Source organism: Lepisma saccharinum, chromosome 17 (genome assembly GCF_977018435.1).
Source record: "Lepisma saccharinum chromosome 17, izLepSacc3.1, whole genome shotgun sequence".
Taxonomy (NCBI): domain Eukaryota; kingdom Metazoa; phylum Arthropoda; class Insecta; order Zygentoma; family Lepismatidae; genus Lepisma; species Lepisma saccharinum.
Genome location: NC_139245.1, coordinates 22,989,635 through 23,235,213, shown reverse-complemented (window position 1 = coordinate 23,235,213; position 245,579 = coordinate 22,989,635). Strand labels below are relative to the sequence as shown.

At 37.6% G+C, this 245,579-nt stretch overlaps 5 protein-coding genes across 20 annotated transcripts; 3 read left to right on the top strand and 2 right to left on the bottom strand.

Moving 5' to 3' along the window:
- Positions 1 to 36,946: 36,946 nt before the first annotated feature.
- On the bottom strand, positions 36,947 to 139,424 carry LOC146001604 (putative RNA methyltransferase CG11342). Of its 5 annotated transcripts, none has more exons than XM_083139132.1 (5): positions 139,388 to 139,424; positions 129,317 to 129,377; positions 118,630 to 118,715; positions 49,209 to 49,391; positions 36,947 to 40,030 (listed from the first exon to the last, which is right to left on the bottom strand). In XM_083139132.1, exons 4-5 carry the CDS (start codon positions 49,383 to 49,385, stop codon positions 39,458 to 39,460), a joined length of 750 nt encoding a protein of 249 aa, XP_082995258.1. In that variant the 5' UTR covers positions 49,386 to 49,391; positions 118,630 to 118,715; positions 129,317 to 129,377; positions 139,388 to 139,424; the 3' UTR covers positions 36,947 to 39,457. The 5 variants fall into 5 exon arrangements, with proteins under 5 accessions (XP_082995258.1, XP_082995256.1, XP_082995260.1 ...); XM_083139130.1 differs by lacking the exon at positions 139,388 to 139,424 and adding an exon at positions 138,864 to 139,266; XM_083139134.1 differs by lacking the exons at positions 118,630 to 118,715; positions 139,388 to 139,424 and adding an exon at positions 138,864 to 139,268 and having other exon boundaries at positions 49,209 to 49,403.
- LOC146001603 (tyrosine aminotransferase-like) lies at positions 75,601 to 126,132 on the top strand. 2 transcript variants are annotated; one of them, XM_083139128.1, is made up of 11 exons: positions 75,601 to 75,815; positions 102,759 to 102,863; positions 104,930 to 104,997; positions 105,402 to 105,560; positions 106,136 to 106,327; positions 111,855 to 111,937; positions 113,063 to 113,132; positions 116,996 to 117,124; positions 122,027 to 122,110; positions 123,680 to 123,778; positions 125,150 to 126,132. In XM_083139128.1, exons 1-11 carry the CDS (start codon positions 75,683 to 75,685, stop codon positions 125,399 to 125,401), a joined length of 1,374 nt encoding a protein of 457 aa, XP_082995254.1. In that variant the 5' UTR covers positions 75,601 to 75,682; the 3' UTR covers positions 125,402 to 126,132. The 2 variants fall into 2 exon arrangements, with proteins under 2 accessions (XP_082995254.1, XP_082995255.1); XM_083139129.1 differs by lacking the exon at positions 75,601 to 75,815 and adding an exon at positions 93,250 to 93,336.
- On the top strand, positions 139,389 to 158,296 carry EMC4 (ER membrane protein complex subunit 4). Its single transcript, XM_083139136.1, has 4 exons — positions 139,389 to 139,506; positions 155,790 to 155,940; positions 156,761 to 156,878; positions 157,716 to 158,296. Exons 1-4 carry the CDS (start codon positions 139,448 to 139,450, stop codon positions 157,910 to 157,912), a joined length of 525 nt encoding a protein of 174 aa, XP_082995262.1. The 5' UTR covers positions 139,389 to 139,447; the 3' UTR covers positions 157,913 to 158,296.
- A 15,327-nt stretch (positions 158,297 to 173,623) lies between these two features.
- Positions 173,624 to 243,973, bottom strand: LOC146001601 (uncharacterized). 11 transcript variants are annotated; one of them, XM_083139123.1, is made up of 4 exons: positions 243,793 to 243,973; positions 187,238 to 187,291; positions 179,606 to 179,652; positions 173,624 to 175,423 (listed from the first exon to the last, which is right to left on the bottom strand). In XM_083139123.1, exons 1-4 carry the CDS (start codon positions 243,832 to 243,834, stop codon positions 175,384 to 175,386), a joined length of 183 nt encoding a protein of 60 aa, XP_082995249.1. In that variant the 5' UTR covers positions 243,835 to 243,973; the 3' UTR covers positions 173,624 to 175,383. The 11 variants fall into 11 exon arrangements, 7 of the variants coding, with proteins under 7 accessions (XP_082995249.1, XP_082995250.1, XP_082995253.1 ...); XM_083139124.1 differs by having other exon boundaries at positions 179,520 to 179,652; positions 243,793 to 243,949; XM_083139127.1 differs by lacking the exon at positions 243,793 to 243,973 and adding an exon at positions 211,096 to 211,173 and having other exon boundaries at positions 179,520 to 179,652.
- Positions 211,356 to 225,305, top strand: LOC146001600 (uncharacterized). The gene is made up of 3 exons (XM_083139119.1): positions 211,356 to 211,468; positions 223,842 to 224,122; positions 225,137 to 225,305. The coding sequence occupies exons 2-3, from the start codon at positions 223,881 to 223,883 to the stop codon at positions 225,294 to 225,296; spliced, it is 402 nt and encodes a 133-aa protein (XP_082995245.1). The 5' UTR covers positions 211,356 to 211,468; positions 223,842 to 223,880; the 3' UTR covers positions 225,297 to 225,305.
- Positions 243,974 to 245,579: the final 1,606 nt, after the last annotated feature.

The following is a 245,579-nucleotide window of genomic DNA, read 5'->3' as shown; positions in this document are numbered from 1 at the left end:
ACAACAAAAACTTTATGACTAAAATTTATATCTAAATTTTAGAGCTTTTTCTTGAAGGTGTCTTAAAATTTGATAACAAAGTATAATAATTGTGCATTTCAGTACACACTGTACGAAACGTAAAATAAAACTTGTACTCGATATTCACTCATCTGCTGAATTGAGTAAGCCCCCTTAAGGATATAATAATTATTATTATTATTATTATTATTTTGGAATAAAATTGTTTTATTATTATGAAATTTTAATTATTATTGTATAATTATTGTTATTATTTATATTATTCAAATTTCTGGCGACGCCCATGGGAACAATTATGAATGAACCCCCCCCCCCCGAAAATTTTTCTTGTCTACGGCCATGAGGCTGCCATGTCTCGTCTCGATAGGATCCTTAGTGGTGAAGTTGTGAACCAACCAATTAATGCGTTCGGGGTAACGAGATGAGGCGGCTTTTTTCGCAGTACAAAATTCAAAATAATTATATCGTACCATTTCAGTATAGGATATTGTTATACACATGGGCGTATATATAGTTCACAGGGGGGAGGGATGGATCAACTTTTGGTATGATTAGGGATGCTTTATTTCGTAAGTGAAAATCCAGGACACTGCTGGCCGGAAGCTTGTTGGGGAGCAGGGGTGCTGTACCCGACAAAGTTGTGTGTATGTAGTCACACTACTTATTAGTATTGATACTTTTCTGTTCATCTTGTGTCACTACGTTTTTAAGAACCAAATTTCTTTAATATGATTCGAGGGGGAGAAAATAACTGATTTGACAGTCTCAATGTAGTTTCTTATCGCAGAAATTCCGAAACTATCAGGAAATTGCAGATATTGGTCTGCAGTCCCATCTGGTCTGTGGAATTACGAAATTTCCTTCCCATCCGTATCCCGTCCTATACGTCTCTAATTTAAGAGAATGAAATAAGTCCGAAGGAATTTTTTTATGAACAAGCGGATAGAATAAGGAAACTGGTAATTTTAGTGAACCAAAAAAAGAGGGGGTCGGACCCGTTGAATGCCCTTTATATACGCCCATGGTTATACACATTATTTCCTTGTAATAATTATACATAAACTAAGTATAGATATGTACTGTGCAACTAATGTAATCTTCTCAGTGTATTTTCTCTTATCTGCACAAAAATATTTTATCATAATTTGCGCAACAGAAATGGAACACAAACTGAAATTGCATTATGGAAAAGAAAGTTAAATAGGCTTTATAAATAAAGTGAAGAATGTGAAAATTCATATTTTGCACTACATAGGTTACGGTAAATATCGATAAATATAAGTTTAATATTTTTGAGCGTCTGGTCAGCAACCAATTTTATAAACAATATTTTTCGCATGGCCTGAGAACACACACGCAGCTGAACCCTTTCATTTATTTTGCACGTGAGCAGCACGGATATTTCATAGAAGAATGATTATTACAAAGCATAGCTTTCCTTTCTCCTATCGTTCCTTCTTCCATTATTTAAAACGGTACAGATTTGTAAAACTGCTGCACGTGTTCGCTCACCTCGGGCTACCCATCCGGAACTGGACGCTCGAAGCAGACGACCAAAAAGTATACACGGAAAGAGCGCCGAGTCCGCCTAAAAATGGAAATTACGCAGCGCATGCGCACTTCATCTCTCGAGGTCTGCGACACTAGCGACGTCGCACCTTAGGTACAGTGAACTAACATGCGCTCTACTGTTAACAAATGTATGCAGCATCGCGTCGCGTGAGTGTATTCGAATTTGAAATAACGATTGTCCGGTTGGTCCGGTCTGGTTTCGTTGAGCTGCTACCGTTGACGTCGAACTAGAGTATCATAGTTTGTTCTAGTTCGCGTTAATGTTGTCAAAAATTGAAACTATGAAGATAGATAATTATTTGAAGCAGTTTGTAATGATGTTTGAACGAATATGCTGGAAAAAAGCAATGGATATACATACTATATAAGAGAGAGGTACGTATTTGTGTGTGTAGTTGCTTACTTCACGTGTATTTTAGTTCCTATGTAACAACAAATTAAGCAAATATATGAAATGGGGATATATATACTTTCATGGGTGGAAAATAAAATGATGCTATGCTTTGGTGTGTGCACAGACAAGCGAGACCAAATTTATCATTGAAAGAAATGGGAAACCAAATAAACATTACAACGCACACGTGGTATTTAGATAAATTGACCACATATTTATACTAAAATTAAAAGTGCTGGTATTATTTTGAATCTTTCTATATCTTTAATTTTTGTTTTGCATTTATTGCCCAAATTATTATTTTTTTAAAGTTTAAGCTTGTGAAAGAGTGGTTTGATGATCATTCACTAAATACATAGAGATATAAAATGTTATTTAATTTATATTATAGTATATACTGTGATTGTAAATGTATTTTTCTTTTTATAAAAATACTAAAATTTCGGTTTTTTTTATTACAGATATTCACAGGTGTTGAATGGAATGGAAAGTCTGGACTGCAAGGACACATTTCACTTTATCTGTGAAAAGAATACCCTACCCTGCCTGTTTTCTGCAACAATAATACTGAAAAAATGTTTCAGTGTGGTCGATTTGTGGTTTATATTTTCATTGAAGATTGTGTTTCCAGACAGTGTATAGTGTTAGTAGTAATAGTATATACATCAAAAGGGAGTGAAGACAATAGCATACTTTTTATGGTGGTTTTGTGAATCTACACAAATGCAGGGAGCATGTTGATGATCTGTTTTGATTAGTGTTTATTTGTGGCTGCTTTGTGGTTTCATGTAGTGTGCTAAGATACGTGGTTCTAGTGTATAAATGGATGGAATAATGAATTCTAAGAGAGTATTTCTATTTGGTTTGTTCTTTTTCCTTATTAAGGTGTAGGCATTAAACAGGAGAATATATTGAGGTGGAAATAACACAGGAAATATATTTAAAAGCACAACCATATATTATAATGGAGGGACTTGCTTCATCGCTGTGAAGCTAGCTTTCGGGCTATTTTCACCCGGTTTTAAAACTCTGCATGTGTATGATCTATGACCTGGCTTGGTCTTTTACATGGATATAATTGTTGATGTGAATCAAACTTACGTTAGTGTGCATTTATATTCATGGAGTTTGAAAAAATATCACCAGGTATTCTGATATGGACTGCTGCTGCTATGTCAGTGAATGCTAATGTTGTTAGGTTAGGCAGCTCAGGGTCTCACTGCAGAACATGGGCTGCTTTTTGCCTCTAAATAGATTAACAAAATTACGTACCTTCTACTTCCATTTCCCGGTGTTACTTTTCCGATTACTATTATATTATTGCACGGAAAAATTGTTTTTACTTCTGCTACAAGCAATGCATTTCTCCATTCGTTCGCGTCCATATTATTTACGCCCAGTTGCTGTCATTTGTTTTGTTTTTCCTGCTACTAAAATATTGCATTTCTCTTATTTGTTCGCGTCCATATTATTTTCGCAGTTACTTTATTTCGACGAGGAGTGCCTACAAGGTTAGGTCTGTTAGGTTGGGTTCCAATAGCATAAACACAATGAAAAATGTTTTTCCTGCTACTAAAATAATGCGTTTCTCTTTTCGTTCGCGTCCATATTGTTTATGCACAGCTACTTTAATTATTTCGATGAGGAATGCCTACAGGTTAGGTTGGGTTCCAATAGCATAAATACAATGAAAAATGTTTTTCCTGCTTCTAAAATAATGCATTTCTCTATTCGTTCGCATCCATATTGTTTACGAACAGCTACTTTAATTATTTCGACGAGGAATGCCTACAAGGTTAGGTTAGACCTGGTAGGTTGGGTTCCAATAGCATAAACACAATGAGAAATGTTTTTTCTGCTACTAAAATAATGAATTTCTCTATTCGTTCGCATCCATATTGTTTACGAACAGCTACTTTAATTATTTCCATGAGGAATGCCTACAAGGTTAGGTTAGACCTGGTAGGTTGGGTTCCAATAGCATAAATACAATGAAAAATGTTTTTTCTGCTACTAAAATAATGAATTTCTCTATTCGTTCGCATCCATATTGTTTACGAACAGCTACTTTAATTATTTCGATGAGGAATGCCTACAAGGTTAGGTTAGACCTGGTAGGTTGGGTTCCAATAGCATAAACACAATGAGAAATGTTTTTCCTGCTACTAAAATAATGCATTTCTCTATTCGTTCGCGTCCATATTGTTTACGAACAGCTACTTTAATTATTTCCATGAGGAATGCCTACAAGGTTAGGTTAGACCTGGTAGGTTGGGTTCCAATAGCATAAATACAATGAAAAATGTTTTTTTTGCTACTAAAATAATGAATTTCTCTATTCGTTCGCATCCATATTGTTTACGAACAGCTACTTTAATTATTTCGATGAGGAATGCCTACAAGGTTAGGTTAGACCTGGTAGGTTGGGTTCCAATAGCATAAACACAATTAAAAATGTTTTTCCTGCTACTAAAATAATGCATTTCTCTATTCGTTCGCGTCCATATTGTTTACGAACAGCTACTTTAATTATTTCCATGAGGAATGCCTACAAGGTTAGGTTAGACCTGGTAGGTTGGGTTCCAATAGCATAAACACAATGAGAAATGTTTTTCCTGCTACTAAAATAATGCATTTCTCTATTCGTTCGCGTCCATATTGTTTACGAACAGCTACTTTAATTATTTCGATGAGGAATGCCTACAAGGTTAGGTTAGCCCTGTTAGGTTCGGTTCCAATAGCATAAACACAATGAAAAATGTTTTTCCTGCTACTAAAATAATGCATTTCTCTATTCGTTCGCGTCCATATTGTTTACGAACAGCTACTTTAATTATTTCCATGAGGAATGCCTACAAGGTTAGGTTAGACCTGGTAGGTTGGGTTCCAATAGCATAAATACAATGAAAAATGTTTTTTCTGCTACTAAAATAATGAATTTCTCTATTCGTTTGCATCCATATTGTTTACGAACAGCTACTTTAATTATTTCGATGAGGAATGCCTACAAGGTTAGGTTAGACCTGGTAGGTTGGGTTCCAATAGCATAAACACAATTAAAAATGTTTTTCCTGCTACTAAAATAATGCATTTCTCTATTCGTTCGCGTCCATATTGTTTACGCACAGCTACTTTAATTATTTCGATGAGGAATGCCTACAAGGTTAGGTTAGCCCTGTTAGGTTCGGTTCCAATAGCATAAACACAATGAAAAATGTTTTTCCTGCTACTAAAATAATGCATTTCTCTATTCGTTCGCGTCCATATTGTTTACGAACAGCTACTTTAATTATTTCGATGAGGAATGCCTACAAGGTTAGGTTTTATTAGCATAAATGCAATGACAAATTATTATTAAGGCTAAGAGAACTAAACCTAGCTACCTAACAACGTAGGAATTTTTTGCTTTCACTAAATTTGTGCAGGAATGTGCACCACCATGTCACTTTTTCCTTCCAAGAGCGCCCAACCTGCTTGGGTATTTCTAGTTTTTTCAAAGAAATAAAATTTTCCGTACCTTCAAACTTACTTTTCCCAATTACTAACTACAAAACATTACCAAAACATTATGAACCACGTTCCTCCTAAGCAGCCCATATTCTGCAGCCCAAATTTCTTCCATAAATACTTTCAATACCTGATTGTGTAATTTCTGATTTTCAACACCTGGTGAAAATAGCCCTACATGCTCGCCTCGGTGGTGGAAATAATTCTCCATATCGAATATTGAAGACTTTTTTTTTTTTTAGCAGTATAGTTCACATGTTGTGGTGAAGACACTTCTGACTTTACCAAGATATTCCATAGAAAACTTACATTTGGGGGTGGGGGTGAAAACTAACTAAAACAGCTTCAGGGTAAGTACCTCCATGTGTTTGAGCAAGTTTTAACAGGAGTGGCACATAATGCAAAGTGCACATCCAAGAGCTATTGTGAAAAGTGAGTTCCAGTGTCTACTTATATTTATTTGGATTTTTCCATATTCTTAGCTACCAATTTGCTACAACAGGTAGTTGCATGTAAGATTTTTTTCTTACAAAATAGCCAACGATTAAGTATTTCCGAGAGGTCTTCCTTCTTGCAGATGGCGATACCAACCTTGTGTTATGACGTCAGACGTGATATGCCTACGTTGTTAAGTTTGGTTCTCTTAGCATAAATACACTGCAAATGTATTATTTATGCTCAGAGAGCTAATACTAATAAGCCTAACCTAACAACTTATGCATTTAGCCTAACAATGAAACCATCCCGCAGTGACTTCAGAACGCAAGGTTGGTATCATTAAAAACTTACTGAAATGTAAGTAAAAGAAATAGAACCATTACAGAATGTCCTGGAAATAAATGTGGAAATGTGAAAATAAGTTTTAATAAAGTGAGCAGGGGACCTTCCGTAAGTTGGCATTTTGATGGTGGTGTCATCAGATTTGAACCTACATGTACTTCACATGTGGCCTCTTTTTTACTCGGAATTTACATGATTTTTAGTGAATTACACTTGTTTCACTTAATGAAAGGAGAAGAAGGAATGAGTGCTTTTATTTAGGTATTATATAGACACTCCCATGTTCATTACCATGGTATAATCTAAAAAAAAATCATTTTTGCATTAAAAAATCTAGTGATTTTTTTGTTACACAAGAATTGTTACACCTTTCACTTGTTTAATGAATATACAAAGTAACACAATATGGGGACATAATACAGTAAGTACACTGTTCATGTAATGCAAATAAGATGATAAAATCATTATTTGTGCAGTCTCTGCAATGCATATGTTCAAGTAGAATACGTGCATACTTTTAGTAAGAATTAGCAGAATCTTACTGAGGAATATATAACATTCGATACGTTTTCATAGCTATTTATTTAATTTCTTATGTTCATTTATGTAATGAAGGGGCCACCAAAGTAAACTTTTTTAAAACAAAGGGAGCCTCCTCCTTGTGGGCAAATATAGGTTAGCATGTAAATGAAAATGGCCAGTCTATGTATTTGGACTGCTTGACTGCTTTGGGCACATACTCCTTTGATGATTTTTTTTCATTGAACAGTAGAGACACCTGTAAGCGAACTGAATTGATGGTTTGTGTGTTTTTAATTTCACTTATGCTAATCAGGACTGAAACTACAGTTTAGTAGGATTTGAACCACTGCTTCAACCAGGTATTGAAGTCAGGTCTAATGCACAGGTTTGGCCTTGATTACACTTTTAGGTTGTGAGGATGGGAGAGAGATTTAGCACCAGGTATTTTTTAAGATGTATGAAAAATTCATGCATTCTTTACCTGCGCTACTCCTGCATGCATATCGTAGTCAACCATCGGTTTTTGTGTGTGTTGTTAGAAAGAGAGCACCCTGTGTTGCTGCATCTCCTCTTCCCTCCCGACCAGCAGCAGACATGATTAACTAACATTCAAAGATGGAAGTGCATGGGACCGTTTTACAACTTGGTTCCAGTATGTTCCAAACAATGTTTGTTAACTACGTAAATATTTTCAAAATACAAAATAAGGGGGATTTTTTACGTAAAAGTCGGTAAGTAGGAAAGTTTTAAAAATAAATTTGATTCATAATGACACTATGAAGTTGATAAGTAACTATCTGAATTATGATTATAGCTCAAATTAATTATCCAGAGTACTAGATTTTCTTCATATAGGATGAGTAGCAGGCTAAAAATTTCCATTTCTTGTTACCAAAAATGGACATTTTGCCACTGCAATTTTCAGTGTCTTGAAGACATTGTGCATACTATTATTACTTTAAAAAGTATTTACAACTGTGAAGAAACAACCTTTTTTCCCCCTGTATACACCAGGGTACTTCAAGATTTTCATGCGTACTGCCAATGAGGCCGATGGAACAGTTGGTTGCAGGTCTCATTGCATTTTACTTTCAGCGAAGATAATACCTCAGAATAAAAATAATGAGGTTTCATAAGTACTAAAGAAACTTTAGCAAGCCAGAAGCAACTCTCAGGCTGCATTTTGGACAATCCTCCTATGTACTGAATGGTTGTCATTTATATGTTTTATTTGTTTATTTACTTGTGCTTTTCTACTGTTAAACAAATAAATAAGGAAATACTGGTTTTAGTTTGTAGGAACGATAGGAGAGCATGGTTTCATGCACTAATTGTGCTTTTTCCCCACTCTCAAGAACATTCTCGACTTTGAATTTATATAGGTTTACAATTTTATTGCAGCTGCATGAAGTGCCCGAAATTGTGCCTAAAATTATGAAAAGACAATTTTTCGGGGAGCAACAAGAAAAAATACATAATAAAACTGATCTCATGGGTACAAATTAATTTACTCATATCATAGTGATAACTAGGGCTAGGATTTTTATGACCTAAAAATCACTAAAATATAAAAAATAAAATATGCTCTTATGACCCAAAATATGCCCTTATAACTGGACTGTTTCAAACATCAACATCTAAATGCAGACATCTTTGCACATATGTACTATTTTTAGTTCACTTTATGGGCCCTGAGTTGCAATACACAATGAATACTTTCTCTAAATTTTCAAAGAAAAATGCAAAAGATCTTACTACAGTGGGAAAAAACTCGAGTGAAAATGGGAGTAAGAGCGAATCCACTTCAAAAATGACTATATTTGTTGAAAATGTAAAAATATGCTGAATATGACCGAAAATTCATCAAAATATGTTTATCACGTAGAAATGGCCAAATATGACCTTAAAAAGCACCTTAATTTAATTAGTTTCTTCATAATTTGAATGTCTACATGTTTAGGGAACATATCACCCTTACCCTAAAAAAATATGCTGTCATGAAAATGATCCTAGCCCTAGTGATAACTATTATCAAAATAGATAAGTATATCCTTCTTAAAGTATAGACAATTAATTGATTTTAATAATCGAACAACATATTTCAGTCCTTTAATGTTTTGCGCAACACGAAACTACTAAATTCAATATCCAATTGACTGTAGTGTTGAATCTGAAATACGTCTGCATATAGCGTGCTTGCTGCGTTGCTATGGCAACCAACGTAGTTCGGTACCTAGACGGCGGCGGCAGCACCAGTCCACCTGCCTGTTCCTCATTGGCCAGTTTGTTTCAAAATTTCTGACGTCATCTCAAGCCGTCTGCTAAAATGTTTCCATTGTAGGGATAGGAAGTTATTTCTCTCCCCTAATCTTATTCTCTTTGCAGACGACAAGCGAGCTCTCCCTAAGGAGTGACGTAGTAACATGGCGGCGGCGTGTTTTCAGCGCAACGCTAGCCTCGCAAATTTGGAAGTCTCGTTTCTGCCTTAAACTGGACGCAGAGAAACGCGAGAACTTGCAGGGGTCATTTTTCCAGGGTGTTTTTTTTAAAATTGTTGTAAAAAAAAAATTTAGTGGAAATGTCCATTGTGAAGTTTCTCGTAATTTAAATGCATGTTCCTGAGCATAGTATTTTCATCGTATGCGTTTTTGACTGAAAGAGTTTTCTTACTCCTTAGGGGTCACTTTTCTTAGCTTACAAGGTTTGTACAACTGAGAAATCTATCTGAATGTTTGTAGTAGCGGCGATTGGGTGTCAACATTTGAGGGGCAAGGACAATATACTTTTTCTTGGTAGGAAAGGCTTAGCATAAAGAGGCCATAGTGCGGGGGCAAAAAGTGGCCAAATGTGGCAGGGGGAACAATCCCCCACTTCCCGATCCTCCTAATCGCCGCCACTGAATGTTTGGATTAAAATGAACGTCTTATTAGGAATGATTTAAAATACACACGGAAATCAAATTCTTTGTTCATTGTCCATGAAGTAGGTATTCCTAGGCTAATGAAAGGTTATTTTGACAGAATATCACTCACAAACAAGTAAGATCGAAAAATCTGTTCAGAATTGAAGAGATTATTAGCTAAGTTGCTATTCATTTTCTGAACTGTCATGTTACTAATGCGGGAGAAGCAATACACGTATGATTTGTTTCATGAACATATTTTTTGAGGTAACAAAATGATTTTGGAAACACAAGGAATTCATCGAAGTTGATCACCGTGCCAGTAATAATTCATCTATTTTTCATAATGATTTGGGTTGCATGGCGTGACCATTTCGAACACACTAGAATGTCAACCTTTATCCTGTGCAGCACACCCTGGAAACTTGATTCTTTCAGACAACGAGTCCCTGGCGCTTGGAACCACTGTCAAAGTAATAATTTATGAGGGTTTGTATTTTGAGTGTCAGCTTGTGTTTGTTTTCGCCCCTTCGTAACTTTAAATCTAATCACCATTGAACCTTATCGTCGTCATTATCAAAATTAGCTAAAAAATGACTAACCTTTAAACAGCCAATGGGTCATATATGACCAGTGGCGGAGCGTGACCTTTCCAACAGTGTAAGCCTAGCATGACGAAGGCTATTTCCCGTTGTGCTTATTTTTGGGCTGACATGGTTAGTGATTTATCCACACGCATCGACCCCCCCCCCCCCAATTTTTTCAGAACACTTTCCTGGAATTTTTCACCAAATTAAAAATTCTGGTTATCTGATAATTAAGTCAGTGTTATTCCTATCACAATGAGTAACGTATCGATAAAAAATATGCAAAGTTAGATAAAATTAATAATAATAATAAACAAAAGGAAACAGAAAAGTGCTGAATACTTTTTACAACCGCATAACCAAGTATCAGCTCCGAATCATGAATCGCAAAATCGGCGCACTTTATTTTTCGTTTCTGTTACTACAAGTTGTACGTCTGCTAGAGAAGGAAGGGGTGGGCCTACCTATATCCACAAGTTTCTTCTTGGCAGCAAAATCCTTGCTGGACAACGGCGTCTTCAACAAGTTCTCCATCCCACCGCACAATCACACTCATTTTATTCCATAATGCACTTCACTACTGTATCACACCACAGCACAGGGACGACAGTCCGCTTTTCAATAGATGGAATTCGCAAAAGCAATACCTCGAGACTTTAACAAACACACAGCAAGAAGGGGGGAAACAAAAAGAAACCAGATCCAAAATCGGTCACTGCTCAAAGCAGTGATCTTTCGGACTGTGAGGGGAATATCCCTTTCGGATATAAATAAATTCCCTCTCTTGCCTTAAAATTCCCTATATTTAGTAAAAAAAAATACAATATAAAAGAAATGCTCACAAATTGTAGGGATATATCCAGAAATTTCTATCAAAGGACATGCAAGTGCTTTCTTAGGATAGTGTAAAAGCAAATCTAGCACCTAAAAGATCATAAACAGGCTTTTCCTACGTTGTTCGAAGAGTGTTTGAATCACGGACTATGTAATTAATAATATTTGGTTCACATTTGACATGAAATTTGTAAAATTGGTTCAATCTTCAGTTTTCATTAACATTTATTTCACTTTTTAGCTCAATTATTACCAGCTGAGTTCATACATAAACGGAAAACAGTCTTAATATGTCTAATGTTTATGCTCTCCTACAAGCGAAAAACAGAAACAACAAGAATTTAGCACATCAATGTGTATCTAGTTTTCCCGTATCCCGCTCATTTCTGGGTTTCTCCTTTTTCCCCTTCGTGTTAGTTTTCTGCTTCAGAATTCCCTGTTCATGGGGAAAAAACCTCCTTGAAGCACCACCAGCTCAAATTTCCTTTGCAGTCAACCATTCATACCCGACAACGCTGGAGCCCCTCCTCTTGCAGGACCTGTCTCTCGCTGGCGCGTATTCAGTGAAGCCAACCCAAGCATAATGGTGCTAAATCTCGCACAAGTTTAAAAAGGAGATATAAATAAAACAACAGGGCCGCTTTTCGTTGTGGTTGAATTTTCTCAAATTTTTCACATAACGTGGAACCCATGCCGTTGGTTGAACCATTCGAATTTATATTTGTTTTTGTTATAAATTAATATTTATATGAAAATCCCAGAACAATTTAGTAGTATGTAGCATAATTTCGGAGTTTAAACGACACCATGGATGTCCAGAAGGGGCAAGGGGAGGAGACACTTCCTGAAAAATGAATGTCAACCATTTTCACACATATAATTTCATTTCAGTCACATCAAATTGTTAATTGTCGTAAGGGCGTTGCAGAAAAATGTTAACTTCAAATTGAATTAGTATATTTTGAGAAGGGAAATATACTTAGTTTATCCTAACCCCTGAAGAAAATACTTTGCTTAATCCTCCCTGGTGGAAAGAAAAACTGCGGACGTCCATGAACAACACTTTTTCGAAACATGAGGTTTGCAACGCTGTTGTAAGCCTCTGCCCGTAGGTTTACACACCTAGGGTTTCGACGCGCTCTTCTCCCTATATTCCTTGCTCTTCTCCTTCCAGATACGGTGGGCGATGGTAGGCACTACTCCTTCGCGGTCAGAAATTTGTAAGGCAACATTCAGACGGCTTACAACTTTCCGCAAGCAAAAGGCGGGAGTTCTCATGTGCCATCTGGTGCTGAAGTGTTGCAATCTAACAAACAGGATCTCGAAGACTGGTATCGGGCCGAGATGAACTTTGAAGTTTTTACGAATTTTGCCATATAATTACATACATTTTACTAGAACTAATAAAGTGTAAGAGTAGTGTATATTGGTTGTTTCAAAATAGTACTTAGTAGGTATGGTCTTTTTTTACCAATTGAATATCACTTTTTGACATATTTTGACAATTTTTTGTCGATGTTTTAGCGTTTAGCGATGTTTTAGTACAAATTTTCACTATACTCATTTTTCCCCCACTCGTACTTGGTAGGTATATCATGATGTTACGTGATACAACTTAACCTATCCTTTTTTTACGATTATTTAATTTTTTTACGATCCTAAGTGATATAACTTAACCTATCATTTTTTTTATTTAGGTACTGTTTGAACGTTATTATTTGAGGATCATATTTTGTAGGTATTTTTTTCATCAATCGAATATAAGTTTTTGACATATTTTGACAATTTTTTGTCGATGTTATAGCGTTTAGCGATGTTTTAGTACAAATTTTCACTGCACTCATTTTTTCCCCACTCGTACTTGGTAGGTATATCACGATGTTACGTGATATAACTTAACCTATCTTTTTTTTTACGATTTTTTTAATTTTCTTACGATCCTAAGTGATATAACTTAACCTATCATTTTTTTTATTTACGCACCGAACTAACCTACAAGGGGGACTCCGTTTGTTTTAATATTTCAGTATTATAAGGTTTTCACAAATTTTATATAACCTAAAATGTGTTGGATGTTGATTTTTAGTATGTGGCAATTTTTTATGAATTTAAAACTGCTCTGTGACCCTCTCGTTCTTCACGTCGTAGGCGAAGGACTTCTCTGCAATCAGGATGACACTGCATAGGGTATCCTCGGGCAAGGCATCGTGGAACTCGCAAACACCCACTCTACAAAAATTCTACTATATGATCTTTCACTGGCTAAGCTAACCTACAAATAGGAATTGGTAGCACTGACTTATAAACCCACTGGGTCTTCTTGGCATGTTTTTTCATGATGTGTTGCCAGGCTATTGGGCATCTTGGCGTATACAATGTATATATTTTTGAGGGGGAGGGGTTATAGCTTTTTATGCTGTACGAATACTAAAAACTTGACAGTGACAACCAACAGAGTAGGTAAACCTACATGCAGAAACTGGCAACACTAGTTTCTGACAGTGAATTTGAAATAAAATATTAAACAAAATACATGAGTAAGCACTGTGATTACAAATAATACCAGTGTTATGCCCCCAACTCCAACTGGGCAACTGGGGGAAATAATTGTACAACAATTTGTACCTAATTGTACAATACTTGTACCTAATTGAGAGAGCCTTCTCGTAACTTACTTCATGCACAATTTATATGATTTTACAACTGTGAAAAGAAAGCATATGTGTTCTGTATGCACATATTCATTCTTATTTTTCGAAGTTGAATGGAAGCACGTGTTTTTTACGCTCTCGTAATACTGACCTTGCCCCAGTGATTTTAAATTGCTTCCATCCGGTTTTTTTTTCTGTGCTATTTCCGCGTGCACGCAACATTCGCTTTCAATAGTTTAATGAAATACAGAAGGAGTGTTAGTTTAGCAGGCTCCGAGTTTTACAATTTATTAAATTAAACAATAATTTATGTAAGAATATACTTGTACTTACCGAACACAAAATAATAAAAGCACATGTGAATCTTTGCGTGCGTTCATGTTATATGACGACTGAGTAAGAAATAATGTTGACTCCCCGAAAGATAAAAGTTCCTGGTTCGACATCAGATGCATGCAAATTTTATGTTTTGCTCTCCAAAATCTTGATTTCTATGTTTGTGCTATTTGCCATACAGCAGAGGAGAAGAGGGGAGAGGGGAGGGGAGGGGGTACTATTAGCGCCATCTATTAGCAAACAATAGAAATAAAAAAGTAGGGTCAAACTTTTTCAACACCCAAAAATTTTAAACGTCCTCGTTTAGTAATACGATCAGCAGAAGACGTTTGAAAGAGTACTCTTAGTCGAGAAAGCTAATTGCTAGGGCCCATATATTGCTAAAATGTTCTTTGATTTGCATATTTCTCATACCGCCATATGTTGTTCTAGTTGACTTCTTCCAAAAAAATGCTAATTAGCGAGAGTTAATTAAGCAAGGCAAGTAAAAGAAGCAAATAGGACAATATGTGGCGGCGTGGAAATATGTAAAAATTCGACTCGATTCGAATTAAAATTGGAGGATATTTTGCATTTTTTTCCTATAATGTAGAAAACATTTACCGTACATAATCTTTTCTATTTACAACAGTATAAAATAAGAGGAGTGTGTGACAATATCCATATTAATTAGGAAGGTATGTTGTATGCTAGGTTAGCTAATTGTGTCTTCACTGTATAGAGGAAAGATGGAAAAAGAGAGCTCTACAAAAACTAACGCTCTTAACAATATTGTATGCCCCGTGAAAATTATATATAAATAAGGCATAAACGTATTATCTGCTTTCATGTCAGATTTTCCCGACCTGTGAGCTGTAGTGTTTAGGCGACAAGCGACGCGCTCAAATATGATACCGTTGACAATATTGAATGCCCTGTGAAAATTACATATAAATAAGGCATAAACGCATTATCTGCTTTCATGTCAGATTTTCCCGACCTGTGAGCTGTAGTGTTTAGGTGACAAGCGATGCGCTCAAATATAATACCGTTGACAATATTGAACGCCCCGTGAAAATTATATATAAATAAGGCATAAGCGTATTATCTGCTTTCATGTCAGATTTTCCCGACCTGTGAGCTGTAGTGTTTAGGTGACAAGCGACGCGCTCAAATATAATACCGTTGACAATATTGAACGCCCCGTGAAAATTATATATAAATAAGGCATAAACGTATTATCTGCTTTCATGTCAGATTTTCCCGACCTGTGAGCTGTAGTGTTTAGGCGACAAGCGGCTCGCTCAAATATTATACCGTTGACAATATTGAACGCCCCCGTGAAAATTATATATAAATAAGGCATAAACGTATTATCTGCTTTCATGTCAGATTTTCCCGACCTGTGAGCTGTAGTGTTTAGGTGACAAGCGACCCACTCAAATATAATACCGTTGACAATATTGTACGCCCCGTGAAAATTATATATAAATAAGGCATAAGCGTATTATCTGCTTTCAAGTCAGATTTTGCCGACCTGTGAGCTGTAGTGTTTAGGTGACAAGCGACCCGCTCAAATATAATACCGTTGACAATATTGTACGCCTCGTGAAAATTACATATAAATAAGGCATAAGCGTATTATCTGCTTTCATGTCAGATTTTCCCGACCTGTGAGCTGTAGTGTTTAGGTGACAAGCGACCCACTCAAATATAATACCGTTGACAATATTGTACGCCCCGTGAAAATTATATATAAATAAGGCATAAGCGTATTATCTGCTTTCATGTCAGATTTTCCCAACCTGTGAGCTGTAGTGTTTAGGTGACAAGCGACCTGCTCAAATATAATATCGCTGACAATATTGTACGTATATTGTATTGTATAGGAGACTAGAAGCATATAATTTGGCGGAAAAAAACAACAAAAACAAGTAAGGTTATAGAAAATAGTTAAAAAAAAGTGTGCAATTATATTTTGCATTGCACAGCATTAGGTATTAAATAACATACCCCAAAAAATCTCTGCATTATGCGTTCTGTAAAAAATTACCCTACGTGCCAAATTACTGTGTCAAGTAAACATTTTCAAAAGCACTGTCGTACTTGTGTGCCGGGAAAGCAAATATGTGCGACCAAACTGTGCTCTAAGTGTGGAAAAAAATATTTCTATTGCCGACTTCAAGTTGTTTTTTTTTGACACGTATATATATTATTATTTTTTTAACAGAGGAAGAAAGTCCGTGCTTCGGAAAACGCGTTGATGTACGTAATGATATTTTTCTTCTCCTGCTCAGACTTGTACCAATCTACTGTGTACTGTCTTTTTCCCTGCATCGCCTCGTGCAGTTCGTCCGACCTCTCGTCCAATTTTTCCCCTGCAGCCGAAAGCAGAATGTTGAGATCATCGCACCTCAGGCTGCTGATCTCCCGAAGATGGTCCTTGAGAACCATTTCACAAGGGATGCGAAATTCCGGCGTTGTTCTTGCTATGATTACAAGTTTCCCTACATCCTCACAATCTCCGTTTACTGCGTGTTTAAATATTTTACATAGTAGCTCGGGTGGCAAATCAGTTATACGAGACATGTTGTTATTATTATTATTTTTACTTTATGTTATTTATATACCCTACCCCAATTTTTGTTTTGTGTTTATGGCAATGGTGGTAGAGTGCCACACACGTAAATTTACTGTTGCGTAGAAACGAATTTTTGTTTTGTCTCCCTCTCTCTTAGCATTATGTGTTCTACCCTGCTCGATAACCTTCGCTATTGTTGCCACATTGTTATTCCATTCCTGGACATACTCGCGCAAACATCATTGAAAACAATTGAATAGCGCTCCAGCTTGCGGTTCCCACCGTTCGGTAGGGACGCTAATGTGGCAATATAGCACGGCGTAGTGCTTGCTTTTTTTTTTATGCAGTGCATGTTTATTGGCTAGCTAGTAACTAGTGTTGCCAACTGTAATAATGAAGTACTATTTCTGTCATGGAAGGGGAAAAGGCAGGTAAAGTGGCGGTGAGTTTTGTTGGATTGGAAGCACCATATTTTTATTTTATACTAAGTATTTGACCGGTTTGATGTTGTGTGCGTGTATTGCGTGTGTGTATGTAAAAGTGTGTGTTTGCTAATGAACGTTAAATTCCATAATGCCTCCAGTTCTGTTGAAGTTGAAATCAAAAACCTTGCATAGCCAAGCTCGGGAAATTCTAAGCAACGTGCACGAGTTCATGAAGGAGGAAGCCAGTCATGGTGTTAGCATCCCAATAAAGCATTTTGGCAAGAGAGCAGCAACAAATTGTTCATATTTCATAATTTTGGAATTATTCAAAATAAATAAATTATGTAGCTCCAACATTATTTCAACTCTGGCTCCGGCACGTGTTCTTGTAGAAATTGCATAGAGGAGGCTGTTATTTTTGCTGCTTAATGCGATACATATTGTTTTCTGTGTTAAAATTGCCATGCTTTGATGGGTGATAAGCCTATTGAAAACTGTGATCGAGCGAGATATTTTTTTTGCACTGAATAGTATTGAAATAGCATAAGAAGTCTTATTATTTATTTTATATTTTGATGTTTTAGTTAGGAATATATTGATTTTCAATTTTCCGTTGCTGCGTAATGACCAGGGGGGTCGAAATAGAGCGGCATCTGCCGCCACCTCCCAGGGAGGCAAAATGACTAGCGCCGACCCTGGTTCATAACAAAAGAAAAAGCCGCGCAGCTTATCGTCTAGTGGCAGTATATGTACTTGTTATTGTTGTGGAAGCCGGCATCCTTTGTAAATGTACAACAAAGGCAACCGACTGTCGCCGATCTCAGAGAGGAAATAATAATACTGCTTCAGGAGGAGTGTTATGGTGCAATTGTAGCGGTTTAACACGTTGGCATGTTATTATCTGCCGTTGCAGTTCCATACCAGTGTATACGGGTTTTGGAAGTGAAAAGTTAAAACGCCACCAGTGCATTAATGCAATGAAAAATAATATATATATTTTTTTATTTTGTTTGAAATCACTCAAATAAGGAATCGTATGAAGAAGTCTTCTTTGCAGCATTTTTGGTAATTTTACTTATGTGTTAGTTCATATTTTGCGAATTTTTAGTTCATATGTATGTAGCTACATGCAAAGTTACTTGTTAGTACATATTAATTCTAGTCCTGGTATAATGCATGACGTTTAAAACTCAACGTTAGATAGACCTGAATTCTCTAATTTTATTGTTGTACGTAACAGCTGTGCATCGGCGCACTGCAGCGATTTTTCTATCTGCTCTATTAGCAACACTGCTTCTTTAGTTGTTTCGCGCATCGCACGGCAGAATTATCTGCGCTGGACTCTACCCAGTGCGGCGACCCGTTCACCCAGCGATGCGTCTCTGCTCACGAACTTTTCGAAAGCTGCGTGCTCTAACTTTCTGTCTGCTTCGTGACGTGCATCCAGATCCGTCTGCGTGGTGTTGTAAGCGATGTCGTGATTTTTGCATGCGGCGTCCAACGGATTCACACCCTTGCCCCCTCTCTCCAATTTTTTCTCGAGTTTGGTACCCGGTCCGCAGTACTGGTAGCCAGGTAAATGTACGTGTTCTCGAAAAGTTTGGAGCAATCCAAATACCAGCAACTGATGAAACTGTACGATGGTCTGGACATTGCAACGTTCGCCTCGGAAATAAAACCACTCGACGATTGTCGTGAAAATTCAGTCGTCGTGTTCGACGACGCCATCCTGGAAAATCAAAATGAAATTCGCAACTTTTTCACGCAAGGTCGTCACAAAAAAAATGGATTGCTTCTACCTAGCTCAAACGTTTTCCAAAATTCCAAAACAGTTAGTACGCGACAACGCTAATTTCATATGTTTGTTTCGTCAAGATCACACCAACCTCAAGCACGCGTACGATGACTACGTAGGCGGAGACATGAACTACAATCAATTTTCGGAAGGCTGCTCTTCTTGCTGGAACGGTGACGATTTCGGATTCGCGACGATCGACATGACGAGGAAACCCAACGACGGAAAATACAGAAACAAAATCAACGACTTTCTAAACGTTGCAACGTTGTGAGAAACGACGTTTATTTATAAACGTTTATAAATAAACGTCGTTTCTCACAACGTTGCAACGTTTAGAAAGTCGTTGATTTTGTTTCTGTATTTTCCGTCGTTGGGTTTCCTCGTCATGTCGATCGTCGCGAATCCGAAATCGTCACCGTTCCAGCAAGAAGAGCAGCCTTCCGAAAATTGATTGTAGTTCATGTCTCCGCCTACGTAGTCATCGTACGCGTGCTTGAGGTTGGTGTGATCTTGACGAAACAAACATATGAAATTAGCGTTGTCGCGTACTAACTGTTTTGGAATTTTGGAAAACGTTTGAGCTAGGTAGAAGCAATCCATTTTTTTTGTGACGACCTTGCGTGAAAAAGTTGCGAATTTCATTTTGATTTTCCAGGATGGCGTCGTCGAACACGACGACTGAATTTTCACGACAATCGTCGAGTGGTTTTATTTCCGAGGCGAACGTTGCAATGTCCAGACCATCGTACAGTTTCATCAGTTGCTGGTATTTGGATTGCTCCAAACTTTTCGAGAACACGTACATTTACCTGGCTACCAGTACTGCGGACCGGGTACCAAACTCGAGAAAAAATTGGAGAGAGGGGGCAAGGGTGTGAATCCGTTGGACGCCGCATGCAAAAATCACGACATCGCTTACAACACCACGCAGACGGATCTGGATGCACGTCACGAAGCAGACAGAAAGTTAGAGCACGCAGCTTTCGAAAAGTTCGTGAGCAGAGACGCATCGCTGGGTGAACGGGTCGCCGCACTGGGTAGAGTCCAGCGCAGATAATTCTGCCGTGCGATGCGCGAAACAACTAAAGAAGCAGTGTTGCTAATAGAGCAGATAGAAAAATCGCTGCAGTGCGCCGATGCACAGCTGTTACGTACAACAATAAAATTAGAGAATTCAGGTCTATCTAACGTTGAGTTTTAAACGTCATGCATTATACCAGGACTAGAATTAATATGTACTAACAAGTAACTTTGCATGTAGCTACATACATATGAACTAAAAATTCGCAAAATATGAACTAACACATAAGTAAAATTACCAAAAATGCTGCAAAGAAGACTTCTTCATACGATTCCTTATTTGAGTGATTTCAAACAAAATAAAAAAATATATATATTATTTTTCATTGCATTAATGCACTGGTGGCGTTTTAACTTTTCACTTCCAAAACCCGTATACACTGGTATGGAACTGCAACGGCAGATAATAACATGCCAACGTGTTAAACCGCTACAATTGCACCATAACACTCCTCCTGAAGCAGTATTATTATTTCCTCTCTGAGATCGGCGACAGTCGGTTGCCTTTGTTGTACATTTACAAAGGATGCCGGCTTCCACAACAATAACAAGTACATATACTGCCACTAGACGATAAGCTGCGCGGCTTTTTCTTTTGTTATGAACCAGGGTCGGCGCTAGTCATTTTGCCTCCCTGGGAGGTGGCGGCAGATGCCGCTCTATTTCGACCCCCCTGGTCATTACGCAGCAACGGAAAATTGAAAATCAATATATTCCTAACTAAAACATCAAAATATAAAATAAATAATAAGACTTCTTATGCTATTTCAATACTATTCAGTGCAAAAAAAATATCTCGCTCGATCACAGTTTTCAATAGGCTTATCACCCATCAAAGCATGGCAATTTTAACACAGAAAACAATATGTATCGCATTAAGCAGCAAAAATAACAGCCTCCTCTATGCAATTTCTACAAGAACACGTGCCGGAGCCAGAGTTGAAATAATGTTGGAGCTACATAATTTATTTATTTTGAATAATTCCAAAATTATGAAATATGAACAATTTGTTGCTGCTCTCTTGCCAAAATGCTTTATTGGGATGCTAACACCATGACTGGCTTCCTCCTTCATGAACTCGTGCACGTTGCTTAGAATTTCCCGAGCTTGGCTATGCAAGGTTTTTGATTTCAACTTCAACAGAACTGGAGGCATTATGGAATTTAACGTTCATTAGCAAACACACACTTTTACATACACACACGCAATACACGCACACAACATCAAACCGGTCAAATACTTAGTATAAAATAAAAATATGGTGCTTCCAATCCAACAAAACTCACCGCCACTTTACCTGCCTTTTCCCCTTCCATGACAGAAATAGTACTTCATTATTACAGTTGGCAACACTAGTTACTAGCTAGCCAATAAACATGCACTGCATAAAAAAAAAAGCAAGCACTACGCCGTGCTATATTGCCACATTAGCGTCCCTACCGAACGGTGGGAACCGCAAGCTGGAGCGCTATTCAATTGTTTTCAATGATGTTTGCGCGAGTATGTCCAGGAATGGAATAACAATGTGGCAACAATAGCGAAGGTTATCGAGCAGGGTAGAACACATAATGCTAAGAGAGAGGGAGACAAAACAAAAATTCGTTTCTACGCAACAGTAAATTTACGTGTGTGGCACTCTACCACCATTGCCATAAACACAAAACAAAAATTGGGGTAGGGTATATAAATAACATAAAGTAAAAAATAATAATAATAACAACATGTCTCGTATAACTGATTTGCCACCCGAGCTACTATGTAAAATATTTAAACACGCAGTAAACGGAGATTGTGAGGATGTAGGGAAACTTGTAATCATAGCAAGAACAACGCCGGAATTTCGCATCCCTTGTGAAATGGTTCTCAAGGACCATCTTCGGGAGATCAGCAGCCTGAGGTGCGATGATCTCAACATTCTGCTTTCGGCTGCAGGGGAAAAATTGGACGAGAGGTCGGACGAACTGCACGAGGCGATGCAGGGAAAAAGACAGTACACAGTAGATTGGTACAAGTCTGAGCAGGAGAAGAAAAATATCATTACGTACATCAACGCGTTTTCCGAAGCACGGACTTTCTTCCTCTGTTAAAAAAATAATAATATATATACGTGTCAAAAAAAAACAACTTGAAGTCGGCAATAGAAATATTTTTTTCCACACTTAGAGCACAGTTTGGTCGCACATATTTGCTTTCCCGGCACACAAGTACGACAGTGCTTTTGAAAATGTTTACTTGACACAGTAATTTGGCACGTAGGGTAATTTTTTACAGAACGCATAATGCAGAGATTTTTTGGGGTATGTTATTTAATACCTAATGCTGTGCAATGCAAAATATAATTGCACACTTTTTTTTAACTATTTTCTATAACCTTACTTGTTTTTGTTGTTTTTTTCCGCCAAATTATATGCTTCTAGTCTCCTATACAATACAATATACGTACAATATTGTCAGCGATATTATATTTGAGCAGGTCGCTTGTCACCTAAACACTACAGCTCACAGGTTGGGAAAATCTGACATGAAAGCAGATAATACGCTTATGCCTTATTTATATATAATTTTCACGGGGCGTACAATATTGTCAACGGTATTATATTTGAGTGGGTCGCTTGTCACCTAAACACTACAGCTCACAGGTCGGGAAAATCTGACATGAAAGCAGATAATACGCTTATGCCTTATTTATATGTAATTTTCACGAGGCGTACAATATTGTCAACGGTATTATATTTGAGCGGGTCGCTTGTCACCTAAACACTACAGCTCACAGGTCGGCAAAATCTGACTTGAAAGCAGATAATACGCTTATGCCTTATTTATATATAATTTTCACGGGGCGTACAATATTGTCAACGGTATTATATTTGAGTGGGTCGCTTGTCACCTAAACACTACAGCTCACAGGTCGGGAAAATCTGACATGAAAGCAGATAATACGTTTATGCCTTATTTATATATAATTTTCACGGGGGCGTTCAATATTGTCAACGGTATAATATTTGAGCGAGCCGCTTGTCGCCTAAACACTACAGCTCACAGGTCGGGAAAATCTGACATGAAAGCAGATAATACGTTTATGCCTTATTTATATATAATTTTCACGGGGCGTTCAATATTGTCAACGGTATTATATTTGAGCGCGTCGCTTGTCACCTAAACACTACAGCTCACAGGTCGGGAAAATCTGACATGAAAGCAGATAATACGCTTATGCCTTATTTATATATAATTTTCACGGGGCGTTCAATATTGTCAACGGTATTATATTTGAGCGCATCGCTTGTCACCTAAACACTACAGCTCACAGGTCGGGAAAATCTGACATGAAAGCAGATAATGCGTTTATGCCTTATTTATATGTAATTTTCACAGGGCATTCAATATTGTCAACGGTATCATATTTGAGCGCGTCGCTTGTCGCCTAAACACTACAGCTCACAGGTCGGGAAAATCTGACATGAAAGCAGATAATACGTTTATGCCTTATTTATATATAATTTTCACGGGGCATACAATATTGTTAAGAGCGTTAGTTTTTGTAGAGCTCTCTTTTTCCATCTTTCCTCTATACAGTGAAGACACAATTAGCTAACCTAGCATACAACATACCTTCCTAATTAATATGGATATTGTCACACACTCCTCTTATTTTATACTGTTGTAAATAGAAAAGATTATGTACGGTAAATGTTTTCTACATTATAGGAAAAAAATGCAAAATATCCTCCAATTTTAATTCGAATCGAGTCGAATTTTTACATATTTCCACGCCGCCACATATTGTCCTATTTGCTTCTTTTACTTGCCTTGCTTAATTAACTCTCGCTAATTAGCATTTTTTTGGAAGAAGTCAACTAGAACAACATATGGCGGTATGAGAAATATGCAAATCAAAGAACATTTTAGCAATATATGGGCCCTAGCAATTAGCTTTCTCGACTAAGAGTACTCTTTCAAACGTCTTCTGCTGATCGTATTACTAAACGAGGACGTTTAAAATTTTTGGGTGTTGAAAAAGTTTGACCCTACTTTTTTATTTCTATTGTTTGCTAATAGATGGCGCTAATAGTACCCCCTCCCCTCCCCTCTCCCCTCTTCTCCTCTGCTGTATGGCAAATAGCACAAACATAGAAATCAAGATTTTGGAGAGCAAAACATAAAATTTGCATGCATCTGATGTCGAACCAGGAACTTTTATCTTTCGGGGAGTCAACATTATTTCTTACTCAGTCGTCATATAACATGAACGCACGCAAAGATTCACATGTGCTTTTATTATTTTGTGTTCGGTAAGTACAAGTATATTCTTACATAAATTATTGTTTAATTTAATAAATTGTAAAACTCGGAGCCTGCTAAACTAACACTCCTTCTGTATTTCATTAAACTATTGAAAGCGAATGTTGCGTGCACGCGGAAATAGCACAGAAAAAAAAACCGGATGGAAGCAATTTAAAATCACTGGGGCAAGGTCAGTATTACGAGAGCGTAAAAAACACGTGCTTCCATTCAACTTCGAAAAATAAGAATGAATATGTGCATACAGAACACATATGCTTTCTTTTCACAGTTGTAAAATCATATAAATTGTGCATGAAGTAAGTTACGAGAAGGCTCTCTCAATTAGGTACAAGTATTGTACAATTAGGTACAAATTGTTGTACAATTATTTCCCCCAGTTGCCCAGTTGGAGTTGGGGGCATAACACTGGTATTATTTGTAATCACAGTGCTTACTCATGTATTTTGTTTAATATTTTATTTCAAATTCACTGTCAGAAACTAGTGTTGCCAGTTTCTGCATGTAGGTTTACCTACTCTGTTGGTTGTCACTGTCAAGTTTTTAGTATTCGTACAGCATAAAAAGCTATAACCCCTCCCCCTCAAAAATATATACATTGTATACGCCAAGATGCCCAATAGCCTGGCAACACATCATGAAAAAACATGCCAAGAAGACCCAGTGGGTTTATAAGTCAGTGCTACCAATTCCTATTTGTAGGTTAGCTTAGCCAGTGAAAGATCATATAGTAGAATTTTTGTAGAGTGGGTGTTTGCGAGTTCCACGATGCCTTGCCCGAGGATACCCTATGCAGTGTCATCCTGATTGCAGAGAAGTCCTTCGCCTACGACGTGAAGAACGAGAGGGTCACAGAGCAGTTTTAAATTCATAAAAAATTGCCACATACTAAAAATCAACATCCAACACATTTTAGGTTATATAAAATTTGTGAAAACCTTATAATACTGAAATATTAAAACAAACGGAGTCCCCCTTGTAGGTTAGTTCGGTGCGTAAATAAAAAAAATGATAGGTTAAGTTATATCACTTAGGATCGTAAGAAAATTAAAAAAATCGTAAAAAAAAAGATAGGTTAAGTTATATCACGTAACATCGTGATATACCTACCAAGTACGAGTGGGGAAAAAATGAGTGCAGTGAAAATTTGTACTAAAACATCGCTAAACGCTATAACATCGACAAAAAATTGTCAAAATATGTCAAAAACTTATATTCGATTGATGAAAAAAATACCTACAAAATATGATCCTCAAATAATAACGTTCAAACAGTACCTAAATAAAAAAAATGATAGGTTAAGTTATATCACTTAGGATCGTAAAAAAATTAAATAATCGTAAAAAAAGGATAGGTTAAGTTGTATCACGTAACATCATGATATACCTACCAAGTACGAGTGGGGGAAAAATGAGTATAGTGAAAATTTGTACTAAAACATCGCTAAACGCTAAAACATCGACAAAAAATTGTCAAAATATGTCAAAAAGTGATATTCAATTGGTAAAAAAAGACCATACCTACTAAGTACTATTTTGAAACAACCAATATACACTACTTGTAAGCCCGGCTTACACGGCTTACATGGACGCTCCGCGCCTGTATGACCCATAGAAAGTACAGGCGAAAACAGCCAATGGGTCATATATGACTCATGTTGCCGATTACAACATTCACGTGCTTTTAGGACCTTCATACTTGTATGAGGTTGTAAACGCTGACAGATGTTGAGATAAGACTTTGGAAGAAAACAACCCCCCTCCCCCTTTCTCTAATATGCAAATTAGCGATTTTTAGCCAAAATGCAAATTGTACATATTTCGATATATTTCAGCCTGTATGAGAACTAGGGACTTGAAACAAGTTCCACTTTGTTGCAAGAGGTCTACTCTTTGAAAACAATGCAAAAGTTTGCGCTCTTTTCCCACAATAATGGGAGAAGAGGGGGCGAACGCCAGATTTTTTCATTGAAATTTGGGGACTTGGCCCCTCCCAATCCCGTTTTTCTCACTTGGGCTTTCTGAATTGTGCACGGTCGCGTGCTCCGATGTTTTTGTTTTCAAACAAAAGTTATCCGAAGTAGATTGCTCAAATAGTCTCAGAGATATAACGTTTTTCTGAAATAAGTGTAAAAATTTAAAAATCGCGCGCAAAGGCCGCGGCGAGAGAGGGGTTACTTTCGAAAACCGGTTCGGCTGTTTAAAGGTTAAATATAACAAATCAACCACAACTTACTCTTCCAAAAATGGAGTTGCATTAGTTCATACCTCTTAGAAAGTTGAGATGGTAGTTTCAATTGCACAGCGTTTCATTAGTGGATCAAGGCAGCTAATTCCGTGAACAATGATGTTGTTTTCCAAAAGTCTCAAATATTTGTCTCAGGCAATCACCCTCCTAAAATGGACGCATCTTCTGTGGTGATAAAATGCCACGTTTGGTGCGAGTTCTTTCTGTATATTTCCCCCCAAAGGCATAACGCTGTCGCATTATAATGAAGAGGTCCTGTGTTCGACTCCCCCTCCTCTGGTGGAAGCACAATGCACACTGGTTCCACGTTAAACTGTAGGTTTAGTCCCGGTTAGCCTATCTGAGCATAAAAGTGGATTTAAAAACAAACTAATAAAATCGTCTTTTGGATACTTCTGACATAACTTTTTTTTCTTTACTTCAGCTGCATCTACAGATTCTGTTGACATTTTCGGCTGATTCATATTGCAAAATTTATGTATGGGACGAGGATTTCTAAATTGGATAAGCCACTCGTTAGCAATGACTACCATGCTAAAGGTCCCAGGTTCGATCCCCGGCCGGTTCAAATCCGGGAACTTTTCTAACGATGGAAGCGGCCCCGGCGCCCACCCAGCGTCGAATAACATGGGTACCTGGGGGAAACCCTGGGGGGTAAATTCGGTCAGGGGCGTGATGCTGATCACATCACCCCCACTCACGACCAGATCAAGAAAGTGTGGGGCGTTACCCCCACATCCCCTATACGCCTTCATGGCATGGTGCTATGCACAGGGGAGCACTTTACCTTTTTTTATCACTCGTTAGCAATTGAAAAATTCTGTAGCTTTTTCCATACATAACTAGTTTATCAAAATTTATTCACTGCAGTACTGTAGTGATTATTGTGAATCCTTCTTATTAGTAGAATGAATATAAATTTGATATTTCGCATACCATATTGATATTTGAAGATAACAAGTATATAAAAATTGTAATGAAATAAAGAAAGGGACACTTCTGGAATTTTAATGCCGAGCTAATTAAAAAGTCAAAATAATGTATTGTGTTGCCGGAGGAAGTAACGCTAAGATGATGATTTTATTTGTTTATTTAGAGATTATTTTAACCATACCCAGGCTGGGATTTTTATACGTATGTGGAGGCCCGGAACTGCAGTTCGCAAGTTCAACCTAAATTCTGATCTAATCTTGATCATACCCTGCATAATTTTGAGCCTCCTAAGCTACTAACTGCTTTTATTCGTGGAAGTATTAAGCCCCTATCACACGGAACTGGATTTCTAGTTGGAATGACCTAGTTGGCGATGAACTGACTTTCTAGGTAGAAATTATGGCCGCCTGGCTGACTGCTTGACTGGTTTTGAGGAATAGGACATGTTCTAATTGCTACTAACTTCTTCGACTAGATTCTGTGGAACAGCCAATCAGAGCAAAGTTTGCCCATGTGAAGATAATCTGTGAGTTTGCAAAGTAGCCTTTTTTGTCTGTGGTTTCCGAGTACATACAGCACGAAAGGCATGTTTACAATTGAAAAAGCTAAAATATTCTTCCATACGTGTATAGTAAACGTTGTAAAGTATGTATTTAATCAGCGCCATTCTTCTCTACCTAAAACCATTTAATACGAAGCGATATTCCTCTCGGTTGAATAGTTATCGTATTTTAAAAATGTGAAGTGATACGTTGTTTACTTCTCGCGCGGCCGCCATTATGGGAACGAAAGACTATCGACAAGTACGGTATAACAAGTACCGTGTGAAGCGAAAACTAGCAAATGGGTAGCCAGTCCAGCGTCAACTAGAGCGTTCCTACTAGAAATCCAGTTCCGTGTGATAGGGGCTTTAATTTGATCACAGTTTTTGTTTCAATAGCTCTAGCATTTACTTTCACTTTCTAATGACAAAATTGGCTTTTTATGGGTTGATAATATGTGAATATTTCAAGCATAGATAATATTTACAAGTAAAATATACATGTTATTATCGAATTATTCATATATCTCCAAGTATATGTACTTATTGAATTTGATTGGGTGGGCACAGACATTTTTGGGTTTGCGCTTGCCCACCCGTGCCCACCCCTGGTGCCGTCCCTGGGCATGATTGTAAAAAAGCTTGCCGTTGGGTCGTATTCTCCCTTTCGTTTGAAACATGTCAGCCATTATTTTATTTTTATTTCCTGAAAACATATTCCTTTGAATTTGTTTTACCTCTCCCAGGGACTGCGTTTGAAGATTATGCTAGATTTTACCATTATGCCAAAACAGGGTGCTAAGTGTGAACAAAAATCAAACTGTGCTTGGTTTAGTACCATTTTACTGGGGTTGGCATCGCTGATTGAGGAAACACTTGTTGGTTCCTCTGCTCCCGCCGATCTTCACGAACTCCCACACTTCCTTCACTGACCCTTCCACTCCTCACCCATCTGCAGGTAGCATGACCGCCGATGTTCCTCAGCAAGCGACAGAAAAGCTCGTGACCATCGTCCTTGGGCTGCTGCTGGTGCAGCAGGGAACTCTTGGCAGTAGCTAATGTAGTCAATTGTACGTACATTGTGCTCATAATTTTATAATGTGCATTAAACTCCTAAAAAGTAGAGAACTAGTAATAAGTAAAAATGAACTGTAGGAAGTTCCTCACTTCCTACATGGAGGAATAGCCCCTTAACTGGTGTGTTTAATCATGAGTTGAGTTGGTGTTTCAAGTCCACTTTATGCACAGTAAGGCTAATCGGGACTGGACCTAGAGTTTAAAGTGGGATCCAAACAGCTTATGCCTCCACCGGGCATCGAACCCAGGACCCCTTCATTACAAGGCAATGACGCAACCACTGCGCCATCGGGGAGGCGTGTGTTTAATCATACTTGCAGTAGTGTTTCCTTATGTTTTGTTAGAAAGGTGCTGATACTTCCGATAAGTCTGACAATAAAAATGAAAATCTTCAAAGTTTAATTCATCTTGATAATTGTACGTTTGATTTATTTTACTTTGCTTTTTGTACCACTTTTGGCTAATTTGCGAAGACAGGGATGAGTGATGATACGATGAATGGACACTCACAAATATCTATGTTCAGGCCATAGAATTCGAACCCGGGACCCCTGGTGTTGTACCGTGATGTGATAACCACTCCGCCACAGGGGCCGGCAATTGTACACTGCTATCAAAGTATCCCAAATTGATTGATTGGTTTGGTTTATTTTACTTCACTTTTATGCGAGTTTTGGCTAATCGTGAAGATGAAGCTGAGTGGTTATATGTTGAAACTGATAAAGCGAAACTCTGAAAGAACACCCATGTTCAGGCTCAGGGGTGCCCATCCCCCCCAAGACCCTGGATGCATTCCCTCCCAAATTCGTTGATCATAATCCCCCCCCCCCAAATAATTTTGATAAATACATAGTAACTGATTTTAATTTGAATGCAATACCCTGTCAAGTGGTCGACAGTTTTTATCTTAAAAATAATGTAAACTTTCGACATGCAGATAATTTGAAATGTCAGAAAATGAATTATGTATAGACAATGTTAAAAAGCCCGCAACTTAATGATAAGATAGAAAAATCTAACTGGGCCCACTACTGGAGTACGCAGGATCTTTTTTTATGGAGGGGGGGGGGGGCTGGAATTGTAAAGCTAGATATTACATAGCTACATTCTGGGAGGGTACGGTATACAGTATAAAATATTTCGTAAATATTATTTTTTACCATTATTTTAAAAATTGTTCAAAGAAAAAAAATGGTAATTGGGGTCGTTTGAAGTTTGCATTTATCATTTTGCCTTTTCCAGAGTTCTTTACTGTTTTCATTTGAAAAAAAATATATATATATATATTTTCTAAAATTTTCAGGAGATGCAGCACCATCAGCTCCCCTATCTCCCCAAAACTTGCATATGCCAGTGGCAACACGAAATATTAGTGCTGCAGTTGTCTTAACCAAAACTGGCTTGTTTGTTTGACCGATTCAATTATTGTTTCATGCACTGAGCCGCCGTAGAAAATGAAAATATAATTTGGTGCCTACTGAAACAGATTCTCTTCCTATGCTTAGAGTATTTCATAGTCAAAATTTTCTGGATTGTATTTACAAACATCACTTCCTGCAACAAGTTACATTATTTATTTTTTGTTGTATTGGGTTATTTACAATGCGTTACTATTATGTACATTTAGTAAAATTATTACAGTACAGGAACTAGACAATACAGTAGTATTTCTCATAGTAAATCATTAAAATGATGCACCTGCAGGAAGAACAAATATGGTGCAGGTTTTACTAACACCAAGTGAACAGAGATCCTAATGGTTAGTTACTTTTGGTGGGAGATCCGCAAGTTTGGTGTTGACCCAGCATCTTAAGGACAACCGGGGACCTATTTGAAAGCTGTAGCAGCTGAAATTTTTATATTTATTTCTTTTCAAACTTACAAGAATATTTAATTTGGCGTCAATACTTTCACAGGGTGCCAAAAACGAAGTCACTAGAAATGGGGTGGAAAAGTGGAACAATTTCAAGTAAATGGTAAAACAATCAAAAACTTTTAATTACTTTCTTGTATACTCGTATAATATTATCACAAAATGTGAAACATGACAATTATCTAACGTTACCTGTAAAAAAATAATACATTTTCGCGAGAGGTCACTTCCAGCACCCTGTATGACTGCGAGCGAAGCGAGCAAGAACAGTTTTAGGGTATTTATTTCGAAACTGGTAATAATACTAATACTAGTCAATATTGTCACAAGGGGCCACGACATTTCCTTCTTGCTAATTTCTCTCTTTTTGCTCGTTCAACACCCAATATGCCTCTGCACTTGTGGCACCCCTTTGCCTTTCCCCGTTATAATGCTGTGTCTAAAATCACTCATCCTCATTATCCTAATGTGGCAGAAAAGTAGATAATGAAGAGTTACCCATGTACTTCTTGTGTAGTAGTCGGTGCTATATTTTACTTCACTACATTTTCATGTATCAGATGTTTGTTTTAGGACTGAAGGAAAAAAGGCAAATGGTTATGACACCAACCGCTTTCCCACTTAGTGAACAATTTAGAGTACAATTCACTTGATACCATGCAACTTCCAAATGGCATAGAATAATGACAGCCTAAATCAGGGGTTCCCAAAATTTTTCGTTTCACGGCACCCTTAGTGTTTCAAGATATTTCCGTGATGCCCAAGTCAGATTGTAGACATGTCTACACTTGCAGTACTCACTTAGTGTGGCTAGGTTGCTTGCCTTAAGTTGAAAAAAAATAAACACATATTTCAAAATCAGAAACATTTTATGTGTAAAAAGTACTAAATAAGTACAGATTTGGAATAAGTATAATTTCAGTGAAAATATTGGAACATTTCACGGTGGCACACTTTGGAAACCACTGGCCTAAATAATGATCATCATGCGCATTTTATACCAAAGTGCAAAATATTGGCCCCCAGCAAACTTTAAAGTTCGATCCTGCCTTATCTTAGAAATTCTGTGCCAATCCAAGACTTAACATTGATATCCATTATCTGGATATTTCCCCCGTCGAGAGTCCCCCCAATTTAATGCTCAATCCCTCCTAGTAGAATTCTCTAATAATGTCAAGAGTTTTAATGAGTTCCCCCCAAAATTAATGCTTAATCTCCCTTCAAGAATTTGCCTGATATATTAAAACTTAATAAGAATTGGGCACTGTCACCCCCAAATAATACTTATTACCCATCCCTTAGCAGTATGAAGTGATTATTTATTACATGTTAACGAAGTTGAACTTCTGTCCATTGCTGAAATTTGTATTCAGTCAAATTTAGAAAAGAAAAAAAAATCCCCCCAAAATTTGGGTGGACGGAATCTGCATCCGCAAACCTGCCTGTGGGTACCCCTGCTCAGGCTGGGATTTGAAAGCGGGACACCTGGCATCAAAGCATGCTGGGATAATCACTTTACCACGAAGACCGGTATATTCGATATTGTTAAAGCAAGGAGTGAAATTACTGTTTTCGAGCACTTCAACATATTACAGCGCTTCAACAAACCTTAAAGGGAAACAGAGACAATAATGGCGGAGCCTTGGAATTTACAGCTAATCTTTACTGGATGTAAATGTTTCAAGCAGAATCTAACCACTAAAACGAAAACAAATTGATTCCAAGTAGCTGGGTCAAGTATATAAACACACGTGAACTGCAGTTGGCCAAAGGTTTAGGCCCCTTTTCATTTCATTATTGTCCAGTTGATTTGGATCTACACCGCAAAACTTCGCTTTTTCTCCATATATTTCATTGTCGACTGCGAAGAGTTTCAACATATGAAAAATTACCGCTATTTCCAGATGGCACGACATTGTCATTAATTTTATGCATTATTACTGACATTTCACACAGTAGTAACAAAGGTATAGCTGGACAGGTGTAACTAACGCTACGTGGTGGGTGGGTATTTCCTTGGAGACAACAAACTACTTGGCCGCGAACATGGTGGTGATGCAAATCCTGACGTAAAATGTAACTCACCTATAGGACCAGTGGCAACCCACCATCATGAGGAAATTGGGGATCTACGAGTGGGTACCTAGTCTCGGAAATTTGAGTGTAAAGACTCAAGTCCAATACATTTTCGAATAATATCCCCTCATTTTGAAATTTATCAAATAATATCCCCTCATTTTGAAATTAACTCCAAGAATATCGAAGAAATTCCCTTTGTTAAGGTTTGCCTCACACTCATCATCTCGAAAATCAAGTCCCAGAATAGTAAGAAATCACGATGCATCCACAACAACTGACATGTATAGTGTCGGTTTTCTTGGATCACCTTTGGTCCTGGGTTCAATACCCGGTGGAGGCACTTTAAACTGTAGGTCCAGTCCCGATTAGGCTTAATGTGCATAAAGTGGACCTAAACAACCAAATCAACCAACCAACCAAATCTTCAATCACCACTGAATGTCTTTTACTAATTAGCGTTGTCACTAACGACCTACAATTAGAATAATTTGCCCCTACTTCAGATGATGTTTTGTGGTCCTTAGAATGTTCGTGATGATTTTAAAACCATCCACATTCAATGCATTTGTACAAGTATGTTTGAGGCACTGTGAATGGAAAAATAAAGTGGAGAAGCTAATAAGCTTTTTTGAATACTATTACATGCTCATGGGTTCATTCATGTCTAAGAGTAAATAATACTTTGCTCAAAATGATTGCCATATTTTACGAATAAGAACTCACAATTTTAAATGCAAATTTGCAGTTAATGTTAATAGTTTTGTTATGATGAGCTGAAATACCCGTGCCCATATTACCCTTGATTTTGGTGGGCTTACCACCCCATAGGTACAAGGATAGAATTAAGTCTGAGATGGCAACACTGAGTGCATGCCAGGAACACTGATGCACAATTTGGTTATTAGAACTCTCATTCGTACAGTAAAGTATCAATCATTTTATTTGTCATTCTGGAAAACCATTATATTTGTTTTATTCAAAAACCTTCAAAAAATTATTGACCTAAATATCGTCTACCTCTCTCATACAATTAATCCTTGAGGGCTTCGAAATTCATCTCAAAGCAACGTTTCTGCGTACTTCGTCTGAGTAGTAATGGCACGTTCAAAGATTGGCACAATTGTTACCAGAATATCATCCTTGTGGAAACGTCGTCGTAATCAAGGGTTCTCGGGGTCGTTACCGGTGGAGGCACAAAGTGGTTCGGATTCCACTTTATAAAATATAGGTCCAGTCCCGATTACCATTACTGTGCATAAAGTGGACTAAAACACCAAATCAATCAATCAATATCATCCCTTGTGGTGCTGTGCACGAACAGCGGAGCTGGGCATTTAACAACTATGGGCATTTCCCTCCGAGTGACTATGATTGTGTGTTTTTTCTACACAGAATACACGTACTTACTTGTTAAAATAAATGTCAAACTTTTGCTGTTATTCAGTTTGAGTACATACGTACATACACACAAACATCCACACACAGACACACATATATATGTACATAATAATATGTATATTCATTTCATTCATCATACACATATTGATTGATTTATACACTTTTAGGGATTACAATTATCCATGGTTTCGTTAATGTGACATGATCTTTAACATTTTAGTAAGCAATACAATATCATTTTCATATAATTAAAATTGTACAAATACGAGGTGTGAGACACAATCCTCAGTCGGTCAGTCAATACTGCTCTCTCACTCTTGCAAGAGTACTATACTTTTTTAACAATAAACAGTATCATTACAATCTTATGCACTTACATAAATACATACATAGCTGGATATTCATAGACACATATACACACAAACATATATATATATACACATAGATTCAAATGAAGTGGAATAGATTTCCTTACATTGTGATTGATTGATTTCCTTTATTTTACTTTGCTTTTGTGCCACTTTGGCTAATTGAGAAGATGGAGATAAGTGATGTGATGAAATTGATGAATGGACACTCACAAACATCCCTGCCCAGGCCGGGATTCAAACCCGGGACCCTTGCAATATGCTAATCAACAGATCTCCTTACAGTTGTGCATCAAGGTATTTCAACAGTTCTGTGTTTAACTCAAAGACATTTTGCAATTATATTTTGTTATTTCTGTTGTGATATTCCAAAAGGAATTAAGAAAAATTTGTTATACATACTTCATTCAATGTTGACATTATTTTGTCTTGTTAATCATTGATTGTAGAAAAATGGTTAATATACTCATGTGTGTTGTGACATTTGTCAATTTATTTCACTTAATTATTGCATCAAAACTGCTTCACACTTGGGTTAGTTGAAATAAATTGACGACCCGGATCCAGAACAGAGATAATAAATTCGTGTTGTTTTACACATGATAATACGATACACAATGTAAACAACTTAAATTGTATTTTCACAAAATTACAACAAATGCAAACCTTATGTGCAATTAAAGAGAGAAATCAGTATTTCTTAACAACTCCTTTCTTTTCTCCTCTGAACAATTAAGGTAAGGTTTAATGTTTTCTGATTTGTCTGATTTTTGTTCCCTTTCCATCTACAGAAACGACAGTTAGACAGTTGTTTCTTACTTCTCTTACCAAGAATGGGCCAATAAACAAATCATATTTGTAGATAGTTTTGTTCATGTTCATTAATTAACCATTCATATCATTCTTCATTGGATGGTTCTTTAATGTATGATAATAAGCATGTACGTACTTGTGGCATTGAAAATATTGGACATAGTCTTTTATGTGCTACAGACACATCAAATCAAATTTATTCTACATCTAACAGAAATTCCATACCTTCTAGAATTCACGTTCCTTGTGATAATAAAGACAATTTCACAGGTCTTGAAACTTCAGTATGTGGTTGTCAACGTCAAAGTACATGTCATTCCTTGACCAGGGGTGTAAATAACACCCCCGCAACCCTTGCAGTGCAGGGGGGGGGGGAGCCTTAGGAGGCGCAGTAAGAAATTAAGAAAGACAGATAGTTCACAAAAGTTTTCCTTTCAGAGTTAAAATATATTTTCCACCAAACATATTATATGTTTATACCCCTACAACTGCAAACAGAAAATATTAATCACTAGAAAAGTAGAAAGTGAAATACCAGATTAGAAAAAAATCCTTCATTAGCTGAATAGTTCAAGTCATTGATTACGTTGACGAAGGAAGGATAGATGACAGGTAAGTAGAAGATTGTGCCCTCCTAGATGCTCGTCTAGATTTCATTCCTTGTTGGCAATTCAAGTTAGTTTCCATTTAATCTTAAACTGCTTGTCAAAAGCATGTAACGTCAAAGCAAGATGCAGAAGTAGTCGAACCATCTGCGTTACGAAAGAAAATGTCTTCATTTTGCTAGGCCTTAATGCTTGTATTCCAAACTAAAACTTGGAATGTCAATGTTCCAAAACTTTACAGAGCGTGTTAGTTATGCTATTGTCCTTGACCCATGATCAGCTTCCTGATGACTTAAACATGAAAAAATGTTTTCTTTTATTGGATGAACTTAAGTTTGATTTCTCCTCTCCAAAGCCATGTATCTTATCTGTCTGACATATTTCAATGTATCAAAGACAAATGTTTGACACAAATTAAAGTGGAAAGCGCTGAGAAGAAAATATACTGCCTCGCAGGAAGAATGATAAGAAGGGATGTATGTAAGATGAATAAATATGGTTTACAATTTTGTCGGTGTTGTGTCATCCGCGCATATATATATATATATATATATATATATATATATATATATATATATATATATATATATATATATCATCCTTCTCATCTTATCGCCATTCATTCACATCATTATGATTATCCAAAATCGACAGAAAAAAGATGCAAAATATACTAAATCTAATAAAATAAAATAGAATCTCCATGTTATTTTTCATTGGATTTTCCCAAATAACCATTGCATTTGTCTTGCTTTCATTTATTTTCATCCACAACTTCAACACACATGCACAGACAGAAGAAACCAAATAATAGCGATAAATGTATTTTCAGACTTCAAGTCATAGGCAAGATAGATAAAATGCTACAGTGACAAGTAGAGGAAAAATCACGATTATAGGAGTGGATACATCTGTGAAGGTAAGCAGAATTGTATTGCATTTCTTATGCAGACGTTTTGCAAAATCAATTACAAATGGAACTTTTGATAAGTCACTGTTTAAGATCTATTGAAAGAGACAAATCAGTTGGGAGTGATAGACCAATAACTGTTTTGTAATATTTCTGTAATTGCTCTGCTTTTGTTATTGGTTTGCCATGCGTTGAGTTGGGTAAGCAGTGGTGGTTAGGTAAGCAACTTAGCCTCCGACCAAAATTTCATTCCATCCACTGACTTTTCCTCAATTGCACAGCCTAGTAAGACTCATTTCACATCTTAAGTCCTATGTGTGAACAGGATTAGGAAAAAAAACACTTGTGGTTAGAAAGAAATTAATGTTTCGTTTGTGGTATGGGGTTCACACCAAAGTGACAGGCCTGCCCTTTAGTCTATAAGCAAGCATTTACTGCTCATGGGCGAGCAACAGACTGAGGCGACAGGATGCATGCCATTGGGAGTCTAAGCGACACGTGCAGCTTGTGTCACTCGGTTTCAAAGGTTGCATTAATTACTAATGGTTTACTTCCAAGATACATGTGTTGCTTATTGCTGTGGACTGAAAGATGCAGTAGGACCATTTCAGACCGAAGTGACAAGCGACACAAGAGAGATATGAGAGAAATTACATGTGGCTTGCTGCAATCAACATTCTTTAACTGCCAGAATTTTGATCCTTATGTTATTAGAATCAATTTTGGAGGTAATTAAATAAAATGCAGATGTTTAACTTTTAAAGGTAAAACTACCGCAGGATTATCAGTTCTATGTTATATATATATTAACTGATCCCAATATAAATTTTCATGTGCCTACAATCCTTGAAATGCAGTGTGGTCCTCAGACTTAGGTACTCCAAAAAGTTGTCTGGGCATTCTAGAAGTTTTGTATATATTAATATGGAAAAAAATCTAGTAAAAAAAACAGGTTTGTTGTCTGCATTGTTAGTTTTCTTTCATAGTTTTGCTGAATTTGAAGTATTTATTCTTAAAAAAAACTTGTGGCCCTTACCAGAGCATTTTTCTTCCCAGTGGAGGTCTCTTTGCAAATTGAGTTCTGGAGCTGAAGCCATCCTTTAAATACGTACAAACCTGGATATTGTACTGTTCTAGATATGTTCTACAACATTAATATTTTGCTATTGCACAAAACTAGGTTAGATACAATTTTATATTTTCTTTCCTCCCCTACTCACTTTATGTCGAGCAGGTTCAGCATTTGCAGTCATGAACAAGCTATTTAATAAGACATGGATGTCCTGTGTCATGTAGAAGTCTGAAACAGATAAGCAGTTTTCTTAGCTTTGCATTGAAAAGAAAGCATGAAAGAGTATCAAAATCTTCAAAACATACTGTGATTCAATACCCAACACTAAAAGAGTGTTTTCTGAGGAGGTCTTTCTTGAGGAAAAAATGTCTCATTTGGTCTTTAAGTTATTTAGAGAGAGAGATTCTTGAATTATGATGAAAAATTTCATTAGGGACAGAATATTTTCTGGGGGTTGGTCACATCAAGAATACACATTTGGAGTTCTAGTTGTATAATTAATTACCCACTTTATCTTGCTTTTTGGAGGAGATGGGGTTGTCTACATTTGTATATATTGTGGGTGCCCTTGTATCTGAACGATTTGAGTGATGGACCCAGGTTCATGTCTTTCGTACATATCCCTTTTAAATCAATCGTCGTCTTATCACGATTAGCCACAATGGCAGAATAGCATAGCAAAATAAAAACAGGAAATACTTGCATATTTCCAATTATTTTTCAGTAGGTATACCATAACCATGCCTGCAGAGGAGTCACAAAACAAAAGAACACTGGATAGAAGGTTTAAAAGGTTGAAAAGATAATATAGTAATGTAATGTCCATTAGGACTGATTTTTAAATGCAGTACATTTTATTTTATTCCTTTAACAAGATCAATTCTCAAATTTTTATTATCTTTTTAATATCATGAAAGCCTAGAGAAGATCAATTCTAACATTGATTCACTGATTGCAGTGCTTGAAGTGGAAACTACTAGCTGAGGGAATGCTTGGTTGAGTTTGGGGATTGGTGGGGGATGATTGCGAGATTCAGCATGAGACAATGAAGCAAAATGGGGGGGGACGGGACTTACAAAAATTTTCTTAACTGAGAATATAGTATCCCTCCCTCTGTGTTTCCCCCACTTCTAGCACTGACTGGCAGGATCTGTTGCACCAAGATATGTATCATCTTATATATTGTATTTTTCATTATTTCCTGATTGACTTGTTTATGTGAAGTATAACAAATAGTTGGTGATACAAATTAAAATTCTGAAAACAGGATCAGGATGACCTCAATCTGTAACAATGTATTCTTCTACCCCAGGGAGTTTCTGGTGTTACCCTCACACTCACAAAATTGCATTCGTCCACAATAATCCTGTTTATTTCAGACTCTACGTTACTTCTTATTTTCAAGTTGCTAAATTCCGTAAATTCCTCTTCACTCAACCTCCTCATTCTCCTCGATGCATTCCTGTAACACTTCCATGGTTGTGGCTCAATCACAATGAACTCTGTTAACTTCGCAACATTATGCAAAAACTGCAGCAAACCTTCATCCCCATGATTTAGATGGATCCACATCGTCACTGAGAAACAGAATATAACATCAAATCTCGTTTTCTTGTATGTATGCAGATACTGAAAAAACGCTTCCTTACTCTCCTGGCTCAGGAAATCTAAATGCCTGTACTCGATGTGTTGTGGATGCTTGTTTAGTTCATTTGCACGTTGAATCAATACAGGATCTAAATCTATACCCATCACATTGCAGTTCCTCTCTTCACAAACACTGCTCTCTTTCACTGACCTTGTGTACTTGAGCAGAAATTCATAAAGCACTCCTGTCAACTCCTGCAATATAAGAATGTATGTATATGTATTACATTTTTCTGTGTATATGAATTCATCTTCTTATTTGATGTAAAAAATCTTAAAATATACTTGTGAAGGGTGTTTACACCTCAATTTTAGTATACAAGGAAATAAATTTTAAAATATATAATAGAGCAATCTAAAGAGGGCACAAGAGGGCTGATGTCCTTGCTGGAAAATAAATGTCAGAAAATTACTTATTCCATCCATGGAGCAATGCAGTGCATCCAGGCTCGTAGCTAGAATTGATCTCCGGGGGGGGGGGGGGGGGGGGCCTCACGGGTTATCAGGGGGGGGGGGTTGTAGACCAAGTCCATTTTCGAAAGTTCAACAGCATTTAATGAAGGTAAATTACGTGTGTGTGTGTGGGGGGGATCATCAAGTTAATGTAAAACATAAAATTTTTAAATACCATGCAAATACTACAGTTTTTTTCTATATCTTCTAAAACACCTCTTGAAGTGTTAATTGACTTCTACTGACATCATCCCGTACTTCACACTCCATACTACTTTTGATGATACAGATATTTATATCATACAAGAAAAAATACACAATATTCAATCATAGTGCTTACAGTACATTCCAACCCTGCCCGAAGCAATAAAACTCCCCTTCGTTCCCAAAAATCGGGAGCTGTTGACCTTTGACGCAGATGTGGAAGGGGCAGCGAAGGTACAGATAAAGAAGTTCCCTTAAAAGAGAACTTTCTAAAGTCTAGAGAGAATCTTCTACCTAGACTTCGGCTCATAAACAAGATGAATGAATGTAATAACTGCTGTCTGCATTTACACTTTTCACTGCAAAGAAGTTATACAAAAAATAGTTTTACCTAATGACCTAATGTCAAGGGGCTGACGACAGTGCCAGGGGGGGCTGAGCCCTCCCTGACCCCTGCCTAGCTACAGGCCTGCATGCATCACATTAATTTAAGGTCTGTACGAAAAACAATCAAAGTCTACTATAACTGATTAGTTAATTTAATCTGAAAGTGACACAACTCCCCACGTGCATGGCATGGTCGGAAGTTGACCTAAATAATGTAAAAAAATGTCCTTTAGAATGACTTTAAAATTCTTTAAAAATTATCTATAAAATTTTAAAAAATGAGCTAAAAATAATTTTTGCTCTGATAACGGAAGCTAGATTTTTCATAAATTACAAGAGAGTAGTTGAATAATTCAATAAAAAATAAAACCCGTTGCTTGGTGGTTTAAACTACTGAAACAAAGGGACAAAAGCAATTAAGTGCTAATGCAATTTTCTTTATTTTTACTTCAAGGTTACATAAAATACATGGCAAGGTTTTTCTGTACAAGTCATTCATCTTCATTCAGAGTGTACCATTCACGATACAGTAGTCGGCTAGTATCTGAAAATACGGTTGTGTTTCGCGTACATCAGATAATATTATTTTAAATATTGTGACTACCGATAATAGAGGCCACCAAGGGAACCTCAAAGTAAGCTTCACACAAAGTACTTTAAGTTTGCTGGAGGAAAAATAAATTTACGATAATAAATTATTTAATGCATTGCCAACAGTGGCGCGCGGTGCTAAATCAGGCAGGGGAACAGGTGACCTGCACTTGCCCCTCCCCTCCACCCCCCTGTCGTAATATAATACAGTAGACCAAGTAAAATTCAACCCTTACTGAAATGAACCAAATAAACATACGATACATATGTTACAAATTGTCAGAAGTGACATACATGAAGCACATTAAAATTATGACAATACCAATGTTAAAGCAAATATCATATAATGTAAAGAAAACATTAAAAACAAAATTGTTGATGCGCAACAAAGAAAAAATTAATAAAAGCAAATTATGAGTGATCAGAAAAAAAATGTTTTGTCGAAATCTTGTAGATTAAGTTGATTTTTTTTTTTTTGAACATTCTTGTAATTCAAACGTTCTCAATGCAATAATGGCAATCAGATAGCCGAGTTTTTTCATGACGTCCGCTAGATTTGTAGAAATTGTGACAAAACCCGAACTGTTCCAAACTCCCTTCTCGGGAACAAACAAGGACAACAATAATTTGCCACTGGGAGAGTATCCAGTTAATCATTTTACAGAGTTGTAGTAACTTGTTTGAAAATGCTTTGTGTATGATTTCGTTTTAGTTTTTAATTCGGTTAGGATAGGTGTTGGTTTGCTGTCTTTTCTGTAAAGTTCAATGAACTAAAAGCTTTCGTTTTCAGGTTGTCGATCATACAACATTCGCAAGTCACAACATTTGCTTTGTTGTCCTGCCTGCTGCTGCATGCACCTTGGAGCTGGTGGAACACGTGGACGCGAGCTGTTCCCTCGGAAGCTTTTTCGCAGTGTTTAGCCAAGGTATTTAGCACACGCTTAGACTGTAGAATATTTTTCCAATTCGTTATGAATGTCAGATGCAATTTTGGAATGAGATTAGGAAAGTATAGACTTACTACACTCAAAAGTATCGCTACGATGCAATTAAACTTTAGCACATAGCAAAAACTCAAAGGAAAACGAATTCGCTATGTCTCTCGTAGGGAACAGCTAGAGAGTTCAGTTTCAGTGGTGGGAGGTGGCACCATGAGAATCGTTTACCTCAACGTTTACCTTCTCGCGTGGTCGGAAATACTCGGCGTCAGACAGCAGAGGGTGGGACGACGATGGTAGGTGAAATAAACAAACGTCCAGTCATGGTGAAAGTTTTTCTTCGGCGTCCTGATTTCGGAAGAAAGAATGTTGTTATAGATAATTTAAATAGCTAAAAAGGGCGATACGTAGAAGGGAACAGCCTGTTTCCTCTGTTCCATGGAGGGACCGCCACTGATTGCCAAACATTTCAGTTGAAAAATATTGTAATTTCCCATGGCCCGTATTTTCGATTACTGGTGAACTTGCTAAAAGGACCATGTCAGGAATGTAATATGTAAATGCTAGAAAATGCATTTAAAAATCACGAAACAACAGGGACGTCGTTAGGGAGGGGCACGGGGGGGCACCGGCCCCCCGAAACGTTCACGTGGCCCCGGCAAACTGTTCTACATTTGCTAAAAATTTTACATTCATGACAAATATTGCAAAATAGTGTTTCAGTACATTTTGCTTTCAGTTTGAAACACTGTTCTTGAATTTGAGTGGCACGAACCCCAAACATTACATTTCTTTCTCGTTTTCCTGGTTCTAGCTATAGTGGATGTCAGTGTAGGAACCTAGCACTTCGATGTTTCTCGGAATTTTGGAGGAGCGGTCTTTCCACCCCTCAACAACAGGCAGGGTTGGGCGTTGGATGTTGCCGTTGCGTCCAAACAATGTTTCGAGCTTGAGTAGTTTGTGACCAGATTGAAGAACAACCACTTGGCAGCGGTAAACCACATATATGCAAACAGTTACAAGTGGTCCCGAATCAGAGCGAAATACAAGCTAAAATAAGTACCATAATGATGGCAGGATGCCGATGTAGATTATCATATCTTCGGGTAAGTAGTATTCGCACCAAATAACTATTCTACTATTGGGACAGTCTAAAACACGCAACGTGTTAAAAGTAATTATCTTCACAAACTGTACGATTTCTTGAGTCGCATATTTTTCTCGATTTCGTGAAGACCAATTTTGAGAATCCTCCTTAATTGATTGATTTAGTTTATTTTACTTCGCGTTTTGTGCCTCTTGGCTAATTTGCGAAGATAGGGATGAGTGATGAAATGATGAATGGACATTCACAAACAACCAAGCCCGAGCGGGATTCGAAACCGGGACCCTTGGCATCGCAGCGCGATGTGCTAACCATTCGGCCACAGGGTCCGGCGAGAATCCTCCTTACCAAACGATGCCTCCCCGATGGCGCAGTGATAGCGTCATTGCCTTGTAATCGAGGGGTCCCGGGTTCGATACATGGGTGGAGGCACATAGTGGTCCGGATCTTACTTCAAACTGTAGGTCCAGTCCCGATTAGCCTTACTGTGTATAAAGTGGACTTAAATCACCAACTCAACTCAACTCCTTAACAAACGTTTCGAAGAATCAAAAATTTAAACAAGAACAAGTAAATACATTTTTGCCATTTTGAAGTAAATTATTATTATTATTGTGGCAATTTTTTGTTCGTATGAATCTGCGTCACACAGTAAGTTTATTTCATTGAGTCAAGTACAAAACCCAACCCTTGCAATAAGTCACTGGAAAGACATGTGTGGTTGCACATATATTTAAGCATCTATAAATAAATAATTACCCATGGTTCCACAGCCCTGGAAGAGCCTTGGCCTATCTCCCGACTGCCAGTCTCCCTCCCACAATCCTACCTAGAGGTGTGGAGGTCTTGAACCAGTAATGGGGTGACGTGCGGTCAGCACGTCGAACCCCCAACCGTTATAGGGGATATCCGTAAAGAATAATTATATTCTTGTGGTAAGGAGTCGTTGTAATCTAACAAACTTTATTGATTTATTCCATCAGCATTATTTAAAAGAAAGTGCCATACTAAACTTACCAACTTGGCAAAGGCACATTGATTGCTTAATTAGACATTTTCCTTGTGTTGCAGAGCAGGTTCAGTTTTTGTAGTATTGCAATGTTTTACACAGTCCGTTCGAAGAATTTTGAGAACATTGATGTTTTGTCAGAGGGACCACAGCCGAATAAATATCTTTGGATGTTTTACAGGTTTCATCGTATTTAAGAAGGTAATTTTCCGGTGCAACTTTCCACCGTACAACATGTCTTTTGCCACTCAGGCTGAAGAGCCGATTCATAGGTGGAACGACCTTGGCGATTGGCTCCATGTTGACAACTGACTCAAGAAGTACCGCAACCGACAAAACTCGAAGCGCTCGGATCCTACTGTGACATACCCTTTGGTTGAACACAAACAGATGTGTTGGTAGGAAATGCGGTGATTTTATGGGCCCTCCGTTTCTGGGAAGTCGGGGACCTTTTGAAAACATACTTTCTCTTCATGCACACCAGGGGCCTAAGCCAGGTCACCCCTTCCCACAAAATCTTCTCTTCATCTGGCTCTGTTTATCGGCTGCGCACAAACAAGAAGATTTAGCTGCAGGTAGCTGGGACTATCTGGGTTAATTACTTTATGGTTCAGGATGGACATAGGCTTTTCAATTTGCAAGAGACAAAATTCTATTGTTTGTCCCTTTTCTGGTGGGAGATGAATGACAAAGATGTCGCGGTTCCCTCAGGTTCCCACACTCAACCCTTGTGCTCATAACCTGCAATGAACCATAATAAGCCTTTGTATTGTACCGACTCCCTTGGTAACTTTCAACACATTTTCAAGAAACATCGCCCTACTGTGTTGATTGGTAGACAATTGATGATTGTCAGATAGTTCGAAGTACAGTTTGATCCGAGAAGTGGTTCCATAGTTAGCTTCTGTAAACGCGAGATTCCGGTAGGATCACGGAGTGCTTGTGATCTCGTTTTCATACATTGCGAGTGAAATTTTGATTGATTTGGTTCATTTTACTTCGCTTTTCTGCCTCATTTGGCTCATTGCGAAGATGGGGATTAGTGATGATATGATGAAATTGATCAATGGACAATCACAAACACCCATGCCCAGTCCGGGATTCGAACCCGGGACACCTGGCATCGTAGCACGATGTGCTAACCACTACGCCACGGGGGCCGGCGACGTGAAATTTCGAGTATGAAGCTGCCAGCTTGTTGTCCTCCCGAAAAAAAAAAATGATCGACCAAATGTCCAACATATTGACGTTCTAAATTGGTGTCCGACTACCACACAGGAGCAGGGGTTTGACTCCCAGGGCGGTTGATGTCACATGTGATGAAGAATAAGTCACGTTTCATTTATGGTAGGAAACGAGGTATGAAGTAAACTTTTTATAGTAGTGTGCATGCTCTAGAAATATTACGTTTAAAAATTCTGCATATTTTTATGACGTTTTGTGACTTTCCTTAATTTAGACTAGGGTTGTCAAAGGTCCAGGAAGCCATAAGTTGTAATAGATTTTATTGGGTTCCATTGCAGGACCGGAAACATTTTTCTCGCACAATTTAAATTCGGTCCAAGTAGGGTATTGTTTCATTAAGAAAAGGTTACTGGATCGTATTTAAATTGATCCGGAAAAATATTCCTGCACCGAATTTTAATTGATCCGGAAAAAGGGTTCCTGTACCGTATTTAAATTCAGCCGCAAACGAGATTCCTGGACCGTATTTAAATTCAACCGGAAAAAGAGTTCCTAAACCGTATTTAAATTCATACGGAAAACAAGTTCTTGGACCGAATTGAGGCCTAGAACCCATTTACACTTGCCGATTTTCTCTCCCGGACGGGAAATGAATTTATTTACAATTCCTGGACCATTAGCAACCCTGGAATTATTAAAGATCAAGGAACGCATACATTCTAATTTGTTCTATAGGGTTCCGTAACAGGACCGGAACCTTTTTTCTCGCACAATTTAAATTCGTACCAAATTGCGAATTGTTTCATTCCAATACAGAACTTGGACCCTATTTAAACTGATCCGGAAAAAAATGTTCGTTGACCGTATTTAAATTCATCACGAAATAAGGTTCCTGTACCGAATTTAAATTCATCTGGAAAAAATATTCCTGGACCGAATTGAAAACTTTACAGATGAGAAGGTTCCTTACGGTCCAGAACTCATTTACGCTTGCTGATTTTCTCTCCTGGACGGGAATTGAATTTATTTAAAATTCCTGAACCTTTAACAACCCTGGCCTCCACCCGCAAATGCAGACGCTGTGGCTGCTGCTTAGGCGGGAAAGTTCACTACACATACAAATAGAATTAATCCGAAGTTATATAGCGAATAATAGTTACTTACATAATAATATCATGAAATATGGAGAGCCAAATTACTTATCAAGCATTTCCTGTTATTTACCTCTAGTGGGAGCGAAAATCTTTTGCCCTTCGTGATGAACTCGGTTCCTGCAAATTCAAGACGGCATTTTCTAATTTTCATTTCTATTGGGGCCGATAACTCCGTGGTGGAGTGGTTAGCAGGTTACGCTACGAAGTAGTGTGTCCCGGGTTCGAATCCCGGCCTGGGCATGTGTCTTCTTTGTGATGGTCCTTTCATCAATTTAATCTTAACTCATTCTCATCTTCACGATTAGCCAAAAAGTGTCAGAAAAGTGAAGTAAAATGAACCAAGTCAATCAATGATTTCTATTTCGTTATTTTACGCCACTTTCTACCTCTTGGGTTAAATGCGACGATGGGATTGAATGATGATCCGAAGGAATAGCGATGCGAGAGACATGTTGCAACCACACCTGTCCAAGGTCCGAACCTGGGACCTGTGGTTTCGTAGCGCGTCATGCTCATGCTTCGGGAGTGGAATCCTTTGAATGAAAAACTATAAAAGTAGGGTGAAAGAAAACAACATTGTACTGAGCAAAAAAGCCATGTTTAGGTCCTCTAAAGAAAACTACAATTATTCAGTAAAATTAATTTTGAAGGACAAAGCCTCCGAAGTGTTTCTCCATTCGGTGACGCGTGGTCATCATATCGAGTCCCATCTAGTTTTGAGAGTGGAATTCGCTTACACACTGATTTCAACTAGCTTCCCAATTGTCCTCACGATGTTTGGCCATCACAGAAATTATGGAGTTCCTACCAGGGATCGAACCTTGAACCTGTGTTACCAAAGACGAGAGCACAATAACTTTAGCACGCGGGAATTTTGTTATTTCTATTGCCATCATATACAGAGAAAAATAAGATTACTTTTAAGAAATTAGATGTGTGCATAAAATTTCTTATATATCGTCATCATTCTCCAATGTGTACAGTACGACGCCACAAAAGACTCGGGCATGTCCCATAGAATAGTGGTTAACGGTGTCGCCTTGCACTAAAGGACGCCGAATTCGATTCTGGTATAAACAATACACATGGAACGCCTATCTTGAACTCATTACACAAACATTTCATTTTCGCATCGTTGTCATACTTGTACACCTGATTCCAGCACCCTTTTATATCTAAACCCACGGAAGAGGGTTTTCTCTACTTCTCAATTTTCTTCGAGCAAATTTACAAATCTAAGGAGTAAGGACTAATGACATTGTTCTTGGTGTCTAAAATCTGACATAAGAGAAAATACATGGATTTTTAAAGACTGTCTAGATGCCATTAAGTTAATGAGTTCATTCTGCATTTAGATTCCCGAATAATGGCCGTGGATTTCGCGAGTCTATATTCGTAAATTTTGGGGGCTACAGGAGAAAATAATGTTCTCTTCCAAATAGGCTATATATATATATATATATATATATATATATATATAAAGCACACACACACACATACTGTACTTATATGTAGGCCTATATGGTATATTAATAGTTTGTTAGTTTTTAAAGGTCTGGTAGAAAAATCTTAAGTTTTGGGCCCCCCCAAACTGATCAACCTAGCTACGTCCCTGCGAAACAAGGAGGGAGGAGGAAAATAAGCCTCAAGAAAAATGCAATAAAAATGACAAAAATGATGAAAAATAACCTGATCCAATTAAAAAAAAAATCTGTTTCTAACTGAAGGGAAACTGACAGTTATCAAGTTTAGCATTGATTTCAAGGCTCAGAAAAAAAGATGATTTGTCATTAACTTCTGAGACCTAATATTTACAAATAATAGGCTTGTCTCAGGAATGCTAAAATTTCAAGCTATGTTTGTGAAGGGTGGCAGTGCTGTGTTTTGTTTCTCTCTGGGGGATGGCGGGGGGGGGGGGGGGGGAGGAGAATGTGGAAGGCATTCAATGTACACTTGGATATTAGTACCCAATTCCCGTTTCTAATGATGTCAGAGACAGTCTCCAATGCAGAATTAGTAGAAAAAAAAGAAGAAGGCTGTTGCAACATTGGTTGGTCCATGCAATGATGTGCAGAGCACCTGGCCAAACATGACGTCATGGTGTCAACTGAGGTTTAATATTTTTATTCTGGTTTTTAATCTTTTACCTTCTTAAGCCGTGAAGAAGAGGCCAGATGGGTTTGAAAATCTGTGTCATTTTGAACATACATATATTAAGTATAAGGATGAATAAAATTTCAAAAATAATGCAAAAAGAAACAGGATTGTAACTACACATTCCTTATGAAGTAGAAAACAATGATATTGACTATTTTTCAACGAATTTCAACACTGCTACTTGACTTACTCCTGTGTTACATCCAATGTCTAAACACACAAAATTTTCATTTTCCTTTGCATGCCAAATGTCTGTTGGAAGAAGTTTGATGCGGTTTTCTGGAGAATTGAATTGGTAATAGTTAATGAAGTTTCCATGTCGGGCTGCTCCAGGATCCTTGTCCTTTGATACTTCTTCTTGGGCCATAGTAAACTGAAATAGAAACTAGTTTGTTTATAAGATACACAAAATGTATTATTATAATAATATCAGGCAATGTCATTGCTAACTTCACACAATAGAACTCAGAGTACAGCTAAAAATATTTTGTGAAGCAACTGTTTATAAGAATGTGATACAAGAATATATGTGGTGTACGTGGAGAATGCATCAAAAGGAATCTCTTGTTCTCCATGCAATAATCATGTGAATATTAGAATCTGGAACTATCACATCTAATCAATTACAAATGGCTGGCAGCGAAAGCAAAATATCAGATAAAGCCAAGGATGGCTCAGTAGGTAGAGCAATGGAACAGCATGCCAGAGACTCGGATTTGAGTCCTGGTCGAGCCTCCAATTTTTGTTTAAATTTGTGTTAAGTATGTCTCCTGTTTGAGCAACAAAAATGGATTAAAGGGGATGAATGGGGGAGATCTTCCCCCTAAAGATTGTGGGTGACTTCCGTAGACAGCCTTGTTTTATGTTTTCATAATTTGCACAGTTGGAATGAAATGCAACAAACATGGTGGCATTTAAGACGCATACAAGGGCAGATTAAAGGGAAACGTAGAATTCAACTGCACCCCTGCTGAGGACCCCGAGTGATGAGTGACAGCCTCATAAGGGTCTGAATTATATTTTCAGATATTGATAAATAATTTGCACACTGGCATAAAATGAAGCAAATACCGTAGCGTTTTATCACACACTTGAAAAGGTATTAGGTAAGGGGAGGAGCTATGCCATTGCTATGGGTGCTGAAAGGGGGAAAGATGAAAAAGGGACTGATGTCAGGGGTGGTGAAAATAGACCTTAGGCGAAGCATTAACCTAGGGCTACCAAACGTCCTGGTTTTCCCGGACATGTCCTCTTTTCGGACCCTGAAATTTGCGTCCGGGTGGGTTTTTACTTTCTGTTAAAATGTCCGGGTTTTTACTTTTATCCAATCATCATAGGTCAGTGATCACGAAGTTACAACTTTTCGAATCATTAAACGTCGTTTGTTGTTACAGTTTCAAGTTCCGGTCGATGTGATTTCCGCGTCATTTGTTTGTTCGTGTTTCGAAGTGGAAGTTAGAGTTTGTGAACACGGTGTAAGCTACTAATATGCCTAAAAGAAAGTGCAAGTTTACTAATGAGTTACAAGAAAAGTATTCATGTTTTAGAAATGGTAGAGACGATTTTGAAGGCGAGTGTATGGTTTGTAAACCCCGTACATATGTGTCTGTGACAATCAAAGGAGGGCTAGACTTGCAAGCACACGTGGAGTGCGAAAAGCACAAAAGAGCCGTCAGAGGTGAAGCTTCATCTACAAAACTGACTCAGTTTTTTACGAAACCTGGCAGTGAACATGAAGATAAAGTAAGTGCTGCAGAAGGTTCTTTCGCGTTTCATACTGTTAAGCATCACAACAGTTATAAAGTGATGGACTGCACATCAAGCTTGATAAAATCATTATTTCCTGATTCCAATGTAGCTAGAAAGTTCTCAACTGCAAGAACGAAAACAGAAGCAATTGTAAACTCTGTGCTAGGTCCTCATTCTATTGATAGTGCCATGAAGAGAATTCAAGATAATGAGATTGCTTATTGTGGTGTTTCTACTGACGGCAGTAATCATGGTTCAGTAAAAATCTTCCCAATCATTATTCAGTATTTTGATTGGAAAACTGGAGGCTTACAATCCAAATTAATTGAACTAGATCAGCAATCTAATGACACTGCAGACACTATTTCTTCCTTTTTAAGGAATGCACTTGAGGGTGAGGGGCTGCTTGATAAGTGCATAGCATTTACTGGAGACAATTGCAATACCATGTTTGGAGGACTACGCCGAGATGCAGAAGGGAAAAAGTTTTCTCAAAACTGAAGAAATTGTTAGGAAACAAGACATTAATTGGTTTGGGGTGTCCTGCACACATCTTGAATAATTGTGTACATCAAGCTGTAGACACATTGGATTTTGATATTGAAGGCATCATCTTCAAATTGTAGTATTTTAACATCTACACAGTCCAGACTGAGCAACTTAAAGAGTTCTCAGAATTTGTTGATGTTGAATATAAGAAGTTGTTGTCACATAGCAAGACAAGATGGTTGTCATTACTCCCAGGCATAACCAGACTCATTCATATGTTCCCAGCTCTCAAATCTTTCTTTCTTTAGCAACCTAAGCCACCTACAGTGATCAAGATATTCTTTGAAAATGAATTCAGTGAAATTTATTTGTACCACCTAAAAACACTGGTGGGTATGTTTCATTCACATACAGAAGAACTTGAGAGAGAAACAAATTCACTTGTGGAAGTTCTTGGAATCTTGTTGTCCATTAAGCGCATGCTCACTGAACGTAAAGCCAGTGAATTCAGACCATTGCGGGGATTAAGATTCAAAGAGGTCCAGGCAACTTTCGAAAGGAAATTCCACACACCTGCTACAAACCAGGTCTAATATCAGGCTATTGGTTCACATATTTACAATAGTATAGATGATACATGGATGTGAAGAATAAAAGATCTATATTTCTGAACACTCCCCAAATTTATTGGAACACTTATTGTAAGATCTTTCCGATGTAAGTAATCAGTTAAGATACAATATGCTTCTGGTTATTTAGCGTCAAACTTATTGAACATCGGTCAGTGACCTTCAGGTGGATCTATTTTCCTCCAGTGGTGGTCGGTGACCTTACCAAATAACGGTATGTCAATAAAGGTGAAAATTCTGCTGGAAGAAAGGCGTAAAAATGGACTGGATGCTGAATGTGACGAATTCATGACAGCAGCAGTTGGACTGTATGACAGCTGCATAGAATATCTGGAAAAATGGATGGCACCCATCCAAGAGTTTACTGGTTTCATGTGGATGTCTCTTGAAAATTCACCTGAGTGGAAGGATGTGGAATCAACTATTGACTACCTTTTGGATAGAGGTGTACCTATAGATGGTGAAAAATGTTTTGATCAAGTATGCAACCTCAAGAAATTTGTGAGCGAAGAACTTGAGCATTGCCATGATTTTCTTAACCTTCAAGCTCATAAAGAGTGGACTGTGTATTTTGAGAAGCCAAACATTCTTCCTGCCATTCGGAACTACTGAAAATTGCTCAGTTTTTCTTCGCCATTCTATCCCACAATGTAAATGTAGAAAGACTCTTCTCCCTAATGCAGAGTCAGTGTACAAAAGAAAGAAACAGTTTGTCTGTGGAGTTACTTCGAGGAATTTTGCAAGTGCAGTACAATTACAAGCACATCAGCTGTAAAGAATTCCATGTCTACCTGATGAATGAAAAAGAAGTGTTGAAAAAGATAAGTTCTACAGAAAAGTATGCTTGGGCTAATGTGAACAAGGAGCAGTTGGAAGGAAACAAATAACGAGGTACTGTGTTTCTATATATAAAAAGACTAATCCAGAATACACAATCATAAGAATTGGTTACTTCAATATAACAGGGTGGACGTCAATACTATAAAGTCAGGTTAGGTTAGTGGCAGTATAATATCATGGATAATAATATTTTATTTAATGGTGATAAATTGTGTGATTTATGTAATGTTTTCGTGTTTGTGAATAAATTGATGGTGTGTGTGGCTTTCGAAGAAAATGTCCTCTTTTTAGCATTTCAAAATATGGTAGCACTAATTAACCTTACTACCTTGCTGCTTGCACGGGTGGATAAAAAAGGTTGCAATGTAACCAACCATGGTTAGAATGCACTGGACCTCAAAATCTTAGCCATTCATTGGGATCGAACCTAGGTCTTGCTGATGGAAAGCTCTGTACGCTAATACAAACATGCACACCACGCTTCTCACACACATGCACATGAAAACAAACACACAAAGCTAAGTTTTAACTTCTAAATGTAGATCCCAAGAACATTGATATGATATGATTTATTTCATTCCGTTGACCATTCTACAGTGGTTGTTTTCTACAGTGGTTGTTTTCTACAGATGGTATCGAACATGCCAGTACATTAGACTACAGTTAACAATTCTTTTCGAATAGGTACAAGCATATATGTGTGTAATTTTTTTCACATAACATTCAAATACAATGATTACATTATACGTAGTTCACACTGAAAAGGAATATGTGGTGAAATATGTAAATTAAATAAATAACAAAACGAGTTTCGGGTTCTTTCAGTTCTTCAATTACACAAGAAATGGAGTCAGGAATAAAACAGTATCAGCAACACGAACGTAAATGTATAATTTAGGAACACAGTAACATAATCAGCACAATAACTTACATTGTGATATGAAGATACAAAGTTGCGTCGCACAGGACGGCTATATCATATTGGACATGTTTGACAGGAAGGACGCACAGACTAATCACCAACAACATTTAATAATCAGGTCTGGCGTTCGAGTTCAATCAGCATACGACACTCTCCCCCCCTTAGGTTGAAGAGACTCCCGTTTCATGTAGTTTGCCCATATCGGTCAGGTGGTCGTCTTGGTCTTTGTGATCTCCTAACCGGTTGATTGTCGCAGGCCGCATTCGGAGGTACCACTGGATCCTGATAAGCAGGCACTGGGAGATAATCTTCCTCTCCAACAAGCACTGGGTTATTTCGGACAAGGATGTCTTTTCCGACCTTGTCGGGATACTTCCTGATCTTCGAGAGATGAACAACAATCGTGTCATTGTCCACAATCACGTTCGCCATCTTCCGGCCCATCAATTTAACAATTTCTCCGATTTTGTATTTGGATCCATGGCTGAATTGTTTCTTGCGTTGTTCAACAAGCACCTTTTCCCCCGGCATAAACGGAATGGGACTAATAGGCTGATTGTCGAAACCATTTGGTGCGTCAAAAGCAGAAATGTCCGTCCTTGGCCGAAACTTGAGCAAACGTTCTGCTGGACTACATCCGTGCACTGGAGTATTCCTTAATCTGCCTAAAAGCTCAAGAACGAACTTGTCCATCTCTCTCAACATGATGTATGAACGATTCGAAAAGTTCTTTTGTAGTAAGTTCTTCACCACCCCAACATTCCTTTCAGCTAGACCATTCGATTGAGGGGTGTACGGAGCTGAGTGAAGAAGCTTGATGTTCTTCTTTGAGCAATAAGAATTGAAGTCTGAAGATGCAAATGGTTGGCCATTATCTGTAACATATGTTTTCGGATATCCAAAGCATGAGGAAAATTCCTCTAAGTAACCAATCATGGTGTCAAATCGCATATTCTTCACTCTCCACACAGATATCCAATGAGAGTAAGCGTCAACTAGCAACAAGAAATCCATGTCTGAGAAATGGAAGAAATCAAGATGAACACGCTCAAAAGGCTGCGATGCAATAGGCCACGTTTCGAATGCGGTACCTGGTACATTGGACCTGTTATTGTATCGCAAACATGTGTCACACGAAGATGTAACCCTTTAAATATCTTCATTCATCGTGTTCCAGAAGAACGATGAACGAGCCATTTCCTTCATTTTGCATGTTCCCTGGTGGAATTTGTGTAACAGAGACAGGACACTTTGTATACAAGATTCAGGTATAACTAGTCTTTCGCCCACGAAAATACATCCCTTCTGTATGTGGACATCATATCGCCTGTCGAATATTTTCCTGATAGGATGACTTTTTGTTCTCCTTATGGATTGTGGCCATCTCCTTTGAACATATTCGAAGACTTTAGAAAGCTCAGGATCACGTTGTGATTCCAGCGAAATGTGCGACAACACCGAAGATTCAATAAGATTAAGGACAACTGGCTCAGCTGTCAACTGACATGCGAAATCATCATGATAATCATGAACAGGATCATCTGCAACACAAATTCTAGATAGAGCATCAGCCAACTCAACATGCGGCGTGTAAACAGTTTTGAAGTCATATTCTTCCAATACTAACTTCCATCTGTTGATTCTGCTGATGGCTAAAGCAGGCAGGTTACTTCTAGGACCCAGCAGGTGGGATAAAGGTTTCGAGTCGGTGAACACAACAAAATATCATCCAATGAGATACTTGTGAAAGTATTTGACTCCACGGACTAATGCAAGTGATTCCTTTTCCAATTGAGTGTAGTTCCTTTCCGCAGCGGATAATGTACCGGCCATACACATGACAGGCTTTAGGACTCCGTTTATTTTGTGCATTATGGCTGCTCCCGTAGCTGTAGGAGATGCATCCGACATCAGGTATAAGTCCTTACAAGGATCATATACTGTGCGTACTAAGTCCTTAGATAGCAGATCCATAACATCCTGGAATCCCTTCTGATGAACATCTGTCCATGACCAGCGCACCCCATTCTTCAACAAATCATATAAACTGGCAACACAGTCAGCTAGGTTTGGCAGGTACGAAGCGTAATACGTGACCATACTGAGAAATGACTTCAATTCGCCGACATTAGTGGGTGGCTTACATTGAATTATTTTATCAATGTTTTCTTTCAGAGGACGAATTCCCTCCTGTGAAAGAGAATGTCCCAGATACTTCACATTTTGCACAAAGAACACAGACTTTTGTTCATTTATGCGGACGCCATAATCGGAGAAAAGATTCAGCACCTTTCGTGCTTTATCATAACACTCCTCAAGAGTAACTCCTCCTACCAAAATGTCGTCTTGGAAAATGGAAACCTTGTCTACACCCATCAATATCTGCTCCATCGTGGCTTGGAAAATGGCACTGGCAGAGTTTACTCCGAAGGGAAGCTTCAACTGTCTGAATAACCCGAATTCCGTGTTGAAGACAAGGACCTTCTGAGCCTGCAGAGATAGGCGTAACTGAAGGTAAGCCCTTCGAAGGTCAAATGAAACGAACCAACTACAACCAACCATCTTGTTGAAAAGATCCTCTATTCTAGGTAACGGATGTCCCATCTTCCTGAGTTGCGGATTAACAGTGTTCTTGTAGGATACACATAATCTTAATTCACCGTTTTTCTTATGAACAACAACAAGAGGAGAAGCCCACGACGATGATTTGATCGGTTCAATGACTCCGTCGCTAACCAACTTCTGTAATTCATCTTTGACTGGTTCCTTTAGCGAGTACGGGACGTCATAATATCTCTTGAATACTGGTGTAGCATCGTCCTTTAATGGCAAATCTATCTCAAAACGCTTGATCGACTTGGACATGTCACCATCAAAAGGTATAGGGAAATCTTTCTTTAGATTCGCAACCAGTTCCTTTAAAGATGACGATTCAAGAGTATTTGAAACCGTCTGAAGAGTATGTGAAACAAAGATGTTTCGCCATTCAGGCATGAAAACATCAATCCAAGACAAACCCATAATCGAACGATTCAATTTTGTCTTTACAACAATCATATCTAAGTTATGTTTCATTCCTCGAAATATAACCTCAACATTAACTTTTCCTAATACACCAAGATTGTTGCCATTTGCTGCTTTCAAGACGATAGGAAAATTGCATATAGTGCAACATCGCAATGAAGACTCAAATTGTCTGCTATCAATTAAAGTATAAACAGAACCTGTATCCACTAGGAATGGAATCTTAGAATTGTTGACTTGTAAGTCGACAAACAACGATCCCTGTGTTTGCCAAACAGATTCACTCTCTTTAGTGATGAAGGTAGTGAAAATTTTTGGACACAGAGCATTACATTGGACACTAGCGGCGCTGTAATCAACAAATTCGCTCTTAGATTTTTCTTCTCGAATATCTGTGAGTTTGTAATCTATGGGAATGCACGGCACATTAAAATCTGAAAAATCAATGGATGATTCTCGGACCATATGTTTGAAATTGCTGTGATTGTTAGGTACAATGGAAGGTTTCGAATTATCTTGCATATCAATAGATCTTTCATTGATACCCGTGTTAAGCACAATGTTAGTGCCAGAAATCAATTTGCTTTTACTAGAATTGTTAAATTCTCTCTTCTTGCAGGCAGTCAAGAAATGATTTTTCTTTTTACAATATCTGCAAGTAGCCCCAAAAGCTGGGCATTTCCCGTTAGGATGAAAAGATTTACAATTACCACACGGTATACCAGAATCATTGTTTGATTTGTTACCAATATCCCTTGAATCAGTTCTATTTTGTCTGATGCTCATTCGGAATTTGTCCTTGTACCTGTTTTGTATTTGCGAAGTGACTTCAGTTGGAGTTTCAGAATATTCCACAGCATTCTTTGAGCGACTTTGATTAATAATTCCCTCATTTAATTCTAGCTCATCGAGATACATGGCCGTATCTATTGCTTTTTTCAAGGTCAAATCAGGATCTGATAACAGTCTGTTTCTAACGCGCACACTTCTCATACCAAGAATAAATACGTCGCGACACATTGAGTCGATGAGATCACCAAAATCACATTTTGAAGCTTGTTCTTTGATTTGCACAATGAAATCCGGAATGTTCTGATTTTCTTTCTGTTTAATAAGAAAGAACTTATGCCTTTCAAGCACGAGATTTTTCTTGGGCTCATAATGGCGGATCAACATTTGTTGAATTTGGGCAAGACTGAGTTCTGATATAGATTTTGGTTGTATGAGATTATATAAATCAGCATACGTTCTGTGCCCTATTGCTGCTAATAGAATATGCTTAGCCTTTTCATCTGGAATGTCTGAACCTTTGCAGAAATGCTCGAATCTATCAAAATATTGCTTAATACTTTCCTGCTCCCTGCAGAATTCGGAAAATTGAGACAACCTCTGCATTTTATATATAGATTCTTACCTCCAACAGACAACTTGAAGAACAATAACGAGAAATGTGTAGAATTACGAGAAGTAAGTATGTTCCAAGATCCTCGTCGCCATTGTTAAGTTTTGGGTTCTTTCAGTTCTTCAATTACACAAGAAATGGAGTCAGGAATAAAACAGTATCAGCGACACGAACGTAAATGTATAATTTAGGAACACAGTAACATAATCAGCACAATAACTTACATTGTGATATGAAGATACAAAGTTGCGTCGCACAGGACGGCTATATCATATTGGACATGTTTGACAGGAAGGACGCACAGACTAATCACCAACAACATTTAATAATCAGGTCTGGCGTTCGAGTTCAATCAGCATACGACAGACCATTCTACAGTGGTTGTTTTCTACAGATGGTATCGAACATGCCAGTACATTAGACTACAGTTAACAATTCTTTTCGAATAGGTACAAGCATATATGTGTGTAATTTTTTTCACATAACATTCAAATACAATGATTACATTATACGTAGTTCACACTGAAAAGGAATATGTGGTGAAATATGTAAAATAAATAAATAACAAAACGATCCGTTGCCATTTCTGATGAGACGGAAAGGGAAGGTTCAAGACACTCACTAATTGGAACTCTGTTCTGGTGCATTTCGAGCCCTGCATGAGGGAGATATGCTTGAGTGCCATGCATGGGAGTAAGCTGGGACCTAACTTTTGTATTATTTTGTGAAATAACTGTTACATTTGCAAAATCATAAAAGTTGCTCATTAATTTGCTTCTCAGGTCTCAGGAGGTTAACAAAAGTACCATTAACTTGAACATTTTTAAGAAATTTGAAAATATGGAGGTCCAGTGAATTCTAAAAGTGTTGCAACTTCTAAATGATTTCTGGCTGTAGATTTAATTTCGATTGAATTCACTTAGGTAGAAATGTATTTCTTTGTAGATGCCAAAATATGGCTTAATTGTAACACTATTAATGTATATTATGGAATTATCTACTTTAAAAGCTGTTTAAATATAACCATAAATTCTAAAACTAAAGAATTAAAATTCATTTATGTAAACTTTCCATTGAAAAACTGTAAATCCGTGTGTGCTATTCTAATATGAAATTTCCCATGGCATGGGAAATTTCATATATATGTGTGTGTGTTGTATTTTTTACCTGCAAATGAAAAGCGTCCCTGAGCCACTGAACGCACCTATGTACATTTAATTCTACAAGTCCAGCCCCCTACCGAAAAAAAAATCCTCAGTACGCCATTGCTTGATTGATTTTATTTATTTTACTTTGCTTTTTGTGCCACTTTCGGCTAATTTGCGAAGATGGGGATAAATGATGATGTGATGAAATAAATGAATGGACACTCACAAACATCCATACCCATGCCTGGATTCGAACCTGGGCCCCTGGAATCGTAGCGCGATGTGCTAACCACTCTGCCACGGGGGCCAGCGAGTATGCCATTGTGTCTGCATGCCAAGTAACGTTAGGAACTTATGGTAACAGGTTTGTGAGGTTGCTTCATATCACTGATAAAGCGCATACGAGTCATTCCATACGAAATCAACACAGCCCACAACCTGACCATCTCAGATTTTCATGAAATTTGGGGAGTTGAAACTATGAATGGAACTTACTATCTATGAAAATTTTTAGTTTCTTTCGTCTTGTAATTGTTAAATTATTCAAGGTCAAAGTTAGCATAAATTGCCCTTTTTGAGCCCGCTTGGCTATACTAAATTTGCTGTAACTCCGCCCCTATTTCGCCTAGGAAGCTCAAATAAAGCATATTATACAGGGAATTGAACAAGCTTTCCAGCGATATATAACACGTCTACCTTTGGATAAAAATATAATTTTGTCACGTGACCTTGACCTTTGACCTTGAATATCTCAAAACATATCATCACCAAAAATCGTGAAAAAAATATATTTGGTCCCTCATTCCATACTATAAAACATATCAAAAAATCATTCTGGGACTGCAATGGGATCAGAAGATACAAAATAATATGTGTAAACTATGCGACTGATATAAGCCCCATTATATGAACTATGACGAGTCAAATGTCCCTTAACACCACCTACAAAATGTGAAGGAGTTATCCTGGGTATAATTGGTCATGAAAGAAATAGGTTAGGCACAGGGAGATCCCTAGCCGTGTGTGTCAAGCGCAGGTCCGGCATATTGTTGACCGCCATATTGAATTCAACGCAAAAATTTCAAAGGAAATGGGGTGATGTGATATATCAAATCAGGCTAGAATTTCACGAGAAATGGAGTGAAGAAGGTTTTTCCAACGTATCTTTAGCCAGCAAAAAGTTATACGCATATCTTTCACTTACGATATATGCACATTATAATGTTGTCAATGTTCCTGTGAGCACACTCGTTGACGTCTCTCACACTCACATAGAACATTTGGCAATGTAGCAGGTGCAAGAACATCGCAAGCAGCAACTATACCTTCTCTCAGATGGTTTAATATCACGAACTTTTAGTGCATGCACCATTCTCTTCAAATGTTTCTGAAGGTAAAAGTCCTCCTAAGATATTAGATCTGGGGAATGTGCAGATCTTTTAATAGATCCCTGTCTGCCCATCAATCTACCTGGAAATTTACCATGAAGAAATTGCCACAATGTCCACATAGTGTGGTCACACTCTGTCCTGTTTCAAAACTCTGGAAAAGTACCATATCCCGTAAGCAAGAATGAAAAACCTGTTCACTTAACAAATCCAAGAAGCCCTCACCATTTAAGGTTCCGTTGTTGAATATGGACCAACCATTCCAGTTCTCCATACACTATACTACATCATTAGCTTACCAGCAACAACCGTTCGGCTGGGCAAATCACATGTATTGCATATTATTTTTATCAACTCCACCGTGAACATAAAAATTAGCCTCCTCACTGAAAGATTTTTCATTCCAAAGGAAGTGTCACGTAATTATTTGAGATACTTTTCCCAAAATTCTTCACTATTCAACTATTTGGTGAATGTCGCTGATTAAAATCATATGCAATGGCGCGTATACTTCTTTTTCTCTCAAGATGTCAGCGTGATCTCGATGAGTTCCTAACACGTTAGGAGCATTCCAATGCTTTGTTTTTAACACCTCGAAAAGGAGAAAATGGTTACAAGCATGCAGTAATAACTTCTTGCTGGTTAAATATATGTTGGATAAACCTTCGTCACTTCATTTCTCGTGATATTCTAGCCTGATTTGATATATCACATCACCCCCTTTCCTTTGAAATTTTTGCGTTGAATTCAATATGGCGGTCAACACTATGCCAGACCTGCGCTTGACGCACACAGCTAGAGATCTCCCTGTGCCTAACCTATTTCTTTCATGACCAGGATAACTCCTTTACATTTTGTAGGGGGTGTTAAAGGACTTTTGACTCGTCATAGTTCATGTAATGACGCTTTTATCAGTCACATAGTTACACATATTATTTTGTATCTTCTGATCCCATTGCAGTCCCAGAATGATTTTTTGATATGTTTTATAGTATGGAATGAGGGACCAAATATATTTTTTTCACGATTTTTGGTGATGACATGTTTTGAGATATTCAAGGTCAAGGTCACGTGACAAAATTATATTTTTATCCAAAGGTAGGCTTGTTATATATCGCTGGAAAGCTTGTTCAATTCCCTGTAGAATAAACTTTATTTGAGCTTCCTAGGCGAACTAGGGGCGGAGTTACAGTAAATTTAGTATAGCTAAGCGGGCTCAAAAAGGGCAATTTATGCTAACTTTGACCTTGAATAATTTAACAATTACCAGACGAACGAAACTAAAAATTTTCATAGTTACTAAGTTCCATTCATAGTTTCAACTCCCCAAATTTCATGAAAATCGGAGATGGAAATTGCACATATCTGTGTTGATTTGGCATGCAATGACTCATACGCCGTGTTGTGCTGGCATGCAATGACTCATACGCCGTGTTGTGCTGGCATGCTTTACTCGGCTTTTGGTAAATGACCTTCCTGCAAGAGTTTTCGAACTCGTTTATGATATATTGTAACTTTGTGATACGAAAAGCAGGAAATCAAACTCAAGACCAGCAATTTTCTACTTTTTTAATATTTTCTTCCCCCACCCCACTTGTAACACACGCGGACACATAAGACAAAAATATACAAAAACATGTTCTGTTAATTTGTCTACTCAAAGAAACAAAGGCTTTTCTTACTAAAGAATTAACTGAATACTTCGTATTTCCTTAGGACACTATATAACAATGACTTTAGGCCTCTCATGCAAGTCTGGGGCGCCGCGAAACTTTCCAATATTTTCACTGAAATGATATGATTGTTCCAAATATGTGCTCATTTAGTACTTTTTTACACATAAAATGTTTCTGAATTTAAAATATGTGTTTATTTTTAAATCAATGCAAGCATTCTAACCACACTATCTGAGCGTTGCAAGTGTTATATAGGCCTACATTCTGACTTGCGCGCCGCGGAAAAATCTTGAAACACTAAGGGCGCCGTGAAACGAAAAAGTTGGGTAATAACTTTCTGAGTTTTTGTTGAGTCTACTTGATGCCCGGATAGGCTAATCGTGACCGGACGTACAGTTTAAAATGGAATCCGAAGAACTATGAGTCTGCAGTGTATATCGAACCCGGGACCCCCTTCATTACAAGGCGATTACAAGGCGACGTCGTTACCACTACGCCATCAGGGAAGCAAAATACAATAAACACTCTCTAAAACATACTCCCTATTATAACATGTTGCTCCTAGCAACGTACTGTTTTCCAAAATCAAGCCATAAAATTCAGATAATGTGCAACTAAAATTACATCTGCTTGCAAATGTTCATCTTTGTAGGTCTTATATTATCCGCACACGGCGTACCATACAGTTAAAAAAGTCTTTAAAAAGTCTCATTTTAATGTATTAGGTGGGATAGAATTAGGTAATAAAAAATGTAACCTTCGGCTGGAATCGAACTCAAGTTGACTACATGTTAGTCTGACAAAATAACCAACACTCCAAACGAGACATCACGAATCGCCCCGCAAGTAGCAGACCGAAACTAAAGATTAATTTCAACAAATTGAAAGTATTCTGATGTTTGTTCTCACGTTGTACTATCTCTCTCTCCCTTTCGCCATGTCTATTCGTTTGTCTGTCCGTCTAACAGTCTATCGCAAATGTACCTGTAATATTCCTCTGCAGTCTGTTATTGCTGCTGTTGATATTGGTATTTCCCACGACACGAGCTAACATGTTTGGGCAGGTTTGTCTTACATTTTCTGTAATTTTTGTTTTTTGAGTCGGTTTGGTTTCTCCTTAGGTTAATCGCGACGACGATGATCTATGCTGTTTAGATGGAAATAATGGAGGGATACGCAAAAATAAACACCCACGCAGAAAAAATAAATATGCTGACCATAATCATGGAAATAAGGCTTAATGGTGTTACCACGCAGAAAATATAAAACCTTGGGTGCGAGGTATGTTTCAGAGAGATGATGTTCCCTTTTGCACGTGGGTCTTCGTTAGATTCATGGTGTTTCGTGAGTTGAATAGAAGAGACAAGGTAAATAAAGGAGATATGTGGAGGGGAGTGGAGTATAGAAACTACGGGACCTCAAGAGAAATCTCTCCGCTACTCTATGGGTGCTCTCGTCAAAATGCCTGGAAATCAATATACACACTTCTTTACTGTTAGAAAAGAAGATAAATTTTTGCCCTTGATTAAGATCGAATCTAAGACTCGCTGATGAAAGATATGTACGCTAACCAACACACTACCAATAAGACTTCCAGTCAGTCTGTTTCCGTCCTCAACACTTGTGTTTTTAAGTGCGTGTGTGTGAGAAGAGTATGGTGTGCATGTGTGTTGGCAAGAACGTATTTAGGGGGTCCGGACCCCCCCCCCAAAAAAAAGACTTATCAAGTACTAAAATTAAACAATGAAAAATATATTCGTTTAGCCTTTGTTGTATAATTTCCTCTGAACTTATTGGAAAACAAGGATTATATTGGGATCATACGGCTTTGAAGGACAGGAAGGACGTATTTAGGGGCTCCGGACCCCCTCCCCCTGCCGAAAGACTCATTAAGTACGAAAATTAAATAATGAAAATATACTCGTTTAGCATTGGTTGTATAATTTCCTCTTTCTAGATACGTGTTGTTCTAGCTAGGCATTATTCTCCTCAATTACATGAATATTATGTAAAATAGAGAGTTTGCACTAATTTACGGAGTGAAATGTGAAAATATAAAGCAAGTCCGCCAGGTTCGTTCCCAAGGAGAATTAAATAAGCAAATATCACGTGGATTGTTCCATCTCGAGAACACGAGGCATTATATCCGATTACGTTCACATCTTATTTCTCTTCGGCATCACTGCTTAGTTTACTGAGATGTAGCCGTGAATTGTATGCAACCCGCAGAAATGTAGTGTTACTTGCATAGACGTAGTTAGGTACGGACTAGGGGGCAACCCCCCCCCCAGAACCAGACGTTAGCCCCCCACCTAACGCATGCGACATGAGCACAAAATAATTAAGGAGAGAGAAACTTCACAAAACAATTAGGAAATTCATAATTACATTTTCATATGTCACTTGTTGTGTGTCAATCACACTTAAGGAAAGACAAATTACGTTTGATGCAAAACACATTAAAAGGTGGTTTAGGGCGTGATTTGTAGGTGGAAAGCGGATTTCCACACCCCTTGTCTTCAGCCATTCCACTCTCTGAATGACATCCCTATCAGGACTGATTATTTCCCACCCATTGAGTATGTAAACTGTATTATCTATATTATTATATCATACTAGCACCAACATTGAATTATGGCGATATATTTCATGAGTATTTAGCAGCATTTATTTTACAGATTAACTATTGAACATTGTTTTTATGATATTTTATATAATTCTCTATAATGTTAAAGTGGATGTGCATTTTATCAGGACCTTATGTTCCGGACAAAAGTTCCAAAGAAAATATCTAGGGTTTGGGTTGTGTATATATACACAAGGCGCTTGGTGGTCAGACATCGAGAATTTACTTCAATGCTCTTTCAATACTGTCCGAAAGTCTCCAAGACTGTACAGTGGTGGAAAAAAGTTCTTCCCCATAAGACTTTAATGGCAGTAAATAATGCCGGAAGGGAGGCAACACACATTGCACCATTAGGTGATCGGGTGATTCTGTCTGTCTCAAGAGCAACTCGTCTTTCATGCAAAAGCCAACAGGCACAGGAAATGTAGGAAAGTCACGTGACTTGTCAGGTGGAATGTTGTTCGTCAGAAAATCACCTTTTCTCAACCCAGGTCGCAGAACCGACAAGAGCTACTACCCGTTATATCTCCGAAAATGATTCCCCTAAAAACGTTGAACGAAACGCTAAAACAATTCTTGCCTTAATTACTGTATGTGCCGCAGTAGCACAGTCGTTATTGCGTTTTATTACCATGCGAGAGATCTGGGTTCGATCCTCGACGGGGGATAATCGGGATTTTGTCCACATGTTCAAGCTGCTTCGGTGCCCACCCAGCGTCGTATAAAGTCGGTACCTGGAGGAAACTCTGGGGAAGGGGGGGGGGGGTATGGCGGCCAGGGGCGTGGTGCTGATCACATCATTCCCACCTTCCGCCTGATGAAGAAAGCGTGGGGCCCTAACTCCACACCCCCTATACGCCTTCATGGTTTGGTGCAAAGCACAAGGTAGGACTTTGCATTTTAATTTACTATACATCCCAATTTTGTCGTAACAAAACTTCCCAATCTCTACGTGGGCTTTCTTCCAAGTTCCGTAGGGATGTGAATAGGCTCCAATATTTCTTGAGACAATTCATACATGTTATATTTCCTTATAAGAACAACAGCAGATATATATTTTGTGTCTTTTTTTTTGGCGGGGAGGTATAATCCAAACATGTGAGGTGATCCTTTTCCCACTACTCACTCCATTCTCAGAAATAAATCGCAATTCCAAACACTGAAAATGCAACATCTTAGCGTGCAAATATCTACATAGTAGCAAAGTAATGTGTGGAAAGAGAAAAATTAACGATTTGTAACGACACTCTGGAAATCTTTGACAAGTAGTTTATTTTTTTCAATTTGAACTGACATTCATAACATTCATTAACGATTCCAATAGTGACAAAAGAATAGCTTAGGCGTTCTGCTACTTTCAATTCTTCATTATCGTAGTCACCCTAACTCTCTCTCTCTCTCTCTCTCTCTCTTTCTCTCTCTCTCTTTCTCTCTCTCTCTCTCTCTCTCTCTCTCTCTCTCTCTCTCTCTCTCTCTTCCTTCCCTATGGCGCTGTAGTAGACGAGTCGCATTGTAATCAAGGAGTCCCCTGTTCGATATCCGGTGGAGACACAGTGGTTAGGATCCCACTTTAAACTGTAGATGCAGTCTCGATTAGCCTTTTAGTGCATAAAGTGGACTTAAAATACCAAATGAAAATAAAAATAAAAATCACCGTAACTCTCTACAAAGCCAGAGGATCCATTTTTGAAACCTGTTGAGGCTTAGATGTAGCATTGCATTCGTATCATTACCCATCATCTTCGTCGTCGCGATTATCGCAATAGGTAAAAATGCGACACAAAATAACCCAAACAGAAGCTTGGAATCAATCTGAATATTGGTTACGTTGGATACGTGGTAGAATTGTTTTAAATATCACTTCCTGTGATGTAATAGGGTTTTTGATTAAGGCGAAGAGGGACAATTACGCACCAGGCATGCATTTATTCCAATATCGTCGGAATGAGCAATGCTACTAAAAAGATCTCCGGCAGAAATGAAGAGTATGAATTTCTCCCCATGTGGCAAGTGGAAGCGGTTTCCTAAGTTGATTATTAAGCCTTATACGATTGTTGAAAAATATGATGAATTAGTATTTACCGAATCCCATGTATTCCTTATGGGACATAAACTTCAGCTTCAAGTTACGGCTCATCAAATGGGAGTTTCGACTTTTCCTACTGCTATGACATAGTTCTACGTGTCCTTTTTCCGTCCATGTACTTTTCTACGTCATCGGATGTTTGATATTCCCGAGAGAACGAATAAAATAATGGTCCCATAAGCCTAGTGCATTTCTCCTTGCCTCCTACGGCCATCCTGGCAGTGTTGCCAAACCTGATGTGCATAATAGAGCTAAATTTCACCATTAATATAGCTAAAGAGGACTTTCAAGGAGCTAGATTAACGAAGGCTGCATAAAGTGCCTACTAGGGTAATTTTAGTTGTCAGAGGGGTAGGAGTGCTGCTATTACCGTTAGCTATAAAGTGATGGCAATTTATTCTTAGTTTCCACCGCCTAGATTTGGCGGCATCACCCATCTCAATAATCCAATGATGTTAATATAAAATCGAAAATAAAGGGTTCCCGGATAACAAAATTGTCATCTTCATCTTAGCCACAGCGCTCTATATAAAATACATGGGGAGGAAAGAAGAGGTGGGTGACGCAGCCTATAGCTATACGAATATCACGCCACGTGCAAAATGTACACTCATGGCAAAAGTTGGTATTTATGGGCCGGAGCCAGTGGTGGCATCATAGTGGGGCAGAGGACGGGTGCCACAGTTCACAGTCAAACGAGTGCACGAAAGAGCCAGATCTGGCTTCCAAAGAGCGAAGTTGGCAACAGTGATCAGCAGCTGCCCCAAAGAGAAAGACCAAGGGGAAATTGTCCCTCCTCGCCTTAAGGACCATTTGTATAATGCATATCGTTGATGCGAACAATAAGTAGTTTCACGTTCACCACACTCTTCGGTTGTTTAGAAATCGTAAGGAAGAAGGATCTCTAAATTTCCGCTTTCACATGTCAATGAAACTTTAACATAATTTCAGTGTAGGTCACAAAAGAGATTTACATATTATGATATCTTTTAAACACCACGAAATCTAATTCCAATAGAATACGATACTACTCCTTACGTTCCTGTAAATGTTCACCATTAGTCTGGCGAAAGAAAGTAACTAAGATTTCCGTGTTTCCTTGAGGAAAGATAAGGCGCCTGCTTGTAGTAAGCAAGCACCAACTGCTTCGATCAGTGACCTTCACTGCCAGAGTGACTCACAGCAGGCCTGCGATCGTTCCAGTGTGCGTATAAAACAGGTATTTTATTTCGTTCGTTCCAATCCACAGTTATATCAAGCTAACATTCTAATATTTTCGTAAAATATGTAGTAAACAAGTTGTATACATTATGGTCTTCCAGAGTGTTGTTGCCTGCTATTTACACGCGGGAGATGGGGGTGTTGTAAACATTTCTGAACCCAAAGGTCGAGCACGAAGGAAAAGTTGTGTAAGCATTGGAGGTAATAACAAGGTAATAGAAGTTGAAGGAAATGCTGGAATAAATTATATCAGAAATTGAGTAAAAACAGTTCATCACACATAGGGCTATCAGATCACTCGTCAGCGGAAAGTAGGACAAATTGTCTCAAAATGTTGAACACGATCGTATTTGCAGTAACTATAATAGGTTACTAGGACATCTTAGCATATAACGAGAATATGACACATCTTCAGCTGAAAAATTAATGTTGAAGTGAACGGTTGAGTTCAAAATTCCTCAACTGCTAATTAATAGCACGGCTGTATGTGATTTCAACTTGTGTATGTAAGACAGAACGTTGTTCGTCGATGTGGGGCCAGGAAGAGAAAACAATCCATGAATTCGGGAAGGAAAAAATTCACAATTTCGTTAACAAAGTCTGGAAGTTCTTGTTTATTAATATGTAAAAAAAACTACTATACACTGGGAAAAAACAGAATTGTGTGCCTTATTTCTCCAATAACGAGAAAAATTACTTGTTACTTCGAACAAATTACCGACACTTATATCGATAAAACTTCACAAAGTAAGCATTTTTATACATATATCCGGACTTTTTCGGATCTAGAAAATCGTGAAGTAATTTCTGAGCTGGGATTGTAATTGTTTTTCCGAACATCCAGTAGCAACCATGCACACTCTTTGATTTAAGCATACTTCTCCAAGGAACCACGTTATCTTAGACTTCCCTCAGTTTTTCTGTTTCTCCATCTAATTTGAAGTTACGTGATGCTCAAAATACGTATAAGACATTTGAGATTTCTTTCAAATTCCTTCCAACTATAAAATGTAGGACACGTCCGGAAATAAGATTGATTCTTATAAGTCTTTTTATTTTCTTATTTAGCGTCGTTTTTCTTTCACCTCTTGCTAATCGCGACGACGAGGATGAGTGATATGATGAAATTGATGAAGGGGCACTCACAAAGAACACCCATACGCACGACGGGATTCGAACCCAGGACATCAGACATCGTACCGCACTGTGCTAACCACTCCGTCACGGACGGAATTCTTATAGCCCTAATCGTTCCTCAAGCATATTTCCTATCTTTAACTACCCACGAAACATAATGAACAATCTAAATAAACAGGTGCCAGTTCACACTCTAACCGTAAAAAAACATATGCATGTGAAAATGCAAAATAATATTTATTTTTAGGTAGTTGTGACTTATTATTGTATATTAAAGAAATATATTAGTGATAAAATGACGGAAGTAGAGGAACATCTCCAATGAAACACTCATGTCTTATGGATATTTTTATTTCTTGCCGAACAAGGTTCCGAGTTCGAGTTCCGACTAAAATGGATTCATTGTGTATGTTCATTCATGTCTTTAATGTAATCATAAATCGTCGTCATGAATAATTTAACTTCAGAGGAAGAAAACTGAGGTAATTACTAATAAAAACAATAACAAAACAAATTTGATCTTAAAGACCTGGGTTTGCGCTACATATTCCATCGGGGATCATAGGCGTGCGCCCATGGGGCCAGGGGGAGGGCAAATGCACCCCTAATCATGGACGTCTGCAGATTTTTTCCACGAAGAGACAAGCAAGGTATTTTTCCATGGGGCATATTACCCCGATAATAGTGTTGCATTATCGCATTCCTGCATCCTCATTATAATAATTAATGTAAATTATTATGACTGAAATCAAATTATACATGTGAAAACGTACTTTTTGGTTGACATTCGTTTTCTAAGGGGAAGATGTGGCAATCCTTGCCTCCCTTTCAGACATCTATGCCCCTATATTATTATATTTTCACCTAGAAATTTAGGATAGATGAATCCTATCGCCGTTATTAAACTATATTATACTCTTAAAGAAAATTAAGTAATTTCAAGCCGATGAAAGTTCAAGGCAACTAGTGTTGCCCACGGGACGAGACGGGACAGGCTTTTAAAAATTCGAGACGAGACGAGATTGATCATGTGTCCCGAGACAAACGAATATTTTCGAGACGAGACAGCATTTCCACGAGACGAAACAGGCCAAAGTCTCGTCTCGTGGGCAACACTAAAGGCAACTACGGGGGAAGGGGGTGCAGTGGCGAAACAACAGCCCCCAACAACCTTGAACGGAAATCAATTTTAGGGGGCAAACATGGAAGTAAAGGAAAGCAAGAGTAGCAGAATCTAAGAGTAGCAGGACAAAAGGATACTCAAGATGGATTTTGTTTTCACGTCTTTTTTGCATTATTTCTTCCTGACTGCCAAGAGCACCTGCGGGGGGGGGGGGAGGAACAGAGCTGCAATTGCCCCCTTGATTTCAAATTTTATACAAATATAAATACCTTTTGTAAAATGTTCTTGCTCGCTTCGCTCGCAATGTCTGCTTTTCTTGCAGTCTAATCAAGTTCAGAGCCGTAGCTAGGGGCCGGCGGGAGTTAACCCTGGACGCCAAACGATCTAAATGAAAAAAATTGTAAAAGAGAATAATATGGCGCTCCATGAATTTTTTCCCCATATTAAATCGACATTGTTTTCATTTTGCAAAAATTTGGATCTGAAAATTTATTGGTCGCTTTGCTCGCAATTTGTTTTCTGTAATGCATTTTATATTACCGAGGAGAGAAGTACTGCTGCTAAAAGGTTCTCTCTTAAGTGCATGAACAATTGTTTGGAGGAAAAGGAACGCGCAGATTTGAGAGACAATTTATATGATTTTTACTGTTGGTATATATATATATATATATATATATATATATATATATATATATATATATATATATGTGTGTGTGTGTGTGTGTGTGTGTGTGTGTGTGTGTGTGTGTGTGTGTGTGTGTTGTATATATATATATTGATGAAGGAAGGAATTGGGAGCATAAAAGTCGAAACATTAATTTGCCTCAAACATCGCTCAGAAGCTCGCAAGTTGAACGCTCATTCACCCCACATTCCACCGGATGCAGAGCCGAGCAACTAGAATTTTCCACTCGGCTCTGCACAGTCAGCAAGGCAACGGCCCTCGCCGGCGGTGAGTGCACCTCCACTGTAAATTTCCATCTGCATCCAGGGATACCCCAGGTGCACAGTGGAGGTGCAAAGTCCAACAACCTATGACTCAAATCCAATGTATAAAACCGCTGGAGACAGTAAATCGATCTCTCACTTCGCTCCAATATCACCACCAAACTGATCGACGAGAAGAGGACGACGGCCTGCTGAGAGATCGCGACAGTACGAGGCGGCAACAAGCGAGAAGTCCATAGCAGTCCGGATTAAGCCAACCGAAGAATCTGCAAGAATAAAACAAGTCGCCGAATTGCCTGCCGTCTCTTATTGTCATCTTCGATCTCTCCAGCGGACACCTGTCACCGTCGCCGACGCCAGAAGCCGAGGGCCAGACCAACAGCAAGGGGTGAGTAGCGTTCAACAACACAGGCTCCCAACAATCCTTCATCAGCCTCCTTAAGGGTAAAGGTGGTTAGTTAAGTCAAACTTAAGACCTACTGTATTTATCTGAGCTACGTCCCGGCGTGACTCGATCCCGTACCTTACCCGACGTCACGCTACATGCCCCGCATCTCCACCATGTAGCGTGACGTCGGGTAAGGTACGGGATCGAGTCACGCCGGGACGTAGCTCAGATAAATACAGTAGGTCTTAAGTTTGACTTGGCTAACCACCTTTACCCTTAAGGAGGCTGATGAAGGATTGTTGGGAGCCTGTGTTGTTGAACGCTACTCACCCCTTGCTGTTGGTCTGGCCCTCGGCTTCTGGCGTCGGCGACGGTGACAGGTGTCCGCTGGAGAGATCGAAGATGACAATAAGAGACGGCAGGCAATTCGGCGACTTGTTTTATTCTTGCAGATTCTTCGGTTGGCTTAATCCGGACTGCTATGGACTTCTCGCTTGTTGCCGCCTCGTACTGTCGCGATCTCTCAGCAGGCCGTCGTCCTCTTCTCGTCGATCAGTTTGGTGGTGATATTGGAGCGAAGTGAGAGATCGATTTACTGTCTCCAGCGGTTTTATACATTGGATTTGAGTCATAGGTTGTTGGACTTTGCACCTCCACTGTGCACCTGGGGTATCCCTGGATGCAGATGGAAATTTACAGTGGAGGTGCACTCACCGCCGGCGAGGGCCGTTGCCTTGCTGACTGTGCAGAGCCGAGTGGAAAATTCTAGTTGCTCGGCTCTGCATCCGGTGGAATGTGGGGTGAATGAGCGTTCAACTTGCGAGCTTCTGAGCGATGTTTGAGGCAAATTAATGTTTCGACTTTTATGCTCCCAATTCCTTCATCAATATATATATGTATGTATGTATGTATTTATATGTGTGTGTGGGGCGGGGGGAGGGGTTTATATATAAACACACCCATCAATGCAATAAAATTTAAACAAGTCAGATGAAATTACGTTATTCTTTTCCGGCCTGAAATATAATCAAGGCTATCCCCCTCTAATCAGAGGGTCTGCGCACGCCTGTGACGGGGACCGACACTCTACGTAGGTGTAGACACGCTTCGTACAATTTGATGATATCGCGATTACGTAATGGATGTGCAGCCACTTAACTGAACACCCCAAAATTCACATTTTATTACTAAATTTCAAATTAGCATAATATCACATAGTTTACCTATTCATAATATGCGCCGCTTTGGTGCACTTTGTGGATTGTGCATTAATCAACTTCAGGTTAATCGCGGCAGGCAAAGTGGAGGGAAAATGACAATGAAGCACAACGAGGGGGCCCTTGGTTCCCGATTAATGAAACTTTGTCTACATGCAACTGAGTCGCTGCGTGAAATCGCTGAAAATGTCATTTATTAATTTTTCTTATTTTATATTGCTTTTCTAGCACTTGGCGTCAACAAAGGCGATGAGGATGATTAATGAAGTTTTGAAATGGATGATAGGACATGATGATCCATGTCTTACACAAAATTCTAAGTTGGGACTAATGAATATCGATTCGTCTTATAATTTGTTTGTTTTTAACTCCAATCTTTTTCAAGGACTTCTGGGTTGACAGCATGTGTGTTGCGCGATGATGATTCGATGAAAACCACCATTTCAGTGAACTTTCTTGACAATGACTCTAATATCAGTAAAGAGAACATTTTCTTACGAATAGCTGTTGTTAAGAAACGAATTCCTGAAACTTTTTGTGGTTGTCTCACGGCACCCAGCTGTTGTATGTTATGGCTGGGCTTGGGGGTATGACTCACCCTGCTGTCAATACTCAATCATTCCCGAGAATCCAGGTTCGCCAGGCAAACCCAAGCGACAATTTTGTTATTTGGGTTGCATAGACAACAGGCTTTAAGATGTTACGATATCGTAGGTCTCGTGGCCCAAGAACTATTTTCCATGACTGTACATGACTTCCCAATGGAATATAAGAATTGTATAGCATATCGTTGAATATAGTTCCCAAAATATAATGTACGAACCCTCCCTCCATTACAGACATCCCTTGATAATCTCTCCATACCCCCCTCAAATTTAATCCTCCCACCAAAACGTGCATGCCAATTTTAGACTTACTGTTAGAGTGAATATTGCCCCCCCCGCAAAAAAAAAACTCAGTCCCCACACCAGAATATCCGCAATAGTCTAAGAGGTATGAGTTGGATAGCCATCCCCCAAATTTAATGCGCATTTCCCACTAAGTAAAATTCCCGCCATAATCTAAGACTTAACACTGATATTCAATAGTTAGATATCGCTCCCCCCAAACGTTTAATCCTCAATCCCCACCAGAATTTACGTGATAATTTAAGCCTAACATCGCCTTTTTCTTATAATACATATTGCTCATTACAATTCCCTTGGCAGTGTACAAATTGTTATTTAATATAGCAGCAATGGTTAACTGAAAACGTAATTCAAATGACCAATGCTGTACTGTTCCCTAAATACGTACTTCCTTTTTCTTCATCTAACGGTGTAAAAGTATTTACATACATTTTAGAAAAATATGTCTAAACACAAATTTATATTATTTTAAGGAAAAAATCCCCCTCCCCAAATTTTGATGGCGCAAGTCTGTGAGCACCCCTGCTCTTAACAAATTACATCTCATTTACATACGTTTTTATATTATTACTATTATTTATTGGAGGCTTGGTCAGCGTGTAGATTTCCAGCGTTGCATTCCCAGTTTTCTGTTTCTGCCATTTCTTCTCAATTTCTTCACGATATTGCGCAAATTCTGAAAATATGTTTCCGTATCAGAAATCAAATTGAAGAATTCACGAATTCCCACACTAAAGATGAAAGAGTGATAGATTTATCCTCACTTGTTCACGTCACCCCTTCTTCAGAATTTCCTACCATTTCCCCGAACGGAATTTTGCACAAAAAGCCTAATTTATGAACACTATAGCTCTAAATTTAGTTGTACAACACTCAGATTGGAAACTGGTTGTGCATAAATTCTTGATTTAGGCTCGAGAGGTGCACACAATAATTTTAGTTTAGATTAAATACTAGCGTTTTGTTGACAGTATTTACATTTGTACTATACGATTAACCACGACAGGGAAGTTAGAAGACGAAGGTACGAGCAGGAGAACGGAGAAAACGTCCACAGCTTTCGTTAAATGTACCATGCCACTATTTGTCTGGACCAACTGGAGGCAAACAACTGCTCAAGTCATACGCCTGATCTGTATTGAAATTAAAGTACACTTGGAGGGAGACACAAATAACATTGACTTAATATAACTGCCATGCACAGTACTGGTTTTTTATTTGCAAATTTCGGTAACATGTTCTTTTGGCCGGTGTGGGTCAGTGGTTTCAATTCCGATTAGCCTATCTGTGTACTTCTGCGCACATTGGAGCAAAACTAGTTGCAACTGCGCAGCAGACATGCAGGAAGAAATAGAAGGAAATAGCAACATCACCTGAGAATGAAATACGTAGCAATGTCAAGGTTACTCGAAGCTGCGAAGAAAGGGCAAATGTGTGTCCCCTAGATTCTGCGGGTTGTTACGCGGCCACATTCAGGAAGACCAGCCAGTTCTCCTTGATCCGAAACGATTCCACCAAACTTGTTGTTGATTCCTGCCGCTTCAGAGGTGTGCGTACCAAATGACCAATCGCGAGGTGGACCTGGAATATGCCCACTTTTTAAACCAATCGGAGGAACATGTTCGTGACGACAAAGGTATGAGAGAAGCAACACTGACTTTTCCAGCTCAAAAGTTTCCAGGTAAACAGCGCCGAAGGATCTCGTGTCACAATCTTTCTTAAAGTGTTATCCGCAAGCTGAAAATGAAGAACCGAAAATGTTGGTCTGTTGGTGCTTCCAACATTGCGAAGAATACGTTCAACCCTATCAGGGCGATTGTTGAATCTCTCGACCTTAATCCTAATCCAGAGAAACAGATGATAGCGCTCTCTATTGGTAAGTAGACGCAGAGAAACGAATTCGTAAGTTACGGATCCGTTCCCAGCAGGGGCGGTTCCACAGGTTTACTGCAAGAGTTGGCGTATCAGGTTTTCGGAAATAGTTCAACCATCAGTGGACGTTTCTTTTCCATTTGACTTGGCAACACATGTTGTGGAGGTTCTTTCGTGTTATCAGAATTTTGAGTTCTGGAGAGCTAACCTCGCCGATGGAGAGAGTGGTGTTTGTTCTGGAAGCAGCCAAGAAAAATCTCTGCAATGTTAGTGGCGTGTGCAGGAGAGGCTGATAGGGGTTACACCCCTCTCACACATTCATATAACCTTTCTTAAAAAAAAAAAAAAAAAAAAAAAAAGCTTATTGGAAACGTGAAAATGTAAATAAAGTACACAACACTGTCAAGCTATACAGGATAATAATAATGCAACTCTTAAGACTTTCCACGCATATTCAATGATCTAGCGCAGTGCTTCCCAAAGTGTGCGCCGCGGCGGCCTCGGGCGCCGTGGATGGCTTACAGGGGTGCCGTGAAATGTTCTAATATTTTCACTGAAATTACACTTATTCCAATGTATATGTTTATATAGTATTTTTTATGTGTAAAATGTTTCTGAATTTGAAATATGTGTTTATTTTTTAACTTAAGGCAAACAACCTCACCACACTCACTGAGCGTTGCAAGTGTTAGATAGGCCTACATTCTGACTTAGGCGCCGCGAAAAAATCTTGAAACACTAAGGGCGCCGTGAAACGAAAAAGTTTAGGAACCCCTGATCCAAATTGTGCTTCGCACTCGATGATGAACTTGATGTTTAACGTGTACAAATGCTTTAAAATACCTTTTATCGTCAATACTGCTGTCATTCGGTTTAGTACCTATGTAGTACCTAGGTGCAAATATACCAAAGACACGGATATACAAAATTGACGTTTTGAGAAAGCGATATCTAGAGCTGCAAATTTCTAATGACTTTCAATGCGGAAAAACAAGATAAAAATTTAATCTGACTGGCAATTTAAAAATAACGCGGGTCTGCAAGTTACACTTAATGTTCTTTTTTTTCTAAATCTGAGACGCAATTTTTATTGCCATCCTCGAGCACGGCTTTTACAGACTGCTCCATTAGCCAAATCCATTACTAAACATGTAGTTCATTCTGTATGAGGAGTACAAGAGGTGATTTTTCTTTAAGCATCCAAATACCAACCTCCCTTCTACGTAGTACACCCTCGACTGCATTTTGCAGACTAGCGAGGATCTGGCGTTTTAGGAGAAAGTAAAAATTTGCCTCATGAGAAAAATAGCTTTTTCTTGTAAATACGTAGCATATAGGTTGGACATGTGATTACAGCATGATTAGAGTGGAATTTCTAGTGCAGAGAGAAGAATTTATAATACTCATTCCCAACGACGATTTATTGTTAGTAATACAAGGATAAAAATGGCTATTGCACTATGGGGCAGCTTGTAACATTGCAATTGAGTCAATTTAGCTTATTTTGAGGCAAGTAACTTACTAATACTCAACAAAAAATTTCATTTCTATCGTGAACTTAATTGTGTAGAGGTGTGATGAACCAGTTATCTATTTTAAAAGTTACTGTACATTATTAATCCAATTTTATGTTATAGGTATTGTATTCTGACAAGTTTCTCCAATATATCACTTTTCTGTTTCACTTTACTTTGATGGACATAGACATATCTAAAAGTTTACATATTTTGTGTTTTGACATCTATATTCAGATATTCCTGTATGTTCATCTATGAAGGAGAATGTTACAACCTACCCCACTCAATGTTAGAATCATGTAACCCCCTTGGCGGGACAGGTTGTAACAATTGCAAGGTTACTTTTATTTTTTATAATTTCCCACAAACGGCTCATAGTTTGTTTGCAGTTATTGCATATATTTAAACTAGCAATATATATTATATTGTGTGTAAAATTTCGTTTATGTACTGCCATGAATACATCGGCAATATATTCGAGAACAAAAGGTGTTACAACCAAACCCGCTCGCTCCTACATGTTTTTCCCACACAGCACATAAATGTTCAAGGGAATCTAATAAATGTATTTTAGATATTCGAGCCGAAGTTCTGGATGTCCAACAGATATTCAGTAGATATCCATTGGGTATCCAGAATATGTTTGATGGACATCAGTGCTATGTGGCTCACGTGAACGGGACGTTCTTACTTCATTGTGGACAAGGCCGCCCGCAGGATTTTCTTTCTCAGGGGAAACGTGGAGCGATGCTTTTCACCCTTTAAGAGAAGTCTCATAAACCATATCCAGCACTAGGATAATTTGCACAGGCACTTAATCTGCTCTCTTTCACGGCACCCCTCGTCTATGTTTTCACGCTACAATTTCAAAATTTGAATTATATGAAGCCTTTCAAGTCATGACCAACACGAAACAATAGGCATTAGAGCGAAATTTCGAATCCAGGGCAATGAATAGATGTATCATTGTGGATATCCTATCATAAATTCCATCAGATAAACATCATTCATCCCCTCGGTTGACTCAAGTGGTAGAAAATCAAATTAAAGTAACTGAAATCGAAAGAAAAAGAAAGAAACGTAACAATATATTTACGCGAATTCTACTTCATTGTCCACGCACTTCCCTGTCGTGATTAACCTAATGTTATTTAATTTGACGTTAATTAAAACAATCAAGCAACGAAACAATAAACCAAAACAGCTTACGTTACGAATATGGAAACAACGTGACACTTGGGGGTCGCAAAAAAAATTAGCTGGGTGACGCGTGGTCAGCGCATTGTCACACTATTGCTCACAAACTGTCCTCACGATGCAGGATCGATAGCGGAATTTAAGATTTTTGGCGATTTCGTTGGAAGCGATAATTTCCTTTATCACTTCTACGAGTTCATTAACCATTTCTACCGTATCTTCGGTAATAAATTTTAAAAACTAGAAAAAAGTGCACATGTATTTGTAATGTGAATTCATCTTACATTTTTCAGTGCACACGCACACATTTCTGACAGCATGCCCGGTACCAGTTCGATATCCACCGAACACCTTTCACTCGTTTATTTCGTCATTTTTAACATTCGTACTTACCTATTCTGCATTGCGAAAGATTAATCTTTAAGGTGGCATTTTGCTTTTTTCACAAAAATAATTCAATTTTTCACATTAACAGTAATTATTGTTCTTCCTTTTTTGGCTTCCGTATCACACAATATGGAGGGTACAGCTTGAGTCGCGTCGTGGAACATGTGGGTATGCAGTGTTTCCAACCTTCGTAACCGAAAAATACCTGAATAGCCCAACAAACCATTGACGGGTAGACCCAAAACCCATTCACGGATAGCCCCAAAAACATGCTTGTTTGTTATTTACTTCTTCTTCTTTTCTAATAATAATGTGAAAAGGAAGAAAATCATAACATTTCCAAGTATTTTTTGTCCATACACACATTCGTCGCTTTCCTTCCAATTTTGGCTACTAATCACGACGATAAAGATGAAGGCACAGTTACAGAACACCGATGCCCAACCCGAGACTCGAACATGGAAATTTCGGTGGCGAGATCGAAAGCGACAACTCAGCCACCAAACCTGTGCGATTGTACCGTGATGCTCTCTGGTGGGGATACTACATGTATATGTATAGTAGAGTCCTGCATGGGACCACTTTTGCACACTCGTACTTGTTTGATATTCTCCCACGCTCGAGCGTACACAATGGTATATCATTTTAATATGACAATCATCGTAGAAACATATGTGAAAAATTTCCGTCTATGTAGTTTCAGCTCATAATCACCTATTTCAATTTCACATATCACTAAATATTGGTAAGATATACTAAACTACATTTTTAGCATGAATATGATGATTATGTTCACTTTAAGTTTCAATTTCAGTGCGTCTTTCACTCATGATTCATATTGGACGGCCCACTACCACAGAAAAATAAATGTTATATAGGGTAAAAAAAGGGGGGGGGCAGATGGTGCACATTTTCAGTCAACACAAAAAGGCTGTTTATTTATCTTTTTATTTATTTTAAATGTACTTTACATCATTTTTCAGTTCTTTAGGAACAATAAAAATGTACGATGGCTAAGTTCTGTATCACCGTGTAGCCAGAATACGCGAGCACAGTGAGAATGCGATCTGAATTGAACAGTTTAGCGCCTCACAACTACTTCTTGGCAACTCGTGGTTCCATTTTTTCAATCTTCCACACGCAGAGCACTTATAAGGGTAAACTGAACAAGTTTCATGGAGCCAGCTTGTGTATTTGATGCATTGTATCCAGTCTGCTGTGGACGTTAACTCTTGGTGCAGTTGTAGGCACTCATTCATTTTCATTGTCGGTAATAGATTCGTTGCAGTCACAGAACATAAGCGAAGATGAGTTCAATACCGGGTGGAGGCACAAGTGGTTCCCATCTCACTTTAAACTGTAGGTCTAGTTCCAATTAGCCTTCCTGTCCATAACGTGGTCCTAAAACCAAAACTCAAACTCAGTAAGCGAAGGTGAACATGAGCAGGTAGCCTTAAATTCGGCAATTCCATAAGTTCTTGGAAAGAAGTCGCCTTCGCAGGTAGACTCTGGTTTGTGGAATTGTGACGTCATGGCGAGCGAAGGGATCTTAAATCCGTACGCTATCTAGCGTCGTACGTGCGAACTATTACGTGCTCGAGCAGAAATCTATCTCCCCTAGTTTCTCTGGCGAAATGAACGGGCATCGAGGGGGAAAAAATCATCTATCGGTCCCTACAGGAGATACACTAGACTAACTGAAACCACGGCCTATGAATTGAATCATTGCAGCCGCCGACAGGCTGGTGGCACATGAAGGACTCCCTCCGCGGTCTCTATACCTATTCAACCAGGAGCGGTAGTAAAGGCAGCTAGGGACAATGTTCCCAGTAGGATATTTTCCCAGGAATGGGGAATTTGGATACACGAAAGGGGGAAAATGCAGAAACATTCTAAAATATGCAAGAAACAGGGAAAGTAGACGTCATGCATTAATAAAGTACTTATTTTTGACTCACAATTGCTTGTTCAACCTCTTCTAGCGGAGTATTAGCGTCAGAATATCGTCTTTCATTTCAATCACAACTCAGCAGATTAATTAAAAGGAAAAGTGTAAGAAATTTCAAGTTATAAGTTTAATTCATGGTAAAGACTGAAGACAAAGCAAATTTTGTAAATTTAATGTCTAATAAAAAGGAAATAAATTAAGTACATAGTACAAGAACGAGATACTTCCATCCTCAGTTAAAGTGCCAATCAAATTCTTTGTGACGCTCGCAAAATCATTCCCACACCCTCCTAGATCGAAATCTCGGGATAAAACTTCAATAAGCACCTTTTCTTTGTATGTATTGTTTGCGAAAGAAGGAATTTTAAGGTCGAAAATGGGTAATTTCCCTCTGGACCAGGAACGTCACTGGTTGTAGGAGCGCTTTCCACTTTGGGTGCCGGCCTCCATGGCGGAGTGGTTAGCACAGTGCGCTACGACGCCAGGGGTCCCGGGTTCGAATCCTGAACTGGGAATGGGTGAGTGTCCATCAGTTTCATCATATCATCACTCATTCTCATCGTCGCGATTAGGTAAAGGTGGAAGAATAGCGACGCTAAATAACAAATTACATCAAATTATGTCTACGTAGCCGCACTTAGGGACGGAAAAGCAACATGAAAACAAACGCTACATATGAACTGAGACTTCAATAATAAATATTGCGATTTAAAACTTATAAAAGCTGTACGATTGACTGCTCTATCACTGTTACACTCAGTGCACTGAACTGGGACTGATTATGACAGTAGCGTACGCAGGATTTCATCAAGGGGGGTGTTATTTCGAAAACTTTCTACAAATTCACATTACCATTGTTTTATTATACTTTAATTAATTAATTAATAATAATAATAATTAAATGATAATTATAATTAATTAATAATTCTTATAATTAATTAATTAGTTTAATTACTACTAATAATTACTACTAACGCAGCTGCTATTTATGAAAGAAATAGAACAAAATTACATTTCTTTTGTTTCTTTGTTACAAAATAATTGTCTAGTCAACGGTTATTTGTATATGATAAGTGAGACATTTTAAGTGTGAAGAAAATCCATAAAAACAAGCAAATATATTGGATTTATTGAAATAATCGAAATATGAAACTCATTCAAGGAGCCGCGCTGGTCTAGTCTGACAACTTCGTGGGATATCCGGGTTCGATTCCCGGAATTGGTTGGAATTTATCCAGCCTTGTCTCCGCACCCAGCCTCATAGCAATGGGTACCTGAGAGCAACCTTGGGGGATGAAGGCTGCCGGAGCATGGTGCTGATCACATCACCTGCAAAATAGTTCGAGATCGAGAATCTTTGGGGCCCACCAAACCACTACGTGTGCCTTCATGGCACGGTGCTATATGCACGGGAAATTTACATTTATGGAACTCCTCCAGGATGATGATGAAGCGCGAGAATACGTGTCGCTAAATTCCACTGAGTCTATGTTTTCGTTGAAAAGTAAGTTTATAGACATTCCAACACATTTATCACTTCTAGGTGATTCACAAAGCACTTCTTCAACATTATTTAATGATGCATAACTTGAGAGTTCACAAGGGGATGTGAAATCAGTACCGGGAAGAATGTTTGCAATAAGGTCGGCACACTGCGACGAAGCAAGGAATTTTTACAATTCTCGCGAGAGTCACTGCGCGACTTTGCAAAAAAAATTGCAAAATTGAACTTTGCGCCCGATTAGATTGTGTTTCGAATGTTGTGTTTTTCTTCATGCTGCATGGGAATAATAATTCAAATTATTATTATTATTACTGTCGCAGATCTTTGACTGTGATAAATTAGCCATTTTTAATTTTTTTATACAACATTTTCCATAATATTTCAAAAGCTCAAGGGGGGGGGTTTAAACCCGGTAACCCCCCCCTTGCGTACGCCACTGGATTATGAATAAACTTGAAGGAAACTTCACATCCTTCGCATAGTAAGTCATCTTAACAGTGTTAGCTACTATTTTACCTAAACAATTTGGAACAATGCGATGTCATAATAGTTTGCTCTTTTCTTCCTCTCTTGTAGATTTGACCAAAGATGACAATCCGCAATCTGTATGTTACAGGCGGCACATTTCAATGGTCATTGCAAGTAACTTTTTCAGAAATTTTCAAGAAACCTTATTTGAATGTTGGCAGAACACAGCGTCTTAAAGCCCATCATGAGAAATCTATCTCGCAAATAGTATTTCCAATTATGAATTCGTTAATGTGATACTTCTTTAGTTCTTTTACGTTGTTCAGTTTCCATTGTGTTAGCACTAAGGGCTAATATATTTTCAGATATTGCTTAAACGCACGTGCACAACGAAAACTAGTTCTACTCTTGGCCAAAAAGTTTAAATTCCTTTCCAAAGTAAACCCCTACAACGTAACAGGTAACGAAGTAAATAGTCTAAACGTTTAAAAATAGCTAGACAACATTTGATCATGACAAAAACAATGGGGAGATGACCACAGGTGCAATTAGCGGTGTGGGAGAGAGAGAGTGAGGTGGTTTCTGAATCACATTTTCTGGCTATGGACCTGAGGTATTGTGGAGCAATCCGGAAGGAATAGACAAGAAAGATCAGCGAAGGCATCCGCACGAAGGGATTAGAAGCGAACATGTCAAATTCGCGTTTGTTCTGGAGACCCTTGTTCGTGCTCTTTTTGGGGGTTAGGGGGAGAAGCAAGTTGTACCTTCGTTCGTGTCCTTGGACACAAGTTGCGCCAAAGAAGTGCGCATCTCTATCATACCTGTTGCTATGGAAACAACGCAGGCAGATTATTTCACGCAAGTTGTTGCTATGCGTGTGGAAGCTAGTTGAGAACATCTCCGACAGAGGGATTCAGGATGCTAAAACTAACGAGGAAGGTGAACTGGTTCTGTAACCCGGCTCATCGAGAAATATTTCCAGCATGCATGATCAGTGAACAGAACGGTCAGAAAATAAAAGTTGCAACGATCACTTCGTAATCATATTAATAATTTCATTGCACAAATACCTTAAAAAAAAACACGAAAGCAAAGATTTTATTTCTGTGGGTTTAATTATTAGAAATAAAACAATGCAAGGATTCAGTTCACTCTTGATTCTATTCACTTCAGTGGCGTGCCCAGGATATTCGAAAGGGGGTGTAGTTATATATGCTTGTTTAGTAGTCAGCCCTCATTTATAGCCCGGTCAATGAAGGACAAAAAAGGCCAATGTCGGGAATAATTTCGTAAAAGCTGCATTTTGGTCAGTTGTTAGAACACTACTAGTAGTGCAAAATCCCAAAAGTCCCCGCCCCTCCTCGCGGTGCTTCCCCCAACCCTCCCCTCGCCGAACATCAATTTCGCAGACTCTCAGTTATTGAACTATATCTCCGTAACCAATCATCGTAGGCAGGTAATCTTTCTTTAGTCTTAATCCTCATTAGATGAGCTACAAAAAAGATTCTGTTTAATTTTTCGGTAATGTCAGTGGTGTTGCCGTAATTTAAAAAATAATCTTCAAAACGTGCATTTTTTCTAGTACTTTCTGAAGTTTTTGCCTTGTAACTTTTGAACAAATTAAATGACAAACAATTGTTTCGAATAAAAATTGTAGCCTAATTTATAAGCTTTAAAGCGATATGAGTTTTAATATATTTTAATGAAAGATGCACCAAATGGAGGACAGCACCAAAAAGTCTCTCTTTATCACAGTCCGGCGGTTAAGTTCGGAATCATTGACTTTTCGATAAAAGCATGAGACTTGGTAGAATCAATTGTTATACCACTTAAGACATGTTCAGTCGAGTAGCCAATCGCCCTCTTGAAAAGAGTCCGCTATGTTGGATATTTTTGATTTGATATATCTCGGGAGCGGTGGCACCTGTCAACTTAACGATTTTTCAGAAATGCTCCAAATAGTGTAAACTTTTATAATATATCAATAAATCTATTTTCGAAAAATAAAAATAGTGGATCAAAGAGATTCTGCATTTATTTTCCTATACTGTCGGCAGTCAAAGATCAGCGGCCCTTGTCTTTATTTCTTCAGAATTGTTGTTAAGAATGGCTCCTTCTTGTGTTTCAAGTAGTATGTTTGTGTTTTTCGATAAATGTATGTAGCTCAGTGTCAGTTATTGTATGTTTTCCTTTGCACTGTTGATACACGGTTTTGTTGTTCGCCTACTTGTACTTCCTATTTCTTCAAGTCGCATTGGAACAAAACTTTCAGTTGCTTTCAAGTATCAAGTATCAGGTCGTTCTCGTATCGTGACGGTAGTTTCTTTGTTAATTCGTTCTATTTGTTCTAGTAGACGTACCATTTCAGACTTTTTCAAAGACTGTTGTGAAGAGGCAAAAAATCGTGAAGAAATGTTATAGTTCGTTGTTGGGGAGACAGTACGGCCCAAAGAATTTTTAACTATGAAGTATTCTGTACACTTAGTGTTTTGTCCCGACACCACAGCATCTGGGAAGACGGAAGGTAGGCTATGTATTACGTAAAACGAACGCATGTAAAAAGAGGAGTAACAAAGCAACACAACATTTTTAGAAAAGTGAAGCAGTCCAAAAAAAGTGAGTTGATAATAACTTGAAAGTGACTGTATGATTTCGTATTTATTGTGTTATTTTCTTATTAAAATTGCAGAACTTCAGGTTGCACAGTAGCGATTTCTTTCCTTTACCCAACGCACACAAACTGAATACTCAGCAGTTGTTGTCAACTCTACAACGTATTTGACATTTGATTAACAAGTGAATTTTGTACCTCAATTGGTTGATACCGGGTTCGATACCTGGTGGAAGCACATAGTGGTTCGGATCCCACTTTGAACAGTAGGTCCAGTCCCGGTTAGCATGTGCATAAAGTGGACTTAAAACAATGGGTGTCAATCTAAAATTGTACATTTCAGTCACGGTCATTTACGTTAATTATTATAAGAGCGTTGCAGGAACATTGTAACATCAAACTGAAGGATTTTTCTTTTTTCAACACTATTAGGGGGGGGGGATATATCGACCCCTCTCCTTGAAAAAATGCCTTGCCTTGCTTGCCTCTCCACGGAAAAAATCCTCCAGTCGTCTTTCTACGTCATTGGCCTACCTTCTTTTCAAATTTCCAAACATCGTTGCTAAAATCAGGCAAAAATGAAGCAAACCGCTCGTATTCTTCACTTTCATTAGCATATTTTCATAGATGCCTACGAAAAGTTGATTCATATATGATTTACATTTCATGTTTTCTTTATTTTCAACGTCGCACCCCCGCAGCACCCCTAGATGATTAATCCTGGCGCCGCCGCTGCACTTAATAAATCCATTTTCACAACCACATAAGGCTTTAAAACTTTTTTTTAAATATTTTTATTGGAAATTGGATATGATCTCTATGGGCTTACATTTTAGACCAACCCTGAGTTATCCTGATAATTTCAAAGATGTCGGCTATTATGAGCACTTTTCTTCAGGCACAGCCAGCTTCTTGCAATTTCAGAATAAAATTGAATCTATTATAATTGAGATGAAAAAGTTACTGCAAATCTTGCAAGCTATGAAATGGTAAAGAGGCTACAAGAATAATATTATGTTAATAACAGTAATCTTATGCTAAAGTGTGTAAATCTGGGTGTTCACGTTGCAAATATAAATATTTTTTTTTCTTTAAAAAAGTTTTTCCAAATTTCTCACATTTTATCTTACTGATGTGTTTTCTTAATATTATCTGCACGCTACATTTGAATGCAAAAATCATCCAAGTAAAATATAAACAGAGGATCTATACGGTTTTCCGAATAACCCGTCAAGGCAAAAGTTAAACATTTTCCATGAGGAAGGAAGAAAGGGGGAGGTAAATTTCTTGATTTATTAGGACGCAGACTCTACCGAACTCTCGGACTAAAATTGGGCAAAATCAATCAACAAAATACAACCTTTTAGGATATGTTCCTCGAGTACAATCCCTCAACATGTTTTGAAAATTCCAAAGATTTCTCCTTCTAGAACTCGCCTTGAAAAAAAATGTTGTTTTTAGATTTTTGGGTATAGCTTATTATTTGAGGGTGCAGCATCCAGAGGAGAGGAATTCACTTCATCCCTTACAATACCACCTTTAGTACATCCGCGTCGCCGCACTAAGAAAGTTTTCAGACTGAAGCGACATGCGACAAATGTCTGTAGAAAAGTATTCACTACGCATGCACAATGAGGCGACATGATGACGCTATAAGTAAACGACCCATTCCGAATGGCACGTATGCGACAAACATGCTTATACTTCTGAAGGGTCGTTTCCTAGATTCAAGTGTCGCGTGCTTCGGTCTGTAAGCTCCATAACAGATGTTAGGTTGTGATGGAAACACATTTTACTATGTTTCCGTAATTATCACTGTCAGACGTTTATAATACACAAGCACAACGCATAACTCATTTCACGACGGTCATTTTTATAGATGGCTGCTATTTAGATATTTAGCATATGATACAAATTCGAGGGTCTTCTGTACCTTATTGCTCATTACAAAGTCCCCACAAGCTATAACCTCCCGTCAAAATAGACAAATTCCACATCTTGGGGAATTATAATGCACTTATTACTTTCCAGCAAAGTGTATGGGTTTGGTTATATCTTCTACCACATCCACTTTGGGTTACTTCGCCATGGATCTATGGAGTCCAGTTGGTATTCCTGGAGAATTTCCAGTGAAACAACACTCTTTACAATCCAAGTGTGGTGAGGAGCAATCTCATCTTGCATAAAATATAGCTCTTTATTGAGACATCGATGGTCAACTTGGTTAGCCAATATACCCGAGCATTGTTCTGCATACAGAATTGCAGGAAGGATGAAAAGATCCAGAACAGAATCAATTATACTGTTCTTCAATTGTTTACCTCATTTGCAAAAATATAATTTTTAGTAGATTATCAAGCGTATCATAATTTTCCGTATATGGCTATGTAAATTGTTCTCAGTAGGTTTCATTTGATTTTGGAGGTGCGTTCGTGAATAATCTGACCCATTTTACCAACTTTTTCCGAAAAGAACATAAATTGCAAAACTCTTCTAAACAGAACCAGAATATCCATGGTTTTCGCTACAATGCTTCTTTAAATATAAGTGCAAAAATGATTCTTGAAATCTCTTTATTCAAATGTTAATATTTGTTTTCTTGAGTTATTACATCTCGTTAGATACTAAAGCTGCTGGTTGCAATAATCCTTGCAGAAAGAATTTCACCCCGTTGTGGCCCCTCCTATACAGGTATTTTCTTGCATGTATAAAAATACTGGCATTCTTCCAGTAGAGTCACGTGATACTGACGTGGAAAACTGGTACCAATCACGAGGCAACCTTGTAGACTTCTACGACGACATTAAAAGACGTCGAATCGGTAGGCTATTCTAACCATCAGGCCATACGGAAAGATTTCTTCAAATACAAAATGTTGTCAGTTTATCGAGGCGATTTACAGAATGATTAAATAAGGCTTAGAAAATACAATTTTCTTATACAAGTGTTATTTATTTGCAGTAAATACATAGTTACATGGCTACAACTTTCAAATAGCTAAATTACAAGCAATAAATGTTTACAAAAAGATGCATACACGATTTTCCCTCCACGATTATCATTCAAATAAAGGTGAGACAATATCTTTCCACTATAGGTACCAAACATATTAAATTCCATAGAATAGATGTATTATTGTTTGCAACGCTTTAAGACGAAGAAAGTATGCATAACTACAATTGCAGAAAGTTTCTCAGTCACTGATGTACACTTTCGGCGAAAATTTGTGAATTAAAAGTTGTCTGCGTTTATTAATTTCTTATATAATCCCACACAAGTGGCTAAATTTACAACAAATAATCTGAAACATGCCATTGTCTTACAAGGGACATATTGCTAGATAGCAATGTCAAAATTTAAAAAAGTAATATTCCGGATAAACAGCATTTGACTAATTTGTATTACATTATTCACAGGACTACACATCATTAATCTATTACAAGAGAAATTCAATAAATAACCTTAAATATTTTATTGACAGTCAACTCTACATGATTTTCTGGAAAATACGGTATTATTTTTCTAAGTGGTCTTGCTCTTTCTCAATGCTTGTGTGTCATCTTTTGGGACGCACTTGCATTCCGGCAGAGGAGAAGTGTCCGAGTCTGGAGCGTAGCCATTCATGCAACGCTTCTTTGCGTCTTCATCGGAACCTAACATCCGACCGCCAAGATACTCTTTGAGAAAACCAGAGAAGTAGATAACAATATATAATTGAACTATTTCTTCGAATCGATAGTTAAGAACATGAATCTTCGAACTGCAGTATTTCTTTCTTCCACAGACACTAACTGTGACGGGAACGACAGTTTCTTACCGAAGTATGTACAAGAAAATATCATCATTAGGAGGCAGACCGTTGTGAAACTCTGGAAGGCTGTAGAATATAGAACGCTGTGTACATGATAGACCTTATGGTGGTATTTGGACGAGTTTTACATTGCAGGATACTCAAATGTGCGATTAAGGAGTCACTTCTGATTCTGCTCTTGATGATCTTGTACAGAAATTTTACATCTGTTAGTTCACGACGAGTAGATGGAAATTGAATATTCATAGCAAACAAAACATTTATGGAGGTAATACGGAGAGAGTATACACAGCAAGCAATGGCCTTAGATAGGGCAATTAGTACAGGAAGTCTTGAGAAAAAAGATAAATAAATGTATACGGGTACCTTCTCATTTTCAACTCTCGAAAGCCTTGCATTAGCATGGTTGGACAAGATCTCCTATGTTTTAGAGGACATCCGTATTCAACACTTTATCCATTACGAGACATTTGGGTATGGAGAGGGTGGGGTAAGTGAGACAGGTCGGGCAAGTGCATCCATCCTAGCTAAATTGTAGACCATGATAGAAAATGACTCCGCGAGAAGCTAGTTGGTGTCATGGAAGCTGGAAAGGCTGTGTGCGAAGAAGTTGTACGCTCACTTGAAAATTGACGGTTTTATAGGTAGTATATATTTATTTTCGGTGTTATCTTTATAAGGATTATGGTGTATACAGAAGTCTACATTCCATTTTGTCAATACATTTTAACACTTGTAATATATTTATTGCATAAATATCTCTTTATGAACCTCATACTGGCATCCGGTGAATGTAGCATTATTAGACTCGCATACAGGCGTCACGTAAATAAAACATGTGGGGTGGGGTAAGAGCGTCCACCTAGAATCTTAGACAGTCGCACTTGTTCCAAGTTTGATTGATTCACTGGTAGGTTATTTTTTGTTGCGTTACTACAGTTATAGTTTATTTTTAAAAACAATGCCTCCATTTGTATTGAGCAGTATGCGTGCCAAATTTTTCGTTCTGGGGAATGCCCACTCATTACTTTTGCCAGTTAATTTTGCTGTCTGAAGGACTCTCCAGCACATTACATTAATCTGGACACATGATTTAAGTGATTTAGAACGTTTGTCTGGTGAAAGTTATCTGCCAAGTTTTATTGTTCAATTTCTGTATCTGGCTGGTCTCATTTGCCCCACCCGGTGGGGCAAGTGCGTCCACATGCAGACTTGATTTATTTCAATTTTTTAACAGAGAAGTTAATTATTTTTTTGTATTTGAACTAGATAAAAATGTTCATAACTGTTCTACGTGTAGCCTGGTAAAAGTTTGTTTCTTCTCAAATAAATAATTTTCTTAAGGGATCTCACTTGCCTCACTCTCCCCTATATAGTAGATTTATTAATCTCGCGAACTAAGATTTGCATAGATCTCTTGTACATGCTCGATAATTCTCCGAGTCGTATTATTTCCTTCAAGCTGAAGAGCTTCTGTTCATCAAGATACTATACTTAGCAACGCATTCCGGCTGCTGCTAACTGCTAACCTGGCCTCGGAATGTTCTCGACGTGGAAAATCCCCGCTGTCCCTCAGGGGATGCAACTTCAACTGTTCATCTTTGGCCTGCTTGTGACATTTCCAGAAAACCTGATCCCCAGTCTAGCTTGTTGATCATACTTAGGTTGTGGTACGCAGAGAGCGTATGGATTCTAGTTCTGTATTTTCAGTCTTTAGTCTACCTTTCAGTAAGGAAAGTAACCCCCCCCCCCCAAATTGTTTGCGCGTTATATATCGGCATTAACACCACCCTTGATCGACTACCCACAAACTGGATATAGGAATGGTGTTGGGACATTACTAGAAGGGTATATAGCAGGATATTCGGTGTATGGATACGATTATTCTCATAACCGCATATTTCAAGCGGTTCTAGACTTCGTCCAACTTCCTATCTACTGCTGTGATTCGGAATATGAGACCCTTGCTTGAAAAATGTTATAGTCATTCGTGGCAAAGGAACATAAGACGGATTTTGCTCCAAAAATGATAACATTTTGGGGCTTTGTTTGCCGCGTGACACAAAGTTTGGGGGGTGTAGAAAATGTAGACGAATCATTCGTTCGAGCTCACGTGAATATATCATATAGACATAAGGCACAACTGACTTGTACAGTGCATTCACTAATTTATGCTTTTGCTATACTACTACACAAGAAAACACATAACAACTTGAAATTAAAATACTTTCCCCTGATTATTTTTTTTTAATATGTGTATACATAAATGATATAAACTAACACGTATTTTCTGCCACAAGTAAAACTCTCGTGACATATAAAATTCTTCGTAAAAAATGACGCTTTATAATTATAGAAATTCACTTGTCCTTGGAATATATCTTTAACACAGTAGGGTCCAGAAGTTTTGCAGCGCGAAAGAAATGCCAATGCTATCTATAGTTATCCCCATACATTTTATTGATATCCGAAGCCATTTCGAGTATATAATAACTACCAACTCTTCCTGGCCAAGCCATGCCTTCCTGTTATAAATCCTGAATAAATGTCTACAACGTTAGACAGATGTCGTCCCTCAAATGTAGTTGAGAAACTTAGTTGTTTCCATACTGCGCACAGTTAAAGGATCATTTCCTTCAATTTGCCAGAGTTTCAACAAATACATGTTGCTGACGGCGCTATAACTTTTCATTCACCTTACAAAACAACAGACAGAAAGATTTCTGCGCGTGTCTTAATTACTTAACACTTAAAACCATCGGCTCTGGTTTAAAAAAAAATCTCTGCAACGCGCAGGGCTTGGAAGACCTAGCTCTATCTCTCTCTCTCTTCCCCAGCAACAGGTAAAAATGACCTTGTCAAACAACTCTAGAAACCAGTCTAGTGAGATTTTTTTCCCCTCAATGCTTTCATTTTGTCGCAGCCAATCTTACTTTGCCTTGCACAACATTTAGTGCGTTGTAGAAAATGCATCTTGTTACCAGGGTAGTAATTGAAATATCTAACCCCACTTGTTTCCCGAACACACATGAAAAAATATGCACAGGGAATGTTCGTTTAAGGTTGATGATCTTAGAAATGCGAATTTTATCGACGTACGAAGAGGCCGAATCTGCAGAAATATAATGTTAGTAACCAACACTCGTCGTTCATAAATCTCTGTTTGCAAAAAATAGATTTATGTATTGGAGGGAAGTGGGTTTTTCCACTGTTAGATTTATTTGATTGACTGATTGATTTGGATTATTTTACTTCGATATTCTGCCACTTTTGGCTAATTGCGAGGATGGGTGATGATATGATGAAAGTGATGGACAATCACAAAGAACACCCATGCACAGGCCGGGATTCGAACCTGGGACCCCTGGCGTCTCACAGTTAGGCTAAAGACTCATGCTTTGTATTAACGTAACATTCCTTAATACACTCTTAAATGTCTCACTAATGTTATCATAGAGCATCTACAAAGCTCCTATGTCGAGTTATGAATAAGAAAATGGAGCGAAATCACTATACATTGCTCTATTTTCTTAAGCGGATGATATCCAATTGGGAGTGGAGTGGGGGAGTTCTGACCAATACAACCGCACCCTGAGTGTGCCTATAAATTGTATGTATGTATGTATGTGTGTGTGTGTGTGTGTGTGTGTAAATTACATCTTTATATTAAAGATCATTGTACGCACAGAGGCTGATAGAGACGGATACTTTTTCTTGAAATGTGGAATTCGAAATACTACAAGACTGGGAATTGAACCCCAGATGTATGTATCTCTAGTTTGCTGCGAACACACACAATTCGAATAAAATCCTGAATGCGTAATTGTAAAATTTCTTAGTCTTTCTTGAAGAAACTCTGCGACACAACAGCCCTTAAGGCCAGGAGATGCCAGATTTCCTTTCATTGGACGATGCGTGTTCAAAGCAACGTCTCCCATTGGCCCTGTGTTCTGGCATTCTAGATTTTTTTTTTATTAAACAGTTCCCAACTTGTACTCACGATGCTAGGTCATCAACAAAATTCTGAGTCCCCACAAGGAACTGATATTAGATCTGGAACAGCGTTCCAGAATGCCGAAATGGTAAGCTAATATATCTCCTACATACTTTTATTAAAAAGCGCGTAAAAAATATTCTTGAATCGAAGGGAAGAAAAGAAGTGCGGTTGAAGCTGTGATTAAACTTACTCGCTAACAGATAGATGTACGATAGACATCTTCACTGTACACTTTGTATTTGTCTTACTTTACGTGTTTTTGCTTCTGTAGGCTGATCGCGACAATGAGATTGAATGACGATTAGCAGGGTAGTATTTGCAGGGGGGAAGAACTGGAATTACCCCTCTCTGGTTGCAAATGTTGAATCGCTGGTTATGTTTTTTATGTAATATATATATATTTATATATCTACATATTACAATACCCAGAAGCTTAAAGAAGTTTCTGGGATATTTGAAATGCCGCATAAGATCGGCCCCTAAAGTGGGAATTATTAGGACTGTTGTGTAAATTATCATAGCTGGGGTATATACCCCCTCCCTGCATCTCTTCTCACTGACGATTAGATGAATAAGGAACACTTATGCTAGATCAAGACTCTGACTCAAACCATCGAGGCATCGATAAACCAGCAAAGGAGCTACTAGAAGACTAGTCCAGCACTCAACGCACTCGGCCACCGAGGTGGCGATTTCCCAGTGCAAACTGAAAACACATGTGCTTAATATGTGGCAGAATTCATGCAAACAGGCTGTAATAGTGAGTGATGCAGGTCTGTATTGAATTGCGTTATAAAATTACGGAAACGAAGTGCAACATATTATGGTATCGGCGATTTTGATGTTCATTTATGCTATTATTTCGTAATACCCGATTTAAGTCTATGTAGTAGAGCTTAGAAGAAATGACAAGTAGTAAACAAAAACAGAGGCAAAAGAATTCAGAGGAGAGAAACTCCGCAGTCACGGCGGTCATTCTGACGCATTCCGAACAACTTATGACGTCACTTTGTCGTCAGAGCTTGGAACTGCGAAAAAGAATGTAGGCCGTTTGCTTTTCTGTGCCTCAAGCTAGTAACGAGGAAAATCCGATGCGAAATACGTAATCAATAATGGACTATTATTTTATCGCGTAAATAAATTGAAGGGGCGGGGCGAAGTCCTTGACTTCCATCTGCTTGCAGCGCCACAGCTGAGAAATCGATTGGTCGCTGATATAAAATTTTACTAACATTAACACATTTTTATGCATAAATTATTTTTAGTCATACTTCGGATTGGAACCAACCACATTCTAGGAAGACCTACACATTTACTACAGCCACTTCGTCCCTCATCCATAGCATGACAATAATACACACAAGGTTGTCCACTGGACAGTTAAGAATGGGAGAAATGAGTTAAATTTGCAGATGATGGACTAAAATATATTGCAAATAACTGGCTATTTTTGGTCGGAACTGCTTTCGAATTTCGACATCCACGTTAAATGTCCTGATTATTATTTGTGTATAACATTACTTTGAATGCATTCTTTGTCATTTTGAAGAAGCAGACAAAGGGTTATTTTCCATACGCTCAGCACCTTGGTATGAAAACATATAAGGATGTGGATATAAGGTTCCACACATTATAGATCTCATCATAGTGTCACCGGTAGAAATATAATTACTGAACGAATTAACGACTACCTACGATAACCTCTCCAAGTTAGTGCCTTATGCAGAATATACTCATAAATTCAAAAATATCCCAGAGGAGCAGCCGGAATTTTTTGAAGTTTTTTTATAAATTAATTTATAAATTAATATAAATAAGCACGACAAGCAAATAGCTTCGCCCCATCCAATGTCGTCCACAATCAACTTGAATTCTATCCATAATTTATGCAACAAAGTTGCATATGGTCCAAGTTAAATGCGTCACTCAGAGAACTTTCTATTTCCGTCAATTCACCTTTGGTATTCAAAATCTGACGAAATCGTAAACAGTTACGTAATATAGTTTATTATACTGTATGGTCGGAAAAATAAAACTTTTATTGTGTTCTGTTTCGTAGATTTGAACTGTATTTGCTATCGTACGTATGATATGTCCTACAGAACGCAGATGTTTTGACCAAAGGTAAGTGCAGAAAACAGGAAGATGTAGTTCATATTTCTCAGCAATATTAAATAGAACTAATAGTTTGTGTTGATTTTATGTGAAATTACGGAAACTTCAATTGTGAAAACATAGACAAGCACTTTTAGAAACAAACAATAAGCCTGAGGTAAACTGAAACATACCAAGTGAAAATTGGTTAACATAATACACGAAATGTGGAGTGAGTTTCCTATTACTAATCAACGAAATATCAGTGCTCCCTATAAAGTGGCAATATGCGGTTTCTCATATGGGTAGTACAGGTCAGGGGTGCGCCCCTCCCAAATCATATCATTCGCGCCCTTAAACCATATCGTAATCCCCACAAAATATTTAATTACGACAGCGTGTCTACTGAAAGTAACTTTTTCCTTAGCTTGACTGAACGTTATAATTGATCTGCCCCTCCTCCCTAAACAGGGGTGCCATCACTCAAGACCACCCCTAAAACCGTTCATCATAATCGGGAATATCGCGTGGATTCCACTTTAAATTGTAGGTTGTCCCGATTATCCTGAGAGTGCATAAAGTGAATTTAAAACACCAAATCAATCAATCGAGAATTTAGCTTGCCTTGTAATGCAGATTTAGTATAAAACTTCATATTCATCTCATTAAAGCGCCAAACACACATCATATCAACACAAATTATTGCGAGCGAAGCGTGTAAGAAAATTTTTACATCCTTTTCTTTGCAGGCTTTGAAGAATATTAATTTAATGGGGTGTCAATACTTTCTTAAGATCCCGAGATATTTAGATATTTTTTCCAGCTTTTCCTTTGGCACATTCGGGGTCGAAAACGTGTGGATGCCATATCGCTAAATACAGTCTCCAAAATGTAATGTTCGAACTCTCTCTCTCCACTACAGAAATCCCTTGACAATCTAAGATTTAACACTTTATCAAGAACTTTCTATCTCCCCCTTTAAATTTCATACTCAATCCTACCACCAAAATGTCCATGCCCATTTTAGACTTACTGTTAATATTGAAGAGTGGATATTGCCTCCTCCAAAAAATTAATTCTCAGTCTTCACACCAGAATTTCAACAACAGTCTAAGACAATAGTAATACACAAGAATTGGATACCCCCTTCAATTTAATGCTCAATCCCCCTGTAACTAAAGTACTCGCCATAATCTAATACCTAGAGTTGGATACTGTCCCCCCTAAAGCTTAATTCAGAATCCCCCTCAGAACCCACATGTCAATTAAGGCCTAATATGTACGAGTTCGATATCCCCGCCCACCCTTTTCGATAATGCCCTAAACACTTTCATTTCTTCATCTAATGGATTAAATATGGTGCATTTAAGGTGTAAACATTTTTACATATATTTTGGAAAACATATAAATGTTGAATTTTATATTATTTGAAGGGAAAAATTCCTCCCCCAAAACCCTCCTGTGGGCACCCCTGGTACAGGTTACGAATTCGATACCAGGTAACTCGCTGTACCACTCACCATCCACCGTATAGAGACCATTTTAATGTTTCACCTCAGTCGTTCCAGGCGCATGCTATGGTTTATCTTTCAAGGAGAATTCCATGGTTAACCTAGAGGTTGCATTGCACGACCTTTTGAACTAATTTACGCCAGAACACCCTGTTCTCGTTTGTAGTAAATGCAATTCTGACTAAGAGCAGGATAAAAAACTGAATTTTATCAAGTGCTTACGCTGTTGAAAGGAGGCAGCAGAAAGAATGTATTTACTAAGATAAGTTTCCAACTCGACGTGGCATTTCCAGAAATTTCATAATGAGGGAGGGCTATGTATGTTACAACAGTTTCCTGCATTCGACATTTCTTTTACGGAACGTCGGGCCAAACTGAGGCTACGGCCCCCACTCCCACTTGGACACAGCACACTATGGAAGTTTATCTGCGTTGTACGCCTACACCTTGTATAGTTAACAGAGACTGAACAAGCTACGTTGCAGGCTACTTAAGAATTAAAACACAGAGGGGAGGAGTATGTTCACACTATGTTCATGCTGGCCTATACATATCCATGTTCCCAGCCTACGATCAATAAGTTTTCAACAAATGTTTGGTCTAGATACATTATCAATTGCTGAAACTTGTCTCTACAAGAGTTTGCATTTTCCCTTGGCTAGAAAGTAGAGGCAACACAAAATTTTCTGCTGTATACGCCTATACAATTATTCCGTAGTTAAATACTCTCATTACATTGATGGCTTAGTAGCTTACAATCCAGTGGAGACTCCAGAGAAGGGCGGGTGGACGTTCCATGTCAACTAGTCTGTTCTCCAGACCCCCACCCTCAGCAAACAGGGAAAAAACGGGTAAATATGTTATTTCTATCCGTAATATATATTCTTGTGCAGGTGTAGATCAAATGTGACTGGCTCTCAGAAAATTTCTACTCTGCTTCCTCACTCATTTATCTCATAGATCTAATCTCGTCCTCTAATTCGGAAAACAAACAAAAAAAAAAACAAACAAAAAAAAAAAAAAACCATATTGATTAAAATCAAGTCACTCTACAATACGTCTAAAAGCAAACCGGTTTCTCAAAATAACTTCATCACTAACCCACGAATGGGCAAATGCACATTGCACAACAATCTTGAAACACTGCACACTACCGACACGCAACTGTTCGAACATCAGCAAATCTTTTCATTGTGATCGTTCTATATGCTGCATTCACCGAAATGTGTATGTGTTGTGAGATTAATGCTTGATTGAATACTGCGTACTGTCAGCTTGCACAGCTCGCACATGACTGTTCCCGCTTTTCACCTAACATACATTATGTGGTGGATCTTCATCTGGTCAACGGCTGGCTGATGCAACACGCAACCTCTTTTCATAAGCGGAAGAAAAACAGATTCTGCTGTTGGTTTTGAACAAGTCATTTTCAAAAATAACTTATATTGAGGGTCCGAACTTCCAACACTTTGCTTTTCAGTCCAAAAATTTTCACTCTACAATATTTGCTGATAAAATTTGGATGATGTGAAAAAGCTTTCATACATACAAAACTGCTATATTTTGTGTGCAACAGCTGACAAAATTGCATCATCATTATGTAACTGCACGCAACAATAAACTTTTCTGACAACCATTTTATTTTAGTTGATTTACATCTGCTAGCGATTATGTCAATGACCTGGGAGTACCTGATTATAATTATCATTAAAAAAAGAGCAAAGGCATTATAAGCTTTCATTATCAAAGTGACATCGTTTGTAATGCACAAATATAAATATGAATTATAGCGGAGTACATATTTTGTATTGCAACTGCGGTAGCCCAGTCGATACGGAGTCTGACTGTTACGCGGGAGATGATCTCAAGTTGGAATCTTTGCGACAATGTCCATGCATAAAGCGGCTCTGGGGTCACCCAGCCTACAATAAATGGGTACTTGGGGAGCAACCCTGGCTACAATAAATGGGTACTTGGGGAGCAACCCTGGGAGGGTAAAGACGGCCTGAACATGGTACTGATGACATCCCCCCCACAAAAGGTCGTGATCATCACTATGTAGGGGCCTAACTCCACCCCCACCCCTTTGTGCCATCACAGTCACGGGCATCATGGGTGTTCCTTTGTGAATGACCTCTCCTAATGTCATCTAATCGCCATTCTTCCTCGTCATCGCGAGTAGCGAAAAAAAGCAGAAAAGCGACACAGATTAAGGAGAATGCAAATTCAACACCGAGCACAAATTGTCACCCGGACACTTGTTTTTCAATGTGATTAAATAAATATTTGAACTAAAGTATATTACTTAATGTCTGAAGAGCGGCATTTCCATGATGCAATTAGTTATCAGGAATCTCTTATAATAAACACACATCCTGAGGGAAAGCTCACGTTAGGAAATTTCTAGGGGAATGTTAAATGCATCAGGGAAGAGGAAATGCGACCAGTGCTGTGTCCAGGAATTTCGTTACGTGGGCTATACCTTATTTTTTCAAGTCAGTTCTAAATTGTGTCACTCTTCCTTTGCATTCAACACCGTTCTCTTTGGCAGGCTAAGCCAAAGAGGGCAGGGGAGTGCTTAGGGAGAGGTTTTTTTTTCAATTTCTTTAAAATTCATTTTGCCTTTGCAGTAAACCATAGTTTTTGATTGAAAATTAGGCACACACAGGAGATGTACTACGTAGAAATTTTCAGCGAAAAATGCAGGCTCGACCAGGACTCGAACCCGGGTCTCTGGCATACCGTGCCATTGCTCTGCATTTTTCGCTGACAATTTATATATAGTTTTTGATGTCTTAAATTCGTTTCATGGTGTTTGGAGTACAGTAACGCATTTCTATACTGCCTATAAATGTCTATTTTGCATAATCTTGCCTAAAAGTGCCTCTATGTTATAGTTCGCTACTTTACCTCTCCAAAATACATCATAGGAGTTTTTTTTTAGGGGGAGTTAAACAGAAGACTGATATTTAGCAAATTTCAGAATCGCAAAGGATACCAGATCCTATCACCCTACCACTCAGGTTGAGGCAGGAAAAGGGGGGGGGGTCATTTTTAATTTACATGTTTTGCAATGTCATGTTCGGTGCTTATTTTTGTGCCGTTTTAGGTGTCCGTTTTCGCCATAATTTGCACACAGTGGTTCGGATCCCACTTTGAACTACTGCAGGTCCAGTCCCGATTAGCCCATCCCATTAAGTGGATTTAAAAACTCACCGGCAAAAATAAACCATAGTTGATAGTTGCGCCTATGGTGACTCACAATCTCCCTACATAAGGAATGGGGTCAAGCACAGACTTGGGCATTCCCTTGCGAGTGTCCATTCATAAATTTCGTTTTATTCACCATCCTCGTCACGATTAACCACAAGTAACAGAAAAGTGACACAAAATAAGAACAATATAGTATAAAAAAATCAAATAGATAAGTGTGTAATTGGAAAAGAAATTAACAATAATTTCATGTTCCGTGAGTATATTTTGTCTTTTTAAGTGCCTATAAATCCGCCCCCTAATGCAGTGTTCCTCAACCTCTCGGCACCTGGTCCCGACTTTACCCGGCATATTTAAAGTCGGGACCAGGTGCCGAGAGGCTCTCCTGAAATTTGTCATCTTGCTTTGCGTAGCAATTTTTATCAACAAACATTTATATCTGTCGTCTGCCTAGTCATAATCAAATTACGAGGGGTGTCCCATAAATAGTGAGCCTGATAGGGTTCCCATAGTTCAATCTGAAAATAATTTGGCGATTTGAAATAGCAATTCCTTGTAAGTCTATATGCAAAGCGGTGTCCAGTTCTAACCATCGTATTCGTCTGTGCAGGAGCTAGAACTGTGCTAAGTGCGTAACGTCAGAAAAATGAAGAGAGAAGAGATACGAACAGTGAATAAGTATCTGTTTAAAAAGAGGTCGAGTCCCAAAGAAATCCATTAGGATATGGTGACAACATTAGGGGAGGATGCTCCATCCTTTGCCACAGTGAAGAGATGGGTAGTGGAAACACCCTAGCTCCCCCACCCCCAAAGAAGGCAAATTCCTGTGTCTCTGCTGGGAAAGTGATGACGACAGTCTTATGGGACTCTAAGGGTGTTTTGTTGGTTGATCATCTCCGAAAGGGAAACACCATGACCGAAGATCATTATGCTTCTCTGGTGAGGCAATTACCGGGTGTTTTGAAGACTAAGCGACGGGGAAAGCTCTCTAAAGGGATGATTCTGCATCAGGACAATGAATGTGTTGTTCACACATCAGTTGTTGCGATGGCAATCATCCGTGATTGTGGGTTCAAATTGTTGGAACATCCCCCTTATTCACCCGATCTTGCTCCATCAGACTTTCATTTCTTCCCTAACCTGAAAAATGCTCTGGGCAGTGTGCATTATCAGTGTGATGATGACGTCATCAGTGCTGTGGGTGATTATTTTGCAAGCCTTGAGGAAAGTTTTTATAAGACCGGGATAAAAGGACTGCAGAAGCGTTGGCAATAATGTGTGGACCTGCAGGGAGACTACGTAGAAAAATAGGTTGCTATTGTGGTCCCATCCTATAAACTTCTAGGTTAGGCTCGCTACTTATGGGACACCACTCGTATTACTCTTTACGAGTTTACCAGAACTTATTTCTAAATATTTTCAAGGGTAGACATATTAAATAGCATATAAAGATTCAAAAATCAGAAAGGCATGTACGAGTAAAATTGTTGAGATTGAGGCATCGACTTCTAAGAACAGATGTTATCTTACATTAATGTTGCTGTTACTAAGAAAGTGGACAATTTGTTATTCTTATATTTTCATTATAATTGTATTAGACGTCGTTCTTTTCCTTCTTCAGGGTAATAGAAGCTAATTATCCTTCTGTCCCATTCAGGGACGTAGATAGGTTATTCAGTTGGGGGGGGAGGGGCAAATCTGAAATTTTGAAATTTAGGCAGGCAGATTATATGACAGGTTACAAACCGGTAAGCAACGAAGGAGTGGAAATTTTGGTGTCCTACATTTGCTTCCGAAGATTTTCTTCAGAATAGGAAGTTTGTTCCCGACGCAGGGCTCCAGTTCTGCTACAAATTTCCCTGAACATTTTACATGGTATTCATTTAGGATAATTTTTAATCCATCAAAATTTTGTTTGGTGGGGGGCACAGTTGCATAGTTAAGTTAACCCCCTGGCCGCTACCCTAATGACGTCCCTGGTCCCATTTACATATAAAGTGCTGACGAGGGACGACTGTTTAACACCACGTAATTCCTCCATTTGGTTACCTGCGAAGGGGGAAACTGTATCTAATGCTAAGTTAATTGTCACAAGTAAGATGATAACAACAAAGATGGAAGAAGTTTGTTAGAGGTAGCATCCTAGTATTCACATTAGCACGCAATGTTAATTGGACATAATCCACTGTCTAGTGTTTCTAACCTAAAATTATTCTAACACTACGTAACAAGAGATCATTTCTCCTCTCATCTTCAAGTGAACAAAATTCTTTCTTTGCCGGTGGTGGGGATTGAAAGTATGACGGTCCTGTAATTTTACTACGAGTACAAATCCAGTGCTCGAACCAACTATTACATGGTGCAATGTTTCAGTTTTTCTATTTTGCACACTAATTCAAATGAACTGCTCAATATCATCTATTTACATAGTGTTGGGCCTGGATATTACATGTTGTAGCATGCAGCCAGTATGTCAGACTACCGTGTATTCCAACTTTTTAATTTTTCTTAACAATTAATTAATTAATTTGTAAACATAAGTAAAATAGCATGAAAAAGTGAAAATGTACTTAATTGAACTATATGATGAACCATTGTGTCACACTTTGTTAAGATTCTCTATAAATTTCTCCAATAATATTCATATAAAGAATGAGAACTAGCATGGATTTCTCTGCTTTTTTTACAGGAGATCCAACAGTGTTTGGAAATCTTGTTCCTCCAGAAGAAGTTGTTGAAAGCCTAGTAGAGTCTGTGAGGTCCATGCGATTCAATGGTTATGCATCTAGTGTTGGTAAGTTAAAACAAGACAAAATTCCATTCTCGCATACCTGTTAGAACTCCGTCCAAGTGGCGAATAAGGATAAGACTTTGCAATCAAGGTATTCCAGGTATATCCCTGATGAGGATACATTTCCTCACTCTCAACTAATAGTCCAAATGCGCATATATAAGACTTTTTCAAAAGAAAATCAAATATACATCTTCCATCCTTAGATTTACTACAAAGTAAATCAATTTCTTTTAAATTTATTTCTTAGAATCATGTTTAAGAAGACACAGATGATAAAAAAAACTAGGAAGATCCCTTACATTTAACTGAAGATTTATATCACACATTTAACCACCAAGTAATGGCTCAAAAGAAATATAGCAATGACTGTTCTCACAAACTGTTGTTTAAGAAGAGAGAAAAAGAGCGAGTCATGCCAAAAGTTGTACAAACAACAAGAAATGCAAAGATAAACTTTGAAGATTCTCCCCAGGGGCTGAAGTCTCATACAGATGGAATTTGGGGAGATATGGATGTACGATCCCACACATACGCAATCTCAGACATTTGTGGAAGTGATATGATCAGCATCATGCTTCAGCAATCTTTACTCCCAAGGGCTGCTCCCAGGTACGCATTCATTAGAGGCTTGGTGAACTCTAGAGCCGCTTTATGCAGGGACAGGGTTAGAGTCGGATGCCCTACTGACTGGACCACAGCAGCTTTATACAGATGCAATATTGGAATGATATGAAATCATCATATTAATTCTTAGTATGGAATAGCACTTGCATTTTTCTAATTTTATGTAGCAGCTTCTCTGCACCTTTGGGCTGATTGAGATGATGAGTATGAATGATAGATGGATTCAATGATTAAGGGGGATGCCCATAAAGGAATACCCAAGCAAAGACTCAAACCCAGAACCTTCAGTAGCAAGATCATGAGGCAGCTAACATCAAATAGTAGTTTTGTTGTACGATATGCATAGTATTAGACAAATATTAACTTGTCAAAGATAATGTGTCTTCTTACAAGTTCACGTAACAATATTATTTTGCAATATTCCAATATTTGAATATTGCAAAACAATACAGTAAATGTTACTATTAAAGTGGCTTTTATTAGGGCTGAGCAACTGATTAAGGGTAAATCTTTAAAGCATACCCCCCCCCCTAGATACACAAGTGTCTTGTGACATCCCTCTTTATTAAAAAATGACACAGACATTGAAAAAATCTTCTCATATGCTTACAAATACTGCTTTTAAGACAGAGCATGGCACAATGTAAAATTTCTGTGAAAGATAAACATCTGAAGGGAACTATATTACAATTTCTCATGAATATATCCCAGTGGCGTATTCTCCCATGTTATCTGATTTATCTTGTAAACCAACTTTTTCCACATACACAAAATTAGAAGTTCTCAGAATTCTGTTTTCGTTTTACTTGAATACCTGTATTGATGTTTTATTTCTCTAATATCTAATAAATATATGATAAATATATACAATAAATAAGAATTGTTGTTTTACACCAGGTCAATGTTTCAGAATATGCCACTGATATATATAAATATCCTCCTGCACAGTACAAATGAATAGTTTTCACATAAAATTGTAACATATGGTGTCACAATCTTGGACAAGGACTAGCATTACTCCCATATTCAATATTCCTCAATTGCACCTGTACTCTTGAGCTGTGATAGATCAGTCGTTAGGGCATCTGACTACCATGCAAGAGACCCGGGTTCGATCCCCGGTGGGAAAGAACTGGGATTTTTTCCACCTGTTCAAGCAGCTTCGGCATCCACCCAAAGTGGGTACCTGGAGGAAACTCTGGGGGGTAAAGATGGCCAGGGGCATGGTGCTGATCACATCATGTCCACCTTCAACCGTGATCAAGAAAGTGTGGGGCCCTAAGTCCACACCCCCTATATGCCTTCATGCTGTGGCGCAAAGTATAGGAGAGCACTTTACTTTTTAATTAATATTTTTTTACTCTTGATGTTAGCACATATAAAATTATATATAAAAAAAGCTTTACATATGACATGCCTCTGCAATTTTCTTCTTTCTCTAGGCCACATGTCAGCACGAGAAGCTGTTGCTCAGTACTGTTCCTCAGCCAATGTGACAGTAGATGCCAAGGTAAGACTATGAACATATTACAATAGTATTAACTTGGTTTTAAAAATTTGTGTCCAAATATTATGTGTGTGTGTGTGTGCAGATTGTTAATAAAAATTAACATTTGTAAATTAACTGTTCCAAATGCTTACAAAGTAGAAAATATAATCCTTGATGCATCTCTAATACAGTTAATCTTTAATTTCGACTATTTCACATTAAAGTTACAAGTTTGACACATGTTTGAGTATAAATCAATAGAATGTAGGCCCGCCCATGCAGCACCTCGACTTTGCTTATGTGTATACACAATGTATTTAGTTTATAATTTATATGAAATTTAGTTTGTACTATTGACAAATAGAACTACTGATAATAAATGTAAATATATGTTACATTTAAGGCAACTATTTCTTCAATTTCAGGATGTGATTCTTTGCAGTGGTTGCTCATCTGCATTGGATTTATGTATAACAGTTCTTGCAAACCCTGGGCAAAATATTCTCATTCCTCGACCAGGTTTCTCAATATACAAAACTCTAGCAGAAGGACTTGGGATCAGAACAAAACACTACAATCTCCTGGTAAATGTTGTAGTATTTTGAACATTTTAATTTTAATATAATGTTATTCCATACAATGCATTAGCAATTTTATTTTTGTAGTTGTCAAGTTAAAGGGAAAAGATGATTACAAATATAGAAAGGAAAGGTTAGAAAATATGTTTCTACAATTTTTAGTTAAGCAACTAAACTCTGCACATCATAAAGAAATGTATTATTTAATACATCCATACATGTGCACAGAACATATTGAAATTAAATATAAAATTAAGCTCAATACTCAGTAGTGGAAGAAATCTTGCCTCTAAAATCATTATTTCATTTATTATATTTTTGTAAGATAAAAAGGTTTTTATAAATGTTTCTAACCACAGAAAATAATATTTATCAGTTAAAAATTACAGTGGCTGACATGTTATTTACAGCATTTAGTGTTGTGAAAAGAGAAATTTGTGAAATGTGATGTAGTCCTATCGTGATGAAACCACACACTTGTTTTGGAAAGGCCAGTGTAAAGTAAAGGTTCTATATCTCATTAAACTAGACAATACCCATGCTTTATTGACAACTAAGTTTTTAATTCTTGTCCTTTCTAGTCAGACAAAAAATGGGAAGTAGATTTGGAGCACCTAGAGAGTCAGATCGATGAAAATACAGCAGCGATTATAGTAAACAATCCCTCCAACCCATGTGGATCTGTCTACAGCGAGCAACATTTGAGGGATATTCTTAGGATAGCTGAAAGAAATTTTGTTCCCATTATAGCTGATGAAATATATGATCACTTTGTAAGTATATAGGCAAAGAGAAAACTAATGTTATAATATATGATGTATACAAATTAGAGCAAAATGTATTTCTGCTTATCATATTATTTATTCATTACATGAAATCTAAAATATTTCACTGTTTTTTCTGTTGCTTAAAGTGAGCATTGCAACTTAGATTATCAAAATTTATAACCATCCTACTACACCTATGCATGGGTGACATGAAGGTTATGCCAACCCCTTTCTCCATCCATTCAGAAACATCTAACACCAACATAAGTCATTAACAGTAAATGGTGATTGCCCCTTGGCATCTAAAATTAAGCGATCATCCCATCCTTTGATGTCCAAAATTTAGCTCTTGTCCCTCATCAAGTCTAAAATCTAGCTAACGCTGTTGTCTTGTAACCAAGTGGTACCAGTTTCAATTCCAATTGAAGTGGTTGCACATTAGTTTGGGGTGACTTTTCAAAAAGGCACCCGAAAGTCAATCTCACTTCCATCTAGTACACCACAGTAACTGCAATGTTGCAGACCAACCAAGGCTCTTGCATTTGTACTCACAGCCAGTAAATTCCTTTGTGGGATTTGTGTCGTGTGATATCCACATGCATTTGTGACTGTTCTTTCATAAATTCACTTTATCACCATTCATCCTCATCTTCACGATTGGCCAAAAGTGGCAGGAAAGCAAAGTAAATTATGGAAAATCAAATTAATCACAGTGGTTTGGATCCTACCCAATCTCGATTTGCCTATCTGAGCATAAAGTACACCTGACACAAACTTTGTACACTTCCAGGACAAAAAATTATGCAAATACTCTCTGAAACATACAAAATTAACAATAAATCATCAGTTAACAAAGAGTAAATAGCTATCCACCCACTCTGATGTCTACAGAAAAGCGACCATCCTTGAAATGTCTACAACAATAAAATATCACACAACATAAGAGTAAATAAGTTACCATGTCAAGAGTTGATTTGATTTTTGTTATTTATCATCACTTTCTGCCATTTTTGGCTAATCACGATGATGAAGATAAGTGTTGATGTAATGAAATTGATTAAGGGACACTCACAAAGAAGACCCATGCCCAAGCTAGGATTCTAACCTGGAATTCCTGGTATTGTGCTAACCATCTACCATGGAGTTTGGCTCAATCACAATCATCTCAGGAAGCATCAAGAACTATCGGGTGTTCCATTTACAACGCAACCCGGAGTTGGGGATAGAACAACTTTTGAACCGGAAGTGGTACACATATAATGCTTATACCAAGTTGAAGCCTTGTTTATGCATATATTTTTAAATCGGGGAACAATGATTGGATTTCATTAGTGTCCACGCAGTGTAGCCAGATGTAACGGGAAGTGTAAATGAATTTTTTTACAAAGCATGAAAAATGGCACATAAAACACATGTACGGACATGCCGTCGGTAATTTTCAGTTTGGTTAGGTGGATTAGCTCGACATCTATGGCAGTGAAAAAAGAAATGTTCATTTCTACCGATAGCCAATCGGATGAGGCGTCCTTAAGGGGGGACTAGGAAAATCGTTGTTTTTAGAAATGAAGACTGTGCATTGGAAACAATGTTGGTGTTTCAGTGTCACAAAAGGTGTGTTTCAAAACTGTATACATCATGCAATTACTAAAAAGAAACTTGGAAATTTTCATGAAAATAGTGTTACTTACATGCACCTGGCAACCATGCGATGAGATTACATTTTCCCTGTTTGGAAAGAAACAGAGGAGAGGCCAGTAGTATTCCATTCCTGATGCATCATATGGTTGCCACGTACATGTAAGTAACACTATTTTCATGAAAATTTCCAAGTTTCATTTTTATTGTTTTCAGTAATTGCATCATGTATACAGTTTCGAAACACATTTTTTGTAACACTGAAACACCAGCAGTGTTGCCAATGCACAGTCTTAATTTCTAAAAACAACGATTTTCCTAGTTCCCCCTTATAGACGCCTCATCCGATTGGCTATCGGAAGAAATGAACATTTCTTTTTTCACTGCCATAGATGTCGAGTTAATCCACCTAACCAAAATGAAAATTACCGACGGCATGTCCGTACATGTGTGTTATGTGCCATTTTTCATACTTTGTAAAAAAATTCATTTACACTTCCTGTTACATCTGGCAACACTGTGTGGACACTAATGAAATCCAATCATTGTTCCCAGGTTTAAAAATATATGCATGAACAAGGCTTCAATTTGGTATAAGGATTATGCGTGTACCACTTCCAGTTCAAAAGTTGTTCTAATCCCCAACTCGGGTTGCATTGTAAATGGAACACCCGATAGCAATAAGCCTTAAATAAACTGTGCCATTCAGAGCTAAATAAAGATTATCATCCACCCTCACAAGAAAAGTGTGTTAATCTGCTGTTGCATTCAATATCTATGATGAAATCTATTTACTTAAAATCTTATTTATTTAGTCTGTAGTTTCCCACTCTCACCATTTTTAATATTTCACAACCCAATATTCTAATACTATTTCATTGAGAAAGAACTTTCTTTTCAGGCTTATTCATATGAAATGTCTTTGTCACACTATTGTATAGTTATTGTTTATATTTGTGATATCTGTATACACACAGTAGATATTAGCTCACAAATTTAAATTTCTAGCACAAACACAGTGGAAATTATTTTCTTACACAAATATGTAATAATTCTGTGTAACTTTTGTAAAAAAAAACTTACTTTATTTGCCTAATAAAGTATTTTATTTCTCAGGTCAATCAACAGCCTTCTGTGAATGGTGACTGTGTGTTGCCAAAATTGATAGGCAAATAAAGTAAGTCTTTTCGCAAAAGTTATCTCGAATTATTATATGTTTGTGTAAGAAGAGATTAGTAGACAAATTTTTAATTTGTGTGTTTGTATCAGAAGGAATTTAGGAAGTAGTGAATAAGGAAGGGTAGAGAAATATAGGATGTTTCTTTCCCTCAAACATATGTTGAACTACATCAAATATACTTTCTACTAGACACCTATAGATGTCAGCTAACTCACTTTCTAAACATTTTAACATAAACTTTAAAGCATCCATCTTGACTATGATTATTTTGTAGGGGTAAGTGGACCATGAAGTGGAAATTGTTATGGATGTTTACTCAAACCTTAAAGTTAGTTAGGGGGATGCTTCTATGATTTTAACACGGTGACACTGACAAGTAAAGGGTCACTTAAGGTGAAACAAGTTGTCCGGTAATGTATATATTTTTGGAAACTACCTATCTTAACTAAGGTACAGGTGAAGTATTAGGGACAATGGGTCGGAGGTTAAGGAGACAACGGGTCTCAAAGTTAACATGGGAGTCTATGGGAAGACCGTAAAATCCATCGTCAACTGACGCTAAAGCACTAGTGTTTCACTCCAAACAAAGAGTGATGAGATTTTTAGAGGAAATGAATGTCCAACTGCTGAACACAAACAAAACAAATAACAACACATTTTGTTATGAAATTTGAAAGTAATTTGTTATTTGGATGACGAGCCCAGGACCTAGGTCTCGCCTTATGACTTCTGCTTTGACTTGATCAGAACTGACAATTGCTTCAAGTGCGACAAAATTGCATTTGTAAAGTGTGCTCACTGCGAGATGAGCATTTGTATGAGCCACGCACTGTTCTCTGAACTCCACATTGATTGTATCACTCTTTGAATCCAATTAACAAATTACTTTCAAATTTCATAACAAAATGTGTTAACCCTTCAAGCCAGGAGTTAAATACCCATCAGCCGCTGTGAGAGGCGGTAATTTTAAATCACCAAACAAGCAATTTTTGCAATTGTCACAAAATTGAACATATCTTAAAAACCATTTGCTCAACTACAATGAAATTTTCAGGACTTGTAAACGAAACTTCACACTACACAAAAATGTATAAATAATGACATTTATACTATAATAACAAAAATAATAATAAAAATAAGAACTTACATGTTGCGCTTACAAAGTACTCCTTCTGTCTTGTGTTCTTGTTAGTTTAGAAGTCCAACGTTGTGTGTTGTGTCAAAAAACAACAAAAAGGGATCAAGAACATTATTGACTGCTTTTTGGGGACGGCACAACCCACAAAACGCAAGTTTATTTGCTTTGAAAGAGTCGTCAACTTCTTTCCAGTTCCAGGTTACATTCGATGACGCAACAGGTGAGGATGTAATGCCATCTAATTCGCTTTCACTATCACTGACACTATCTACTTCCTGTTCTGCATAGTTTACTTCACTTTCACTTGTAGATAGAAATGAAGAAATTGAACCTTCACTGTCACTTTCCTCTAAAAATGCACAAATTTCGTCCGTTTCAATGCCCTTTACCTGTTCGTGCGATGCCATTTCTCAGCTGTTTTTTTTACGTAATAAAGTGATGCAATCGCACATAATTTCATGTAATTGGAAGGAAAACCAACGGATGGCAGCACATTGCAGTCTACTCTTGAGTTACATGCATTTTCGTTCATGTGGGAAAACAACAGATGGCAGAATATGCATCATTTCGTCACTACTACACGGGACGTGTACGTCGAACCGCATCTAGAAGCACTATGAGGGTCCGTACACGTGTACGTCGAACCGGCTTGAAGAGTTAATATTTGGTTGTGTTCAACAGTTGACATTCATTTCCTCTAAAAATCTTATCACTCTATGTTTGGAGTGAAACACTAGTGCTTTAGCATCAGTTGGTGACGGAATTTAGGGTCTTCCCATAGACTTCCACGTTAACTTTGAGACCCATTATCTCCTTAACCTCCGACCCAATGCCCCTAATACATCTTACCTTAGTTAAGATGAGTGCTCTCCAAAAAATACATGCATTACCGGACAACTTGTTTCACCGTAAGTGACCCTTTACTTGTGAGACAGCTAGAGAGAAGCTTTGCGTAAATTTTCCTAACTGGGGGATACCATCCCTGCATTCCCTTCACATTCAGTGATGGGGGTGGAGAATTTTTATATTTTGCTAAGTTGCTAAATTCAACTTATAACCTTCAGGATAAAACTTGAAACAGGCAAGTAAAAATTCACTTGGTTAAAATAAATAATAAAGTGTCTTGAGAGCATGTGACCTAGAATAGTACTGTAGAATACACTTGAAAGCTTTTATCCCTGATATACCAAGCATATCTAAACCTATGAATATTTCTGCATGCTTACATCTTCAAAAATATCACGCAGAGCCTAATTATATACAATTTATTTTGCTGGTTACATGATTCTATCTGGTTAATCACAATGAGATTTTGGGATACATACTATAACTAATTTAGGTTAGCACATCGTGCTACGACACCACGGGTTCTGGGTTTGAATCCCGGCATGGGCATGGATGTTTGCAAGTGTCCATTCATCAATTTCACCATATCATCACTCATACCCATCTTCGCAAATTAGCCAAAAGTGACACAAAAAGCGAAGTAAAATAATGCAAATCAATAAACAATAGAACTAATTTAGAAATCCCATGGTGACTGCTTAATTGAAAGTTAACATTTTTCATTTAATTTCCAGGTTTTTTCTGGTAAAAAATTTCACTGGCTAGCTTCACTATCAACAAATGTCCCTATATTGTCATGTGGAGGACTGACAAAAAGGTAAGGATAAAAAAATGAATGTGAGTTAAAGTTTTCCTGATGATGAATGATTGTGTTCTCTTGAGTTACCAACCACACGTATTTTGGAGAAGATTTTAAGCTTTCAAGAGCTAATGTCACTCAGTGATGTGACATTTGCATCTAAAGTCATTTTGCTTGTAAGTTTGGAATCTTCTCCAAAACTGACCAGACCATTAACATGAGAGAACTTCTTCAAGATCAAAAATAATACAAATTCCTTATTCATATTCATTCACAAGTGACAATTAAAATTGAATTGCACCTAAAGTCTTGGGTTTGAATTCTGATCTTGACATGGGTGTTATTTTTGTAAATTTAATCTACTTAACCTCATCTTCATTACCATAAAAACAATGATGTGAATACAAGGTATTCATAAATAGTTCAAGGAGATTAATAAGAGTATTTTCATTCAAGGACCATCATACATTAAGACATACCAAGGAGATTCAAAATCTCTTCTGAAAATCAGCCAAAATAGATGAACTTGAAAAAACCAATTTCGCGTTTTTACAACCTATGTGTTCAATATTCTCATACATATTTCTGTGTAATTTCGTAATTGTCTAGCTTATAATGAGTTATTTTATAATTTATTCTTCATACCTTTAGCACAATGGATAGTTTATATTGTCGATGGCAGGATAAGGAAATTAGGAACAAATAAATTAAAGCAGATACCATCTTTTCTTACCATCTAGTACAGAACAATAATATCCCCTTTTTTATCCTGCCGACAATTGATAGTCATTGCATTTGAACAAGTGTTCTTGTTCTTGGGTTACCACCCAAGTGAAAGAACCAAGGAGATTCAAAATCTCTTCTGTAAACTCTTAAAATATATCATATAACTCAAAAATAATGGATATGTTATGGTGAACACCAATCTAAATACATAATTATGACTTAAATCTTTGTAATTCTATCATGTGTATCTTAAAACAAAATTATAGAAGTAATGCACCACTGCACATAAAATTTTATGATTTTAATATTTTTCTTACCATAACTGCATGCCATAAATAAGGTGTCAACACTGCATAGTGATAACTTATCAGACATTTATGATTTGGAAAGTTAATATTTGCGTATTTTTGCACACAGGTTTCTAGTTCCTGGATGGAGAATGGGATGGATTATTGTACATGACAGAAATGAGATTTTTAGTGCTGAGGTATGTAAAAACTTTTATTAAGGCCTGGGACTTTATGTTAAAACATATTTTTTATTTGGCATTGAGTTGAATACTTGTATGAGATCTTTACGTATCTGATGAAAATCAGCCAAAATAGATGAACTTGAAAAAGGCATATTTTGATATATTTTACCAATTTCGCGTTTTTACAACCTATGTGTTCAATATTCTCATACATATTTCTGTGTAATTTCGTAATTGTCTAGCTTATAATGAGTTATTTTATAATTTATTCTTCATACCTTTAGCACAATGGATAGTTTATATTGTCGATGGCAGGATAAGGAAATTAGGAACAAATAAATTAAAGCAGATACCATCTTTTCTTACCATCTAGTACAGAACAATAATATCCCCTTTTTATCCTGCCGACAATTGATAGTCATGCTAACATTATTGACGAAAAATGTTCTCAGTTATTGTTGTGCTGGTATGAGAATTATTGTAAAGAAGTTTCAATTGTTCTAATTTCTTTACATTTTTCTCGCTCCTCACAACAATCAGTCAAAAGTAAAAAATAACGTTCGGTATATTACAGACCCTATTCTATCCTCAATCAAGTACAGGAGTTTCAAGATCACTTGTTGTTTCAACCAGGCATGTATCACTGTGTATTAATGCCAGTGAATAGAATGTCACAAACAGGAACTTCTGCGACAAGATTGTACCTACAAGTGCACTGTGGAACGGAAACGTATTTAGTGTAACTTGTGTCAAAAAAATTGGAGGCTGTTTTCGAAATTCTATATACTTAAAATCCCCTTAATATGTTGTGCTTGTGTATTGATTGCTGCCACAAAATGGTATGTGCATTGTGGAATGGAAATAATATTGAGTAACAAAATTCTGTAGGCTGTTTCTCAGATTCTATATAGTTAAAATCGGCCTAAAAAGTTGTGCTGTGTATTGATTGCCCAGATTTACCAGAGCTGTAGTGAGCTGCCAATTATGCTTCAGTTTCCACAAATGTGTAAATCTGACATCATTGTAAATGGAACTTAGGATAATTGCAGTGACTCTCTCAATATTTTCCCACTACATTCTTCGGTTAAATGGATTCTGACTTCATTTCATACTCTATCCCCCACCCTAATCGATCTTCCCTAGAAGATACTGACTTCCCATATAATGAGAAATTCGAAAATACTGTTGTGCTTATTTTTGGCTTTACTGGGAATATTTCTGCATTTTCTGACATATTTTCAATTTTTTATGACATACATACATACATATTTTGCAATTTTATAGGACATAAAGTCCAGGGCCCTATAACTGATTGCACTAATACTCTGTATATTTCAATATAAATTTGTAAAGTATGTATCTAGTTGATTTTAATTTATATATTGAGTTGCTTGTGTCTACTGTCTTTGTTTGTGCAAAATTACCTTCTAGAATTCTCCCTTAAAAGAAAAATTACACTGTCCAAATTCTGTCAATGTACTGAGGGCATATCTAGCTAGGAAATATAAAAAAAAACGAACACTGCAAATTGTTCATTAAAACTTATGAACATTTTCTAATTTTTAGATATTTGACAATGGCATAACATGCAGAGTTATAAAATCGTAACAATCCCTAAGATTGTATGTTTATTTTATTAAGTCTCTCTGAACGCTTCATGTTGACCAGGGCATTCACTTGTTTTTCTCAGCTGTCTCAAGCCTCTTAGGCATGTTTACAATGCATTGTGTTGTGCCATGCAAACCTCCTGAGCATTCAGGAACAGGTAACACTTCTGGTTATGGTGTCAGCGGTTTGCATGGTAGCAATTATAATAAACACGATTCGGCGATTCGGCATCGAGGAAGAGCTCGATGGCCAGGGAATATAGAGGTGAGACAAGCTGGGAAGTGACTGGACTTTGGGAATTGAGTTGGTAGAGAGAGGTGGTCAGCAAGGCAGGAGGTCGATAGTGGAAGCACGCTTTGGTCAGCATTAGAGAGAAGCTTACAGAGGACTTCGCTATTTTCGATTCAGCTCAGAAACTTCAGTTAGACAGGTAATTATCCTACACCCAGCCATGATACAGGTTCAACGGTTCACAAAATCCAACGAGTTACCATTGTCTTTTCAGTAGTTTAATTCCTTTGTGTAATTTGTACCTTTCGCATGCCAAGCAATAACTCGTCATGTCAATGACGAGTGGTCTCATCAAGAGGATGAATGATGAGTAGTTTACATCACCCCATCAATTAACTGGTTCAGATCCGTTCATTCTATAGAATGACACGAAATGAATGTCTTTTCAAAGCCTAAATCTCATTTTGAAGCAGAGAAAATCAAGTATAGCTTTAAAAATAAATAAATAATTTTTTTTTTCAAAATATCATAAACTCAGAAAAAGTGAAAACAAACTTTACTTTCATACTCAGGGGCCTACCCAGAATTCTTCATTTTTTATGGGGTCCAATCTTCAATTATAAAGTGTTGGAAAGTTGTTAGGGTAAAATACCCAAATAACAAATATTACCGAACACATTAAACCCCCTACAGCAGAAAATTATTTCCACAGTGTACATGAAATTTGTGGGAAACATTAAAAATAACTTCAGTGGTTTTTTTTAGTGTTCGTTCATCAATTACACCATATCATCACTTATCCTCATCTTTTCAATTAACCAAAAAGTGGCAGAAAAGCAAATTAAATAAACAAAATCAATCAATCATTAGAGGCACATATTTTTGGTAAATAAAAAAAACAAAATTTTGATACAAAAACAGTCAAATTCGGGTTCTAAAGCGGTAAATAAAATGCAATTTCGCTGTTATAGCGGTGAAAAAGCAGCATATAGAATGACATTTTGGTTTTAAAATGTAAATATAATCCCCAATTTGATTTAAAAACTGCACTATTACATAAAATAAACATATCCCTTCTAATAGCACATTAAATCATTACCAGAATATTAAGTTTATTCCTGTATAAAGGGGTTCATTTTTACTTCTCAAATATTTACAGCAGAATTAATAAATTTTACATGAATTGCATAACTCACAGGATAATTCTGACTTCAGAAAGTGTTTCATCGGTATATAAATGGTAAATTTCGTGTTTAAGAGTATATTTCGCATTTTGCAGTTCTTTGCATTATTTCGTGACAAGACAGGGTAGGAAAATGCACCTCACACCTTTCAGAAACATGAAAAATTAACATTACAATGTGTTATTTCGCATTTTGTATTTTCGTCAAAAACGAAATATGCATGCCCCTATCAATCATAAATATGACTCTAAATGCTAAATCTGCATTATGTTGTAACTCATGAATTCATATGAATGAAAAATGTGTCTCGCATGTCATTTTATCCACTAACATGTAACTGTGGGCAACAATTGACATTTTTTTTTCTTTTTTATGACATTACATAGAGGGCACATGATACATTTGCAGGTGGTGTCTGTTTTATTTCCTTGGGTAACATGAAAACAAGCAAAAGCCAATTCATAACAGTTAATCTCATATGCAACCCCTAAAAATCTTAATAAATAAAAAGAAACACACCACTTTTCTATCTGTAAAAATTGCATTAGCATTTGGAAAAATTTCAGGACTCCAGGCCCATTAAGCCCACGCCTGTCTATGCCAATGCTCAGGGATCTGCAAAGTTGATCAAAATGGGAATGGAATAACCCACATATTTCCCTATAACTTTAGCCATAAATAATCAATAAGAAATTTGTAAGTCCACATATTCTGTAAAATCATGTATTATTATTATGATCATTATTCTAAGTATCATCAGGCCATGCTTTTTTAATGTTCAATTTACTGTAAACTTATATTGCTTGAAATATGTGCGAAAATCAGCAACATTTTAAAGATTTTCTTCTTTTGTAGGTAAGGAAAGGTCTTCAGTGTCTGAGTCAACGGACCATAGGAAGCAACACAATAGTCCAAGGAGCTCTGCCAAACATTATTAGTACCACACCAGAAGAGTTCTTTCAGAATACTATTAATGTAGTAGAGGTAACAATCACTTTCATAGAATACTATTTGTAACTTACTCTATTTCATTTAATCCACAACATAACACAATGTGAATTTTAGGAAATTACAATTATAATTTGATCCAACACATAATGTTGTATATGATCTAGGTTGATCCAGCAACTCAAACTAGTGGTATGCCGCCTTGCTTCTCTGTATGTTACATATTTTTATATGTCCTTTGCAACATAGATAAATATTTAAGGCGTGTGCAACTTACTCACGATGATATAATAAAAGTACTTAAAAAATACTATAAAATGAACTACTTACAATTTGTGAGTATACGTTTTACAAAAAACAACCTTTCAAGACACAACTGGTCCCTTCATCAGGTTCACAATCTTGGCGAGTGGAATCACTTCATGGCCACATCAATTAGAATAAAAGACAAGGAGTAAGGTAATAATAAAAATCATGGATATAAAGGTATTTGCTAACAACTGGCCCCTGTACACATAAAACTTCATATTCCCTTCTTTCCCTTGTAAGAACTTCGAATCTAAAAATGAACCATAAAAAACTTCATCACATTAACACGTTAAAACCCCACATTTTATACTCACAAATCGTAAGTAGTTCATTTTATAGTATTTTTTTAAGTAGTTTTATTATAACATAGATAAAAGTAAGGTAAAGTTCCCTATGTACTTGCACGGTGCCATGAAGGCACATGGAGGGGATCTCGGTCATATTTGGAACTGATGTGATCAGCACCATGCACCCCCCTTCTGCCCAAGGGGTGCCCTAGGTACCAATTTATTTGAGGCTAAATGAAGTCCAGAGCCTCCACAGGAATCAAACTCTGGTCTCCTGCATGGCAGTCAAATGTCCTACTGACTAGACCACCATGACTTGCCTTTGAAACATAGTATTTTGTTAATTGTGCCTGAAACAAATTCTATCTCGATTTGAACCAATTGATCTAATTTTAAGAATAAATTATATAAGTACAGTAGAGCGTCGATTATCCGAAGTAATTGGGGGACATGGGTGTTCGGAAAACTGGTTTGTTCGGATAATCGAACTGTACATGTTTATTTGCCAAAAAGAAGTACTGTACAGTAAATTTATTCATAAAAACAGGCATCTCTTTAAGTATTACAAAGTAACGTACAAAGGCAACTTTAGTAGGAATATATAGTATGTGGTACAGTTTATTAAACAAAAATATGTACATATTACATACGCATTTTGCATGAACAATACATACACCGACAGAAGTGTGCTGATTGTTGAAACACAGCGACTGGCGGCTTGGCCGGTCAGCAGCGCCTTATGAAGGCCCCATTAGAAGCAATGTTCCGCCAGCGGTGGCTCAGTGCGGCGACTACTGTGGGAAACTTGGTTTGGGAGTGAGGGGGATGATGGACGGTAGGGTGGGAGAGTAACAGGTGCGAGCGAGTACACAGTTCGGTTAAGCGGTCGTTCGGTTGACCGACGTTCGGATAATCGACGCTCTACTGTAATTAGTTTTCACTTACCTTTATTGCTGTTTTTGGCACATCTCTGTTTTTTAAGCACAATATTTCCACTGCTTCATCAGGTGAAATACCACCGGGTGATTAATCTGGAACAGTGCAAATATTGTGTTAAAAAAAAGAAACAAACACGTGCCACACACAGTAATAAAACAAAATGGAAATTAACTCTTTCGCTGTGGGATTTTGGCACGCTGATATAGCTTTCGCTGCATAGTGTTTAGGGGAAATTTTCAGAATTGCATAAATTTGTAAAAATAAAATAAAAAAAAAAGCATTGTGAAGTCCCGTGCGTTCATTTCGATCTTCAGCCGAGAGACCGGCAGAAGCATGGCGGGCGGCGCTGGTGGAGATGCCGACATTTGCGGCCTGTAATGCCCGCTTATTTTTATGGACATATGCAGACATTTATATAAATATTGCAAAACGAGCACTAACCTGTGTTATAAGAGTACGGTTTTAATTTTAGTAGCTTAGTGGCTGTATGTGCTTATGATTTTGACACGCCCATCTCCTGTGAAACACGGCGTAGACGTTTGTTTGGAGAACGTTCTAACGCTGCACCAATTTCATGGAGTTTTGCTTCAGTTAGAATCCGTCGTTTTTGCTTAGGTGTTTTAAAATTTAATGATCCAGTTTCTCGTAATTTAAGGACAAGATGTCTAACCGTATCTCTATGTGGAGCTGAAACGCCTGGGAATTTCTGTACAAATTGCCTACACACGTCTCGACACGAGTCTGTTTTCACGTAAGTGTCATACATAAAAATTCTTTGTTCTAACGTGAACCTTGCGGCTGTCATTCTAATTGTCTCACTGACACAACACACATACACACTGCAATAACACAAACAAGTAACGGCAAGTAACCAAGAATAACACTCTGACGCACAGTACGAAATTAACATGCTCTTTGTTTACATCTGCTCGCCACTATATTCACAGCTCTGTCTTCATCTAGTCACGAAGGAACAAAAAACTCGAGCTCGGAGATTTCGGATTGCAAAGCAGCTCACGAACACCATTGACTTTTAACGGTTTCGTCTGCAGCGTAATCTTGATACAGTGTTGCACATTCGAAACGATCCCCATCGATACAAAACGTTTTCAAGGATATAAACTTAAGCAGGACGTTACTGGTCAAAACTATGATTAAAATGTTTTATTATCTGTGACTCTTAACATCGTTTCTAAAGCGTATTTATTTGTGTAGGCCTATATAAGGGCAGAACTTGGATGAATTACAGAAGAACTTTTGCATGTTACAACAAAGGTTAGTGCTTGTTTTGCAATATTTATATAAATGTCTGCATATGTCCATAAAAATAAGCGGGCATTACAGGCCGCAAATGTCGGCATCTCCGTCAGCGCCGCCCGCCACGCTTCTCTCGATCTCTCGGCTGAAGATCGAAATGAATGCACGGTGCTAATATGAATTCTTCCCCTATTATTTTAAAAGGGCCAAAGATGGGAGTTACGCTTGGTATTATTGACGTGGAGACAGTTGTGTGACCAAGGGGGTGGGGAGCAGGGGGAGGGAGTTGGTATGCCACTGAGTAGATACACAATACTTGTTGCCATTGTTATTTACATACACACTGCGGTACATGTTTTTTTATTTGTTCAGAACGAAACAAATTATTTTCTTTGAAAATAGTTCAAATGACAGAGACTAGATGGCAGCATTTTCTGGTAATGCTTTTTCTTATGGAGCAACTTTGCTCAACACCAGCAGCGACAAGAATATTTGAAATCAACTGCAGTCGATTTCCATAAGTTAGGCATATTGAAGCAAATCGACTGAAGTAGCTTGCCGCAGCGAAAGAGTTAATCATTCTTTATTCTTAACATAGTGAAAGCTATGGTTTAATTTGATCTAATTTTGTTCAGGTTTCTATAGAAAAACCTATAACTCCACACCATCCGTCCATATCTCGAATATAACACCAGGAGTTTCTTTAGGTGATAACATTAACATTTCCAAAAATTTCAGATATTTTTTATCAAATTAGACATAAGCAATAAAAAATGAAAAACTTTTAAGTCAAAAAATAAAATCAGTACAAGATTAGTTAAGAGAGGATTTACAGCCTCATTTCACATTCTGCCAACATCGCTAGTAGAATGTCTAAAAAATACACTTCTCAAAAAAGTTTGGAATATTGTTTTATTAGGTAAGGTATGTGATAAGACACGGCGGCATATGTCAGCGAATACAAGAGAATGTCCAGCAGACAGACGGATAGCATGTGTTGTTCCATTCCATGGCAACAGATTTCGCTGCCTGCCTGCCTACGATCGATTTCTCCCATCCTTGCACCCATGCCTTTGACTCAATAGGTAAAGAGAGGTGTCTACGGAGCAGTGCAAGTGTCAAATGACAAACAACTGTTCACAATGTCGATTTTGCAGTTTGATCGAATAAGAATAGTGGCACTGCTTCCCATACACAGGCAGATGTAGCATGCCTTATTTGGATTACACAAGGGGTAGTCTCAAAAAACATGGAATGTGGAGCACCGGTACCAAACTTCCTGTTCTTGGCTGATATTCAACGCATGGACTAGCCCCCTATGTCACCAGATAAGAACTGCTCAGAAACACTGCAGGACCTCATTCGCACTGCCCAGATGGAATTGAATTTTCTTCCCCAGGATGCCATTAATGCACTCATCGCAGAGATGCCTCAACGCGTCAGGAAATTGCACAATGCACGTGAAGGTCATACACATTACTAAGGCACTGTGAACAAGTGAGTTGAGACACTATTGCACGGAAACATAATCAGTCGTTTCCCACTGGACACAAGTGCACTTGTTTTGTTGCCATTATTTGGGCTTGTTTTGGTTTGCTAGTGGATGCCTGCTTTTGTTTAGCATTTCTAACATGGCATATCCTCAGGCTGAATGATATTGTGGTACAATAAAGGCTGTACGTCCCTATTTCCTAATCACATTCATGATATTCAAAACTTTTTGCGAGGAGTGTATATTTTGAAAATATAAACAAATAAATTATTTTTACTTTCGTTTAGGTTCTTTTAGGATAATTGCAAAGATGATGAAGATGAATTCATTAAATAAATTAAGGAACAAACAGAACCAAACATTCATGTCTTACTCAAGAGTCAAAACTAGAACTCCTAGCATCACAGCCACCATGGAGCTGGCAAATTGAAGCACACATCATGGAAGTTAACTAGAGGGTCTAGGGAAGGTATCAACTTTCCCCTAGCCCTTACCTAAGAATATGACTGTGAAATATAGCATACAATATCTTCTTATTTTTCATTCATTTTAATAGATAGGTTATAGGATAAAGATAAGTTTACAGCTAGCTTAGCTGCGCAAATCATTACTGATTGTTAATGTTCTGTTTTTAATTGTTTTCTTTCTTTCCAGAGCAATGCCAAACTTTCCTATGAAATGATAACAGCAATACCTGGCTTGAAGCCTGTGATGCCCGAAGGAGCCATGTACATGATGGTAAGGAAAATTTAATATTTACCTTATGACACATTATGTCTTGAAGAAGAAAAAAGAGGTTTGCATTTCACAAAATGAATATATACTTACTTTCCAAGGCACAACTGTTCTGTGAGGACTAAGGCCTGCCAATCAGTTTTTAGTTGGAATGTGGTCAGCACATCATCAAATTGTAATGCTGAGGGCCTCCTGGATAATGTAGGGGTATGCCATCACCTTGTGATCAAGGAGTCCCAGGTTTGATTAACTGTGGTGGCACATTGCACAGTGGTTCAGATCCCACATTAAACTGTTGGTTCAGTACTGATTAGCCTAACTGTGCATAAAATGGATTTAAACAAATTTTGACAAACTCTGTCTAGCAATGCAGGTTTCTGGCTTTGCAGACCAGAGTTGGCTATTTCTTCTTTGCAATAGGTTCCCAATTGTCCCCTGAGTCAAAACAGAAATGCTCTTCCAAATTTGAGGCCAAGCTCACCAAAGGCTATAGTGATAAATGATAATCACCTGGCTATGTGGGGGAGCCTGAATATATCTACCAGCTTAAATTCTGTGTAATGTTTATGGTAACATTCAGTGGTAACATACATTATATCTAACAAGGTGGGTAGGCACATAGACTATTAAAATATGTAAATGAATTATTTTAGTGGCACACACTTTCATGCAGTTGGTCAATTAATAAATATGGTAAAGTATTTTGAGTTTTAAGTCCACTTTTATTCACAGATAGGCTAATAGGGACTCAATCAACAGTTTAAAGTGGGATACAACTACTATGTGCCTCAACCAGGTATTGAACCCACAACCCTTTTATTACAAGGTGACGACGATACCACTGTGCCATCAGGAGACCTTGATAATAAGTATGGTACAGAAGTTAAAGTGTGGTTTCCAAGACTGGCCACCAGAGGCTACTGCCGATCTCCATGGTAGAGTGGTTAGCACAGCATGCTATGATACCAGGGGGTTCTGGTTCGAATCCCAGCCAGGGCAAGGGTGTTCTTTGTGAGTGTCCCTTCATCAATTTCATATCATCACTCATGCTCATCATCACAATTAGCCAAACGTAACATAAAAGCAATGCTAAATAACAAAAATAAAAAAAACACAGGCTACTATTTAACAAATGCCGTCTTGCTTTTTCAGTATGAGTGATTGCATGTATGCCTGAAGAATAAGTACAGAATGTGAAAGAAAAGTGAATAAAAATGGTGTATCATATTACTTTTGCAAAAAGTTCTATTTGTATTATTTCATATTGCTTCTCTACCAATTTAGTTAATTGGTATGAAAAGGATAAATGATGAAATTGATGGTGGGATGAACACAATGATACACTCAAGCCTTACACAGGATTCAAACCTGGGACCTTTGGCATTGTAGCACACAACACTGAGTACTCCACTATGGAGGCTGACATTTTTACAATCAACTATAAAATTATATATTCATTTAATGTATTTATGAAATCATCATTAAAAAACCTTTTTAATTTTATATGTATGTGTACTTTTTTTTTTAACTGGTACTTTTCTATTCACGGTTTCACTTTTCGATCAATTGCAGATAGGCATCGATATGGACAAGTTTCCAGAATTTTCTTCTGAACTGCAGTTTGTAGAGCAAATGGTTACAGAAGAGTCTGTGTTTTGCCTTCCAGGCAGGGTAAGCTTGCTTATTATTAAAGTTATTTGCAATTGTTCTTGTTACCAGTGTGTTCATTTTGAGAAGTTTGATTTATACAGTGAGCCTCATGGTTAACTTGGCTGTGGAACGGCGGTTAGCGTGCCAGGCAGTGAGAGTGCATTTGCTGGCAGTTAGACAGACAGCTGTACGCTGACTTGCCACTGGATGCATCAGTGATTCATTATCCAGATAGCTGGTGTTAAGTTTGGAAGTGTTTGTCAAGTGTTAAGGTGTTAACAAGTGTTTTAGATTGTTTTGTTTAATTTATGTATTACTCGTACTTTTCTGCAGTCTAATAATGCCATGCTATACACACAATTTAAAACATCAAATTTTTATGTACAACTCTTACATCATTATGAATTCTTGTAGGAAAATTAGAAGGGGTTTTTGCAGCAGAATTCCCATATGTTCCCGTTCCACACAGAGAGAACATTTGGATACTTGTGTCCAAATTTAGGGAAACAGAGTCTGTTCTTGATAAGAAGTGAAAGGTAAAACAGCATGTGCTTACTGAGGAGAAATTAGACGATGTTGGAGCATGATTTAAACACAGACTCAAAAATCCTTCCAGCACCTTGCAAAAGAAACAGACATTTCTAAGTCGTCTGTGTGATGAGCTACTAAGCTTTTAAACCTGAAGCCATACATTAGAAAAATTGTAATAAAATATCAGGAGAGAGATTGAAACAATTTTGGAAGAGGAATTGATGCAGGTTAGTGAAAATTTCATAAAAAGAAACTGTAAATGTGTGGATGCAGGAGGACAACACTTCTTGTAACAAGGTAAGTGCTCATTTGAATTGTAACTGTCAATATAATTGTATGAGCTTATTTTATTACATATCTAGCAGTTCCAGTTACGCAGAGGATTCAGCCAGTTTGCCAGCAGATGCACTCTCGCTGCCTGGTGCGCTAGCCACGGCCAAGTTGACCGTGAGACTCACTGTATAAATAACATTCCTTCTGTGGTATTGCGATTTTTATTCTCTTGGTGTTTCAATGCCACAAATGTGCACCTTTTTCATTAGATGCATTGGTAGTACATTTAAACAATATCAACATGTCTAAAGGTACAATTTCCTAGAACTGTCGCCTGATGCAGGCCATTTCGGCCGCACCGATTGGTCTTGACACATCTCCTACTGTTTCAGTCGAATACGCTTTCCTAGGCTGTTTCGTTTGCAAAAAGACGCAGCTAGAAAAACACATTAGACTGAAACAATAGATGTGTCACGACCAACCTTTACAAAAAATTATCATGAAGACAATAGAGCTTCTTTAAAAAGTTAACAAACAAAATTTTACTACATAACATTGCTATTAATCACAATCCTGTTTTCTTTTCAGTGCTTTGACTACCCCAATTACATACGAATAGTCTTAACAGTACCAGAAGAACAATTACGGGAAGCTTGTGACAGGATTGACGAATTTTGTACCCGGCACTATCATGATGTGCAAGTGAAGATTCTTGATGACAATGGACCTTCTTCCTATGATGAAAAAGTTAGAGGAGACAATAGCTCAAGTCAAACTGTGTCAGGGATGAACCTTGTCAACAATATGTCTGTTGCTAGAAGCACATGCAGGCTTCCTTGACCTTAGTGTTTTCCATTGATGAAAAGGGATAAGTAATGAGATTAAATATTGCACTGTACTACAAAATAATTCTAGGGTTATCAGTGTATAACCATGTTGAAAAGCAGTTAGTGAAGGGGTTTGTGCTGAAGAATGCTCTTCTCCAGTCTTACAAACTCAGTCACTCAGGCAAGAATGGCAGAAGGCACTAAACAAAAGGTGGACATACCATCTGTTGATACTTTGCTATCTCTGGTGGTCTCATATTGAATTATTAAATATATAACCCGCCAATTTTTTTAAGGTAATATTGTAAAATATGTTTATAAATCCAATTATTTTATTCAAAGAAAGCTTTCTATCTGGAATCTCTAAGATTAAATATATAGCAGATCCGATTTACTATTTACTGCTGTACTTTCAAATTAACAGTTAAACTTTCTACAATAATGAAGATATATGTACGAGCACACACTATAACAATTTAACTCCTCTAAACATTTGTTCAGGTTCAGGAAGATATTACTGCCATTCTTTACTAACTTTTTAAAAGGATTATAAAAAGTATGTTGTTATCTTCAGTTTGGGTACAAAGCCAAAAGTAGCTCAAGATATAACATAAAATCAGAACCACTGGTAATACTAGGATTCAAATGCATGGCCATTTGATAACAATGCCATCAGGAGAATATGAAACAAATATAAAGAAGTAAATTTAAAAAATGCCGTTGTAAATATTACTTTGATGGGGGGGGGGGGGGGGGGCATAGAATAGATATCAAATTTAATTCTTGCAACAGACCTGCACATTTAAAAAATCTACCTGAATGTACTCAACACTTTGTACATTTATCACTTTTCATTCAGTCTTCTTAATTGCAAACTTCAATGTCATTTAATTATTTGAACATATGTTGTTACTAATTTTCATTATATACATATCTACAAATCAACACATCAATATAGGAAGTGGTTAATGTTCAAGAAATAAACATATTTTTAAAATGAAACAATACAAGATTTCAAATCTGAAATATGAGAGATAATATCATCAAGTTCCATAAGAGAAATGGATTTGATAATTCCTTTAATTCATTATTCATGAGTTGGTTTGGAACTTTCAACAGTAATAGATTAGGCAATAGCTTTAGCACTGATATCTAGAATATGATCTGAACTGCAAGTAATTCTTGATTGATTGAGTTGGTGTTTTAAGTCCACTTTATGCACAGTATGGCTAATCGTGACTGGATCTACAGCTTAAAGTGGGATCCGAACCACTATGTGCCTCCAATGGGTATCAAACCTGGGACCCCTTGATTACAAGCCGACAACGCTACCACTGTGCCATCGGGGAGGCCCTGCAAGTAATTCTTATTTATCTAATTAATGTGTTAACGTCTTCATTGCACTGTACATAAGTAACATTTTTAATGGTAACAATTACCATTTTGTTGAAAAACATGCCATGACATTCTAAATTCATGGAAAAGATGGTAAACAATTTTTGGTGTTGTTAATTTGAATGATGCATATTATTTTATACAAATATATACTTACGTTTTGAAAATATATTATTTTTTTTAGATAATGTACACGAAGTGCTCAAAACTGGTGCTCAATTTGTTTAATGAAACATATTTTAATTTCATGCATATTTGTTTTCCTTTTGTACAGTTGACAAAGTTCCTATGAAACATTCATTCTTGATGTAAATAAAGAGTTTGTATATGTACAAATACACATGCATTATTATTAATATTCTAAAATGTATCATAGTTAACAACAATACAATATCTGGCTCATTCCTGCAAATATTACTTTGAAAGTAATGTACTTTGTACATCAAGTACAGTGTTGTTACTATAGAGCAGTATTTTCAACATTTTCTAATTAAAGGGCAATTTTCAGAAGCAACAGGTTTGCAAGAATCAGCATGAGACAGGAGTGAGGGTGAGGTGTCTTGTTGGGAAGTGTATGAAATCATACCCCTGTAAGTTAATTTTTTAAATAGGATTTAATATATTATGTTTCCAACAAAAATGGGCATAACTTTGTGTTATAACTCTGAAACTAGCTGAACATAGCTTGTGTACCAATAAGAACAGCTCAACATAATCACTCTTACAAGGAACCAGTGGCAGTGATTGGGTTCGAAAACTGAGGGGGGGGCAAGGACAGTTTGCTTTCCTTTGGTACATATGGTTTAGCATTGTGTAAGGGGAATGAGTGTACGTACAATGAGATAATCTGTAAAACTAACCCTACTGATCACCCCATATGTACACTCTGATAGAAGTCTGAAAATGTGATCCATAGACTGCTAACTCGAATGTGGAGGGGTCATTCTATGTCGAATCAACCAATACAAATTATTCTTGTATCTTTAGGATTTTAGATTTTTGTTTATACATTGTACCTATCAAGACAACAAAAACTGCCAAATTTCAGATTTTTTGGGCTCATATTTTTTGAGTTATTGGGGAGTTATTGGCTTTCAAAAAAGCAAAAATCACAAAATTTGATTTGGCATGGAATGATCCAGTAGGAATACCCATCAACTCCCACCCTAATGAGTTGTTGTCTGGAGCCTGACTTGACCTTCTGAAGGGAGAACTTTTGGCTATCCATGGTTAGGATTGCCAACCCTCCCAGAATGGTTGGGAGTCTCCCTGAGTCGAACTCAATCTCCCAGTCTCCTGGAATGACGAGATTAGTAGTGTTATTTATTTTATTATTACCTTTTTGTTTCTTTTGGTATACATTTGCTGACCGAAGAAATTTTCTATTGCAAACCAAACAATTAAACCTCACAATAATATTTTGAAAACTCATGATCGTGAAAAATGAGTCACTTTTTTAAGTAGGGGAAGGAGGTAGAAATAGAAAGTTTAAACAAACAAAGTTTACACAAGAGCTGTAGAAAACAAAAATAAAGGCATTGTTGCATCAAAGTCTTGATACGTCTATTTCCTTCCAGCAAATTTTGCTTCATTATTATAGGGGCTTCGCGCGGATGCCATACTTGTAGCACAACAACTTCCGGTTTGTAGGCTCACAACATGCCGCTAAAGGGAGCTGAGATTGTGTCATGTATGAAAGGAACGAATGAGTGTGTACAAGGAGGATGTAAACTACGATCAGGGCTAAATAATCTTTCACGGATCTCTCTTCATCCATTTCCTCGAGATCTAGGCACCAAAATTATTGCATTCAAGCTGTCAGGTGTGAAAATTGGAAGCCCATTAGCAGGAGTAGACTCCGCAGTAATTACAACGGATGTGATGTGCAGGAACCCAAAAAGTCGAGACCTGAAAAAAAATCCCATTCCGATCCAGACTTCGGAAAAAATGATAGAGTTTACAAGTTGTTTATTCCCTACATATAAGGAGTAAGGTAATGGTAATTGGAACAGTTAGTTAGCGCATTGGGTTTGCAGTAAAATCATAGATCTGTTGTAGGTTCAACCCCCACAACCGGCAAAAAGAAAATTGTTCACCTGAAGATGGGAGAAGAGATGTTAGAATAAGTATAGTTAAAAGCACTAGACAATAGATAATGTCCAATTAACATTACATGCTAAAATAACTAATCTTGTGTGTGCTTTGTGTTTTACAGTGAAAAGCAACCAACAATGTACAAAATCAAGATGATGATAATATTTATTGTTTTCATGCAAAGAAAATCCATCTCTTAAATTTATATTCTTTAAATTTATACAGTGAAACCCCAATTTTAGGTTACTGGATTTTACATTCTTGTGGGTCATACATTCAAATCTTCAGAGTCGCAATAAAGTAACATGTTATAAAATGTTACTGGATTTTACATTTTCTGCATTTAAAGTGTTTTCACCTTGGTCCCCTAAAATACATAAAATTGAGGTTCCACCAATCCCCTTTGACAATAGGAATATCCTAAGAGCTCTCTACTTACTTCTGCCAGATACAGCTTTTCAATCCACGATTTGGTATCAAATGAAGTCTCAAGATGTATGCTAGAAAAATATAATTAAGTTATAATTATGGCTCAAATTCTTAATTTCTTTTAAGCATTTAACTATCTACTACCAGTTTAAAATTTTTGCATAACATTTTGCACAAAAAATCCTTCATGAAAACTAGTAATTCTGACTTTGAAGGTTCTTCTGAATTAACAACAATATATGCATATTAATTATTATAATCAGTGCTTTCTTTCTGGGAAGAAAGTTTTCTATACTCTACAAGTTGGTTTGATCTTGTGTTCAGCATATAAACTACTCAAAATATTGTGGTATGTTCATAAATAATCACGTATAAAAAGGTGCCGGTACAGCGTACCATTGCATACCGCCAGAAGAAAACGGCACTGATTATAATAATAATACTTTTATTTAGCACATGAGATTCATCTGTTCTGTCACCTCTATGCACACACAATTCATTTTACAAAATCTGAATGTAGAATTATGCCTTTAAATGCATAAAGGCAATAACAAGAGAACATTTTTTCACAAATAAAAAAGAAAAATAAATGTCTGAGGAAGGGAGAATGTGTTCTCCCGAAATGCAACAGCAAAAATTGTTGTTTATGTGCTTGTAAGAACCGTAAACTGCAAGAAAAATAATTATACAATGCAAACAATACATACATACAAGAAGAACCATTGAAGAAGTCTGCAATCCTTCTCATGGATCATTACAGTGTATGGAATTCTATTATTATATACGTAAATTACCTCAAAGAGCAATTCCTTTTTTCTTTGTACTGATTGATAGGTGCCTCTCTAAAAATAATAATTATTATTATTAAGGTCTGTTGTACAACACCTCTTCTAAGGGTCAATGCCTGCATAGCAAATTCTCATTGTGTGCAAAGTCATTGAATCGAGTTGCGATACTACTGTTTTCTAGCTTTATGGAGTGGTTAATAATAATAATATTTATTTTATCATTGTATGAGGTTTTACATTTACATGAGTGACTTAACTTAGTACACTGCTCTCCATAAATTAAGCAACAAATGGTGATCATCCAATAGAATCAAACACAAGGCCGGAGGGTGTACATATTTTATTTGTAACGAAAGAAACAAGTGTCCCACGCCTTACAGAACAGAAGAAACACAAAACAAGGTACACTCGTGGGCAAAAGAAATGAAATGTACGCATGGAGCATCAAAGGTGGTAAACGTTGGAGACGGAAAGTGACCATTATCTGACACTAATAAGGGATATGATCACCGCGCGCAGCAATGCACGCCTCACAACGCCGCCGCATGCTGCCAATAAGGTTGTCCACCAACTCATTGGGTATGAGAGTCCATTGTTGGGAGAGAGACAGTTGAAGGTCTTGGAGTGTTTGTGGAGGGGGCACAAGACCAGCGAGACGTCTCCCCAGAGCATCCCAAATGTGTTCAATGGGGTTAGGGTCCAGGGAACGGGATGGCCACACCATGCGTTGAATATGGTGTTCGTCCCAAGAACCGATCGACTAGTCCTGCCCTATGGGGACGGACATTATCGTCCTGCAGAATGAAGCCCGGACCTCGTTCTCGTGCGAATAGTTCCACATAACGTGCAAGGACCTCATCCCTATAGCGCTGACCTGTCATGGTGCCACGTGGGAGGATATAGAGGTCAGTACGTCCACCAATAGAAATGCCACCCCCATACAAGCACACCTCCACCACCATATCTGTCCCTTTCAACAATATTGGAGGGATGGAAACGAGTTCCTGCCTCTCTCCAGACCAATCGGCGTCGCGAATCACTGTCCAGTGAGAATCTGGACTCATCAGTGAAGAGAACGGACTGCCACTGGTCCAGTGTCCAGTTCACATGTTCTCGTGCCCAACGTAAGCGGGCTGTCTTCTGACGCTGGGTGAGTGGTATACACAACACTGGTCTCCTGGCATACAATCCACCCTCGAGTAGCCGTCTGCGTACTGTACTCGTTGACATAGGCCGTCCTGTGGCAGCAATAGCCGCTGCACGCACTTGGGTAGCTGTTGCGGACCTGTTACGCCGACTTGTCAAACGGATATATCGGTCATCCCTGACCGATGTCACACGCGGTCGACCTCCACTGAAACTCCGCGATGCATTTTGCGTTCTCTGGAACTTGTTCCATAACCTACTGACAACTGAACGATCGACATTGAGCCATCTGGCCACTTCGTCCTGACGCTGCCCTGCTTCTAGTCTACCGATGGCACGCCACCGTAATTCATCAGCCAAATGATGCCTGGTTGCCATATTCGACCCTTTCCACACACTTGACTCACCTCTGCACTCTCCAGATAGAGACACACACCTCTTCCGTGAACGCGCGTCTTCGACTCCAATACCTGGTACGCCAGAAATCCGTGCGAGGGCACGATGATCGCACTTTATGACTCACCTGTTTTCCCTAACGCATTCGTTGCTTTCTTTCAGCGTGCCCACCACTCTTCTTCTCTTTTCTCCAACTGTTTTCTCTTTTATCTCGCATTTTCTTGTTGTTGCTTAATTTCTGGAGGGCAGTGTAATAACCAATGATGAGTGAATTAATGTGTACTAATGAACTCTAGCAGTGGCAGCTGGTACTTAGGTGAAACCACCACTTATTTCTGGACTTGAAATACGTTAATGATAAAGTCTAAAGTGTAGTGAATAGCAAGGTGGATTGATTTAAATCGCTTTAAAGAAATAATTTATAGAATAATGTTCAAAAGGATTTTGTGGATTTCAGAATCACTTTTGGTGAAAGTACATTAATCTCGTAATGATTGAATGATGTTTGTTAGGCTCTAAGAAAGGTAAAGAAAGGAAAGAAAATATATGTATTGATCGGGTAAAAGGAAATGCAATATGTAAACTGCAAAAACACGCTTCAATTTCTCTTGATTTAAAATTCAATAATTCTTTTACGTAAAAATTTTGGGTAGAATAATAAACAAAATACTAATTATGTTAAACCGTAAATAGTGTCATTATCATTATAATGTAAATAAACATGGCAGCTACAATTTGGAAACTATCATTAAAAAAATTGCCAAAATTCAGCTTCCAAGACTATAAAAAATATTTTAACTTACAATTACATAGTACATCCAGATTGTTTTACTTGAAAGTTACTGAAGTTATCATAGTTTCATTAAAATGCTCAAGAAACATTTCCATAGTAGGTTCATATATAATTACGAGATGTGTGTGTACACACACACGCACACTTACACACACATGCACACAGTATCAGAAACAGAAAAATGTATATTATTTACATTTATTTTTTAATCACTTAAATCAAATTGTTCACATATTTTTATATTTTACAGGGCTGTTTACCAGAAAAAGTATTTCTATAAAAAACATATATCTATATGTATGGTGGAAAACACATAACAGCAATTTGAAAAATATGAAAAAAAAAAAAAGATTTAAATAAAAATCATGATTTTTATCCACCCTGGTGAAGTAGTACATAATTTAGCCTTCAAGCTAACAAATTATTTCTCGAGCATTTCTTGTTGTTGTCTTCCCATTCACGTAAGTGAAAATATTCTTTCCACATTATGGTGTGCTCAGATCTTGAAACTTGAAAAACTATTGGGGGGGGGGGGGACCTTCCTATCCTTTTATGTGAATTTCTGGCACTGTACTTGCCATCTCCTTATACTAGTGTATGAGCTGCAGGTAATTATTCACATCGGGATCAAACCCTTCAAAGAGCTGTGACAGTGAGTCAAAAGCAAACACTCAAGTGCACCAAAAAGAAAAAATTACATAATAAGCAAGTTTACCACAATACTGTGGTGCAAGAAGAGAAACAATGAGTGTCTGGAGTATTACTCCACATATAAGAGGGATAGCACAAGAATATACACACCAGTGTCTCTGCTTGCATTAAAAACAATTAAAGCAGGTTAGTAGCTTCTTCAGTAATAGGACATGTAACATGTATATTAACCCTTTGACGGTAACAGGGGTGGTGCACCACCATAGAGTCCTTCTCAAATTGTTTATACATCTGGTTGTAAGCTACCCGGCCTAATTTAACTGCCCAATTTTATTTTAAAAATTGTAAAAAATAAATAAATTAGAATTCAATAAAGGGGCCAAGTTCCTTTCATTTTATTTTTATTTCATCATGCTATGTACAAGGTGGCTACAAACAAGCAGAAATGAAATTCCCTGACTTTTTCAGGTTTTCCAGGACAAAATTTACGTTTTCCCTGACAATTACAAACTAAACTAAATTGATGTTTTTGCAAAATGGAAATAATAAACTCATACAGATCCAGGTATGGATTTGTTAAGTACCAATATTATCTTCTATGAAATTGACTTAATTTCTCTATTCTCTATGATTTTAATTCAAAGAGCAAAATAGTGAATTTGGAAAATTATTACAATTCACAAGCTAGGGATGGATTACGGAATTTTATCATACGTAGTAAGTTTAAAATAAAATACTTGATTATTTTTAAAGTTACAACAAATGAGATAAGAGTGAAGAGTGATTAAGAAATACAATTTGTAATTTATCAGCCTTCTTATACATTCTCGGTATTATATGTTGATATTTCCACTGAGGTTTGGAACCCTCTGCTTGCAAGAACATGAGTGCGGACTCATTCATCGATGCATAAAGCTACTTCTCAAACAAGTTAACTCTTGCATATAAGTGAAACAACTGAATTGTACAAAAGAAAGTGTCATATTTCCTTACATTATCAATGTGATTTCTGCATCAGTAGAGTATATCCAAGTGAAGTACTGTGAAACTGACAACATGCAGTTATACCATTATTGCTGACGAAAAGGGTATGTAGGTATTAGAAATTTAACGCAAGGAATTTATAGAATTGCAATGTATAGGGACCTGATTTAGCTAACCACACATTAAAACAGGAACACACTGTTGATAACAGCTTCTGAAAGTTCATATACGAGGGGCATCCTGAAAAAAGCTCCAATGGGGCCTATATGCATCACTAGTGGTCAGAGAGAGACACACACACATGTAGGCAGGAAGAAGTGGAATGTAGCTGTAATCTGGTACAGTTGAAATGCAGCCGTTTTAGGACAGTTCTAGGTTAAAGATTGCAGCTCTCATACAGTCTCCCACCGACTGCGATGTAGCCTACGTGTAGTAATCAGATTTTTGCACGCTCAGAATTTGGCACAGAGTCACCAGCAATCATGTGAGATGTGCCGACCGAACGTCGTGAGTGATAGTATGGTCAGACGATGGTGCAGACAATTCACGGAAGGCCAATCGAATGTGCACAACCCCATACAGCTGAGTACACACGGGCCCTTTGCATCACTTCAGATTAGAGATCTTGGACCACTCCCTGTACAACCCTGACCTTGCATGTACCGACTTTCACATCTTTGTTTAACTGAAAAGGTTTCTGGCAGGACAAGGATTTGACAGCTGCACTGCGGTAGAGATAGTTCCAGTCTTTTCTGTCAGACACATATGCCATGGGCATGCTACGTTAGGAATCACTGTTACTAATGCAATAAATTATAACTGATATTCTTGTTTTATTTATGCTTTATCGGTAGGGACCTTGATCTTTTGTTATTTTTTTCAAATTGGTGTATTTTTTTATTTTGTATTTTTTTTTTTTTTTACTATTCGGTATTATTTTCCCCAAAATTCACATTTTCATTTTAGCACATTTTCTGGCAAATATCTGAAATTAAACCTTCATGGTGTTTTTAAACTACTGTTTCAAATTGTAAGTCACAATGACTTACGCCTCTTCGTGAGAGTTTGATATCTTGAAAGTTATTTTCCATATCCCCTTTTCAATTTTAAAGTAAGGGTTTTAGATAGGGAATTTTCCCCGTATATACTGAAGGGGTGCATAATGACCATAAATGGTGAAATACCCAAAAAATTTAAATCAATCAATCTCATGTGAGAGGTACCGATATATTATGTACCAAAAATTGGCATTATCTTTTTTTGACTGGTTAGTGTTGTTTCCCAAAATTCGCGTTTTTGTTTGTTTTGCAAATATACCAAAACTTAACACCCCATTGTGCTTTTAAACTATTATTTTAAATTGTAGGTCACATGGTCTACGTATTTTCGTGACAGTTTGATACGTTGGAACAGAGTTTTGAGGAAGTAAAAGTTAAAGTAAAGTGCTCCACTGCATTTTGCCATGAAGGTGTATGGGGGTGTGGAGTTAGGGCCCCACACTTTCTAGAGCACGGCTGAAGATGGGGGTGATGTGATCAGCACCATACTCCTGGCTACCTTTATCCCTCAAAGTTTCCTCAAGGTACTCGTTTGATATGACGCTCGTGGGTGCCAGAGCAGTTTGAATAGGTGGAAAAGATCCTGGTTCTCTCCCGCAGCAGATCGACCCCGGGTCTCTCGCATGATAGTCAGACACCCTAATGACTAAGCTCCATTATTTCTCGCTTGACAAATGCTGATGGTGCGCACATAGCTTGGTAATTCAAAACACATCTCGCGCTACAAATACTGAAGATGTGGCTCCTGTGTGACGGTAGATACGAACTCGATCTTCTTTAGAACACTGCCACTTTGCTGTGATGCAAGTGGTTTTGATAGAAGTTGAAGAAATCATGGGAAATACATGATTTAATGTGGCTGTCAGAATTATTCCATGTATAACAAGCATTATAGTTTACTCTTGAATAAAATGTTGGAAAACTTGCACGTTCTATGTACACAAACATGGCCTAGAACTAGAAAAGACAAGAATTTTGGATTTCATGGAATATTTCGTTGTTTTAGGACATTTTAAAATAAAATCTCTAAAAATTCCAACAATTCTCATTTTATGCCAAATGCGCATTATTTCGATATTTCGAACGGTGAAAAATGTGTCCAGACATCACTGCACATTCATAAACACAACTTTGCAGCAATTACCATTTTTCACGATTTTCGCGTTTGCGAAAAATCAATGTCCCTACTAATTGAAAATTACTTTCTGGCCACCACTCGAATAAATCAGTAGATGGAAAGTGAAAATTTAGCAGGGCTGGCAGAGAAAAGTCAATTCTTGAAGAAAGTGATTTGCTTTTATGATTGAATGATTCGAGTTAACATGATATTAAAATATTTACATATTTATTATTTGTATTTTATTTCATAATATTGGACATTAACTTCAGTCAGTGAGAGATTAATGACCATCTCTCACGATTTTAAACAGACAGGACAGAGAGTGGCGTTAATTTCATTGCAATACTGTTGTTGTTGCAGTAAATTTGAGGTTGGGAACATGCACTTGCCAATTTTTATAATGTTCACCAATGCAGGTTTATGTATCACTTCTTCGTGATAGTATTCAATATATATCCCGTAAACATATGTTAACTTGTGCGAAACCAGTAATACGTCAGGATGATGAAAGAAAACCTTAATAAGCACTGCTACATTAAATAAGGTGAAGTGAGCCCGAAGAGTAATAAAATTCCAGCAGCATATTTGCAGTCTAAAGCTCTTCTTGTATATGCATGCAATTTTTGTTGGATGTTGCAGTCTGAAGACATCCAACAAAAATCAATTCCATACGAGTTCCATGCATGCAATTTCTGTTGCATGTTGTAGTGAGATACTTTGTCTGGTGGCGATATTCGATAAAAATCGTATGTATCAATGGAGCCTATTTGATTCAATGTCCCTTCAATTTGTTCAACAAAATGCCTTACTATGACGTCAGACAACTATCGGACGGCTCCACCCGCTCCCATCCTCTCCATCTGTTGACAGTTCTGTCCCCTTAATACTTCCATACAGACAAGAAAAAATGATAATTCAATGCATTCTCCACGTAATATTTACAGGCATAACCCATTTTTTGCCCCTACGGAAATTTATCTCTCTCTCTCTTCCTGCCATCACTGGTTTCTGGCGCAGTGGTTGTGTTGTGCCTAAAGACCAAAACTTAGCAACAAGATTTCCTGTTCCCGTGCAGAGTTCCATAACGAAAAAAAATTATTCAATCAAGACAAAATTCCTTGACATTTCCCTGACGTTTTTTGACACCTCAAATTCCCTGACTTTTCCCGGTTTTCCAGGTCTGTCGCCACCCTGTATGTATGAATTTTTTACATGGTTCGATTCCAATTTATGTATGTTAACACATACTGCAGAGTTTTAGCGAAGTGCACCTTCCTGCAGCCAAAATGTTTGAAGATTCTGTTCAATAAATGCTTTCGTAGTTAGGTTAGGCAGGTCACGTTTAGTTTCCTGAGCATTTTAATAACAAGCCTAAATGCTTTCCTTTACTATTGCTTCTATGAACGAAGAATGCCATCTTCATGTGAAACAGGCATGCTTGCATATGGTAATTTTTTAGTTTTTTCTTCCAACATAAATAACTATTTTTCGAAATCAAAACAGTGCTCATTACTTTAAAGAAGGTTCAAATTTTGTGTGATAATGATTGCCAAAATTCCTGCTAGAGATTTTGAAAGAAAATCATAAAATAACAAGAATAGTTACCCAATAAATTAATGCATCACATATTATGGTATAAATTTACAATACTGGAAGTATCTCAGATTGCTTTGATATTATGGATACTCACTAATTTCAGCCTCGTAATCAAGAATCTGCAGTTAAAAATAGTTCAGGTATTGTAAATTCGCTTCTATATTATTTAGGAAAACAACTGGCATGTATATTCATATTTAAATTGTTTGAAACCTCTGGGAGGGAGGGGGATGACGAATAAACCGTTACCAACGAAAGGTGTCAAATTTGTTACTAGGCGAGGGTTATGTATGTATTAGGCTAATTTCAATTTATTTTTATTTAAATCAGCAACGTTACGAACAATGACCCAAAGTACTCCTTGCGTGATGCTACGGTAACACTTTACTATACCTGAGACAGATTTCTTCAAATTTACAGGAGAAAGTACTTACGCAAATCATTTTCTGTAGCGTTGTTGATGTTCGGGAATGTAATTTTGATTCATTTTAATGCGAATGCATGTGCTTTTGTACGAAAATCTATTTCCGACGCGCTATTGCTGCTGCCGCCTATTGCTTCCTGCATGAGAGCACAATACGCTCTCGTATTGTCCGTATATGCTAAATTGAACGAAAGGAGTGCTAATGGAACCAAACCTAACAGGCCTAACCTAACCTAGTAGGCATACCTCGTCCCCGTGATGGTTTGTGGGGCTATCGTGAATGTTTGGGCTAACGTCAATGGTTTTTCTGGCTCAAGGAACGATCAACGGTAAGCTATCGCCATGTTGTGTGTGGAAATAAACAAGAACAGTAAGTACTCGTAAATGTAAGAAATATACATTACTTTCCTAACAAATTCAATTATTTCACCTAAATAAGTGTTCCGGAATGCAGAATAGTATGTTAGCAATGTAAAAAAGTGCGAAAGAAATGATTCCCAGGTGTCTCAGGTATAGTAAAGTAGTACCGATGCTACTCTTACACAAGTAGGTTAAGTGGGTCAAATTTTGATATTTTCAGTATTCTGAAAATCTCCCTTACCTATTCTTTAGTACAACCTGAAGAAATCATTACAGGATTGAACCCAGACCGCATCCACATTCTCACCCTAAAAACACTAAATCTTTATCTATATTCATAAAATCGATGGAGGACTCTCGTAAACCGAACCACAAAAATTTTAAGTGCGTGTGTCCCGGAAAAGTAACAAATCAGTTCTTCAAATTCCTGCAGGCGTATGGGTACCTGAGTTCCCCACGCAAGCAAACTAGCATGCATCAAACATGGAATACAATAGTGAAGTTTAAAATAGCAAATTGTAATAAAATTGTTCACGATCTTTTAAATCTCGTGTTGTTGATGTTCAGATGTTTTGGGGGAGCAAGGTAATTTCTTTTACAACTCGTTCCGTTATTGTTTTTCCCCTTCTATGTACCATTATACTACATTTCGCACGATAAATTAACAGTATAATTCATTTCATTGACAAATGGTAACAAACGGATGGTACATAACAGAAAACAGCGAAACAAAATACCAAGTAAAATACAGTGACCGACCATTACCTTCAAAAAATCTGTGCTTCTCGTTTTTCATTTGTTTATGGCAACACTGCTGTGTTAAAAATGGCGTCTAGTAGGGTGGTGCAAAGGAGATACAAATGGTCATTGGAATTTGGGACAAGGTATACATTAAACTTTTCCCGTGAAATTAATTTCAGGTCCTAGTTTCCAATACTCGAGAGTTATTTGAACCCTCGTTATTATTAAATTATCATTGCGGGATTACATTCGAACGATCTTCAGTAGCAGTACTATCAATGCAAATAACCATATGACACGTTTGTTATGCATTTGGCCAGTCACTTTTGTTATTGGCGTACCGATTTTGATCATTTATCAAGGCGGTTATCTTTATCTGATTTAAATTATAGAAAGTAGACGTCTGATGTAAATGATACGTAATATGCGTAAGGCCCCTGTGATAAAATATAGATATCAGAATTTTCAATTCTGCAATCTAAATATGTAATGATAAAAATTGGGTAACAGTTCGGTATATCAGAAACACATTTCTTCATTTTTACAAACAAACTACTTACGGAAATAGGTATCAGTTCGATATATCGGAGACACATTAAAATCGGATATTTTGTGTTTCGCATGGTTCGTACTTACCAATGGTATATTGCGGAACATAGTTCAAGGTACCATTATGCTTTTTACATGAAGACAAACAATTTTTCACATACAGAGTGATTTTTTTTTATTCCTTTCTTAGCTTCTGTAACATAATTTGGCGGGCACATTTTGACTCAAGTTGTGGGTATGCAGTGTTTCCAACCTTCTTCACTCAAAAATACCTACTATTGTATTTGTCACGTGTGAAAATTTTACATTATGCACGGGTAGATGATGGATAGCCTCACGAACCATTTCCAATAAGGTTAGGTTTGACAAGCATAGTGGAAGAAAAAAAGGTATAATTTAACAATACAGGGAATTTCTCCAATTTGTTTGAATTTTCGGTTACTTACTAATTTGGGTCTCCTAATCACGAATCTGAACTTAAAATTTGGCGCTCACGTATAAATTTGGCGCTTATTTGGGGGCAGGTGAATCCGGCCACTTTCTAACATGCCCTTAACAGGGAGTCTATAGATATAGGCGGGGCCGCGATAGCGGTTGGGGGCGGTAGGTCGATTACCCCAGGGGCGGAGCCCGGAACCGGCAGGAAATTCGGAAATCGAGGGTGTGGAAATAAGAACTTAATTTCGATTATTTTGCTATTTCCACGTGTGAGCGCCAAATTTTGACTGCAGATTCGTGATTAGGGGGCCAAAATTAGTGAGTATGCCGAATTTCAAACAAAATGGAGAAATTCCCTGTATTGTAAAATCGCTCCGAAAAAAAGGTTGGAAACACTGATGGCCTTACACAATCAAATGTATGCAGCATCTAGTTGATGTAGCGAAACCAATGGCAATTGTGCATCGGTGAGATATTTCTCTTGAAAAATACATTATTTTCTGGTCAAATATATTCCACCATGAAAGAAAATACCTCAACAAACATTGAAAAGCTTGGAGAACGTCATTTCCGTAAGTAGTTTCTTCTGTAAAAATGAAGAAATGTATCTCCGATATAACGAACTGTTAGCTGGTAATGAGTTTCTGCAAGCTTTCCAACGTTCGTCGAGGTATTTTCTGGGTACTTGTTTACTATCCTTCGGACAGATTTCGTACATAGCCCCACGTACTATTTCCGGTAAGGTTAGGTTAGGTAGGGCCACGCATAGGTTACAATAGTTAAAAATTGGTTTTGAAAAAATATTTGTAGCCCCACACACCATTCTCACATAGTCCCACGAACCATTGGCGCATAGCCCCACAGGTGTCCGAAGGATAGTAAACATTTACCATTTTCTGTCATCGTGAAATATATTTGACCGGGAAATAATGTATTTTTCAAGAGAAATATCTCACCGACGCACAATTGCCATTGCTTTCCCTACGTGAACTGCATGCTGCGTACGTTTGATGATGTAAGCCTGTAAGCCCCTGTCATTGTTTCCAACCCCGTTTTTTTCACTATGATTATTACCTAACCTTATCGGAAATGGTTCGTGGAGCCATCTGTCAGCTACCGTGGGGCTATCCATCAGCTACCCATGCATAATGTACAATTTCCACCGGTGACGAACACGAGAGTAGGTATTTTTTGGTGAAGAAGGTTGGGAACAGAGACCTGCACAAGACCCGGAAAAAACCCATCTGCGAGGAGGCGCGCCTACAAGAATATGCAACACGCACGTCAAGTCCAGGTGTTCGACATCGTGCAAGCGAGCTTCACGTCACAGTTGTGCACAGGCATCGATGCCTGCCAGGCTTTTCTATTACCCGGGTCTTAAGAAGACCCGTGAGACTCGATGTAGTTCTTGCAAGTAGAAGCGAGCACTCATGTCAGTGTTGCCAACGGCCATTATATTTCACTACGCATGGAAATATTTGAATTTCTGCTAGGCGCAGCGCAGGTGTCTTGAGGTTGTATAACCATTGGCGTAGCAGGGGGTGGGTGAAGTGGCCGACCACCCTGGACCTTGCGCATGTAGGGGCCTCCCGTCCCATGAGGTTGATACGAAAAACGTATTAAATGGAAGTGAGAAAGATAGAAAAAGCTAATTTTTGTGGGCAATAAAATTAAGACCTTTTGATCTGGCTTTATATTCTAGTTTAACGTTATAATTTGAATGAATACGTCAAATCAGAGGCGGGCGGGAGCTCTAACCATAAGGGGCCCCGAAAAAGTCAAAATAATTATCATTTCTCATGTGAAACATCAACGCAAAAATTGCTTGGACATTTTTATCCATTTATTATTTTCTTGAATAAAAAGCACTTTATCTTGGCTTTTCTTCTGTCTCGTGACCTTGCATAGCCTACCCAATTTTAATATGTTAACGGTAAAGCACCTCAAACTACCACGGAGCAAAGTATGGGGCATTTAAATGCTTTCGGTGTTTTAAACTGAAGAAGGGTATGGATAATATTAGCAGTTCTTCCTTCGTTCCTACAACTTCAGATGCAGCTATTGCCCTCTGTAACGGGCACGAAGATTATTTATCTTCCGAATTTCCTGATCCAAGTTCTACGTTTCAGGAATGTGCTTAAATCTGAAATCAAGTGCTTTGGGAATATTTCTTCTCCTTGATAGCTCCACACTAGCTTCCAGTGTTCTCTGTATCCTGTACCGCCTTCTATTTGCGGGGAAGGGATAAGTAAGTAGGCTATTTGTATTTTCTTCTTTTGAATACATAAATGTCAAAGAAAGATATGTTGTAATATGTGAAAATTCAGAGTTAGAGCATCGATTTGTATAGTTATTAATGTAAGGGTAGCCACAACCAGCCATTCTAAGTAATTACATAAATTTCCTGGAAGAATATGACTGTACTTGAGGGACCCAAATTTATTTCTTGCGGACGCGTACTTTACGATTTTGTTACGCCACTGCGTCAAATATTTAATATTACAAGAACATTAAGACGTAACAACAAAATGAGATTCACAATTATTATTATCATCTAAGTCCTAAAATTCAAAGTTAACTGCTACAATTAATGTGCAACAAAGTCAAATTAGCTGTATCAATACACCAAAGATTTCACACTTATGGTGCAAATGACTATAGTTTTAAGATTTGTTGATGTTGAAACCGATTGTGTCGAAGAGCTTGTAGGTAGATACTTTGGGCCCCTAGACAGCACTGTGGTTTAGCTCACCCCTTTTCCCCCGTTCTATCAAGCACTACTTAAGCCATGGTTTGTGATATTTACATCCTACAAACTTTGAAATGAGGAAACAAAGGACTCATTAAATAATATATAGGTTATATTTCAAGATTCTTACTTTGTATTTCTGATTTTTTTAAAAAAAGGTTTAGCACATTTAAGGATATTTCAGTTGTCTTACAGCCTAAAGAACATCGGGAGTGGACCTATAGTTTAAAGTGGGATCCGAACCACCATGTGCTTCCACCGAGTATCGAACCCGGTACCCCTTGATTACAAGGCGACGACACTACGACTGCACCATAGGGGAGGACCCCCCCCCCAAAAAAAAAGTATAATGTAGAACCACCACCAGTCACACAAAGTTCCAAAATATTTACGATGGCACTTTTTGCGAGACTTGGTTCGTACTCCTTTACAGGTGACAGCAGTGGCAGCAATTAGGGGCGGGACCGAGAGAGTGCAGTTGCCCCCCTCGCTTTTTGCCACTCTTTGCACCACGCTAACCTCATGTACCAAGGGAAATTAAACTGTCCTTGCCCCCTACTTTTGCACGTTGGCCCTCTAGTTTTGGAACCCAATCGCTGCCACTGGGTGTGAGTGATACAAATGTTTTCTAGCAAGGAATAAATGTCAAATTGATAAAAGTGATGAACATTTTAAGTGCTCCTTGACCATTTTAGAATCTAAAAGTTGGCAACGGTGACTGCGTGACTCATGTATCTGGAGACGGTGCAAAACCGGAATGAGCGTTCGCTGAAGATAAGCGAGCTTCGTCTTGCAAGGCCTTCCAGTTACCCGTGGGCTTTCGATGCTTGACGGGTCAAAACTCAGGTATATAGTTTTACTCGCCCGCCCGACCAGCCAGGCGGGTCTAGTAAGCAATTCTGGCCGCTGTGCAGCCCTCTAGTTGGGAACACTGCATACCTACAAAGTGAGTCAAGATGTGGCCGCCATAATGTGTGTTATGAAAGCAAAGAAAGGAATCAAAATAATCACTCTATGTGAAAAATTGTGTTTGTTTTAGTGTAAAAAACATAATGGCAATCGAACCATATTAAGTACGAACCATGCGAAGCACAAAATATCCGATTTTAATGTGTTTGTGATATACCGAACTGGTACTACAAATTGTACAAGTAGTTTATGAAGATGTGGAGAATATTAGAATCTAATGTGGAAGTAAATATGAAGAATCTCATTTGCATGCTTTCTTAAAGTTGTAGAAAATATTAATTTGTACAAAGTTGAGGTGTAAAAACCGAGTCACCTCTGAAACAGTGTTTTCACATGGGAATTCGGAGGTAATGAAAAAGAACAATCTTAACCTACAGTCCGGCCAAGGAAGACTAAACTACCTGGAAAGGATGATTCCAAACATGAGAGGGAAAGCAGGGAAAAGCACTCGCCTAACTACCCCGTGGTATTTCGCTTGTGGGGGGTTGCTTGTTGTGTTTATTGCCACTTTCTGTGTTGTGTTTGTGATTTGTGATGGCTCTTACAATTGGCAACAAACCGTTTCGAAGTGGAATGAGGAACATTGAGACGTTTTGGCCCCTGTTGCACATTCTACAAAACACCCTCGTTTTGCTAGAAAATGTCACAAGCCATTCAGTTACTACATTTATACTTATAATACTATATACAGGGTGACTACAAACAAGCAGAAATGAAATTCCCTGTCTTTTCCATGTTTTCCAGGACAAAATTTACATTTTTCCCTGACAATTACAAACTAAACTAAATCTCGCAAATGGAAATAATACACTCATACAGATCCAGGTATGGATTTGTTAAGTACCAATATTATCTTCTATGAAATTGACTTAATTTGTCGATTCTCTATGATTTGAATTCAAACTTCAAAATAGTGAATTTGGAAAATTATTACAATTCACAACCTAGGGAAGGGTTATGGAATTTTGTCATACGCAGTAAGTTTAAAATAAAATACTTGATTATTTTTAAAGTTACAACTAAATGAGATAAGAGTGAAAAGTGATTGATTAAGAAATACAATTTGTAATCAAATTTGTTGATATTTCCACTGAGGTTTGGAACCCTCTGCTTGCAAGAACCATGAGTGCGGACTCATTTTTTAATGCATAAATAAAGCTATTTCTCTCTTCTCTGTAAAGCAAACAACTTAACTCTTACATATAAGTGAAACAATTGAATTGTACAAAAGAAAGTGTCTTATTTCCTTACATTATCAATGGAATTTCTGCTTCAGTACAGTATATCCAAGTGAAGTACTGTGAAACTGACAACATGCAGTTATACCATCAATCGGTATGTAGGTATTAGAAATTTAACGCAAGGAATTTATAGAATTGCATTGTATAGGTACCTGATTTAGCTAACCACACATTAAAACAGGAACACTCTAATAATATAAGCTTCTGAAAGTTCATATACGAGGGGCATCCTGAAAAAAGCTCCAATGGTGCCTATATGCAGCACTAGTGGTCGGAGAGCGACACACATATCCAGCCATTTTAGGTCAGTTCTAGGTTAAAGATTGCAGCTCTCGTACAGTCTCCCACCTACCGCTATGTAGCCTACATTGTACGCTCAGAATTTGGCACAGAGCCACCAGAAATTGTGTGAGGTGTGCAGACCGGACGTCGTGAGTGATAGTATGGTCCGACGATAGTGCAGACAATTCATGGAATTCCAGTCGAATGTGCACAACCCCATACAGCTGAGTACACACGGGCCCTTTGCATCACTTCAGGTGAGAGATCTTGGACCACTCCCTGTACAGCCCTGGCCTTGAATGTACCGACTTTCATCTCTTTGTTTAACTGAAGAGGTTTCTGGCAGGGCAAGGATTTGACAGCTACATTGCGGTAGAGATAGTTCCAGTCTTTGCTGTCAGACACATATACCATGGCAGGGTGCGAAATTTCCGGTCGCCATTGACGACCAAAGGTTTTGGGCTGGCGACTAAAATTTCGTTGTTTCAAATGTGTGTCAAACACGCTTCAAGACTTCACCTGTTGAGAGAAACGGCAGAAGTTATAGAAGAAATTCTAAAACTGAGTGATATCCACACTATTAGGTGGTTAGCCATCAAAGAACGTGCAATAAGAGCTCTCTTGCAATCATGGAAAGCTGTTGTGACCCATCTTGAACAGGTGGCCCATAGAAGAGACAATGATGGCGCTAAAGCTAAGGATTTGCTGAAAAGTTTGAAGCAATTTAAATTTGTTAAGCGTCTGTACTTCCTTTTGGATTTCTACGGGCAATTGAACCCTTTAAGCGTGGCACTACAAAATAAGAATCTTTTGATTTCATCTCTGAAAATAAGAATTGAACACTGTATTTCAGTTTTGGCTGACCTGGAATCTAATGTTGGACCAAGCGAACAAGATTTCTTGGACCATGTATCCATTTCAGGGAAGATCAGGGATGTGCAAGAGTTTCAGACTGTTAGAGGAAACTTAATTAACAATGCGAAGGTGTACATCACAGAAACATTGCTGTCTATGTCAACAGATGCGATTGCATCTCTGCATGTTTCAACACCTTGGGTTGGCCTCCCAAAGAATATATATTCTTCAGTTTGGGATAGAAGAAATAAAGAAGCTCTACATATACTTGAACCCAAGCCTTTATAATGAGAAAATGGATGTTCTGTCAGCAGAGTGGACAGAATACAAACTTTTGTTTCCTTCTCCAGCTTTGAATCAGACGCTGGAGAAGATCCACAGTGCGGAGTGTTCAGCAAGATTCCCCAATTTGCTCCAGATTTTGACATTTTGTGCTGTTCTACCAATGAGCACAGCCTCATGTGAGGGAGGTTTGAACTGTCACAACATACTCAAGACTACTTACAGGAACTCTCTGAAGACTGATACACTGGATGATTTGCTCAGAGTTTTCGGAAACGGACACCCCCCCCCCCCCATCCTCCCTGTCAGAGTTTGACCCAGCAGCTGCGATTGATACGTGGTACTTCAGTGCAGAACGACAGCGCTACACAAACATTAATTCCTAACTTTTTAATAATTACTCATATTTTTTATTTATCAATATAAAATAGTGGCGACCAAAGATTTTAGTCCGGCGACTGACTTCAAACTTGAAATTTCATGCCCTGTACCATGGGCATACAAAATTTAGTGCCAGGCTACGACAAATGCCAGAACAACGGTGGTGATTATGCCGAAAATTAGGTTAGGACTGACTGTTACTAATGCAATAAATTACAACTGATATTCTTGTTTTATTTATGCCTAATCTGTAGGGACCTTGATATTTTGTTATTTTTTTCCAAATTGGTCTATTTTCTTATTTTTAATTTTTTACTATATTTTTCCAAAATTCACATTTTCATTTTAGCGAATTTTCTGGCAAATATCTGAAATTTAACCTTCATGGTGTTTTTAAACTACTGTTTCAAATTGTAAGTCACATGGCTTACGCCTCTTCGTGAGAGTTTGATATCTTGAAAGTTATTTTGGGAAAGTTATTTTCCATACCCCTTTTTTAATTTTAAGGTAAGGATTTTAGGTAATGGAATTTTCCCCATATATACTGAAGGGTGCATAATGACCATAAGTGGCAATGCACCCAAAAAATTAAAACCAATCAATCTCACGTGACAGATACCGATATATTATGGCACCAAAAATTGGCATTATCTTTTTTTGACTTGTTAGTGTTACGTTTCCCAAAATTCTCGTTTTAGAACATTTATCTGCCAAATATACCGAAACTTAATACTCCATTGTGCTTTTAAACTATTATTTTAAATTGTAGGTCACATAGTCTACGTATTTTCGTGACAGTTTGATATGTTGGACCAGATTTTTGAGGAAGTAAAAGTAAAGTGCTCCCCTGCACTTTTCCATGACTGTGTATAGGGGTGTGGAGTTAGCCCCACATTTTCTTGATCACGGCTGAAGGTGGGGATGATGTGATCAGCACCACACTCCTGGCTACCTTTATCCCTCAAAGTTTCCTCATGGTACCAGTTTCATATGATGCTGGGTGGGCTCCGGAGCAGTTTGAATAGGTGGAAAACATCCCGGTTCTCCCCCGCAGGGGATCGACCACGGGTCCCTCGCACAGTAGTCAGATGCCCTAACGACTGAGCTCCATTATTACTCGCTCGACAAATGCCGATGGTGCGCACTTAGCTTGGTAATTCAAAACATATCTCGTGCGACAAATACGAAAATGTGGCTCTCGTGTGATGGTAGATATGCACTCGATCTCCTGTTAGAACCATGCCACTTTTACATGATTTAATGTGGCCATCTGAATTATTCCATGTACGTATAACTCTATAGTTTACTCTTGAGTAAAATGTTGGAAAAATTGCATGTTCTATGTACACAAACATGGCCTAGAAAAGACAAGAATGTTGGATTCATGGAATTTTTCGATATTTTAGGACATTTCTTTAAAAAAATCGCTAAAAATGCCAACAATTTGCATTTTATGCCAATTTCGATATTTCGAATGGGCGAAAAATATGTCCAGACATCACTGCACATTCCTAAACATAACTTCGCAGCAATTAACATTTTTCACGGTTTTGGCGTTTGCGAAAAATCAATGTCCTTACTAACTGGAAATTACTTTCTGGCCACCCCTTGTGTAAATCAGTAGATGGAAAATGAAAATTTAGCAGGGCTGGCAGAGAAAAGTCAGTTCTTGAAGAAAGTGATTTGCTTTTATGATTGAATGATTCGAGTAAATATATTAAATTATTTACGTATTTATTATTAGTATTTTATTTCATAATATTGGACATTATCCTAACTCAGTGAGAGGTTACTGACCATCTCTCATGAGTTTAAACAGACAGGACAGAGAGTGGCGTTAATTGCATTGCAATACTAGTGTTAAAATAAATTTGAGGTTGGGAGCATGCATTTGCCAATTTTATAACGTTCATCAATGCAGATTTATGTTTCACTGTTTCATGATAGTATCCAATATATATCCCATTTGGTTGGATTCTTCTTAATATCTAAGGATAGTGCGATGCCATTGTAAACGTACGTTAACTTGTGCGAAACCAGTAATACGTCAGGATGATGAAAGAAAGCCTTCGTAAGCACTGCTACATTAAATAAGGTGAAGTGAGCCAGAAGAGTAATAAAATTCCAGCAGCATATTTGCAGTCTAAAGCTCTTCTTGTTTATGCATGCGATTTTTGTTGGATGTTGCAGTCCATGCAATTTCTCTGTCGCATGTTGTAGTGAGATACTTTGTCGGGTGGCGATATTCGACAAAAATCGTATGTATCAATGGAACCTATTTGTTTCCATGTTCCTTCAGTTTGCTCAACAAAATGCATTACTACGACGTCCGACAACTATCGGACGGTGCCACCCACTCTTATCCACTCCATCTGTTGACAAGTCCCCTTACTACTCCCATAGGGACAACAGAAAGTGATAATTCAATGCATTTTATACTTAATATTTAGAGGCTTAACCTTTACTCCCCCCCCCCCCCCCCCGATGGTACCATATGGTATCATCAGAGTAAGGTTGTACTGGCCCGATGATACCATATGGTATCATGGTGCTAATTACGAAATGAATGTGATTTTCGGACCTTCATACTCTTATGTTTGGGTGGAAACTCTGACACAGGTCTGGAGTAAGCCTGGGAAATTCATATTGATGACCAACCTCCCCTTCTCTACGCAACATATCCATGCCACATTTCCGAACAGAGTTTCACATTTTGGCTTATTATTCAACTTGTATAGCACCCAAGAACATGAAACATGTTTCTTTCTCTTGAGAAACATGTTTCATTCTCTTGAAAAGAATACTAAAGTTCGCGCCTTCTTTCCAAATAGCGGGAGAAGAGGGTGCAAACTCCAGATGTTTATGGGTTTTTCATTGAAATTCGGGGGTCGTGCCCCCCAAACCCCCCTTCCTCGGTTCGGCGTTCTGAATTGTATATGGTTGTATGCTCTCATGTTTTAGCTGGAAAACAAAACTTATCTGAAGTAGGTTGCTCCCATAGTGCCCGAGTTATAACAATTATCTGAGCAATATGCAAATTACCTATTTTTCTTAAAAAATAGAGTTTCACATTTTGGCTTATTATTCAACTTGTATGGCACCCAAGAACATGAAACATGTTTCATTTTCTTTGGAAACGTCCATTCTTAGAAGAGAATACTAAGGTTTCGCCTTCTTCTCAAAATAGCGGGAGAAGAGGGACAAACTCCAGATTTTTATGTTTTTTTTTTCCATTGAAATTTGGAAGCCCCCCCTTCCTTGGTCCGGCATTCTGAATTGTACACGGTTCTATGCTCTGATGTCTTAGCTGCAAAACAAAACTTATTCGAAGTAATTTTCCTCCAAAAATGCAAATTACCTATTTTCTGAAAAGAAAAGAAAAAAAAATCATGTTTTGGCTTATTATTTAACTTGTATGGCAGCCAAGAACATGAAACATATTTCATTCTCTTCATAAATGTCCATTCTCTGAAAAGAATACTAATGTTCGCACCTTCTCCCCAAAATAGCGGGAGAAGAGGGGACAAACTCTAATTTTTTGTTTTCCATTGAAATTCTTAGCGACGTGCCCCCACCCCAAGCCCCCTTCCTCGGTCCGGTGTTCTGAATTGTACACGGTTGCATGCGCTGATGTTTTAGCTGAAAAACAAAAGTTATCCGAGGTAGATTGCTCCCATAGTGCCCAAGATATAACAATTTTCCTCCAAAGAGTGTTCTAATTTAAAATTCCCGCCGAGAACCGGGCGAGACAAATTTCTCTCTCACTCTCTCCTCCTGCCATCACTGGTTTCTGGCACCTGAGGCCGAAACTTACGAACCAGATTTCCTGTTCCCGTGCAGAGTTCCATAACGATATCTTTAAATAAATTATTTTAAAAAAAAGTCAATGAAGACGAATTTCCCTGACTTTTTTTGGCACCTCAAATTCCCTGACTTTCCCCAGTTTTCCAGGTCTGTCGTCACCCTGTATATAATAATATTATTATACAACTTCATTGCTGTTTCTACAGCAGACGATTTTCAAGGAACCCGCTTCTTGTCCAAAGCTCTGTCACCCCTATTTAGCCACTGAACGCATCCGTTTGGCGCATGCGCACTTCCGTCCATGGTCTCAGCTAAGGCAGCCAGATAGTAGTGGTAACATGCATGCAATAGCATGTGTATAATGCTAGAGTACAAAATGTGCTTAAACTACTGGTATTGACGCTTGGGAAGCACGTGTTGAAATCGGGTCTACGGCACTGCGGGAGGGTGGGTTGCTGGCATGCGAGCCAATCAAAATCTTCCCAGTGCTTCACCCAAGCCCTGGTTACCTAGCAACAGACAACGTTTATCTCGGTGTTGCCGCTTATCGGGCGATTCTTCCTGCGATCAGATTTCATGTTGTTGGGAGAGGACGTGTTGTTTGTTTGTTGCGTTGCTGTGATATTTAAACCGGTCCGTTGTTTAGTGTTTATTGAATTTAGAGTATTCTTTGTTGTATATAGCGTGTTGTTTTAGTTGTTATTTTTTGTACATTATTTTCTGTGTTCTTGAGTGTGTCGTGAGCTTGTGTGAAGAATGTCAAGCAGAGGAGGCAATACTCGAGATGACAATGTACCAAAGAGGCCATGCACTAAAAGAAAAAGGAATTCTTCTCAAAGGACAAACACGGGAGATGGTTTGTTCTGAGCGCAAATAATTTGAGCAAGAGAAAAACAATGGGGCTCCAATCATTTCTGTAAATAAAGTTCTGGACAGGACTGCTGCTGCTTTCGGCATGTCTAAGAACACTATTGTTACCATAGGAAAGAAAAATATAATGTGGTAGAAATAAATAAATAAATGCGAGGCTTCAAAATTGGAAACCCCAGGAAAGAAGAGGAATATCAATAAACGCGTGACAAATTTAGATACCTTTCAGCAAGATGCTATTCGTCGCCATATTTACTCTTATTATAGGAGGAAAGATTATCCCACTGTTGGGAAACTGCGAGTTTCGTTGAAAGATTCGGCATTTTTTCAAGGTGGGGAAACATCTTTAAGGACAGTCATAAAATATCTGGGATTCTCATACAAAAAAAAAATAATGGACGCAAAATAAAGTAAAGTATGTAGGCATATGGGGATGTGGAGGTAAAGCTCCACACATTCTCGACCTAGGCCATATTATGGAGGTGATGTGGTTCACCAACCGCCTTTACCGCAGGTTTGCCCCAGGTACTCACTTGGGCTGAGTCGACCCCGGAGCCGCTCGGGATATTTGAAAAAGTTCCACAAACCACCGTGGGTCTCACGAGTGAAAGTCAGACGCCCCACCAACTCAGTTGCGGTATAATTGAAAGATGGGCAGACTTTTAACGGGGACTTCAGAAAGAAATGATTATTGAAAGTGTATATACAGAATGGATTGAAAAGGTAACCTGTAAACAATGCTCGTTTCGTTAATTCGTTCATGTTGTAAGGGAGATGGAAATGAAGAGAGAAAACAATAACACATTCATCATTGTTGTCATCATTGTTATTCCGTTTTCCTCGAAAAACAATAACACATTTCATCATTGTTCCTTTTCATAACACGTTTTCCTCGACACAGCGTCAGACGGCTGCACTGCGTACCGTACCGCATGATATGGCAACACCGTGACGCGTGTTCCTTCAGCTCTCAATACCAAACTAATTTTGCAGCAGGTATAGTCTTACACAATTGGAATGTTACATGGGTCAGTAACAGACTAATGTGAACCATGTAGGCTAAAATGTTCAAATCCCAGTGTACTTTAGCCTTTTTTAATGAAATACTGTAGTATGCATACGTTATGACAGAAATGCATGCAAATGCTGCCAGCATTCAAAATAACAAAGATGTCTGGTTACTAACATCCCTCACTTTAACAAAAACTTCAAATTACCAATATCAAATGTAACAATGTAAATTTACTTGTAACATTAATCCTCACACTCCATATACAACAAAATAAAATTTTCTATTCCACAAACACATGTAACTTCTTCGTTTCGTCACTTTTAACATTCGTAGTTACCTATCTGCTTCACAGAACATTCTTGAAGGTGTATTCAGATTTTTTTGATGAAAGTAATGTCAATTTTTCACATTGTGAGTACTTCTTTATTTGCGTTTCCATGAGAAACAGTATGGCGTGTACAACTTCGCAGATCGTCGTGCTTGTGTCTTGTCGATGCAGTGTTTCCAACCTTCGTAACCCAAAAAATACTCAAGTGATTTTTTTTTTTTTAAAACTTCTTCGCATTATTTTATGAAGAAAATTTTAACAATGCTTGCCTAACCCAACCTAACCTTGCCGGAAATGGTTCGGAATGCAGGAATGGTTTTTGGGGCTATCTATCAATGGTTTGTGGGTCTACCCATTTTTCAAGTACCCAATTACAAAATCCAGCGGATGTTCCACACCCGGTATGAATTTCACCACGCATCCACGACAAGTCATCTTTTCGTAAAACAATGGCGTGGTTGGAAACCCTGAAATCGACAAAACATAAGCACGACGCGCGATAATCTACGGAGGTGTACGCGCCAAGGCTATTGTGCGTCGGAGAATTAATTTTCAATAAAAATAATGAATTTCCGCTATGAGACATTCCCACATGACAGAAAACACCTTCCAGATGTTAGACAATGCTACAGGAACTTATTACCGTAAGTAGTTTCTTGTGTAAAAATGAAGAAATCTCTTTGTGGAATAGTAAATTAGTACCAAAATAACATATCTAAAACAAAAATGCCATAAAGAAATATACATGTGCCTTGGTAATGTACTTTTTATCCTCCCCCCCCCCCAACACAATGTGGTTCTGGGGGAAAATGTGTAAAGTGAAGACAAGTCACAAACAAACGTTAGGCACTTATAGGGCATCCAGTATATATCAAGTTCCTTCTTGAAAATCTCATATAACACAAAAAAATCTGAACATTTGTACATTTTCAAGGTTACACCCCAAATCTCCACTCATGCACCTGCATGGAGATGAAATATTGCAAGACAGAATTCAAACAAACAAATCTCGCTTTTCACCCATCTGTGACTAATATGATCAAACCTAAGCTTCCTTACTTGCCTCACGTAAGCATTATTACAAGTGGAAGTGAATATAGTTGTAACAATTATAATTAAATACGTTGGGCAGAACAGCCTTTTTTTTTTCCTTTGCAAAATATGACTATGCAAAAAGAACTCCATGAGCTAAAAACAACAGAAAATGTTAATATAAATCATAAATACTTTGTGTGGATATGGTGGGTCACCAGTACATTACACAGTCTGTTCAGTTTTTCGTGTGTTCATCACAGAGGGTTCATCGGTTCAAGTTACTAGTTCTGGGTAACATCTGTCTTGTAAATACGAATATATTTTTAATAACTGAATTAAAATTTTATTCATTTCACAGCTCTACCCGTCCCTAACATTGGCTGTGTTCAAATAAAGTGAGAAATTCTAATTGGTGGCGTATTTATATTAATGTAATGTAATTGTCCTTAGTGTCTAATAAATCCATTCACAAAAAAAATAATTTCTTATTAAGTAATGTATTGACATGGATACAAAAAATATTTCTTCAACATTTAGCACATTATTTTACTGAGGAGAAAAACATTTTTCATAGTACAGTTATGATTATTACATACACAATATTTGTAGTTAAGTAAGCAAACTGCAAAGATTTAACCTTAGAACACTGATGTGAATTTTAGAATGCTCAATGAATACATTGGAATTTCAATCCACTTCTGTGCATGCATGACAACCGACTTCTTAGTAGACCGCCATTTTCATGGCACAGTATTATTTGCCTCCAGTTGCGATGTGAAATCCTCCGTAACATAAGATGCCAGATCTGGATCTCGGGGTGGCCATTTTAAGAGAATTCCTCAATGATGTGTTTACAGACAAACGAATTGGACGAGGATCGCCAAATTTACCAGCACCTTTAAAATGGCCACCCCGAAGTCCAAATCTGACATCTTGTGATAATGCGCTCTGGGGACACATCAAACAGAAAGTTGCCCATACTCGTTATCAGACAATTGAGGAACTTCAAGAAACTGTTCGCAGTGCGTTTGCTTCCTTCACGTCAGCCAAGTTACGGAGGATTTCACATCGCATCGCACCTGGAGGCGAATAATACTGTGCATTAAAATGGCGGTGTGCACACAGAGTAAATGGTGGCCATTGGTCTGATTTAATGGTATACCATCCTCTCATCATACACATGCAGTTAAAATAACATTTTGCAGGTTTGTCTACAATTCAAAGAGGAGGTAATGGGACTTTTGGTACACCCTGTATATTCTTATTGTCTGTGTTCCCATTTTTGTGAGTTAATAAATATTCAAGAATGAAAAAGGGGTTGTTATTCCAAGTAGTCAAATTTACAAATGTTTAGTAATAGTATGCTATAAAAATATATTAGTGTTCAAGGGTTAAAGAAGATAATTGTTTATATTGCATTGCAAAAGTCTTTGTTTTAAGTGCACTTTATGCACAAATAGGCTAATTGGAACTGGACTGACATCTTAAAGTAGGATCCGAACCATCATGTCTCTCCATCAGACACAGAAGCACAAAAATGAATTAGTTTCAAATGTGTAACTGTGTAAATATTCTTTTCTACAAATATTGTTTCACGAAACATGTTTCAATATTATTATTTTTGTATACAGGAGTAAACAAGAGAAAGGATCAGAGCTTGCATCCCCTCCTGGATACAACCAAACAGCAGGGCAAGTGTGCCCAGAAGCATCGAAAGAATCTGATCCAGCCCATCTCATAATAAAAAAATCATGGGATCTAGCCTTGGGTCCAATGAAACAAGTAGGTTTCTTCTTTATTTACATTACTTGTCGCATCTACATATAGAAAGATACTTTTAAAAATTCTGTCAGTAACATTTCTCAGAATGAAATGTTTCCAAGAAAGGACACATGGTTCTTATAAAAATATGTATTCTTATTACAAGTAGGTTTATCCAATAGCACTCAAATTCCCACTTTTCTTTCTTGCATGCTGTAATATCTATTCATTTCTTTCTTATGGATTATGCAGAGCCTATTTATCTCAGGATTTTTAGTTGCATATTTCAAGGAGATTTAGTTGCTGTCATGTGATATGGGTACAAATGCTTCCCATGTGGATGTTATGTCATCATTTATGAATTTATAGGTGGGGATAATCTTTCATAGTAGTATTGTAATTTTGTTGTTTACAGCATACATTTCTGGATATATTATTTTTGCCTTCTCAGCCAGATCGATTTGGCTAGAGTTTACCGTAATATGTTACAGTGTGAAGGTCCATAATAACATACATGTTTGCAATAGTGGACCTAATTTTAGAATTCTCATTGCAATTCATCTAGTAGTGCAATACAAATTACGTATAAACTTGTCAACTGAAAATAAATTATTTGTTAATAAAGGAAAGTAAATTTTGGTCATTTTTTTATCAGATGTAAAAGCATGATTAATAATAGCCATAAAATATTAACATAATGATACTTTTCAAACAATCCTGCTTAATATATTTGGTAAGTCCTCGTAGCTTGGGGATTAAGAGTGAAAAGGCAATAAATAGTAATTGGGCATTGATAAAGGAAGTTTTCCTTATGTTTTTATTTTTTTCTTGTACTTGATAGGTTCCAATGAACCTGTTCATTATGTATATGGCTGGCAATTCCATATCCATTTTTCCAATCATGATGGTAGGAATGTTGATAATTCGACCAGTGAAAGCACTCTTCACAATGCAAAATAGTAAGTATTAGACACTTCCTTGCTTCTTCCAAACCTGTATATGAACAATTAAAGATTTCAAGGTGTTCATACAGTTTCTAACCTAAGCCTAGGTAAGTGAAAAATCATGGAGATTTCTATTACTGTTCCATCACTGTATTTAATATTAGCATATTGCATTTAACAGGTTAAAAGAACTTCTCTTTTTTGCTAGCTTCAAATACCTCCTAATGAGATTAAATATCAAGGATATTGCAGTAGTAAGCAAGTAAGTAAGTAGTAAGGTGCCACTGGAATTTTAACGTGCATCAGCAAATGCTTTTTCAAAAAATCTCTAGACATTTCAAATTCACATACTTACAATTCCTTCTAGGACATTCAAGCTAATCTTTGTGTGGTTTGCTTTCACTGTTGTCTAGATAGCTGTAATAGTTTCATAGCACGGTAAGCCTATTTTTTGCCTGTTATGTGGACAAATATTGAAGGCAACGTGCACAAAATTTATTTGAATGTTTTGGAAGGAATTCTAAGTAGATATCATTTTTCGGAATTTGAAATTTCATAGTAGTTTTTCCTAAAGAGAGAGATTTTTTTAAAAAGCCTGCTGAGACTGCTCGAATATGGTTTAACTAGTCTGCTTTAACTCCCCCTTCCACATAACAATAAGAGTGGATGTTTTAATTCAAAGAACACTATATGCAAATGAAAATTCAATTGTATGTTTGGTCTGTGTATTGCTTAAAATTCTGTGTGCAGATCATTAATAGCGAGTACCAAATGCACATCCAGAAAATCTTTTTTTTGGCAAGTAGTTCACAGAAATGAGTCTTAAAAGGCAATTGTTTCTTTGCATTGCAGCATTCAAGATAATAGAAGGCAGCCATGCTTCCGTACAGAAGTTCGTTTACTTTCTTGGAAATCTGATTAATGTAGCTTTGGCATTGTACAAGTGTCAGTCGATGGGTCTTCTTCCATCCCACACATCGGACTGGTTGGCTTTTGTTGAGCCACAAATGAGAATGGAATACTCGGGTGGCGGGTTATCTTTACTCTAGGCAGAGACATTGGTGATGTAGACTGGTGGTGGTTGTGTGCACGTAAACAATGCAGCTGGAAAGGAAGATATCAGTGTAGTAGGTGTGAGTGCATTTCAAGGAAGTGTGGACATTTGTGCGAGTGGATTTCTATATGCGAAAATAAATGCCCTGCAATACTGAATGTAAGTTATTTAAGTCATTATGATTGCTTAGACAAGCAAAATAAAAAAGTAATGTTGTTGTATAACAAAAAATGTCTGCCTCTCCAATGATTTTGAAAGATTGTTTAATGTTTATTTAATGCTGCTAGTAGAGTAGTTGTTATAACTTGATTGTTTTACTTTCAGATTTAATGGAAATATTTGTCAGCCATTTGTAATAAAATGTTACTTCCATTGTTTACATAGAGAAACTTATTCACTGTACCTTTGCCATCTGTAAGTACGTAGAAAATTACTCTTGGCAAGCCATCCAAGACAGTTCGTTATTGAAGAAAAGAAACTTGATTGATTGCATACATTTCTACTTTCACTAAGATAATATATTCAGTAATAAAGAATAGAAAGTGGTGCAAGTACCTTTGATGCAAAATATATTATTAGAGGCACATATTTTTGGTAAATAAAAAGCAAAATTTCGGTACAAAAACAGAGTCAATTTTGGGTTCAAAATAAAATAAAATTTCCATGTTATAGCGGTGAAAAAGCCGTATATAAAATGACATTTTTGTTTTAAAATTGTGAATATAATCCTAAATTTGATTTAAAAACTTCACTTACTACACAAGATAAACATATCCCTCCTAATAATACATTTATGAAGTTACGAGAATATTAAGTTTATTCCTGTATAAAAGGTCAATTTTTGCTTCTCAAATATTTTCAGCAGGATTAATCAATTTTCCATGAATTGCTTAACTCCCAGTATAATTCTGACTTCAGAAAGTGTCGCATCGGTAAATAATCTCTAAATTTCATGTTTAAGAGTCTATTTCTCATTTCGCATCATTTCGTGACAAAACAGGGCAGGGGCTAGTCATTTTGCCACCCTGGGCAGTGGCGGCAGATGCCGCGCTCTTTCGCCCCCCCCCCCCTCCCCGTCATTACGCAGCAACGGAAAATCAATATATTCCTAAGTAAAACATCAAACTATAAAATAAATAATGAGACTTGTTATGCCATTTCAATACTAAGCAGCACAAAAGGATATCTTGCTCAACAACAGTTAAACTTTAAAAAATGCGACACTAATTTTATATTATTATATTTTATGAAAACTCTCTCTCAAACGTATCTTAAATGTAACAAGTATTATGAAATAAACGAAGGCTTGGCTTCGTATGTCTACCGTTATAGGTCTGTGATATATGATTGGATTTTTAAAAGAATTACATTTAATATTCCCAGATCTCCGCGTGGGTGATGTGAGGTCTGAATTCTTTCCTGCGTTGTCCCCGCATAAAGCGGCTCTGGCGTTCACCCAGCCTCAAATTAATGGGTACCTGGGGGCAACCCTCCGAGGAAAAGGCAGCTGGAGAGTGGTGCTGATCACATCACCTCCAAAATGGCCGAGATCGAGAATGTGTGTGGCCCTACCCCCTCCCCCCCATCCTCTAAATGTGCCTTGATGACATGGTTCCATATACACAGGGAACTTTACCTTGGCATGTAATATTATTTTTCGTATAATGCTATCTTCCATAAAATGGAAACAAGCGTGTTTCAGACATGATTGACCAAAGATAGTATTTTTAGTAGCCTTAATAATAAAAAAAAAAAAAACTTTGTTCGCCACTTGACACGGTCACTGACAAAGTTAATAAATTCGAAGTTCTACACTCACATTAGGTGCAAAATCATGACCCTTTATGAGTTTCAGAACTCCTTTGGTGTAATTGTTTTATTATAGCTGAAAACACTTTTGTTCATCTTTTAATTCAGTGGCCTTCATGTGTTAACATTCCGGGAGTTTTTTCTACACTTTTCAATCAAAAGATCAGATGGCATGTCTTTATGCTTACTAATGTTTAAGCTGCTCAAATCTTTCTCTTACAGGTGAAATAATCGTCTAGGACCTGGTAATAAAAACAACTTTGTACCATTTTTGTGGATCTTCAACAGTTTCATCATACTGAAAAAATGCACTATTCTCCTTCGTAATGTCACGAAATTCTAATCACGTCAGTTCACAATTCACTTTAATCTGAAATATTGCTTTAATATTGTCTATTTTGATGCGATTCCTCTGAAGTGTCCATACACTTTTCAGAACAGAAAACACTCGCTCTACTGAAGTTCCAGAGAGATGACAAACAAATTCTATAATTTTCTCAAAATTGTCACATTTACTTTCACTTAAATGCAACCGTTGAAAAATCTCTACCCACAGATCTACGCCTTTTATATCAGTGATTGAATCCTTGATGCTATGTAATATCATAGTAACAGTAACAGTTTATCGATGTCAATCACACCTGAACTTTTATCATTGTTTGGGATGACATCATTTATAAATTCTGCCGATTTCTGAATATCCTGCCAGGATACTTCATCAGTTTGTGTTAAAGAAAACCAATTGAATTGATCTGCCCCTTCAAAGCTATTTTCCCACATTTATAAGTATGAAATACACTTATCATAGAAAGAAATAACTTGTTTTCAACAACCTCTAATGTTATTAGTCCTTCATTAATTAGTGAAGTGAATTTCTGTTTTGCAATTTGTGGAATAAAAATGTTACTTTTCCTAGCAAAAAGCTTTTGTTTTAAATCATTATACTTAAGTGAAACCTGTGTTGCAGTGATATCACTTTTTTTTTCCATTTCAAGAATATGTTCTGTGAACACTTGTAGAACTCCATGAATAAACCACATATATGCCTCATTGACAGAATTCTGAAAAAAGTCACAATTTTTGGGCACGAACTTTGAGAAAGAAAATATGCTTTTAACCCATCAAAAATTAGAAAGTATCATATATATGGCTGGTAAAAGACTGAGAAATCGAGTTGAGCTATGAGAGAAAAGTTTATGGTATAACTTCAGCAAATTCAGAGAAGTTTTTTAATTGTTGAACTCTTTTATGGTGTAAATGTAAAAAAAAAAAAATGTCAAAGGGGAGTTGGTCAACGCCATTCTAAACACAATTATGAATAATGTGAACTGTGCAGCCTATCCAGAGTATCTTTCTTCCAAGGTTTTCTTGTCGTTTTTTTTTAAAGTACATTAGTTTTCCCCTCTCTTAACACCCCAAAATTCGTATTGGTATTGTCAGCACAGAAGCATACTACTATTTCGGTCATATTATGGTTGCGTAGTGTTTTGAGAACATGATTTGTTAATATATCTGCGGTTTCTCCACATGCTTCGCCAAATTAATAATTTTATTCTGATGCCTTTTGTAGAAAAAAAATACCTCACAATGAATGGGACTAGTTTTGTATCTAGTCCATTGGAAGCATCCACTGTGATGGTATCAAAATTAGCATGCTCTAGTTCCGAAATTACTCCTTGAAACACAAAGGATCCAATCACATTAACAACGACAGACTCAGTTTTTGTTCATGTACTTGCAAATTTTGGATCATATAGTTTACACAAGAGCCGTGACTGGCAGTCAGCTGACTTGAAACTAAAGTCGTGTTGTACTGCACGGAACGCAAATGTAGCCTCTTTAGCGGCACACACGAGATCATCTTTTTACGGGTCTTTACATTTAAAGAAAGTAGGTAAGGTGGCACTGATTGCAGAAGCTCTTGTCGCTTTGATATGTTTTCCAGTATTTATGTGTTTTACAATATCGCGACAACCACCATACACTATTGAAAATTCTCATTTACATAATAAAACACTTCACTTGAACGTAGTTTGCCCCACTAATGTTCACTCGTTTATAAAGAATAATTATTTTTCCGAATCACTGTTAAAACGGCAACGCCTCTTTACCATATTTGATAGACAATGTTTTCGCACACAATATAAAACTACAGTTGCAGAAAAGCAGAACTACCGATTATCGGATTACCGCACACATCCACACAAGTAGCCACTACTGACTGAAGTAAGACAAATGCAAAGCGAGTAACAGTCAGATTGTGTGGCGTCAACAACAATGGAAACAGCGACAGATTAAACCACTTCAAAGTCAGTAATCACAATTCAGGATTGCCAGTAGACCGAAAAAGGAACTTGGAATGAATATACTTCACAGAACAAATCTTATATTTTATACATCCTTAGGAAAAGTATTGACATTTTAACATTTTTTGCAAAGTATGGTACAGACACGGATGCAATGGTCAAAATACAAACTGTCCATACTAAATATGGACGTATGGTAACCCTACACAATGTACACACCTGTTACGTTTTACTTCAAAGGTGCCCAAAAACTCAGGAGCTGGACAGGGGCAATTATCCCTTTACCCTTAGGCCCAGTAGCTCCTATTCCTCCACACACCGTATATAGTGTTCGAAGTGAAAATTCCTAGCTGAGAATCTGCTTGTTCGAATTAGGGGATCAGGGTTGCTACAATTTTTTGATTATGAAATTCCCTGACATTTCCAGGTTTTCCAGTCAAAAAATGATTTTTTTCCCCCCGACACGTTTATCATGATTTTTGCTTTTGAACCTTGTGTTTTTCAATTAAATATAAAATCTGTTAATTATTATGAATATTCACTTTCACAACTTAGCAAGTTTCATTCTACACACAAGAACACCTGAAAATTCAAAGAGTAAATGTAAAATTACAATCGGCATCATATGTATTGAGTGCTACTACCACGTGCATCTAGCCTTCAGGTTAAGGTAACACATTTACATTATTTCACCATAACAGATCTCCATAATATAAAAACAACAGAAAAAGTTCATAAACCATACACAATTTTTAATTTTCCGGTGGATTTAGTGTCGTAAAAAATGCTGCTTCTGAAGAAATTTTTGTTGCATCTAGGAATTCTATAGGAAATACCAACAAGACTAAGATCTATAAAATAATAGAGGATAACCTCATCTGCACCAACCTTCCCGATAATTACGATCATATTGTCAATGTACTTTTAGTTATCAATCAGATATCTGGACTGCAAATTTTACTTATACAGGGTGTCATTTTAATGGCGCCCACGGACCACAGATTCGTATAGAGGACATCAAAACACACAACATTTCTCAGTAACATTTTTCTCGTTGGTGCGTCGATTCGACGCTACAGCCGTTCAAAAAAGACCGTTTTGCCGCCTGGATGCTGGCAACCCAACACAACATTTGATCGTATCTGTGACGTCATTTCCTACGGTGAAACAGCACACGGCAGGGTTGCAAGGAACACGCAAATTTTGTGAAAAATTACAAACTACCAACTACATTATTAGCTGTAAAACAAAGCGAGAAACGCGTCCAGTAGACCGAAAATCATAGCCTACCAGCCAGAAGATCAGCAGTCATCTCAGGGGAAGAGGGAAGTGAACCAACGATATGAGAAATGGTACAAAACGTATTGAAAATGAAGTGTCAGTATCGGATTTTGTCTCAGCCTACATGTCAAATATCAACAACAATAAATGTTATTGGACTTACAGCTTACATGTGGCTGTTTACGCCCAACTACATGTCAAATATTTGCAAAGTCGTTGAAAGGTTAATATCTACAGGTTTGTGTCCAGATGCTATGTGGTACTTTTGTACTGATAAGGGAAGTATCCGAGGTTCACGTTGTTACATTACGGCTAAAACACGTACAACCAGAGTAACAATTTTATGATGAATCAGTAACGAATGTCCTGTTCACAGCTGCAACTATTACATGTGTATCCGGTGCATGGATAAACACAGTTGTCGGACAGCTTGTATTACTACTACATACTATATCGCTGTATTTTCAACGATTTTTGCCACTTGCCTCATAATGCCCTGAATATACATTATATTAGCCTATGTGTAGCTTAAATTTGGAATTTTGAGTTCTTTCATTTGTATTTTGTCATCTGTTCTGTTTCATTGTGTCACAGACAACTAATATCAGAAGGACGAAGTGGATAGACTAGATTGTAGATGCCAACTTGGTAACTAGATTTGCAAATATTTGACATGTAAACTGAGGCAAAATTCGATATGATTACTTCCACTTGAGTTCTATTTTATTTCTACCATTTTTCGTATCGTTTGTTTACTTCCTGTTAGGTTACAGAACGTGTTTTCTCGTTTTGTTTTACGGTACATAATGTAGCTGATTGTAGCTATATCATTTTTCACAGAATATGTGTGTTCCTGGCAACCCTGCAACGCATCGCTTCACGACGGGATATGACGTCACAAATGCAATCAAATGTTGTGTGTGGTTGCCAGCATTCAGGCGGCAAAATGGGCTTTTTTGGGCGACTGTAGTGCCGAAACTATGCACCAACGATAAAAATGTTACTGAGAAAAGTTGATTGTTTTGATGTCTTCTGTACGTTTCCGTGGTCCGTGGGCGCCATTAAAATGACACCCTGTATATTGTTTCTAATATTTAGTATTATAAAAGTGAAAATTTATTACAGAAATTCGAAGGAACCATCATTTTGCACAAGACTAGGAATCATAAGAATGAAAGGAACAAGTTTCTAAACAATCTTTTTTGGGAGTAGAATCACAAGAACCGAATCCAGAAGTGGAAGTGAACTGCTTGCTCATTTTGCAACTTTTCCACATAGTTTTCCAAATGCGTAGCAACCCTGGGGATAGAAGGGAAGATCACTGTTAAGACAATGCAGTAGGTGGAGGAGGATGCTTATGCAAATTATCCTACATAGCTGGAAGGATGCTTTATAATTTTTTTTAGCTGGAGGGATAGCATCCCCCCCCTCATACACACACTTCGAGCACTGATGATCTACTAACATAATGGTTCTTGTTTCATGAAAAAGTTTTTTTAAGAAATGTCAGTGTTCTATCGAAAATAAATTGAATCGTTAAAATTATGAATAATAATACTGAGGTCCACTAACACCAAAATTAAACACCATGCACGTGTGGCAACAACCCTTTTTTTTGGGGGGGAGGGGAGAGTCCAGTCCATCCAATCGGCATTTCATTGAGTGGCACATTTTCCCATCACCGCTTTATTCTCGCTCTTGTAGCAGATTCCAATTGGCCTTATGATGTTAAGTCCCCATCGACAATCTAGAGGTCCAGGTCAACCCCCCAACTGAAATGATAAGTTTGCTTGAGTACATAACTCATTATTAGTATTAGAAGCATAATGTGAGAGGCTCTTACATTGAATCTTGGCCTAGTGCAGCCAGGGGATGACTTTTCGGGACTGAAGGTGCTCCACTTCAAACTTCAAAAAAGGAGTGTTTTCTATCATTTAAACCATTTCCATACACAGTATTTTTTTGATGTGTGTGTATTGTATGTAACCTATTTTAAAAAAAAAAATGTTTTCAAAAAAATACAAAGAATCACGAACAAAATATTTGACCCTGTGAAGCCTCCCCCTCCTCCAAAAAAGGATCTTGGCTATGCCCCTGCGTTGAAGTAAGAGAAAATATTTCTAATTTCTTCTTCCAGTTACTTGTCAGAGATTCAGACCACCCTGATTTAGTTTTGAGAAACTACTATCATAAGTTGATGACAAAAATGGAAACTATTGTGCTTCTGACCCACTCTGGCATCATCTGGATATTTTTTTTCACTAAGGGAGCCTCCAGTACGAGGGGGTATCGTAAAGTTTTGACAATCACCCTGTTCTAAACGAGATAGAATTGGTGTTTTATATTGAGGAACTTAGGACTTCTCTACATAGTAACCATCCATAGCCACACATTTCTCCCATTGTTTCTTGACCTTCCGAAGGCCCTCGTTGTTGTAGAACTCCCTGGATTGTGACGAAAACCATTGCTCAACCTCCATAATGACATCATCTGTGGTGTCAAATCGCCGACTTTGCTCATTTCGGGAAATAAGAAAAAGTCACTTGGTGCGAGATCGGGAGAATATAGTGGATGTGGCAAGATTTCATAGCCATATTGCCTTTCCTTCTCGATCGCAACTTGCGAAGAGTGAGAGGGTGCATTATCGGCCAGGAGACGAACGCCTTTCGTGAGCATGCCGCGCCGTTTTTCTTTCAGAGCACCTCGCAACTTGTCCAGAAGTGTGCAGTAGTAGTCGCCAGTGATGGTCTGACCCTTCGCAAGGTAGTCTGTGAATACGACCCCGCGACAATCCCAGAAAACTGAGAGCATGACCTTCCCTGCCGACTTCTGCACCTTTGCCTTCTTGGGTGGGGGAAATGGGAATGCTTCCACTCCTTGCTCATGGTTTTGGTTTCTGGATCGTACTGGTAGACCCAACATTCGTCCATGGTTACCAGACGACCAAAGAAATCATCTTCATCCTGCTCCAAAAGGGTCAACATCCACCTCGAAAGTTCGCACCTTGTGCGTTTTTGAAAAGGAACCAGCAAGTGTGGAACCCAGCGAGCAGACACCTTTGTCATGTGCAATTTGATCTTCCAGAATAACACACTCCACTTTCTTCACATTGACAGCATCGTCTGTGCATGACGGCCTCCCACTTCTTGGCTCGTCTGTCAGTGACATGTGACAAGTTTGTAAATTCCTTTTCCACCTCGCAATAGTCTCATATGATGGGCAATCATCACCATCGACAGCTTTCATTTCATCATGTATCTGCCGGGCATTATTCCCCTTCAAATGCAGGAACTTTATCATACTTCGGGCTTCAATTTTATCCATCTCAAACTTTCCTCTTAATTCATGCGATTTATGAAAAAACAAAAAAACACAATCACTTGGTTTTTGCACTATTAGCTACATAGGGTTTAATACGTTTACTGACAAAAATTCACGCTTATAGCTAAAAAACTTCATGGTGATAGTCAAAACTTTACGATACCCCCTCGTATTTTACTTGCAGGGAGCCCCAGAGAACTGCGCTACATCACTGGCGGCGGTCCCAACCAGTTGCACCTCACCTTCAACATCACCACCACCATTCGCAAAATGTTTGCTGCCACCATGTGTACACTTTTCAGAAATTCAAACGATCATGGATTATGCTGTAGGCTAAACCATGAGAACACCCTATTCCATTTGCTATGCTCAGTGGCGAAGCGTGCTGTCTCTGGAAGGGTAGGCACAGGACGGAGCAGGGTTTGGGGGAGGGGAAGATGTGATTTTTTTAACAGTAGTATGTTAAAATATAGCCCCTAGAAAATAAAAGATAAGATATTGCCTGAATCTCGTCTACTTAAGTCGGGATAGTGATTGTAAAGGATAATGTAGTGATTAACGCTCTCGCCTTATAATCAAGAAGTAGAAGGTTCGATTCCTCCTGGAGGCATTGGTTCAGATACTACTTTAATCTAGTCTCGATTAGATATCTGAGAATAAAGGCACTTCTGTCTCGAAGGTCAGAAAAAAAGTGACAATGAGACTCGATGTTCTGACCACGCGTCACCCAATGAAAAAGCCGTTCTGTCAGGCCCTAGCCATCTTACATTTGTTAGATTAAAGGTGCTCGTAAAAATTATTTGCTACTTCAATAACAGTATTGTAAATGTTTCTCGCATTACAGAAATGGTTGGTTCACTTGATCGTCACTTAGCGTTTATTTCTTTTTAATGCTGACCTCCGCGGCAGATTGGTTATAACAGCGTGCTACGACAAGGGCCTCAGGTTCGAATTCCCACCTGGCATACGTGTTCTTCGTGAGTGTCCCTTCGTCAATGTCATCATATTATCGCTCATTCTCATCTTCCCAATTAGCCAAAAATGGCAGAAAGCCAAGTAAAATAAACTAAATCTATCAATCATTTCTTTTTAACTTTTTTATGCATATAATTCTTCAACAGGCGACTTTTTAAAAAAAAATATAATATGATTTAGAAAATGATGAAATGCTAAATGAGAACACTGACTGTGTAACACACCGACCAGAAAATTTCAGTAACGTGGATTTTCTCTATACGTTTGTTTGCATTGTACGTACTTTACCCCATTTTAAAAATAGCGCGTTTTCAGTTATGTCACTAATCATGAAAGGAAATTTCGTCTCAATATCCCTTTCCTCAAAGAAATAAAATACTTTCCCTCTCTGAATCGAAATTGGTGTGGGGCACATCCAGCAGCTAACACTTCGCGAAAAGCGGTTCCTCAAAAGAGCTGAAAGCACCAAACTTAACACTGGTAACCAACTTGCATGCATTATTTGCAGTTAGAATTCTAATAATGCCTACTTTGATAGGTTGGGAGGCCAGGCTTAGAGGTGTTAGCAACACATTTTCACTACACGTTAGCAGCTGGGTGTGCACAGCTCTGAATCTTCCATGGAAACACTACTTCAACAAGCTCTCTGCTCTGTACATCCACTGCCTGCTTCGTCACGCGCTCGTACACGATCGGCACTCTTCAGAAGTCAGGGAGAGGGGGTGAGAGAGAGAGAGAGAGAGAAAAGAGGCCGGCCTCTCAGGTTACATTACAGGCGAACGCACCCCTGAAATTATGCTTTCCCGCACGAATCACATAGGTTGTTATGGGACCAGCTGAGGCACTCTCGGGCAGGCCTCGCTGAATGCTCAGATACGGTTCCAGGCAGGGTTGCAAACTTGCGGTAATTATCGGAAGACCAAGAATTTCAGTTTTCTTTTATTAAGCGTCGTTTAATGAAATTTATAAATAATAAAATAATCCGGTATAGACAAATATATTAGGGTAGGCCCGGCCTCATAGGACGCTTCGCCACTGGCTATGCTGTGTATCTTCACTCACCTGTCAGCTCAAATCATGACCTCCACCTGTACCATCTCCACGTACAGTCACTATTTTTAAACAGCTGCCCATGCTTGAATCTGCTATAGTGACTGCCAACTGAATATCATCAAGCTGGATTGTGCTGCCATCTAATAACACCTTTATAAACTAGTCACTGCTATTTTCAGCTTTCCCACATCAGTTTGTCACCTATTGACTGACTTCCCCTCATATATTCATGGGTTTAGTATGGTCTCTATACAAATCCATAGTTTAGTTTCTGATGGTCAATAATTCTATTGGACGTTGGAAACACTTTTCTTTGTTGCATTTTTACATATTTTATGCCTTTTCTATCTTGATTAATTCCTGTGATGACTACGAGTGCTGACTTCATGTATAAATTAGTGGCCAGTAAGATAACAACAACCCAGCGAACTGAAGTGGAGTGATTTGTTTTGTACTCTAGCTTTCCCTTTGCGTGTGCCCGAGTACCCTTGCATTGCTATATGTATAACTTCCCTCCCTCGCTTCTTTGTCAAAAATATCAACATTAAATATTAAGTCTACTTTCTCTGTGTATTGTTTTTCCCTTCATGATGATACAAACACTTCGCACTGAATTCAACAATGTGTTGAAGAATGCCACACATTTTGGCAATGTAAGGGCAGGATTGCAGTCAACACCCCTTCCTCCCTTTTTCTACTTACTGTATTTTCCAGTGCATCGGGGGGGGGGGGGTCTTGCCCCCCCTTCTTTTTTTGTACACATTTGTGAAGAATTTACAGTATTTCAAATACCTAATTTGAATAGGAAAGAATAAGTAAGCAAGAACAAAGTAATTTAACTTAGAAGAGAGAAAATTTCCAGAAACAGAGTAATCAAAAACTGGCCATATAAGATGCACCCTGTTTTCCAGACCTACTTTTAAAGCGAAAAAAGTGCATGTTATATGCCGGCAAATATGGTAATTTCTTCTCTTTATGTCACTCCTTACACCCCCAAAAAAGAAACAGATTGAGTCTCAATGGGGTTGATAGAGTTCAAAGACTATGAAGGGATTGGAGCTTACATTTCTTTATTCCCCCTCTTCCTTCCTCTGTTTGGTCACAGCTAGATGGAGGGGAGGGGGAGAGAAAGAAAGGGCAGTACGAAAAGGAAACTGAAGTTTTCCTTTCATTATCTCTTTGTAGGTCATGACATACACAGATATCTTCCAAAAGATACAAGATCAATTTGGTATTACTCATTTCTCAATATGGTGTGATGGATTTTTTTTTTTTTTTTTTTTTTAAGGTTTTGTTACTTTTGGGACACACTTGGATATATTTTAATGAATAGTCCAGTTCCACACTGCGGCCTCGTGGTTTAAGGCATTAGGTTTTGGGCTTGGGCTATCGGTTGCATGCTGGTTCGCGTCTCCTTGCGAAGTGTAACAACTTTTCTCCTGAGATTTCGGGCAGTGAATGAGTCTGGTGGCCAACCACAATCATGAGGAAATTGGGGAGGTTAATGAGTAGCATAGTAGGTCATGGGAGGAAACCTACAACAAGAAGTGGGGGTTCATCATGCTGACCACATATCACCCCGTAACTGGTTGGATGATTGCCTACCTCTCCTGAGGCATGTGGGAGTGAGGTTGGTAGGTAGGCCTTGGCCCTCAAGGGCTGTTGCACGATGAGTTTTTATATTATTTTAATGAATTATTGTTGCTACCGACACTCGTCCAAAGTGTCATTAAATACTGATGTGTACTTTCAGGTGAATACAAGAATAGAAAATATAGCAAGTTGCAAGTCATTTTATACTAAAAATATAAACGAGACCATTTTCTTTTTACATACATTGTGATTATCATACACTTGTGTATACACATTGTAAAGTTGCAATCTAACCTATGTGCCATTTTTTATTGCTAAAATGTTAGATGTCTAAGCTTTTTCCATGTTACAATATTTACCACTGGTAAACAAAACTTTTTTTTCATATATTTTATACATTTAGCCTTAATATGAGAGTAATTGCTAATTATATATTATGCAAACTATTAAAACAAGCTTCTAAACCAGAATGTAAGTAAATTATTTAACCTTTTGAGTCCCAAGGCCATTTTCACAAGTAAGCCTCTCGGTCCAGAGCCGATTTTGAGCAAAATGCAGAGTTTCAATTAAATGAGTGTAGATCGGAGACTAACTGCCCTAGAGAGATGAGTGATATACCTTTGTACGCGGAATGAACCAGAGATTCAGACTATATGAAATTTATGCAAATTCGGCATATATGTGGCGGGGGGAGGGGCTAACTCTCAAAATTCCAAAATTTCGGGGAAAAAAATTTGGTTCCCCCACCCTCCCCCCCAAGAAAAAAGTACATGACAGTGTCGACATGCACATGGAAATGATCGCTGACATGTAAGGAACACAAAAATATTTGCATTATTATCATATGACCAATGTAACTTGAGTTGTACCCCCAAAAGGAATGGTCGGCACACCACTGATTCAAGCTTCAAAATGCAGCGGTACCTTGAAATGACTATAGCTCAGAAACTAAATGCCCTAGAGATATGAAAGATATACCGTTGTACGCAGAATGAATCACAGATTCAGACGATATATAATTTATGCACATTCGGCGTATATATGGAGGGGGAAAGGGGGGAAATCCCCTGAAAATACTTTTTTTTTTTTAAAAAAAAGGGGTTTTGCCCCCCCCCCCCCCATCCGCCCGCCCGAAAAAAAGGATATGAAAAGTTCAAAATGGACATAGAAATTATCGCTGGCATGTAAGAAACAGAAAAATATTTGCATCATTGTCGTATGATCAATGTAACTTGAGTTGTACCCCCAAAAGGAATGGCCACCGATTCAAGCTTCAAAATGCAGCGGTACCTTGAAATGACTATAGCTCAGAAACTAAATGCCCTAGAGATATGAACGATATACCGTTGTACGCAGAATGAATCACAGATTCAGACGATGTATAATTTATGCACATTCGGCGTACATATGGAGGGGGAAGGGGGAAATCCCCTCAAAAATACTTTTCTTAAAAAATGGTGTTTCCCCCACCCCCCGAAAAAAATGTCAAAATACACAAAATTTATGCAAATTTGGCATATATATGGAGGGGGAAGGGAGAAAACCCCCAAAAATTATTTTAAAAAATTGTCACTTCACCCAAAAAATGTCCTATCACTTGGGCACAAAATGACACCTACGCACAACATTCACGGACGAAAAGCTAGAACGCAGTGAAAAATGAGCACGGATTCTTGCAGCTGTTTGAAATTCTATTTTTAGACAATGCTTGGTAACCCCTGTCACAATTTGTGGACACTTGTGCTAAAAAAACAAAGGTTTCCTTCAGCGTGCTTCAAAATTCCATTCTCACAACGCAGATTCAGCAACCAGTCTTCCCCCACCGCCACCCCCTGCTTGCGCCCTCACGGAAAACTTTCATTTTGACATCGGATACTGATAAACAAGCTTCCTTCGGAAGCAGTTCACAGGCGGGAGTGAAAAGCATTGCTTTAGAACAACAAAGCCAGTGTTCCTTTGTTGGCAAAAATTTGACCTTGAAAACAGACGCAAAAGAAGTCCCTTTCCCCCTCCATTTCCATGAAGACAAAAAAAATGCAAAAAAAACATTTCTGTTAAATACATGTGTTAGGAACAATATATAAAAAAAAACTAGCCAAAAATAGAAAAGTTATAACGTAAAAACTACGACCTTGACACAGCGTCTCGATCGAGACGCTTGGGACCGTGAGGCTTACATTTGGGTATCTCAATCGAGATGCTTGGGATCCAAAAGGTTAAAGAACTTAAAGACTGTTTTATGTACCCCACTTATTGTTCTCCATCGCACCTTTCTGATTGTTTGAGTTTTCTCCCCAATTGCTTGGGCACAGGAGCCGAAGATTAAGTGGGATACTGTCGTGCTGCCTGTGGAGCCAGTTCCACTGCTGCAAACAGCGTTGGCAGGAGAAAACAGCTTATTTCCTTCATGCTTTCTATGCCATGCTTGGCAGAAGAAATGTGCAGGAAAATAGGCTCAATTTTATCAAAATATAGAAATGGCCAGAAAATTTGTAATTGTCATACTTCTGTCTTTGTTTTACTTGCATGACTGCATTGCAAGACTGGTGTTTTATTTCTATTACATCTAATTAATCTAGATGGGGTGTATAATAAATATATATAATAAATAAGAATTGTTTAAGCCAGGTTAAATTTTCAGAATATGCCATGGGTACCAACTTCCAATACATATTAAATTTTTATATGACATGACTACATATGTACCTAAGTGGGTGCTTGTGTACGTTATATACACTACTGTTTGTGAAAATTGCACCATCATAAAGAAATTAAATTTATTCTACATATTACTAATACCTAAGTGATTAAAGTTTCAGACCCACACAATCATATTACATGCAAAAAATCAGTTATCTTGTGAAGCCTCACAAGCTGCATGGTTGTGCTACACGTGCAAAAGTTTTCCATGCAATTTTAAAATGAATTTACAAACCATTCCATAGTGTTTTTCCATGCTAATACTCAAGTATTAAGTGTTAACTGCACTTGCTAACAAAGAAAAAAGTTTATTCAATATTGTTGAAAACAAATGAACAAAAATAAATTACAAGTACAATTCTTCTTGAGCATTGCCCACTTTTACTATTATGCTCCAGCATGAGAAAATTCAACAATTCAAAACTTGTGTTTTCTGAGTAATTATTCAATGTTTCAAATAACAAATGGCGTAAATGTGTAGTGACAGTATAGTGCATCTTCGAGCAGCATTTTAGCTTACATCCACCCACAAGGACTTTCTATTTTCTAAAACTTAGCAATGTTAACTGAACATTACCCACAATTTATTTTCCCAAATCTGGTACTAAATTCTAAAGGGCCACTCTTACTAACATTCAAGACAAATTACTAAAATGACAATAAAAGAATTCAGCAAAAAATACAAAACTTTATTTCATACTTTTTCCTTCATCAAAGACATACACAATTTTCTATGTATACCAGTTAGCTTGTTCTTCATTTCAATCTTGCATATTAAATCACTCCCATGGGAAACTTATTATTAATCAAAACCAAAGTGAATTTTAATATTGCTATGATATATGTCATGAAACCTGATAACTGTGCACTGTCAGAATAGATGTCTAAATTTATATTACTTTAAAGAAATGTAAAATTTTGCCCATTCCTAATAATTTGTACGATCTGAAGGGTTAACTAATATCTGTACTTATCCACCTCTTACGGTGCAAAAAGTACACAATTTGCTATATTTAAATTGCATCTGGCAGGGGTATAACTACAGGCTACCAAAATAATCATGAAAGTACATTCTACTACGAACTACTGAATACTGCGACAATGAATTTTATAAGCTGTATTAGCTCAGGTGACAACACAAATAAGGAAAAACTTCTGTTCCAGAAATACCACATCAACTGTACAAAGATTTTCGAGGTAAGTAATTAAACATGACACAAACAAAGTAAGTGTGTTACATAGGATATTCATAATTTAGCATAGCACATTTTGCAACAAGTTCCAATAAAGAGCTAAATTAAGGTACGTGTGTGTGAGAATGGTGTATGTTACTAACAAGGAAGTGAAAAATTATCTGTACATAATTCGGATATAGCTTTCACCATAGACAATTAGATAAATAGTTTGCAGATCTGAAGCATTTGTTCAAAATTGCAATACACACATAAATTATCTGATATTTAATCTTTGAAGGCAACTATAAGTTAGTAGCCAGGATAAGTTTGAATTTGTTACATGGGGGACTCTTCAGTAGATCATTGATTGACATAGTATAGACGGCAACAAGAACAAAAAATATATATATGTACATATATATATATATATACGTATATAAAACTTCATCATATAAATAACTACATCTCGCACATTTCTTGATTCTATCATTTATGTCACAAAGCAGGCTGGATCTGCTGTGGATTCTGAGGTAAAGTAATAGAAATGCAGTGAAGCTGCTACCGATGGTGATCATTTTCATTTTGACAAACTGTCTGTAAGGTGCTCTCATTGGTGCTTATGACTTAGTTTGAATTGAAATCATTACAATCTCCAGTTCATTTTGTTTATTCAGTAACTAAATAACTACTTGCAAGAAAATAACACAAAAGGTATCTGCAATCTGTCAAAAAATGTGATAATTTAAAAACTGAAGGTCTAGAAATATTCACCACCACTACATCTTGACATTTACCTTTCAATAACCTATTTCATTCATATTTTTTAAAAATATATTTTCTTTTTCTTGTTTTCTCACTATTCTACCAAACTCATTCGGAATTATGGAGCCAAGTTAAGTTAATGTATATGCCAAGTTAACCAAAATTATCCATTTACAACCCAATTTTAACCTTGAATTGAACATTATTTACATAAAGGACAGGAAATATTCCATGTCTACTACGATCATATACCCTAATAAATTATGTCACTGAAAAATTCATTTGTAATTACTGTTTAAAGTAAAATAAATTATTTTTGAATCAAAGGAATCATCAAAAGACACAATTTAATTTCAAGATTATCTCACAGTGTTTTGCCCACACATACATACAGAGTCAAGTTCACATTTTCACTCAAATCTTCATACTTGGTTACAGATGTGCACACCATTACTTATGTAACTGAGGATGCATTGTGCCCCCACAATTGACTACCGCTGGCGGATTTCATTATACACATGCCGTATAAACCTGCAAAAAGTACAACACAATATAAAGGCATCATTAAGCTGTGTATAACAGCAGCAATTAATTTCAACATAGAGGTCATTGCACAATTTGCTTAACAGCATATGCCATATATTTTTAAAAATATAGATTTTATTTCATCTACAGTAGCATGAGTCCCTGAACTTATTCGTCTGTAAGACCAATTGAGTCATTCATCACTAAAGAAATTTATTAAAGTAAAATCTTTTTATTGCAAAATGAAGTTATAAACTTTCTTACCTTTTTAGATTTTACATTTCATAGCAAAATAGGGCAGAAAGGTATTCAGTTCAGGGTTGGCATTTTGCCCAGGTTTGTTCGAAATCAGCTAAGACAAAAAAACTGAAAAAACCCACGTGGGGAAAACTGAGCTGGGCCCATCCAGGCCAATCCTGATTCAGTTGGTCTCTTCAAAACTCATAAAAGTAACACTGCAGGAGCTAATGCAATGTTTGGTATTTACAGCAAAAATGAAATATGCATAAGGTTAGTTACTAGTCTTAGAATATAAACATTACATGCTTTGACACAGTAAATGTGGCGAAATATTCTTAAATGTGAAAATGTACTTACCTTTTTTGATTCTATTAAATTCGGTTGTCTCCATCACAATCCATATGGGTACATTTCACATCCTTAAGAATATTACACAAATCCTACATTGCAACTCTACAAAATCAACCTACCATTATGTTATTTTCTAAACCACTTCTAGATTAATTCATACTTTTCTAAATCACTTCTACATTCATTCATACTTGCAAAAACAAGAAACACACATTTATTACACAATCTGCCGAGGCACACACAGGATAAATCGGGACACATTAACTGGAAAATGTTACCCGCTAGCACTGGTAATTAAATTCAAAATTATATTTTCTGATACAGACACCACTAACAATAGCAGATTCTGATCCACTGCTATTGATGCTCCTAAATCCTGGTTACTGCACAAAGTAATGCATATGACTAAGGAGTCAAAACCTTTTTTAACTCTCACATACTAGCTGCAAAAAGGTCAGACTACTTATAATGTTTCAGCATTTCTCACACCAACCTTCTTGAACTTCACAAGTACAGGTACAAAATACAGGGTGTTTAAAAAAGAATGACCCAATTTTAAAACATTATATTTAGCGATGAAAACAAATTACAAATATGGAACAAAGTGCAAAATACTCATAAAATGATTTTGCAATGTTATTACAAGTGCTATATGTGTCCTCCATCAGCCACACGGACATCAAGTCAATAGCTAAATTCATCCCACACTTTTTGCAAGGTAACTTCTACTGTAGTCACTGCTGCTGATTTCCTGTGTTTGAGTTTGTCTAAGTTACGAGTTAACGGTGGAACAAAAATACATTCCTTCACGTATCCCCACAAGAAGAAGTCGCATGGGGTCATGTCTGGAGATCTTGGAGGCCAAGAGTTTTGGGCATTGTCTCGGAGTCTCATGCTCCCTATCCAGCGTTGAGGCAGTGTGTGATTCAGGAATCGTCGTACGTTGTTGTGCCAGTGTGGTGGGGCTCCGTCCTGTTGAAATAAGAAATCATCAGGGTCCTCATGAAGTTGTGGAAAAAGCCAGATCTGCAGCATTTCAAGATAGCTCACTCCAGTCACTGTGTTTTCCTCAAAAAAAGAATGGGCCATAAATTTTGGTGTGAGAAATTGCACAAAAAAAGTTTAATTTTGGTGAATCTCGCTCATGCTTTACAATTGAGTGAGGGTTCTGGAGCCCCCATATCTGAACTTTATGACTGTTAACTTTACAGTGTACATGAAATGTAGATTCATCACTAAAAAACAGCCGCGGTAAAAATCTGTCTTCTTCCATGTCCACTAAGAGAGCATTGCTAAACTCTAAAAGCTTGCACTACTTGTAATCGGTATGGTTTATAGACCAAACATTGCCTTAACACATGCCAGACAGTCGTATGAGGAATTGTAAGTTCTCTGCTGGCACGGCAAGTAGACTTTAGTGGGCTTCGCTCAAACGCTTGCTGAATTCTTCGCACACTTTCATCAGAAGTGCGAGGTCGACCTGGACTCTGACCCTTGCACAAACATCCTGCTTCTTGAAACTGGCGATACCAACGACGAATGTTCTTAGGCAAAGGTGGATCAATCCCAAAATGCTGACGAAAAGCACGCTGGACTGTAATCACTGACTCAGTCTTGCTAAACTGCAGAATGCAAAAAGCCTTTTGTTGAGTAGTTGCCATCTTGCAACAGATTGAGGTTATGGACAGGTTCAACGGCAGAGTGGCTCTAGCGGCGATTCCCTAAATTGTAGGCCATGCTCATTCGAGCAACACAAGTTTCATTCATGGGATGTCCATCGTTCCATAACTATAACGTTTTACAATCAGGACATTCTTTTTGAAACATGGTGTATTAGTGAAATTAGTAAAAGGTAGAAGGTAGAAAATATAAAGGAAATTGGTACTCCGTTTACTTGTTCACATGGTGTGCTGGCTGCGGTTCTTATATTTTTTAACCTGTTTTTACCCTTTACTAATTTTACCAATGTTTTAAACCTCCACTTGTGAAATTTCATAAGAAGATAAGTACTGAAAGACAAATGTTTTAAAAAGAATAGTACAACAAGAACCATACTTAAGTACTTTGACCTTCTCACAACTTACTTATTGTATTAAATATGATGGAAAGAGTCAAACCAGCAGTTCCTAACAAAATTCCTGCCATTGTGAAAAAGTTAAGGGAGAAATCAATGATAGTGGTGTACTCAGGAGATATGCGACTGCCAATACTTTGAATAACAGCCAAGACGAAGAAACTTGTCCTAACTTTTTATTCATTTTAGTAAGCATTTCTTGAAATTTGTTTTACTCTCAGCCTGGCAATCATGAATAAACAAATACATATAATGTAAATAAGTTTCGCTATTAAGCAAAATACTTCTACACTAGCTAGGGAGAGTGCAAGCTGTGAGAAACCATTAATTGGATTTCATTCATTAGATGTTGCCCATATCAAGCTTATTTTTATGCATTTCATTTTAATAAATTTAAATTTAACCGATGGTGTAACAGCCCATGTGGCCAGTGCCTACCTACCAACCTCACTTTCTCTAGAGATGGGAGATCTTCCAACCAGTTACAGGGTGACGTGGTCAGCATGATGAATCCCCAGTCATCGTCGTAGGTTTTCTATGACCGGGTTATGCTACTCATTCATAGCTCCCCAATATTCTCACAATGGTGGGTGGCCACCGGTCCAATACACAGGCCAAAATATCAGGAGAAAAGTTGTTACACTTCCCCCAGGAGACTCGAACCTGTGCATGTACTGTAGCCGGAGCCGAAAGCTTGCACCTTAAACTGCATGGCCATGGTGAAGGACATTATGTTATTCAATGTTTGGTTTCAACAAATGTGTAATTTCATCACAATGTTTTCACAAATGTCTGAAAATGTATTGATGCAGAACACACTATTTTATTCCTGTATATTGTACAGAAAAAGTACTAACATGTGTATTTGTTACGCAAACTTCTCAACTTTCTATTGTTCATAACAATGAGTCATATCGTGCAAATTTTACACGCTCTCTTAATTTTCTCATTTAGCCATTGTCCATGAGAATTACTGTCATTACAAGCACATATTCATTAATGCTTCAGGTCATGTGTTGTGGCTAACCTCTGTGGCAGAGTAATTATCACAGTGCGCTTCAACACCAGGGATCCAGGGTTTGAATTCTGGCCTGAGCACGAGTGTTCTTTGCGAGTGTCTCTTCACCAATTTCATCATATCGTCACTCATCTTCATTCTTGATATTAGCCAAAAGCATCAGAAGAGCAACATTTAATAATAAAAAATCAAATAAATAAAACCAATCACACATTAGGGAAATATACCAGAACCAAAGTGGCAATTGTGGGTAGTCCTTCATACAAAGCAATCAAATATCAGACAATACAGCAGGAACAAGGATTGAAGGTAGAAAGGTGGAATATTGTATTATGACATCCTTCTTCTGAAATGCACCATGGGAAAAAGGAAGGCACATGCTCATGCATTAGGAATGGTGAAGTATCATCACCACTCACCACACAACTGCCCAATCCTCTCTCACAGCTCACAATCACACCTCTGATTCTACTTTTCACTAGGTTTCTTATGTGTCTCTGCATACTCTTTTAGCCTCTGCCACAGCTGAGAAGGCTCATCAACTCTTGGAATCTGAAATGAGTATTAAAACTACAATTTAATTACAGCATGAAATCAAGAAACATACAGAATAAACAAATACCTGTTGCAGAACAGCCTTTGAGAGCCAGGGTCTATATACATATATGCCTCAACAGAGGTGGGCATTCATCCAACCAGTTACGGGTTGAAGTGTGCTCAGCACAATGACTGCTCAGTCATTGTTGTGGGTTTCCATGACCAGGTTATACTACTCATTCATAGCTCTCCAATTTCCTCATGATGACGGGTGGCCACAGGTCCCATACACTGGCCGAAATCTCAGGAGAAAAGTTATGGTTTCACCAGGAGACTCGAACCAGCATGCATTCTGTAGTCCAAGCCCAAAGCCTGATTGGTGCGGCCAAGGTGTGGGACAAATAAAGAGAATGGTGTGGGAATTAATTGTGCCTTAAGCAAGTGAGATCATTAAGTTGTGGATTACTGGGATGAATTTTCACTTATGTTTTCTGAAGTCCACAATAAATATGTGCTCAAAATTTCTGCAACCCAAATTGCAAAAATATTAAATGTGAAGTGAATTTTCTACAACTATCACTGACATGTTAATAGCATGCTTTTTTAAAATGATTTTGAGAACAAATTATATTACAATTATATTGACGAAAAATTTAAACAACTTTTGAAATTATTGATTTGAATCTACTAGATCTTGGATCTTTATTCCTAACGTCACTCTTTGTCACCTTAAATGAAGGAAGGTCTATTGTTACGCAGATATTGCTGCTCATGGGATTTGAGCCAAGAAGTCCAGTAAGGTACATAAGAGCCAGAATGGTTTTTTTTTTTTGCAAAAGCCCTTAGAGTTTGAAAAAAAAATTTAAAAAAGCCTGGACAGGGATTAAAAAGAACACAACTGTTCAGAATAAATCAAGATGTCTGACAGCGATGCATCAATATTTATAAATGTAAAATTATTACATTTCTGGAGCCTGCCTCTCTCCAGAAACAACCCATTCATTTATGCAAGGACAAAATCAAAATTCTTGAAAAATCTGAAAAATTGTCAATGTTATTTTTGTAGGTTTTATAGGTTCACACTAAAATATTTCACAGCTCGAGGGAGGGACCAAGGCTCCCTTGGATACAGGCTTGAAACAGAGCATGACGCAGTAAGAAGAAAAATACATGCAATAAAATCACTCAAGATCAGACATAAAAATCACCAATGGCATAATCAAACAGAATGAATGAGTGACAGGAGATGATCCAAGCAAATATCATTTGTAAGTAACATGACTCACAGGTAAAACAGCAGAAGTGGAAAATCAGGTGACATCATGGCTGGCTTGGTAGCTCGGTAATGGTATGGTATGTTAGAGATCTAGGTACGAGTCCTGGTCAAGCATTTCTCACTCAAATTTCTACAAAGTATGTACATGTCCTCTCTGTGTGTGTGCCAATCATAAGGTAAAAGATTACTTGCTGGGTACCACCATGGATGTCTGAAGCATTTTTTCAGGGAAGGGCAAGCAAGGTATTTCTTCAAAGGGGGGGGGGGGGCAAACAAGGCATCTTTCTCCCAACAATAGTGTTGCCCCCTCAAAAAATATTCCTTCAGTTTTAAGTTATCATGCTCCTGCAATGTCCTTATAATAATAATAATTAACATAAAACACTGTGACTGAAACAAAATTATATGTATGAAATATGTTATTCTCAGTTGATATTCATTTCTCCAGATGTCCGCGGGTAGCATACCTGATTCAGGAGACAGCATGATTATCAGCAAGTCAAAGCTGCCAATGACTTTAGTGGGAAATTGTGAGTCTACCTAGCACAATAATAGTGCCAGGTGAAAAAGAAAGTTGGGCCATTTCATCTCAAATCATACACGTAAGTAATAAATGTGTCATCTTCGAATTTCAAAATCAGCTAAAAAAATATATATATATTATAGAACCACATGATACATGTCCAAAAATAAAATATTTTTCTTTTCTGTTGATTTGTTACAGTGTTACAAGCTCACAAAGAAAGACACTACTTGATTAAAAAAAATACTAAAGGGAAATAATGCAATTTTCAAACCACTATAAATCACAAACCAAAAATGGTAGAGACTTGAAGTTTCTTTTATTTGAAAGATTGTTCAAAGCACTTCCAAAACCTTATTAAGGAATATATTTATGAAACCCTCTTCAACTCTAAAATTAAAAATCAAATTACTCAAATTTGAATTATTTTCAAAAAGTGAAGAAACACAGGACATGAATTTTGTTGTGATAATATAATATGGGAACTGGGCTAACTATTTGCAATGCAATTTCTGCTCTAACTTCTAACGTTATGTAGAGAAATCTTTGAAAAAAATGGGAAAAAATCCATTTTGACCTTTCTTCAGAAATCATTTTCTCAAAAACACCCATCTCAAAATTTCTGATAATCATACAATATAGTCTTTGGTTACTGTACTTGCAGGAGGTGAAACCAGACCTTGCAATATTTTTGTGTGTAACCGGGCAGAATTTTATAAAAAATGTCCTTTATGTTCCATATTTTTTTTATTTTTACTGTAAAATATGTTACATTGGCAACACTTTTCTAACTGCTGCTTATCAGGAAACCTGTAAAGCATCAAATATATTATTGGTAACATGCACGCTCACACCTGTGTGTGCATGGGTGTGTAGTGGTGAGAAACTGCTTAAAACAGGGTAATTCCATACCACTTTGACCAACCCCGTCGCATATTTTTTTAATAATATTAATAATTTAATAACTTATTTCTATATCCTTCAAGTGTTCAAATCGACATTTCAGGCTTGTGTTTAGATCTGTTGGCCATTTTTAATGTATCACATGCGGTAATTTTACTGTTTTCAGACATTTATGAAAATTGTTATAACTTGTGTTGCATAATTTCATATGCATGATCCAAAATTAATTTTCTTCTGAAATAAATGCTCATTACAAAGAATTTTCTACATAACATTAGAAGTTAGATCAGAAATTGCATTGCAAATAGTTAGTCTAGTTCCCATATTATATTATCACAGCAAAACTCATGTCCTGCGTTTCTTCACTTCCCAAAAAAAAAAAAAAAATCAAATTTGAGTATTTTGATTTTTAATTTTAGAGTTGAAGAGGGTTTCATAAATATATTACTTAATAAGGTTTTGGAAGTCCTTTGAACAAGCTTTCAAATAAAAGAAACCTCAAGTCTCTACCATTTTTTTTTTTATCAAATAGTGTCTTTCTTTGTGAGCTTGTAACACTAACAAATCAACAAAAAAGAAAAATATATTATTTTTGGACATGTATCATGTGGTCCTTTAACATAGTTTTTTAAGCAAAATCCGTGATGGTGAGTTGACAGCACCTGTATGATTTGAGATGAAATCACCCAGTCTTGAAAATAAATACAACATATAGTACAAAAATTCAATTTTCACAAACGGTCATTTTACAGCCCGAAAACAAGCACAAATAACCAATTTAGAGAGAAATTCCTCTGGCAGTTTCCTGCTCCATTTAGTTAGAGATCTGTTCATGTTTTATCCCTTACTGAAAAGTAAACATTTCTATTTTTGCCGAATTTTTCGTCATTCTGGATGGTGGGTGGCCGCAGGTCCCATAGACAGGCCAAAATCTCTGCAGGAGACTCTAACCTGCGTGCGTTCCATAGCTGGTGCCAAGAGCTTGCACCTTAGACTGCATGGACATAGTGCGGGACCACCCTGTATATATGTGGGAAAAAAAAGATGCGAGGACTAAGAACATATAAAATAAGATGGACGCAGGAAATAAAATAAGATGGACGCAGGAAACACTGATCAGACAAAATGTCTAAAAAATAAATAGCAGCTTGGCTGTATTCTTGGTAAAGTGAACAAACACTTTAATTCGTTTATGTGAACCAAAGAGCTTATATAACAAGAGACCTCAATCGGGCTCGAGAAGCATCGTATGTAAATCCCTAGTTGTTTGGCATTTACTAAACAGATGTCTCTCTCTTAGACAAAAGAACCTTGCTGAGCGGGACCTCCGAAATGGGCATCAATTTGCGAGGCGGATAAATGATAACATCAAACGACTGATCCTAGGTTTTGGTGAAATACACCAATCGAATGAGCTAGGAGTTCGAAGAGGAGATCTTGTAAACTTATTCATTTCAGAGTAAGAATCACGTAAATTTGAGCTTTCGTGTATAATACTAAACTCAATTACATGTTATGTTAGTGCTAGAAATGTTTGTGTTTCATTAGCGCAAACTACGAGAATTTGTGAACTCAGCTGACTGGTAATGTTGATTACATGGATGTCCAACGTGTAACTACTAATAATATTCCTTTATTTAACACGAAAGAAAAATGTTGATTGCTATTTGTATATCTGCATTATTGTGCATACGTTGTCGGAAATTGTGAAGTTCGAAGTGTAAAGGTCATGTTTTTTTCTCCTAGACACAGAGGATATTCAGTTCTTCTTCAATAATGCATTATATTCCGGTTTACAAGCATTATGTGCACTATGATAAACATGACATGAAATAAATATGTCCATCAATGAAATTTTGCAACGTCGTTCAATTTTAATAGCCTATTTTACAAATATATGGTAGATAATTTTGTACCTTTGTACCCAGTGTGAACAATGGATGTTATATTTTCCCCTTGTAAAATCTTTCTGTCAAAAGCAGCAAGATCTTTATGATTATTTTGATGTAGTTACTGAACTTAAAAAAAATTGTACTCGTGTCACATAACAGCATTTAAAATATCTTGAAATGTAAAAGAAATTCTGTAGAAAAGTTCATAAAGTTAAAATTTGCTATTTAAAGAATAACAATTCGTACCCTTGCACAGTCAGTCAATGTGATTAGTAACTTATTTGCATTATTTTTATTTATGTTCCATATGAAAGAGTAGGAGAGCAAGCCTGTTCTAAATGTCACAAGTAGAAGGGGAAAATATAATTATCAACTTATATCAGTGAATTTAAATTTATATCTACATACTCTCGAATTCGTAATCTGGCTTAAGTTTAGATTCATTATACACACACCTATTTTGCATTGATACATGTCCATGTACAGTTAGAATTAAACTGTACTTCCTAAAACTTACAATCTATCCTGAATCCTGAAAAATAACTTGCATCACGTATTGACTCTTGATTTTTACCATTATTTAGCTTGTCTACCGGAAAGGAATATAAATTATAAGGATTTTAGAATAAGATATTCCTCTAACAATATTCTCCACATAGTACATGAGACCTACTGTGATCTCTTGCTTTTGGCTTTGGATTTCGTAAATAAAGTAAGTTACTTTCAATAATATTCTCAGCGTGTTTCATTTTCCGTGGGGTTGTAAATTCCTTCTCATAGGTTTGAATTAGTCTGTTATGTCATTCATGTTTGGTGTTCTTAGCATCCACGTATTCCGAACAGTTTATGCTTGTTTGTTACATTTCATTGTACACTTTCTCTCTTTGTCCGCACGTGTGTGTATACCACATTTCTCGAAAATTAAAAAAATAATTCAAAACACACACGGGTATTACGTTTCCAAAGATGAAAAGTTTATTTAATATGAAAGTCCAATCTTACAAGCCACGGCTGTTTTTATGGGAAAATAATGGGAAGAGTTCAGTTTTCAGTAGTTCAAGGATAATAAAATTGAAATGCCTGAATTATAACTAATAACTATTATCATGGATGTTATTCACTAATCGTAAACTGGTTAATAATTACATTACTATTGAATTTAAACAGTTGTCAATGAATATTTCTAAACAGCTCACTGTACATACAGATGTGCACTAATTATATTAACATTTACAATATTTTCCATTATGGACATTGAGATTTTTATTTACAAAATTTTCAAATTATATATCTAAATATCTGGGGTGTAAGGGGTGATCTTCCACGTAGTACACCCAACTGTCAATCTCACTTCCACATAGTATACCCTGGACTGCATGCTGCAGACGAACGAGGCTCTGGCAACTGGCCCTATGGCCAGTATAATTCTGTGTGTTGTCCTGTATTTTGTCCCTATGTGTGTTGAGTGTCCGTTTACAGCCTCAGCTTTTAACAGAAGTCAGAATATTTTAAGATTTTAGTTATGCAACGTTAAGAGTTTGTATTTGTAACAGTAAAGGGCTTGACCCGTATAATGTGACGGGTGCAAAATAGCTTAACTGTCTAAGTGCTGACACACCCAAAATTTTAAAACCAAGTTCCAAATATCTGTGCATTTTCAATAGTTTTCAAAAATTTTGCTATTTTACAGTTTATTTTTAACGTAATGAATACTGTTCTAGTTATTCTGAAGAAATTAATAAAATAGAATTATTGTACACCATTCAAAGTATTTTCAAAATGATTTCAGATGTTAAATTGATTAGATCAACTGTTGATGCGATTATACGATTAAAGCAAAATGTTTATCAAAGCAATGGGAGGGGTTTGGACCTATTAAACCCCTCCCTTATATACAGCCATGCTACAAGCTTTTTCCTCATCCTCCTGTACGTAAACATTTACAAAATTACTTTGCGTATGGATATCGGACCGTAAATTGTTATTATACAGCAATTAAATAGCAATTATATACGAACGTTGGAATTCTTTACGAATTTAGAGTAACTTTCAAATGTAGAATAAAATTTTATCTATATCGACTTTTTTCAATTCATAATTTCAAAAGTGAATGTAGATTATAAATTTTCTAATGTTGTGTATTGTTTAAAGCAATGGAATTCTGTTGTGTTGATTCGAAGGAGGTGGTAAACTATACTTATTGATGTGGATTTCAGTTCATTATCGTCGTGGTGTGGAGAACAATGGGAATAAAAATAGTGATTAAATTCACCTACTGCTTCCTTTAGCGTCGGGTATATGAGTACGATACGTGTTTCGTGATGTATTGAAACAAGTTTTGAGCACAAAAAACGTAAATTGTCAATCTGCTGCGCCAGCTAATAAACGATGCAAGTGCAGCTGTCCTTTTGCAGTAGCGACGATTGTGACCAGCGGCGGTTGGAGGTTCTGAATTAGATGAAGAGCTAGTAGGAAGAAATTGAGAAAATAGAGAAAATTAAATCAATAGTTATACGTATGTATTATAAAATGGGGGTTCTAACAAAATAAACCACTATAACCATTTTCTATTAAGTACTATGTGTAACTATTGATCTAATTTTCTCTATTCCTCCATCTTCCTACTAGCCCTTCAACTAATTCAGAACCACCATCCGCTGCTGATCGTGACCCGGTTCTCCGGCAGGTGCCATTTTGAAGAAAAAAGTATCAGCCAATCACAATTGAATGTTTAGAACCCTTTACCAAAGGTGGCAGGATTGTGCACGTCATACGCTTTGATATATGGGTTTTTCGACAAATGAGGACTCTTGTTATATACGCTCTTTGATGTGAACCTTTCCTGAAATTAAGCAGATTTTATGCAAGCCTAAGGTACCACAATCTCCATAATTTCACTGGATCTATCTCATCTTAACAAATAAAATATACAAAATAAGAAAATCCACTTGGACTCACTTTGTGTTAAAGTAATTTAGAAAATATATATTTTAAAACAAAGCTTACCTCATAATTCTGAGTAATGTAGATACCTGTATACACACCAGCACCAAATGTCAACTGCAAAACAAAAGAGAGAAGACAATTACTTTACAGTTATAATTGGAATTTCTTCTTACATATTATAATTGAAGGGCTCGGGTGTAAAACATGGTAAGTGACATTTTGGTAATTTTTTAATTACAAAGTAAAATGTGCCATCCATTCAATTTTTGAGTGAATTTACCATGTCATACAATTTGCATTGGTCAGTGAAGCCTTGTGAAATTGGTAAACACAACACAAAAACAATTTATCTACAGTATAGCTTCTAATAACCTTTTCTCTTAATGAACTCAGAAATGACCAAAATGTCACTTAACCATGTTTTACACCAGAGCCCTTCAATTAACAATTAAGGATGGAGCTAATAAATATGTTAATACTGCTTATTGTTCAACAGTGGCATATCAGGTTTTGTCAATATTAATTTTACCAAAGAAAAATTTTTGTGAACTGCCTGTAAAATGTTTCTATCTGGATTATGACATTTTTGTGAAGTTTTAACAAGAATACACTAATTATATATGAAGGGAAAAATCGTATATAGAGTTGTTTCAACTTGTATAGTGGGACTCAGTATTCAATGTGGTACATGCTTTTCATTTCCCATGTTTTAAGTCTGATATTATATAAATAATTACTTATCATTTAAGATTGCTTTACAAGATGGATTTTATATTAACCATCTTTCAGATTTGTAATTTTCCACAAAAATACAGCTATTGAGTTTCTAATGTAGGGATACACTGATCAAGATCTGTACTATATGTGTACCATTTTATACTGGCTTGGTACAAAACAGATTTTATATAAATTTTCCTTTGAACAAGTGTTCTTGGGTTACCAGCCAGGTTAAATCGGCATTAGCTTCCAATGTTTCGAGTGTATACATTGCTCTCATCATTCCCTGGCTGGTAACCTGAGAACACTTGTTCGAATCACATCGCCAGGAAAGCCACAATTCCTATAAATTTTCCTATCAGTCCATCACTATTACACCATTTATAACTAGCGCTCTGAAACAGAGACGAACTATATACATGTATATATTTTTAAACAAATGACTTGTTGCTTCAATTGTGTTCATATTATTAAAAAGGAAACGGGAAAATATGAAATTTGAAAAAAATTCATCAATTAATGAAACTAATGGACTATTATGTGATTTGGTAACACAATACTTCAATAAAAGCCTTTTGTAAAATACAAGAATAATAATATATTACGAACACAAAAGAGGCAGTGCTAATAAATTGATATTATTACACTCTGCGGCAAAAAAGAATCGCCTCCTAGTGATAAAATCTAATATTTTCTTTCAAGCAGTATGTTTTTTTTAAATTATTTTTACAATTGTACATACTGTACGTAATTTTAACATTTTCTGATATTTTACTTACTCTAACAATGAAGGTGATAATGAAGAAATCAACAAAGAAAGCGGTTAGTTGATTAAATTGTTAAGCTTTATGGCCTTTATTGCCTTTCCCTATTGTTAAGTTACCTATGTTTAGTTTCTTTCAAAATATCAACTTTCTTTCCATTGTTTCAAGTACGTTTACGACAGTTTGGGGGTATCCATCTTTACTTATTCTAAAACAATGAAATCTTCCATTGTTGGCACCTTTTAACGATGGATTTTCAACAAGTAAAGATGGATGCTCCCAAACTAGTTTCAACATACTTCAAACAATGCAGAAAGTTGAGATTCGGAAGGAGAATAAATTTGGATAAAGTGTGAAAATCCATTGTTAAAAGGTGCCAACAATGGAAGAGTTCATTATTTTAGAATAAGTAAAGATGGATGCCCCCAAACTGCTGTAAACATACTTGAAACAATAGAAAGTTGATATTTTGAAGGAAACTAAATTGGCATAAAGGATGAACATTCTTAGTGAAACGGTTCCAACAGTGCAAGAAAATTTTTGCACTTTATTACTAGGGGGAGATTCTTTTTTGCCACGGAGTGTACTATTATTAAATGAAAAAGTGCAACTGCACTGAGCATGTATCCATTCCTGTTGTTAATTAAACAGTTAATATGTTTGAAGGAAAGGGTGAGGTGAAGGAAGTGAAACAAGAAATTTGTTGCTCCAACAAACACCATGCCATTAGATTTATAACAAGCACTTCATAGCACTGACAATGGACACATCTTAATTTTCAAAGAAACACACACAACCCTCATCAATTGTAGTCTGAAACCATTAAATCATTTTAAAGAATGACAACAGATGTTTCTTTTTATAAAGCAGGTTTCGAGTTCAGACTGGGCGAGAAGGAACAATTCAAAGAGGCAGGGCTAGAAATAGCAAGATTTGAATTTTGTCTGAATCGGAATTGCAAGTGGTAATATGCAACCAGTTATTCGGCAGGACAAAGTGGGTTGCATAAAGCGCAAGGGGAAATCTATCTTATCTATCTCGGTAACTCAAAAACGGCACACATTCGGCGCACGGAAAACCACGGGTAACACATTTATTCTTCATAAAACACACCAGATGTTCTCTAGTTTTGGATTAATATATAGTGTAATATTAGTAGCACTACGTGACATTGTTGATTCCATCGCTGATTGAACTGAACATATATTACATACAACAGATAAGGCTCCTTGCTAGCTGGGCGGATTGTGTAGTCAACTCGCGATTCTCCACGAAGGTTTCTTTTTCGGCGTCCGTTCATCAGTGCCATCCAATCATTGTGATTAGCCTAAAAGGTGTAGAGAAGCGACGTGAAATAAACATAAAAATGACAGCAGTTACCAATTTTGGTTTCAGTAGAACAAACGAACTGAATACGTATACACGAAATCCCTTGATTATAATGTCCACTGGTGAAAATAATGAGTCAAAAATGCATTAATTTTCCCCTTTATGTTGGAATTATTATTATTAAGCACAGGAATGTATGCATTAGTGCAGCGTGTTTTAGGGTCCTTTAAAATTATGTTGTAGTCACAACCATCGAAGACGAACTAGTTCTGTACTTAACATAATGAATTCCGGACTCGTTTTCCTTGGTGGTCTTGGTCAGGTATTTTACATGCGTAAATATGTCCTCGTACGCAATACAGAATTGCGTAAACAATCGAAAATATAAACGTTGAGCACGTCGGCTAAATCCAATCGACATTATTACAATTCACATAGAATGTTACGTTTGAAATTCACGCTTTTGATCGTTTCAATATCGCCCTCACAAGAATCCTCAAATCAACTAGCATGTTTCGCGCAGTGCTGTCCTAAATAAAATTACAATAAGCGAAAAAATGTTAAGATTTAATACCGAGTATCGACCTTAGGAAATACGTGCCTACTTGCTTAAAATAAAAATACCAGATCGTTGTGAACGGCCATTTGTTACCAGTGATGTCAAACCCTACCCGAAACTGGATGTGGAACTAATAGGATTTAGTAAAACATTTCGGGTGTTTATAGGTTTCAATTGGCCTCACAATACTAAAACGATAAATTTAAGAATAAAGCTATTATTTCCCTTCAATTCCCACTGTTCTCTTAGAACGCTTTTGATGCAATTGTTATCGTATTTACAACCCTAGCTCCAAGCTCACAAGTGGTGGAGAACATTTTATAATGTGTTTATACATAGCCAACATACAAAATATTCTCGCGCAATTGATAAATTCCGTATTGTATAAAGTATAATGCAAGTGCAAACGTTGTCTATGAGGTCTCTAAGTAACTAACTCTCTAGCCTTATTAAACCCGAAGGTTCATCGCTGCAGCAACACAGGCCTTCCATCTGCCCCTATCCTGTGCAAGATCTATATACTCTTTTCCATCCCTACAGATTTCCTTTAAGTCCATCTCAACGTTATCCCTCCATGTAAATAGTTTTTCAATTTGACCTACATTCTTCTTGGAAAACGCGCAAAAAATATGTTTTATTAGAAATTACAGCCTCGTATCTGCGTAACTCTTGTACAACTGGCAACTTGAAAAACTTGTCAGGTAAACATTCAGGATAATCTCGCTACCAGAAAAATTCACTCATTACTGTCATACCTCACGGAACTATGGGATATGAACGAACTGACGACATTTCATACAGCACGTGTTATGATTATGGAATTCCACGTGTGACTAGATTATAACAATGCATTCATACCAATAGTATGCGTATCAACAATTCATGTGCAGCTTCTACGCTGCATTTCCTACATTTGGTGTTTCCAGACATGAAAAATGAAAGAAAAGTTTGCAAAACTGGCACGCAGGTTAGGTTCACTTCTGGCATGCACTAGAATCGCAAAAAGAAAATATTACCGAGCAATAAACAGGGTTAAAACAAGAGCAGAAAAAATGGGAATGCTTACTGCGCCACCTACTAATAAGTGAACAGCTATGAAGCATATCAGAAGAGTATTGTAGAGGAATGTAAGGATCGTCATGGCAGGAAGCTATCCGCCGCGATGAAGGCGGGCGAATCTCGCCTGCTAAGCGCCTCCTGGTGCCGAGATTATTTTCGGATTGCTCCTGCCCGTCTTTTTTAAAATAGCACACACACACTAGACCAACTAACCGGACAGGGGAGGCCCTTTACCTGCTCGTATCGCTAAATCCCAAACAACATGCCGTAAACAACGCGGTCTGCGTATTTTTGCTATTTGGAAACCTAGAGGAGGTTAGTTGGCTAGTCGCGTGCACACGTTCATGACCATTAAGCAGAAAGGCCGCCAGAATGGGAAATCTCAGGGTGCCACTGAATGGAGGTCAACCCTCATAACTTTCCAAACAGAAAATTGCCGGTATTAGTACCTCTCCCAAGGCAAGGCTTGTTGTAAGAGAGATCCGGATCACTAAAATGTGTTATTGCCGGGAATCGAAGCCACAACCATTCGACAACTGAACAATTTAAAATGGCTGCGAAGTTAAAAATGTTACAACATAAAAACAAAGAAAAAAATAAAGAAGAGGGCAATGAATTGCAGGTTTACACTAATATATCTCTCTACACTCATTTGCGCGATCCGGTGGCCAACATAATGAAACTTCTTTTTACCGCATGAGGGAATACATCTTAATACAACTTTTCACACTGAGCTCGAACATATAAATAATTCTCTGACAGGCACAGTATTTTTGTGACACTCAGACGAAATGTGAAAATCTGATACATTATATACTTTCATGACCATATTCACCATACATAAAATGCGAGCATTGTCGAATTTATTCTGCATTTGGCATCTGGAATATTCGTTTTGGGAATCACCAAGATTGTCGTGAAAGCCAACTTGTAGGTCAAGTTAAGCGTAAGGTAAAGTTCCCCGTGCATATAGCACCGTGCCATGAAGGCACATTTATGGGATGTGGGGGTAGGCCCCCACACATTCTCGATCTCGGCCATTTTGGAGGTGGTGATCAGAACCACGCTCCGGCCGCCTTTAGCGCGCTTGCACACACCGTTCTTTTGCAGGGGTAGTTTTCCGTCGCCATGACCTTGGATGCAGGCACGTATGCAGGAATTCCTTTCGGGGGGGGGGGGTGAACAACATTTTTTAAAGGGGTATAGATAGAACCTCACAATTGTATGTTTAAGGCCAGTGGTGGCAATTGGGTTCCAAAATGATGTGGGGGGGGGGGGTGCAAGGAAAGTTTACTTTCTCTTGGTAGACAAGGTTTAGCATTAAGAGGCGATAGTGTGATAATGTGGAGTCAAAAAAAAATGGGGAGCAACTATCCCCTAAATCGTCGCCACTGTTTAACGCTGTCATTTTAATCAGAACGTGAAAACTGAACATTTTCTACCATTAAACTCCTCTGTTTCCACGCATTAACATTGTGTGCCGGAACCATGTCAGTATGTGTGTTTCTCCATTTCTTCCCATCAGGCATCAAAACATCTATGTACCAGAAGTGTTTTTATGAAGCTGTTACGCATGCACGGGATGCACTCGACAACGCGAAATTCAAACTGTGGGCTGCGAACTGGTCGCAGACAGTTCTCGAATAATTCTCTCTGATTCGAGCCTGAACACCACTAACGTGTATTGTCCTCCCATGTTTGCAGCTCTTACAAATGACGAAATTCACCAATTCACCAAATTGTTCATATTAAGGCACTGGCAAGTGGTCAAAATTGTCTGTTGAGTGTATGTCGAACCCGGTAGCCTTAAACAAAAGTATTTTTTTTATGCCATAAAATTCTCGGACTGCATACACGAAATTTGGTCCTGGCACAACTAAATCATCACTCAAAACTTTGATTTTCAGTTGATCTGCGCAGCTTATTTCTTTTTTAATAAACCGCTCCAATACCCGGTACTGACGATATATTCACTTTAGAGAGAGAGAGAGAGAGAGAGAGAGAGAGAGAGAGAGAGAGACCGATCTCTTCGACTTTCGACCCGAACAACTCGTAGCACTCCACTGGACACTGACTGAACACTAATCGACTGTATGAATTGTCACACTTACCTCTGAAGTCTCAACCGACGTACAGCCGAAGTAAGTGTTCGGCAAGCTGCAGTGTTGATTACTGTCAATCAATTTAATCATATGCAGGGAATTTTGTCTCTCTCAGACTCAAAGCAAAGGGCTAACGGAAAACTTGCAGCGTAAATATTAATTAACTGGATTTTCCACGTCTACAATCAAAGTAATGTAAATGTGAAATATTCCTGAAATTTATTTTAAAAATAAAGGCGTTTTTTATGTTCGTGACGAAGTAGTTATCACAATTCGTTAGAATACGAGGGCCCGGGTTCGAATTTGGCCTGAGCTTGGGTGTTCTTTATCGTCGCGAGTAGCCGAAAATGGAAGAAAAGCAACATTAAATAACGAAAAGGGAAAAACGCAATAAGAATAAGCGAGACAGAAATAGTGCTGTTGCAATTCCTGAAAATGTTGCAAATATATGTATATCCTAGTCCAGGAGAAGGGTTGAGGAATAAATACTCCTTCCCCATACAATTTGGCAAACAGAATTGCAACGTTGGCACTGAATATGGGATGGGAAAAATAATAGAAATCCTAAATGAAGAAGAGTTTATGTCACAGTCAGGAGGGCACATGAGAGGAGGTACCTCCCTCCCCAACACAAACACATCAGTCATCCAGGCTATTAAAAATAAGTCAATGGTTGTCCTCTCATTTAACTTTAACAGTAAATGGAATTTTTGTAAAATGAAAATTGTCGGGCTTTACTTGTTTTACACGTGCACGTTGGTTTCGTAATGGAGCACAAAAATAGAATTGTGACTCGTAAAATTCTTACCAAATGAATTAGTGTCTCCGTAGATTCCAGAATAATGACTCTTCATTTTGAAACAAATAGTTTAAAATAAAATAAAAATATATGTGCCGTTGGTTAATGAGATTCGTCGTCACAGCAGAATCCGCTATATTGACGGAAACTAAAGAACGGTTATCATTTAGGGTTGCAAACACTAACCTTCCACAAAAGCACGATTTCCCAAAGTCTTCATTAATTTTCATGCACAAGCTTGTCAGCAATGTGTACAGCATATGAACCCTATCTGATGAAGCGTATTGCTTTCAAATTATTGTAATTAGCGAGAAGTGACATCAAAAGTTTCGAGCTGGACAGGAAAAGATGCAATCTTATCGATAAATTACTCGAATAGCTTGGTTTCTTCGCCGTGGCTTGTGGCCATGTCGGTTCAAGGCCAGCTTTGTAAGCTGAAATCCTAGGTTCGAGTTCCCGTGTCTCCAAAATATTTTTTCTTAGCAAATGGGTGCTACATAATGTATTTTATTCTCGTCACACCAATTGCAACCTGAAACTTTATTACGTTTGCGTGCCAATAAGAAAATATGTATTGAAACTATTACTCGTTCACAGAACGTGACTGTTACTCGAGACTACTTGAAATTGAGATTTTTTAGTTGCTGCTAAGCCTCGATATTTAAAACAAGTGCTAAAATTGAAAATTGTTGTGTGATAAAACACACCGTTAATGTTCTCAAGAAGAAAACCACTGAAATTAAATGAGTTGTATTTTAAGATGTTCCGTCATTCACGTGTCACTCTCCTCGTTTTATACATAGATAGATATTTACAAGTGACCCACTCCATGAATGCTCGCACCTTAAGAGTAATTTTCAGATGGGAAAGACAGAAAGCCTGGTCCAAATTGTAAAGTCAAGAGGTGCGCAGATTGTCATAGTGCACGAGTAAGTGTTTGGATCAACCCTCTCTTCTAAATCTGTAATTTTGTAAACGTCAAGGAATATCATTTGATCCGGTTGCACGAGTTATTACTAAGAATTTAAAAAAAAACTACTTTTAACTAAAATTATCGACCAAAATTGCTTTATAGTATTGTTTGTTTAAAAAGAAAGCACTATTTTCGGCGACTATATAATTCATAAACATGATAGAAAGTTTGTCTGTCTCTTTTTTATCTAGAAATGTGGATTATTTGATTTTTATGTTCTTGGAAAATGCTTAATTTATTTTTGTTTGGAGAGTTAATTTTATAGTTCTCCGGCTTAATTGTGAGCCAAATTAGAAATTGATAAATTTCGTGACATGAGAGATTGTGTGTTGTGTTGTAAATTTGTCCCCTTGTAATATAGTGGCTCTGGGTTCGATAGCAGGTGGCAGGCACATAGTGGTTCAGTACTCACTTGCAACTGTGAGTCCCGTCCCGAGTTGTGACGTATCCACAGACTTTTGACACGTTTTGAAAAGAATCACTTTGCCACGTGTCCCTGTAAAATTCAAGACATATTTGAAATAAAAGTATAATTTTTCGTTCTCTATGTAACCTCTAAAAGCGCAGAAATATAGGTTTCCCGTTAGCACCATATGTTTTTACATTTAAATGTTTGCTATTGGATTGAACGGTGGTGGTTTTTGAAATTACATATTATACATTGATGGTCAAAATAAATCGAAATATCAAAATCTACTTTCGAATCTTGCTACACTTCACTGTTTACCGTGTAAATAAAGAGAAGAAAAATATTCTGATCCTGACAGGGTTCGAACTCGCGACCCTTGCAGTTCGTTAATTTATACCAAAGCAAAATGAATTGTTTCTGCTTCTCGGTCGCAGAGAAGAAACAGCTGGATTGACAGGTTCACGTGACTACGTCACTGGTGCTTACCTTACTCGAACACGGCGAATACTTAACCTTGGAAGTCTAAAGCAGCTCCCGCGAGAGCCAACAGACAAGAGGAAGCCTTTATTCACATAGTTCATAACAAGGAAACAAATATTCCATGGAATGTAACGTCGAACCAGTTCATACGATAAGTTACCCCAGACGTTACCTGCGCAGTATATTGTGAATGGAAACAACATGTTTGTCCCTTTCATCTCTCTATACTGCAATGGTTGTATTGCTATTAATATTAGATTGCAGTCCGGATTCATCTGTTTCGCTCATTGCACCTCGAAAGCAGAAGTATGCAGAAGTTTAATAAGTATAATATAAGGAGAATAATCCAACCAGCTAGTTATCCAAAATACATATTTTACAGTTCTAAGTGCCATATGAGTGATGTTTAGGTAAATAATTGCAGTTACTGATTAATTCTATTTGTTTCTGATAACAACATCTGCAATCTGCGCACGTCTTGACATTACAATTTGGACCAGGCTTTCTTTCTTTCCCATCTTTCATGGAGTGGGTCACTTGTAAATATCTATCTACGTATAAAACGAGGAGAGTGACACGTGAATGACGGAACATCTTAAAATACATCTGCTGATGTTCCTCACAACTTACTCACTTAATTTCAGTGGTTTTCTTTTTCAGAATATTAACAGTGTGTTTTATCACACAACAAATTTCAATTATAGCACTTATTGCGTTTTTCCTTTTCGTTACTTAGTGTTGCTTTTCTTCCATTTTCGGCTACTCGCGACGATGAAGAGAGACTCAAAAAGAACACCCATGCTCAGGCCAAATTCGAACCCGTGGCCTTCGCATTCAACCGGGAAATTGACGCGTATTTATATCCTCATTATATTCTAGAACGTTCCGTAGATAAAACAATTCGTAAATATTGCCAGTAGTTCGACTCCTCTTATTCAAGAACATTCCCTCTTGCGCCTTCAAGCGAATAAAAGTTACAACGAATCGCCCTACGTGTGGCGCTACCTTTGTTGTGCAGCTTCCAAATGCTGACAAGTCTCTACATAGTGCTCAAGTTCGCTGGGAAAACACCGAAAGCGCAATAAAAGTTTACGTACAATATTATCAACAACGGGGTTATAGAACATTCTCAGTCTTGCCTTGATAAGTATTTATGTTTTTAAATTATCATCACATTATTCAAGAAGGCAAAAACCTAATTATTGTAAACTGAAAAAAATCCTAGGGGGGGGGGGGGCTCAAGCCACCTGATCCTCATCTTGGATACGAGCTATTACCAATAACAGGGTTACAGAATATTCTCCGTCTTGCCTCGATAATTATTTCTCTCCTTAAATTAACGTCACATTATTTTATTTAACACCACAAGAAACAAAAAATCTCATTTTATCTAGTGTAAACCGAAAACGTTCTGGGGAGCTCGACCCCGCAACCCCCCCCCCCCTTGGAGGGAAGGCACGAAAGCCTGATATGATGTGGGGATAGGCCCCCACGGGTCTTCCTTGTCGCACAAGTGTTTTGCTACCGTGTGTTCTGACGTCAGACGAGGAATGCCTACGAGGTTAGGTTCCATTAGCATAAAAACAATGAAAAATTATTATTTAGGCTGAGAACTAAACATAGGTATCCTAACCTTAACAACGTAGGCATTTAGCCTAAAATAGAAAAGCTTTCTCCAGTGACGTCAGAACACACGGTTGCTCAAGTGTTGTGCGACAAGAAGAGACCCGGCCCCCACACATTCTCGATCTCGGCCATTTTGGAGGTGGTGATCAGAACCACGCTCAGGCCGCCTTTATGGTTGCCCCCAGGTACCTATTGATTTGAGGCTGGTTGCGACCCAGGAAATCAACTTGCAGTACAGAAAATGTATTTTTAGGAACAAATTCCACCCCACATCTTTGAATGATTGGAAGAGTCCATCCAGGGGCGATTCCTCCATGTAGGAAGTGAGGAGCTTCCTACAGTTTAATTATACTTATTTCCAGTTCTGTACTTTTTAAGTTTAATGAGCGTTATAAAATTACGATCGAGCAATGTATGTTCGCTACTCAACTGTAAAGAATCAATCTGCTTTCACTCGCTCCCTCCAGATCTGCTGCCCAAAGATGACCCTCTTTGCCTGCCGCTGGGGAGCTGAGCAAGGGAGGGAGGGGGCTTGTTCAGTTATATGTTCCGCGAGGAAGCTACAGTGGTTTCCTCAATCAGTGATGCCAACCCTATCATAATAGTTCTAAACCTAGCGAAATTTGAACTTCGTTGGCACCTAGCACTCTGTGTTTGGCATAATGGTAAAATGCAGCATCATCTCAAAAACGAGAGTCCCAGGGAAACAGAAAAATTGAATTCTAACTAACTAACTAACTCTCTAGCCTTCTTAAACCCGAAGGTTCATGGCTGCAGCAACACAGGCCTTCCATCTGTCCCTATCTTGAGCAAGATCTAGATACTCTTTTCCATCCCTACCGATTTCCTTTAGGTCTATCTCAACGTTGTCCCTCCATCTTTGTCTTGGCCTTCCTATAGGTCTCTTACCATCAGGTTTCCCAACAAGAATCCTGTGAACTCCTCTTTCCTCTCCCATTCGTGCCACATGGCCTGCCCACCTAAGTCTTCTTGATTTCATTATTCTAATAATATATGGACATGAATACAAATTATATAGTTCTAAATTATGTAACCTTCTCCACTCACCTGTCTCCTCATCCCTTTTAGGTTCAAATATTTTCCTTCCTCATCTTATTTTCAAATACTCTCAATTTATGTTCCTCTTTCAATGTAAGGGACCAAGTTTCACACCCATATAATACTTCAGGCAAAATTACTGTTTTGTATATTTTAACTTTTAGTTTTTTAGATATTAAACGAGAAGACAAAAGTTTATGAAGAGAGAAGTAACATGCATTTCTTGAATTAAGCCTACTTTTTATTTCCTCTTTAATATAATATTCATTTGTTAATATTATTCCTAAGTATTTGAATTTGGAAACTGGTTCAAACGAGTTATCAATAATTAGATTTTGATTATTACCTAACACTTGGTTTCGGCCTGTAAGCATATATTTAGTTTTTTCTTTGTTAACTTCCAAACCTATCTCTTTAGAAGTTTTGAAAAATATTTTAGCATTATTCTTAATTGTATTTATATCATCCCCTAATAAGTCTACATCATCTGCATATGCTAACAACTGAGTCATACCATTTAATTTTAGTCCTTCGTTAGTTTCTTTTACCTTCCTAACAGCATATTCTAAGGCAAAATTAAAGAGCAATGGAGATAATGCATCTCCTTGTTTTAACCCATCATGAATTGTAAATTTGTCAGACACATTAATACCCACACGAATTTTACTTTCTCTTTCACTGGTGCATACTTTTATCTAACAACCTTCTTAGGTATTCCAAACTTGACTAATATATTATATAATTTATCTCTTTTGACCGAATCATATGAAATCAATGAATAGCTGATGGACATTTTGATTATATTCCAACTTTCTTTCAAGTGTCTGTCTGATGTGAAAAATTTGATCTGTAGTTGATCTGTTACGTTTAAATCCACATTGATAATCACCTAAACTTTCATTAGCATATGGGGTTAGGGTCATTCCACGTCAATTCATCCAGGCCATGTCACCCACCATCCCCGATTTTGATGAAATTCGGTATGCTTATAGAACTTTTGATGCTGATTACAAAAATGACAACTTTTTTAAAATTGGTCAAGGGGTTCAGAAGTTACGCACTTTTTAAGATCTCCGTGTACGCCACATCCGGCTCCACTTTGAATGACACGCATTAGGTTATAAATGATCGTATCTTCCCTCGGGTTTGCCGTAGAAACTTCAGGTTTGTTTTCTTTTGTTCAGAATAGTATGAGCTTTCATTTAAATAACGTTTCAGATTAATGCATCAGTAAACATGTATTTTTATATATAGTTTTATGTATTTTTTTAGAAAATAAATGACCAACTTCAAGAGCGAATTTCATGCAATGCCCCCCCTTCAATTTCCCCCCAATTTTATATGTAGGTAGCTCAGAGTGTGTACTAATGCCTGATGAAAAAATTGGGATGGGCGGTTCAGAGACAGGGTGATAAAAAAATCATTTGCATAAAATGACATTAAAAGTAAATCTTATTAAAAATGCTTATGTATTTAGCACAAAGCCTGAAGTACAATATGTTTCAAGTTACATTATTCAAAATTTATGTTCACTAAGCATAGGCGTAACCTGGCGGGGGCAAAGGGAAGCACTTTCCCCCTCCAAAATTTATAGATTAATTTTAAAATTTGCAAGTAATAATTACAGTGGAACCCCGATTTAAGTTCCTCTATTTTACATTTTCCTTCATTTTGCATTCAATCTTGATGGTCTGGTTAGAAATTTTCCATGATTTTATATTTTCCCATGTATTAAGTTTTTTCAGCTTGGTCTCCTGCATAACGTAAAACTGAGGTTCCACTGTATCTAAGTTAGTTTCAACAGTCTTCATTTTTTAAAATTTTATATATTATATAATTATATATATAATTATTATTAATATTCCCAAGTTTAGCAAATTTATCTTCGAGAACATTCGTTTTGTGCATTTTATCTCAATATGGAAGTTCTTTTTTGGCTACTCTTCATGGGGATACGTAATATGAAGTGAGAATTAATACTACACATTTGTGCTGATTGATGTTTTTTCAAATGGAGCTTTTTCGCCACATACCACAGAAAATATCCTTCTGACGGGATGGTTGGAACAGTAAAAATACTTGTAAAGACTTCTATAGTATAAAGCAGCAAGTACGGCAATTATGTAGAAATAGTATTCAAGGCATAAATTTCTTAGTAATCATCTAGGGTGAAATGACAACAACCCACAGTCCAATGTGTCAGCGATTGCAAAGTACTACAACAGTACCAGGAAGTATGCACTATTTTGAACTTACAGGTTCCGTAGGTTACTTTTTACAAGTAACTGGGTTTCTTTTACAGTTACTGTAACAGTAACATACTGTTAATGATCATTGATTTGTGTAAAAGTTACACAAAATCAATGATCATGATGACTTCCGTGTTTTACTTATGTTTCTAGTATATAATATGTATTCATATATTTACATTATTACTGCTAATAAATGATGGAAAACACAGTCAGCTTTGCTTGAACGATTATAATTAAAAAGTCATTTGTATGCTGACCATGGTATTTTGAATATGATGATAATAATTCCACTTGCACCTATTTCTTTCTCCTCCATTCCAAGTTCAACAATATCCAAAGATCCATTCCCTCGACAATGACTTTTTCCTAGCTGGACAACAACATTCCAAACGAACGCAGCAGTCTACCAAAAACAATGGAGTTTTCACATACAATTAGAAATGAATTACAGTAAAGCGTGGATGTTCTAAATTTAGCATGCAACAAAGTATAGCTTCCTTGCCTGCAATTCCAAGTAAATCCTTTCACGTAGCATCTGGAGAAGGTACATATTTTATTTTTATACTCTGGAACAGAATTGTCCAATTTAGCTATTTCCCTACTGCAAAAAGTAACTCTGTTACCGTTGTTAACGTTACAGGTACTTACTTTTAAAAGTAGCTAGTTACAGTTAGAATTCCTAAATAAAAAGTAACTGTACTTGTAACTTTGTAACTAGTTACTTCAAAATACTAGTTGTTTAACAGTCAGAGCCAAAATAGTAAGTGCTGATGTGATATGTTTTGTATAACTGTATGGTTTGACTTCTGTGAAGAAGTGGCTTTCGAATTCCAACAGTGAACAGTTATGTAGTAGCATGTGTGTGCGTGACTCAAACTTGTTTGTAGGATTGCTTCAAAAGTCCACGTGAAAATGGCGATGCAGCTATTAAATTCTTGCATCCACTTTGTCCATCAACTTCCCACTACTGGCCAAAAAGTATGCTGTGTCCAGTGGACATTAACAATACAAATGGATGAACATATGTACTTAGTGATAAGTCAAATATTTTAGTGTGTTTGAAATGGTCAAAATATCCATCTAAAATGTGAACGGCACAATTTATAGTACATGAAATTTTGGCAATGCATAAAGTACAATTTTTAGGTACTATCTTAATGGGTCACTTGAAACTTTCTTCGGGTTGAGATAATCGCAAAGTTATCTATCGCATAAAAATAGTGTCCAGGATTATTTGATAAATACATTTGAAAAATCATAATTATTACTCTTTATTCGTTTGTTCCTCAAGTGCCAGGAGGATCACAAAATATATTTAACTTATAAATTTTGGAGGGAGCCAGTGCTTCCCTTTGCCCCCGCCAGGTTACGCCTATGCTTAGTGAACATAAATTTTTGAATAATGTAACTTGAAACATATTGTACTTCAGGCTTTGTGCTAAATGCATAAGCATTTTTAATAAGATTTACTTTTAATGTCATTTTATGCAAATGATTTTTTTATCACCCTGTCTCTGAACCGCCCATCCCAATTTTTTCATCAGGCATTAGTACACACTCTGAGCTACCTACATATAAAATTGGGGGGAAATTGAAGGGGGGGCATTGCATGAAATTCGCTCTTGAAGTTAGTCATTTATTTTCTAAAAAAAATACATAAAACTATATATAAAAATATATGTTTACTGATGCATTAATCTGAAACGTTATTTAAATGAAAGCTCATACTATTCTGAACAAAAGAAAACAAACCTGAAGTTTCTACGGCAAACCCGAGGGAAGATACGATCGTTTATAACCTAATGCGTGTCATTCAAAGTGGAGCCGGATGTGGCGTACACGGAGATCTTAAAAAGCGCGTAACTTCTGAACCCCTTGACCAATTTTAAAAAAAGTTGTCATTTTTGTAATCAGCATCAAAAGTTCTATAAGCATACCGAATTTCATCAAAATCGGGGATGGTGGGTGACATTTTCACAAAATTCTGGATGATTTGACATGGAATGACCCGTTAGTCTTGTTAAAATAATGTTAGATAATATTTTATATGTTGTTGAGAGTAGAGAAATTCCACGGTAATTATTGCAGTTCATTTTATCACCTTTTTTAAACACAGGAACAATTATGGATTCTTTCCACTGTTGAGGGATTTCTTCTTTAATGAAGATATTTTGTGGCAATATATATATTGTATATATAAAATCTCCAGATCTTCTTTGTACTTCTCCAGAGTGGACTTGTTTTAAAGAAAAGAAAGTATGCCGACCAAAGGACAAGCTTTTACAGGCCCTGGTCCATCCTGGAGGATAATTTTGTTGCATTTAGCATAATTTAAGAGTTGAAACAGCACTTTTTCTTATCAGGAGGTTTTTATTGGCAAAGCTGTTTTCAATCCACACAGAATAGGCAGGGAGGGCCTGAAGCTAACATTATAAATGGCTATAATACAGTCAACGAAGTAAGTAATAAGTTGTGTTTTATACAGCGTATATTGATACAATTGTAGGTTGAATTGTATCTTCTGCAAATATGCTGTAAAAATTAGCAAACTGCAGAAGTACTAAGTGATTGATTGATTGATTTGTTGTTTTAAGTCCACTTTATGCACAGTAAGGCTAATCGACACTGGACCTACAGTTTAAAGTAGGATCCGAACCACTTGTGTCTCCACCGGGTATCGAACCCGGGACCCCTTGATTACAGGCCGACGACGCTACCACTGCGCCATCGGGGAGGCCCTAAGTACTAAGTGAGATGAGTGTACAAGCAACACGTGTGACTGTGTAATTGAACGCAGTTTCGAAAACTTTCCTCGGTCTGTTTACCATAACTTCCTCCACCAAACAAAAAACCACGAGTCGCCACTGAGTTCATCAAGGACGTTCGGTGACCTCGGCACTTGAGGTAGCAATTGTTATTTGATAGGAGAGTATTTCAAAATATCTATATATTACCTACATGTACACAATCGACAGGGATGCCAACTTTTGATAAACATTGGGTGATCAAATATTTGAGTTATAAGTTCAGAAAAAATCTCATAAATCCAGACAATATTAAAATTATCACCTTCGTAATTAGTACATTTTTTGGACTGCACCCCCACCCCCCACCCCTTCCACACAAGTTCATCGATGGAAGCAGAGTTGTTTAATTGCAGAAAACTATTTTAGAGATTTCATTGGAATTTTGTTTATCCTTGTGTAAGATACTGGTTCATCATGTCCTCCCAATAACTTAAAAGTAAGGACGCCTATGTTTATGACTGTCTCTCCGTTATCACTTCCATTAGCCACTTCTATCTTCATTTTGCCTTTGCTTTTTAATACATTTCAAATTGTGTGCTCATCCAACTGTATTGATGTATTTTGATTAGCTTTCACACTTGCAGGCAAAAGAGCGGCACATTAAAAGAAAATACTACTAAAAGAAAGAGATTTGTTTTGTTATTTACTTATACCTCACGCACTGAGAAAAAAGAAAAACAAAATTTTCAAGTATTTTGGGTCCATACACTTAAAACCTTACCATTTCGCAGAAAGCTTTCCCCCAAAGTTCATCGGGCGAGTTTGAGTTTGTTTTATTAAGTCCATTTTTATGACCAGATAAGTTAATCAAGACTGGATCACAGTTCAAAGTGGCATCCGAAGCACTATGTGCCTGCAACGAGGACCCCCTTTCGTTACAATGCAACGGCGTTACCACTACGCTATCGGCAAGACCCTTAAAGTTCATCAAACAAAGTAACAGGAACTTGGGATAAACTAATCCCCTATAGATGATAGACTGTACTACCTGAACCATTGCAGCGGCAGACGGACTGGATGGGAAATTGACAACAGAAAAATCTTCTGCCTACGTTTCAGTCTCTACCCAATCTATCGAAGTTTGGAAAAGACAGCTGGAGGAGCTGCTTCCAGTCTTGTCTGGTCGGGATGAAAAAGCCTGTCGCGTATTAACTGCAACTCCGACAATAAATATTGCGATTTATAACTTGTAAAAGCTCTCATTTGTGTGATGTATCACCGATACTTGCAGTGCACGGCGCTGGGAGTTCGCCCTCAAACTCACGGCAGTTCAGAGGTTTTAATTCCCCACTAAAAATTGCCCAAAACACTTTTGAACGACGTCTACGCTGATCATCGAACTGTCTATATGCTAAAGCACACAGTGGACTTTAAAAATGAAAATTGCAGCCTTCCACCCAAAATTTGTGTCCATTTTTTTTAATTTCGAATCCCAAACAACTCTTTAAATCACCTTGAGATAACGGGCTCACAGGAAGAGATAGATCCTAGCTTAGAAGCCTACTTGCTCCTAAGCTAGGATCGTACATAATAGAAAAATATTTTGAAAAACATCGAGAGATGGAAGAATAGAAGACGGATTGTTATACAGCACATCGCAGCATACACGAATCAAACTCTCATCACATGAAAAGTATGGGCGATAGAAACATTCTAACTTCAGAGTAGAAAGTTCTATTACAAACACACTCTCTTTTGCATGCTAAAAATTGTTCGAAATCGGCTCCCGGTTTAGGTATGGGTACTGGTTTGTATTGACCCTTCATACATTTATCATATAATAATGATTCATCTCCATCATCACAGTTAGCGTAATGCGACGTACAATAAAGAAGACCGACACAATTACTATACCCTCATTTTTTTGAAGGACCCGCGGTAAGGTCTAAACACTCGGCAGAGCATCTGACTGCCGATAGACCTGGCTTCAATACCTGGGATGGGTAATCTCTGGTGGGAATTTTTTCGCCAATATCCCTGGATAAAGCGTTTCTAGGGCTCACCCTGGCTGGGATGGAGGTAAAGGTGTTCATAACATCACTTCCACCACGGCCGAGATCAAGAATGTGTGGAGTCCTATAGGGTGCTCACATAAACCTAAAATTTCTAGGAGTGTTCCACAGTACATCCGTGCAAAATAAGGCCTACATCTTCAAAATAGAGCAATTTTCTGAAGTTGTAATTATTAATACTGACTTATGAAGACTAAAATCAGAGTATTTTAAAATATAATTAAATAACAATAAATGAACTTAAAACTTAAGACAAAGAGAGACAGTTTCGCACCAGGTGTACATTTAATAATATCGGTATTACGATATAACATTTATAATATCGTTGTAACGGGCACTGCTACTGAAAAAAAACACTGTACAATAAAATATGAATTTCTCTGCATGTTTTAAGTGAAAGTCTTTCTTTTTTTTTAGTGGATTATGACATAAAAAAATTATATTTTTTTCTGAGCCTTGAAAACAACGGTAAATCTGATATGTCAGTTTCGCTTCAGTTAGACCAAGAAAATACTATCTTTATTTTGCATTTTTCAGTATTTTTTTTCTGGCTTTTAAGTCATTTTCCAGTATTTTTTCCCCTTTTTGTTACATTTTTATTCATTTTTGAGGTTTATTTTTCTACTCCCTTGTCGTTTTGTGAATTTTGAATGCATTTGTTAGCATACCTTACATATTAAAATTTCCTGACATGATCTTATTAGCAAGTTCGCCATTAATAAAAAATACGGTAAATGGAAAAGCTCGATATTACTTTTAACCGAAATGGTTGATATTTTCCTCCAGCAAACATAAAACACTTAGTGCGAAGCCTACTTACAGGCCCCCTTGCTAGGCACTATCATCGATTTAATCTGTGTTTTAAAGTAAAATTGGTCACAATTAACAAATAGGCTATATATAAACTGATGTATGCAAAACAAATGTATTTTCAGATGCTGACCGAATACTGTATCACTCTGAAGTGTGAATACCTTATACAGAAACACCTTGCAGTGTATTTTATGTAACCTTGAAATAAAAATGAAGAAAACTACTACATCAGCACTTAATTGCTTTTATCCCATTGCTTCAGTAGCTTAAACCACAAAACAGCAGGTTTTAGCGAATTATTCAACTACTACTCTTGAAATTTATGAAAAATCAAGCTTTCATTTTCAGAGCGAAAATTATTTAGGTAATTTTTTACCACTTTAAGGTCATTATATAGGTCATTTTTTTTAGAATTTTTAGGTAATCCAGCTTCCGAGCCCTAATTATGATTATTAAGCTAGATACAATCTGTAAATATATATATATAATGGTCGCAGTGGCTCGGTCGGTAACGCATCTGACTACCATGCTAAAGGTCCCGGGTTTGATCCGCGGAACTTTTCTAACATTGGAAACGGTCCCGGCGCCCACCCGGCGTTGAATGACATGGGTACCTGGGGGAAACCCTGGGACGTGATGCTGATCACATCACCCCCCACCCACGATCAAATCAAGGAAGTGTGGGGTGTCACCCCCACACACCTTCATGGCGTGGTGCTAAGCACAGGGGAGCACTTTACCTTTATATATATATATATATATAAAACAGGGCTCGAAAAATCCCGGCCGCCCTGGCGACTAAAAATTTCATCCTGGCAAATGATCTTTTGCTGTAATATGTACGAAATTCTGAAGATTCTAAGTTCAAATTGAAGTACAGCGTAGCATAAGTTAGCAATTTTTTTTATCAACGTTGTGAACATTCCATAGAATCAGTAACAATTTCTTACTCTTTGTCCCCCATTTCCTGCTTTCTCAAATGATTTAGTGATGTTTTGAATACCGTGATGCTCAGCTTCTTATACATAATGTTTCAAAAATCTCACAACACAATTTTGAAAATGTATATCATGAAAACCGTAAGAGATATTTACACCAGGTTTTCTGCATTATAAAGCCTCATCCATTGAGATATTTCCAATGCTAAAAAATTATCAGTTTACACCACACAGAAAATTAGATAAATTAATAACTGGCAGAAGGCAGCGTTAACATTTTTCCAGAAATGCACTTCTGAGAGAAAAATATGTAAGAAATTATCGAAGGGTCATAATAGATGTCTATTGTCATTTACGACAAATACTGGTCATGTGCAACATTTGATGGATTTTTGACTGACGAATTTATGTGAAAAAGTTACATTTTTGGGACATATCTCCGTAGATGACAACACTAGCAGGTTGAAATATTGTCAACAGACACATGCAACATGTGCCTAAGTATTGGCCATACATTTACATGGAAAATAATAAATCAAGATTTTGTGCCGAAATTGAACTCTTGAGAAAATCCTAGACTGCCCCTGGTTATCCTGAATTCTCTTTGCTCACTTTCGCAGCTACTGTGCCTGTTTATTTCAATTGATTCAGCATGGCGTATACATTGGAGCAGCGCGTGTGCTTTGCTGAAGAGTATTTTATGATACTACTAATTCTTACACTCATGTGCAAGAAGTTTTCAAAGAAAAATACCCTGCTTCTGCTGTACCTCACAAAGCAACTGGTTTACGACTAGTCAAACACCAACAAATGATCCCACAAACTGTTAAGAGTTGGTATTTATTGTTGAAAATCAATTCTCAGATGTTTTCAGCAAATTAACAATGTTTTTCAAATAATGTAATTTATTTTATTTGGATAAATGCTAACAAATTTATTAACCCAGTGATAGCATACATGATCAGTTTAGTGCAGAAAACCAGGTGTAAATATCTCTTACGGTTTTCATGATATACATTTTCAAAGTTTGAGTTGCGTGACTTTTGAAACACTCTGTAGTATGCACAACTGCTAGTAGGTGGTTTCTTGGCGCCTGATTTTCAGAGCTGGCGCCTAGCTTTGAAGAAAGAAAAGACCTCATTATCGTAAGTATGGGATGTAGTTGAACCTTACTTTGGAACGTCAGAAATTAGGTGACATACGTTACCTCATATTGACCAAAACGAGTTGAATCTAAAAGTTGAGATTTTTACTGTGAGTTAGGTTCATGCAGGGCTTCCTTTGTGCCAAATTTCAGAATTTTTCAATAGGGCCCATCCGAGATATTTAACCCTGAAAACTGTCAAAATTCAATAAACGGCCATGTTTGAGTCCATGCTGTAAAAAAGAGTTGAATTTCTAAGCACTGATATTTTATTTACAGACACCCTGCAGGCAGGTCTACACATGAAAAAAAATCAAGCCTTAGTCTAAACCCCTTCATTGAAAAATCGGTCTTCAAAATCCAATTTTTTAACTATCATTACCACAATTTCCACCATAATTTTCGTACTTACGATGCAATTTTAAGCAAAACATACTTGAATATCTAAGAAAGTATACTTCATTAGCTACAAAATAAATTTTGTTTCAAGTCTCTAGCTCGAATGGTTTTTGAGATATTAAGGTTTCTGAAAAGTGCTAAATGAGCAAAGAAAGCCATGCGCCATGTTGGAAAAATGGCTGATCCAGGAAAACTAGAGAAAAATTTTTTTTGGAACATTGGTTTTCATATCTAGAAACATGTACAAACGTATGTACTAAAAATGATTTTTTTCTAAAATGGTCATGACCATTGGATCGTGTGGCATGGAATGACCCTTAGGTCATAACGAATGGCATGCACCAAACAAAAATAACAGACTTAGTGACATCAGTTATTTAAATGGCTTTAGGAACACACTAGGCAAACAGTTGCAATTTTGTTCATGGAAATTCTTCAGCAGGAGACCTGACTTTCTAAAGAAATAAAAAAAGTAAAGTGCTCCCCTGTGCTTTGCACCATGCCATGAATGCATATAGGGGGTGTGGGGTTAGGGCCACACACTTTCTTGATCTCGGCCAAGCTGAGGGTGATGTGATCAGCACCATGCCCCTGGCCACCTTTACCCTGCAGAGTTTCCTCCAGGTACCCACTATATAAGACGCTGCGTGAGCACTGGAGCAGCTTGAACAGGTTGAAAAAGTCCCGAATAGTTGAAAAGACCTGACTTTCTGGCAGAAATAAACTATTGCATGCATTCTTGCTCATTTTAAGAACAGTCAAGACACATTAATATTGTGTGGCTTACTGTACTTCACATCACTCTGTCCAAAATTCATTGTATTTTTCAAACCAGTGCCATTTGAACCTACTGTGCACGTGCATTGTCTGCAAGTAGCAGACAATTTTCACAGAACAAACAGCCTCCCAGTTGGACTTTAGAAACTTCACAATTGTACGTGAGAACTTAAGAAATGGCCATTTGCCAAAACTCATCTAACACGTTAAACTCATGCAACTTTCAGAACATGCTCACAGTCACTGAACCTCATCTCATCATCTCAAAGCAAAAGTATCACACAATACTTTCAATGTTAAAAGAAACTGGTAATGCACAGTGTTTGCTAAGCACATCAAAACACCGATCATTATATTAACAATATAAAGATCATCTTTGTGAAGTTTGAAATTCTTTCTACCATTCATTCTTCTAATTGCAAAAGGAGGGTAGTTCTGAATTTTTATTCTGATTGTTTCACTGATTATTAGGTCCTCGTGGTGAACTAGCTATTCTATTCTTTGGTACTTTTGAGGAAAATTAAGTAACACCATTTATAAAGAGGAAGGTTTCATTATTTTTCAACCTGCAGCATTTGTAAAATACATTTCTTCGTGCAACTTGAAATATGTGTTCAAAGGAAATATATTATTCAAATATTGTCCTACCCTACGAATATGTTGAATAAAACATCAACCAGTAGTGGTCTACTTTCTAACATAATTTTCAATTTATTTATGAAGAGTGCTTACAATTTAATTTTTCTGTGTGAGAGAAATGAGTTCGAATATAAATGTACATTTTTATTTTGCACAAAATACTCAGAGCCAAAAAATGACGCAATTTTGCGCAACCAAAGTTTCCATAATGATCTGTTTGTACTCTTGAATGTGGCTTACCCTTTACATCTAATTACATACCAATAAACTCGCGACTTTTCTGTTGAATATATACATTATCTTTCAAGTTGAATAAGTGTGCGTTACGTGACCGTGACATTGACCAAAGTCATATGCACATTGAACAGATTCTGAAATATATTAAATAAACTACTTACTATTAACCGCAGCATTGTATTTGATATAAATAACTATAATTTCCAATGTTCCTATGTAAAAAAATCACAACAAAATAAAACTATTTCATAATTAAAAATCTCTTGAAGCACAACACATCACACACGACTCGAGGCTGAACTCGGCGTCAGCTGATTTTGTTACTATTAAGTACATACTTCAAGCAACGTGATTTCCACGGTCGATCATCAATTTTGCACAAATTGCATTAAAGAAGGTATTTTCATATTTTATAACCATTATTTTCCAAGATATATCAATATGTTCCTAGATTAATACATTTTCTAAGATGGATTTTCACGTTCTATAAAGGATACGAACGTTACGAACGCAAAAATACAGTTTTTCACCTCTTGCTTGTTTGTTACCTCTGTTTGAGCGAAAAGATTCAGTTTATTTTTCTGTACATTCATACCCACTAATCATAAACTTACATTTCTCTCGTCTTAATCTGTTCTTAAGATTTGTAACATCCTCTTAGCAGACGAATTACCTGGCAGGAGCAAATTTGACGCTTATTCTTACTGCTGACACGCGCGTGGCAGCAGACTCGGCCTGTTACAAATCTTAAGAACAGATTAAGACGAGAGAAATGTAAGTTTATGATTAGTGGGAATTAATGTACAGGTAATTTAGAACCTTTTTCTTTAGAAAGCATTTAGCGATATTATTTTAATGCTAACAAAACCTTACCTAACTGCGAGAGCATTTAGGTTTATTATTAGAAGAATGCTAAGGGACCTAATCTTAAATCATTTTTGTGTAAGTAATCGCTAAAACTTAACAGTATGTGTTACAGACGTAATTGCATACATAGCATGATGAAATCACAATAAAACAAAGACCGAGTCTGCTGCCACGCGCATCTTTTTTGAGGTTCCAGCAGAAAAAGGACGTGGCAGCAGACACTGCCTTTGTAACATCCTCTTAGCAGACGAATTACGTGGCAGGAGCAAATTTGACGCTTATTCTTACTGCTGACACGCGCGTGGCAGCAGACTCGGCCTTATTTTTAACTTTTGCAAATATTAAATTATAAAATTATATTTTTTGGAATTCTGGATGATTATAAACAGTTTCAATTTTTAAATATAGTCAACACATGTGCGTTAGACAATTATAATTTTCGAAATACGTAAAATATTTTCATTTGATTTACTCCGGTGATGTAGTGTCGACTATAGAACCTGATAGAACCTATTCCCTCGTGTCTGTGTCCAGTCTTTTCGCTTTACTGCCTGAATTCACTGATTTTTCCGTACCGGATCTGTCTAGTCTGTGCTGAAAACTATGTATAGATAGCCGAGAAAAAATATTTGCTCCCAACCTTGTGTTGTAACCATAAGCCACACAATGATTGTCGCCTTTCCTTAAGACACTGCCTTTACACCTTTGAACTCCATGATATTCTATTGAAAACCGGAAGTAAAGTTCCCGCCCGCGCCAAGGAAGCACAGAAATGTAAACAACCAATGAATAACCCCCATTGGAAACCAACACGACGGTGTCGACGTTACTCGGCCTAGGGAAAATGGCCTGTAGAATTCGAGATTTCCACAGTGTCGGAACATTTCCCGACTTGGTAAACACATTACATTTACTTTACAATTACGACCAGTGCCGGATCTACAAGCCGCAAAACAAAACCTCGCAGTGCGGGGGGCTGAGACAATGGACATTTCCACTTTGACATGAAAAACGTTTTAAATCCATTCATTTTACAGATAATGACACAAACATGAAACGTGCAAAATATCTCGGCGATATTTGTTTCGGTTCTCGAGAAACACGCCTTCAAACACCGCTGAAATTCACCTACTACGTCACGGATTTGAAAACGTCCTCTCCACACACAGGAGGTCCTCTGACGTCATCACTTAGAAATGCGTGTAGGCGGGGCTTCTGCTCGTCCCGTCAACTTAGCATGAGTCGCGGAATCGACAGAAAATTCACTTGTTACTGTGTAAAACAAGTATCTTACAACTTCCAGTGCAAAAATCTGTGCTCCATTTCTTGGAGATGAATTATGCCCTAGCAGTATAGTAGTATTTACCATAATTCAGCCACTCGGTAGAGAGTTTTCCCATTAGGGTGACAAAGCAAACCTTGTAACAGTCAATGGCTGAACACGTGAACAGCCTTGTTCATTGCGAATACATAGGTTAGTTCTGACTGGCAAGAACTTAATGTTATAGGAATGCCTTTTCTGGAATTACAATTATTTTCGTCATAATATTTTCTTCACAAATTTTAAGAAAATTATTTTAGAACACACTGGTTTACACGCCAATTTCTACAATATAAGAGGTGATACGGTATAAAAAGGTACGGTGAGTTTTTTAATTTCCTGCAGTAAATGACAGTTTTCTTCAGTTAATATATATATATATATATATATATATATATATATATATTGCAAATTTTTGTATTTAGCCTACTTTTACGTCGCTTTTCCGTTCACTTTGTTTAACCGCAACGATGAGAACGCATGGTTAATTTATTATGTATCATCTCTAACATCACATTTCTTCCCACTTTTGGCTAATCGCTACAATGAAGATGAATAACTACAAGCAGTATTCGAAGTCGGGATGCAGGAGTACACGCCCCCCCACACACACACTACCACCAACTGCACAATCTAAGTATCACCCAAGCTGCCATGATAAGAGACGAACTTTTTCTTCTGTCCCATCTCATTTCGAAAACATTCACTTGTCCCATCTCCTTTTATGAGACGAGACGGAACATGCCTCGTCTCGTGAGCAACACTAACATTAACAATAGAAGCATCCCCCTAGCTGTCCCCAAAGTCTCGAGCAAACATCCTCCCATGCAGTGGCGGCTCGTGGTGAACCAAAGTGGAGGGGCGACAGGTCACAAATTTGCTCTACTTGTAATGTGAGTTTAATTGATTAATTTCGTATATAACAGCCAACATGATAAGAAATTGATATATTCGTCTTTACCGAATATCATGTTTTGCACGTTTGCACATATTATGATAAATTAATAATTATTTAACAGTAATGCAAAGATTACGAAAGATGGAAGAAGAAATAGAGTTCTAACAGATTTAGTTGTTTGTTTTTTAACTTAACAGAGGGGAAAAATGATAAGCACAATGACGAATATTTACGTGCATCAGGCGCGGCTCGTGCATTATTTACCCGGGGGTTCACTGAAGTCATGTGACATATATTCAGTTTCCGCAAAATAAACTTCCTTCGCCTAACAAAAGGATGGGGGGCGGGCTTAAAAGATTTGTCCAGAATTTTTTTTATATAGGAGTATAAGGTTTTGTATTAGGGGTGTGCGAATAAATTTAGGGCTGAAACTACAATAAATTGTGCCTTTATGAAAAAAGTTGAGTTTTGTTGGAATGGACGTCCTCAAGTAGGGGCAAGTAATATATTTTTTCCTCAGGAGGAGCAAAAAACACTCCTTCAGTCTGAAGTTACTGCAACGCTTTTATAATAATTACCAAAAATTACTGTGACTGAAATTAAATTATATGCGTGTAATATATAATTTTTGGTTTACATTCAATTTCCATGAGGGGCTGCCCCCTTTTCCCCTTCCGGACGTCCATGCCGACTAATCAAAACTGGTCCTACATTTATTAAAGGGAAATGGCAACTAATGGCATGTGCATACTAGAAATCGAACCTGAGACCCTTTCATTGATACAAGATAACTTTGTTCAAATTTGGGGCTGGTCGACCAGCACACGCTTTTTTTCAGTGGACAAGGAAGTTCGTTTACGTTAATTACGTGCATTTCTATCGGTCATTTCTTACCTGCGCGGACAGCAACGCCTACACTGCATCATGTGACATAACCTAGGTAAAGTCCATCCCTCGCTTCACTCGCAGCATCACTTAATACTTTCCAACAAGTATCCAAGCACTTCAAAAACTAACAAACTTGAGACGATTGACACCGAGCGACAGCGAGTCACGTCTTCGCGCCATTCTTTCTCTTTCGCGAACCCGAAGTGTTTCCACCTTTAAGGAAAAACCTCTGAATGCATGCACGAGCTATTTTGGTAATGTATCTCCTTTATTTTAATTCATCGCATCTAATTCCAGCTTTTATTTGTTTCCACTCATCCATCTCTGCCACAATTTTGCATTTATTCCAAGAAGTTCAGTACAAAAATGATACAAAGAGAATATTGAATATGTAATGTGTGCGCTTCAAACTTGAACTGCACACAGCAACACTGGAAGGGAGGAAGCAGCGAGATCGGAGCCTTGTCCCGCGCCTTCTGCGAGAGAACGAACTGCGCATGACCGTTGGGTTGAACATAGGTTCTGCAAATCTCACCTCCCATGTATTTTGTCCTATACCCTCCTCGCGCTTCTGCTCCCGCACGAAGCTTTCACAATGGCAAGAGCTGTCCTGTGGGGGTTCAACTGAGGGTCTGTATCAGGGCGGCTGAATCGCGGTTTCTTCTTCTCAGCAAAAGAGTCCACCGTATTACGGGCACAAATACATGACTTATTGTGTAGAATTTTTAGCGAAATAATGTGAAAATGTAAAGACATTGTTTATTGTTCATTCTCGAGGTGATTATCGTATATTACTGGGGGTTCACTGATCCTGTGCGCTATAGGGCCAACCGCGCCTGACGTGCATTGAACGTGAAAATTACTAGTAAAAATGTTACACAAAAAACGTTTCCTGTCCAACATGACTAATTGATATATGAAATAGGGCGGCAAAGTAAATATCTCACTGGAAAGGTGATATCTGCGTTACCAGAAGCTCAAGCTCTACAGTAAAAACTTCAAACTTACCAGAAATCTTCTTCAGACATGCTTGTTCTATGTAGATTCAAATTCGGTCTAGGCCGGCCTAGGTTTTTTATGTTTATTTTATTCATCCAGACTTCTGGTAGAAAAACTTCGCACCAACAAGTTCTCCACATAGCTCATCGCAACAAACGCACAACTACAGCACACTACCGAAAAAGCTTCACTTTTCCATGGAAAACGAAGAAACAACAAGCAAAGAGATTCGAGTATTCTCTTTGCAACAAGTGTCAATGCTATCGTCATAGAAAACTATTTATTCTATGCTATCGTCTTCCCATGCAGTCATTTTATTGCCTCTGGGTTGCCAGACAATTTTGCCAAATTTTCAGAAATTCGTAGTACACAGGTTCCTGAAGCGGCTCTTGGTGAGTTTAGATGACTAGTTTCTAATTTATTTCACAGCCGGCTTGAAAGGAAATTGTGAAACTTTGTCACACTATCAGGGTTTTTTCAAAACGTGCTAATCAAAACATGTAATTAAATCTAATTGTGTGAGTAACACGAAGCTGCAGCCGACTTCCGTGGCTAGCATACAGCATTGCAAAGCCATGGATCCTGGGTTCGAATCCCGGCCTGGACATGGGTGTTCTTTGTGAGTGCCCTTCCATCATTTAATTATCACTTATTCTCATCGTCGTGATTACCGAAAAGTAGCAGAAAGCGACGGTAAATAACAAATATCAAGCACCTGTCTGTACTTTTTCAGTTACCGATATTTTCTTTCCTCATTGGAAATTGCATTATTTATTGCTCTATGGAATACAGAATGATTTCTTTCGACGGTTGGTAATTTTCCTTCTTGTGTTAACTTCATTGCTTCTGGCAACTCTTCATTGTTTACCGTTCTCCGGAGAGAGGGCCAGTTTCGCCTAGGGGGTTGGTTTCGGACGACAAACCCCTCCGTCCTCCCAGCCCATTCCCAGCCACAGTTCCCGCGCGTGTTATTCCGCCAGTTCCCTCGCCTCTTACCCCTCGCGGCCGCGCCTGAAAATGCTCTATGTCTCGTAAGGTGGGAGGACGCCGCCCCGCCAGATTTCTCTCGAAGTTTCGTATTACCCCGCAAGGTGGCGTGCAAACTGCGCAATTGTCGCGGAAGAATGAATACAGAACCGACTAACCAACGATCTATAAGCAACGGAATATTTGTAATTCAGACAATGTAAAAGCTAATATATAAATGTTAATGTAATGTTTGTTCACTTGTGATTACACACGGCAGTGCGGCGTCCGTATCGTCCTTATGAGCGGCCGCCCCTGCTCCCATGTAACAATTTCCAGTTTGGTTTGATTGGTTTGATTTGGTGTTTTAAGTCCACTTTATGCACAGTAAGGCTAATCGGGACTGGACCTACAGTTTAAAGTGGGATCCGAACCACTATGTGCCTCCACCGGGTATCGAACCCGGGACCCCTTGATTACAAGGCAACGACGCTACCACTGCGCCATCGGGGAGGCCCTGTAACAATTTCCAGTTCAATGAAATGTCACTCACACTTCCTCAGATAAATCATGAATTTTGTGTATAATAATTACAACGCCAGTTCATTCCTGGTAATTCTGAATCTGCAGTTTGGTTTGCATATATAAGCAGGACAATATTTAGTTTTCGAGGGCTGTACCGTCGAAACGAGGAGTCAAAATAAAAATAAAGTGTTTTTTTGTATTTATAATGATAAGCTTTTGCATACGTGTTAATTCTATATTTTTCTAGACTTGAGACGAGAACGAGAATTGCCCTCCCAAACCGAGACGGATGTTTATAAATTGAGACGAGACTGTCAATGAGACATTTACAAATAAACACGAGACAGACATTTACAACTCTCAACGAGAACGAGACCAAGGGTGCCATGTCTCGTCTCGATAAGATCCTTAGTGGTGAAGTTGTGAACCAACCAATTAATGAGTTCGGGGTAACGAGATGAGGCGGCTTTTTTCGCAGTACAAAATTCAAAATAATTATATCGTACCATTTCAGTATGGGACATGATGGTATGGGATATTGTTATACACATGGACGTATATATAATTCACGGGGGGGGGGGGAGGGATGGATCAACTTTTAGTATGAGTAGGGTTGCTTTATTTCGTAAGTGAAAATCCAGGACACTGCTGGCCGGAAGCTTGTTGGGCAGCATGGAGGGAGGGGATGTTGGTCCCGACAAAGTTGTGTGTTTGTAGTCAGGAAGTCACGCTACTTAGTATTGATACTTTTCTGTTCATCTTGTGTCACTACGTTTTTAAGAACCAAATTTCTTTAATATGATTCGAGGGGGAAAAAATAACTGATTTGACAATCTCAATGCAGTTTCTTATCGCAGAAATTCCGAAACTATCAGGAAATTGTAGATATTGGTCTGCAGTCCCATCTGGTGTGTGGAATTATGAAATTTCTTTCCCATCCGTATCCCGTCCTATACTTCTCTAATTTAAGAGAATGAAATAAGTCCGAAGGAATCTTTTATGAACAAGCGGATAGAACAAGGAAACTGGTAATTTTAGTGAACCAACAAAAGAGGGGGGTTGGACCCGTTGAATCCCCCTTAAATACGCCCATGGTTATACACATTATTTCCTTGTAATGATTATACACAAACTAAGTATAGATATGTACTGTGCAACTAATGTAATCTTCTCAGTGTATTTTCTCTTATCTGCACAAAAATATTTGATCATAATTTGCACAACAGAAATGGAACAGAAACTGAAATTGATTTATGGAAAAGAAAGTTAAATAGGCTTTATAAATAAAGTGAAGAATGTGAAAATTCCTATTTTGCACTACATAGATTACGGTAAATATCGATAAATATAAGTTTAGAAAATATTTTTGAGTGTCTGGTCAGCAACCAATTTTATAAGCAATATTTTTCGCATGGCCTGAGAACACACACGCAGCTGAACTCTTTCATTTATCTTGAACGTGAGCAGCACGGATATTTCATAGAAGAATGATCATTACAAAGCACAGCTTTCCTTTCTCCTATCGCTCCTTCTTCCATTATTTAAATCGGTACAAATTTGTAAAACTGCTGCACGTGTTCGCTCACCGTGGGCTACCCATCCGGAACTGGACGCTCGAAGCAGACGACAAACGAGCTCTCCCTAAGGAGTGACTTAGTAACATGGCGGCGGCGTGTTTTCAGCGCAACGCTAGCCTCGCAACTTTGGAAGTCTCGTTTCTGCCTTAAACTGGACGCAGAGAAACGCGAGAACTTGCAGGGATCATTTTTCCAAGGTGTAGTTTTTAAAATTGTTGTAAAAAAAATTGAGGCCTCCTTCAGGGAGGCCTTCAGCCATTGGCATAGTAGAAGGTTCGTATATGCGTATGTAAAAAATAAACGTAGTATTATATACGTAGTACACAAACGTATACAATACATACAGGTAAAGTTAAAGTCAGTGCCCAATCTATAAGTGCGGAAACAATTAAGCCTTTAGGGGGCCCTCAGGCATTGACATAGCAGAGGGTTCGTATATGCGTATGTAAAAAATAAACGTAGTTACTCAGTGGTGCAGAAACGAATACAATATATGCAGGTAAAAGTAAAGTTCCCTGTGCACATAGCACCGTCCCATGAAGGCACATTTAGGGTATGTGGGAGTAGTGCCCACATATTTTCGATGTCGGCCATCTTGGTTTGGTTGATTGATTTGGTGTTTTAAGTCCACTTTATGCACAGTAAGGCTAATCGGGACTGGACCTACAGTTTAAAGTGGGATCTGAACCACTATGTGCCTCCACCGGGTATCGAACCCGGGACCCCTTGATTACAAGGCGTCGACGCTACCGCTGCGCCATCGGGGAGGCCCCTCGGCCATCTTGGAGGTGATGTGATCAGCACCACGGCTCGGCCTCCTCTAACCCCACCCCCGGGGTACCATTTGATTTTCGGCTGGATGGGCCCTTGATCCGCTTTATGCGGGGACACACATGGCAAAGCGGTGACATGCCCAAAGGGGTGACGGTATCCCATTTGGCCCAGTATTCCTACAAGGTCGGTATTGAAGATTGCAAAATTTCATTACAAAGGGCTTGATTTATTTGGTACCCATTATCAGTTGGTGTGTGTGTGTGTGTGTGTGTGTGTGTGTGTGTTTCGAGCATAGCTGGAAGTGGAAGAACAGATTTATGGTGTGTGGAGACAGTGGCGTAACCACAGTTGGCCCAACGAACCTAGGACGAAAACTTCTGGGGGGACAAACATTGGAGTAAAGAAAAGCAATATTAGCTGAATCTAAGAGAAGCAGCACAAAATGATAGCCTACTCAAGATGGAATTTGTTCTCATATATTTCTTGCATTTTTCTTCCACACGGCCAATAGCACCTGCAGAGGGACACAGAGGGGCAACTGCCCCTCCCTTCGATTTCAAATGTTATGCACATAGAAATACGTTTCGCAAATTTTCTTGCTCGCTTCGCTCGCAATACATTCGGACCTGGGAACCGAAGGATCTAAATGAAGAAAGTTGTAAAAGAAGAGAATCCCATAGCACCCCGTGAAATTATTTGCACCCTGTTAGATAAATCAATATCGTTTTCAGTTTGCAAAAATTGGATCTAAACATTTCCTTGCTCGCCTCGCACGCAATATGATTGTTTTCTGTAATGCATTGTAAATTACCAGAGAGGGAAGTAAAAGTAAGACAAATTCAGATTGTTGCTGCTAAACAGTTTTGTTTTAAATTGTATGAACAATTGTTTTGAGGAAAAGGAGCTCTCACCATATGAGAGACAATTCACATCATTTTTGCGGTTGGTTTGTTATGAGGTGGATGAATTGATTATAATGTATTCAAATAATATACATAGGCCTATGTACTAAAAAAAACATTGAATACGTGTACAATTTAGTGTGTTAACATGTTGATATGCATTTTCTTATTTTACGTCCATGTTTCGTATGTGTAAAACATATGTTCTACATGAAAGTTACAAATGTCACATGTCCAAAAATAATTATATTCGTCATTTTTGCGTGCCTCTCCGATGTCGCAATAGTAGTCGTCGCCTTGTAATCAAGGGGTCCCGGGATCGATTCCTGGTGGAGGCACATAGTGGTTCGGATCCCACTTTAAACTGTAGGTCCAGTCCCGATTAGCCTTACTGTGCATAAAGTGGACTTAAATTAAAACAACAAATCAAATCGTCACTTTTGTCTTTCAAAAATACAGTTTGTGTGCTTTTTCGATTTTTAGCTAATGTGAAATTGAACGTGTTGAAAAAACTACCAGAATAAAATGACAATAATAATAATAATGCTATTATTATTATTATTGGCACGTTTATCTTCCTGGTACTTGCCTCCCCCCCCCCAAGACAAAAATTCGTGGTTGCGCCTCTGTGTGGGGGTGGCTACTTTCACCTCAGGATCTAGCGTGGGCAATCTCATTCGCAAACGCGAAGGCCTTATTTTAATTTCACAGATACTGATAAATAATTTGCACAGTTTGAATAAAATATAGTAAACATTATGTCATTTTACGACACGCACGGTAAAGCTGCTATTGGGGCATAGGCTCACGCCACTGGCGCTCAAAGCAGTGTGAAAGGGGGCGAAGGATCGGGACACTGAAAATAAATTTAGACGAGGGATTGAGATAATTGAGGATATAAGAAATATAGTTTGTTTTTTTCTCTCAGGTTGCGAGAAGGACGTTAATCCGCCATTGTGCACAATCCTGTATGCAAGGTCGCCTTTAGGTGTGTGTGAAGCGTGGCACAGCGCAGGGCCTCACGCCCTGTTTGGAGAACATAACTTAAAGAAGCAGGATGTTAAAAAAGTGAACAAAAAGGATGCTTTTTTGAGAAGTAGGAATTCGAACTTCAATAACAGTGGCGTCCCCTGGATTTTCGAAATTATGCTCAACTCCGAAAAGGTTCCAGCAGGCCCGTTGCTTAGCGCAGGGTTGGTGATTTACACTTTAGCTATAAAATCTACTCTATTCTTTGCCTTAGTATTGGTAACAATCACAACTTCTTTCTCATTTGCTAAGCATAACCTTTAGTCTAAAGTTGTTGAAAATAACAAGTTTGCATCACATCAGTTGATCGCTCTCGTTTTGATAGTTTTCCATTGTTGGCTGCTTTCAAACCAAAATTTCAGCCAAAATCATGAAAGGATGATTTTCAAATGATTTAATGAACTTCGAATTTACAGCTTTCCACGCAATGTAACTGATGAGACTTGCAAGGAAAGTTGTTCTACTTTCATTTATAGAAAGAAGATTGGTAAGGATCCGACCCTCTTTTGGACCATTTCTGAGGAATAGCTTTGAAATTCAGCGGTGAGGAATTGTCTTTAAGGTTGTTTTCGGATGGAAATCTGCGAGGTTGCAAAACGGAACTTGCAAAGGTTTTCCCTGGGGGAAAGGTCGAAAACTTCCACTGTTTACTCATCCCAAATTCCAACTGTCCATATCGGCTGTAAAATCTAGAAAATGAAAGCGAACATATGCATCGGCCTTCATCAGAAGCATGGTACCACGACAGTTTCATACGAAAACAACGTAAGTTCAAAGGCGTGTTTTCATTTCTTTCCTTTCATATAAAAGGCAACTTAGGAAGCCGTGCCTTCAGTTCACTCACTCTCTTCGTCTTGGGTTGGAACAAGAACAGCAATTGCAATGGCGTTCAGGCAGGTAAGTTGGGAACGAAAGTTCAGAGAAAAGTTCCACTGGATCAGTACTTATACAACGTGAGTTCTGCAGTTCGATTTCTATTCATTTGTGATTCGCAGAAATTGTGAATAGAATTCAAAGGGGGTGATTTTGATTCTAGGGATGCGAAAGAAACTGAGATAGGATTCCACTTGTCCTTGCACTTACCTCAGCAAGATTACATAGAATTTTCTAAATTCTAAGTTCTGAATAATTAGTTCTGTTTAGAATTTCTGCCAGAACAGTCAGAAGTATCTGAAAGCATGAATAGATGCAGATGAAAATATCTGAGTTTTTCAATAGTTTTGATTCTTGAAAATAATTTACATATTTTTCTTCTTATAAAATATATCCTACCTAAGGACAAAACTTGTTCTTAACTATTTGCTTTGTTAATTGTTGTAAGAAAGTATGTGAGTCGTGGAGATAAAACTGTTTTCTTAATTCATAAAATGAATGTGGTGGCTGTTGATGGATTGGTTACAATTTTAGAGGTTAAATGGATTTAGAAAAAGAAAGATCCGTGAAACTTTACAGTTTACAAATCATGGGTAAATTAAGGGACAATCTCTTCCTCGGACCTTCAAAATCTATAATAAAATAACATGATTATGGTGACTTTTTTTCATATCTAAGATATCATAAAGGCCCCTTCCCCTCCGGGATATATTAAATTAACAGTAAATTTTCAATGAACGTAAGAAGTAAGAACGTTTATGAATATAGGGGTGGTAACTGAAGAAAGGCAATCAACCAATCACTGCCTTCCTAACATCCATTTCTGTTACTTAATAAAAATTCAATTTTTTATATTCTTTTATCTTCTATCTAATTTCCTTGCCAGGACAGTTGTTTTTATGCAAATTTTAGCGATAATGAATATTTACTGTTGTAACTATATTCTTATACCGTGTTTTTACCTATTCGTGTAATAATGGCAATATTAATTTACATATTATTATGGACACACATATAAAGCATATTAACGTATTAATTATAAACATTTTTATTGTTATTTTTCTGAGACAGTTGGTTCTGACGTCTCCTCTTCCCGAAATATATTTCTAGATGCGTGCCTGGTATCTAAGTATGGTATATATCTTTTCCAGATTTTTGTAGTGAGCTGCCTTGTCTACCTGGCTTTGGGAATGCCCCAACGCCTGGACGGAGAGTTGACCGACGAGGAGAAGGCAAAGTTGGAGTTGGAGAGGGCGAAGAACGCCAAGTACTCGTTCTCGTCGTCGGTGGAAGACGGCATCAGCGATCTCACGCACTCCCGTGACGAGGTGAGGGACGGGCTCAGCGTCAGGGGCTCCTACGTCTACAGCGACGGCTACTACAAGAGGAGGGTCACGTACGAGGCTGACCAGAACGGATACAGGGTGGTCAGGTAAGCCAGATCGCTAAATTCACCTGCTTCCTTCATGAAATTATCTCCGGATTTCGTGTTCTTTGAACCGCGAGCAGTTTCATGAGTTGTTTACAACAAGGTTTAACCGAACTCAAAGTTGGTTTTAAGTCCACTTAATGCGCAGATCCGACGCACTGTGTAATGTGCTCAACAAGGGATCAAAACCAGAACCCATTGATTACAAGGCAGACAACGTTACCACCACGGACGGGATGTCCAACACCGTTTTATTGGAAAAAATCATGGAAAATGTAACGGAAATTGCCACTACAAAATAAGCTGAATAAGAAAGTACAAATACAAAAAAATATTTTTTGGAAAATTCCAATTATCCTATACAACATTTCAAAAACCGCTTCCACAGATTTTCGGAGCCAATTGATTGATTTGCTGTATTTTACTTCGCATTTCTGCCACTTTAGGCTAATCACGAAAGTGTGGATGAAATGTAATAAGATGAAATATATGAAAAGATAATCACAAACATATATGGACAGGACACAACACGAGCTCCACAGAGGATTATACTGGCTGAGTCCACACGCCAGATCTTTGTTAGCCTTCAAAATGCAGTGGAGTGTGTACTTCGTGGAAGAGAGGTTCATATTTAGGTGACTGCAAGGGTCACCCCATACACCTCAGGAGTAACTGAACACCATTTTAAGCAATATATGAAAGTATAGCTTCATCATTGTTGTGAGATATGCAACCCTGCACTTTTCCTTTGTTGACACAACAGAGGAATGCAGATTGAGATGCATCCAAAACTTCAACACTATGTATCCGTAAAAATAGCTTCATCTTGCCGTTTGTTTAAGATACAAAATATTTTCATAATTTCTACACTTTCTTGACAGAAGTTACTTGAGTGGATTTTCTCTAAGTATGACCAGTTTCGATTAGTTTGTGCGTACAGAGACATTTTACACTGAAACGACATTTTTTCATTCGTTGACATAATTAACAATCTTTTCTCCTTCTTATTTTCCACAGTGATGTAATGGAGCCCTTGCCTGATGGTCCTCAGGTGAACCCAACCGGAATAGCCTCCGTCAAAACAAACGTTGGTGGTTCCGGCGTTCAGTACACCATCCAGGGAGTCCCGGTGGAGGCCACAGAAGAAGAAGAACAACAACCACCCACTGCATTCTAAACCGAAAACCTTGTGAATCTGCTCTTCTCATTCGTTTGTTTACTTTAACATAACGTGTTGATGTCCTCTATTTAATGTTAATAAATCGGTGTTTTTAGTAAAAAATAATGTATTCTTTACTTTCCTCAACATGTACTTGAGCTGGGTAAACGAACATTATCGTATTAAGGTTCATACTACAGTTGCTAGCAAGGGGTCGCGGGTTCTATACCCGGTGGAGGCACATAGTGGTTCGGATCCCACTTTAAAAATGTAGGTCCAGTACCAATTAGCATGAAAATGACAAATATATTTGGACATAAAAATATAAAACAGGCGAGTGAAGAATGTTACATAATACTAAACTACATAATATAGATTCATCCCTTATATCATTAGAATAATTAAATCACGAAGACTTTGTTCGATAGGCTAGGCGATACGCATGGGAGATAATAGTAAAGATTACAGGCATAGGAGTGCGTACGGGAGTTGCCAGGGTGTCTGGGCACCTCCTAATGTGTCCTCAATAATAAAAAAAATGTAGAAACTACATTTAAAATAATGGAAATAGTGGACCAGTCTTAAAAAAGAGAGATACCCTGCTCTCTCTTTCTTTCTCTCTCTCCAAAACAATGTGGCATTGTTTACTAATCAGTAGAGGCACATATTTTTGGTAAATAAAAAAAGCAAAATTTCGGTACAAAAGCAGAGTCGATTTCGGGTTCAAAAGCGGTAAATAAAATAAAATTTCGGTGTTATAGCGGTGAATAATCACATTAAAAGTGCTATATAAAATGACATTTTGGTTTTAAAATTGTGAATATAATCCTAAATTTGATTTAAACCTGCACTCATTACACAAAATAAACTTACCCCTTCTAATAGCACATTTATGTAGTTACCAGAGTATTAAGTTTATTCCTGTGTAAAGCATTCCATTTTTGCTTCTCAAATATTTACAGCAGAATTAATCAATTTTCCGTGAATTGCATAACTCACAGGATACTTCAGACTTCAGAAAGTGTCGCGTCGGTATATAAACGGCAAATTTCGTGTTTAGGAGTATATTTCACATTTTGTAATTCATTTCTCATTACTTCGTGACAATACAGGGTAGAAAAATGCACCTCGCACCTTTCAGGAACATGAAAAATTAACATTACAGCATGTTATTTCAAAAAACGAAATTTGCATGCCTCTACTAATCAGTAATCACGCAGTAAAAATATTTTTCAATCTATAAATCGTACAGACCTCCTCCACAAATGGGCTTGCACTAACCCCTCTCCCGAGCTAGGCTTGTCAGTCTTCTCGGAATCGAATTCACTCTCCCGGTCTTACGGACAAACTCTGTTATCTCCCGGAACGTCGAGATTTGGTATTACTATCTTTTCTATTATTCTATTTTTATTTTCTCTTGGTATGCTTTTGCCGAGCGAAGAAAATTGTTATTGCAAACTAAAATTTAGTTTTGGGTATAAATAAATTTATGGTATTTCATTTTGAAGATTTTTTTATAGTATCAGGTGGTTATAATTAATATTAATTAATTATAATTAAAGTTCCCCTACTAAGAGACCTCTGGAGCCCGTTCGAGACATCGGAGACCATGGGGAAGTAAAAAAAGAAAAAAAAAGGTTGTTCAAATTTTTACCACCAGGTGGAAACGTGGGGCTGAAATCTGGTGCACAGTGAACAATATCCTGCTGTTGAATCACTGATCACGATGTCTTATGCTTCCAAAGAGTCATTCACGTTGAAAATTTGAACTATATTTTGCATCAGCATTCGCTTCCTCATGGTCCCCATAGCCTCGATACCAAGCTTCACAGCTGATATTCAGGAAACAAGTCTTCCAGAACATTTTAATTTTAAGAGTTAGAAGGCTGTAAAGAAATCTCCCGGAATTTTATTCCGTAAAGTTGGCAAGCCTAGCCGGAGCACAGCCTCGACTCACATGGCTTATAACAAGAACTTTGCAGTAGCAATCGAAATCGCACTCCCAAGAAAAGGACATTTAAACCGATTTACGGAGGAGCAGCCCGTTCGATTTATAAAGTAATAATAATAGTGGAAAGTGATGATTGTGAGAAGTTCTTTGTCGAGTAACTAACTAACTAACTCTCTAGCCTTCTTAAACCCGAAGGTTCATGGCTGCAGCAACACAGGCATTCCATCTGTCCCTATCTTGAGCAAGATCTATAAACTCTTTTCCATCCCTACCGATTTCCTTTAGGTCCATTTCAATGTTGTCCCTCCATCTTCGTCTTGGCCTTCCTATAGGTCTCTTACCATCAGGTTTCCCAACAAGAATCATGTGAACTCCTCTTTCCTCTCTCATTCGTGCCACATGGCCTGCCCACCTAAGTCTTCTTGATTTCATTATTCTAATAATATCTGGACATGAATACAAATTATGTAGTTCTACATTATGTAACCTTCTCCACTCACCTGTCTCCTCATCCCTTTTAGGTACAAAGATTTTCCTAAGGATCTTATTTTCAAATACTCTCAATTTATGTTCCTCTTTCAATGTAAGGGACCAAGTTTCACACCCATATAATATTACAGGCAAAATTATTGTTTTGTATATTTTAACTTTTAGTTTTTTAGATATTAAACGAGAAGACAAGAGTTTATGAAGAGAGAAGTAACATGCATTTCCTGAATTAAGCCTACTTTTTATTTCCTCTTTAATATAATTTTCATTTGTTAATATAAGTATTTGAATTTTTAAACTGGTTCAAACGAGTTGTTATCAATAATTAGATTTTGATTATTACCTAACACTTGGTTTCGGCCTGTAAGCATATATTTAGTTTTATCTTTGTTAACTTCCAAACCTATCTCTTTAGCAGTTTTGAAAAATATTTTAGCATTATTCTTAATTGTATTCACATCATCCCCCAGTAAGTCTACATCATCTGCATATGCTAACAACTGAGTCACACCATTTAATTTTAGTCCTTCTTTAGTTTCTTTTACCTTCCTAACAGCATATTCTAAGGCAAAATTAAAGAGCAATGGAGATAATGCATCTCCTTCTTTTAACCCATCATGAATTGTAAATTTGTCTGACACATTAATACCCACACGAATTTTACTTTCTGTTTCACTGGTGCATACTTTTATCATACTAACAACCTTCTTAGGTATTCCAAACTCGACTAATATATTGTATAATTTATCTCTTTTGACCGAATCAAATGCTTTTTTGAAATCAATGAATAGCTGATGGACATTTTGATTATATTCCCAATTTTTTTTCAAGTGTCTGTCTAATGTGAAAAATTTGATCTGTAGTTGATCTGTTACGTTTAAATCCACATTGATAATCACCTATAATTTCATTAGCATATGGGGTTAGTCTTGTTAAAAGAATGTTAGATAATATTTTGTATGTTGTTGAGAGTAGAGAAATTCCACGGTAATTATTGCAGTTCATTTTATCACCTTTTTTAAACACAGGAACAATTATGGATTCTTTCCACTGTTGAGGTATTTCTTCTTTATTCCATATTAAACAAATTAATCTATGAATTTGACATATTAACGAATTTCCACCATATTTAATTAACTCAGCTGGTATTAAATCTATGCCAGGTGCTTTGTTATTCTTTAGCCTTTTAATAGCATCTTTAACTTCAGTCAAGTTAGGTTCTGGAACTAAAGGTTCTGCTGTGTGCACTTCATTTACATCTGATTTATCTCCTACATGAACATTTAAAAGGTCATTAAAGTAGTTCTTCCATCTATTTGGAATATCGCTTGTGTCAGCTAGAAAATCTTTGTCGAGTAATGTGAAGAAAGATTTGTTTTGACGATTTTTATTGCAGTGGACCTAAAGTGATAAAGAAAACACAAGAAACTACAATGTTAAAATTTCATCTTGATATACCTACTAGTTTCTGTGAAAAAAGGAACAATTAGACTAACATTGTCCAGATAGGTAATTGAAACGCCCCTTAAGGCACCCCAAATAAATTAGTCTGTGCACGCCTATGTTTACAAGACCCTTTTTAGGAAACGTGATGGTAAAGACCCACACAAAGGAATGATAATATGGACTTGGAAGAAATTGGTAAGAACGGTCAGAGGAGTGCTCAGGATTAAAACGGATGGAAGATTTATGTTCCTGCAGTAATAAAACTACGGGTCTAGGAAATAAAAAATTAATAATAGAGATAATAATAATAATATTCAAACATAACAATTATCATTATCAATTTATAAATACTGGTTCAATTTATTATCATCATTATACTGCATATTTGGGGATAATATTCTACTCGATACACAAGATGATGGAATATCCGGCATTACAACTGTCTTACTTTTTGTTTCACGTTCCATAACGTTAACTGAAATACAATATGTAGTTATTTTGTTATTAACTTTAACATAAACTCGTTCTAGAAAATATTTGTAAGTTGGGGGAATTTTGGTCATGAAGTGTCCGTTGTGTGACCTCTAAGGCAGCTTTCAGATCGAAACAACAAGAGACACATGTCGCCTGCGAACGAACCAATCAATAGCAACGTTTCACACCGAAGAAGAATGACAAGCCACATAAGCCTGCATTCGATTAATAAAACCCTCAAGCGACACGTGACGTTTCGGTCTGAATTCTCCCTAACCGAAGCGACAAGCAACAAGCAAAAGGCGACAAGTGACACGGCCCCCTTCAATACACAATCAAGAATTCACCGCGCACGAGCGAACAACAGACAGAGACGACACAATGCACGCCATTGAGAAAATATTCTGTCTGAGCGGCATGCAGGCGACAAACGACATCTGCAGATTTTCGTGCCGCTTCGATTCGAAATGTTGCACTGATTACTGAGGGTTCGCTTCAAAGCGACACGTGTCGTTGCAATCTGAAAGCTCCCTATACGCAACTATTCATTGCACATGTCCGAACAACAGACCGAGGTAACACGATGAACGCCACTGAGAAAACGGCCCAGTCCGAGCAACATGCAAGCGACAAGCGGCAAGTGCAGTTTGTCGTATTGGTTCGAAAATTTGCATTTATTCCTGAAGGTTGGTCTCCAAGAGACACTTGTCGCTTGTTGCCTGACCTGTCGCTTCGATCTAAGATCTCCGGTGCATAAAAATACCATTAAAAATTAAACTAATGGAACAATTTTCTCATAAATAAATAAATACATAAAATTAAAAAGTATAATCTGAGAACAGAAGTTCTGACTTGATTCGTGCATTTTACACTAACATTTTCGATCTAATATTTTCTTCGGTTATTCTGCTTTAATACTAATCAATGAACTTAATTTCTATTATCAACTAATTATCGAAATAATATATTTTATTTTGAAACGAACTATGCCAATTTCCAAAGGGGATCGGCATGACCAACCCTTGCTACATTCATGACTCGGTGTTGAAAATATTACATAAGTTATCAAACATCACAAGTACAGTGGGATCCATGAGTATTACCGTGCAAATTGTCCATCAGCATGTTCGTGCACTTTATTTGACCCAATAAGAGCTTCAAGAATTAAAAGAAAACTTAAAACAAGCTGTTGACAACTTCTGCAGCAGGATGCATAAAAATCCATCGCTTAAAAACACACAGGATGTAAGAGATAAATTAATGAAAATAGTCATGGACAATTTTCACTGTAGTACTCATAGATCCCACTGTACGTGGGTTAAATTTGACTGGAAAATATATTTTGTGGTTTTGTAAGAATGACGTGAACTTCAATCTCGTTGGAGATAAACGAAAAATCCTTGAAAACAATAGAGAGGTCGTGAAACGTTCAGGACAAGACGCTGCTGGTAGATTATTATATAGTTCAATTTTCACATCTTTTCTTCCATAACCAGGGTTCCCGGGTTCGAATCCCGCTCGGGCATGATTGTTTGTAAATGTCCATTCATCAATTTTATCATTTCATCACTCATCCCCATCTTCGCAAATTAGCCAAGAAGCACAAACCACGAAGTAAAATAAAACAAATCAATCAATTTTCTTCCATAAATATTCAAATGATTGAAAAATTAAGATATAAAGAAGATGGATAACTGCTGGGAATAATGAAAACGTGCCATGCACTCTCAGAGGATTTCCGAAATTCCGAGCTTTCGAACCGGTTTCTGTGATGCAGTGGACATAGGTGACCAAACACATACATTCAATAAAGAGGTCAGAGCATGGTGAAAAAGGAGGACAAAGTCATATGAAAGAAGACACCGGAAAAAATTGTAACACATTTGCCATTACTCATAACTTAATCATAAAAGAATCTTGCCAACACTTTGCTCACATATACTTTTCATTAAGCAAAGAAAGCAATCTCCTAATCTGTTATTTAACAAATGAAAAAGAATACCTAGAATTTGAAGCACAGAATTTAACGCCTTTTCAAATTCTTGGATATTAGAATAAAATATCCCCATAAGTGAATTCAAATGTAACAAATAAGATTCGCTTAACTTATTTCCAAAAACCGAATTAAAATTTTTGGTAGTTTAGAATGGATAGAGGAATATGATTTTAATGCCAGGAACATTTCTAACACTCTTTCAACAGCAGGGGAAAGTGACAGGCACCTTACACTTTACCTCATATTCGTTTCTTCCATCCTTTAAAAGCTGTATATTTTCTTGCAAGATCATTGTTGAATTTACACTTTCGCTTATGGAAGTAAATATTACTTAATAATCAATATTCTCACTACGCGTTTGCATATCGCGTATGTATGACTCGAAAAGGAACTTGTCGATCTCCGTGGTGGACTGGTTATCACACCCCACAACAACGCCAGGGGTCCCTGGTTCGAATCCTGGTGATGGGTGTTCTTCATCAAAATCATCATATCATCACTCATACCCATCTTCGCGATTAGCCAAAAGTGGCAGAAAAACGAAGTAAAATAAACCAACGCAATCAACTGAAAAGAAACTGCACAGACTATATGCGTTCCAGCAGTAGGGCGAAACAACGAGTTAGGATAATACTAATGACTAGGGACACAAATTTATGGTAAATAAAAATTGAGGAGAGCGGTAAATAAAAGGTTAGATCAGCGGTATATACAAGCGGTGAAAAAAAAAAAATTGGCACACACTTTTTCATCATGAGAGGAAACAACATACAAAAGAGCTATAAATTGATCAACTATTTCTTCACTTTTATATACTGTACACATACACAAGTACTTGGCTGTCCAACCAAAAAGAAAACATCAACACAAAATCACTTCATTTCTAAAATGCATATTCGGGGGAAGAAAGGAATGCAGCTTGACAGGGAGCAAAATTTTCGAACCGAGATTATGTGCATGGGAAATCCCAATTTGCAGCATCTTCTTGATGTGATCGAAGATAAAACGTTCTTCAGCTGCAAGTTGTAAGAAACTTTAGGCAAACGTTTCGTTACAAATCGACAGTTTGCGCGCACAACCTCGATTGCCGGTTTTTGCGTGTTTTCTACTTAATTTGACGATATTTCACGGTTATTTCGCAAAAAAGCGTTCATTTCGTGGAAAAGCACAAATTTCGCATTACTTCGCGTATAAAACTCATGCATATTTCATCACTGGGGGTGTAGTTACGTGCAGAATGTTCAAAATTGCATCTTTTTTTCACATTTCGCGATTTCGCGCATCGCGAAAATTCAATGTCCCTACTAATGACTCAGTCGGGAAAGTGATCGTGTTCAGATCCCAGATGCTAGGTGAGCATTGCTCGAATACTTAACGTGTTCCAAGTGGTATACCTTAAATGATGATCATTACGTGTGGAAGCATTCTTTACGCAGCACATTTGCTATGGTCGATACAATACTCTTTCCAAACAATGAAGACATTTACCGATTTATAAAATAGACACCTAAAAAGGAGGACATGTCCAAATACAACTAGAACGTCTGGTCACCCTGGACATGCGTAACAAGCTGCAAAGAGACCAGTCATGGGTTCAAATGCAGGTTCAGACCTGTATTTGGCTCTAATTCGACTTTCGTCCAAATTGAAACATTGAAGAAAGAGGAGAAACAGAAAATTGAATTAAAATAATTATTAAGTATATATATTAGAGCTGAGCCGATACCACTGTAAACCGATACCGTTACTCTTACTGATTCCTACCGGTACCGATACTTGAAAATTGCAATAATTAAAACTTGTTCAAAATATTGATCAATAGGGAGCGGAAGTTGATGACCTAAAAAATATAGGTATATGACCTATAGAATGTCCTAAAAAATTGAAAAAATGACGTATAAATGCAAAAAATGACCATTAAATTTGTTAGTTTCAGGTTAAAAATTGAAATGAAAAGGAAATTAAACAAAATGCTATCTTGCTTTTTAAAAAGGCACCAAATGATACCACATGCACATTCATTTAAAATATGCAACGAGGATTTCCAATGGAAACAACCGAATAAATTTATAACAATTTAATGAAAAAGTCGTACACACAGAATGAATTGGTGTATAATGCATTAATTTCCCGCATCTTTGCCTGGTGATGTAGTGTGGTGTGTTTCTGTGGCACTATAAAGAAAAATAAATTATCACGATCTACGTAAAACAATTTTTGTTTCGAAATTTAACAAATTGTATAAAAAATAAGGAAACGAAAATCAGGCCAGTCTGGCCAGGATATTTCCAGCCGTTCCTTATCTGATCTTAAATATGAGTTTGCCCCAGACGGGCAGCTGGTGCTTTCCCCCGACACAACAAAGACTGTCACCAATTCAGCATTTATTTTCCTCGTAAATTGCAATCCTGCTTGATTGATTGATTGATTGATTTAGTTTATTTTACTTCGCGTTTTGTGCCTCTTGGCTAATTTGCGAAGATGGGGATGAGTGATGAAATGATGAAATTGATGAATGGACATTCACAAACAACCAAGCCCGACCGGGATTCGAACCCGGGCGTCGCAGCGCGATGTGCTAACCACTCGGCCACAGGGTCGGGCTGTAATCCTGCGAGATATATATATATATAGGCCTATGTTCACCTTGGTGAAAAGACTCAAGAATATTACCAAAATGAAAGAAGTGACAGAATACGACGAAACAATACACCGAATATTACGTAAAATGACGGGAAATGCCGAAAATCTGGGATAATGGCCTAATACCTGAAAATTTGCAAAAAAATGCACTTTAGAATTACCTTTTTTGGGTTCTAGACGAAGTGTAATATTGTGTATATTTAATGGGCATCGTGTCCGAGATGTCAGAAAAAAAAGATGATATTTCATCAACTTCTGCTCCCTATTGATCAATATTAGTGTGTAAATATAATTCTCCAATTATATGCATCAATTTACCAAGAAATTTGATTTAGAATATTCAAGAATTTCATCAGAACATGAAAATAGATATTATGCAATCACAAAATATAGTTTTTCATGCAAATTGGTGCAAATTAAAAAAGTTTGAGTTTTGCATAATTTCCAGGATAATGAGACTGAGAAAGTGTCGCACGGCATTTTTGCGGACCCCGTGAAAGACAAAAATGTGGGAAAAGTATCGGCTGGTATCAATAGATGAATTACAACCGATTCTTTCAGACACCGATACCGTTACATCGCCATCGGAATCGGCTCAGCCCTAATATGTATAATATACAAGATTCGACTCTCGTCTCGAAACTTTTGGAATGATTTCAGAAATCACATGGTTAAAACTCTTTAATACTAAATTCACGGTGCGATTGCCGTTTAGAAAACAAGTATTAAAGAAGCATTTTTAAGAAATAAACAGCAAAGGTTCTGACCACCACGCGGCAAACTCGGGCTCGACTCCCGGGACGGGTTAAAAGAAAAAATATTACACGATAAGTTTTCCAATTCTTTGGAATTTGATATGTCCAGCTCATTTCATGACAATTGAAGGACCTACCTACCCCACTTTCCAAAATTATTCATGGGTGGGGAGCTAAAAAGAACTCTGCCCCTATGCAGTATCTTTTATGATAACTTTCCAAATCAAAATCACCGAATAATGAATGGAATCTAAAGTGCTGATTTGTCAGTCTTAGGAATTGAATTATATTGTTTTAAAGTACAGAAATTTATAAAAATAGGGCAAAAAACAATTATATTTCAAACTTCGTGTGATGTGTGTGTGTATGTTATTAAAGAAAGGACGGAAATTTTACCTTCCTTACAAAACCGTCTTTTTCAGCAATCAAATAACAGGTGGCTGGCTATTTTGCATGTGACAACATGCTTTGCCATTGAAAGTGAAAACTCGCGAGCAGGTTTTGAGAAGGTTAACTTTCACTGACGGGACGTAAATAACTTTGTTTTGTGGAATTTAAAGATATTTAAGTGCAGTTCACAAATCCAACAATAATCTGTTCAAAAAAAGGAACGCAGATATGAAGACCTACTTGCTCGTACAGGTATGCTAGGCTCTATTCTTCTCAGTTCTTGTTCGTGGTGTTGAATTGTTCTTTGAGAATATATGCACACTGAAAAGTGATTTAAATTTTAAATGTAGATTTGATTTAAATGTAATTTAAGGTTACAAAAACTTTAACAGTGGGTTGGGATATAGTTTTTCTTTTACCCCATAGTATTCAAATGTCCTATTACGGAGTTCATCGTTGTGGTCACCACCACGCACATGTCTATGATACACATTTCTATTTCTGAACTAAAAACACTTTTTATTCCGACTCTACCGCATTCATAGGAACTTGATGTTTAGCCTCCACTGTTGGCTCAACTTGCAGCGTACAAAATGTATATGAAAGATTTATGAATCTGTTCCTTCCCGGAGTATCTCCTTCCTACTACTATGGTACCCAGTGTACTAAGTTTCTATCGTGCTGTACTCGATAATTTATCATGTAACTTCTAATTTGTCTTCCCAGCCTACATTTGTGTGATAGAATTGATAATATTAATCCTTTGTCGTTCATTTTCAGTCAGCTTTATGCATAGACTGGCTAATTGAAACCAGTGGCGTATGCTGGTTCTAACGAGTGGGTAATCTCCGACCTTTTGATCCTCAAACTCCAAAAGTTTCCGTGCAATTTATGTCAAGCTCCATATTGGATTTAGGAATATTGTGTCGGAATGTTTGTCTTATTGCTACGATCACAATCAATTAATTCTCGTTATTGCAGTTTACTATACGTGTAGAATTTCAAATAATAAAACAAGACAGTATTATAAAGCTATAAAAAAACAGCCTGTGAAATATAAAATGAAAGACGTGCACTAGTGAAATAAAAACCCGCAATATTAATTTAAGTGCAAAATTCAACTTACTCCAGGACCCGATTACTTGTGCCGTACCACATCCAAAGCACGATGTTTGTCCAGTTCACGTCAATACGTGTCTGTGCGAAAGATTGCAGCTTAACAAAGGAAGTTATGTGACTTTTGGATTTTTCATGTTTGGCACAAGTGTTGCAAAGATTACAGTATCAGCCACGCGTCCATACATTCTTTTCAGCCCCGAAAAGTAAGCACGGCCAACAAAAATGCAAAGCTTATTAACACTTATACTTCCTGTCAACCATGGTGTTTTGTCATAATTTGCTTGCGAAAATGCCTCACATATTCCCGATTTTTGTCTTTGTGTGTAGAAATAAGTTCAAGCGATGACACTGGCCTACCTGTATTAACAATTTGCAACTTCTCCTGAAAAGATCTTGTTCCAAAAGGTTTCACCAACAAATCTTGTATCACATCCATTACCCTTTAACACAGCACTATCACGACAAACACTAACACCTAAATAAATAATAAACACGAAGCACAGCACGAAGCCAACGACTACACGCATTCAGTTTCACGCGCCAAACTTCTGTTGTTGTGTTCCTGGCTCAGAATGAAATTCCCTATGAATGATAAAAAAAAATCCCTTTCCGAGCTGGAAATGACAGGTTTTTAAAAGTTCGAATCATTGCAGGTCAGAGCCAGAATTTTATTTCGGGATGGGATCATCCCTTATTAGCAGCCGCCACATAAAGTTGAAACAGTGGGGTTAGAAGTCCTGAAGATGAATCTCAGATTATTACAACGCATTATGCAAAGTGTTTAATCCTGCTAATGAAGTAAAATTAATTACCACTATACACATTTTAAATTAGATATTTGTAGGATTTCGGAGAGGGGGGTTTCAGCCCCCCCCCCGAGTCCTCCATCTGGTTATGAGCCTGATGTGTTTTTTTCGTTTTATGTTTAATTCGTTCATCTTCATCACTATTAATCTAAACAGGCGGAATACAGCAACTTAAATTAACTAATATATATATATATATAATTTATTTTTTATATCTTTCCCTTTAAAAAATATTCAGTTCCGTGAAAGAAGTATTCTCGATGCTTTTCAAGATTAGAGAGGAAAAACAATCACTATTTTTGTAAATACAAGGATGGGGGGAGTCAGCAAATAGGTGCTTTAATTGCTTAAGCTTTGAATTTTAATTCAGTTTGCTTCATCTTCAATATTTAAGCTTTTCCCTTTTGATAAATTTATGTTCAAGTAACAGAAATCAGCAAGACAGAAGCAAATGTAAAGTGAAAATTAGCGTAGAATTGGTTTGCCCATGTTATTCAGTTTTCCTGTTCTTCGCACTCTACCGGGTATGTTTTCCCTAGTTCAGCGGAGGGAATGGAAAAGGCTCTGAAGGTTGAGAGTGCGACCGGTGGACTCTCACAGGAAGGAGCTTACCCTGGGCACGGAATCACCGCGCCTGAGAAGCAGTGTTTCCTCCTCCTGTTTCCTTTCTCCTCCCTCTTCGCCAAGGGTTGTAAGGAAAGCGGGAGGAATGACGTCAGGGTGAGATTCCCTGAAGTCATTCCACCGGCTGGAGAAAGGTTCCCGGACATTCGGCGGCAAACGATTGGAAGTATTCGCGCGCTGGAAGCAAGGAAATGTATGCATCGAAATTGGTTTGGAAGAATATTGTGAAGAAATGTATATATATATATATATTTTTTTTTAAAAAAAAAAGAAATACAGCCGGGTCATCTGCGATTACCTAGATGACCCAGAGTATACGCCGCTGATTGAAACCAAACGTACAGTTTAAAGTAGAGACCGAAATAGTTATACGTATCCAAGTCGGGAATTGATCCCGACTTGTATAGTTAGCGCTCTCTTAAACCATCTCAGACCAATGGCGTTTAATTAGTTTGGATCCTTCTAAATCTTCTTTCATACATGTACGGGGTAGAATGGTCACACTATTATTTATAACATTCATCTATTTTACATACATCTAATTTTATTTTAATTTATTTAGTGATTGATGTGAATATGTTTAGTAAAGAGGATGGTTACAAAATTTGTAGAGTGATAAAATTAACATAATAATAGTTAGTGAAAATATATGTTTGATGGGATTAAGATATAGTATAATTATGTAGCACATCACAAATCATAGAAAATAAGCACACACACATAATTAATTACCTTCGGGGTGTAAGGGGTGACTTTTCCTTAAGAACCCAAATGTTAACTTCCCTTCCACGTAGTACATCCTGGACTTCATTTTGAAACTAGCGAGGTTTTATCGTCTGGACCCAATGCCAGCATAATAATCCTCTTTGAGACTTGTGAGACTTTGAGACTTTTGTGCTTTCCGTACATGTTTGTCATTGTCCCTTCGTCTATTTCATCTTATCATATTATCATCTTTCATCCTCATCTTTGCAATTAGCCAAAAGTGACAGAAACGCGAAGTAAAATAAATCAAATCATTAATTAATTCATTCACAGTGTATTACTTAGAAACATCTCAGAAATTAGTTTATTTTTGGCATGCCTCTTTGGTAAGAGTGAGCGGCCCAAGTTCCCCCTGAAGGTCAATTCTAGCTGCACGGGTCTGTGTGGTATTTTACTTCTGTTTATTTTATATGTATTTTGTTAAACCATGTGAGATTGTTTTCTATCGCAGGTGGCGGTGTTGTTGGTGGGTGTAGCAGTCGCCCAGGTTCCTGAAAAGCTGAAATTCCATACAATCTCTAACCGGGATGAGTTCAACTCGACTTCGCGTCATCCAGTACAAAGGATTCAGAAGTTGCTGCCACCCCCACGTCTTGCAAGGCCAAAAACCGAGAAACCACTACAGAGGTGAGATATTCGTATCCGAAAGCAGCGTGCAGCTCTCAGCTAATTAATCACAGTGCAGTATACAGTTTATCATAAAACATTTTGTGTGTGTGTGTGTGTGTGTGTTGGAAATGAGTCGGTAACACTTTTTACTGATACCGATTCTGATGTCGATACTCTGCGAAAGAGATACCTTAGCTACAGTTTGTTCGTTCCATCATTACGTAATTTTTCAAAAACACATCCCTTGTACTTTCTAAATTTACAGGCTCCCTATCAGCGCCGCTCGTTCAATGACTTGAACTACATTTGTACAGTCACGGACACTGCCGGCTTGTAACGATTCCATTGAAAGTCAATGTATTCATTACAAGCCGGCACTGTCCGTGACTGTACTTGGTGCAGAGTCTGAAGAAGACCTTGCTAGAAGGTTGAAACGTTACGTTTAGTTTATGTTTTATAATAAAATAAATTTCTGCCTTGAGTTTTTCATATCATGGAAACAAGGCTTAATGTTGTTATAATTGAACTATCTGTACAATGGACTTACGTAGCCACCTTACATGTTGTCATCTTGGACTTCATTCTGCTATTTTTATTTCATTATTGATGATTTTAGCGTAAAATAGTATTATGTGAAGTACGAAATAGTCTCAATAAATAAAAAAAAAAGCTCAGAACGTTAGAATTAAAACATTGCATTGCAAGTATTTCCACTCACTTACCACACTGTCGAATGTCAATTCACTGTACCTGTCGTGTATTCTCACATTAAATACATTTTACCACACAGCTCTGGCGACAAAATAAAAAGGTCAGAATATAGGACCGGCTCTGTCCAATTGCATCACATATTTACATGCATCCACCAAATGTTAAGTAAAGCGGTACCTATTTTCTTCACCCAAATGCTTGTAATAAACAAGTATGCACCCTCCCGCATACAAAAAGTTTAAGTTGTAGACTGATTATACTCAAGCAGCGGATTGGTGGCCTCATGACTTATGGTGACTGCAACGCAGGTCTGTTGCTAGTGTCAGACGTCGTCTTAGCGGCGATCGCCATTTGTTCTTGTAAACTGACTGACGATTTGTTGTTGTTGTGACATCTAATTTTAGATGTCGGCATAGTTTCCTTTGGGTTGGAGAAGACGGAAGACTGAGCATGGCTACCACGATTTTACTTATAGTCCTCCTTCTCTCATTTTCGTTTATCTTTCTCCCTCTGTTTGTCTGTGCCTATTTTATTTAATTCCCTCGTGTTTCTCAATCTCTTTCTTTCATTCTTACTTTTTCGTCCTGTGTTCTTCTCTTTCTTTCTAAATCTTTCCTTCTCGGATTCTCTTTCTTTTTCTTTTCTTCCTGTGTTCTTCTCCTTCTTTTTAAAATATTTTCCTCTCGGGTCCTCTTTCTTTCTTTATATTTCTCTCCTTTCTTCCCTGTTCCCCTGTTCCCCTGTTCCTCTCTTTCTTTTCTCCTCGCATTCTCTGTCTCTCTCTCGCTTTCTATTTTCTTCCTTTGTTAAATCTTTCCTCCACGGATTCTCTATTTCTTTCTTTCTCTTTTCTTCTTGTGTTCCTATCTTCCTTTTTTAAAAAACCTTTCCTCCTCGTATTCCTCATCTCTTTCATTCTTTCTTTTGTCTCTTTTCTTTCAGTGATCCTCTCTTCCTTATTAAAATCTTTCCTCCTCTCTACCCTCTCTTAATTCCTGCCACTCAATGTTTATCTTTATTCTTCTGCATGTAATTCTTACTCCACTACTACAGTATTATGTTAGAGGAAGATTATTTCCGCAACATCTTTGGCTGTTACGCATTTGAAACTTCGGAACGAGTCACAACTCTCGAAGCAGCCAATCAACCAAGCGAGCCGCTGGCGTCATCTCAACCCAGAACCTATCGCTAAGCCCTTGCTCAAGCTCTGCACACCCACTAGGCTCGCTAGACAGACGCGCTGTCTGCTGGAGATGTTCCGAAAGTAATTGGACTCTACCTGACGCTTTATCATTAGCTTTACGAACCCCCCTTTTACAGACCCCCTCTGCTCTTCCCCTTAATCAGTTCATTACTCTTACATCTGTTGCAGCTTCAACCGCGCACCACTGGAACCCGAAGTAAGGCCAACTGAAATAAGGCCCATTGAAAAGCCGATCCAACTTCCAGAAAACACCTTCCAGACGGTGTCCAGGCCCAGCGAGCACCTGTCCTCGGAACAGCTGGAGAAGAGAAGGAGGGAAGAGCTCCAGAGGAAGCAGGCCGAGAGCGCCCAGTACAACTTCGCCTCTGACGTCGACGATGGCATCATGGACCACTCCCACACGAGGCAGGAAGTCCGCGATGGGCTCAAGCTCAGAGGAATGTATGCCTACTCCGATGGTTACTACAAACGAACGGTCCGCTACGAGGCTGACGAGAATGGGTACAGGATAACTGGGTACGTACTGTATAGATTTAAGATTTTTCATTCGGCAGTATGGTCAGAACTTTGGTACAGTCACCGGCAGTAAACATGGGACACCCAGATCGTGAAATACTCGCTTCCCTGCAAGGTGTTATGTGTGTTGCCTAACTCTACGGCGGGGGTAGAAGTTGACATTGTAAATTTCCTACTCAGATCCTCTTATCGATGATACATACATACACATACATGATGCCTGCGTTTGTCAACAAAATGCTGCACTGGTAGTCAGTGGCGTGTCCAAGGGGGGGGGGGGTTGGTGGGGGTCATAACCCCCCTTTGGCCTAGAATTCGTAAAAAAAGAACGTTAAAGGCACGAAAAGATGACAAAATTAGAGCTGACTACCAGAAAAAATATACAAAACACCTCCCTATCGAAAATCCTGCGCACGCCACTGCTGCTAGTGTTGCTAACCAAGGTTATATGCCATTAAAATGTATCTTTTTCACTTCTCCCATAAAGTCGCTATTCCTATACCTACGAGGGAAAAACGAACAGAAAATTGCCTTTCCTGAACGACAAGGGTTATCCAGAATTTTCCATCTGAGGCGGGTGTACGTTCGTATTTAGGGATGTGTAAGGGTAAATTTAGAGCCAAAATGAACAAAAATTGGTTCTTTGTGAAAAGATTTAGAGGGTTTTTGAGGAAATTTTGTGAGGATGTTAGGAGGGTGTTGGGGTGTGTAGAAAAATCACTGCTAGACGGAGTCGAAAAGGAAGCACGAAAACATTCCAAGTGAAGTGAAACAGTGGCTTCAGATTTTGAAAACACGTTATCCTTCCATAGAGCTTGCCAGAGACGTCGTTATTGCCCGGAAGGGCAATGCCACCTGCCACAAATTTACAGCGGTTTCGAGGAAAATTTACTTTAATATTTTTTTTTAAAATATAATAATAACATTATTCATTTAGAAAACTTTTCACGAAGATTACAATCTGTTTCATCTCTCCGTATTTGAAGAGATAAGTTGAATATAATATAATAATGTGCCTCTTGCAAGCATTCGCATCAGTCTAATTATGTTCCTCGATGAAACAGAAAGCAACAAATATATGGAAATACACCGTGTTTCGTAAGTCTCTCCGGGATTTTGAATTTTGGCCGTGCAATAGCAAACCCACACACAAGAGATGAAAGCATGTGAACGGGTAGGGGAAATGTACATGCTTGTTTCGTGACAGATGCTGTGGCTTACTTACCAGATTTTCCGCTAGTAGACAGTAATGTGAAAACATGGCGTTTTCAGGTGACGACGGTGAGAAGAAGACTCGATATTTATTCTCGGGTCTTCCAGGTCACCAGACCTCATTCCATGTGACTTTTTCTGTGGGGTTATGTTAAGGATTGTGTTTGCGCGCCTCTTTTACCAGAGCTTCGACAAAGAATCATGGATGCAGTTGCTACCTGAGATGTTGATATGTCGGGACGGGTGACAGAGATTATGGGATTGACGTCCGTCGACTTAATAAGCGGAGGACATATCGAACATTTGTAAGACAGGTTAAAAAATTCGATATTTACTCTTTTCACTGACATGTTCTCATTCCTGCCACTGAGCGCCGACTTCCGAAATCTCGGAGGGACTTACATGAAACGCTCTACATGGGCGTCCGGAAGGGGGGGCAAGGGGGGGCCGTGGCCCCCCCCTGGAAAACGAAAGTCATCAAAAAATTACATATTTCACACACACAATTTAATTTCAGCCACAATAATGTGTGTTAATTATTGCACGAACATGATAAATTCAAATTTAAGCAATGTTTTTTGAGGGATGAACACTATTATTGGGGAAAATATGCCATGTTGGCCCCCCCCTGGAAAAAAATACCTTCCTTGCCCCTCCCTGGAAAAAATCCTGCGGACGTCCATGGCTCTGTACATATTTTATGAGAACTTAGGGAAAATCTACGCAAGCGGCGCTTGTCCCTTCTCCTTAGCGCACGCTACTGCCCATATCCCGAAAAATATCTGTAGTAAAATATATACTTACCACAGTTAGGTCTGAAACTTCCAGTATAACGACGTTGCCCATGGTCCGAAACGGGGCAGTCTAGGCCGGTGGCATATTGGGCACGGCCAAGTAGGTAGCAGGGTTCAGAAACATGGTGAGAAGGATGTTCAATTTTCTGTCGGTTTAACTGCAAAGTGTATAGTCCATAGCCATGGGAACCCTGTTAACATAATAACCTGAATTATTGAAAACAACTGTTGATTGTATCTATTGTGTTATCATTGTTGTTGTTATTATTATTATTTATTATTATTAGTAGTAGTAGTAGTAGAAGCAGCAGCAGTATACTTGTACTGATAATCAGTATTTTTAATTTTACAGTTTTTAAGAAAGCACACCACCAATTGTGTTCTTGAATTTCAAAATATTTGTAATTCAGTTTTATGACCTAACATTTTCTTGCATAAGAAAAGCACACATTCTGTTTTATTTATTTCTTTGCAACAAACGGAATCTTCCAATTTTGCCTACGCTCAGTGCCTGAAGTGGAAAATTTTAGCTGAGGGGTGTTTGGTCGAGCTGTGGGTTAGCTGGGGGGATGTTTTGCAAAACTTTTGCTAGCTGGGGAATGGGGATACAGTCCTCCCGCATCCCCCCTCACTTCGAGCAGTCGAGCACTGCTTGCACTATAATACACTATTATCTGTATTTGTGTGGTGTATTATCACTATGATAAATAGCATTTTAACACTGCTATTCCAATAGTGAATCTAGAACAGTAATCCTCAAAGTGTTTGTAAAAGAAGGTTTAATTTTCAAGAGAAACAGACTTGTGGGTTGTATTGGATACTTACCAAGTAACAACACACAAATGATATTGTAATTTATTTTTCATAGAAAACAGAATACAACATCCAAACACTTAATTGTTTTAACTAAACTGGTATACGAGATAATAATGTTGTTTTTTTAAAAATTGAACCCAATATGCAACAGAAAATTCTAAAGATGAAGGAAGGGCTGTGTTTGACTTTCACGTGAGATAAATCAATGAAGGACAGAACTAAAACTGTAAAGTAACATAAAGGAGGGGGCGGAGATTTTGTGTTTAAAAAAATATAGACATTGTCTTTAATTACACCCCAAATACCTGGAAGAGAGAGAGAGAGAGAGAGAGAGAGAGAGAGAGATTGGAATATTATTCAGTAGTCATGCTTCCGGATCCCAAAATTTAAAGTGATTAATTATACCAATACACGATTTTAACCACATTTTAATCATCATATATATGTCTATAACAAACACTTAAAATACTTTCTTTCTAAATACACAGGGAAGAAGTTCAACCAATCGGCGATGGGCCAGTTCTAGATGTTGACGGAACTGCAAGAGTTCAAACACATATCGAAGGAGTTGACACCAAGTATGCCATCACAGCTGACGATATTAGACCATTGAAGGAACTGATAAACAACAGAACCAAAGCCTTTGAGGAGGACGACAGAAGCTTCAGTAGATTTTAAGGACCGTTAATTTGCTCATTTTGCAACATGCACTAGATACGCTACAAATGTGATGTATTCATTGTTCAGTTATCATAGTTGTACTCTTTTGTTGGCTCAATGTATATTCTGAAAAATATTTAAAACTGGCATTGATTTGATTTCCTGTTTAAGAGTTGTATTATAATTAAGCCAATGCCCGATTTTGGATGCTCTTCCACCCCTCTAGATCAATCGTGACAAGGAAGACGAATGATGATTAGATGCAGTAAACGAAAGGACAAATACAATGAAATATCTATGTATTTTTCGGCACTGCAACCA

Bases quoted from the DNA above. Each gene is read 5' to 3' on its own strand.
- LOC146001604 (XM_083139132.1), bottom strand. From the start codon at position 49,385: ATGGCCCAAGAAGAAGTATCAAAGGACAAGGATCCTGGAGCAGCCCGA. The intron at 40,031-49,208 runs GTAAGTCAAGTA...CTTATATTGCAG, and splicing joins ACATTGGATGTAACACAGGA to GAGTTGACAGGAGTGCTTTA.
- LOC146001603 (XM_083139128.1), top strand. From the start codon at position 75,683: ATGAAGAACCGAAAATGTTGGTCTGTTGGTGCTTCCAACATTGCGAAG. The intron at 111,938-113,062 runs GTAAGGATAAAA...TTTTGCACACAG, and splicing joins TGTGGAGGACTGACAAAAAG to GTTTCTAGTTCCTGGATGGA. The intron at 122,111-123,679 runs GTAAGGAAAATT...GATCAATTGCAG, and splicing joins AAGGAGCCATGTACATGATG to ATAGGCATCGATATGGACAA.
- LOC146001601 (XM_083139120.1), bottom strand. From the start codon at position 191,687: ATGACGATCCTTACATTCCTCTACAATACTCTTCTGATATGCTTCATA. The intron at 187,292-191,612 runs GTAAGCATTCCC...TTTGTTTTGCAG, and splicing joins ACTTATTAGTAGGTGGCGCA to TTGACATTTGGTGCTGGTGT. The intron at 175,424-179,605 runs GTATGCAGAGAC...TACTTTTTGCAG, and splicing joins CTGTGGCAGAGGCTAAAAGA to GTTTATACGGCATGTGTATA.
- LOC146001600 (XM_083139119.1), top strand. From the start codon at position 223,881: ATGCCCCAACGCCTGGACGGAGAGTTGACCGACGAGGAGAAGGCAAAG. The intron at 224,123-225,136 runs GTAAGCCAGATC...TATTTTCCACAG, and splicing joins AACGGATACAGGGTGGTCAG to TGATGTAATGGAGCCCTTGC.
- EMC4 (XM_083139136.1), top strand. From the start codon at position 139,448: ATGGCGTCTAGTAGGGTGGTGCAAAGGAGATACAAATGGTCATTGGAA. The intron at 139,507-155,789 runs GTATACATTAAA...TTTTGTATACAG, and splicing joins TCATTGGAATTTGGGACAAG to GAGTAAACAAGAGAAAGGAT. The intron at 156,879-157,715 runs GTAAGTATTAGA...TTTGCATTGCAG, and splicing joins ACTCTTCACAATGCAAAATA to CATTCAAGATAATAGAAGGC.